Source organism: Marmota flaviventris, chromosome 1 (assembly GCF_047511675.1).
Source record: "Marmota flaviventris isolate mMarFla1 chromosome 1, mMarFla1.hap1, whole genome shotgun sequence".
NCBI classification, from domain to species: domain Eukaryota; kingdom Metazoa; phylum Chordata; class Mammalia; order Rodentia; family Sciuridae; genus Marmota; species Marmota flaviventris.
In genome coordinates this window covers 18,957,893-19,244,074 of record NC_092498.1, presented here as the reverse complement: position 1 = coordinate 19,244,074, position 286,182 = coordinate 18,957,893, and the positions used below count along the sequence as shown (strand labels likewise).

The window sequence follows — 286,182 nt, the reverse complement described above, 5'->3', positions numbered from 1 at the left end:
TTGTAATCCCAGCGGCTCTGGAGGCTGAAGCAAGTGGATGGCAAGTTGAAAGCCATCCTCAGCAACTTAGTGAGACCCTATATCCAAATAAAAAATAGAAAAGGCTGGGGAGGTGACTCAGTGGTTACTCCAGGGTTCAATCCCTGGTACTAAAATAAATAAATAGATCCATCGATAGATAGAGGAATGCTGTAAGACTTAAAGGGCATTCATTTTTTTTAAAGAGAATTCTAGCCCCTTCCAGGTACACTGCACCAGGGGTTCTGAGTGCTTCTTTCATTTCTCTTTTTTATAAAATTCCTGCTTATTTGTTTACCTGGCATTTGCAGTATTCATTCTTGAACTCTCTGTAACATGAACCCTGACTCCTGCCGGTACCATCTTAGAAGCTCATCTGGGATCCCCAACCCCCCACTGAAGTAAATCATTTACTCCTGATGATCTTTGATTTCACTAGCTTTTGGAGGAAAACTGGGCACTCATCAGTCACTTAAACCTTGCAATGATTGCAACCATGAAAACTAGCATCTAAGGAGTCTCTGGAGGGAATAGAATAGGATTGGGATCAGAGCTTCCAAAAGCCCTCCCCCAGAGAATTATCACTATTTAACCTGTCTAGCAGCTTCATAAAGGGCTCCTGTCTCAGGGTTGTCTTTATTTGATCTGACTCAGAACTTGACCTGTAGGAATGCCTTATCCCAAGAGAATTTTTTAAAAACAATCATCAACAATTGTTTAATAGGCACTGCTACCAGTTGGGGTCTACAAGAAGCTGGTCAAAAAAATTTAACAGGAAAAACTGTGGAATAAAGTTCTGTAAGGGACAATTGCAAAGTTCCAACATGGTTTATGGGATCTACAAGGCCACACAAATATGGTGCTGAAAGGGATCTAGGAGGATTGGATGCTCTCACACTAGAGGAGGGAGGAGAGTATTTCAGGGCAGAACCTAATTCTACTGGGGAGGGGGATCGGTATTTCAAGGCAGGACCTATGCTACTGGGGAGGGGGTATTTCAGAGCAGGATCTAGTTACTGAGGAAGAGAGAGTATTATAGTGTTGCTGTGTATGTGTGTGTGTGTGCGTGTGTGTGTGTCTCTGTGTGTGTGTGTGTCTGTGTCTGTGTTTTGTGTGTTTCATGGGAGAGGGGGGTTACATTTTAGGGCAGAAGCTATGCTCCTGGGAGGAAGAGGTCAGAGTCAGATGGTGATGTATGTATGGGAGGATTCTATCTGGGTTACAGGGATAGATAGTATGGATAGGATGGTGCTAGGGAGAATTCTGATTGTAGCCAGAACTGTAAAAAGCACAGGAAGTCCCCAGGGTTCATGAAGGGAATTCTCAGTTATGGAGAGTTGATTAAAGTTAGCCAGATCCTCACTTTCAATAAAGAAAACAAGCTGATTCAGGTAACTAGGCTTCTAAGTAACATCCTACTCCACCCAGTACAGTATTTCTTCTGGGTGCAGATGTCCTCCCCAGAGCAATGCTTTCATGGAGACAAATGCCTGTGTTGGGAAGGGGGAGTGACTAGATGAAAGGCTGGGGCAGGTTGGAGGTCAGTTTCCAAGACAAAGCTTCACATACTCGGCACCCTCTGCTCCCACCAGGCCCCAGCGGCTGTAGATGGCTGGTGATGGAGGTGTGGGTGGATCCAGAAGACAGAACCTGGAGCCAGGCAGGGAGACACTCCTCAGGACCGTCGAAGCTCCTGGGTCAAAGCTGCCTGAGAGCCAGCAGGGACATGGCCCTGACCTAGTCAGAATTTTAGAGAGAAATGAACATTTTAAATTTACTTTGAAGGGAAAGGAAGCGACTGTTACTGATTTTTTTTTTTTTTAATGTGACAGTTTCTTCGTGAAAGGTGTACATTTCATCAAAACAAGTGTTTGGTTCACTAGAATTAAATTTAAAGTACCCTGTTAGAGTCTGTAAACAAGTCAAAATAACACCTGGCATTTTGCCAGGGGAATGTTAAAGTTCGTAAACAAGTCTGGATGGTGCCTGGCAAAATGCCAGAGGGAGTGGTTTGAGAAGTAACAAAAACAAGCCATTAAGTGTGGAGATTCCTTATTGGTTGACAGATGTATCTAGTTTATGCTAATTAGATAAGCTGTGTGGAATGTATAAATACTGCTCTTGTCCTACAATAAATGGCTCCTACTCCTGCTGTATCAATGTACACAAGTTATTCGTCACTCCCCCGGCTAGTTTGCTGCAGCCGGACTCCGGCAGTACCCCACTGTGTGCTTTAGGTAGGGCAATGTTTACAACAGTCACAATCGCTGTGAGGTAAATCCCAGATTGAAATCCAAATCCGGGCGCTACCAAAGCCTTTGCTGCTTCTGCCAAGCCAGTGACCTCTGTTTCACCCCGGCCTGGGGTGAAGCAGCCGCCTCAGTCAGACTGCCGCAAGGGGGCGCAGTTCTCGGCTCTTTCAGGGGCTTATTTGTGAGTGTGCGAGGCCGCCCTGGAACTCTTAGTGGATAACTGATGTAGTGGGGTCAGGACCATCACGAAAATTTTCAGGATAGAGGGATACAAGCAAAAAGAGACTCGAAGACAAAAGCAAATCTGTATTTGGGGAGGAAAAATGTTTTTTGTTGTTGTTGTTTTGTTGCCTGTCTACTTCCTATTATTCCAACACTTGAACACTTTTTTTCTTTACATTTTAACCTGACCTTTTAAAGGTCTCTTCTCTGAAACCCCTCTCAGTCCCCTGACTCCATTTCTTCTTGCCCAAGGTAAAATCTCATTCCCCCTTTCCCTACTACGCATCATTTCCTGCATGACAACATTGTTTTAAACCTTTCTCTGAGGCAGGGAGCCTGGCTCTAGCCCTCACGACTCCTGGGATTTCTCATCCCACTTGAAGGATGAGAAAACTGGGGTTCGTGACCGGGTCCAGGTGAAAAGGTCAGCCCCGCCCCTCCTGGGTCGCCCGCACTCACCCTTTGGTGTATCATTCTGGCAACTTGTTACAGTTTCTCCACTGCCCACGTTCCCATTGGCCCACCACCCCGCTTCCCCATTGGCTAAGAAAGCCGGTGACAGGGCTGTGATTGGTCCCTACCCTGTACCTATGTGCGGGGTCTATCTTCTGCCGGGTGCAGGATCCTCACTCTCCACCCTGGCACGTGGCAAGGGGTGACGGCTGCCAGGGCTTCGGTGGCTTCCCGAGTGTCCTGTGAGTGGGGACGTCGTGTACGCACGGTACCCTCCTCCCTGAGTGTGAGTATCCTCTAAATGCACATCTCCTGAAGGATGCCCTTAGGTGTGTGAGTCCTGGACACGTTGATTGATTCAATGCAGCCTAGTGGGATAGGTGAACATTTAGGTCCGCGTTCATATGTGTTTGTATAAGTTGTCCTGACTCATACATATTTAAGAATGATTTGGGATTTATTTTTACAATCTGATGTATGCATAAGGAGTCAAAGGAAGCTGCCTGTGGGTTGCAATATGTTGTCCAGTGTCTTGTACGGTTTGCCTGGCGTTTGCTAACGAGAATGGATCACCCTCAAATGTTTTCTGGAATGATACTTTAAAAGAACTGAACGTTTCTCTGAAACTTAGAAAAAGTGAGGCCACTTCTTCTTTAGTCTATGGAGACTAAAATGTCAGCTCTAAGTGGATATTAATTGGTGTTTCAATAGGAAAATATTTGGATATGAAAAGTGTGTTTTGCTTTATAAATGAGAAATAATAAAAATATGGCTTGGGACAGTGGGAAACTTCACAAAAGGCCCTTTTGGAAGAAGGGATCAATGGAACTCTCTTTTAACTTTGTTAGATTGAAAGGCTAGGCTTGGCAAGCTGATCCCATGGATAAGGTCAAACACAGAAATAAGTTTTTAAAGAGGAAATATGTTGGAGTTCTGGCCATTCTGAAATGCCTAGTATTATTTTTACCCCTAGTTTCCTACAAAGTGAATACAATATTTGCACAGAGAAAATACCCAGTAAATATTTTTTTAGAGAGAAATTTTTAAAATATTTATTTTTTAGTTTTCGGTGGACACAACATCTTTATTTTATTTTTATGTGGTGCTAAGGATCGAACACAACGCCCTGCGCATGCTTGAGCCACATCCCAGACCCTAGTAAATATTTTTTCATTGAATTGCAGCCCCCAGAATTCCTTAAGATGTGGCTTCTCGTGCTTTTGTATACTTAGAACCCTACTGCAGTTGCATCACGGTGGCTTGTGCTGCTTCCCCTTGCTCCAGATAGTCACAGGATCATGACCATGATTGTAAAGGGAAAAAAGTGAGACCATAATCTAGCTAAATAATTTTCACTTCCTTTATACAATAAAAAAATTAAATCCTAAAGAATTCCTTGGCTCATCATAAAGCTAGGTTCATGATCCAGGTCTTGAGCCAATCCTTAATCCAGTCTGCCTTTCCCTATAGTAGTTCATCCTTTGGTCATATAGCAGCTCTAAATACATTCCTGCATTGTCCCCCACACACACACCTGGGATTCTGAAGACTATCTCCCTTCAAACCACCATCTGTGTACTGAGTTCCATTCTTAAGACTATCTCCCTTCAAACCACTTTCTCTGTACTGAGTTCCCTCTATTCTCATGCATTTCAGATACCCAAACATTAACACTACCTTCTACAACTGTCGCAGTCTGGCTGGGCACAATTCAGGAGGCTCTTATCAAGCAGAAACGAACTTTATTTTTAGAACACACACACCACACCAACAAGCTCTTCAGGAATTCCCTCAGAGCACAACTGCCACCACTGGCTTCCCACAAGCCTCTCAACGCCCCCCCCCACTCCTACTGCTCTTGAGGCTGATTGGCTGGTTCGCATGGGCGGAGCCAAAAAAAGTCCCCCAATGAGCAGCTCCATGGTCTGAAAGGGCGGGGAAACAGCCCAATGAGCATCACCAGGAGAAGCCAATCAGCTGACAGCTGGAAGTTTGCTGGGGAAGCTGTGAGCCAATCATCAACTGGCAGCTGGAAGTTTGCTGGCAGCTGGAAGTTTGCTGGGGCCCCTTCGGCTGTGGCTCTCAACATCTCCCCCTCTCTGTTTAAACAACAAGCATGTGGCTTAGGGACCTGCCTGCCTTAGGTTGTCCAATACTACATATGGTCCTCACCCATCATTAGATGAGCGGACCTCAAGGCGTCAGCCTCCTGTCTTAGGTTGGTATCATTGCAATTGGATCTTACCCATCATTGACTACCAGTCCAGCATACAGCCACACCTTTGGATAGGTTTTTGTACCGGGGGGGCGGGGGGGTGAGGTTCTTTGCCTCACCTCTGTTGGCCCCCAAATTTTAGCTGAACGACCATCACAAGCAGAAGGGAAGAGGATACACCAAGCCAATTGACGGCTCCTTTTGGAGAAATTGTACCACCGATGACACCATCAGCAAAAATACCCCAACACTTCCACAAGTCGCTGCACCAACAGATAGTTCACAATGCATACAAGTGAGTTCACAATGCATACAAGTGACACATAGTCCAGGAAAGTTCTGCAAGCAGTTCAGTGATAGCTATTACAGAAGCTGTAGATTGGTTTTATCTTTGTCTTCATCGGCACTGGGATGAAGATAGGAATTCTGGCAATAATGGCTAAAGAAAGAATTATGTAACATTCCAGAAGGCACTAAAAGAAAACAATTTTCTGAACAATTTACCTTATCTTGAACAGAATTATTAAATATAATGAAAAGGAAAGGTGAAAGTAAACAAACAGATCTGTTAACCTCCTTTTTTGTTCACATATTAAAACAATCCTCAAAAAAAAAAAAATCCTCAACAGCTGTTTACCCAATTTAAATTAAACCATTTAAATCACGTGAATAAAAATAAAATATTTGGATCCATTTTTTCATGAGCGCTCATCATATATGATATATGGACATAAGCACATACAAACATACAACACAAAACACAAGTGTGCACACATAATATAATACATACAACACATAACATAATAGTAAAGGCCTTATAACTTTTTATAGGTGAAATCTCCATTGCAATGTTTAAAAATTCTATAGTCAAAAAATAGAACTGATCAGCAAAACATTAACCTAGGTCTGTATGTGCTCAAAAAACAAAATAGAACTTCATGATGTGGGAAAGGGCAATAATAAAATAGATATTGAAAAAAGCATCCTGGTTCTGTCGCAGATGTAAGGATAGCCAAACTGGAGTTCTGGATATCAGCTGTTATGGATTTGAGCCAAATCATCTTATTTTTTAGTCTGTAGAAATCGCTTTAGTTAATCTCTCTGGAATCCAAATCAGCTGCTGTTCTCCCTGTGGAAACACACAAACAGACCCCCGACTCCAGACAATTACTGGGTCAGGACATTTCCATTGTCCTGTTAGAATATCCTTCCAAAGTACCTTGGGATTATGTACATTTTTTGGACACATATGCCTTTCCGCAGCACTAAGCCCTGATGAATCCAAATTTTAAAAGTTTAGAGTAAAAAGGGTTATTTTAAGTTTATCTTTGGGGAATATATACCCCTTCCCAATTCCTTCTTTTTGCTTTAATAAGTACATTTTAATAGTTTGATGAGCTCTTTCAACTATGCCTTGTCCCTGTGGATTGTATGGGATTCCTGTTATATGAGTAATGCCAAATGTTGAGCAAAATTGTTTAAAAGAGGTAGAAGTATAACCAGGGGCATTATCTGTTTTTAACTGTTTTGGAACGCCCGCAGTGGCAAAATTTTGTAAGCAATGAGCTATAACATCTTTAGTTTTTTCTCCGGCATGAAGGGAGCCCATCAAAAATCCAGAAGAAGTATCAACTGTAACATGCAAATATTTTAATTTTCCAAATTCTGGCAAGTGTGTGACGTCCATCTGCCAAATATGGTTAGGTATCAATCCTCTAGGATTGACTCCAAGATTAACTTGTGGTAAAAAGGTCACACAATTTTGACATTGTTTTATTATTTGTCTAGCTTGTTCCTTAGTTATTTTAAAACGCTTTTGTAAAGTATTAGCATTGACATGGAACTTTTTATGAAAATTTATAGCTTCTTCTAGTGTAGAGAAAATATGTATGTCATGTGTAGTTTTATCTGCTAAATCATTGCCCAAACTAAGGGCTCCAGGCAATCCTGTATGTGCCCTGATATGTCCTATAAAGAATGGATCTTTTCTGTCCCAGATTAGACTTTGTATAGTGGAAAGCAAAGAGAAAACAGTAGAAGAAGGGGAAATCCTACCAGCATCTTCAAGAGATACTATAGCATTAACTACATACTGACTATCAGAAAATAAATTAAATACAGAATCTTTAAACATCACAAAAGCTTGTAAAACTGCATTAAGCTCTATCTTTTGAGCTGATTGTTTGGGTACTAAAAATGTATAAGTTTGATCAGGGGTAACTACTGCTGCTGTACCATTATTTGACCCATCAGTGAATATATTTGGAGCATTCATGATAGGTGTTTTTCTTGTCATTTTTGGAAAAATTACAGGATGCAATGACCAAAAAGACAATAAAGGATTAGATGGTAAGTGGTTATCAAATGAAACATTAGATTTGCACATGATTATTGCCCAAGTATTTAACTCATTAGCTAACTCATCAATTTGATTCATAGTATATGGAGTAATAATTTTATTGGGAGAATTTCCAAACATTCTTTTTGCTGCTTTTATTCCTTTGAGTATTAATTGTCCTACAGCCTCAGGATACCTAGTAAGAATAGTGTTAGGAGAATAAGATAAATGTATCCATAATAATGGACCTTCTTGCCAAAATACTCCTGTAGGAATATTTTTTGTTGATAGTACAATAAATAATAAAGGCAAACTTATATCATTTCTATCCAAATGCATATTTTCCATATATGTTTCAATGATTTTTAATGCCATTCTTGCTTCAGGCGTTAACATTCGGGGTGAATTTGGATCTGATGGACCTTTTAGGATATCAAATAAAGGTCCCAGCTCTCCTGTTGGTATACCTAGATAAGACCTTATCCAATTTATGTCTCCTAATAACTTTTGAAAGTTGTTAAGTGATTTGAGTTGATCTACTCGTATTTGAATTTTTGGTGGACGGACCCCGGTTGAGGATAATAGAATTCCTAAATAATTAATTGGAAAATTTAATTGTACTTTATCTATTGCTATCTCTAGATTATAATTTTTTAATAAGTTTGTAAGTGTGGCATAACATTCTAGCAATGTGTTTTTAACTTTGTGTGCTAATAATACGTCATCCATATAGTGAAATATTTGTAGTTCAGGATTTTGATTTCTAAGTGCCTGATTGCTTTGTTAACATAAATTTGACCCATAGTTGGGCTATTAGCCATCTCTTGAGGGAGTACTTTCCATTCATATCTCTGATCAGGACCTTCATGATTCAGTGCAAGGATAGTAAATGCAAAACGTGGACTATCCTCAGGATGAATTGGAATTGAAAAAAAAAACAATCTTTAATATCTATAACTAAAACATATCAGGTTTCTGGCAAAGCAGACAATTGAGGAATCCCCAATTGAACAGGTCCCATAATAACCATCTCATTATTAATGGCTCTTAAATCTTGCAATAATCTCCATTTACCAGATTTCTTTTTGCTGACAAAAATGGGAGTATTATGGGGAGATACAGAAGGTTGTATATGTCCTTCTGCTAATTATTGTTTGACCAGGTCATGGGCTGCTTGTATCTTTTCTTTAGTCAGGGGCCACTGAGGAACCCATACTGGTCTTTTTGATTTCCAAGTAATTTTTATTCTCAGTGACCCCTTCTGAAAACTCAATCCATGTCTGTCTGTTCCTTGATCTATTTGTATTGGTGCTGCTATACCTTGTTCTTGTTCTCTTAATCTTTTTCCTTTCCTAAAACCTTGTCTAGCCATAATAGTGGGTGCATTTGGATTGATGTTATTTGTTAATGTTAGTCCTTATTGATCTAGGACATCTCATCCCCATAAATTTATGGGAAGATGATCCAATACATATGGCTGTATAGTTCCTTCACATCCTTCAGGATCCTTCCAATCTAATACCACTGCACTTCTATGGGGATTAGTCGCCACTCCTAGGCCTTGAAGGGTTTGAGTGGCTTGTTGTAACGGCCAATGTTTTGGCCATTCTTGATGAGAAATGATGCTAAGGTCTGCACCTGTATACAGTAGCCCATTAAATTCATGTCCTTGAATATTTAGTTTTAGCATGGAGCGAGAATCTACATTTAAAGAAAGTATAGCCCAATCTACACCTGTTTAGCCTAATCCCCTGGAACTCTTTCTATAGTACGACTGGAAAATTTATCATGTAGGCTGGGTATTATTAGTAACTGTGCTGTTCTATGTCCTGGTGAAATTACTGATATACCTCTTGGAGAACTGGCTATAATTTTTAATTCACCTTCATAATCGGGATCAATTACCCCAGGACTTATCATAAGTCCTTTTAGAGTAGAAGAACTGTGTCCCAATAATAAGCCTACTGTTCCTTTGGGAAGAGGTCCTTTTACCCCTGTGGGAATGTTTTGAACTCCCATCTCTGGAGTTAGTCCTGTTCTGGGGGAGGTGTACTGTCCAATCCTGCGCTTCCTCTGGTTTGTCTAGTGAGGGATCTAATGGACAATGTGTCCTGGGCACTACCCTGATGGGGTTTCTGGGTTCCTCCAGTGCTCCGTATATTTGTGGTCTTGGGCCCCGGAGCATTGGGCCCCCCTGTCCATTGTTTGGCAATGGAGCCCGATGCCTTTCTCCATGATATCATGGATAAACTCCTGGTCCTTGTTTGTTTTTTGATAATGGAGTACCCTCTATGGTGGTTAGAGAACGGCATTCATTAGCCCAATGTCTCCCTCTACGGCATCGTGGGCAAATACCCGGTATTCTACTCCTTTGATACCTAGTTTTGTTAAACCCTCCTCCTATGGGGCAATTCCTTTTTAAATGTCCTGTTTGTTCACAATTGTAGCATGTTTTTAGCCTGGCATCTAAAACCTGTTGTACTGTATCTGCCAAGACTTGCCCTTGTTCATTAATGTCTCTACATAATTTAATATATGTTTTTAAATCTTCATGTTTCCATGGTCTAATGACTTCTCTGCATCAACAATTCACTTGTTCATAAGCCAGTTGTTTTATTAATGGCATTGCTTGTTCTGTATTCCCAAAAACTCTGGTAGCTGTTTGAGTAAGCCTATCTACAAATTCAGCATAAGGTTCATTAGCTCCTTGTATTACCTTAGATAATTGACCTTGTAAACCTCCATATCCTTGTAAAGTCTTCCATGCTCTAACCGCATCTACAGCAATTTGTGAGTATATGGCAGGATCATATGAAATTTGTTGCTGCTGACCCTCATAAGGTCCCTTTCCTAACAACATATCTAGATTTCTCTGAGGATAACCAGCTGCTGCATTTCGCCTAGCCGTCTCCTTGCAAAATTCCTCATTGGCAACCTTCCACAACAGGTATTGTCCTCCATTTAGCACAGCTTTACACATCCTAGCCCAATCTGCTGGCATTATGTTCAAGTTGGAAATGGATTCGACCATGCTTACAGTGAAGGGTGCTTGAGGACCATAGGTTGTTACAGCCTCTTTTAGCTGCTTCACTGTTTTGAAATCTAAAGCATGGTGAATTTGCTGCCCTCCTGCCTGCTCAAATACCGGGCATGTTAATATTTGAGGTCCTGTGTCAGGATCCCATCTATCAACTACGGGGTTTGGGGGCCTCCCAGTATATGGAGGTGGCACTGTTGGTTGGACACTTACGCCCTCTGGAGATAGAAAGGTGTTAGTAGCAGTCTCCTGTTGTAACTTTTCCCCTGATGGCTTTTTCTGCTCTAAATGTTCTTCCTCTGTCTGACTAGCTCAAGAGACCTTCTCTTTTACTTGAATTTTTTCCTCTGTCTGACTAGCTTGAGAGACCTTCTCTTTTACTTGAATCAATATATCTTCTCCTTCCTCTACCATTGTCTGAACTGAAGGCTTTGGACTAAGCAAACAAGATACATATGTCCACAATGGCAATGTGCCTACTGGCAGAGTCCCTGGGCTTTTCTTTTCTATTCTTTTTCAGTCTTCACCATGATGGTTCCATTGTGATATATTTAACAACTCCTCCTTAAAAAGCCATGGGCTACATTTTTATATTGTATCAATGTATGCCCTGACTGTTCTTGATTTTATTGAGATGCCTCCTTCCTCTAACAATTTACTTAACACTTTTTCAGTTTGTTTTTTACTAATTTCTTTTCCCATATTTCTACTATAACTATAATACAACCCAACAAGATAACACCAAACAAAACTGAAACAGAATGAAACAAAAGTGGAACAACAAAAAATCATTATAATAGCCTTTCTATCCTCCTGAAACATCCATCCGTCCTTTCTCCCTATCTGTTCCTCAGACACAAATAGTTTTTCCTCAAATGTGAGCAGTTTTTCTTTTGTCTTACACATCTCCAGGGACAGGCAACTTAAAACAAAATCGAAACAAAACAAAAGAAGAATCTTAAAATGGCTACCCATCCTCTCACCCTGCCCTCAGGGACGAGCAGTTTACCTTATCACTTACCCACAGTCGTTCCCCGTGTGGGCCACCAAAGGCCGCAGTCTGGCTGGGCACAATTCATGAGCCACTTATCAAGCAGAAGTGAACTTTATTTTTAGAATACACATGCCACACCACACGAGCTCTTCAGGAATTCCCTCAGAGCCCAACTGCCACCACCAGCTTCCCACAAGCCTCTCAACCCCCCCCCCACTCCTCCTACTCTTGAGGCTAATTGGCTGGGTCGCGTGGGCAGAGCCAAAAAAAGTCCCCCAATGAGCAGCTTTGTGGTCTTAAAAGGTGGGGAAACAGCCCAATGAGCATCACCGCAGAGGAGCCAATCAGCTGGCAGCTGGAAGTTTGCTGGGGCCTCTGTGAGCCAATCATTAGCTGGTAGCTGGAAGTTTGCTGGGGCCCCTTCCTCGGTGGCTCTCAACAGAGGGTCACTGTATGCCAGGCACTGTGCTTGGTTATGAAGTTGATGTCCGAGTCCCTAGGGAGCTTGCAGTGCGGCCAGACAGGCAGAGGTCACCAGACTAGGGGGTTTGATGAAACTCCTAATGGGGTGCTGCTGAGAGCACCTGACCTCACCTTGAGAGACCAGAGAAATGGTCAGTACTTGTACTGAGCTGCCCTCTTGCACCCAGAAAGGGAGGTGGAAAATGGCCTCTGGACTCCCTAGTACTGAGCCTGGGAGGGTTCAGAGCTCCACCATGGAGCAGAAAGGCAGGAGAGACTTAATACAGGTCTGACTTTCTCCTTTGTGACTCTTGCCTCAACTTCCTAATAGAATCCTTCAATCTGGAGGATGGGAATGCAACCAGCTTAGAGGAAGTCAAGGAAGAATATGCCAGAATGTACTCTGGAAATGACAGGTAAGATCCAGCAACCACAGGAGAATGAGAACCTGCTGTCTTGGCCTTGGAGGCTGCCTCCCAGTAGTCCACCCTCCCTCTACGTGCAAGATGGTCAGGGGCTCTGCTCACTCACAGCTGTCTGTCCTGGGTTCTCCTTTATCTTAAGTGCATGCTTCAATTTATTTTTACAATTATAAAAATGATTATTACAGAAAATGATTACTATAGAAAATGATTATTAGAGAAAATGTAGAAAATACAGAAAGGCCTGAAAATATGAATCATCTTGCCTTTCAAAGAAAATGTTGATTTTGAGGAATATCCATCCATCTATTTTTCAAATTTTGCACATTATTTTTAGAATGATGACATCATTGTGTTCATCTTATATAGTGTATTACTACATCTCGTATCTTATATATATTTCTTAAAGTCCTCAGTTAATAGCTTTATTGGAAAGTAATATGAAAATAAGGAAAATGCAAATCTTGGCCTACTTTAAAAGTCTCATAGGAACCTAGGAAAAGGCACATTAAACTTGAAAGAGGAAAATAACCTAGTACACATAGGTGTCACAGATGCTGAATGGAGAATGTTATTAATAATGTCACATTTAAATTGTGAAAGACTGATTTGAGAAATGTCTTTCTTGTACTTTTTTATATTTAACTCCTGCAATTTCTGGGCTTTTCATGCATGCCGTGTGGATATATTCTCAGCACTCCAAGGATGACCTAACCCTTGCGTTCACCTGCAGCTTGCAAAGCTGCTTTTACTACAGCCTGGAATTTAGGGGCAATGGCTGGGCCTCTGTCATCTCTGGTGGCTCTGGGCATGTCCAGCTCTAATGGCATGGTGTACATCCAAGTTGGCTTCTGACAAAACAGAGTTCAAGCCATATTTTCCCCCTCCCAGAAGGGAGCTGTAAACTACTTGCTATTAGGAGTCAAAAGTCCTCCTGGATGACACAATGTGGCTTCCTAGTGTTTGATGGTGTGATCACGCATTACTTTTACTGTCTTCTCAGTACTTTTTGGTGTTTTCCAAATTTTTAAACAGTGAATGTGTATTATTTCTGATGGCAAATGATAAGGGGAAACAATTATTAAAAATGAAATAAAATTCACATTGTAAATGATGTGAAAATATACAAAAATGTGTCAAGAAGAAAATAACCACCTACGTTTAATCTTATTTCATAGACAACTTGATCACCATTTTGTTCCCAGACGGGAGGCAGGTGTGGTGTGTATGTGTGCATGAAGGTGGCAGTTAGTAGCCTTGTTTTAAAAATCACACTGGGATGATGGTGAGGTGGGGCCCAGTCTGAGATGGTTTCAGTCAGGCAGAATTCTACATTGGCTTTTCCCAAATGACTAACAGTGATCCCAACTTTATTATAAGTTGTCTTTTCTTTACTGGAATAAAATATGAAATTTATCATATATTAAAATCTTATAAGTCCTTTTATCACCTGCTCATAAAAGAATAGCTAAATTATAATAATTAGGGAGGAATTTTTTGCTATAATAATTAAAACTGTGGTGCCAACATAGAAAAGACTAATTTTATTTTGTAATTATTACATTTTAGCAATTAATTAGCTAATTGATTATGAATTAACTTGAGTGCCTTTGTTCAAGATAATTTTTATTTCCATTCCTGGGAATTGTTTGTACCTATTGTTTTGTCTGTTTTCCTGCTGCACCTGGTGATCTTTTTCTTATTTAATTATAGAAGTTCTTTATATATACAGAGGAATTAGCTCTCTATGGTGAGATTTGCCAAATTTTTTCTTTTGGACATTTGTTCTATTATTTTTCCTATTGTTTTTTGCTTTTTGTGTTTGCCATGCAAAAAAAATGAAGTCTGATCTATCAATCTGTTATGACACCTGGGTTGTAGGGAATACTTAGAAGTCTTTCTCTATTCTGAGATTAAAACGTTGTGTTTGCTGTTGTTGTTGTTTGTTTTTTCTGGCAAGTTTGCTTTTTAACAGAACTTGGTTGATTGGGGAGTATGCCTATCAGTATGAAAAGAAGCTAGTTTTAAGTTCTGACTTTCCAAATTGTGTTTCATGCTATTAAAAATGTATTTTGAAGAGCAAAATTCTATAATGTTGATGAGTCCATCTTATTCTTTTCTCATACTTTGAACTTTTGATTTAAACTTAAATATTTCATGATTTTGGTACTATTATAAATAATAATTTAAAAAATGTTAATATTCAATTGTTCATTCCTAGTATACAGATATATATATATGTGTGTGTGTATATATATATATATATATATATATATATATATATATATACACACATATATATGTTTTTAACATATATATTAATTGGCACATAGTAGTTGTACACATTTATGTGTTAGTGGGATACTTCAATACGCGTATATAATGTTTAATTATGAGACCAAGGTAATTGACATTTCTATCACTTTAGACATTTATCATTTCTTTGAGCTGGGAATATTCCAAATCTTCTTTATTAGCTATTCTGAAACAATTAATTCTTGTTGGCCATAGTTATCTCTATAGAACATTAGAAAATCTTCCTCCTCTCCTGGAGCCCTATACCCGTTAACCATCCTTTCTCTATCTCCCACTTCCCCACACCCTTTCCAGGCTCTGGTAACCTTTATTCTACTAGAAATAGTATTGATTTTTGATTATTGATCTGGCTTTCTGCAACCTTGCTAAGTTCCCTTCTGAATTCCAGTCATATATTTGTGGATTCTTGGGATTTTCCACATTGTCACATTGTGTCTGAAAATAAAGATATTTTTATTTCTTACTTTCCAATATGTAGACCTTTTACTTTTTTCCTGCCTTATTAGACTAGCTAGTATCACTAATATGATTTTTAATATATGTGTGTGTGTTTGTGTGTGTGTGTAGACACACATATAAAAAGAGAGTTTTTATAAACAAAATATTGCTATTTATATACTAAATATTGCTAAGATTTTGAGTTTCATGTCCGCTGGGAATATTTGTCTACAGGTCTACAGTATTACTAACTTGTGTCTGTTTTCTTCCCCAGTCTGGTCTCAACTAGTTTTCCTCAGAATGGCTCCTCCACCTGGTGCCCAGTTGAATCAGTCAGAAAGGATGCTGAGGAAGAAGAAAATGAGGAAGAGGAAGAGGAAGACCAAGAAGAGGAGGAAGAAGAGGAAGAAGAGGAAGAGGAGAAAAAAATTGATCTCTTACATTCCTCTGCCGCTATGTCGCCAGACCTCCTGGAATTTGAACGGTGTGAACAGCTGGGTGGGGTGATGTTTGGACACACACAGAGCTCCTGTGGGAAAGGGGACAGAAACTCCAAGTGGAGTATGCTGTAGCCTCAATGCATGCTCAGACCAGCCTGAATTATGGGAGGGGCTTTCTTCTCAGTACTTTTTTGTGTTTTCCAAATTTTTCAACAGTGAATGTGTATTATTTCTGATGGTAAATAATCAGGAGAAACAAATATTAAAAATGAAGTAAAATTCACATTGTAAATGATGTGAAAATATACAAAAATGTGTCAAGAGGACAATAACCATGTAGGAGGGGCTGGGGTTGGGCTTGGTCTGAGGGGCTAGACACATAGTCTGGAAGCCATAACTGAAGAGCAAATACAATGTTTTTTATTTAGACTGGGTGTTTATTTGGGGTGCAAGGGGAGCTTGTTGATGGTGATTATGAGGGATGAGTTCCCCCTCCCCGTACCCCACACACACCCTACATGTCCCCTTTCAACCTCATATCTGGTCTTAACAGAGATAAAGGTGGAGGCTGGCTGCATCAGACTTCCTTTGACACAGCCTCCTCCACAGACCCAAGACCCCTCAGCAGCCTTATTGGCCTCCAGAGGCACAAGAGAAGGAGACCCAGTCCACAGCTGAGCCTGACTTACAGACCCCAGATTAAAGCAGCAGTCTATCAAGCCTGCACATTGATGGCCTCCTAATTAGAATTTCGGGTGGGGTGGGGGGTGGGAGCTGAGCAGCCACATCTCTCACCTAACATTGAGCAGAGCTTTAGGGGCGAGGCCCTGGGAGGACCTAGGGAGCCCCCCCCCCCAGCACAAATCTCTGTCCTTGGTCCCCAAGGTGCCTTCTGCTCCCCGACAGCGGCTTCTGCCCTGCAGGGGTGGGGGCAGAGGCTTGAGGCCAAGCGCCCTGCACCCCCAGCGTGGCCCGGGCACGGTGCCTTGGCCTCTGCAGGGACAGACTCCTGAGAGGCAGCGCCTCTCCTCTTCCAGGTATCTCAACTTTTACAAGCAGACGATGGACCTCCTGACAGGGAACGGCATCGTCTCCTCGCAGGAGGTGACGCTCCCCATCGTCTCTGCGGCCATCTCCCACCTGTGGCAGACGCTCTCCGAGGAGAGGAAGGCCATCCTCCTGCAGACCTGGGCGCAGAAGCACGGCGGCCTCCCGGGCCTCGCGGTGGCCTGCCAGGAGCCTGTGGGTGCCGAGGGCAGTGTGAAGGACAGCGGAGTAGACAGCCAGGGGGCCAGCTGCTCGCTCGTGTCCACCCTGGAGGAGGTGAGCAACCTGTGGGATAGCGGAGGACGCAGAGGAACCACTGTCACCCTCCACCCAGGGTTTGCTTGGTCATTTTGCAAGCTTGAGGTGCCATTTCTATTGCAGGTGGCACCACAGGCTTCTAATTTTCTCAGCATAATCTCCACGATCACCAAACAGTATTTCTTGTTAGTGTCCTGGCTTTTCTATAGGGTTGCAGAGGGGAAGGTTAAATCCTGTGGGAATCTTTTGGCTGCCAATGATTTGATGATTAAACTATGAAAAGCCGGCAGGTGGCCTGTAATCCCAGTGGCTTGGAGGCTGAGGCAGGAGGATCCCAAGTTCAAAGCCAGCCTCAGAAATTTAGTGAGGTGCTTAGCAACTTAGGGAGCTCCTGTCTCAAAAATAAAATAAAATAAAAAGGGCTCAGTGGTAAAGTGCCCCTGAGTTTAATCCCCAGTGCAAAAAACAAACCAACCACCACCAACAACAAAAACATGAAGAAATGCACAATTCACGTCAGGGAGGTCACTGTTAATTGACCCTCTCAGTGGTGTCCCCTTGGACTCAGGTTCCTCTTTTCTCTCGGGTTTCTCATCCTTCCCTCCCCTCCCCACTTCTCTCACCCTCAGTGGTCATTCTTCCTCCTGTACACCAGGTAGAGAAAGAGTCCCTGTGAAGACTCTTAGTTAACGAGGAACTTTTTCCAGAAGCTTCTACCATACCTCTCCTCCCCTCTCATTGGCCCAAATTGTCCAGCTTACTGAGCCGATGAGAAAGGATGACACAAGCACCCATCAGGCACAGACCCAGAGTGGTGACCAGTTCCCAGAAAACATTGCAACCACTGGGTGAAGAGGGGGCAACCACAGCTTCCACTCTAAATGCCTTTCTCAGCTTTCCAGTAGTTAGGATGCCACAGTCCACAGAGTGAGCACCAGGTGGTGTTAGCCATCATCCTGTGCTGAGATAGAAGCAGGCCAAGAGCAGCTCCTCTAGAGTTAGGAGCACTTCAAAAGCCTGCTGCTCCCACATGGGCCCAGGCTGCCCTCACTGCGTTAGCCCAGGGACAGGCAGTTCCTTGCTCCCTGCACCTGTCCAGTGCTTAGTAGGACATTTAACATCCATGGCTATGACCCCCTTCCCCCTTGCCTTGACTATCCAAATGCCCCTCGGTGGGTGGTCCCTTTGAGGAGACAGCCATACTAGTCTCCCGTCTCTCCCTCTGGGGAGTCTTAGAACCAGAGAACTTCCATGTGCTTCTGACCCTACAGTTATAGCCCTGGAATACCCCAATCCTTCTGGAAACTTCCACAGTCATGTCCAAGTCTAGAGAACAACAGAGCTGTCACCTAGTCCTACCCTCCATTTGGCAGTCCTAGTTAGAGGTGTGATTTGTCCAAACACCCAGCTCCTACTTCAGGGATTGTATCCCTCTCATTTTCTCAAATCTCTCTGTCCTTGGCCTATGTGTGGATAGTCAGCCTTTCATTATCTCCCTGAATCACCCATGGAGCACAGTAAGCAGGCAGGTTCCTGGCTCCCACCCCAGATCCACTGAATCAGAATTCCTGAGGGTAGAGTTCTGGGATCCACATTTTAAAGAGCACTCCAGGTGATTGATGCACCAGGCATTATTGGCAAGACCTCCCAGAGCACATGTGCAAGTGTCAGTGGCTACTGCCTTAGACCACCCCTAATCACGAATACACCAGCTTCCCATCTGTTTTTCCCCTAATCTTGGGTCCACCATGAGAGGATGCTAGTCCTCTATAATGGTTTAAGGAGAACCAAGGCAACCAGCAGCCCAAGATTTCATACCCAAGGCACAAAAGTAGCGGGGAGCCAGGGTAAATGTCTTTGTAACCCTAAGATGCCTAGCCCTTGAGTCTTGCATACACACACACACACACACACACACACAGTATATATCAAAATCCTGAGTAACTGAAGGTGTGTGTGTGTGTGTGTGTGTGTGTGTGTGGTGTATACAAGCACCTGTGCATTTGCCAACATGAACATTTCCTCAAGGAAGAACAGCTCCAAAGAGAAACCAGACTCTAATGTCCCAAATCATGGGAATGATTTGCCTGGCCCTTCTCAGAGAAGGTTGGTGCTTTTCTGGTGCTGAGGGAAACAGGCAGCAGATTCCCCCAGCCATGCCTAAGAATAGGAGCTTCCTGCCCAGGGTTTGGTCAAGCCAGGCAGGTGAGAAGGTGAGTGGAACAGAGCACACTCATGCTCAACACAGGGCCAACCACAGCTGCTCCTGCTGTGGCTTCTAGATCAGCTCTGTGCTCTTCTAGTTCAGCTTTACTGCAGCTCCTGGTCCTTCTGGAAAGGTTTAACAATTGGGTTTCTGCCAGCCCCTATTTGTTGAGAGCCACAGCCGAAGGGGCCCCAGCAAACTTCCAGCTGCCAGCAAACTTCCAGCTGCTGGCTGATGATTGGCTCACAGCGGCCCCAGCAACATCTAGCTGATTGGCTCCTCTGCTGTGATGCTCATTGGGCTGTTTCCCTGCCCTTTCAGACCACGGACCTGCTCATTGGGGGACTTTTTTGGCTCCGCCCATGTGACCCAGCCAATCGGCCTCAAGAGCGGGAGGATTGTGGGAGGTGGAGAGAAGCTTGTGTGGGAGAGAGAGGCTTGTGGGAAGCCAGTGGTGGCAGTTGAGGCTCTGAGGGTTTTTCCTGAGAGGCTGTTTTGTTTGGCGTGTGGTTCTGAAAATAAAGTTAGTTTCTTTTGACAAGTGGCTCCTGATTGTGCCCAGCCAGACTGTGGCACCTATTCTCAGGGTTCTCTGCATCCAGGAGGCCCCAGTCCATTGTGCTTCAGGTCTGGGATGTGTGGTCTCTAAGTGTGGTGGGAACTCCAAAAGGAGCCTGATCTGAGTCCTTTCCAGGTTGGATCATGAGGGGGCTTTACATACATGGAGACAACGTGTGGCCTGCAACTCTGTGGGCTGATTGGTTATGGAGGGGAATTTAGGTCTTGGGTCCCTAATTCAGGCCTGTGGGGAGGAGAGAGCACAGGCCTTTCTATGGCCTCTTCCAGAGCTTCTTTGAAGTAACAAAAGAAATCTAAGTAGGACACCAGACAATATTCAGAAAACTGGAAGGGATTCACATAGCCAGAATTCCAAGGGATTCAGTTACAGGGAAGTGAACTGAGTGAAGACATGAAGAGCTGGGCAAGAGCAGTGTCCTGGGCAGGAGTGAGGAGGGACCCTGGCAGGACCTGCAGGTACCTGCCCACAGGGGGCCAGAGGACACCCCCTCCTCCCCTCAGGGTGATCACCAGAGTAAATAAGGTGCCAAAAAAATAAAGCATGTCCAGCTAAACTTTTAAAATATTTTTTTTTAAAATATATCCTGTGTAATTTGGGGGGACATTCTTATGACAAAAAAATTATTCTTTATCTGAAATTCAAATTTAACTAGGCGTCTTGCATTTCTATTTGCTACATCCATCAATCTTAAGTGTAAATTATGTTTTTACAGAATATTTTCAGATTAAAGGACCAAAAACCGTCTAAATAACCAAATTCTAAATTTGGAAGCATATCGTCATTATCCTTATATTGCTACTAGCAGTCCTTGTCATTATCGTTATATAATATGCCTGGGGAAATAACTGAAGAGAAGTGGATTGATATAGCAACAGCAGGTATCTCTGATGGATTCTTAGTGATTCTTATTTTCCTTATCTGTTTCTATTTTCTAGAATTTCAACAACACTGTTTTGTTTATAAAGCAGATAATATTCAATACAGCCAACATACTGAGCCATTATTTTGTGTCCGGTGTATGATCTGAATTCTTGCAACAACCCTGAGTAGGCCACATTGTTAGCTCAGTCTATTTTGCGCTACTGTAGCAGAATCCCTGAGACTGGGTAATGTATAATGACCAGAAATTTGTTGGCTTATAGTTCTGGAGGCCAGCAATCTAGTATCAGTGTGCCGACATCTAGCAAGGACCTCTCTACTGCACCACACATACTGGAGAAGGGAGGTGGGGAGAGAGAGAGAGAGAGAGAGAGAGAGAGAGAGAGAGAGAGAGAGAGAGAGAGCCCATTCCAGAAAGCCCTTTTTTAAAGGCATTAAATCCACCTACAAGGGCAGAGTCCTCACTTCCTCACCTCCTCTCCCAATGGCGTTACTTTGGCAGTTAAAATTTCTACGAGAGTTTTGGAGGGAACTGCAGCATTCAAACCATAGCAGCTGTGACTCTTGTTTTATTGAGGACTGTTGGGGAGATGAAGTAACTTGCCGGAGGTCACAGCTAGTGCATGCCAAGGCTGGAGCTGTCCCTCCTGCAGGCGAACTCTGCCTTCAGCTGCCCTGATGTGAAAGTGCTGGATTATGCATTGTAGCTTAAACAGAATCTCCACCTTGGGAGGTTCAGATGAGACTTTCCAGCCTGTAAACAGGATCGGCTCTGCTGTCACCTCCCATGCCTGAGCCACTCTCTTTAGAAATATGAGACAGTCCCAGTACTTCCTCTCTCTCAGCCATCTCCAGGGCTGGCAGTTTGTCCCCGGCAGTCAAGAGCTTAAAGTTCAGCTCTGGGGAAGATTATGAAGCAAAGACCCTGAGTTTGGACCCCAGCTTTGACACTTGTGCATTTTGGGGATGATTGTACAAAGAAAGCCTTTCTACTCTCTGCCCAGCAGCCTCGCCAGTGTCAAGCTGCGAATTTATTTCTGACTTAAGGTGTTCTGTGCTTTCTTTCAGATCCTTTTTGAAGACGCCTTTGATGTGGCAAGCTTCCTGGACAAAAGTGAAGCTCCCAGTACCTCCAGCCCTAGGTGAGAAGATGGTGTGAGACAGCATGAGCAAGTGTGAGTCGGTGTGCAACTGTGTGAGTGAGTATGAGATTGTGGAGCATGCGGGTGTGTGTGTGTGTTACATGAATGAGTGTGCACGCATGTGTGTATGTCTACGCATGTGCACCCCTGCTGGGCATTTCCTGCCTTTCCCCTGCAGCTCCCAGATGGGTGCAAGTTCTCAAGGACCCACTTTTTCCCTGTGACTGAAGTGGACTGATCCTAGGATTATACTGTCGCTTTGGGGATGACATTGTCTGGGGCATCCTCAGAGGAGAGAATCTTCTGTCCTGGCCCAGGGCTAGAACACACCAGGTTATCAGCCCCAGGTTGTGTAAATGCACCTGTTTCCTTTGGTGGGTTTCCCAGTATGTCTTAGTCCTGCTTCAGGCTGATCTAGCCTTGCTTACAAGATCATTGTTATACAAAATACCAAAACCCAGCTGGTTTATAAACAACAGCATTTATTGCTCACAGTTCTAGGGAGACGGAAGTCCAAAGTCAAGATGCTAGCAGATTCAGTCTAGTGAAGGCCATTTCTCGTAGGAGGCATCTTCTCAATGTCACTGTATCTTGATGGACAACGTGGTGCATGCTAGTAATCTCAGTGACTTTGGAGGCTGAGGCACCGAAGATTGCAAGTTTAAGGCCAGCCTCAGCAAATCAGGGAGGCCTTAAGCCAATTAGTGAAATTAAAAATAAAAAGGGCTGGGATGGGGGTATGTAGCTCAGTGTTATCAGGGGTAAAGCTCCCCTGGGCTCAATGCCCAGTACCAAAAACAAACCAATATAACCAGATGTCTCCCAGGCCTCTCCTATAAAGGTCCTAATCACCTTCCAAGGGTCCCACTTCCTAATACCATTGCCTTGGGGGTTAGGTTTCAGCATATGAATTGGGCATGAGACACAGACCTTCAGTCCATAGCACCCAGGGTCAGGCAGCCCATGGGCAGGAGAGTGGGCAGGGGGTCTGGGGCACAGAGGACCTGGGCCAACATGGAGGCAGGCCTGTGCCCTGACCTTAAGGGCTTCTCTGAGCTGCCTTTCACAGTGCTGATGAGAACAGCTATGGAAGAAGCAGAGAAGGGTGTGGCTCACCCGAGGAGAAAGAGGACATAAAACGGGGTCTGGGAAGATTTTAAACAGGGAGGACTTGGACTCAGTCTGTAGCAAGGGCATTTTCTCAGAGGAAGTCAGTCTGGCACTGAAATTCCCTGGCTGCTGCGTACAAGGCTGGGCCTATGGCCTGCAGGGACAGAGCTAGTGTCGAGGCTCAAAAGAAACCTGGACCTTGAGTTTTTCTGCTTTGGGAATGAGGGTGCCATCCACATCTAAGGATCCGAATGAATGTCTTCATTGTCCTCTCAGTGGAAACCTGGCCTCCTGCAGGCCTTTGATCAGGCACGAGAGCTGTGCAAGGGTCCAGGACAGCTTCAAGTAGAACCCCAGTCCAGATCTGAGGGATGGTTCCACCACCCCACCTGCCCCTGCAGGTCCATCCAGATTTGAGGAGACATGGATTGACGGAGGAGACTCTTCCCTCTCCAAAGCCACTCATGTGGTGACACTTCATGTGGTGAGCTCTCCTCAGCTGTGTGCCGAGTGTCATTCTGCTGCAGCTGGCTGGAAGCTGACATTCCTATTTCCGCACAGGGCTCAGGCTGCAAAGACAACTTGGTCTAGAAGCCGCAAAAGCACACTTGCCAAGCAGTATTTGACATTCTAATGGAACAAAAACCAACCCATTAAAAACGCTTTCCCTGCTTTCTCTAGAAAAGGTAGGGATTACTGCCAGTGGGGTTCCTAGCCTGGCTGTGGGACCTCATCCCAGGAGGAAGAGCGAAGGGCAAATATCGTCTGGCTTACAGGACGCATAGCCACTGTACCTCAAGGCTCCAGTTGCACCGGGCTGCTCCCCTTGGAAGAAAGGAGAGCTGGAAGACCAGCCTCCTTTCTGCAGGGCCTGAGCTCCACGCTAGACACACTGAGAGGGGGTCTTTCCTGGGACTGAACTCAAAATGTGCCTTAGCAGCCACAGGTGGGACCCAAACCCTGGGCTTTGCTCCAGCAGGTTGACTCAGAGGTAAAAGAAACCTTGCTCCCTCATTCTAAAGGCCACAGCTCAAAACATTACATTAGGGCGCAAGATCCAGTCCTATCACAGTCTTGTTTTTCCGGAGGATTTCAGACATGAAACTTGACAAAATTAATACAAACCTGTCAAGAAAAGCTGTGGGCTGCCCAAGAATTCGACTGGGTGTATGAAAGTGTTGCATTCACACCACAATCCAAATGCTTGGCAGGGGGAAGGGTAGTCAAGCAGAGGTGAAAAGTCAGAATTCTAAACATTTGCTGTTTCTTCTTTCTTTCTGTTGACAGTTCATTGTTTGTCATCTTCAACCCAGAAAACCCAGAGGGGAAGTTTCAGCTCTATATGCAGATCATTGACTTTTTAAAAGGCCTTTGCTGCATTAACACTCAGTTAAAACAGGTAGGACAGCTAGATACCTGCCCACCCTTGTTAGGATGGCAAAAAGAGCTCTTGAGGGGGCCTGGCCAACCCTCACCCTGATTACCCCAAGAAGGCAATGGGCAGACATTCTTTCAATCTCTCTGTCCTATTCCATGAATGGTCAACTTCAGCCTAAAGTCTCCTGTGAAATGGAAGACATCAGGGAAACTGAGAAAAGAGCAGCAGGGTGTCCTCTGGGCAGAGCGGCACTGGTGACCAACCCCTGGAAGCAGGGACCAGATTCCAGGGCAGCTCTTAGCAGGCTTTCGTACATGTTATGCAACATCTTTCCAAAAGGCTGAACCATTTCATCCTCTGAAATCCTGCAGCTTTTAAAGGATAATTTCTGCTCCTAAAAAACTTCCTCTGCAGCTTATGGTGACCTAATTCATGGGGGTCTTGGTTAGGGTGTCCATTCCTGAGGCTGTCATAGGGAGAAGGGCTGTCTGACCAACCAGGAGACAGGCCCTTTGAGATTCGTAGCTATCGATTTTTCTCTGCTAATTTGGCAAAAATACAACTATTTATTTAAAAAGGCAAGCTTAACAATGGCTCACGTTTGCCTAAAAATAATTAGGCCACCTTTTCCATAGGCTAGGGTGTAATTGGCCCCTTTCCCCTTCATTCATTTCCCCATGCGGACACCACTTTCAATCCCCACTTGGAGTCCAGAGCCCATTCCTGTAGTTGTCTCCACTTCCCACCAATGGCGGGGTAACTGTCTCATAGCATCTGTCCCAGCTTTCTGTCCGACACAGTTAAATTAGTCCACTTCATCAAGGCTTTGAGAACAAATAAAGGGGACAGTCTTTGCTTTCCTGACTTCCTTTCTCCACACGTGGCAGAAAAGCAAGGAGCAGAGGTCAGAGTGTCCCCATAAAGCACAGGCTCTTGAACTTCAGTGTTCCCTAGACTCACCTTGGGAGCTTACTCTCAAGGTTCTCATTCAGTGTTATGAGAATGGGGCAGTGGGATTTGGGTTTTGAGCAAGCTGTCCAAGGGGTTCTAGGCAGGAGGCCTTGGACACTCTGGTGCAAAGAGGGAAATTTCATTCTCCTTCAGTTTCACCTCCAACTCACTGCTACCCCTATCAGCTTTATGGGAGGTGGCTGGATCAGGCTTCATTAGCACCTGAACTGGGTTCCTAGGGCTGCTTTAACAAGTGACCCTAAAGCTGTGGCTTGAAACAACAGGCTTATTTCAATGTTCTGGAGGCCAGAAGCTTGCGATTAAGGTGTTGGCAGAGCCATACTGCCTCCAAAGGCTTCAGGAAAGTGTCCTTCTTGGCCACTGCCTGGCTCCCAGTGGTTTCTGGTACCACTCAGCATTCTTGCCCTGTATGGCTCCATCCCCCCAGGCACTGCCTCTGTTTTCACATGTCCTTCTTCTCTGTCCCTCTGCCCCTCTCATCATTTATGGACACAGGTCACTTGGATCTAGAGCCCACACTAAATTCAGGATGGCTTCATCTTGAGATCCTTAACTAATTACATCTGCCAAGACCCTGTTTCAAATGCATTTCCAGGGGGACATGACTTTTGGGGAGCTCTTCAGCAACCAGTAACAGCAAATATCTCTCACAACCTGATGCTGTCAGCTTAAAAATATGCAGCTTAAAAGTGCCTCAGACTCCATTATTTCCTTAAGGAAATAGGACATTTTGAACAACATTTGGGCGCTGTGTGTGACATTTGGTTGTTTTGTTCCCTCCCAGGTCACTTGGCCCCTTGGGACCCCCTGTGCTCTCTGACTAGCTTGTCTCAAGCTTAGCAGTTGCCTTCATTCTGAACAAGGGGCACATGATATTCCCCTAGAGATTACCTGATCCAACTTCTCTGATTCTCTCTCTTTCTCTCTCATTTCCAATACTGGAGCTACAGCCTGGGCCTGGCATGTGCTAGGCAATACTGAGCCATCCCAGCCTCTCTGATCCTCTTGATGCTCTTTTCCCTTCCCCCACCAGGAGAGCATGTGAATGGGAAACTAGCAGAGGTCATCCCCCCATCTAGGTGTCCACCTTGGGACCATCCTACTTTCATTAGATAGCTGAAGGGGATACTGCCCAGGACCCCTGGAGAGCAACCCTGATCTGCAGGGACAATAAATGACAAGGGTCATTTCTCAGCTGGGTGGAGAGACACAGGAAGAGAAAACACCTGGGAACATACTTTTAGTGGAAGAAGTAATGGGCAGGCCTGAGAGGTTGGACGGGTCATTGTAAAGGGAATGAGAAACTTGATAAACACATATAGCACTGCTTCTTAAAAACTGATCACCTCATAGGTAACCCATGTCCATGGTACAAAAAGTATTCTGTAAAACATACGCTTTCTCCTGCTGTTACTTCTTGCTTACTATTGCAAACTCTTCCCTTCCATGACAGTGTCTTATATAGCCATCCAAAGACGGTCTGCAGGAATTCATATATTCTTTCAAACACAAGTAGTAGCCTACTATACACATTGTTTTGAACTTCACCTTTTTTCTAATAGTGTACCCCACAGATAGTGATCTCATTCTTTAAAAAAAAAGCAGCAGCAGGCTGGTGGATGTAGCTTGTCTAGCACTGTGAGGTCCTGGCTCCCATTCCCAGCTTTGCAAAATAGTAATAAAAATTATGATGAATAAAAAAATTTGAGTAAAAATAAACTAAACCACAGCTTCATGGTGTTCCATGAGGGGCACACCATGGTGTAGTGTGCTGTCTTCTATTGATGGGCCTGTGGATAAAGATTTACGGATTTCCCATTTCTCTTATGGGATCCTGGAAATCCCCAGGATAGGAGAGTAGCCAGTTCCGCTTCCTTTCTGGAGGTGTGTGAGTTGAGTGAAATGGAAATAGGACCACCCCACTTCTTCCATGGATGGGGGCTGAAGGTAACAGCTGTGGAGACTGGGAGAGTTGGGCACACCCAAGATGCTGGGACCTTCCTATCTGCCTGGAACTCTTAGATCAAAATTTCAACCTTTTCCACCTGTGTTTTGCAGGAACCAGACCTTCCCACTGACGATGAGATGATAATGTTGAGGTGCCTAGAGACCTTTGACGATGAAGATTTGTAATGCAGAAGGACTGGAAGGGGAGGGGACTGAAGGAGAGTGGGAGTTTCCAAGTTTGAATGTTAGCAGATCCAGTTATACCTGCCTTGGACTTCCAGGGCTCTTTTGAGGGCACTGTCCCAGAAGTGTTCTGATGGTTTTAGTTTCTCATTAGTATAAAATACAAGACAAGCAAGGCCTTGTGTTGGTCTTTCGGGGTTGTTTGGTATAAGGGGCTGGTCTTCTCCAGGGCAATCCACTCTGTCCCTACTCAGGAGGTACCAGGTACAGACTGTACCAGGTACAGTCCTTGGGCCTTTCAAGAAGAAAACAGGCAAGATCTGCCCTTGGGAGTGGCATAGCACCAGGCCCTGGACTCAGGGCATTGCTCTGACGGGTTCTGGAATTCTGGAGCCCACCTACTCATCCTGCATGTTCTTGGAACCCAGTAACAGTGCCCACCTCAACCTCAACCCTGTACTGGACAACATCAGGTAGACCCAGATACATCTGCTTTTTCAAGAATGTATACCTGAATGGGTGCTGTAGTGAAATTCCAGTGTTCTGAACACTTTCTAGTGAAGGTCCTGGGCAGAGGATATATAAACATCCCTGGGCTTATACACTTAGGATAAGAGTGAATTTTGTGTCAAATTGATTAGGCCACGGTACCCCAACATATGGTCAACCATTATTTTAGATGTTTCTGTGAAGGTATTTTTGTTTTGTTTTTTATTTTTTAAAATTTATTCTAATTTGTTATATATGACAGAAGAATGCATTTCAATTCATAGGACACATATAGAGCACAATTTTTCGTGTCTCTGGTTGTCTTCATACATGTACTTAGGGTAATGATGTCCATCTTTCCTACCCCCATACCCCTTCCCTTCCCATCCCTCCCTTTTGCCCTATCTAAAGTCTGTCTATTCCTCTCATGCTCCACCCCCTATCCCCATTATGAATCACCCTCCTTATATCAGAGAAAACATTTGGCATTTGGTTCTTTGGGACAGGCTTACTTCACTTAGCATTATATTCTCCAACTCTATCCATTTATCTGCAAATGCCATGATTTTATTCTCTTTTAATGCTGAGTAATATTCCACTGTGTACATATACCACATTTTCTTTATCCATTCATCTACTGAAGGGCATCTAGGTTGCCTCCACAATATAGCTATTGTGAATTGTGCTGCTGTAAACATTGATGTGGCTGTGTCCCTGTAGTATACTGTTTTTAAGCCCCTTGGGTATAAACCGAGGAGAGGGATAGCTGGGTCAAATGGTGGTTCCACTTCCAGTGTTCCAAGGAATCTCCATACTGCTTTCCATAATGACTGCACCAATTTGCAGTCCCACCAGCAGTGTATGAGTGTGCCTTTCCCCCGCATCCTCGCCAACACTTATTGTTTTTTGTCTTCAAAATAGCTGCCATTCTGACTGGAGTGAGATAAAATCTTAGAGTACTTTTGGTTTGCATTTCTCTAATTGCTAGAGATGTTGAACATTTTTTCATATATTTGATGATTGATTGTATATCATCTTCTGAGAAGTGTCTGTTCAGGTCCTTGGCTCATTGATTGATTGGTTTTTTTTTTTCTTTTTGGTGTTAAGATTTTTGAGTCTGTGCAGGTATTTTCTTGAAGATGAGATTAACATTTAGATCAGTAGATTGTTAATAAAGTTGATAACCCTCCATAATTCACCCAATAGAAGGTCTTAATAGAAAAAGACTGACTCCCCATAAGAAGAGGGATATCTGCTAGCAGACCTCTGCATCACCTGAGGCTCTTCCCTACCGACAGCCCAGCTTGCAGATTTTGCATTTACACCTCCACCATAGCATGGCCCATTCCTTAAAATAACTTTCTCTCCTCTTTCCCTGGTATATCCTATTGGTTCTGTTTCTCTGGCCACCCTGACTAGCATACTAGGTGTGCAGAGAAATGGTTTCACTGGCCCTTTACGGTTTATAAGTCCTGATAACAGCAACTCCCCTCCATAGAAGGCCTCCCAGTGCTTCTGCTGTATTTCCTCATGAGAGCTGATGTGCAGGTTAAGTCTGAGGATCTCAACTCTGTCCTATCTGACATCAGGGCCCAGCTCTTAAGGTACCATCCTGTGAAGCATGAGCCAACCTTCAGAGACTCCTACTGGGGATATGCAGGGATATGCAGGATATGCAAGGCTGAAGCCTTGCACTTCACAGTTTACAAATGACAAAATGAGGGAGGCTCATGGGGCTTTCCAGGCAGCTCCTCAGCAGGGCCTTTGTGCTCAGAAGTGGTCTGAACTTGCTTTGGAAAAAAGGACAGGTGGCTCTTAGGTCAGCTACCACCTCAGCAAGCCTCCTGGGAGTGCATGGAAAAGAAGAAATGAGTCTTCTCAGGTGCCTGTGCAGTCGGCCTTCAGCAACCTGTGCCGGCTCAGGCCACCTCGTCCAACTAGGCCCAGCCCTGACTTTGTTTAGTCCAAGGTTGTGATGGAGTCCTGAAACAGAATGAGCCAGAGGCCCCTGGGCATGGTGAACCTTAGCAGAAGGTGGACTATCCCTTCTCTCATAGCCATGAGCTGGGTGATGTCCCCACCTCAGTCCTCAGCCCCAACAGCCCTCTGCTTTCCTCCCTCTCTCCCGCAGGCCTTATTGAGATGGGTGCAGACCAGGATGTATTTTGTGCATAAACCCCATCTCCTGGTACTCATTTCCCCTTCCTCCCCTCCAAGGACTCTCCCACACCTGGCAAGTATCTTCCTGTACCTGCCTGTTCCCTTTCTGTGTCAGTGCTGTCTGGCTCAGGGTTCTGCCCAGAAACAGACCAGTAGACTATGTAGAAAGGCCAACAGATTTTCTTAAAGGATCTGGTTCTCACAGCTATGGGGACTGTGAGTCATATCTGTATGGAAGGCCAGCAGGCAGGGGTTGATGCTGAAGTTGTCAGGCAGAATTTCTTCTCCTAAAATTCGTAGTTCTGCTCTAGGGCCTTCAGCTAATTGGCGAGTCCCACCTATGCTATCCAGGGCAATCTCTTTAATTTAAAGTCAATTGATGGGATGCATTAGCCACATCTATAAAACACCCTCACAGCCCCTCACTGAGATGAGTGTTTCATTGAATAGCAGCATACTGTAGCTTGCCAAGTTGACACACAAAGCCGACTGGGGGAGCTTTATGTCATTCTAATAGATCTCCAGGGAGAGAGCTATCCTTACCTCCATTTGGCAGAAGAAGAGACAGCACACTTGGCTAAAGCCACAAAACCAATCAAAAAGAGAACTTCAGATTGCCTCACCTCTAACTCTGTTTTGTGCCCCCCACCCCCAATGAATTTGTGACTGGTGGGGACTTTTATTTTTTTAAGGAAGAAAAACACTAAAAGCTCCAATTGGCCACTAAAGGATTATGTTATAGAAATGTGAAACCAGCCCTCAGAGGTCACAACACCATCCACCAGCATCACCTCTAGGTCACAGCTGAAGGGGGACCAGGGAGGTAGAATGGTGGTAGAGGAGGTGATGGAAGGAGGTCAGGAGGCTTCAGCCACCATATTACCTGGATGGGGCATGCAGATTCTGACAATGCCCTGGGCATTCCTGGAAACCTTGAGCTGTGCCAGGTCAGTGTTTACTGAGTGCGGATGCATGGGCCAGAGGGTGACTGGCAGGGCGTCAGATTGAGCTCCCAGCCTTGTTAAGGTCTGTAAACAAGTCAGGATGGCACCTGGCATTTTGCCAGAGGGAGTGGTTTGTGAAGTAACGCCAACAAGCCATTAAATGTGGAGATTTCTTATTGGTTGACTGATGTATCTAGTTTATGCTAATTAAGATAAGCTGTGTGGAATGTATAAATACTGCTCCTGTCCTACAATAAACGGCTCCTACTCCTGCTGTATCAATCTACACAAGTTGTTCATCACCCCCTGGTTATTTTGCTGCAGCCGGACTGTGGCAGATGGTGGCCCGTACGGGGAACCCCGGGACACTCGGGGGTAAGTGACAGAAAAAAAAGCTGCCCGCCCATAGATAGGAAGGGAGCAAATCTGCTCATCCCTAGATAGATAGGGAGAGAGGAAAAATGGCCATTTTGAGAAAATGGAGAAGATTGATACAGTATGTTTGTGTCTTGTTTTGTCTTGAAATATTGTATGTCTTTATGATGAAAATATGGAAGGGGTGAGAAGTAAATTGATAAGGGAAAGAGGCACCCCAGTAGAACCAAGAATAGTTAGGGCATGTGTTGACGGAAGCCCAGGAACTCTAGTCAGAAAGAAAAAGAAAATTCAGAAGAAGAAGGATTATCAGGAAAAAAGTTGCAGCAAAAGGCTATTACTGAATACTTTTCGTTACCGGAGCGTGCGTGAATCAGCGCGGGCCACGTGTGCGAGCCGGTCATGGTGCAGCAAGGACTTTCCAAGCAGTGGCAACCAGCTCTTCCCCGCCCCCTGCCCAGGGAGCAGGATGCCACTGCAAGAGCCCAAAGCCAAGCCTGACCCAGAGGCACAGTCTCGCAGGCTCTTGCTCCCTGTGCCCAGAAGCAGTTTGAGACCGGGACTCTCCCCAGGGCCATCTGGGGCTGCCCGGGATGCTACAGCCGGCAGAAGACATAAAAGATGCTACCAGCGTCCCTGATGTTTGGTCATTTTCAATGCCAATAACTAAGCTACAATGGTTCTCCCACACCTGGAGGCTGATAAGTAATGAGCACTATTAAGGCTTATTTCAAATGTAAAAAACCTTGAGATAATGTACTAAATTGTTCAGAAGTTTGTTTTCTTAGTGGAATACTACAGGATTTTCTTTAGCCATCCGGAGTTCCTGCCTTCGTCCCAGTGCCAGTGAAGACGAAGGTGGAAGAATTTCCAGTGTTGCTGAGAACCGGACAAAACTTCGGCTGAGAAACGGAAGAGACTTCGGAGCTGTTGCTGTTTCTGCTGCTACAACTTAAGCTAGCTGCCTGCAGAACTTAGGTGGACTGTGATTTACCTGGACTGTGAGTTAATCTATTGAGACACTGCTTTACCTGGACTGAGACAACAAACTGTAATCTACAACAAATTGTAACTCGGTATCTTTGCTAATGGTGTCATTGCTTGTATAATTTTTCCAAGGGCTTCTTGCATGGAGCCATCAAGTGGCTTGGTATTGTGACATTTTGTATCCTCCCCTTCTGCTTGTAGCAGATTATTTATGGTGCTTGTGTAAAAACCACTATGGTCATTATTTAAATTAAACAAAAGGGGGAAATGTTAAGGTCTGTAAACAAGTCAGGATGGCGCCTGGCATTTTGCCAGAGGGAGTGGTTTGTGAAGTAACGCCAGCGAGCCATTAAGTGTGGAGATTTCTTATTGGTTGACTGATGTATCTAGTTTATGCTAATTAGATAAGCTGTGTGGAATGTATAAATACTGCTCCTGTCCTACAATAAACAGCTCCTACTCCTGCTGTATCAATCTACACAAGTTGTTCGTCACCCCCCGGTTATTTTGCTACAGCCGGACTGCGGCACAGCCTGACATCTAGCTTGAGTAGCTCAGCTCTACATGGTACTGATTTCATCATGCTGATGACCTCGTGTGCGTCTGTCCATCAGCTCTCACCCACCAGCTACTGGGGAGTGAGGGAGGCACTCCTCTGACCTTGACACTGAACAAAATGGGCCTTTCTCTCTTTATGAAATGTCGAAAATCTGCCCTTCTATACATGCTTCTCACAAAACTGCCTTTCCCTGGAGCTCTGGAACCACGTGTTCTGACAGAAAAAGGGCAGCCCAGGGAAGTCGGGAAACTTTCCCGAAGGACGCTGCTCTCCTGGCCTGCTTTGTCCTGTGTTGGCTCCCTGATGACAGCACACAATAGGGATAAAGCACAGGAACATGGACTTGGAAAGCTGAGCCTGGCTGGCAGCTGCTTAGTGAGAACACAGGGAATGCTCAGAAGACCTAGAGGCATCAACCTAAGGAAAAGAATAAATGGAACCGCCTAACTGGACAGGATTTAAAGGGCCACAGGGGCAGAAGGGGCAGAAGGGGCAGGAGGAAGGGCATGCCTGCTCTTGAATGATTTGAGAGGTGACCCGGGTCCCCTAGAGCAGCTGAGCCCAGGTCCTGGGTTTTCAGCAGAGTTATTACAGCATTTTGTACAGTCTGACTCTGTTACTCTTAAAGTAATATTTAAGCCCACCATGCCACACACTCAAAAGAAATCAGACTTGAAAAACAAGTGGAAGTAATAGCAGGTGTGTATGAAGCCACAAATTATTAAAGAGAAAAAATCTGATGATGCAAAATGGGAGATCGCTGCAGTGAAATCCTTGAGTAGGAATCGGGGAACAGGCTGTGAAGCAGAAGGAGAGAGAGAGCTTCCAGAAGAACCAGGGAGTTCATTCAGGAGGGACACCGAGGACAGGAGTGCAGAATGTGGGAGGGGAAGCGTGCGGGGTCTGCATGGACTCTCTGTGAGGCTTCCCTATGGATTTCTCATTGAAATAGGAAGCTAAGAATCAGAATGTGGATGGAGGCAGAGTTTTAAAAGACAGAGAGAGCCACGGACTTGGGAAAGCAGGAAACATGGAGGGCCCATGTGAAGTTCACGGTCAGGAACCTAAGGCCAACAGGGTTGTGTGTTTTCTCCAGCGGCACTGCATGCAGGAACAGGGAGGGTGAAAAATGGTTTCTGACCAGTATTAAGGTTTTACCAAGAGGGTGTGATGAAGAGAGCAGTGACCAAGAGCATTAAGAGCACAGGAAGGTGCTTTCTTAAGAATGACCATGGAATTGAGCATGGACATGAGGGAAGAGAGGGCAAGGGGGAGGTGAGAAGACAGCATGTTCAGAGCAATGAGCTACGAACAGTATTGTTGGAATTGTTGGAAACTGAGGATGGTGGAGGGCACAGCTGTGGGTAATCCCAAAGCCACCAAGTGAGATCTGACCACCAGGAGGACAGTGGAGGTGAGTGAAGGGCCAGATTATTGTGAACCTTGAAGGAAGGAGAGGCCAGGGGAGGCTCTATAGGCATCAAGTCACCAACTGTTCAGACAGGATGGTTGGAGAGGAACAGAAGCAGATGCACTAACATTCCCAGGGAAGGAGGGCCAGTTTGTGGAGGACAACAGTAACGAAGGAAGTGGTAGAAAAATCTGATGATGTGAGAGTCAAAGTGTTCACTTTTGTCATTGATCAGCTTCCAGAACAACTTTCCAAAGGCTACATTTCATGCAAGTGTATTCTCTAGCTGGACATCAAGGAGAAAAATATTTTGAGAAGTGGCTGACCACATAATGTGATCAGTTTTTTTGTAGGCTGACGGCAGAATATCTTCTAAGAACAAACAGATCAGATATATTGCAAAATCAGCCCAAAATATTTGTATTGGGAATGAAAAACTTTTTCAAAAGAGCAGAATTGGTTCAGAAACTTTACCAAGAAGTGGTGAGAAAAAATACACAACTTTGCGTCAACTAAAGGTAAATGCAAGGAGGACATCCTTATGAAAGCAAAAAAAATGTAGACTGTGGGTGTGTTTAAAAGTGTGGAGGTGACTATATCACCAGGAAACCTACTATGGGAGGGCACTGACAGCTTCACCCCAAGAAAATTGGTAGTCAATGAAGCAGATCTGTAAAGATTTGGACATGTGTACCTGTCAATCTCCGAAAGTACAGATCAGACTCATGGTCTTAAAGAAACAGTCATCATTACTATAATGTAAATGCTATGGTCTGAATGTTTGTGTCCAAAATTCGTGTTAAAATTTCTAACCCCGAGGTGATGGGATTAGGAGGTGGGTCCTTTTCAAGGTGATCAGGTCATGAGCAGAATCTCATGAATGAGACTAGTGTCCTCATAAAAGAGGCTCTAGAGAGATATCTCTCACCATTTGCAACATGACATTCATGAGGATATGTCACCAACGTAGAAAGTCTGCCCTCACCCACCCCAGTTTGTCAGAACCTTGATCTTGGATTTACGAGTCTCCAGCAAAGTGAGATATATATTTCTGTTGTTTAACAAGCCACTCAGTGTATTTTGTTATAGCAGCCTGAACAGACTTCCTGGCAGCCAAGCCGGAGACCCTGTCTGGATTCCAGCTGGCCAGATTTGGCCACCTGTCTGCATAAGAAATAAGCAATGATGCATAAAGTAAAAATGAGTTTTATGCAGGTTCCCTGGCTTGGCTTCTGGCAATAAGGCTGCAGCTAATACAGGATTTTAATTAGGATTTTAGTAGGCTGAATAAGGTCTCCCAAAGATGTCCATGTCCTGACCACCAAAACCAGTGAATGTCACCTTTAGAGTAAAGACATTTTTCACAGGTGGCTAATTTGTGATCTTAAGATGAAGAGATTATCTTAGGTAAACCAGATGGGCCCTAAGTGTAAACAAAAGTATAAAATAAAAGGAGGCAAAGAAGTCAGAAGAGGTAGAGCAAAGGAGGTTGAGATCAGACCATTACACCCTGAAGATAAGGGAAGGGGCCACGAGCCAAGGAATATAGGCCCCTTCTAGAAGATGGGAAAGGCAGGAAATGTTTCTCCCCTAGAACCACTAGAAGGAAGCAGGCCTTACAATATCTTGATTTTAGCCACATAAGACTCCCAACTTCCAGAGTTTGAAGAGTATAAAGTGTGTTTTTTATACCATTAAGTAACTAACACAGGAACAGGAAAGGTCGAGTCTTCAAACTCTATACTTACCTGACTTCTTTGCAGAGCCCTCCCCCCACCTCTTCTGTTGTATTTCAAGCCAAAGGAGAAGGCAGGGGTTTTTGTTTGTTTATTTGTTTGTTTTTTGGTTGTTGTTGTTTTTGCGGGGGGGAGGAGGGGGGTGTTTTTTGTTTTTGGTACTGGGTGTTGAACCCAGGGGCACTTAGCCAGTGAGCCATATCCCCAGCCCTTTTTATATTTTATGACAGGGTCTCACTAAGTTGCTTAGGGCCTTGCTAAGTTGCTGATGTTGGGAAACGGTAAAATGGCAGCCACACCCCCAAAAACCCCAACATGGCGTCTGAGGAGCTTCTCTTCCTGCCTCTCCCTTTCCCGCCGGCACCAAAAACTCCCAACGGCACCAATGCTCTCTCCCGCTGGAGGGAAACCTTAGCCCCAATAAGAACTGATTTCGTGAGCTCCAGAACTGACATTTGGAAGAACTTACCAATAAACGGGTGACCTGTCATTTACCTAAGCCCTGCCTCCTCTCCTTAGATCTATATAAGCCCACAGCCTTTTGTAATAAAGTGGAACTTCTCCGGTGATTTGTCTCGCGTTGCATCTTCTTTCATTGGTGCCGAAACCCAGGAGACGGGTAAGCTCATTTCAACAGATTCCTGTCTCTGTCTCCGCCGAGACATCTTGCCCTCGTCCACCTTTTCAGGCGCTGGCTCCCTACACTCACCACTGATATGGCTTAGGTAACTTCCCCCTCCCCGGCTCGCCAACTCTCTTCAGGCTAACAGCATGAACTGTGACCGTGATCGTCCAGCACACTCCTGACACCCGGTAGGGAGGAGGGAACTCACCCCACTAAGACCTTCACAGGCTGCAGTGGACTCTCTGAAGACCTGCTTTCCTTTGGGGTGTGAGGCTTCTGGGTTTAGACAAGAGATTCCTCGGTTTCTTCCTCCTCCACTGGAGCTGTGTTTCACCGGCACTGCGTTCCGTCGGAGCTCTGTCCCTTTCATTCCTGACTCTTTCGCTCCAGTCAAAAACTTTCCTGACGTCAGGTTGCCCGTGGCTCCGGCCCTATTTGGGTCTCACAGATCACACTTCACTGGTGACGACTGGGTAATGCCCTCTGTATTTCCTCGCGATGGTTTGTCATTTTGGGGATGCCCACTTGATCCTCCGTTCGCCCTGAGCTTCCAGGAAGCTATTCCGGCCTGGGTTTTCTCTCTGTCCCTCTCTCTTACTTTTATTCTCTCTCTCTCTCTCTCTCTCTCTCTCTCTCTCTCTCTCTCTCTCTCTCTCTCTCTCTCTCTCTCTCTCCCCCTCTCCTCCATCTCTTCCTGTGACCATGGGTGCCTCCTCATCTATACCTGAAACTTCACCCCTCAAATGCCTAATAAAAAATCTGACCACACTCTTTCTCACACCAGATATTAAACCCAAACTGCTGATCAAATTCTGTACCCAAGATTGGCCTACATATCCACTGGATAATGACAATCATTGGCCTCCAGAAGGCTCGTTAGATCCAAATCTCCTCCGGGACCTTTTTAACTATTGCCAGCGTCTGAAAAAGTGGAAGAAGATTCCCTATGTTGAAGGTTTTAGCCTCTCGCACAGTACCCTGCTCTCTGCTCCTCCTGCTCTCCCTCTCAAGTTCTCCTTACTTGCAAACCCCTTCCTTCCCCTACTTCTACTCCTGACCTCACGGACTCTTCCTCATTTGACCCAGCAGACGAACCCCCCACCTTATCCCTCAGCCCCACCTGCTCCTCCCCTCCTGCCATCCCCTCCTCTTCCTCCACCTGATCCCACGGATCCTCAGCCTTCCGTTTCATCCCCTTCCCCTCTGCCCTCTTCCGCTGCCACCTCCACCTCCTCATCCGCAGACACATCCCCTTCCCCTCCCTCTTCTTCCTGTCCATTGCTGACCGCCTCTTTCAGTCCTCCTGTTACCAGGTCTAAGGGACCCCTTCCCGCTCCCATGACGATTGTACCCCTTTGGGAGGTTGCTGTTCCCGAGGGTGTTATCCGAGTACATGTGCCCTTCTCCATGTCGGATCTTACTCAGATAGAGAGGAAGTTGGGCTCATTCACCACTGATCCCACCACTTACATTCAGGAGTTTCAATGGGTTCTGCGAGCATATAGCCTCACTCATCACGATATTTACATGCTCCTGGCCAATACATTTCTCCCTGAGGAAAGGTGACAGGTCTGGGAACTAGCCCAGTCCCATGCTGATGAAAATCATCACCACCCTACGGGCCCACACGCTGTCCCGGAGCAGGACCCTGTATGGGATTACAACACCCCTGGAGGCTTACAATATCGTGACTTTTTGCATCCTGCCTCTTCTTCAGGCCACCCACAAGGCTGTTAATTTTCAAAAGGTGCAGGAGGTCATTCAGAAGAAGGAGGAAACACCTTCAGAATTCCTCGATAGGCTAACCAAGTCCCTCCAACAGTACACAAACCTCGATCCAGAAACCCCTGACGGCCGTCATGTCTTAATGACATATTTCCTGGCCCAAAGCTCCCCTGACATTAAAGCCAAGCTTAAGAAGCTTGAACAGGGCCCTGCTACTCCTCAGATCAAAATCCTCGCGGTCACTTTCAAGGTGTTCCATAGTACAGAGGACGAAAGCAAACGCCGCAGGCAGGGGGCTGAAAATGCCAAATCCCAAAGGTTGGCCCAGGTCATTCAGAGAAGGTCATCACCACACTGACCTAATAAGGTACCCCCTGGAGCTTGCTTCAAATGTGGTAAGGAGGGACATTGGGCCAGGGCTTGTCCTTCGCCGAGGACACCCTCCACCCCCTGCCCAAAATGCCACCAAAGGGGGCACTAGGGGGCAGACTGCCCAACAACCCGGAGGGGAGGTTGGTCAGCTGCCCACAACCCCAGCCTCTCCTGGGCTTGGCAGAGGAGGATTGATGGAGCCCTGGGCCTTCCCTCCCAACTATTACCATCAAGAAGCAAGAGCCTAGGGTCACCTTCCTGGTGGATGGATGCTTCATTACCTTCCTCTTGGATACTGGTGCCACTTTTTTGGTCTTGAGGGAATATTGGGGTCCTACCACACCCTCAAAAACTCCTATTGTCGGGGTAGGAGGTAAACAGATTTTCCCTCAACCCCCCCCCCTTATCATGTTATATGCAGGGATCCCTTTTGTCCTTCACACACTCCTTTCTCTTTATGAGCCATTGCCTCATTCCCCTTCTGGGAAGGGTCCTATTCTCACTATTGAAGGTCACAATTCACATATCACCCTCCATCTCCCCCGCCTCTCATTTCCTCATGATGGTCCTAGGGATACACCTCCATCATGCACTCTCCCACAACTATCTAAACCAGTTAATCCTGAGGTTTTGGACACAACTACACCCTTTATGGCTAAATGCAGTCCTATTCATATTGTCTTACAGGACCCTTCAAGATATATTAGTCAACCACAATATCCGCTTACAACCACAGCCCTCCTCGGATTAGAACCCACCATCCAGGATTTATTATGGAAAGGGTATCTTAGGCCTACACACTCTCCTTTCAACACCCCAATTCTGGCAGTTAAGAAACCTAACAGGTCCTACAGACTGGTTCAAGAACTTCGTCTTGTCAACTCCTCTGTGGTCCCCATCCACCTGCTAGTGCCCAACCCCTACACCCTCCTCTCCCAGATCCCTGCTACTACTACCCACTTCTCAGTCCTAGATCTAAAGGATGCCTTATTTTCTATTCCCTTGTCCTCAGAATCTCAGGATATCTTTGCTTTTACGTGGACTGATCCTCGTACCCGCCATTCTCGTCAGCTTACCTGGACCATTCTCCCACAGGGATTCAGGGATAGTCCCCAACTCTTTGGCCAAGTTCTTGCCCAGGACCTTACATCCTTCCACCCCACCTGTCCTGACTCTACCCTCCTTCAATATGTCGATGACCTTCTTCTATGTAGTCCCTCTCAATCCCACACCACCCAGCTTCTCATATATATATATGGATATAGGGTGTCTCCCCACAAGGCCCAGGTTTCCCAGCCTACCATCACCTACCTTGGTTCTCGTCTTGCACCGGGAATAAAGGAAATAACACGGATAGGAGGCAACTCCTCTCTAATCTTCCGTTGCCTCATATGAAAGCCGAAATACTATCATTCCTAGGACTAGCAGGTTATTTTAGGGCCTGGATCCCAAATTACTCTCTTCTAGACAAACCCCTGTATGACCTAGCTAAGGGACTTCCTGGTGAATCTCTTGCCTCCTCCCCCCGCTACCACTTCCGCAGACTTCAGCAACTCCTCTTAAAGGCACCCACCCTTCACCTTCCTGATCTTTCAAGACCATTTCAACTATATGTCCATGTAAAAGGGGGGCAAGCACATGGAGTCTTGGGTCAAAACTATGGGCCTACATTTGCACCTGTGGCATATTTGTCCAAGCAATTAGACCCTACCATCCGTGGGTGGGCCCCTTGCTTAAGAGCTCTGGCTGCTGGACAAATTTTACACAAAGAAGCCTCTAAGCTGACTTTTGGGGGCCCTTTAACTATCCACTCCCCACATCATTTGAAGGATCTTTTAACTTATAAGGGCCTTCAAACCCTTCCTCCATCCAGAGTCCTGTCGCTCCTCACTTCCTTTCTGGAAAACCCTAATATTATGTTCCTCCCCTGCCCTGCAATGAACCCTGCCTCACTGCTCCCAACAACCCCCACACCTGACACACCAGCTCATAATTGCTTGGAAACCTTGGATGATTTCCTCCCCTGTCATTCTTCCATTTCTGAGGGACCACTCACCAAGCCTGACCTTATCTGGTTCACTGACGGCAGTTCCTCTAGGCAGAATGGCACTCATTACTCTGGATATGCCATAGTTTCAGCCACTGAGATTATAGAGGCCAAAGCTCTGCCTTCAGGAACTACCAACCAGCAGGCCAAACTTGTAGCGGCCACTCGTGCCTGCCTTCTAGCACAGGGCAAATCCCTCACCCTTTATACTGACTCAAAATATGTCTTCCATATTCTATTATCCCATGCTGCAATATGGAAGGAGCGAGGCCTACTTACCACTAAAAGTAATGCAATCACTAATTCAGCTCTTATAAACAATTTGATAGAGGCCTCTCACTTACCCACCCAGTTGGGAGTTGTCCATTGTAGGTCCCATCAGAAGGATGGCTCTCTTATCACTGAGGGCAACGAAAAAGCTGACCAGGCAGCACAGATGGCTGCTACCACTTCCAATTATGACCCCTCTGGGAGACATATAATGGTCACTTTAGACTGTCCATCTGAAGCCCCTACTTCTTCCAGTAAGAACAAGGACCTTTTCGAGTTCCTCCATACTCTATTCCATTCCAATTCTCAGTCTTTAACCTTCTTCTTACAGAGCTTCTTCTCCCTCACATCCTCTGACAAAGCCATGCTATAGAATATAGCCTCTAGTTGTCAGATCTGTCAGCAGACCAACCCTCATACTCCTTTAAGGCCCAAACCGTTCCCCTCCCACCAGGCCCGGGGACATGTTCCTGCTGCTGACTGGCAGGTAGATTTCACCAACATGCCCACAGTATGGCGTACTAAATACCTCCTTGTCTTTGTGGACACTTTCTCTGGTTGGGTTGAGGCATTTCCCACCTCCAATAAAAAGGCTTCCACTGTAGCTTCAATCTTACTGACAGACATTATCCCCAGATTTGGTATGCCCACTTCCCTACAGTCCGACAATGGCCCTGAGTTTATTTCTAGGATCACACAAAAGGTCTCTCAAGCCCTCTCCTTCAAGTGGCATTTCCATTGTCCATATCACCCCCAGGCTTCAGGGAAAGTGGAAAGGGTAAATTGGACTCTGAAGGAAGTCCTTACCAAATTGACAATGGAATTAAACTTAGACTGGGTCAAAAAAATGTACCTTAACTTTCTGATCCTCATCCTCATCCTAATCACAAGGGTAATGCCTTCACCATCCTGTTCTACAAACTTTAGCCAAACTCCTCCTAGGAGGAGTTTTAAATTTTTTCACAAAACCCCTCCAAGGCACTGTTACCACAGTGATCCTCAGGCCTGTGAGCACAACAACAATAGATACTGGGTGGCCGTTGGGGAAAAACCCAGGCCTGGCTCCCCCCACACCATGCCCAGGTGGCTGGACATTCAATAGGAAGAATTGCTGGAAGAGGACGATTGATATACCCAATTGGCTGCCTGATTTGGTTAGGGCGAAAACAGTCAAAGAACCTCTCTCTCTTAAACTTGTCAATATCTCTCTCAACCTGTTAAAGGTTACTAAAACTATAAACTATGTACAGGGATGTTGGCTATGTTTGCAGGCTGGAACTGAATCCCCCAAAATAATAGCATACCCAATAAATAGTTCTCAGGCTGTGCTCAAGGAGACATCTTCAACCCTAGACACCACAGCCAAACTCTCAGGTGTCCCTCTCTACTAGGCTGCTCCATTATGTTTTCAGTCATCAGGAAACATACCAGTAGGAGACTTATCAGAGAAGCAATGTCAACAAAAAAACCTCTCTACCAAAAGGTAGTAAGGCCCACTGCCCACCAGTCTCTGAAGCATCACTCTTATGTGGGATGACTGTACACCACTGTCTGTCCCCTGACTGGGCAGGCACATGTACTCTTGTTCTATTGTTTCCCTATGTAGACATAGTTCCAGGAGATACAGAAATACCAATCCCCCTCATGACACACATAAGACCCAAACGGGCGATCCAATTCATACCTCTCCTTGCTACTTTAGGAATTACAGCAGGTTTGGCGACAGGTACAGCGGGTTTGGCTACCTCCCTCACATACTATGATCAATTGTCCAAATCATTTGTAGATGGCCTCCAACAGGTGACTGAGTCCATACTTACCCTCCAAAATCAATTAGATTCCCTAGCGATAGTGGTCTTACAAAACCACTGAGGCTTAGATATACTTAGAGAAAGGAGGCCTCTGCCTGTTCTTACAGGAAGAATGTTGTTTTTATGTTAATCAGACAGGCATAGTGAAAGACAAAATTAAACAGTTACAAGAAAAACTAGAAAAAAGAAAGCAGCAATCGGTGCAAAAATCCTATTGGGACCTCTTCACAAACCCCATCAACCACTGGACCAATACTGGGACCTCTGGTTGGGGTCTTTTTGCTCTGTGCCTTCCTTCCTTGCATTTTAAAATTCCTTCAAGGACAAATTAACAAAATATCCAATCAAACTTTCAACCAGTTTCTGCTTAGGCACTACCGGCCTCTGATGACCGATGAACCCCCAACATCTTCAAGAGAACAGCTCACCCAGTACTGAAGATTATTACCAGGCATGATGGAATGCAACGGACATTGGACAGCGGGAGACAAGAAACCCGGAGAACCTCTTAATCTGCCAACCTGGATTCTTGAGCCTTTATGTCCTTATAAGCCTCCTCATGGCCCTTGGCCTCTTCTCTGTCAGACCCCCAACATGGAACTTCTGCCAGAAACTGACCTTTGCTTTAATTTTTATCTTCATCCTGTTTTTGTTCACTCTGATCTTCTTCAGGTGCTGGTGATGCCATGTCGAGGCAAAGCTTCCAATATTTCCTAGAGTCTCTGTTAAAGGACCAGTGGCTGATACCAACAATCTCCTCCATCCAGGACTGGTTTGATGCCATCAACGAATTGTGGCTTCAGGGAACTTTTATAGAATTCACCCCTACCAAAGTAACTGTCTATAGCCACTGGGTTTTATTTCTGGTTACCATGGTATCCCCCACCTGCCCCCCCGAACATTCATCCACGTCCCCCTTCTAGGTCACATGCCACTCCCACACAGCAGGAAGCAGCCAGATCTGACCAACGACTCCCCAGTTCCTAAGAAAACAAAAAGGGAGGAATGTTGGGAAAAGGTATAATGGCAGCCACACCCCAAAAAACCCCAACATGGCGCCTGAGGAGCTTCTCTTCCTGCCTCTCCTTTTCCCGCCTGCACCAAAAACTCCCGCCAGCACCAATGCTCACTCCTGCCGGTGGGAAACCTTAGCCCCAATAAGAACTGATTTTGTGGGCTCTGGAACTGACATCTGGAAAAACTTACCAATAAATCAGTGACCTGTCATTTACCTAAGCCCTGCCACCTCTCCTTAGATCTATATAAGCCCACAGCCTTTTGTAATAAAGTGGAACTTCTCTGGTGATTTGTCTCACGTTGCATCTTCTTTCAGCTGAGGCTGGCATTGAACTTGTGGATCCTCCTGCCTCAGCTTTTTGAGTAGCCAGGATTATACACAAGTGCCATCATGTCCAACATAAGGCAGCTTTTTCTTCTGTCTTTGCAGTCACAGGGGAAGTTCCACACCTAGGGTCTTGTGACCATCACCCTCAGCTGGGGTAATTGAGAATGAGGCCAATAGGCAGACAGAAGGAGCAGGGGAGATGGACAGAGGGTGTGTGTGGAGCAGGGATGGAGAGAGAGAGAGAGAGAGTGAGAGAGAGAGAGAGAGAGAGAGAGAGAGAGAGAGAGATAAGACTTAGGTCTCAGGGTTCAGGCCCTGCTTCTTCTTAGGATCCTGCTCTGGTTCTGTGACCTCTCCCAGGTTCCTTCCTTCCCAGTGACAAGAATCAATAAATCCCATCCCCTATTTTTTGACTTGAGCTTTTCTCATTTGCAGCCAAGGGTCCCTGACTAAATCCACAGAGATCTCATGCATGTCGGCAGGGAATTCAGAGGCCGTGACCACCTCTGGATGGCTCTGACAACTCATGTTCCTGCCAGGCCACAGTGACTCTATGTGCCAGATGATTTTAAAGGTATGCTCAGCTGGATCATCTTCTGGGGTGCTGTCTGTTATGTTCCTCTTTCATTATGTACTTAGCGCTCAGCCCTCAAGCCCAGCAGGCTAGCACCGCTCCTGCAGCATTCCAGGGGCAGCCGAGGAATTGAGACACTGGTGCCATGCAGGAGGGTTCTTAGGAGCATGATCATTACTCAGGTCCATGAGACTCAGTGTATCACACTTAACCCACATGTCACCTTCTCAACCCCTCATTTTAAGTGGCAATCTTCCTTGTGCCCCCTATCCATTATATTTTAAGTGACAACTGAGCTATCAACACTAAGAGGGATGGAGACTGCTCGCCTCCCTGAGGGACTTTGATGGGAGAATAGAAATTACTAAACCTCAGAGAATGCATTACAGAGGCCAACGCCCCCATCCAATGCCGAGGAGAGATGAGTCAATGGTGGGAGGGGAGGAGGCTGAGGAGGTCCTCATAGAAATGCAGTGTTCTCTGAAACAGCATCACATTTCCCTTCCCCACCCCCAGAGCCAAACTTCTGCCCTTCTTTCTTCTGGAGGAGTGGGTTTGGCCAAAGGAAGGTAGCGTTCTTGATGGGGAATGAGGGGTTGGGAGAGGACCTGGATCTTTTTCTTGTTAGCAGGACCCAGTGCTTATCAAAACCTGAGGGCAAAAGCCTGAGTCCTCCAGGGAAACAGTGGAATTTTCTGGAAATCCCTCAGGCAGCAGAATTGAGCTCAACTTCTTAGCAGCCTGTAGCCCACACTAGCCTGGCAGAGGTTTCATTCCTGTCTGCCACTCCTGGACCTGGCCTCCTGACTTGGTAAACTCTGCCCTACCTGGAAGGGGCCTGATGCCCAATACTCCATGGCTCTCAGGTGTCCAGGCCTGTGTTCACTCCTGGAGGGAGGCTGAAGAGCAGTGAGGAGACCAAGGGGAGACTGTGAGCAGAACAGGGAACATAATGTGTGACAGAGCCATGCAGGCCTGCTGGGTATTGTCCTGCTTTAACTCAACTTAAATAAGACCAGGCTGCAGGGCTGTATGGGACAGGGACAGTAACTGGGAGGAGGTGTAGGAGGAACAGTGTGCTCTCGATGGTTCCCGGACAACAGCCTTGAAGGGAGGTCCAGGTGGGAAACTGATGGAGAGGCTTGTTGAGAGCCACAGCTGAAGGGGCCCCAGCAAACTTCCAGCTGCCAGCAAACTTCCAGCTGCCAGCTGATGATTGGCTCACAGCAGCCCCAGCAAACTTCCAGCTACCAGCTGATGATTGGCTCAGAGCGGCCCCAGCAAACTTCCTGCTGCCAGCTGATTGGGTCCTCTGCAGTGATGCTCATTGGGCTGTTTCCCCACCCTTTTAGACCACAGAGCTGCTCATTGGGGGACATTTTTGGCTCTGCCCACGTGACCCAGCAAATCAGCCTCAAGAGCAGGAGGAGTGGGGGGGTTGAGAGGCTTGTGGGAAGCTGATGGTGGCATTTGGACTCTGAAGGAATTCCTGAAGAGCTCGTGTGGTGTGGCATGTGTATTCTAAAAATAAAGTTCGCTTCTGCTTGATAAGTGGCTCCTGAAATGTGCCCAGCCAGACTGCGGCCTTTGGTGGCCCACATGGGGAATGACTGAGGGTAAGTGATAAGGTAAACTGCTCGCCCCTGAGGGCAGGGCGAGAGGATGGGTAGCCACTTTAAGATTCTTCTTTTGTTTTGTTTCACTTTTGTTTTAAGTTGCCTGTCCTTGGAGATGTGTAAGATGAAAGAAAAACCGCTCACATCTGAGGAAAAACTATTCGCGCCTGAGGAAAAAATAGGGAGAAAGGATGGATGGACATTTCAGGAGGATAGAAAGGCTATTATAATGATTTTTTTGCTGTTCCAATTTTGTTTCATTCTGTTTCAGTTTTGTTTGGCGTTATCTTGTTGGGTTGTATTATAGTAGAAATATGGGATCAGAAACTAGTAAAAAACAAACCAAAAGAGTGTTAAGTAAATTGTTAGAGGAAAGAGGCATCTCAGTAAAATCAAGAACAGTCAGGGCATACGTTGATACAATGCAAAAATGTAGCCCATGGCTTTTTAAGGAGGAGTTGTTAAATATATCACAATGGAACCATCATGGTGAAGATTGAAAAAGAATAGAAAAGAAAATCCCAGGGACTCTGCCAGTTGGCACATTGCCATTGTGGACATTCGTATTTTATTTGCTTAGTCCAAAGCCTTCAGTTCAGACAATGGTAGAGGAAGGAGAAGACATATTGATTCAAATAAAAGAGAAGTTCTCTCAAGTTAGTCAGACAGAGGAAAAAATTCAAGTAAAAGAGAAGGTCTCTCGAGCTAGTCAGACAGAGGAAGAAAGTTCAGAGCAGAAAAAACCATCAGGGGAAAAGTTACAACAGGAGACTGCTACTAATACCTTTCTATCACCAGAGGGCGGAAGTGTCCAACCAACAGCGCCACCTCCATATGCTGGAAGGCCCCCAACCCCCGCAGTTGATAGATGGGATCCTGAGACAGGACCTCAAATATTAACATTCCCTGTATTTAAGCAGGCAGGATGGCAGAGAATTCACCATGCTTTAGATTTCAAAACAGTGAAGCAGCTAAAAGAGGCTGTAACAACTTATGGTCTTCAAGCACCCTTCACTGTAAGCATGGTGAATCCATTACCAACTTGAACATAATGCCAGCAGATTGGGCTAGTATGTGTAAAGCTGTGCTAAATGGAGGACAATACCTGTTATGGAAGGTTGCCAATGAAGAATTTTGCAAGGAGATGGCTAGGTGAAATGCAGCAGCTGGTTACCCTCAGAGAAATCTAGATATGTTGTTAGGAAAGGGACCTTATGAGGGTCAGCAGCAACAAATTGCCATATACTCACAAATTGCTGCAGATGCGGTTAGGGCATGGAAGACTTTATAAGGACATGGAGGTTTACAGGGTCAATTTTCTAAGGTAATACAAGGAGCTAATGAACCTTACGCTGAATTTGTAGATAGGCTTATTCAAACAGCAACCAGAGTTTTGGGGAATACAGAACAAGCAATGCCATTAATAAAACAACTGGCTTATGAGCAAGTGAATCGTTGGTGCAGAGAAGTCATTAGACCATGGAAACATGAAGATTTAAACACATATATTAAATTATGTAGAGACATTAATGAACAACAGTAAGTCTTGGCAGCTGCAGCATGACAGGTTTTAGATGCCAGGCCAAAAACATGCTACAATTGTGAACAAACAGGACATTTTAAAAGGAATTGCCCCATAGGAGGAGGTTTAATAAAACTAGGTATCAACGGAGTAGAATACCAGGTATTTCCCTACGATGCCATAGAGGGAGACATTGGGCTAATGAATGCCATTCTCAAACCACCATAGAGGGTACTCCGTTATCAAAAACTGAACAAGGACCAGGTGTCTATCCACGATATCATGGAGAAAGGCATCGGGCTCCATTGCCAAAAAACGGACAGGGGGAAACAATGCTCTGGGGCACATGACCACAAATATACGGGGCACTGGAGGAACCCAGCAACACCATCAGGGAAGTGCCCAGGACACACTGTCCATTAGATCCCTCACTAGACAAACCAGAAGAAGCGCAGGATTGGACATCTGCGCCTCCACCAGAACAGTACTAACTCCAGAGATGGGAGTTCAAATCATTCCCACAGGGGTAAAAGGACCTCTTCCCAAAGGAACAGGAGGCTTATTATTGGGACGCAGTTCTTCTACTCTAAAAGGACTCATGATAAGTCCTGGGTGAATTGATCCCGATTATAAAGGTGAAATAAAAATTATAGCCAGTTCTCCAAAGGGTATATCAGTAATTTCACCAGGAGATAGAATAGCACAGTTACTAATAATACCCAGCCTACATGATAAATTTTCCAGTCATAGTGTAGAAAGAGGTTTCAGGGGATTAGACTCCACAGGTGTAGATTGGGCTATGCTGTCTTTAAATTTAGATTCTCGCCCCATGCTAAAACTAAATATTCAAGGACATGAATTTAATGGGCTACTGGATACAGGTGCAGAACTTATCATCATCTCTCATCAAGATTGGCCAAAACATTGGCCATTAAACAAGCCACTCAAATGCTCCGAGGCCTAGGAGTGGCAACTAATCCCCATAGAAGTGCAATGGTATTAGATAGGAAAGATCCTGAAGGATGTGAAGGAACTATACAGCCATATGTATTGGATCATCTTTCCATAAATTTATGGGGACGAGATGTTCTAGATCAATTAGGACTAACATTAACAAATAACATCAATCCAAATGCGCCCACTATTATGGCTAGATAAGGTTTTAGGAAAGGAAAAATATTAGAACAAGAACAAGGTATAGCAGCACCAATACAAATAGATCAAGGAACAGACAGACATGGATTGGATTTTCAGGAGAGGTCACTGAGACAATAAAAATTACTTGGAAATCAGAAAGACCAGTATGGGTTCCTCAGTGGCCCCTGACTAAAGATACAAACAGCCCATGGCCTGGTCAAACAACAATTAGCGGAGGGACATATACAACCTTCCATATCTCCCCATAATATTCCCATTTTTGTCATCAAAAAGAAATCTGGTAAATGGAGATTATTGCAAGATTTAAGAGCCATTAATAATGAGATGGTTATTATGGGACCTGCTCAATCAGGGATTCCCCAATTGCCTGCTTTGCCAAAAACCTGGTATGTTTTAGCTATAGATATTAAAGATTTTTTTTTTCAATTCCAATTCATCCTGAGGATAGTCCATGTTTTGCATTTACTATCCCTGCACTGAATCATGAAGGTCCTGATCAGAGAAATGAATGGAAAGTACTCCCTCAAGGGATGGCTAACAGCCCAACTATGTGTCAAATTTATATTAACAAAGTAATCCAGCCACTTAGAAATCAAAATCCTGAACTACAAATATTTCACTATATGGATGATGTATTAGCACACAAAGATAAAAACACATTGCTAGAATGTTATGCCACACTTACAAACTTATTAAAAAATTATAATCTACAGATAGCAATAGATAAAGTACCATTAAATTTTCCAATTAATTACTTAGGAGTTCTAATATCCTCAACCATGGTCCGTCCACCAAAAATTCAAATACGAGTAGATCAACTCAAATCACTTAACGACTTTCAAAAGTTATTAGGAGACATAAATTGGATAAGGCCTTATCTAGGTATACAAATAGGACAGTTGGGATCTTTATTTGATATCCTAAAAGGTCCATCAGATCCAAATTCACCCCGAATGTTAACGCCTGAAGCAAGAAAGGCATTAAAAATCATTGAAACATATATGGAAAATATGCATTTGGATAGAATTGATATAAGTTTGCCTTTATTATTTATTGTACTACCAATAAAAAATATTCCTACAGGAGTATTTTGGCAAGAAGGTCCATTATTATGGATACATTTATCTTATTCTCCTAACACTATTCTTACTAGGTATCCTGAGGCTGTAGGACAATTAATACTCAAAGGAATAAAAGCAGCAAAAAGAATGTTTGGAAATTCTCCCAATAAAATTATTACTCCATATACTATGAATCAAATTGATGAGTTAGCTAATGAGTTAAATACTTGGGCAATAATCATGTGCAAATCTAATGTTTCATTTGATAACCACTTACCATCTAATCCTTTATTGTCTTTTTGGTCATTGCATCCTGTAATTTTTCCAAAAATGACAGGAAAAACACCTATCATGAATGCTCCAAATATATTCACTGATGGGTCAAATAATGGTACAGCAGCAGTAGTTACCCCTGATCAAACTTATACATTTTTAGTACCCAAACAATCAGCTCAAAAGATAGAGCTTAATGCAGTTTTACAAGCTTTTGTGATGTTTAAAGATTCTGTATTTAATTTATTTTCTGATAGTCAGTATGTAGTTAATGCTATAGTATCTCTTGAAGATGCTGGTAGGATTTCCCCTTCTTCTACTGTTTTCTCTTTGCTTTCCACTATACAAAGTCTAATCTGGGACAGAAAAGATCCATTCTTTATAGGACATATCAGGGCACATACAGGATTGCCTGGAGCCCTTAGTTTGGGCAATGATTTAGCAGATAAAACTACACATGACATACATATTTTCTCTACACTAGAAGAAGCTATAAATTTTCATAAAAAGTTCCATGTCAATGCTAATACTTTACAAAAGCGTATTAAAATAACTAAGGAACAAGCTAGACAAATAATAAAACAATGTCAAAATTGTGTGACCTTTTTACCACAAGTTAATCTTGGAGTCAATCCTAGAGGACTGATACCTAACCATATTTGGCAGATGGATGTCACACACTTGCCAGAATTTGGAAAATTAAAATATTTGCATGTTACAGTTGATACTTCTTCCGGATTTTTGATGGGCTCCCTTCATGCTGGAGAAAAAACTAAAGATATTATAGCTCATTGCTTACAAAATTTTGCCACTGTGGGCGTTCCAAAACAGTTAAAAACAGATGATGCCCCTGGTTATGCTTCTACCTCTTTTAAACAATTTTGCTCATCATTTGGCATTACTCATACAACAGAAATCCCATACAATCCACAGGGACAAGGCATAGTTGAAAGAGCTCATCAAACTATTAAAATGTACTTATTAAAGCAAAAAGACGGAATTGGAAAGGGGTATATATTCCCCAAAGATCAACTTAAAATAACTCTTTCTACTCTAAACTTTTAAAATTTGGATTCATCAGGGCTTAGTGCTGCAGAAAGGCATATGTGTCCAAAAAATGTACATAAGCCCAAGGTACTTTGGAAGGATATTGTAACAGGACAGTGGAAAGGTCCTGACCCAGTAATTGTCTGGAGTCATAAGTCTGTTTGTGTGTTTCCACAGGGAGAACAGCAGCCGATTTGGATTCCAGAGAGATTAACTAAAGAGATTTCTACAGACCAAAAATAAGATGATTTGGCTCAAATCCATAACAGCTGATATCCAGAACTCCAGTTTGGCTATCCTTACATCTGCGACAGAACCAGGATGCTTTTTTCAATATCTATTTTATTATTGCCCTTTCCCACATCATGAAGTTCTATTTTGTTTTTTGAGCACATGCAGACCTAGGTTAATGTTTTGCTGATCAGTTCTATTTTTTGACTACAGAGTTTTTAAACAATGAAATGGAGATTTCACCTGTAAAAAGTTATAAGGCCTTTACTATTATGTTATGTGTTGTATGTATTATATTATGTGTGCACATTTGTGTTTTGGGTTGTATGTTTGTATGTACATATGTCCATATATCATATATGATAAGCGCTCAGGAAAAAAATGAATCCAAATATTTTTTTATTTTATTCACGTGATTTAAATGGTTTAATTTAAATTGGGTAAACAGCTGTTGATGATTGTTTTAATATGTGAACAAAAAAAGGAGGTTAACAGATCTGTTTGTTTACTTTCACCTTTCTTTTTCATAATATTTAATTATTCTATTCAAGATAATGTAAATTGTTCAGAAAATTGTTTTCTTTTAGTGCCTTCTGGAATGTTACATAATTTTTTTCTTTAGCCATTATTGCCAGAATTCCTATCTTCATCCCAGTTCCGGTGAAGACAAAGATAAAACCAATCTATGGCTTCTGCAACAGCTATCACTAAACTGCTTGGAGAACTTGCCTGGACCATGTATCACTTGTATGCATTGTGAACTCACTTGTATGCATTGTGAACTATCTGTTGGTGTAGCGACTTATGGTAGTGTTGGGGTATTTTTGCTGATGGTGTCATCAGTGGTACAATTTTTCCAAAAGGAGCCGTCAATTGGCATGGTGTATCCTCCTCCCTTCTGCTTGTGATGGTCGTTCTGCTAAAATTTTGGGGCCAACAAAGGTGAGGCAAAGAATCTCACCCCCCCTCCCGCTGGTACAAAGACCTATCTACAGGTGTGGCTGTATGCTGGACCGGTAGTCAATGACGGGTAAGATCCAATTGCAAAGGTACCAACCTAAGACAGGAGGCTGATGCCTTGAGGTCAGCTCATCTGATGACGGGTGAGGACCATATGTAGTATTGGACAACCTAAGGCAGGCACGGTCTGTAAGCCACATGCTTGTTGTTTAAACAGAGAGGGGGAGATGTTGAGAGCCACAGCCGAAGGGGCCCCAGCAAACTTCCAGCTGCCAGCTGATGATTGGCTCACAGCGGCCCCAGCAAACTTCTAGCTGCCAGCTGATTGGCTCCTCTGTTGTAATGCTCATTGGGCTGTTTCCCTGCCCTTTCAGACCACAGAGCTGCTCATTGGGGGACTTTTTTTGGCTCCACCCACATGACCCAGCCAATTGGCCTCAAGATCAGGAGGAGTGGGGGGGTGGAGAGGCTTGTGGGAAGCTGGTGGTGGCAGTTGGGCTCTGAGGGAATTCCTGAAGAGCTTGTGTGGTGCAGTGTGTGTGTTCTAAAAATAAAGTTCATTTCTGCTTGATAAGTGGCTCCTGAATTGTGCCCAGCCAGACTGTGGCAGAGGCTGCAGGCTCTGGTCTCTTTGGAGAAGAAAAAACTTGTTCACTTTGTCACCACACAAGGTGTAGCTCCCTTCCACCTAGTAGAGTGGATAATCCAGAGGCAGAGTGATGGAGAAAGAGCTTTATTAACAAGAACCAGGCACTGTTGGAAGATGGTCGGCTCTGACTTTCAATCTTATCCCTTGACCTAAGGGAGTTTGGGGTTGTTATTGTTGTTGTTTTTGCTACTGGGGATTGAACTCAGGGGTGCTACACCCCCAGCCTTTCTATCTTTTATTTTGAGACAGTGTCTTGCTAAGCTTCCCAGGTTGGTCCCAAACTTGCAATCATCCTGCCTTGGCCTCCTGAGTTGCTGGGATTACAGGTGTGTGGCACTGCACTTGGCTGAAGAAGCTTTTATGATTTTTCCATGGAAGGTCAATGGGTCCCAGACAGGTGGGTGTCTCAGTTGTCCAGTATTTCAGGAAGTAGCCTCCTCTGACATGTGGGTTATATACATCTTATCTCGTTCACCCAAGTCAGTGAGAGTTGTGGCCAGTGGATCTGAGGAAGACATAAATGATCAATGTTTCTGTGTTCATTAAAGTGAGTTGTGAGATGGGTGTGGTGGTGCACGCTCAACCCCAGCTATTCAGGAGGCTGAGGCAGGAGGATCACAGGTTCGAACCCAGCCTGGGCAATTTAGTGAGACCCTGTCTCAAAATTTAAAAAAAAAAATGTTAAGAGGGCTGGAATGTAACTTAGTTGTTGAGTGATTCCTTAGCAAGTCTAAGGAAGTCCTGGGTTCAAGTACCAAAAAATAAAAAAATAAGTGACGTGTGACTGATTTTTGTTGTGTTGTGGCGGAATTTCCAGCCAAAACCCTGCTAGGTGTGATCTTCTCCCATAACTTGGGACTAGGGAGTGCTGGTGACTTCCTACCAAACTTTAGTGTGCATTGAATCTTCAAAGATAGCCCTTAGTGGCAGCTCATCCTTAAAATGCAAAGCAGACAGAATCAAAGAGAGACTTATGAGAACTGGGTCTATATTGGTGAAGGGGAATAAAGTGCGCTTTCAGTGTCACCCTCCAGCAAACAGCCACCACTGTCCCTACCCTACCCAGGCCTCTTCCTCCCAATCTTTCAAAACACTGCAAAGCACAATGGTGTAGCAGAGTTCTGTGTGCACAGCATCCACACCTGTCCACACCAGAGCTGGGAGAATACCAGAGGGACAGGTCAAGATCAAATGCGATGACCAAGTGACCAGAACAGAGCCTATAGGTCACTATTATAACCTGAAGCTTCCTGACTGCCATGGTGTACAGGTGCCGCAGGTGTTGGAGAGGGTGGGCACCTCCAGCTCATGAAGGCAGATTGGTGCATATTGCAAAGGCAGAAGTCTGTCCAGGGCTCGGCCATGCAGGAGGACCCTTCTCCTCACATCCTGGTTTCTATAGCACCTGACAGGTGCTTTCTGGAGGAAGCCGGGGAGCAGTGGGCAAGCTGGCTCATGCCCACCTCACCTTTGCCACTGTGGTCCAGTCTGGGCCAGAAGGGGAGGACCCGGATGTAGGAGGACGTGCAGAACTTGGTGCCAATGCCCCAGGGAAAGTCATAAACCTCCGAGGACTTCAGAGTAGTCTCCTTGGAATTCTCCTGGACTTGATTCCATACCAGGATGCCTCGCTCCTCCAGGCTTCCTAATGTAGGACAGGAGAAGTCAAGAGTGGGTCCTGATGGCAGGGGCAGACAGGGCAGAGGGAGGCTCTGGTGGCCACATGCTAGGACCTGTGGCCTCTTCTCGGCACCCTGGTGCACATGCCCCCACTGACACCTCCTCCTCCATCTCGACCCCTCTTCCTCTGCCTCCATCTGCTCCTCTTCTCCTTCCTCCTCCTTCTCCTCCAAGCCCAGCTCAAGAATCAGAGCTCAGCTCTGCAGGCATCCTCTGAGCCTCACAAGGAGCCCAGCACAGCCATGTGGAACCCCCTTTCCACAGCTCTAGTGAGCAGACTTGTCCTCACTTGAATGTGCGTGGAATATACAGATGCACTTCACACTTGGTGGACAGTCACCATGTGAAATAGAACACCATGAAGCAGGTGCTACCACAGAGGTCCCCAAGAGAGGCTGAGGGAGGCCAGAGAGAGAGAGAGAGAGAGAGAGAGAGAGAGAGAGAGAGAGAGAGGAGAGCTGCTGGACAGCCACTCCCAGAACCTTCAGAGACTGGGCCTCTTGCTTTCCACATCAGCTCCCTGGACACCTGCACACTCTATTTGCTCCTCACAGCACGTATTACCCAGTATGGACTTGTCTGCTTTCTTAACTAGTTCCCCATTAGCCTGTGGACTTCCAGAAGGGACATATCTTACTACTCTTCGTATTCTTGGTACATAGCACCTGCTTTATAGCAAGTGCTTCATGGAATTTTATTAATACTATGAGTGAATGAATGAATATGTGTGATCTCTCACCAATTAAATTATAGGCTTCATGAAAGCCAGGGCTGTGTCTTTTTCCTGTTGCTTCTGGTACATTTCCCATTTAGGGCTCTGCTGTGGGTTGAACTCTCTCTCCCTTAAAATTCATTCATTGAAACCCAAACCCTAGTTTCTCAGAACGTGACTATATTTGGAGATAGGACCATTACAATGAGGTAGTTAAGTTACAAAGAGGCCTTTAGGGTGACTCCTAATCCAATGTGGCTGGCATCTTTATAAGAAAAGGTTAGGACACAGGATCAGATACCAGGAATGTGCACACACAGAGGAAAGGCCATCTGCAAGCTAAGGAGAGAGATCTCAGAAATAACCAAACTTATCAGCTCCCTGATCACAGATTTCTAGCCTCTAGAACTGTGAGAGAATAAATGGTTTAAGCCCCCAGGGCTGGGATGTTTTGTTATAGCAGCCCAAGCTGACTAATACAGACCCTTCCATACCCTCATCTCCAGACCTAGAGGCCACTGAAGGTGTGCCATGACCAGTGACCAGCCTGACACAGTAATCACAGCTAGAAGCTCTCCACATCATTCAGACTGTACCCATTTATCCACATTGCCAGTTCACAGGTGAGCCCTACCAGGGATGGTGTTATCCAGGAGAAAGCCCAGAAATCCTCCAACAAACATGCCTGTGGTCAGCAACACCTGGACGACCTGGTCCAGCTGGAGAATGCCTAAAATGAGACAAAAGTGACAGGTTCACAGGACCCTGGGTCCCTGCTGGCTCCACAACCAGAGTGGCGACTGTGTAGGGGACAGAGCGGAGTGACAAAATGGAGAGGTGAGGAGCAATCACCTGTCTGCAGCTTCTCGGGGTTCTTGTTCACCCAGTTGGGAATGGTGAGGCCACAGTAAATGGAGAAGCCAAAGACAAAGAGGTTCCTGGATGAGTTCATGTCCACGTACTGCAGGAGGAAGGCCCAGAGAGAGGTGCTGAGATCACTCCTTCACGACCTCTCAGAAGGTTGGACATTTCTGGCTATTTCTCTCTTCCATTTGGGAGCAGTGTGGTTCCAGGCCAAGGATTCCCTTCTCCTCCCCAGCCCCTGTCCCATTCTGCCCCTCTCCATCCTCTGGGCTCCTGCTACTTTTCTGAGGCAACTCGCCCATCTCACCTGCAGACTGGAGATCCCCACGGCACTGATGATCCCGAACATGACAAGGAACATGCCCCCGATCACTGGGGTTGGAATGGTGGCAAACACAGCCCCGATCTTCCCAAAAACACCCATCAGGAGCAGCACGAAGCCCGCTGTGACAATCACCATCCTGCTCCCCACCTGTGGCAATCAGGGAGAGGGGGATGGAGAACCAGGCAGGCCAGACGTCCCAGAGGCCTTGTTACAGGTCATCTTGAGCATTGCTGAGATGGACTTTCAGAAAAAGGGCCCCAGAACATACTTCATACCCTCTGCTCCCAAATGGGGTTGGAGAGAGAGAAAATCATCATTTTGGGCCCAACCTCTGCCCTCACCTCTCCACTCTGTCACTCTCATACTTGTCTTCAAGTGCTGGACCAAATGCTCATCCCCTAGGAAGCCCGAACATGAGGGGATTAGTTTCTCTGGAGTGGCAGTGGTCCTGTGCTTAAGAATGGGGGTTTGAGAGCCAATCTCAGCCCTGCTTCTCACTGACAGCCGTTACCTGGTTTGCATAGAGATCCCTGAGTGGTAAGGAGTCTTGGAATGCTAAAGAAATGTGTTTGGCTACCTCCTTACAACTGCTGTTAGATCTTGAAATAAAACAGTTTCTACAAAGGCTTAAAAAATAGCTCACCCTGCAGTGAAGATCATGGACCTTGGTCAACATCCACCCATCACATAGCTGGTCTCAATGCTGGGGCACACAGCTGCCACCCTGCTGTCACTACCAATGGTTGTGCTAATCAGGGCTCACAACTGGGGTTTGGGAGACAACTTGTATTAGTGAGGCAGAAATGACCTCTGAAAACAATTCTGTATGATACTGCAGTGGTATATATGTGTCGTTATACACTTGTCTAAGTCTGCAAGATGTACAACACCAGGAGTGAACCCCAATGTAAATTGTAGATTGTAGGTAGTGATAATGATGTCAGTTCATCAACCATAACAGATGTACCGCCAGAGTGGTGGAAGGCCATTATGCCTGTGTGGCAGAAATGGGTCTCATTATCTCTCACTCATTTTAGCTGTGAACCCAGAACTGGTTGGAAACAAGTCTTCAAATAATGACCCTCCAATTTGGGGGCTCCATTTCATTCTTGGAAGTTAGGGCTATATTACAAATATTCTCATCCTCATAAGTCCAGTGTTGATAAATATATTTAGATAGTTCTTGAATCTGTCTCTCATTCCCGTGTACCTACCCCAAGACCATAATAGATACTATAATATAGTTTCAGTCTTGCAAGATGAAAAATTTCTAGAGATATGTCATATAACAATTGGAATATGATAAACACTACTGAATTGTATACCTAATAACAGTTACCAGAGTAAATTGTATGTTTAGTGCTTTTTACCACAATTAAAACCTTTTGAAAAGATACTCCAGCCTCAACTAAAGTCCATCAATGCCATGATAAAGTAGCAGATTGTACACTTGCCTGTTTTACTCTTTCCAGGCAAAAAGCTTATTTATTTAACTGTCTTCATTAGAAATTCTTACCACATCAAAGAACGTTTTGTTTTATTTACAGCCTTGACAATTAGCTGTGAGAACAGAGGCATGACTACAAGCACCATGGATAGATGTGTTGGGGTCAACCCATGTCCTTTGCACTTGCCACTAGTCTCCTAAGGATGGAAGTCTTCCCCAATCTTATTACTGCACACACTTTGCATACAGCCCTGGGCCGTTTTAGTCACATGAATGACATATGGGCTGGCAGCAGGACATCCTACAGAACTGACAGGAGAATTCTGGCCTTTAATCTTATTTCCCCCAAGACTTGGAGAGAATCAAGAAGTTGTGGGAACTCATTGCTGGAGAGGCACAACACGGGGCAGTACCTCAAAGGGCCGCAAGGGGGCGAGCGAGTCCATAAAAGCGAGTGGTCTTAGCACCTTCACCTCTTTCCCAGTTTATGGGTCTTATGTTTGATGTGTAGCCTTGTTTTCGTCTATGTACCTTTATTTCCTACTTTCACCCTTTCCTCTAATGACCTTAGCTTGGAAATGATGTCCAGAAAAATGGCCTTTTTTTCTTTATTGAGATATTTTTTGTTGGCATGAGATTTATTCCACTTAAAGGAATAAGTGGGAAAGGAAATATTTCTGCATGGGTTAGTGGTCCTCCTGTACAAAATGTTCCCCTCACTTGCATGAATGGCTTTGAACTCTTACAGAGTGGGTGTCATGGAACATAGGACTTGCTGTAGGGTTGGGTGCTGGCTCAACCATTTGCTCACAGATTTTAGCTCCAGCTGTGCCAGAGGTCATACAGGGCACAGAGGAAGATAGATCTGATGCTATAAAGACTCAGTGCCTTCAGGATGCACACAGAGCCACTGAGGGAGCCATAAGACAGGGCAAGTCAGGGTGTGGGGGAGGAGGTGCTGTATTTCTCCTTGACTCACAGGACTTGCTCTGGGACCACTGCCAGAATTCACAGAAACATACGGAAAACAACAAAGCAACACTATGGTTTTCTAAGTCACTTTATTTTTTTGGTATCAGGGATTGAACTCAGGAATGCTCACCCACTGAGCCACATTCCGGCTCTCTTTTATGTTTTTATTTTAAGACAAGTCTCACTAAGTTGCTTAGAGCCTTGTTGTTGCTAAGGCTGGCTTTGAACTTGATATCCTCCTGCCTCAGCCTTCCAAACCCCTGGGTTTACAGGCGGTGCCACCACACGTGGCTCTAAGTCACTTTAGAAAACACCGTTATCAAGAGTTCTTGCTGATCTGATTGAACTATAGTGTAGAAAATGGGGAGCCATGAGAAGTAGATGGGCAAGATCCTGAGAAGACAGGATGGAAGGCACTACTTTAGCGTCCAGGCGGGAGATGATCAGGCTGCGGCACTGGGGATGATGAAAGGAGACAGGAAGGGGGCCATGGGGAGAAATCAGAACGAACAGGTGAGCAAGAAGCTAAGGAGGACATGCCAGTGGGGTGAAATAAGACAAGGACAGCAGGAAAAGTCAGATAGGGCATGCGTTGGGCTTCCCAGAAGTCACTGTGTGTGAAGTGCCTTGGGGACATCAGGAGGGGCTGCCATGCTCAGTGGATCACTCAGGTCTGTAGGTAAGGAAGCCCCACCTAAACTTCAGAAAGGAAGGACTCTCTCCAGTACCCAACAGTGACAGAATAGACTTTTTGCCTGTGGATGGCCACAGTCCAACAAAGTCAAGGACAGAAAGTGGAATCATGGGCCCTGCAGAGGCACCTGTCATAACCCTCAAACCAGCGAATACATTGCCTCTAATGGCAAAAGCGACTCTGCTGATGTGATGACGTTAAGGACCTGGGGATGGGAGAGTAGCCAGGTGGGCCCGGTCTAAGTCCACTGGTTCTGGAAAGCAGAGAACCTTTCCATCTGTGGCAGGGGAATATGGAGAAAGTGGCCACAGCCCAATAATTGCAGATGCTGGATGACAGAAAAGGACAGGGCATGGGTCCCCCCAGAGCCTCCAGAGAATGGCCCGGCTGATGCCTCCCTTTGAGCCCACGAGGCCAGTGTCCAAAATCTGGCTTCCAGATCAATTAAGATAGTAAGTTTGGATGTTCATCATCTCTAGCAATTAGAGAAATGCAAATTAAACCACACTGAGATTTCATCTCACTCCTGTCAGACTGGCAATTATCAAGAATATGAGCAACAATAAGCGTTGGCATGGATGTGGAGCAAAGAAGTATACTCATACATTGCTGGTAGGACTGCAACTTGATGCAACACTTGGAAAAGCAGTGTGGAGATTCCTCCAAAAACTTGTACTGGAACCACCATTTGACCCAGTTATCCCACTCCTTGGTGTATGCCCAGATGATGTAAAATCTGCATACTGTAGTGATGTGGCCACATCAATGTTCATGGCAGCCCAATTCACAATGGCTAAGCTATGGAACCAACCTAGGTGCCCCCCAATAGATGAATGAACAAAGAAAATGTGATCCACATACACAATGGAATATACTCAGCCTTAAAGAAAAATGAAATGATGGCATTTGCTGGTAAATGGATGGAACTGGAGAGTATCATGCTAAGTGAAATCAGCCAATCTCCAAAATGGCTAATGTTCTCTCTATATACAGATGCTGACTCCCAATAGGCAGGGGTGGAGGGTAGTGGAGGTTCATTGGACTGGACAGGGGGAATGGGGTGGGGGAAGGGGGATGGGAATGGGAAAGACAGTAGAATGAATCTTATATAACTTTCCTATGTTCATATATGAATACACGACCAGTGAAACTCCACATCATGTCCATCCACAAGAAGGGGAAGTATTACTCCATGTATGTATGACATATCAAAATACATTCTACTGTCATGTATAGCTAAAAAGAACAAAATAAAATAAAATAAGAAGATAATAAGTTTGGGTTGTTTGAAGCCATCACTTTGTGCTAATTTGCTACAGAAGCAACAGGAAAGTAGCAGGTACGATGGCAGATTCAGGTACCCAGCCTGTCCCCAGGAGCCACCATCAGTAGACTTACCTTGGTGATACCCAGTGCCCCAACATTCTCGCTGAAGGAGGTGGTGCCATTTCCTGTCCCCCAGGCTCCTGCCAATAAGCAGCCAAGGCCCTCGATGCCAATGCCACGGTTGATGGCGTGCTTCGGAGGGGGTGGGGCTCCCACCAGCCGGGCACAGGCATAATAATCACCCACAGACTCCACCATGGAGGAGACCACCCCAGCAATGATCCCAAAGACTCCAGCCAGGCTGATGGTGGGGCGGCCCCATTGTCCTGAAAATGCAGTGCAGAGGGAGTGTCCAGTCAGAGGAGGCTGAGGAAACCCAAGTCATTTCCTGGCTAGAGGGATTTCTGGGACAATGTAAAGAGTTGGCAGCTCTTACAACTACTTTGGCTTTGCCTGGGATTCCTGCCCTGCCATTCCTCCTGAGTCTTATCAGATGCCCAGAACTTGAGGTCACTGTGCACAGAAAGAAGCAGAAATGGCCTTTTCCTAGGGAGGCCTGAAGGTTTGGAAACTGAGATTCTTAAGCGAGGCCCTAGTCCATATCCCTGAGGACAGGTTGGCCCTTGCTGGACACCTTGGATACTTTGACACCATGAGACAAAACCATAGGGAAAAGGGGAGCAGAGGTAGCCTAAGGGATTCCCTGGTCTCCCCAGAAACGCTCTGATTCAGTCCTGAGCCTCCTTGCGTGAGATCCACTGAATCCATGAGGAAACACAAAGTCCAGGTGGAGGCTAGGCCTCTCTCTTTCCCACCTCTACCCACCCCCAGGCTTAAGGTTCTGGGCAATGTGGCGGACAAGGGATGTAGCCCAGCTTTGAGGGAAGTCTGGGAGTGCCAGCCTTTGTCCACCACCCAAGGAATTCTTATAACAACCTGGAGTCTCTTCTTCTTTAGGAGTCAAATATGGACTCCCTGGGGCCTATCTCTCCTTATCAATCCCTCCCCCAGCCCTGTTCTACTCTCCATCCCGTGACCTGAGCCACACAGATCCAGTGGCCCAAGCTAGAAGGGCACCTATCTTCTCCTTACCTGGGTAAGGGATGCGGAACCAAGGGGCCTGGCGCAGGACATTGCTTTTGGTGTCAGTGCGGGCCAGGTACCCATAGTCAATGGGGGACGAGGGGAGAGTGTTGGTGACCGTGAGCACGAAGCAGATGAACCAGGAAATGCAGAGAGCCAGCAGCACCTGCCAAAGGGAGTCTCCCTTCAGCTCTGCCAGCTCCTGCCCCCTTTCCTCCCTCAGGAGGGGTCCAGGAACATGCTCAGATGAGCAAGTGCTGGGTGACCACCCTGCTAGTGACAACAGGAACCTGCTGTGACCATGGGTAACTTAGCACATTAAAGAAACAGGCTGGAAATAGAAGCACAAAACAAACTATGGGAGGAGACTATGGGGCAGGAAAATCCAGCACACTGGGCACAGCATGGAGCAGAAGGATTCCCACCTGCTCTCTCTCCACTGATTGCTAATCATGTGACCTAGGAGCAAACCCTCTGAGACTTAGTTTTCTCATCTCTACCATGGAATTACAATCACTGTTTGTAGAGCCTGAAACAGGGCCTGAAAGTGAGGTCCACAGGTATATCAATTTTATATTTGGTGGTGGGACCCCAGAACTCCATATTCTTAGTGAATTTTCCAAGTGATTCACATGCACACCGAATTTTGGAATCATTGGACTGCAGGGTTTTTGAAAGGTCAATAAGATCATTATATGGAAGTTTCTTTGTACTTTGAGAAACACAGTTCTCAGTTAAACCTGAAGACACAGCTATGGTGACAATTACACACTGGACAGCTTGGTGTGAAATCAACAAAGAAGGCTCTGGGAAGGGAGGCGCCATCTTGCTCACCAGCAGTTGGATTGCCCGTGAGACATTGGGAAAGACCCTGATCTAAGCAATTTGGCTCAGCAGGCTCCTTCAGACCCTTAGTTTTACCTCATTAGAGGTGAACCTGGCTGTCTCTCCCAGTACCTTGTATGAGGACAAGAAGACACAACAGTGCCCAGAACAGCGACTAGGGCTCCTGGGAGAGAAGCCTGTGAGGAAGGACCTAGAATGCAATGCCACCAACAGCCGGGAAGTACACCCCACAGACCTGGGACTCTTTCTTCCTCCTAGGAAGAGGCCACCACAGATGGAGGAGCTTTGATTTGGGGGCCACCTGGGCACAGGGAAGTTGCCGACAATCTCCAGGTACATCAATTTCGAATAGAAGAGGGTGGGTAAGAGGTGCTTCTTACAGGGAAGAACTGAAAGAGGTAGAACTTGGAGGTGTGACACTTCTTCTCTCCACCATACACAGGCACAGGCACTGGGATGTTTTTCAGGAATTGAGAAAACAGCATGATGAGGAAGATGGTCCTGAAACAAACAAGGGTACACAAGCTGGAAAGTGGACTTGTCCTGAGCAGGGGCTCAGGAGGCTTTGGGGGTGGTCTGAGAAGCTGAGCCACCAGGTGTCTCTGGGATCAATGTCCTCACCAGGAGGGGCTCCAGCTGGTGGCCCTCTGCACCATATGTAGATACCTGCTATCTCTGAAAAGAGGTCCCTGTTGGAACTGCTTGTGGCTGAAGAGGACTTGTGGGATAAGATGCCATTGTTTCTGGTGTATCTGAGAGGAACAGGCTGTTGGCAGCAGACAGAGTCACTGAGGCCCATAGGGACTGTCATATCTCTCAGGCAGGTCTGGTGCAGTTCTGATGATTCCCACACCTCACCTCAGACCACAAGAGGCAGAGTGAATGACAGTGTTGAGAAACTGATGTGACTCCATTTTTTAGAAACCAGCCTCTACCTTAGAGCAAAGCCTGTCCAAGGAAGGGGGTGTGACCCTTGTCCTTGGAAAAACCCACAGAGCACTTCTAGACAGATAGCCACCCTGCTGAGTTGTTTGTCTGTCAATAACAGGAGAGATCTGTGGCGCCAGGTGTCCCTGACTCAGGCTAAGTGAGGACCCATAGCAACTCCCTAGCAACCAACAATCAGCATGAGACAGAGAAAATACCTGGGATGCCAGATGACCCCCAGTAGTTTATGGTGGTTGATAACATGTTGGGAAACCATGTAGTTCAGCATGTACTCCCCTCGTGGCTTAAACCAATCAGTTCAAACAAGTCCCCCTCTTGTACTAGCCAATCACCGCTACCCAACTTGTTCCCGTCAGTGAATGTGCTAATCATGTTTTAGAGTTGTTTTATGATTTTCCCGCGGTGTGTGATGATTTGCTAAGAGATGCTACGATGTATGTGAAGTCCCTGCCTCCCCCAAAGAGTGTATAAAACTGCTGCAAACCCTGGGCTCGGGGCCTCTCAGCGTCACCAGTTGCTGTGTGCGCAGAGGACCGAGCTAGCTCGCAATGAACACCTCTTTGCTGCTTACATCGATCTTGGTCTCTGGTGGTCTTTTGGGGGTCCTGAACTTGAGCATATCAGTGTCACTCCTAGGTCCCTCCAAAATTGTTTAAATGCCTGAGGCCTCATTTCCTGTTTCCTGATCCTCCCAGCTGACCACCTCTCCTTCACATTCGCACAGCCCCAAGGCCTCCTGGCTGCTTCCTGGTATCATGGGCCTTTATCCCTCTTAGACTACAATGGTGCTGAAGAGTTGGGGCCATTCTTTGCACCCTTTCCCAGCTCAATGAAAACTGGCATCCTGGACTCATGTTATTCTTACTAGCTGTACTTCCACCAAAGAAAGCGTGGCAGGGCGTCCTCCCCAGAAAGTACTTACATGAAGGAAATCCCCCAGTGGATTCCAGCGTCATTGCCAACAGGATCAAAGAGAGGCAGGGCCACCAGGGAAATGGTCGGAGCAATGGTCAAGGGGCCAATGAAGCGCATGAGAAAGCCGATGAGGCCTGAGAATCCCACCAGTATCTGGATGCAGGAAGCAACCATGATGGCACCCTGCAACTGAAGGGAGAGAGGTGGCCTCTGCTCAGCCCAGGCCCCCCAAACAGGCCAAGCTGCTCAGCCTGCCGCTCAGTCTGGTCACCCCTGTGGGTGCATTCAAAGGCAGAGAGGGCAAAGGCAAAGCTGGAACCCAAAGGAACTGAGAGGAGAGACCTGATCTCACTCCTCTCCACTCTCTATTCCAATGGTCTGTTGCACATTTTCACTTAACATGAAAGATTTCAGGAAATAGGCCTCAGGGTTCTTATCAGTCCCAGTCATGGTGATGAAATGACTTGTGACAATTCAGTGTGTATTGAACATCTTGCTGCTATACTCTTCTGTTCTTCTGCTGACTATTGCTGGGGTCGGAAAACTTTTTCTGTAAAGGACCAGTGAGTGAATATTTTAGACTTGGTGGCCATACGGGCTCTGTTGCAACTTTTCCAGACAAGATGTGAACAAGTGAGCGTAGCTGTTTCCAATGGGACTTCATTTATAGACACTGAAATTTGAATATCATGCAATTTTGACATGTATAGTCACTATAGGGCATATTATCCTTCTTTGAGGCTTTTAAAAATTACCATGAAAATGTAAAACCATTCTTAGCTCATGGGCTATTCCAAAACAGGCAATGGGCCAGATTTGGCCTTAGTTCGGCCACCCTCAATCTATTGGATTTGAATGAGCTTATTTTACCTCCTCTCTTTACCAGTTTGGATGTCATACATTCCTTTTTAATCTTTTAGAAATTATTATTAACTCTTTAGTGTTAATATTCACATAACAAAGTCTACAGCTAAATAAAATTTTCTTTCCTCCTCTCAAACAATATAATTACTGTAGAAAACTTTAACTCCTATTGTTGGGAGTTGCCCCAGCTCCAAAGACTAACTTCCCCATCCCCTAAGAAGAACCATCCAATGGTGAGCCCAGCTGGCTCACATGATCCTTACCCACCAATCAGAGCCCTGCTGGCTCACATGATCCTTACCCACCAATCAGAGCCCTGCTGGTTCACATGATCCTTACCCACCAATCAGAGCCCTGCTGGCTCACCTGATCCTACCCACCAATCAGACTAGCCCTGCTGGCTCACCTGATCCTTACCCTGCAATCAAAAATCACCCCATGCCAACTGTCAAACCACCCCTGGCTCTATAAATATGCAGAGCTGTTCCTCAATAAACGGGCACTTGCTCCGACGACAAGCCTTGTTCGTTCTTTCATTGATGTCAAAACCCCAGAGGGGGAATGCCTCGCTGCTTGAGGGCCCCTTCTTTCAAGGCTTGCTGTCCTGGTCCACTCTTTCGAGTGCTGTTTACAAGACCAGATCTTCAGTAGGTGAGTTCCCCTATCGGGTATCCTACTTCAGATGGGCTACACAGGGGCTTTGACCGTGATCGTCCGGCAAACCTCTAACGCCCAATCTGGAGGAGAGAACACACCCCACCACGACCTTCATGGTCACGGTGGACTCTCTGGAACCCAGTTCATGAGCAAGAGGTACTGATGGGTGGAAGAACAGGCACCCCCCCTCTCTCTCTTTCTTTCTCTCTCAACCACCCTTGTCCCTCTCCTGACCTATGGCGGCCTCTTCTTCCCTCCCTGCAGACTCCCCCTTATTAAATTCGGCACACAAGATTGGCCTTACTATTAATTAGACAATCAAAGTCAATGGCCCCCAGGAGGATCTCTAGATCCCGCAATTCGTAGAGATCTGTTTAACTCCTGTGATCGCTCGAAAAAGTGGAAGGAGTTCCCCTATGTTGAGGCTTTTTCTCTTCTTCATTCTCACCCCTACCTATCCAGCAGATGAACACCCTCCCTACCGACCTCCCCCATCGGCTCCGTCCACCCCCTCAGGTGCTCCCCCTGACTTGGCTGACAGCTTTAGTTCCCCCAAACTAGATCCCGCCCCTAGTCCCACAAATCATGGCCCCTTTAAGAGAGGTTGCTGGACCTGGGTGCATTGTCCAGGTACATGTCCCATTCTCTATGAATGACCCCATGCAACTCGAGCAAAGGTTGGGCTCATTCACCACAAAAGAGAGTTTCAAAAGGGCCCTCCAGGCTTGTAGCCTCACTTATATGTTATTGGCTAATACTCTCCTTCTTGAGGAACGTACCAGAGTCTGGGAACTTGCCAGAGCCCATGTGGATGAAACTCACCAAGTTAATCCCAATCACCCTCCGGGGCCACTTGCTGCCCCCAGATCAAACTCCCAAAACCCCAGATAGCCTTCATGTCCTTATGACATATTTCCTCTCGCAGAACTACCCCGACATCTGGGCCAAACTAAAAAAGCTCAAACAAGGCCCTGCCACCCCCCAGACTGAGAAATTTCAGATGCTCGCCCAGTCCTGCAGAGTGCTTCCTTGGGTTGCCGCCCATCACCGAAAACCCCCCTGGGCTCCTACTTCAAGTGTGGCAAGGAGGGACATTGGGCCAGGGCATGTCCTGCACCACACACTCTGTGTACCCCATGCCCTAATTGTCAACAACAAGGTCATTGGGGCTCTGACTGTCCTAGATCTCGTAGGAGGCCTATGGCAAGGGAACCCTCTGACCTTCTGGGCATGGCAATCAATTGACGGTGCAGATTCAGGTGGATAGGTGCAAGGTTGACTTTCTCCTTGACATCAGAGCTACCTTCTCAGTCCTGACAGTATTCTGGGGGCAAACAGTGCTGTCCACCTCTCCTATTGTCGGGGTAGGAGGAAAGACCATCTATCCAAGAAAGACTCCCCTATTACTCTGTTCCATAGACAACTTCCCAACCTCTCAGACGTTCCTAGTTATGCCCCAATGTCAAGTTCCTTTGCTCGACTGAGATATTCTCTCTAAATTCAATACAACAATCAACATATGGGCTCCTGGCATCAGTCAGGCCCCAGAATCGGCCTGTTCATCTTTTCTGGCCCTTTTGGCAGAAAACTGGCCCTTCTGCTCCACTTGTGAGGCTGACATGAAATACCATACTAACCTAGTTAACCCAATTGTATGGGATAACCACACCCCCTCCACCATTTCCTGATTATTCAGGACCTTCTTAGCAAGGGGTACCTCCGTCCTGCTCATTCCCCTTACTCCCATACTACGGTAAAAAAACCCAATGGGTCCTATCTATGACTCATCAACACTTCTGTTAGGCCCATAAAGTTCTTCTGGGCCTACAACATACATCCTTTTGTTCCCAACCCATACACTCTGCTGTCTCAGATCCTCCACACTGCCACCCACTTCTCGGTCATAGATTTAAAGGATATCTTTATATCTTTTTGCCTTTAACCTGGACTGTCCTTCCTCAGGGATTTTGAGATAGTCCACACCTCTTTGGACAAACCTTAGCCTCCCACCTCCAACCTTTTCATCCCCAGTGCCCCTAATCCACCCTCTTACAATATGTTGATAATCGTCCGGCAAATCTCTTTGCCCACCTGCGGAGAGGAAAGCACCCCACTACAGCCTTTAAGGCTATGGTGGCCCTCAGGGACTCCTTCCTTGGGCAGATTCGAAAGTCCTGGTCCTCTCACCTTAAGACTCGGCCGCTAGAGAGACACTTACCCTCCCCTTCCTCTCCCCTCTTTCTGGCCCTGGGAGTATCCAGCCTCTCCAGGAGGGGTCCCGAAAAGCCTTGGCCAAGGTCTCCCACGGCTCCAGCTCCATCCAAGATGAGAGCTTCGACTGTCAGGATTCGGTGACGACCAATCTCTGCAGCTGGAACCTGCCACTAAGGCACTCCTGATTTTTGGCTCTAGCAGGGACGCCCCTTTTGCCAATAAATCAGTTTCCTCCTTCTCTGTGTCCTCTTCCCTCCTCCTTACATGGGTCATGTGTCCTCTCTGCCGGTTGACTCTCCCCTACAATGCCTCTTGGATCAAATATAGCACCCAGGCCTGGCCCACTTATCCCTTAGACAACCAAAGCAGATGGCCCCTTTTTGGGTCCCTGGATCCCTCCATTCTAAGGGATCTCTTCCAGGCTTTCTTCTTGCTCCGATCCAATCCTGCTCTCTCCACCTCTTGCAAACAAATTCTTTTGGCCTCCAAAGGGCGCTCAACAGATGACACAGTTCTCCTACTTAATTTCTTGGCCTTAAAGGGATATTGGGCCTCTCCACAAAAGGCCCAAATAGCATGTATCTAGGGTTCTCTATCTCTCAAAGGAAAAAGGCCATTATTGTGTCTATACCTACACCAAAGATCAAAGATGACTCTCCTCCTTAGGTTTGGCTGGGTACTTCAGGGCCTGGAATCTGGCCAAGGGCCCCCAAGATGAACCCCTACTCTCAGCGGTAGGGAAGCTCTTTAAAAAGGCCCTCCTCTGGGCACCCACCCTGCATCTTTCCAACCTCTCCTGACCCTTCACCCTCTATATAAAAACAGGGACAAGTTCTGGCATTCAGAGTCAGGAATATGGCCCCACATTTGCACTAGTGGCCTACCTATCCAAACAGTTTGACTCCACCATTAGGGGCTGGCCCCCATGCCTCAGAGCCCTAGCAGCGGCCCATGACCTCCAGAAAGAAGCACACAAGCTTATCTTTGGCTCCCTGATAACCATCTCATCTCCTCACCATTATTTTCTCACTTACAAGGGGGCTACAGTCACTTCCTCCTTCCAGGGTTCTATCCCTCCTTGTCTCTCCTTGAAAATCCCTCCATCTTTTTTCAGCCCTGCTCTCCATTAAACCCTGCCTCCCTCCTCCCATCTTCTCACAAGATCCCATCCACAAATGCCTGGAGGTATTAGAGATTATTTTACCCTGCCCTACCACCATTTCTGAGGGACCCCTGCCCTCTTCGGATCTCGTCTGGTTCTCAGATGGTAGCTCCTTTATACACGAAGGGGTTAGAGTGGCAGTGTATGCTGTCATTTCCCTCTCATCCATCATAGAGGCAAAACCTCTACCACCCAATACCACCAACCAAGAAGCTGAACTCATAGCTGCCACAAGGGCATGCGAGCTAGCAGAGGGATAAACCCTCTCCCTATACAATACGTCTTCCATATCCTGATCTCCCATGCAGCCATTTGGAAAGAAAGGGGGTATTGACCACCAGAGGGACGGCAGTCATTAATTCCACACTTATTTCTGGCCTACTACAAGCCTCCAGGCTGCCTCCCCAACTGGGAATAATCCATTGCAAGGTCCACAAAACTGACTCCTTCCTTACTACTATGGGGAATTCCAAGGCCGATCAAGTGGCTCGATCAGCCACCCTACAAAGCTTTACCCTCCTCTCTGCTACACTTCGTAACCACCGGGGATCGGCCCAAAGATCCCCCAAAACTCTTCCAGTTTCTTCACTCTATTCCATTCTAGTCCACAGAGTTTCACTATTTTCCTTCACTCCTTTTTCACCCTTTCCCACTGGGTAAAGGTGCTCCCCTTGGCTTTATTGCACATTAGGGCCCTGCCAAAAAAGCCTTCTAATCTCTCACCTTTCGAAGTCATATATGGCCATCCCCTTGTTCCTCCCGGACTGCCTACAGAACCCCTACCCATCTCCAAAACAAATGCCCTGCCCCTCCTCTTCCATCTATGCTCTGAACTCTGGTGCTATCAAGCCTGGCTCCTTCCTGACCCCAGTCTCTCTCAAAACCCTACCTCTTTAACACCTGGTCAACTTGTTTACTATTGCCCACTGGGGAAAAAGCCCCCTCTAAAACCAAACTGGGAGAGTCCTGCTCAGGTGATTATGTGCACTCCCTTGGCAGCCAAACTCAAACTATCTAATAACCAATTTACCCCATGGATTCATATTTCCAGGCTTAAGCCCGGCACTCCTATGCCTTCATCAGAAGAGCCAATGATCGTCACCTGTCATTAAGTACTCTTGTCAATGCTCCCCCTCATTTCTGACCCCTCTTGGGTCCTCTCTTTGCCCTTTATTCAAGGCAATTGACCCTAAGGGCCCCCTTCAGCCAGACCCCCTTCTCTTCCTTACAGACCCCCTACTTGCTTGGATCTGGCCGGTAGTGGGACCGTTGTGTGTTGTCCTTCTGACAAACCACTTAGGTGTCCAGAGCATGGTTACCCCTGAATAAGTGTGATCATAAGAGAGTACTTTACCACTTGCCTTCTGGGCCTAAGGAGAAACATGTGTGTTTTGTTTACCCTCCCAGTTTCATTGAGGTGTAACTGGTGTGCAGGACCCTTCACATAGTTGGCACATACAGTTTGGGCATGTGCACACTCTGGTGTTCCCATCACCACCCTCCAACAGCGTTCCCATGCCTGGGCTCCTGGTGAAGTTGTTTCTTCCTGTTGCTTACATCTACCCCTACCCAGTTACCTTCAGTGAGTCCATGACTGTCCTGGGAGGCAACCTGAGCTCTCCTTGGGTGAGGCGTTGGGTGTGCTCTGGTCCAGCCCACCTGCTCTATCGTCACTCTGTCTTCCCCTGTCTGAAGTGCTCTCTAAATCCTTCCTTTCCTCAACTTCTCCATCCTGTGTGGAGGTTGTCCTGTTATGGTGATCCACATGCCCTGCTTCTGAAAAATCAAGGTGCTTCTTTGGGTCCTGCCCGTTGCCAATAGAAAAGTGAGAAGCTTTGGTGTCATGAGCTTTCTGCTTTTCCTATGTGTATGTGTGTGCATGTCTGAGTTCAATTTTAAGTTCCCAGGGGAAGAAGTCACCATCTTCTGACGGCAGCTGGAGTGTACGTACCACTGAGACTCGCTGCTCAGACCAGTGGTTAGCTGGAGCATCTATGCCAAGTGTGATAGCATGCACTTAGTGTGTCCACCTTCAAGTTTACACAGGGCTCCAGAGGGCCTCCCAGTTTCATAAGAAATCCAAGTATCAGTATTTAAAGTTGAGGTGTTTCACATAAAACCTAGAGAGATCTGACTGCTCTCAAAGGGAAATATGGTAGCTGGTACACCCAGGTAGGAGAAAGTTTGAAGAGCAGACTTAATAGAGAGGGGAGGGAGCTAGATTGGACTAGGAATGAAGAGTGGAATTGAGGGTGTTAGGTGCAGGACAGGCTGGTCTGCAGGGCCTGCAGGGCATGCCAAACAAAGTTAGCTGCAGGATGACCTGGCCACTCAAACCCTCTGTCTGGTTCCATATCACCTGTTTGCTTCAAGCCCAAACGCCCAAGCCCCTGCTCAAGGCTGAACACTCAATCCCCTGCTCAGGGTTGAACACTTAACCCCCCTTGGGCCAACAAGGCAGCTTGCAAACCCAGAGACCCCATTAGATTTGGGCTATAAAAACTCCCTGTACCTGTTCCTTCCCCCTATCATAAAGTTCATTCAGACTCAGGTGGGTAAAATTTCTAGTCAAGCTTTTAACCAGCTTCTCCTCAGGAATTACCAACTCCTGGCTACTGATGATACCTCCAGTTGAGACCTATGCCGAATGGACTGATGTCATCATGGATCTGTGGTGGCTAGGAACCTTCGTTGATACCGGACTTCTCTGCCCTCCTCTTTCTCCCACACCACCCCATTTCAGCAGGAAGCAACCAGAATGAATCGATGCCCATTCTCATTTAATAACAAAGAGGGGGGAATGTTGGGAGTCACCCCGGCTCCAAAGACTAACTTCCCCATCCCCCAAGAAGAACCATCCAATGGTGAGCCCTGCTGGCTCACATGATCCTTACCCACCAATCAGAGCCCTGCTGGATCAAATGATCCTTACCTACCAATCAGAGCCTGCTGGCTCACCTGATCCTACCCACCAATCAGACTAGCCCTGCTGGCTCACCTGATCCTTACCCTCCAATCAAAAAGCACCCCATGCCAAATGTCAAACCACCCTTGGCTCTATAAATATGCAGAGCTGTTCCTCAATAAATGGGCATTTGCTCCGATGACAAGCCTTGTTCGTTCTTTCACCTATTACCATCTTCTATTTTCTATGCTATTATCACCAAGTGTATATTTTTCCACTGTCATTGATTATTATTATGAACTTTCTTTATTTTTGTGCAGTTTCTCCTTACTTACATTTACCTACTGCCCTACACTGAACCGTGTCACATTCTGAATTACGATATCAAAGTCCTAGCCCCCAACATTGTGGTATTTGGAAATGGAGGCTTGGGAGGTTACAAGGTTTAGGTGAGGTCAGGGGAGTGAGGCCCCCACGACAGCCTTAGTACCATTATATGAAAAGGAAGATTCTCTTTCCCATGCATCAAAGAAAGCTATGAGAGGATGTAGTTTAGAAGGCAGCCATCTGCAAGCCAACGAGAGAGCCCTCACCAGAATCCAACCATGCTGGCAACCTGATCTGAGGCTTCCAGTCTCCATCACTGTGAGAAAATACATTTCTGTTTTTTAAGCCATGCAGTCTATTGTGTTTTTGTTATAGCAACCCAAGCTGACAAATATACCTACGCTTTAACCACATGGTCCTTTCTTCACTATCGCTTCTTTCCCACCACTCTTTAATTCAAGATTTAATTAATTTTACCTGAAGAATTTCTTTTAGTAGTTATTTCATGGAAGGTCAGTAGTGAATAAACTCTGTCCATCTTTGTTTCACTGAAAATGTTTGACTTTGTCATCAACCTTGTATGATATAGAATTCTATAGTTGGGGACCGAATTCTAGGATGACAGTGTTTTCTCTCAGCCGTTTGGAAATATTCCATTGCCTTCCAACCTCTGAGGCTGCTTACTGAGAAGGCTGCAGAATGTCCAATTTCTATACTTTTGTAGGTTGTTTTTCTTTTCTTGTTACTTTTAAGATTTTCTCTGTGTATTTGACGTAGCTGCTTCATTATGATGTGTTCACTGTGGATTTGCTTTTATTTATTCCACTTGGGACTTAATGTGCTTTTTTCCAGAGTATTCCCATCTTTCATCTGTTCTACACTATCAGATGTTCTGTCTTTTAATACTATTTTCTCTATTATGGCCTTTTAGAACACCTACTAGATGCAAGTAGACATCTTGTTCTATTCCACGTTTCTTATTCTTTATTTAATATTCCTATTTTTTTCTCTCTTTCTGTGCTGAATTCTGGATTATTTCCTTATATGATCTTTCAGTTCATTAATCTCCCTGTGTATAAATGCTCTTTGATCATTAAATGCATTTTTAAATTGCAATGACTACATCTTTTTATTACTAACATTCTATTAAATTTATTTTCAAATTTCCCTGTTCTTATTTCACTTTATTATTGTGTGTAGTATGGTTTCTAATGAGTCTCAATCCTCTTAAATTAATTTAAACATGTTGACTTAATAGCCTTTCAGTTTGTTCAATTACCTCTTGTTTCTGCTGAGTCTCTCTCATAATACATTATTTTCTTGTGTGAAATGCCGACATTTTCACCTCTGAGCTCATCTTCAGGGGATTGTTTTTTCCTGTGGGAGTCTTGTAGAGCTGGGAATGTGGAAGATTCCATAGAGTGACTTCATGTTTTCTTCTGCTGAGAGCCACAGGTATTTTGTTGACAGGACCTGTCTCCACTCCTGAGTTTGGGAAACTTGCCACCACCCTCACGTGTTGAGAGCTGTAGTTTTAAATCCTCAGGCAACTCTGTGTCCCAACACTTCCCACAGACTCCTGGGCAGAGTGAGAGAGAGGCTTCCTTTCTCTCTCCCTATCACAGACCTCTGCTCACTGGAGGGATGCCCATCAGGACCCCAGCTCATCATTACAACCCAAACTTCGAGCCTTTGTCCTGTGTCTGGCTTGATTGCTCATCCCAACATCGTAAGCCCCATGCTTCTGACTATGCTTTCCATCCTTGTTTCTAGAAAGAGGCATTCCCCTTGGCTCTCTGCTCCAGTATGCATTTGAAAATACAGTTCATCCATCATTTTTATATGTTGGTACTGTGAGTGGTTCTGTGAGGCTTGAAGTACCATAACACTGGGAGGTGAAGTTTAAACTGGTCTCATGTATGGAAAATTTAACTTGCCATTTCCCCACCCCCCCCCATACACACAATTTGCTACTTTTCCTGCAAGCACTGTCTCTTCAGAACAGAATCACTGTTCATTTTTCCCTCTCCACTGCTTCCTAAACCTCAGCAAGTCATATTCATGTGGCTTTCATCTGTGACTAGACTGTGATTTACAGTTGGTGTGCTGACCATGGGTGGGTTCCAGCCTTAACATGTGCACAGGTCAATGTAATTTAGTGAGACATGGAGAATCCACCCTCCATCCCAATAGGGTGACCTGGTCAACAAAACCAACCAATTAATCAATTAAGAAAATGAGGTTGATACTTGATGGAACTTTCACTCATTAACAGCACTGATGACCAGAAGAGGGAGCAAAAAATATGAACTAATACTGGGCTTGTGGCCCATTGCATTGAACTCCTCGAGGTGGGAAAGGATGTGGAGATGAGAGACTGCCTTAGCCCAGGCAAAAGGGGCTCCTGCACGGGGCTGTGTTTTAGAGCAGGAGTTGGCAAACTTCCTCTGTTAAAAGCTACTCTTCGAAATGCTTTTTTAAATTTTGTGCCACGTGTAGTTTCTGCCACATACACCTTTTCTTAAGCAAACTTTGAAACATAGAACTTATTCTTATTCATGGGCAGTTAAAAAAAAAGTCACAGGTGGAATTTGGTCCAAGAACCATAGTTTGCTGATTCCTGCTTTAAGAGACTCTACAAGCACACACACACAAAAAAAAAAAAAAAAGAAAAGAAAAAAGAAAAAGAAAGAAAAAAGCAAGAGAGAAAGGGAGAGGGAGGGGGAGGGGGAGGGGAGGGGAGGGGGAGGAGAGAGGAGACAGAGGAAAAGAAAATGTATTAAAGAAATTGGAGCTTATCTCTGTCACTTGAACTCTTCCTCCGTGAAAGATGTAAAAGTGTTCCCAAGGATGCCCCTCCTCACACTCTACGGTTTCCTCACCGGCAGCCCCCATCACCTCTCCTGCTCATCATCCTCTTTTATTTTCTTCATTGCACTATGACTCCCTGATGTTTCCCTCTTGCATCTTCTTATTGGAGCACACCCACTAGAATGCTGGCTTCCTGAGGACAGGATCCTTATCTTTCCACTTGCCCATCACTATCCTAAAGCCCAGATCTTTCCTGGCAGGGAGCTGGATAATAAAGCTTCAGCCAATGAATTGACCCCACCTGTCCCTCCCCTGAGCCTCTTACCTCTCGGATCCTCTTCTGCCATTCCTCTGTGAACTCAGGTGAGCTGACATTCACCTGGCTGGCATTGAGTGTCCACTCTGGGCACTTCCAGGATGGAAGAGAGAGCATGGCCAGAGAAGGCGCCAATAAAGCAAAGGATGCTCCCTGGAGAATCGGCAACCTGGAGGAGCGGGAGGATGCAGTCACTTCCTGAGATCTCCCCACACAGGCCTGGCCCTCCAGTGCATCTGGTGACATGGCAGTTATCAGGGCCATGGCAAAGTGACTTCGAACCCATGGTAGAAGGCATGTTGTGCAGAACCAGGGCAGGTCAGACTAAAGCAGGGCAGAAGTATTTGCTCTACTCTGCAGAGAGTCCAGAAATAATGGAAGGAAGACATAGTACCTTGATCACTCCAGAAGAAGAAAGGAGCAGGCAGAAACCATGAGCAATCCCAGAGGAGTGAAAACTTGGAAATACATTTGGTCAATATTTTACTTCCTCTCGTGATTACCTTTTAAACTTAGTGTCTTATTTTGAAGTAAATGGTGATATATCTCCCTACATGAACTTGAAGTAAGCACCAGGTGTGGAGACCTTTAGCGGATGCTTTGAGACCCCAACCTCATAGGCAGGAAGCTCTCTATGCTGCCAGGGCTAGAGCTACCAGCCCTGCCCTGAGCAAGGCACTCATCGGTTCTTCCACAAAAAGCATCAGTTTTTGACCTTGTAATTTTTAGCATGGTTTTAATTTCTAAGGTATTCTGAAGTCTTATTGCAAAATCAGCATATTTACTTCTCATTTTAAAAAGCGCATCATTGAACACTGGCTAGCAGTTAAGCAAGTGTACATGGCATTTTTAAATTTACTCTTTTATATTTTGGATATTGCAGAATAAACCTAGAAGCACCTTACCACTAAGTTCCATCTCCAATTCTTTTTATTTTGAGACAGGGTCTTGCTAAGTTGTTGAAGCTGACCTCAAACTTGTGATTCACCAACCTCAATCTCCCAAGTTGCTGGGATTACAGGTGTGCACCACTGCGCCCAGATGAATATGGTCTTTGATTCCTGAGCTAGACTTTACAACCTACAGCTTCTCAGGAAATTATTCATTAGGAACTCAGGTAAGCCCACTTCCCTGGGAGGGACCAAACCCAAGATAATTTTTACCCCCACTTTAGTCTAATGATACTGGCATGATTTTATTCCCTAATTTTATTTCCTTCTTGCTTTACCTGCTTAACTAGGGTGAAAATGCCTTGAACCTAACTCCTTATTTGGGCTTCTCAAAGAACTTTCCACAGGCCCTTTCTGTACCCATTGTCCTGCTGCAAAGACCCTTCCTCATTTACTCGTCAATATCCTAATTTGGGGCTTTTCCACCTGTTTGTTTTTCAGGTGAGAAAATTGAGCCTAGAGAAGGTAAAGGACTGGTCCACGTCCCACAGCACAGAGCCAGGGCTAGAATTCAGCCCCCTGGCTTTCAAGCTGAAAGCTTTTCCATAATTGAAATTAGCTCCATCTCTGATCTGGGGGAGTGGGCACCCCCATTCACAGAGCTCTGTGTTTGTGACTCTGATGGGGCGAGGGCAGGGAGGGGATCCTCAATATCCAAGCTGGGAGATTTCAGGCCCTGAGGCTGCTCCAGGCCCTCACATCCAGGGCCATTCCAGGAAATTATGGGAGCCTGAGAGACAGTAAATATTGGAGCAAATATGGGAGCCTGAGAGACAGAGTAAACATTGTACTTCTTTGAGAAGTACAATGAAAAAGAAAGAGAAGAGAAATGCCTGCCAAAAATGTTAGCAAGAGTAGCCCCTCCTCTCCAGGGACCTGGCAGAACTCCAGAATTGTTCTGTCTCCTGGAAATGACCCAAAAGGAAGTGCTATGAGAAGTGCTTTGGATTAGAGACCATAAAGACCACAACAGGAGTGAGTACTCTCCTCTGGATGCTGTTTTCCATCTACCCTGGAAACCATCACCCAGCCTCCTACCACCTACACCTGCAGAGCATTGGTCCTATAATGAACTTCCTGCCAAGCCATGTTCACCTAAGACAGCTCAGGCAGAAGCACTTTGGAGGGAATGTTTTCCATTCTCCTTTGCAGACTGGTGCAGATTAGGTCAGAAAGGAATTTATAGTGAACAGCCCCGGCTTGCACGACTCTTTCTAAAGGGTGCAGAAGGGCCTGGTGGTGTGTTTTCTACTGATCTGCCTTTGGAAAATCTGTAAGCAAAACATTTCAACCACAAGTAGATGAGCTATGTCTCTTCATTACCACTTCTCTTTCCCTACACATTGCCCCAGGTGGCATTTAAAAGGCCAAGAGCATTTCTAGGATTTGGCTAAAGGGAAGTTGAGTCACAATGCATTTTATTAGAATGTCTACGACATACATATGTCACTTGAGACATAAATATGAAATCATAAAATATAAAGGAGAACAGTATTATAGGTCATGATAAAAGAGAAAATTAATAAAAATGTCCTGCTACTATTTCTGTAGCACTTGTGATTTTTACCTCCTTTTTAAATTTTGTAATTTCTTGTGAGTTCTTTTTCCTACCTAAATACTCTTCTTTGTTGTGATTTTTTTATTCATAATGTTCTGCTCTTAGTCATAGAAGACAACAAAAACTGTATCAGCTTCAGACTAAGCAAACCTGGATCCATCCTTGGACTAGATGCTAAATTAATGTAAAGGAAGGAGGCCCTGGACTAGCCTGGGTGAGGCAGCTGACCAGGAACGGTCCATAGGACCCACCCAGATCAATTTCCTGAGAAGGTGGTAACCCAAAGAAACTGTTTCAAGCTTCTGGAGAATCCGAGCAGGGCAGGGAGTGGTGGTAGAGAGTGTGGAAGATGAGATGTGAGAAATGAGGGGAGGCATGTCCTTGGAGACAAGGACCAGTTTTCCAGGCTTCCCAATTTTTCTCAGGTCATCTCCATGGTCTAAGGACTCCATTTTACCCAGGCAGATTTCAACAGTCCACGTAAGCACAAAAAGGACTTGATGGTTGGAAAAAAGTGATTCTACTGGTTTTAGCAACTGTTCACTTCAGTGATGCTACAAAGGAGCAGGGCAGGTACCATCACGACTTTAGTGAACAGGTTCCAAGTCATGTGTTTGGATCAGTGAATGTTTGCTGTCTTGGGAGCTGAGAACAGAATTCCTCTTCTCTATACATTGGTCGCCTTTCCTCAGTACCAGTTGCCATATTAATTGCCCTGGCAGGTCCAGAGCTGGGCCTCAACTAGGCCAATCAGAACTCTTCCCTGGAATTTTAGCATGAGCAACTAGTCAGAGTCGTGCTCACTCTCTCTTGCGTAGTAAGTGTTTGGATGTCCAACAGCCCTGTCAAAGTCTACTGTTAACTTTATGTGTCAACTTGCCTGGATTAAGGGATGCCCAGATAGCTGGTAAGACATTACAGGTGTGTCTGGAGTATTTCCAGATAAGACTGGCATTTCAATCAGTAGTAAGTAAAGATCTTCCTCCCTATTGTGGGCAGCCATCAGCCTATCTGTTGAGGATTCAAATAGAACAAAAAGGATAAAGGAAACATGAATCTCTCTTCTTGGGTGGGTCATCCCCCTTCTTATGCCCTCAGACCTTGCTGCTCCTAGTTCCCCAGATTTCAGACTCCATCTAGGACTTACAGCATTGGCTTCCCACCCTCCACCCCACACCCTATAGATGGTCTTTGCCCTCAGTCCAAATCACACCACCATAGTTCCTGACTCTCTGGCATGCAGATGGCAGATCATGGGACTTCTTGGACTCCAATTCTACAGGAGCCAATTTCTATAACAAATCTCATTTTCTATATGGCCATACACATCCGATTCTTTCTGCTTCTCTGGAGAACCATGCCTAATAAACACAGCAAGAACCTCTCTGAGAAAATGAAGCTCAGACACTGTCAGAGTCCTGTCCTCAAACCAGGAGGAGAGCAGCCTATACTTAGACCTGAGCTTTGGAGGATGGAGCCTGGCTCCTTTGAAAAGATAAATAAGATTGAAAAGCCCTTAGCCAAACTAACCAAAAGAAAAAGAGGGAAAACCCAAATTAATAAATTTGGAGATGAAAAAGGAAAAATCACCAGAGACATCACAGAAATCCAGCAGATCATTAGGGACTATTTTGACAACTTAGATTCCAATAAATTGGAAAACCTAGAAGAAATGGATATATTTTTAGACAAATATATTTGGCAAAATTGAATCAAAAGAACATTAAAAACGTAAACATACTAATAACTTGTAATGAGATAGAATCAGTAATAAAAAGCCTTTCAATGAAGAAAAGCCCAAGACCAGATGGATTCTCAGCAGGTTTCTATGAAACCTTTAAAAAACAACTAATGCCCAAACTCCTCAAATTATCCCATGAAAAAGAAAGAGATGGCCTCTCCTGGAAGTGGTCCACATGCTTATACCATGATCTACTTGGGCACCAGGGAAGGTTCTAATATTTGTTAAAATTAGGGACATGGTAGGAACTGTGTCTTGCACCGGGCTGTGGACACCAGGAGGAGGTTCTCTGCATGGTGCTAGGCCGAGATGGATCTGCTCAGGGCCCAACAGCTGGCAACAGAGCTGGAAGTGGAGATGATGGTGGGCATGCACAACAGAATGACCAGTGCCTGCCTCCGGAAGTGTGTGTCTCTCCACTATAAGGAAGCAGAACTGTCCAAGGGCATGATTTGGACATTCATGAATGGATAGGCAAAAAGTCTATATAGTTGTCTATGCAGAATGAAGAGGTGATGAAGAGTGTGCAGCAGAGCTCTGGTCCTGCATGAGGCCCTCAGACAGCATATACCTGGGGTGCACCTTGCTTCTCCCCACTTATTTAATAAAAATGCCCCCTATTGGGTGTCACGTGAAGACTGCCAGGCCTAGGCTCTCTCTGGAGCATCTCCAGAAGCTCGGATTGTGGCAGAGCTATCTTGTAGAAGGGATATTTGTCACACTGATATGTGACTGTGTGTGTGTGTGTGTGTGTGTGTGCGTGTTTTAAAGCAAGTTTGTTGACACCTACAAAAAAAAGGGATGAAACACTTCCAAATTCATTCTATTAATCCAGGATTACACACATAACAAAACCAGATAATGACACATCTAATGTAGGAAACTGCATTAGAAAACTACAGACCAATACCCCTGATAAACTTAGATGCAAAAATACTTAATAAAATATTAACAAATCTTGTTCAAGAACATATTAAGAAGATTGTACACCACAACTAAGTTGGTTTCATTCCAGCAATAGGATGGTTTCATAAAACAAATCAGTAAATGTAATTCCTCATATAAATAGAATTAAGAAAAAATCACTTAATCATCTCAATAGGTCTTCAACAAAATTCAGCACCCATTCATGATTAAAAACACAGAAGAAACTAGGCGTAGAAACAACCTACCTCAACATCATAAAAGCTATATGTAAAAATCCCAAAGCCAACCTCAGAGTAAATGGGAAAAAACTGAAAGCATTTCCTTCAAAAGCTGGGACAAGATAAGGACATCCACTCTCACCACTCTATTTAATATAGTGCTCTAGCTAGAGCAGTTAAGGAAGAGAATGAAATAAAAGGGGTAAAATAGGGAAAAAAGAAGTCAAATTATCACTGTTTACAGATGATATGATCCTTTACCTAGAAGATAAAAAAAATCCACCAAAAGACTGCTAGAGCTAATATGCAAATTTGGCAAAGTAGCATGACACAAAGTCAGCATACAAAAATCAATAACTTTCCTATATACAATGAATCAGCTGACAAAGAAATCAGGTAAACAGTTACATTCACAATAGCTTCAAAAAAATAAAATAAAATGCCTAGAAATAAATCTAAGTAAGGGGGTAAAAGACTTCACAATGAAACCTATAAATCATTGAAGAAAGAAATTGAAGAAGACATCAGAATATGGAAAGACCTTCCATATTCATGGATAGGCAGTATTAATTTTGTGGAAATAGCCAAACTACCAAAAGTAATATACAGATTCCATAAAATTGCCACCAAAATACCAATTACAGTCTTCACACAACTAGAAGAAACAGTCGTAAATTCATTTGGAAGAATAGAAACCCAGAATACCAAAGCAATTTTAAACCAAAAAAGCAATGCTAGAGGCAATACAATACCTGACTTCAAATTATACTACAGAGCTATAGTAACAAAAACTGCATGGTACTGGCATACAAACAGACACATAGACCAATGGTACAGAATAGAAGACACAGAGACAAATCCTCGCATCTCTAGTCATCTGATCCTTGACAAAGGTGCAAAAAACATACATTGGAGAAAGGACAGTTATTTTAACAAACAATGCTGTATGTAGAATAATGAAACTAGATATGTAGAATAATGAAACTAAACCCTTATTTCTCATGCTGCACAAAAATCAACTCAAAATGGATCAAAGACCTAGGAATCAAAAACTACACAAATTCTAAAAGAAAACACAGAGTCAATACTCCAGCATAAGGCACAGGCAATAACTTTCTCAGTAGGACCGCTAAAGTTCAGGAATAATGCCAAAAATTAATAAATGGGATAATTTCAAATTAATTTCTGCACAGCAAAGAAAACGATTAGGAATGTGAAGAGAAAATCTACAGAATGGGAGAAAATCTTTGCTGGCTACTCATCTGACAGAATTAATATACAGATATATAAAGAACTCAAGAAACTTTACACCAAAAATCAAATAATCCAGTTAATAAATGGGGAAATGAATTAGACACTTCTCAAAAGAAAAAATACAAATGGCCAACAAATGCATGAAAAAATGTATTATCAAGTAGGGAAATGCAAATCAAGGCTACACTGAGATTTCGTCTCACTTCAGTTAGAATGGCAATCATCAAGAATGCAAATAATAATAAATGCTAAAGAGGATGTAGAGAAAAAGGAACACTTTACACTATTGATGAGGTTGTAAATGAGTACATCCATTATGCAAATCAGTATGAAGTTTCCTCAAAAGACTAGGCATGGAACCAGCATATGACACAGCTATACCACTTCTCAGTATTTACTCTCAAGAATTAAAGTCAACTTACTACAGGGATACAAATTCACAACAGCCAAACTATGGAAACAACCTAGGTGTCCACCTATGGATGAATGGATAAAGAAAGTGATATATATAGATATATATATTCAGACCGAAAGAAAGATATGAAATTATGTCATTTGCAGGAAAATGGAAGGAACTAGAGACCATTATGTTAAGTGACATAAGTCAAACTCAAAAGGTCAAGGGTTATATGTTTTCACTCATATGCAGAAGCTAGAGAGGAAAAAGGAAAAGAAAGGTGGTGGGGGGGGAGATCTCGTGAAAATCAAAGGGAGACCAGTAGAGGAAAAGGACTAAGAAGGAGGGAGGGTGGAAGTGCTGAAGGTGACATTGACCAAATTAAATTGCTTTATTATGAGCACATAGGAATATGTAATTTAAAAATCCCATCAATATGTACAACTATAATAAGAAAAAGAAAGAACCTATCTGAGAGAAAACTCTCAGATGCTGTCAGAGTCCTGCCCTCCCCACCAGGACAGGTATGCAGCCTACACTTAGCTCTAAGCTCTGGAGTATGGAGCATGGCTCCTTCAGAGAGAAAGGATCAAGGGGAGAGGCCCCCTCCCCATGAGTCTCTCAGCTTCTCTGCTTGAGTGGCCCTGTGCCCATTTGGGCCCGTTTCCAGGCCTAACATGCTACAGCAGACAATGAAGGAACGGTGTACCCCCAGGCCTGAAGGTTGGCAAAGGGCCAGCTGTTTGGGGAGTCTGTTGTGGGAAGCTTGGATGAGCAGGTTTGGGTGTCCTCACTCATGCCTGTGAGACCATTTGTGATCTGGAGCAAAACATGAAGTGGGGTGGGTGGGGAACAGGCTGGAGGCTGGTGTCCCAGTACTGCCAGACTCCAAAGGAGAACTCTAAGGAGCCAGAGAAATAAAAATCCAAACCTGGCCTTCCAGGTGGGAAGACAGGGACATGATGTATTTCAGAGTTTGTCAGCTTGGGTTATGACTTTCTAACATTCACACATGGAATCTTTCAATCTCCATTAATACAAACAATGCCTGAGCAGAGACAGGGAGAAACAGAGACAGAGGGAGATAGCAGAGAGCTCAAAGGCATTTGAGTCCTGGTTTCTTCATGTTCTGGAGACATGGATGTAACCCAGTCTTTTTCTCAGTTGGTTTTTTTAGTTAATAAAGAACACATTTTCGGGGCTGTGGCTGTGGCTATGGCTCGGTAGTAGAGCACTTGCCTAGCATGTGTGAGGCGCTAGATTCAATTCTCAGCACCACATATAAATAAATGAATAAAATAAAGATCCATCAACATCTAAAAAAAAACATTTTCCCCTAAGCCAATCTGGATTTGTGTTACTGTCCATCAAGATCCTGGCTAATACGGATCATCAGTCTTGAGTTGGAGATAAATAGAGAGAGGGAAAGGGGTAAATGGATGGAGCACCCCTCTGTTACACCACTCCAGCTTCCTACCCATCTCCCAAGCTGCAGGCCATGCAGACCTTGCTGATAATTGGCTGGTAAGTCAAAATCCAGGGGACTCCTGGATTTTGTAAGGTAAGTTTTACTTACCTGACCCCAAAAAGCACTTGCAGGAGAGTGCAGATGCCAGAGACAAAGAAGATGGTGCTGATCAGATAGCTCTGAGTCAGGGGGTCATGCTGCAAGCACAGATCCTTGGCCAGGATGAGTGGCACTGCTACCAGTCCTCCCAGGGCTGTGAGGAAGTGCTGTGGACAGAGACAGGACATGAGTGTGTGAATTCTGTGACTATACCCAGTAAGGGTACAACCCTACCCTTAACAAGAATGCCCTTCCCAGGTCCAGTCTCAAGAGCTTTGCAGGGGTCCAGGCATGAGTGAGGGGCAAACATCCAAACTAGGCATGGGAAACAGTGACCCCACCAGAGGAACTGGGCTGTGAGAGCAGGGCTCAGGAACCAGGAACTGGTATCCTAGGAAAAAAACTGAGGCAGAAACACAAGCACAGGAGGGCATAACAGGAACCAAATGAGGGCCTAAGAATAAGAACATAGCAAGGGGCTCCTCACTCCATGACGCAACAGTGAGAGCCATTGACAAGGAAGGCCTGAGCATTCACTTGGAGCCACTGGCCCACGGCTGTTTGAGGTCTCCTGAAAGGACAGAGTTAGACCCAGAGTTCAGGACAGGACAGAGCTCATAGCTGACGGCCTCAGTTATGCAGAGGGTAAATTACATGTAGATAAGTATCAGACAGGAGATAAACAGAAGACAGAGATAGAGTATATACATAGACACATAGCTAGAAGGAGAGGAGGTAGGGTGATAGGGGGCCAAGCAATCAATACAGTGTATGAATGGGCCACTGTCTCACACACTCTAGCTCCAGAGCAGAAACAATGAACAGGTCTTAACGAGTTTTCATGGGCTGTGGCCATTTCTGTTCTGAGCCACACCAAGTGTCCAGTGTGTGGTTTCAATCCCCACACAAAGCTGACCATGGAGCCAGGTGTTCTGGCACATGCCCTTAATCCCAGCTACTAGAGAGACTGAGGCAGGAGGATCACAAGTTCAAGGCCAGCCTCAGAAACTTAGAGAGACCCTGTCTCAAAATAAAAATAAAATGTAAAAAAGGAATGGAGATGTACCTCAGTGGGAGAGTGAGCTCTGGTTCAATCCCCAGTGTCCCCCCATACCACCAAAAAATCTGACCACTGAGCCAAATGTTCTGAGAACAAAGACACATGAAGCCATCTGCTTCTTTCCTTTACTCCGATCCTCCCCATGCTCTGCTGAGCTGGGCCATGCCTCTGCTGGCACAGTCACAAGGCCTCCTATTGTTGTTGGAATAACTTTCAGTTTCCAGCTAGCAGCTAGCAGCTATGAGCAGCTCGGAGTACTTGAAGAATCCACACTTGTTCAGGCCTGATAGGAACAGGATGGGATGCTCTGCTCTAGGGAGCCGTTAGTGAAACCACATCTTTAGCACTTGTGGTTAGCATTGCCAAGCTGCCAGGCCAGGAGACTGATAGCCAGGAGCTTCCACATGGAACTTCTAACTTAGAAACCCCCTCCCTAGGGACAAAGACCCTTCCTGATGATAGCAATATTTAGAGCATCTTCATAGTGTGGTTACATTAGGCATAAGATGATTGGCTTATGGATACTATCTTACTTGTGTATGATTGATGGGCATGCCCCACTCAGACCCTATAACAATTGTATGCATTCCAAAAATAAACTGAGCCACTGGACGACGACCTGAGGTGGGTCTCCAGCCAGTTCTCTCATCAGCTCCCGGAGTCTATGTGTTGATTCCACGTCTCTACCCACCGTGACAAGGTAGCCAAGCAACTAATTGACCAGAACCTCAGCATGTTGTGGGTGCTGATAGGATCCCTCTGATTTGCAGCAAATATACCATTGCAGGTTCACCCAGTAGAGTGGGGGTCTACCTCATCCTATAAGAATAGGGCCTAGGTGAAGGAAGGGTAGGCAGGCTTGGTTTGCTTTGGTTACAAAAGTTAGCTGCTGGGCCAGTCAAGGAATAAACAAGGAATGAAGGAGGAAGAAAGGGAAATTAAAAGCTCACTGTGAGGGGCAGTGCCTTGAAGAGTTCCCTCAAGGTGTCCTTAGGTGGAATGAAGACACAAGGCCCAGAACACCTGACCCTGCCTGTCCCTAGCACTCCTCCTGTCCACAAAACAGCCAGACCTACACAAAAAGGAGGCAAAATAAGGCACATTCTTCTGTTCTTATTTTGTTGGGGTTTGATCCGAAATCTCAATGTGAGCTAAATTAGACCAGATAAAAATTAGGATTTTTTAAGAATATTAAGAAAAAACTAAAATCGTCTATACACTGCATGCATCCGTTTTTCCATACCCCATATACCCTCAGGGAAAATGGAGTCTCAGAATGTGTACTACTCCAGCAGGACACAGGATTGGCCCTCTGAGAAGGATAGGAGGTAGGTGTCCACTGCCTAAGATGGGACAGGCCTGGGTGCCAGGAAGAACCTTGGGCCACAGCACCTAGGGACAGGGACCCCCACATCTCTCCAGCCATATGAGTGGAAATAGCAATGGAAGGAAAATGGAAGTGAAATCCACAGCCAGGTTTCTTTAAGGGGACAGTTCCAGCTCCTGTTACCATGCCAAGCAATGTCTCAAAAGGACCAGAGGATTATGTAGTGAGGTTAATCCCCTCGTTGAATGTTCTGGAATAATCCAACTAGTATGAAGAGCACTGGTCTTTAGCAGAAGAAGGTGGGATGAGATATGTGTTGGAAGCAGAGCAGACTTTGAACTCCCACTAAAAGAAAAGTCGCCCACTCTTCTTTCCTTGATTAACCTGACAACTTCAACAAACCATAATCAGTGAGGGGTGAACTGCCCCTTAAGGAAGAGGAGTGGGGGCTCCAGAGAAGAAATGTCCATATGTATGTAGGTTCCCTTCGACAATCCTTGCCGTCACTCCCAAGTCCCTTTGGGATACATGACATGAGATGTCTCATCCTTCATGACCTCTTATCAATGTTCTTGACCTTCCAACAGCCAGGTCAATACAAGACACAAGATTGTCTAGGCCAAACATCGACCAGTGTTTCATTTCCTACCTCATATTTGTCCAACAACAAGGGATGACCACAATTATCAGGGTCAACTCCCTCTTCTTAGAAAAAAAAAACTCTTTTTCTCCCTTTTCAGGGCTGATAACTGAACTCATCACCTACCCATATTCTAGGCAGGTGCTGTGCCACTAGGCAGGGCTGGCACCAGGAAGCTGTTGAGCCTAGCACTTCTCTGACTTCATCTACATGATGTAGACTTAACCAAGCCATTGATCCCACTCCAGAGAACAATGGAATAGTCTGTGTCATTGATGTGACCAGTCAGCTCAGCATGAGGAAGAATCCTTTTCTGATAACACATTTCCATCCCCAAATGCCCAGAGACAGGGAGATTAAACGGGATTGAGTTCCCCTGAAGGTCAAGCATATGGAAGACAAGAAGCTAGCTGAAGTCGGCGGTGTTGACAGTTTGACCTGGTTGTGTGACCTGGTAACTTGGGAGGCAGAGCCTCTTGGGACCTAGTGCTTGCAGAGTGGCATTACCTGGATCCCCAAGAAGATGCAGAGATACCATGGTGGGATGTCCAAAACGCCATAGGCCAGGTGGCTACGGGGACTCTTAGGCTGTCCATCCTTTCTTGTGACCTGGCCATCAGTGTGGAAACTGAGCACGCCATCATCCATCTGCTAGGAACAAGAGAAGGACACATGTGAGCATTTCAAGAAGAAACAAGAACATTTCCTGACTCCCATTGGATGGTAGGACAGCCTTCCCAGAGCCAGAGGCAGTGGGGCAGGGATAATGTTAGTCAGCAGGTGATATAAGATCAGATTCCACACACTGAGATTTCCTATATTGTGCATCTGCATCCCAGCTTCTGTGTCAAGTCTGGAGCCATGCAAGGGGAGAGCAGGCCTTACCCAAAGGCTTGGCAGACAGGAGGCAGCTCTGTGGGGGAGAAGGTGGTAACCTCCAGGGTAGAAGATGGTAGGTTCCCTCATGGTACTTTGCATGTGCTTCCATTGCCAAAGCCCTGTTCCGAGTGTGTTTATCATAATGGACGGTTTCCATCCTTGTTCTTTCCTGGTTGTGAATATCAGGAAGAACTTACTGAAATTGTCTTCCTTGCCTTCGCAACCCCAGTCTCTCGTGCAGTTCCTGTGCTCAGTGTAGACAGGCTCACTGAATGTAACATGCCAAGGTAAATGATTGCAGTTCACACAGAAGGATTTGTGTCAACAGCCAACTTGTACTCCCCCGTTTTAACCAACATTAACTCTGAATTGTAGACCCTCTCTCCTACTCCTTCACTGTAGAGCTTATTAGCCTTGGCCAAACTAGTAAGATTTTCAAGTCTCAGTTATTTTATCTATATAAAAGAATTAACACCTCCCTCACAGATGGTTGAGAAAGTTAATTTAATTTTCCAGTACTGGGGATTGAATCCAAGGGAGCTCTACCACTGAACTCCATCCCCAGACATTTTTAATTTTTATTTTGAAACAAGACTTTGAACTTGCCATCCTTTTGCCCCAAAATCCCCAGTGGCTGGGATTATAGGCATGTGCCACCTCACCTGGCTAGAAAATTATATTGCAGGAAGAACCACATAATCCAGGCCAGGCACAGTGTAACTACCCAATAATATTAGCTGCAGTATTTATCAACCTCCTTAAATGGAAGGGCTTTGAATATGGACTGAGGCCCACAGCTGAGCATCTGACCATGGGTTGTAGGAATATGAAAGCATTGTCTCTGGTGTGGCCAGAAGTGTCAAGGCCACTAGCATGAAGATCGGCCACTCTATGTGAAGTGTCCACAGGGGGACCCTAGTCCCTGGCCAGACCATGGGGGCAGGGTCTGCACTCTTACAGGTATCTCATGGAGACATTTCTGGAAAGAATGTTGAAGTCATCCACTCCAATGCCCACCTCCATGTCTAAGTACCCTGTACTTCAGTCCAGCCTCCAAGAACATTTCTGGAGTAGGACCACATTGTGACACTGATAGGCAGGTGCTGGGCACCTTGATTCTATGGGCTCCTTCCTACTTAAAAGAATATTAAAATTATATTTGGGGACTACATAGGTATAAAGAGGAATATATTAACATAATAAAATATTTTCTTTGATCGTAAGTGTATTCCCTTCAACAAATTTTAAAAGAAATGAAAATTTTGTCACGGGCCTTCAAAAGTCCTAAGGCCTTGGGAACAGTGCCTACCCAACCCAGTGGATCTGTGATTCTGCTCTGCAGAAGTGGCAGTAGATACAGTGAGTTTGCCACTTGTTTAGATGAGGTAGAAGTCCAGAAAACTGCCAGATCAAAAGCAGGGTGTTTGTCCCACATTCGTGAGTTCAAAACTGTCCCTAGGGAACATTTTACAGAGCCCCCTTCCTTACCCAGGGGCTCCATCTCCAACCCTTCAGTTACTCAAGGTAAAACTATAGAGCAAAAATATTAAATGAAAAATTCCAGAAATAAACAATATGTTTGTAAGTTTTAAATTGCATGCTGTTCCAAATAGCGTGATGAAATCTCACACTCTCCAGCTCCATCCTACTGGGAAGTGAATCATCCCTTTGTCCAACATATCCACACCATATATGCTACCGTCTACTTAAGTATTTAGTAATTGTCTTGGAAGGCTATATGAATGATGCTTGGTACCTGGTTGCACATGAAAAAAAAAAATCTGTTTTTCCAATTGAGGTCGGCATTGGTCTAAATATAGAGGAATGAACTGCAGGAAGTGGTGAACTTCTGGGAACTTCTCATAAGGGGTATGCAGGAATCTGTAAGGGGCAGCACAGAAAAACAGACAGGAAAGAGAAGGAGGAGAAGGAGAGAAAAAATGTGTGACACAGGCTGATTGATTGATAATTGATTGATTGATTAACTGATTCTAGAAAGGTGACTCAGAGAGGTGCAGGCAGAATACAAAAGAACTTGGACAGATGTGATTCTGTCACTTCCCGGCTCAATGACCCTCGGCACATGACTTCACCTCTCCCAATCTCAGTCCCCCCCACCTAGAATCTGGGATAGTCATAAAGACATCAGAGTGTGAGCTTTGTGCTGCGTGCTGCCACCACGTCCTGTGTGCCCACGAAGGAATGAGCTGTGGCCCCTACAGCTGTCTGTCCTCCCAGCGAGTTCACTTCATCTTCTCCCATGACCTCACAAAATTCCCAGGAAGGGGAAGGGGAAAAGGGAGAAAGAACCTGGACTGGGAAAACTGGTTGTAACCTGCCCTTTTTTTCCAGAAAAGGAAGAGTGGAGACCAACATCAAAGACTGTCACCAGTCTGAATTCCCAAGTTCTGTCTTTATGTCAATACGGGCTATAAGACACTTATGGAAATCACATCTGCACTGGCTTTAAAACAACTGTTTGGGAAATTGATTCTCCTTGAAACCCTACTTGAGTTTTAAGTTTAAAACTTACAACTGGGAAAAGCTTGTCTTCCCTGAGGACACCTGGTTCTCCCTTGGGAAAAACATATGTCACTTCCATGAAGCCATCAGCTAGTGTTGGGGGAAAGCACGGAGCCCCAGAATGACACCTTGACCTCAATGATACGCGCCTGTCCCCAAACACAATGGCCTCCCTCTCCTTTTGTGGCACTTGGTGTCTGTTTTCCTCGCCTGTTTATAAATACATCTTTTGTTGTAAACTTCCTTAAGTCATCCAAGGAAAGATGTCTGTCATAGAAACAAAACCAGGAGGGACACAGTGGGACACAGTAGACTTAGAGTCTGAGTGTCAGAAATGAACCCTGAGCATCTTAGACATCCACAGAAACAGGGGACACCTGTATTGCAGAGCAGGAATTCTCCAGTGGGGGAGGGAGAGGCCTCTTCTGAGGGCATTTGTGCATGTGACCCACACAGCAGCAGAAGAAAGCCAATGAGCCCCTTCCTGGAGGAAGAATGGATTCTTCGTGAAGCACACTCCAACAATGAGCAACGGTACAAAAGGATGGGCACCAACAACCTCTTCACGTTGACACTACATCTCTCTATTCAATATGTGAACTGTAATTTCACTGGAAGATTTGATCCAAAGAGACATCTACTGAGCCTTGGCATTTTCCAGCACGTTACAAGTTACAAAGATCTTCCAGTGCATCCTCTCCTCTGAATCTCACAACCATCTCATTGTCTCCATTGAGAGAAGAGGAGACAGAGGATCAATGAAGTCACAAGGTGTCTGCATAGTAATCCACCGCATCTCCAGGTATGGAGGGCAGCTGCCCAAGGCTGTGGCCCTCTGGGTACTGGGTGGTCCTTAGCCTCCCAGGAGTAGAAGAACAAGCAAGAGGAAGCCCTGCTGCAGTGGGAGCAGCAACGATCCCCCAGGTGAGGTGGGCCCCTTGCCTCTCTGACACCATGTGTACCTGACACAGCCATCCATTCCTCCCAGGGTCCAGACCCCACCTAACACCGCCATTCACCTACGCTCAGATGAATTGTCCAGGTTTCTCCCACTGTGGCCTCAGCATCCCGCCTCAGGGTCCTTCCTTACCTGGTGCCCTGCTCCAAACCCACTGAAAAGGAGATGCACAGTTGCCCAGAACCACTGCTCTCCGGGTTCCTCATGGAAGCCCAAGCTCTAGGAAACAGCACAGCCTTCAGGAAATGGAGGAATGGAGTCTTCAACTTATCCCCCTGATTTTTTTTCCTCTGAGAAAAATGGCTGAAATAATTCTGTGGTAAGGCCAGCTGAAGAGCTTTTCTCTCAGTATCCCTCAGCTTTCTCAGAAGCGAGGACTGAGCACCATTTACAGAACGCTGACCAGCAATGGGCAGGGCCTGGCAACTGGGCTCCAGGGAACACTTTGTGAGCATAGCCCAGGTTCCCCAGGTTCCCCCATGGCCAGTGTCCCCAGATCCCTTGGCTGTTCCTGGTTGGGGCCACAGCCCTGGCCTCCAGGAAGAGGCTCATAAGGCCCTGCAGTGGGTGGCAACAAGAACACAGAGCTGCCTCTCAGGCCGCCCTGTTATTTTACGTGGCCACCATAGGTTGGAAAGGGGGCTGGGGCTGGGGCCCAAGGACTGGCTGGAGAAGCCTGAGGGTGCTGGACAGTGAAGAGCCGCAGCTCCCTCACCCTTCCAGCAGGACCAGAGTGCCTCCAAGGAGGAAGCTCTTCAGACAGTGCCTCCGAAGCATCGCCCTCTAGTGGAAGTTCTTCCCTCTGACTCTTTGCCCTCACTCCTTCCCAAGCCTTGGAATCTGAAAAAACCTTCTCAGAAGAGAAAGTCCAAGGCTGAGAACCCAGAAAAACAACACTCAGTTTCAACAGAGGCCGCCTGGAGGCAAAGGGAAAGCCATCAGCATGGACCGAGCAGGGTCGGGCAATCCAGCCTTCCTCCTCTTCCCACTGCTTCCTGCCACACACAGAGGAGTGCTCAGGAAAGTCTGTCTGCTGTGATGGTCACCTGAGGTGACAGGCCCTGAGGGAGCTGAGCTTGGAGGCAGGGAGGGAGCTACCATCCCGACTGATAATCCGAACCTGAGCAGCAGGACCCCCCTGGGACTCCCCAGCCTCCTTCCTGCTCCCCTTTTCCTCTCCCCCCCATCTCCACCAGCACTCACCAAGCTGCCATCGTGCCCACAGTTGCTGACCCCAGAGTCCATGGCAAGGTAGGTCTTCTCCTTCTGGCTTCCCCTGGGGAAGCAGGACAGAGAACACTTAGCAAGAGGTGACACAGCTGCCAGACAGAGGGATTAACTTCCCAAAGCCTGACTCAGGGCAGAGGGCGGGGCCCCGGGAGGGAGGGGCATGTAGCTCTGTCACAGACATCCCCTCCAGCCTCCTCCCTCAGGGTACCGAGGTGCATCCAACAGTGGCAAAGCTTTTCTAATTGATAAGTGCGACAGAGAAGTTAATGATCCGCGCGTGGCACCAAGGACATAAATCAGAGCACATGCTGGCCAGGGCGTGGCTGGAGAGAACTTGCAGGAAACCACGCTTCAGGAGGAAAGGGGGAACAGGCGTGGGAGGAGGAGGCTCCGCTTTGAACAGGGAGGTTGAGAAGTTTTCTAAACTGAAAAATTTTTTGAGCTAGAATGGAAATCATCACAATGATTAATGAAGGAAAGGCAATTATCTCTTGTCAGAGCAGCAGCTACCCAGGCAAGGGTCTCACTGAAAGGAAAGGACAGGTGTCCAGGGGAGTGAAGGGACAGTGAAGGTCCGCAAGAGGGCAAGCAGGAGAAGGGTTATTTCAACATGTCCCAGCATGTCACAAAACAGTTTCTGTTTCTCAAAGGCGTTGCTCTCCATCTCCTGGATAGAAACTATAAGCCTGCCTGCACCCGAGCAAGATAACTGAAATACCAAGAAGTAATCAAAAGGAGATTATCAACTTCTCCTTAGGTGCTTTTAAGAGAAGGAATGCTAGCCGGGCCTGGTGGTACCCACTTGTAATCCCAGCGGCTCTGGAGGCTGAAGCAAGTGGATGGCAAGTTGAAAGCCATCCTCAGCAACTTAGTGAGACCCTATGTCCAAATAAAAAATAAAAAGGGCTGGGGATGTGGCTCAGTGGTTAAGTACTGCAGGGTTCAATCCCTGGTACTAAAATAAATAAATAGATCCATCGATAGACAGATAGAGGAATGCTGTAAGACTTAAAGGGCATTCATTTTATTTTTTTAAAGAGAATTCTAGCCCCTTCCAGGTACACTGCACCAGGGGTTCTGAGTGCTTCTTTCATTTCCCATTTTAATAAAATTCCTGCTCATTTGTTTACCTTGGTGTTTGCAGTATTCATTCTTCAACTCTCTGTAACATGAACCCTGACTCCTGCCGGTACCATCTTGGGAGCTCATCTGGGATCCCCCACCCCCCACTGAAGTAAGTCATTTGCTCCTGATGATCTTTGATTTCACTAACTTTTGGAGGAAAACTGGGTACCCATCAGTCATTTAAAAGTAATTAGTGAGTCTTAGTGATAGGTTTCTGGGTTTCTGTAGTCCCCACTCACCTGCCCTGAGGGTCAGACATGGTGGGCTCTTGTGAAACAGTTTCTTACTTTTCTATCCTGGCTTGGGGTGTGCCTGGAACAAGTAGACAGTGGCCCTGATCCTGGTCTGCCATTGGATGCCAGGATTTGGGTGAAGTTGAGAAACAACTGAGATTCTCACCAAGGCTGCTCTTCTGTGACTCTCAAAGGCCCCTCTTCTGACCCTGATTCCCAACAGCCCCTTGGGTATCCTGGGGTGGTTGGCTGATCATGGAGCAGAGGAACGTTCCACTAGTCCAGCACCTCACATGAGCCCTGGTACCTTCTTCACACTCAGTCCTCCTGAGGGCTTCCCTCATAGCTAAAGGTCCATCTGCAGAAGAGGTATATACTATGCAGAGTGGTTTGTAGGGATGGATTTGGGATCCCTCTTCTCAATATTGAAGGGCTCCACACTTGCCAAAGACACCCCTCTCGCTGCTTCTGTGGCCCCCTTGTGCCTCCCTAATTTCTTTGTCTCTAAGGGCATGGGAGGCACCCATCTCTTTTTGTTCCTTAGGGATCTAGGGAGACACATTCTCATTCCCTCTCTGGAAGGAAGCTGAACTCTGTCCCTGTGAGTATCTCCAAGTCCACCAGAGATGCCAAATCACAGTCTGTGACTTAAATTCTTCCTCAAATTTCTCTGTGAGGAAGACATAAGGTCCCCTGAGACAACCTCCTCTCTTTGTCCTTCTAGAACCCCTGGGATCCTGACTGTAGATGAAAAACTCCCTTTAAAATTATCCTGTGTCCTTGATGACTCTGGTCTTACATAGTCTCCTTGGACCTGAGATTTCATACTCCATAGGCTCAATTTCGCAGACACCCATGGCAGAGGAGTACATCCCACTGTTAGCTGACCCTTAATTATCAGCCATCATATCTGGAAGTCCAGTAGTGGCCAGAGGAAACCAGGAAGGTCCTCCAAGCCTGGCTTGTCCCTAGGATCTTTGTCATGTGGAAACTAAGACCTACACAACTTAGCTGGTAAGGTGATAACGAATCCAGTGAGTCATGTAGGGTTAGAGGGGTGGACTGCCAACCTCTGAGAAGCTCTCCAGGGAGATGGCCCTAGGAGAGTTCAGTTCTTCTGGAGCAGACACCAGACTTCTGTTTGCTCTTATCCAGATGGGCTCTTCAGCCTCAGAGGTAGTGCCAAGTTCACCACTGGCCTGCCTACTGAAAAATTGGGACATGTTCAATTTACAGACACTAATGAAAAAGAGCTTGATTTTTTTTCTGCTGCCAGGTGTAATCTCAGTTGAGGTCATGGCCACCAGACCCGATGGGCTCCAATGCAGAATTATGACCACCAGAGGGAAGTATAAACTTGAATGCTACCTGGCAGGTTAGTTTGTTTTGTAAGGGAAGGAAGATGGTCTGAGATTCCCTATTCAGGGCTATTTTCTCTGAGGAGAACCCCAAATTAAGTCAGCAGTGTGAGCTAGACCCAGCTACGACTACTGCCATAATGAAAAAGAAGTCTGAGGAGATACCTATGAGGGCAGAAGTCAGAAATACCCCAAGAATTCCCAACCCCTATGTTTTATTCAGCTTTTTCACTGGTGTAACTAAAAGACCTGAGAAGAAGCTGGGCGCAGTAGCACATGTTATCACAGCCACTCGGGAGGCTAAGGCAGGAGGATCACAAGTTCAAAGCCAGTCTGAGCAATTTATCAAGGCCCTAAGCAACTTATGGAGACTCTGTCTCTAAATAAAATACTTTTTAAAAAATCTTGGGATGTGGTTCAGTGATAAGCATCCCTGGGTTCTATCCTCAGTACCAAAGAGAGAGAGAGAGAGAGAGAGAGAGAGAGAGAGAGAGAGAGAGAGAGAGAGAGAGAGAAACAATTTTAGAGGAGGAAAAGTTTATTTTAGGGCTCACTTGTGGTTTCAGAGGATTCATTCCCTGTCCATAGACAGCCAACTCCATTCCTCAACACTTGAAGTGAGCTGAACATAATGGCAGAAGAGCATGTGGGTGGGGAAAAGCCCAAGATCTTTCACCATGAATCAGAGATTGAGCTCCATGCAACAAGGATAAAATATATACCCCAAAGGCATTCCCAATGATTCACCTCCTCCAGCCACACCCTGTCAGCCTTCAGTTACCACTCAGTTATTCCCCATCAGAAATTAATTCACTGATTGTGTTAAGGCTCTCCTAACCCCATCACCTTACCTGTAAACTCTCATAAATTGTCTTACACATTGGGGGACACCTAATATACAAACCATAACACCCTACTAACCCCTGCCAACAGCCCTGGCATCCTCCCTACCCAGGACCCCACACATCCACTCCTACAGGAGGACAAAGCATGTTGTTGCTTCAGGAAAGGCCAGGAGGGGAATTTGGGTCAACCAAGGTGTATCTTCCTCTTTTTCTCTTCAAGACCTGAGGCAAATAAAGATGGACTTAGGAAAGTTCTCAAAGCTTCCAGATAAATACATTGAGGTGTTCCAAACTGTCAGATGCTCAGTCATACCTGGAGGGATATTATGTTACTACTTAATCAAATTTTGACCTCTAATGAAATGGGAACTCTTAATGGCAGCTAAGCATTTTGGAGATGATGTTCATCTCAGCTGTGTCCCTGCAGCATAGCAGAGAAGTAAATGTATCCATCTGGGTTACAGGCAGTTCCTAGGAACAACCCCAACTGGGAACCGAACAATGAACAAGATGATTAGAAAATGAGATATTTTCAGGTTCTGGTCCTTGAAGGTCTCAGAAGGTTGAGGCAGAAGTCTACCAGCTACTCTAAGACAATCTGAAATCCATCAAGGCCCTCAGAAGAACCCCACAACCTTTCTGGAGAAACTCAGGGAGGCATTGAGAAAGCACACCATAGTGGATCCTGAATCCACACAGAGAGACATAATTTTAGGGGGTAAATTTATTACTTGGTCAGCTCCAAACATTTGGAGGAAGTTACAAAAATTGGCTTATGGCCCTGATCAGGCAGATGATATCCTCTGAATCACAACATCTGTCTTTCCTAATGGAGATCAAGAGGAGAGGAAGGAAAGGGAAAGTAGAGACAGAAGGAAGGCTGAAGTACTGGTCCTGGCCCTGAGGGATCAGCTTGTGGGGTATTAAAGGAGATAAATGGAATGGAACTCAAATCACAAAAGGAACTTGTTTCCACTGGAAAGGAGGGACATTACCAACCGGCATGCCAACAATAGGTTTGGTGACCCCCCCTCAAGGCCCTATCCAATCTGTCAAGGCCCTGCAATCACTGGAGGAATGAATGTCCCCAGGGATGCAGGTTCTCATGTTTCAGATTCCTCCAACAAGGACCAAAGGGGAGGGAGCAGAGTCAACCTTAATGACTCTAGTGACACCCATTACTCTACAGGAACCCTGGGTATGCTTCTCAGTATAGAGCCAAAAGGTCAGCTTCCTTCTGGACACTGGCACCAGCTTCTCTGTACTTGTCCCTTATCCTGAGCCCCTTCCCTCTGATACCATGATGGTGCAAGGGGTGTCTGGATGGCCTATCACTAGATATTTTACCCCCCTGTTAAGCTGTGAATGGAATGGAGGATGCTTTCTCATGCGTTTCTGATAGTCCCAGAGTGCCCTACTCCTTTGGGGAAAGAGATATACTCTCAAAATTTCAGGTCTCCATTTCCATGAATTTGGGACCCCAAGGTCATTATGTCTACCTCTATTAGAATGTGATATATACTCTGAAGTATGGACCACTGAGGGAAAAATTGGGTGAGCAAAGAGTACAATTCTAGTTATAATAACTTTGAAGGACCGCTCTGTCTTCCCACACCAGGGACAGTACTCTCTGCACCCAGAGGCAAAGAGAGGGTTACTGGAAATCATTCAAAACCTTAAACAACAGGGACTCTTTGTGCCTTGCAATTGCCCCTACAATACATCCATTTGAGGAGTCCAGAAACCAGGTGGGGAATGGTGCCTAGACCAAGATCTCAGGATAATCAATAAAGCAGTCATCTCCCTCCATCCTGTGGTCATCCTCCAACCCTTATACTTTGTATCTGAGATCCCAGATTCTGCCACATGGTTCACTCTATTAGATGTAAAGGATGTCTTTCTGAGTACCCCCCAGACAACCAGTTACAATATGTTTGCCTTTGAGGAGCCAGGCAGTGGATCTCAGTTAACCTGGACAGTGTTACCCCAGGATTCAGAGGTAGTCCCAACTTGTTAGGACAGGTCCTCACCATGGATCTAGTAGAATTCAAGGACAGCTCATCTGTAACTGTCCTCCAATATATGGATGACATTACTACCACCCAGGAAGAATGACAAATGGCCTCTACAGAGCTTCTAATCATTTAGCTGATAGAGGGCATAAGGTCTCAAAGAAGAAACTCAAGTATGCCAACCTCAGGTTCAATACTTGGCATTACAAATGTCTCAGGGAATCCACAGACATGAGAAGAAAGGATTGCCCCTACAGGATGACACCAACTATCCTAGACCATACGCAACTCAGAGGATTTCTGGGAATAACTGGATATTGCAGGCTTTGGATCCCTGGGTAGGAGAAATAGCCAGATTCTTTTAACAACTCCTAAAAAAAAAAAAAAAAAAAAAAAAACTAACATTGGGGACAAACACCCTTATATGAGAACCAAAGTATGTTAAAGCTTTCAAAGCCCTAAAGAAGGCCTTACTTCAAGCTCTGGCTCTCAGCTAGCCTACAGAGAAAAAATATAATCTGTTTGTGAGTAAAAGGGGAGGAATAGCCTTAGGGCTGATCACACAAAGAAGTGGGCCAGCTCAACAGCCAGTAACATATCTCAGCAAAGAGCTTGATATGGAATCCCAAGGAGGGCCCTGTGGCCTTCCAGTAGTGGCTGCTGGTCCCTGAGGCAATTAAGATAACTCTAGGAAGGCATCTTACTGTATCCATTTCTCATGATCTTTCAGGAATTCTGAGCACTAAAGGAGGGTATGGTTCTCAGAGAGCTGCCTTCTAAATACCAATCCTTGCTTCTAGAAGTTTGGATGGCTCTAATAAAAACTTGCAAAGATTTAAACCCAGCCACTTTCCAGAATCGTTAGAAGGAGACTCTGAACATGATCGTCAACCAGCCTTAGCCATAGATTACTCAGCCCGAGGGAGAACTCCAAAGTTCCCCTGTCCAATCCAGACCTCATTATGGCCATGAATGGAAGTTCTTTATGAAATACGGGAATGCAAACCTGGATATGCTCTAATTATTACTTTTTAATCATAGTGTTGGGGTATTAACTGGTAAGGTGCTGCATCATCCCTTGAATACCTGGTGTCCTTCAGAGTAATTGAAACCACACTCACTACACAGACTCCTGTCTCTTATCAACAACAAAATCTCTTCCTCTTTGACACAAAGGAGCCTCACATGGACATATACGGGGGACCACTGGACAAGCCACCAAGGCTGCTCCTCAATGCCCCTTAACAGCAGGAACAGCCAGACTCCTTTAGCAGTCATCTCGTTCCGAGATGACTTCTACCATGAGCCTCTTGGTCATCCCCATTGTCCCTTAGGGAAACTCCAACTGCTAACCACTCATTGACACTTCTGAGCTTGAAGCAGTTGGAGCAGTCATTGTCCAGCTTCCCTTACAGCAGTAAGGGTTTCTTATCAGAGGAGGGAATGAGATAGAAAAGGATAGGCAGTGGAGTAGGTAAGGGACAAGGAAGGTTGACAAGAAGGCAAGCAGGAGTCAGCCACTTAACATGAACCGGCATGTTATAAAACAGTTCCTATTTCTCAAAGGGCACAAATCTTCATCTCACAGAGATCAACTGTGTAATCCAGCCCACACCAGTGAAGGACAATTGAAATATCAAGAACTGCCTGGCACCGTGGCACATGCCTGTAATCCCAGCAGCTTGGGAGGCTGAGGCAGGAGGATTGCAAGTTCTAAGCCAGCCTCAGCAACATAGCAATGCCCTAAGAAACTTAGCAAGACCCTGTCCCTAAATAAAATATTTAAAAAAGGGCTGGGGATGTGGCTCAGTAGTGGAGTGCCCCTGGGTTCAATTGCCAGTACTAAAAATATATATGTATATCAAGAACCAATCAAGAGGAGCTTATCAAGTTCTCCTTAGGCACCTTTAAAAGAAGGAACACTGTAAGACTTAAAGGACACTGTTGGCCCTCTCAGGCACACTGTGCCAGGAGTTCTGAGTCTTTCTTTCTGTTAGACCAGGACGCAAGAAAAGACCACTGACTCCAATTAAAATCAAATTAAAGCAAGCTTATTATTTCGACCGGCCAGGCTGCCTCTCCCTCCCAAAACGGTGGGAACAAGACAGCACCCCAGCTTTCCTGCAGCCCAGCTTTATAGCCCAGAAAGTTACACAAAGTGGGGTTACAGATAACAGAACTCTGACAAGCATCACACTAATGGTAGTTTACATTTTTTTGCTGGCCCCAACATCAGAATCTATGAGGACCATTAGAGCCTCAGAGAGGGTCACTGTCTGGCCAGGGAAGGCCAAGATTTGTGAGGCGTCACTAAAGTTTCAGAGAGGGCTGCTATCTGGTCAGAGAGCCAGGCATGGGTGAGTTCAAGGCACGGGCAGGCATTCCAAGCAGGTTCAGAATTTGCAGTAATTTATAGTAAAGCCGAAATTATCTTTTCATGGCTTTGTGGCGAGATGGCTCCCAATTTTAAGAAAAGATCAGGTTGAGTCTATCACTTTCACCTTCCTTTTTAATAAAATTCCTTGCTTTTCACTTCGGATTTTGGGATTTTGTGGTGTTCTTTCTTCGGCTCTGTGGAATGTGACTTGATCCTGACTCCTGCCTGTAACATCACAAGACTCAGGGGAAAGCTTCCAGCCCTTGGGGACTTGCCTCTTTAGGACCCCGAACCTCCCATAACTCTCCTCTTATGAATGAAGTCCAGCAAGGTATAGTTTGGCTCTTCTCCTGCACAGAGCACTTGAAAGACCCTCCTCAAAAACTCATGATAAGGGCTGGGATGTGGCTCAGTGGTACAGCACCTTCCTACCCCGGGGTAAGGCCCTAAAATGGATCCCCAGCACTGCAAAACAAAATAAAACAAACCTATTAATAAATCCCAACCCACAAAATCCAAAGCAAGCCAAGGTTGCAGTTACTCATGATGGAAGAATTTTCTGGAATAGGTGCCACTAGCTACTGAGGTTTCGGAAAACACAAGTCAGAACCCACAGAAAAGCCAGTGGGAATGGGTCCAAGTAGAAGCCCTAAAAAACCAACAGTAAGATGTTTGAGGAGGGAGAAGATGATCTGCCTCAGGCTGTGGAGGAAGGAAGCGTGGGAAGTCCCTAGGGAGCTAAGCTTTCCTAACTGTGCCTCCCACTCCTTCCCTCGTGTTAATTTACTGACACAGAAACAGCTAGGCACGGAGGGTGGGGAAGGGTTAATGAAAGTCAACAGGAAGGCAAGCAGGAAATGGCCATGTGACTTGGCCCTGCATGTTATGAAACAGCTCCTCTTTACCAGAAAGGGCGGTTGCAACATCTGTGATCCAGCCACGCCCACTGCGGGACAACTGAAACATCAAAAGCCAATCAAGAAGAGCTTGTCAACTTCTCCTTAAGTGCCCTTAAAAGAAGGAGCACAGGAAATCTCTTGTCCCTGTGCTGAGGAGTTCTGAATCCTGCTCTCACTTTCCTTTTAATAAAATTCCTGCTCACTTGCTTACCTCAGCCGTGCTCTAGTGTTTATTCTTCAACTCCGTGGAACTCCAATACCATCCCGGTAACGGTATAATTTACTCTTGATGACAAACAAGCCTTCACATCCTTATTTCACAGATTAAGAAATTCAGGTATTGGTGGGATAAGTTCTTTGCTCATGGTTCACAGTGAGCGCAGGAGATGAGAGACCAACCCAGGCAGCCTTACCCCACAGCCTGCAGGGTCAAGGGGATGACCAAGGTGGACATACAACCCCTGGGACTGAACATGGAAGGAACTGCATCTGCAGAGGGAAGGGCTCCAGGAGACAGAGCCCAGGGAGTTCAAGGTTTCCTCAATGTGGCTTTTGAGGAAACGTAGACCTGCCCCCACAGTGCCAAGGGCCCCAAGTTCACCTCCAGCGTGAGACTGAGACTGTGTAGCTCCTGGAGGGCAGGGCCCCTTGAGGCCATCGAGCTCCCTTGAGAACTCTGAGGGTGATTCCCTGAGCTGAGTGACCAAGACCAGGGCACAACACCTTCCAGGGTGTCCACAGAGAGAAGCACCAGAGCCATTCCTGCAGGAAGGCCAGGCTGGCACACCCACGACACGCTCACAGACCTGTGGACACAAGAAACTTCAGTCTCATAGATGCCACCTTGAGCGTAGCAGGTACCACGTGCCCTCTGGACTCTCCGCCCTGGCCTCCTTCCCGTTGTTGAGATGTACAGTTACACTCCTTTTAGCGTGAGGCAAATGGGCTCAGGGTTAGCTGCTCCCAATTCAGGTGAGACCCAGCCTCCCACTATGCACTTTGTTTGCCTGCACAGTGTGTTCTAGAATGTTCCCCATGTTTCACCCTCAAGTCCTCTCATCTGGGCCTGCCGTTTGGTCTCATCTGTTCTTTGTAGGAGTCCTGTCTGCTTTCACCCTTTGGCTCAGGGAGGGGACATTTTCCTTCATTTTCTGCTCCTCAGAAGTCACTTCTTCTGAGGAGTGGTCCCTCTGCTCCTGAGCAGCCTGTCCTGGCTTCTGCCACTGTCTCTTGTCCTAATGTCAGTCACTGTGGCCCTGGGGTAGTCAGCTTTCCATGGTTGTGATAAAATACTGAAATAATCAACTCCAAGGAGGAAAGACTCATTTTGGCTCACAGTTCCAGGGGGGTTCAGTTCATGGTCACTTGGCCCTGTTGCCTTTGGGCTGTGCTGAGTCAGACCATCATAGCAGAGAGCAGGAAACTGATCCCTCATGGCAGCAGGAAGTGGGGGTGGGGATATGGTACCAGTATCCCCTCCAAGGGCACACCCCAATGACCAACCTCCTTCCACTCTGCCCCACCTCCCAAAGTGTCCACTGTCTCCCAATAGTGCCACAGGTTGCAACTAGGCTGTTAGCATTTGGCTTTCAGGGGGCTTTAAGATCCAGACCATCCTAGGTGCCCCACAACTCCCCCATAGCCTCAGCTGCCACAGGTGGGGCCTCAGGCTCCCTCTGCTGGAATCATCCCCTGACCCAGCATGCACACCACTTTGAGATTATAGTGCACATGTGACAGATTCATATGCTTCATTCTGAGTCTTGTTTTTTAAATTACCAAGATTGAGTTACAGAGTTTTAGTAGCTCAAACAATGGAAGGAATTTGAAGAGTACAGGGTATCAACTGAGGCTGGTGCCACACACCTGTAATCCCAGTGACTCAGGAGGCTGAGGCAGGAGGATTGCAAGTTTGAAGTCAGCCTCAGCAACTTAATGAGGCCCTAAGTAACTCAGTGAGACCCTGTCTCAAAATTTAAAAATAAAAAGATTTTTCAGGTGTGGCTCTGATAAACTCAGCCTGATTCCCTCTTAAAATTGGGATCCATCTTGCCACAAAGGCATGAAAAGCTAATTTTGGCTTTACTATAAATTACTGCGAATTCTAAACTTGCTTGGAATGCCTGCCCGTGCCTTGGACTCACCCATGCCCGCTCTCCCTGACCAGATAACAACCCTCCCTGAAACTTTAGTGACACCTCATAAATCTTGGGCTTCCCTGGCCAGATAACAATCCTCTCTGAGGCTCTAATTACCTTCATAAATTCTGATGTCGGAGCCAACAAAAATATAAACCAGCCTTTGTGTTATACTCATCAGAGTTTTGTTATCTGTAAGTTTCTCAAACCCCGCTTTGTGTAACTTTCTGGGCTATAAAGCTGTGCTTCTAGAGAGTTGTGGGGCTGTCTTTTGCTCCTGCGGTTTTTGTTGAGAAAGGCAGCCCAGCAGGTTGAAATAATAAGCTTGCTTTAATTTGATTTTAATTGGATTCAGTGGTCTTTTCTTTGCATTATGGTCTAACAGCTCTCTGGTTAAGGACCCTTAGGTCCAATCCTCTGTACCAAAAATAAAAAAGGAGTGTGTGGTCTCTCTGGGAGCCCATGATCTTTCCTAAAAATCTGAAGGAAAGATCACCTGAAGGAATCAAAATGCTACCATTACATTTTCACATACATGATGGACTGATTGTATTCCTCCAAAGTCACATGTTGAAATCCTAACCCCAAAGCTATGGTATTAGCAGGTGGAAGACTTTGAGAGGTAATTAGGCCCTGAGGGTGGAGCCCTCACAGATGGGACCAGGGTCCTTAGAAGAGAGACCCCAAAGAGCTCCCTCACCTTCTTTCCAGCTTGGAAGGACATGGGCAGGAGGCATCTGCGGTCTGGAGTTGAGAGATCCCTCTCCAGAACTTGACCATACAGCCACCCAATCCCACACATCCAGGCTTCAGAACTGTGATGAATAAATTCCTGCTGCTTAGAAACTACACAACCTACTGCATTCTGCTATAGCAACCCAAGAAAAGACAACACATTAATTTATAATCCCACATTTGAAGCCGTTCCTCAGGCCCTAGGCACTTTGGAAGAAGGCCACTAGCCCCTTTGGGATGTGCCATCCTTCTATGCTTGGAAGGCATGACCTAGGCCTTTTCACTGTTGAAGACAGATAATTTAATTGGTAACTAGTCTATGCCAATGGATAGCTGTGGGGAAAATCATGCCTGACTACAGGACTGAAGGACACCAGTGGCTTCTCAAGAGTAGGTCACCTAGGCTGTAGGTGGCAGCTCTCAGTGTCACCATCAGAATCCATTGAGCTTGCCCTCAATTTTCCTCTGGAGAATCATCCTGATATGCAGCTCTCAGGCCCTGTACAGAATGTACTCCACCTGGGCTGCAGGCATGAGGGCACAGGCCCAACAGAGCACAGCAATATCCCAATCACAGTATTGGATCAGTGAGATGCTAAGGAGCCAAGCACATGAAAGGGTTCTTGTACCTGGACTTTGAGGAGAGGTGCATTCTCTCCTTTTCACTCAACTTGAACTTGGAGGATGCTGCTCTGGAGCTTCTGGCAATGATCTCACCACAACATAGAGCCCAAGTAAGAAGTCAGCATGGGGAACAGAGCTGAGCTGAGACTGGGTCCTGGTGATATTTGGTCTACACGTCAAACCATGCTCAGTCATGTATTGCTTAACAAGATACTGTAATGCCAAATTCATGGGGCCCCAATAGACCTACAGGAGCCGAATCCAATGGAAGCACACAAGAGTCTTTATTGCAAGCTTGAGCCTGGACTCATAACCATTTCAGATGCAGCGGTCCCAAGATGTGAGTCCTGACCCTTAGTTCAGTAAGGATTCATAGGTTTTTTGGGGGATACTCTATGCATCACAACATCACACAGCAAATCATTTTACACCACAGGAAAATCAAACAACTACTCTTAACATTGATTTGCACATTCACTGGTGGGAAAAAGTTGGGTAGGGTGATTGCTTAGTACAAGAGGGGGATTCCTTTGAACTGATTGGTTTAAGCCACGAGGGGTGTATGTGCTGAACTACATGGTTTCCCAACATGTTATCTACCACCATAAACTACTCGGGGGTCATCTGGCATCCCAGTTATTTTCCCTGTCTCATGCTGATTGGTGGTTGCTAGGGGGTCGCTATGGGTCCTCACCTAGCCTGACTGAGTCAGGGACACCTAGCACTGCAGATCTCTCCTGTTATTTGCAGACAAACAACTCAGCAGGGTGGATATGTGCCTAGGAGTGCTCCGTGGGTTTTTCCAAGGACAAGGATCACACCCCCTTCCTTGGACAGGCTGTGCTGTGAGGCAGAGGCCGGTTTCTCAAAAATGGAGTCACATCAGTTTCTCATCCTCCCCTTTGTCTGGAAATTTGGGGACCAATCATGGTTCCCTCAGTTGGGGGTCTATCTGGGCAGACCCTACGTCTTGGTAGAGTAAACAGTAACACTCAGGGGACAGTCTTCAACTTCCCAGACTCACTCAAAATTGGCCTCCTAGATCCAACCTGACTCGATTTACCTATCTACACTGACTATCTATCTATTTCTGGCTTCATTCCCCCCTAATTTTAGGAACTCCTTATTGCTGTAAGGAGAAGGGGCGATGGCTCATTCTGGCTGCTTCAAAACTGAGAGGAGGGCAACGTGAGGAGGGGGCTCGACGATGTTGGGGACGTGAGTTCCCTTTTAGAATTCAGTTTGGTTTGAAGTCTGGTTGGGGAAAAACAGGTTGTAAAGTCATCTGGAGATGAGTGCTTCTATGAGAGAAACAAAAACCATGAGTACTGAATAAATGTTGCAGCAGCTGGAACACGTCACTGTATAATAGAAGTTCCCTCTCCAGGCTTTAATATCCCCAGTTATCAAGAATGTAAACATAACATTCAGCTTTTAATGTTACAGATGTCCTTCCCCAAAAGATATAGTTAAATAATTTAATGTCATCTCATCTTGTAAAATCCTTTTACTAGTATGACCTCTGTGTCTAATAGAGAAACCTTTAATACTGTTACGTAGGGCTGCATGATCATATTGGCAAACAGCAAGCCTACCTGTGTAGGTTAGGAATATCTGTAGGCCTTAAACTAAAACTACTCTGGCAGTTCCTCTTGATAGTTTCTTTTGATAGTTATCAGACATTCCTGCCTAAGAATCTCTTTGGAGCCTCCAGTCTTACTTATTCTTGGGGCTAACACAAGGAGTATACCTTATGTTACATTTAACTATTATTATTATTATCATTATTATTTAAAATGCCCAGGAATAGCTGTGTTTGGTTTTAACTATCTTTGCTAAGATGAAGCAGTCAAACTGACTTTTGTTTCTATCTATTGTTAACAGTCAGCTGAGTTTCCCTGGGGGTCCTGGGGGAACTTGAGAGCAGCTTCTCAGCTTCTCAGCCGTTTGCACTAGGATGGGCCCAGGTCTTGCTTGACCATGTGGCTTTCTTGGGAAGCATCAGGGATGTCTCCCTTCTCCAATGACCATCCTCTTCATAACAAATGCACTGATTGGCTTTCTGTTTTCCAATGGCCTCATTAATCTCCCTGATCTGGAGGTTATGTGGCCCAGAGTTGCAAAGCTCTTTAGAGAAGTCCCCTGTTCCCTGGATTCACACTGACTCAGAGGGCCAAATATTGGTTTCTTGGCCCTTTTAATTTAACTTTAATTTTAAATATTAATCTTAAAGATCCAGCAAATCAGTTTCAACAGCCTTATATTAAGAGTACTGGGCTTTAATGTCTATCTCTCTATCCTGTAGGTGATAACTCATTATCTTAAATCAACCCAGGCTGTGTGTTCTTAAAGCAGTACCTCTGCAAAATATTAACAGGCAATCTTTAGACCATTTATAAGAAAACTACAAAATAAAATTAACAAGAGTAAAAACATATTTAGTTCGTGTAATAGCTACCTTGAACTTTGGCTGAGTTATACATTATATCCCCTGTTTGAGATCCTAGTAATCTTGACAAAAAGATTACTTTTGAACACAACTTTAAATGTACTGAAATCTGGCCTACTGTGGAGTCATTCTCACATGTAGTAAGATGAGACACAGAGTCTTATCTCAGGTAAGGCAGGGCTCTTCATAAATCTTAAGTAAAGTGCTCTAGTTCTGAAGCTGATCTGTGCTTTTTAAACATCATTTTACAAAGCTTACATAAACTGTTGCTCAATTCACATAAATATTAACTAACATAATATGATATCACATCTAAAACATGAATTAAAGAAAGGCTGAAAGCTTTTAACCTTTTGTGGAAAAGTAGCAAAGTACTTTTGTGTTTACAATATTAACCTTTACATAGATTAGGCTCCCATTAACTTAAAAATACATTTAAATTGTACCCCAGTGTAAAAAGTAACATAAAACTTTACATATCTTATTGATAACAGGCCCAGTTATAGAACATCAAATGATATAAATAAATCTCCAATATGTTTTTCTTTTAAGCCTAAAATTACCATACAACTTTAGAACACCAGCTTGATATAATGTTCTTTTAAAGCTTCTACCTTACAGTCTTGTATACCTGGAAGATATGAACACATTGAATAGCATCACAATTACATTGATGTTTTTATATTAACCAAGTTTAGTTTTTAAAGAAATAACATAGCACAGTGCTCTAAAATAACAGTTCTTGTTTAACCAGCAGTTTAATTTATTTAAGATTACTTGCTCTAGAAACAAGAAACAAAACTTAATAAACACAATGTTATGAGTAAACTAATGTTTTAAGAAATCTTTGTCCTTTTAACATATGACTGATTGTAAAAACAAACTTACGCAGACCTTCTTTATCACTTACTTAAACTCTTTTATTTACTTCATCACATAAAGAATTTCTTATCCAGGAACACTTTTTTCTCTTCTATTAAATATGATTTCCATACCTAGAATCTTCTAATTTCTCCTTCTCATCTGTCAATTTCCTTTTCTATTCACATTTTGAAATAGTCCTTGTAAATTTCTGAATTTAGGCAAATTATTTCATTTTAATAAAAAGAAATACTTGATTTTACTTACAGTACTCTTAATTGGAACAGTTAAAACTTTTGGGCCTTTATATATAGAAATCTTCTATAAACTCTTGTATATAGAATCACATCTGCTTACCATTTCATGAAAACACAATGTCTAAGTATCAGTGATGACAAAACAACTTTAAACCTTTTTTCTTCATTTACAACTTACGGAAACATCAATAATGTTATCCAATGCAATTCAAGGAGTTAAGAGTACTCAATGGCATATTTAACATTTGGCATTTTAACCTTGTAAATCAATCAGATATCTAACAAAAGTACTCATAAATGAGTAATCCCATGTCAAATCTACTTTACTTATTTTATCAAAATATCAGACAAGTGTATTGAACAGTGTTAGCCATTTCTTCCTTGTTGAAGAAAAGTCCCATAACAAAGGCATATCAGACATTTCCTAGACATCAACATTTCATTAGTTTTTTTTTTTTTTGAACACCTAGAAAAACTTGTAAGCTTAATTTTAAAGACATCTTTATTTTCATCTGTTTACCCACTTTAAATTGAACCTTTTAAATCACGTGAATCAAAGATATTTGGATCCATTTTTTTTTAATTTCATGAGCGCTCCTTATATATCTGCCAATTTTCATATCACATACATGATATATGGACATACGCACATACAGACATATAACACGTAATACAAGTGTGCTTTAAATAGTAAAGGCCTTGTAGCTTTTCACAGGTGAAATCTCCATTGCGATGTTTAAAAACTCCACAGTTGAATAAAAATAGAACTGATCAGAAAAACATTAACCTAGGTCTGTAGGATCAAAATTATGAGCTCAAAAAAAAAAAAAAAAAAAAAACAGAATCTAAGAAAAAGCAAGAGTCAGAAAAAAATGACCAACCAGTAATTAGAAAGTACCATACAATTTACTTTTTGGTTTAATCTAGTTTGAGTTCAGGTAAAAGACACTTTTACTTTTTTTTTCCCTTGGGCCTCAGATCAGTCTCCTACTGAGCTTGAAGGCTTCTTCCATTTGCACTTCAATGTAACACCTGGCTGAGGTCTGGAAGGAGCAGGGAAAACTGCTATTCTGAGCAGAAACCTCATGCCTAAGGCATTTTAACGGTTTTTAGTTGAATAGGTTTGGATATTGAAAATTATGATACCTGGGGCCTGGGGTTGTGGTTCAGTGGTGGAGTGCTTGCCTAGCATGCATGAGGCACTGGGTTCGATCCTCAGCACCACATAAATGTAAAATAAAGATATTGTGTCCACCTAAAACTTGGTTCCTTACAGGGAAGCAGGAGAAGCATACTAGGAACATTTTTAGGCTAAAATTTAGCAAAAGTTACCTCCACACATCTAAGGCAGATCAGAACTTGGGACACTGCGTCAGTCCAAAGTAAAACAATGCCATCACACTTATCAGAAACACAGACAAAAAGACACACAAAAACACAGATTCCCTTTTCAGATTGTCAACAAAAACAGAAGTGGGGTGCTGGCCCCAAGCCAACTGGGGCCTTCCCCTCAGACAAACAGAGGGGGAGTATCCCCCTCAGATTGGGGTCTGGGACATCTCCCAGGAGCCCCGGCTGGTGACCCTATAGGGCATCCACCAAGGCCAGTTGCCAGCCCAGAATACAGATTCTACTGGCCGTAGTCAGAACAAAGCAGACAACAGACACACAAATAATAAGACTCACTGGTGTTAGACTCTCCAGTTTTGGGGTCCTAGGATCTGGAGGATCCCGGATGAGCCCCCAGATGTAATGCCAGATTCGTGGTACCCCAATAGACCTCTAGGAGCCAAATCCAAATGCAATCACACAAGAGTCTTTATTGCAAGCTCGAGCCTGGACTCACAACTGTTTCCAACACTGCGGCCCCAAAGAGTGAGTCCCAGGCCTTAGTTCAGTGAGGATTTATAGGTTTTGGGGGGGATACTCTATGTGTCACAACATCACACAGCAAATCGTTTCACACCACGGGAAAATCAAACAACAACTCTTAACATTGATTAGCACATTCACTGGCAGGAACAAGTTGGGTAGGGGTGATTGGTTAGTACAAGAGGGGGATTTGTTTGAACTGATTGGTTTAAGCCACGAGGGGTGTACGTGCTAAACTACATGGTTTCCCAACATGTTATCAACCGCCATAAACTACTGGGGGTGGTCATCTGGCACCCCAGGTATTTTCCCTGTCTCATGCTGATTGGTGGTTGCTAGGGGGGTTGCTATGGGTCCTCACCTAGCCTAACTGAGTCAGGGATACCTGGTGCCACAGATCTCTCCTGTTATTTGCAGACAAACAACTCAGCAGGGTGGGGATGTGCCTAGGAGTGCTCTGTGGGTTTTTCCAAGGACAAGGGTCACGCCCCCTTCCTTGGACAGGCTTTGCTCTGAGGTAGAGGCTGGTTTCTCAAAAATGGAGTCACATCAGTTTCTCAACTGCCTGTACAGAAATGGTGTTACGGGGAACTCTGTTATTGTACAAATGTCACAGAGAACACTCACACAAACCTGTATGGTACTGCCACCTACATATCCAGGCCACATAGAATAGCCTAATGCTCCCAGGCTACACACCTGTACAGTGTGATACTGCACTGAATACTGTAGGCAGCTATAAAACAGTGGCAACCCATTTGTGTATCTGAACAAACCTAAACATGGAAAACGTACAGTGGAATACTGGGTAATACTAATTTTTAGCTTTATTACAATCTTCTGGGTCTACCACTATTTTTGCATTCTGTCAGTGACCAAAATATTGTTATGCTGTATATGACTACATCTGTCACTAAATTCTTTTTTGCTTACACCAATTTTATCTGGGTCTCTGTCACTTGCAAACAATCAACAAAGACAATCCACAAACTTACACTTTTGTCTTCAATCCTAGACCAGTTTTTTGTTTTCACTAGAATTACTTACATAGTACTTGGTCAGTTTTTAGGCTTTATGAATAATGATTGTTAAATTTCAGAAGCATAAAAATATTTTAAAATGAAAAAGCAAGTGAACAAACTCAACGAAACACCTCAACATGTTTTTCACAGCAGAAGTAATTGTCTAAAATGTGGCTAACCAATCCAACTGAGTGTTGGAAAAACAATGTAAAGGTCATTTGTTACCAGGTGAAGTGGCGCACACCTGTAATCCTTAGTAACTTGGGAAGCTGAGGCTGGAGGATTACAAATTTGAGGCCAGTCTCAGCAATTTAGCAAGACCCTGTCTAAATAACAAATAAAAGGGCTGGAGATGTGGCTCAGTGGTAGAGCACCCCTGGTTCAATCCCTGGGAACAACAACAAAATACCATTTGTCTCTAAGGCACTTCACTCAACTACATATCAAATTTCACAGGCACATGATGCAAAAGGTAAGGAAACCAACTTTAGCCATAGAGGTCATAGGTGAGTTTTTCCATACAGCTTTCTAGAGCCCTGGCTTGTTTCACCAGAGTTGAAATTGTGAAATTCTAGATTTGGATTTGCAAGATTATTTCCTAAGCATGAAGCTTAGGGAAGGTGCTTCAGGTGAGTTCAAGTGATTGATTTATGAATTAATTCATGGTCCAAATACTTTCCATACTCATGCTTAATTGAATCTCAGTTTATAGAACAGGAGTTGGCAAACTATGGCTAATAGACCAAAATGGGCCCACTGCCTAATTTTGTAAATGAAGTTATTTTGGAACGTGCTCATACTTGGTTTGCACATTCTATGGGGCTGCCCTTGTGCTATAACAGAAGAGAGGAACAGTTCTGACAGGCCCACAGAGGCCTTCACAGAAAAAAAAAAGTGCTGATCTCTTCTAGAATACAACTCCAAAAAATGACTTTTTAAAATAGACTTTCCTTTTTTTCTTTAAAGAAAATTAGTTTTACAGAAAAACTGAGCAAAAAGCACAGAGAGCTCCCATCTATTCCCTGCCCCCACACATCTTCCACTCCACATCTCCCACCAGGTGGCACATTTGTTACAACTGACCAACCTGCAACATCTCACCATGACCACCCACAATTTGTACTTAACATTATGATTGCATTTTCTAAAATCACTCAATTTAAAAAGTCTTCAGCATATCATATTTCTCTTTACTTTTTATTAAATAATATACAATGTGGGCCTGATTTCAATAAATGGAACAACTCATATACTTAGGTACTTTAAAAAAATGTATTTCCTCCTCTTCAACAGGTATCAGTTTCCTTCTGGAACTGCATAGACCACAAGGTTTTCTTTGAGTTCACTCCTGCAGAACACAAGCTGCTCAGCAGGAAATGTTGGTAGGCAATTTGTCATTTATAATCTTGGTCGCTGCTCTTGTGTAATCTTGGTAACTGCTTCTTCTAACCCTTCAGCTTATCTCTGTCTCTACATTTCTAGGAAGTAGAAATGAGACTGAGAACGTTGGAAGGAACTAGAGAAGAAAGTAAGGCGCAGAGAAGGAGGGAAGTTACTTCATCCAGTCGCATTGCCTTGATGAATGACACCAACCAGATGACCCAAGTCACACCTGGGCATCATCCTTGTTAACTGGACCGCCATGTGCAATTTTTCCCAAGTTCTGCCAAATTCCCCTCCTCAATAATTTCTCATGTGTGTTCCATTCTCTGCCATGGTCAACTGTATTAACCTCATTGAAGCCACCATCTTCACTCCTTTTGCCAGTCTACATCAGTTTCCTTATATCTTACATCATAACCTATTGTCTTCATCCAATTGATTTTAAGCACAGTGGTCTAGATGAACTCTTAAAACACAAATCTGACGGTGTCCTTACCTTTTAAAAACCCTCTCTGATTCTCCTGAACTCTAAGCATAGAGTGAAGGTAATCCTTAGCAGGGCCCATAATCATGACTGGTCTCCTCCAAGCCTGGTTGCTCACCACTCCCCCACCCCATGCTGTTTCTGACCAATGGCAATGGGACCCAGTCATATAGTCCAAGGTCACTCAGTCCCCCCTAGTCACTAAATTGTGCCTCTGGTCTCTTGAGTCAGGTTTTTATGTAGATACAGGCGGGCTTAACACCCTCGTGCCACTTTCCAAGTCTGTGGCTACAGGACAGCAGGGGATCTCCAAAAGCACAGACCAGGTGCTAGTCTACCACGTGCCTGGGCTCAGGCCTGACAACAAGAGGTGGCCCATGTGCCAGGCACAAACACTGCCCTCTCCATGGCAGGAGCTGCTGCTAGTGCCACAGGAGAAGGCACAGAACTGGCTTTTCTCAAAAACTTTGGAATTCTTTTACCCACTTCAGAGGGTGGAACAGCTCCTCAGAGAGATGTATGCATTAGTCAAGGAGTTAGAACTCCTTACTGTTTTAGAACTGTATGTGGAAAGCTATTTAATTTTCAGTTGTAGATGGACCTTTACTTTATTTATTTATTTTTATGTGGTGCTGAGGCTCGAACCTAGGACCTTACCTATGTTAGGCAAGCGCTGTACCACTGAGCCACAACCCCAGCCCCTGGAAACTTATTTTTATTCCAGTATAATGAGGTCAGAAGATTGTGGGAAGCCATCCATGAAATACATGAGGACCTTCTCTCGGCATGGAAGCCAGGGAGGGGTAAGCCTGGCAATGGGAACTTCCCGTGGCTCTCCCACGTTGACAGACTGCCCAATGCATGTGACCTTCCCCTCAGCTCTGTTAGAAAAGTTCCACATAGTGGCACCAGAGATGTTCAGTAACCCATCAGGTACTGAACAGCCTATCTTTATCCAATTTTGGAAAAGAACATTCTATAGAATCTCTTTGATGTCTCCCATGTAAATAAAGCAGGCATGGGCTCCATTTTGTCAGAAGCTTGATCCATCTGGTCAGCTTACCCGTCCTGCCCCCACTTTGAAACCACTTTCTGTCTTCTAAGGGTTTTCTCACCGTTCTATTTTTCCCAGCTTTTATTTCTCAGCCATCCCATTCCATGGAGGGGAACCCCATTCCCACCTCCTACATGGGATGTGGGTGGGAGGGGATGACTACCATGAAAAGAGAGTTTATTTCTCACAGTTTCCAAGAAGAGGGGCACCCACACCAGGCGCGCCACATGGGAAACCCCAGAGTTGACCAGGACACAAAAGATTCTGGGAAAAAATGTGGACAAGAGGTTTTGTTTGTGTATTTCATGGAGAGGAATAGGCAAGGCAGGGTAAGCCACCGGGCAGATTGCAGTCTGCATATAGATTGACGAATCTGAGTAGTCTTCAGGGTGGAGGGGTTGTTCCTACCTGGCCCTGGGATGATTAAAGCAGGGAATCTTAGAGCAACAAGAAAAAGGAGGTGGTGGAGGCTGTGGGCTCTGGCTTGTTGGTTTGCACATGAAATGCAACTCACAGGGGAGTCCTCTGCTGCCTCTCAGAACGGGCTGCCCTGGGAAGGCAGACTCTTGCCAGACAGGGAGTTCAAATGCCACTGCATCAAGAACACAGGGAATATTGACAAAATGATGCTAATGGGTTCGTCTTGAGCTTCTCAGCAGAATAGCTCCTGGACATTCTCCCTTTGTCACCATCTCCTTTGCAATGGCCTCAAAAATCCCTTCTTCCAAAACAAGGGCCCAGGGCAAAGGACAAGGCAGATTTATGGAAGAGAAAAATCAAGAGTGCTAAGCAAAATTTCCCCCCTGGCAGGGGAAGTAATCTGATCTCAGAGCTGAGAAGGAAGAGAGAGTAAGTGCCCAAAACCTAAAAGGAAAATGGTTGCAAACAGCTCCGAGTTTGAGAAGGTCACAGAGCTTGAGCGAGGGCACGGTGGCTGGAAATTAGGGTCAACCAAACTGTCCCATGTGGAACTCAGGCCCTGCACATCTCTCCCAGAGGTTTCTTTTCAGGAAACATGCAAACCCCTGTAAGGACACCACCCCTATAAGGACACACACTCCCCCCAGTATTGTCTTGGTTTTGCTTTCATTTCCCAGGACCATAAAGGAGCGATGGGATTAATCTTTATCTGCCCCCATTCTACTGTCCTGGAGTAGCCTGGGAGCTTCTCCAGTTGGTTCAGGGGGTGTGTTTCACGCAGAAATTCCTAAGCAGCTCTACTCACCACACCAATGCTCTGGGGAATGTTCTGGGTACGCTGTAAATTCAAAGATGCAATTTGAGAGCCCTAGGCCACTGGGTCAAGCACACTGACGGTCTGATAAAGGTGACTCCAGTGTCCAGGACTCCTTGGGTGCTCTGCGTGTGCTCTCGTGGACTTGGCAGGTGAAGGAGGGGGAAGAAATGATGACCTGAAATGGCAGGGCGGGGCAGGCAGGAATATTTTCCGTGTTACAACAAGCTTAAATCACCCAGACTAAACACGGAACTGAAAGATAGAGAATCAGAAGTGATTTCTTTGGCATCAAGTCAAAAGCAGAAGCATGGAGAACTGGCCAGGACACAGGCCAGGGCGCTTCCTGGCTCAGCTGTAGCTCAGGTCTCATCATCCCTCCTGACTCAGAAGGGGCACCCACCATCCTGCACAGGGCAACCCACCTGGGGAAGTCCTGGCCTCCTTCCCTCCTCAACACAAAGTCGGCTGCAGGAATGCAGCCGAGGATCCTGCTCTTAAAACACTGAAAGATGAACAGCCTGGCATTCAACAAAGCCTCCAATAATGAACTTCAACCTTGCTTCCACGCCAGTGCTCAGGCTGAGAAAACCAGCTAGGACTCGGTGCATCTGAAAACAAAACACACACACCTCAGCGTTTATCAAGAAAGTTTTCAGAGAGAATGAAGAGAAGGGCTACACCCAGGGCTACATTTCTGCTTGGCGCTTGCTCAGTCAGGGGGCTTTATGAAGCAGGTGGGCAGGAAGGAGCAGGGGGAGGTCGTGGAGGTGAAGGGAGGAAGGGTGGCAGTGCAGTGGCTCCTAGGGACATTCACCCCTGCTGCCCTTGTTGATTCACCCCAGTGTGACTCCATTGCAGTGGCTGCTACCCCAATTCAGAGGCTGGTTCTGTGGGATGGACCCGCAGATAATCCCCATGGGCAGCACTTTTGTTGGAGCATGGTTGATGGCCTATGTTCTTTCTGGCCTGATTCTCAGCACACAGAGAGGGGAGTTGCTTTACCAGATTCTAGGTTGGCCAGAGGAAGGTGGAACAGACATATATTCAAGTCAGTGACAGTGCAGATGTCGCATCACATCACTGCCACCATGTGGGGTATTATGATGGAGTCCCTCCCGGGGTTCTCTGTCCAGAGACGGTGCTCTCCAGCACTGGAGGGTGTTCTGCTGTGACATAAGTTCCCTTCATTCTGCCCAGGCCCTCTGGTCTGCTCTAAAGAACACAGGGCGCAGGCACTGGGCTCCCTCTTCCAGCTTCCACAGCATTAAGGCAGATGGGCTTCAGGGTGGGCTTTTGGGGGCTGAGCAGGATGTCACCAAACAGGCAGCATAATATTGACTGTCCCTAGGGGAGAGGGTGGCGACTAGGAGTCCCAGAGGGTGGGTGCACTCAGGCCAGCACACGGTGAGGCTCCTCCCATGCAAGGGAGTGTGACAGAGCTTTGTCCTGGGCTCTTCCACAAAATCTTTGTCCCACTAACCTTTGCCCTCTCCCAGCACGGCTGCCACGAGGCAGGAGTACCCCTCTTCCCTCATCCTGGATGGCCCCATCTTCTTTGCCGGGAGCTTCCTTACAGGAAAGTGCCAAGGAGCAGCTCTGATCTGCTCATTCTGGGTACAGGTCCCCCACCTGTGGAGCTAGTGGCCTCAGACTCATGGCACACTGAGCATGTTCCAGGTAGCACTCACCCTGGAATGGAAGGGCCCCTAGGGAGGCTGGGATGGGGGTGGGATGGGTGCTGAGCTCCAGAAACTCCCCAGAATGCTCCATGAGCTCCAGAGTGCTCATGCCACATGTCTGCAGAGGATGCTGAGGTTGATAGGAAGACTAGAGTTGGGGTTCCCTGGCTGCAGGAAACAGCTACACACACAGCATGCCATCAGCCAGCTTCCCTCCACCCAATCCTCCCTCTGAGGTCAAGCAGGGTCACTGCTTGGTAAGTGGCACACAAAGACTACAACCCATGACTGGGCCCCCAGCTAGCATTCTCTAGACGGATCCAGGTCATTCCCTCCCGGTTTCCTAGCTGGGAGGGGGGATGGGCCTGCCAGAGCCTTCAGGGACAGACAACAAGGGCGGCAGTGACACCCAGTGGAGAGATAGAAACCAGCTCCCTTCCACCTAGGGACAGGAATAGGCCTGCCTCTGCTCTGGGCCAGGATTCTGAACACACCCCACCTCTGAGCCCGGGCATGGGTCCTGTCCATGGTGCTGACCGCATGCTTGGAAATAAAAGCCATCTGGACTGGGTGACCACAAAAGGGTCCCACGGAGGACACCTGGAGTCTCAGGGGCTTCCAGATCCCAGCTCACACATGTGATTTCCCAATGTGACTTCCCTGGATGCTGTGTCCCTGAGTCAAGGCCCAAGTCCTGGCTTTTATCAAAGGATCTATTCCTTATATCTTGTGTCTTCCAAGGAGAAGACAAGGAGAGAAAAGATGTTCACAATCTGCAATGCCATACCGGCTGAGAACAGGAATCTAAAGAGAACATTACCTTCGGGCTTTATTCAAGCATGTCTCCCCTCCTCTGCACCCCAGTATTGGGGATGGAAGCTGGAGCACTCTCCCTCTGATCTATGTCCACAGTTCTTTCTCTTTTCTTTTCAGACAGGGTCTTACTAAGTTGCTGAGGCTGTCCTTAAATTTTTGGTTCTTGTGCCTCTGCCTCCCAAATAGCTGAAAGTACAGGTGTGCACCACCATGCCAGCCCAAGCATGATTAGTGAATGAATACCCCTTCCTCCTTTGGGTCCTTCCTTCCTTCCAGCCGTCCACCCAGCTGTCCACGCACCACAATTCTAAGCATCACACCCAGTGATGGGTATGTCACATTTGGCAAAAACACACAGGCCCCTGCCCTCTTGGAACCCATCACCTAGTAGAAGAGACCAGTGTAAATCAATTAATTACACAGATCGAAATATAATTTCAATGTGACAAGATATAATTTCAATGGTGCCATTGAACTTCATTACAAAGAAGGTTTTACCTAGTCAAACACGTCAGAAAGAGATTGCCTGAGGAAATGATGACTGTGGTTTGATCTGTTGGTGAAATGACCATGTTTCTGGAAGAGGCAGCAGCCAGGGCAGGAGAGACAGGGCAGGAGACACAGGAGCATGTGAGGAGCCAAATAAAACCTGGTGTGTAGGGGTGAGGAGGGAGCAGGGTGCAAGCCAGGCAGGAGACATGGGCAGGCACCACATTGGTCAGGCCCTATTGGCCATGTTAAGTTTTGTCTTCAACTGAAGAATGATGGGAAATCATTGATATGTTTTAAATAGGGAGGTAATGTGAGCAGGTGTGTTCCAAAGAGATTGTCCTGGCTGATGTGTAGCAAATCAACTAGAAAGGGGGAGAAGAAATGTGGGAAGACTGGGTAAGAGGCTCTTGCAGGAGTCTAGGTGATAAAAGACTGTGGCTAAGACCAAAGCAACAGTAAAGACAGACAAAACCGGGCTGGGGATGTGGCTCAAGTGGTAGCGTGCTCGCCTGGCATGCGTGCGGCCTGGGTTCAATCCTCAGCACCACATACAAACAAAGATGTCATGTCTGCCGATAACTAAAAAATAAATATTAAAATTCTCTCTCTCTCTCTCTCAAAAAAAAGACAAAACCGGATGGATATTCGGAGGAAAAAAAAAATCAAGAGATTTAGGAGGTAAAATCAAGAGAATTTGGTGATGCATTGACCATGAGGGTGCAGGAAGGCAGCAAGATGGTGAGAGATGGCAGGGGGTTCCTGGGTTATATGATGGAAAGTGGTAAGACTGAACAAGGACCAGGTTTGGAAGGAAGAACCTGAGTGTGGCTGTTCAAATGACTTTGCAACATCCAAGTAGAGACGTCAAGGAGGCTGATGTGCATACATACAGAAGACCTCCCAGGAGAAAATTGGAGATTCAAGCAATTGCATAAATGGTAATCATCGTCACAGGTATGGATATTAAGGCCAAGTGACAAAGTGCAGAATGAAGAGAGGACACAATGCCAGTTGCATGACCATAACCTCCTAGGAGGAGCTGCAAGTCATCATCTCAGTCCAGGAACAGCAGCTGTAAGAGGACAAGTGACACCTCTGGCTGCCCAGGCCCAGGTTCCAGCTTCTGCTCTCACTGGATCAGAGAAGTGTTGAATGTGGTCCTTGTGAACAGAGAAGGACAGCAGAGACTGACAGACGGGCATTAGCACCGTGGGGACGTGACCCACTGAGGCCAGGCTCTGCTTTCCTTCCATATCTCCCTCTGAGGAGGGCTGGCCCCTGGCTGGACTCCCTCTGGGCAACTTCTCCATATCCTCCACGGATATGCCAAGCTAGTGGTGAGAGAGGGGTCCCTCCATGGCTGAAGTTCTCTGTTGGGGGAGAGGGCGATGGAAGCTTGTTGGGACTCCCGGCTATGCCCGTGAAGCCATGCCTGGCTCCCAACGTGCCTCTCCCAGACCATCCTGGTTTGATTTGCCCTCCAGGAGAACCCAGGGAGCTGGCCCCACGTAGGAGGAAGAGTCGGCCTCCCCAGCCTAGTACTGAGGAGACATTGGAGGCTTATGAACAAGAATGCCCAGGGGTCATGGACACACTTCCCTGCCTTTCTCTGTGCTCTGGATCCCATCATCCTCCTTCAGGGTTCTTGAGCCTCTCCCTGATCTGCTGGCCCCTAAAGCAGGAGCATCCCCACCAGGGGGCAGGGTAGGCCATGCAGAGGCTGAGAACCAATTTTCCTTCCCCCACCCCACCTTTTTAAATTGGTAAAGTTATACATATTAATGGGATTTGTTGTTACATATCCATACATGCATACAACAAAACAAAACAATTTGGTCAATGTCATCCCCAGAACTTGCCTGCTCCCTGCCCCTCACTCTTAGTCCCTTCCCTCTACTGATCTCTTTGATTTTCATGAGATCGGGCCCCATCTTTCTTTTCTTTTTTCCTCTCTATCTTTGGCATATGACAGAAAACATACAACGCTTGACCTTCTGATGAGTTGGACTTATTTTACTTAACAAAATGGTCTCTAGTTCCATCCATTTTTCTTCAAATGACATAATTTCATTTTTCTTTATGGATGAATAAAAATTCCATTGTGTACAGATACCACATTTTCTTTTTCCATTCATCCATTGATGGACACTTGGCTGGTTCCATAGTTTGGCTATTGTGACTTGTGCTGCTATAAACATGGGTATGCATGTGTCACCATAGTAAATTGACTTTAATTCTTCAGGGTAAACACCAAGAATTGGTATGTCTGGGTCATGTGGTGGTCCCATGCTTAGTCTTTTGAAGAGTCTCTATACTGATTTTCATGGTGGTGGTACTAATTTACAGTCCCACCAACAGTATAAAAGTGTTCCTTTTCCTCCACATCCTCACCAGCATTTATTATGGTTTGTATCCTTAATGACTGCCATCCTGACTGGGGTGAGATAAAGTCTCAGTGTAGTTTTGATTTACATTTCCCTCTACTTGCTAATGATGTTGAACATTTTTTCATGTATTTGTTGGCCATTTGTATTTCTTCTTTTGAGAAGTGTCTAATTCCTTTTCCCATTTATTTTTTTTCAGTCTGCACTTCTTTTTTCTTTATTTTTTTAAATTGTTCTTATTAGAATGACATGACAGTAGAATGCATTTTGACATACACATATGGAGTATAACTTCTCATTCTTCTGGTTGTACAAGATGAAGACTTATTAATTGGGTTATTTGATTTTTGGTGTAAAGTTTTTTGAGTTCTTTACATATTCTAGACATTAATCCGCTGTCAGAAGAATAGGTAACAAAGATTTTTTCCCATTCTATAAATTTGTTCTTCACATTTCTAATTGTTTCCCTTGCTGTGCAGAAGACTGTTAATTTGAAGTCATTCCATTCTTGGCATTATTCCTGAACGTTAGGGATCCTATTGAGCAGGTTGTTGCCTGTGCCTATATGTTAGAATGTTGACCCTATGTTTTTTTTTCTATTATTTGTATAGTTTATGATTTAATTCCTAGGTCTTTGATCCATTTTGAGGTGTTTTGTTTTGTTTTGTTTTTGGTACCAGGAGTTGAACTCAGGTGCACTCAACCACTGAGCCATATCCCCAGCCCTATTTATTTAGAGACAGGGTCTCACTGAGTTGCTTAGCACCTCGCTTTTTTGCTGAGACTGGCTTTGAACTCGCAATCCTCCTGCCTCAGCCTCCTGAGCCGCTGGCTTGAGTTGATTTTTGTGCAGTATGAGAGATAAGGGTCTAGTTTCATTATTCTACATACGGATAACCAGTTTTCCCAGCATCATTTGTTAAATAGGCTGTCCTTTCTCCAATGCGTTTTTGGCACTTTTGTCAAGGTTCCGATGGCTTTAGCTGTCTGGGTTTGTCTCTGTCTTCTATTCTGTTCCATTGGTCTCTGTGTCTGTTTTTGGGTCAGTATCATATAGTTTTTGTTACTATAGCTCTGTAGTATAATTTGTAGCCAGGTATTGTGATGTCACCAGCATTACTTTTTTGACTTAAAATTGCTTTGGCTGTTCTGGGTCTTCTATTCTTCTAAATGGATTTTAGAACTTTTTTTTTTTTTTTTTTCTGGCTCTGGGAAGAATGAGAGGGCCTAATTTTCAATGGTAGCCTCAGGCCAGGGCAGTGGTGAGATGAGGATATGGGACCAGTTTCTTCCACCTGCACTTCTGTCAGGGCCCTCCAGCCCTCTGCAGAGCACCCCCTCCTCAGAGGCCAGGCACACACACTGCCAGGGCGTTCACACACACTCAGCCTCCCCCACAGATGTGGCACCTCCTTCTTGTCTCCCTGGCATGCTGGCGAGAGCATCAGCAAGATGCCCATATCCTGGGCTCCTGCCATGTTCCTGTGAGTATGGCCAAAGCGTCCTGGGACATGCTGCCCTTGGTAAGGGGCATGGCATGGTGGGAGGTGGGACCGTTGTTCAGTCCTGGCCACCCGTCCTGTCTTCCCCATCCTCCAGAGTGCCTAGTCCTAATCTTTTCTCGTATGAACTAGAAAGTACAAGCCCCCCAACTAGAATTCCTCTGTAAATAGCCTTCATTTTGTTACTAGAAAGGTCTTTCTAAGTCATAATAGTCTGTTTCTTAAGGGAAGTCAGACTTCACAAAGAGAATCAGAGAAAGAGGCTGAGTTTGTTGCAAGGACTGATAGGGATGCTGGATGATTTTCTTTTCCTGTAAGGGAAACAGGTTGTCTGCTACCAAATAGGACTAACTGGGGACAACACTACTGAAGACCACCCACCCATAATATTTGCAGGACCCAAAGCAGAAATGTAAATGGAGGCCTGGATACCAAGTGTCTAATTATTGAAAAGTTATAAATCAGGCAAACAGTGAAAGAAATATGCTCTATCTTGAAAAGTACACTTTCATAACAACCTGGTAGCTAATTTTCACTCTGAATTCAGAAACCTTGAAGTCTATGCTCCAGCTGTGTGGCTCAGGGACAACAGGCCTCAGCTCCAGCCCAGTCCCCTGATTTCCTCTTCCTTGGCTCCATCCCACACCACAAGAAACATGCAAGTGGACATCCCCATCCAAACACCAGAGGTCTGTCCACTCCCCGCCCCCCACCAGCACCTGCCCTCAGTCATATCCTAAGGTGACTCCTTGGTTGAGCCTGGGAGTGCACACCTGGGCAAGCGGCCTGCAAATGGCCATTGGCCATCTGGGTGGGAACAGCAGGATCTTGAAATGAGAGCATGGTCTATAAAAGGGACTCCAGGGTAGCATGATCCCTTGGACACAGACTCCTTGGCATGGGGAAAGGACCTGCCCAGAGGCATACCGGAGCAGGCCTGCCAGCAAGGCCTAAGGACAATACCAGCCGGGCAACACAGCCACTTCCTCTTCTATTGACAGGTGATCAGCCAGTGCACCTGTGAGCCCTGGAATGGTCTCTATATGTCCCCTGCCCAAGTTCCGCCCTGACCCTTCTCTCTTTTTCTTTTTTTGTACTGGGGATTAAATCCAGGGGCGCTGAGCCATATCCTCAGTCCTTTTTATTTTTCACTTTGAGACCAGATCTCCCTAAGTTGCTTAGGGCCTTGCTAAATTGCAGAGGCTGCCCTTGAATGTGCAATCCTCCTGCCTCAGCCTCCTGAGTCTCTGGGATCACAGCCTTGTGACAGTGCACCTGGCCTCACCTTTGTTTTCTAATGCTTACCAATTAGACTCCCAGCAGGGAGCAGAAGGCACCATCAAATTAGATCCTTTACAAAGGCAGAGATGAAATGTGGAGAAGCTACACTGAATCTGTAGTTATCCAAGGCTAGCAACTACGGAGGGACTTTTAACGCCCTTAGGCCAAGGACAGGGGAAGGAGGGGATTGGCACTTAGGAGACAGTCACGTGGAGGAGGATAATTGGAGAAATGTCTGAACTTTTGTTAATAGACACCAAGATGCTTCACAGGTAGGAATCTGGTAGACTAAAGGTCTTTATAATTTCCTACAGTACTTCCCATTGGCCAAACCCACCCAAAGCCAGAGGGCACATGAACCCTGATGTAGCCCAGGTAGGTCAGCCCCTGGGGTGAGAACTAGGTAGGTCAGCCCTTGATGAGGAAAGGCAAAAGAGGGATCTGGAGGAGTGATCAGAAAATATCCAGCATGCCACTAAACAATGGCTCAGATAGAATCATCCATAGTAAATGACAAAAGGTGGGTATTTATCAACAGATTTTGGTGTCAGGTCAATAAAAATACGGGTTTCGATCGCAATGTGTATGTCCAATACTGTGCCACATGGTTGCCGGGCATAGCTGGCAGGTGGTTTCACAAGTGTTTCCCACAGAAACGTCCGGAGTCTCCCAGAGACACCCAGATCAGTGCGAGGCTAAGAATAGAACCCGGGTCACTGCAGGCTGTGACTTTTCCCACATCCACTCCTGGGCAGTACTGACGAAGCCTGTGAGCAGATGAGGGGGAGAGAACAGGCTGGGGGAAATAGAGGAAGGTTTCATGCATTTTAAGTATGGAGGGACAGTGGACATCTACATGGAAATAACCAGATAGTGGCTGGACATGCAGGACTATAGCAATAGCAAACAGAAAAATAATAATAATAATAATAATAATGCCTCCACACTCCTTATCTCAGGCACCAGATCCAGATGTGGGAGAGGACTTCACCTCCTCTCCACAGAAGCTGGCTCAGGGACCAGCCACACAGGCAAGACCAGAGAGCCACATCCCAGGACAGAGCAGGCCACTATTCCCTCCTATTTACTTTTCCTTCCTGTTCTTTCCCTCCCCTGCCCACTTGCTCAGTTCTCTAACTACTGCTCAGCCTACCTCTGCCTGACCTTTCCCCATCAGCCTACTGAGAAGCCTCTGCGCTTTCCTTAATTCATCCAACCCCTGATGTCGGTCAGCATCACCTAATGAGGACCAGATTCAAAATTAAACACCATGAAACACAAGTGGACTAAATTAAAAGGCATGATGGGAACTGGCTGTGATATTGGATACTTAAACGGAAATCCTACACAGTTTTCCATCGAAATGTCATCTGATCGGAGAGCGTATGCACCAGTGAGAAAGGGATTTTTCTGGATCTCTGACATGAAGGAGCCTACTCCGGGGAGCTGTTCTCTCAGTCTGTGACTTAGCTCAGCCCCAGGAACAAACCCCCGCTCAGCTCATCCTGAGCAGTGTTGATCTGAATGGGAAACGTGCCAGTTTTCTCATCGTAACTGGCAGATTTCTTAATTAACTTGCTGATACTGTCACTGTTTTGGAGTGCAGCCCTGACTCTCCTATTTTTAGGGGCTTGTACTAGGAACCCACCTGTCATTCAGCTAGCCTGTCTTCAAGCGTGACATGAATGTGGGTGCCATCGATCACACGGGAGAGGAACACAGCATATGGGAGGCTTCCGGAGACTTGCCTCACTTCCTTAGGGCTCTTTGGCTCCACATCCTCCTCTCACTTCCCTAATTGAGAGTTCCCAGGTCAGTCCCGAGCCAAGCTGTGCCCTAAGAACCCAGCCTAAGAGAAGGACTTAATCGATTAGGCTAAGCCTTGAGGTCCCCAGGGAAGAGGACAGAGCAGCGTCGGGTGCCAGTGACCAGCAGACTAAATCCCAATGTGGACCAGCTAGTGTTGACATGTTCCCAGGCCTACATGGCACATGTGGCCCTGGCCCGGTCACCTGATAAATGGATGCCACTGTCACAAGAACTCACTAGAGTGGGGGAGAATTTCAAAATCATTTTCAACTCCTCATTTTATAGATGCAGAAACTATCTGTGGTCTGGAAGAGCAAAATGACTGACTGCTTAACGTATTGAGTAATCTCACAGGTGTTAGAGGCTAGAAGCCTAATGCAAGCCAGGTCCAGGTTTCAGATACCCAGCAGATCATGTGTCAACACTGCACATCGTGACCACTGGACACATAGTGTTGAAGTCCTCGACTATGCCATGGAGGACATCATTAGCATCATGGGAGGGGTTTGCTATAGACACCGGGGACGCCATCTTTACAATGCTATTTATAATTAATAAAAAACATTCCACTTAGTGGGATTCTTTTCCTCTCTCTTCTCTCTCTCTCTTTCTCTCTCTCTTTGGTAGTAGGGATTTAACCTAGGAGGGCTTTACCACTCAGCTACATCCCAGCTCTTTATATATTTTATTTAGAGACCAAGTCTCACCAAGGTGCTGAGGCTGGTCTCCCTGGTCACTGGGATTCCAGGGTGTGCCCTGTGCCCAGCATCAATTTAATGGTTTTCCATCTTCTGCTTAAGAACCTCACTAGGACTGCAGAAGAGAGGCTGGGGTGTTACAGAGGCAGCACCTCAGATAGCAAAAACCAATGGCAAACATGCAAAAGTGGGCTTTGATCAAATTATAAGAATGAACACAAAGAGATTAAGAAAAGGGATGCAGTTTTTAAAATCCAGGCTTGTTTTCAAAAGAGATGGGGAATTTCATGTTTTTAAAAAAATTAGTCTTCTCTGGCTACTTCCACTTTTTCACTTCTCTCTCTCTCTCTCTCTTTTTAACATGCAAGGAAATTTATTGTGTCACAACAACACAAAAAACATGAAGTTGGAAACAAAGTGAATACTTATCAATCAGAAAATGGCTGAATGACTCTGGTTCATTGACACCACTGAATACAGGGCAAATTTTAAAAGTCTCACAACAAATTGAATGAAGCAGGTATGAGAATTCAACTGTCTCCTTCAAAGCAGACAGTAAAGAAGCCAGCAAAAATGCAAAATAGGACTGGGGAGAGAGCACAGGGGTAGGGTGTGGGCTTCACATGCCCAAGGCCCTGGGTTTGGTCCCCAGCACAGCAAACAAACACGAAAAGTCAAAATAATGCCTCTCTACACTGATCCTTACTCCTGGTTCCTAAAAATATAGACATTTGAAAATATATTTCAAATGTTACCCTAAACAAATTAATATGTGAATATTCTGCAACAATTCTCATTGAATGAGGGCCATAAGAAAGCTACAAATTCAATAAGGAAAAAAAAAATAGACAACCCAGGAGAAAAACTGGCTGATGACCCCAGCAAATGTCACAAAAAGAAAATAGAAACAATCACCAACCACATAAAAATGTTCTTGTTATGGTTTTGATGTGGTGTCCCCCAAACTCATGTGCAATGCAAAAAGGTTTGGAGGAGAAACAATTGGGTTGTAGCCTTAACCCAATCAGTGAATAATCCCCTACGGGATTAACTGAGTAGTAACTGGAGGCAGGTGGGGTATGGCTCAGAAAGTGGTTAATTGGGGGCATGCTTTGGGGTACAGATTGTATCTGGCAGAGTAGTCTCTCTCTCTCTCTCTCTCTCTCTCTCTCTCTCTCTCTCTCTCTCTCTCTCCTTTCTGTGAGTTGCTTCCCCTGACCACATTTTTCGCCATGTTGTTCTGCCTCACCTGGAGACCTGAGGAATGGAGCTGGATGTCTAGGGATGGAGACCTCCGAAACCGTGAGCCTCCAAATAAACTTTTTCTCATCTATAATTGTTCTGGTCGGGTCTTTAGTCGCAGTAGAAAAAAGCTGACTAAAACTAAAAAAGCTGACTAAATAAAAAATATATACTAGCTGGGCTCAGTGGCACACACCTGTAATCTTGGGAGCTAGGGAGGCTGAAGCAGGAGGATTGCAAGTTCAAAGCCAGCCTCAGCTACTTCGCGAGGCCTTAAGCAACTTAGTGAGACCCTGTCTCAAAATAAAAGAGATGAGCCTCAGTGGTAAAGTGCCTCTGGGTTCAATCCCTGGTACCTACCCCCAAATATATATTAGTATATTTTATACTAATATATAAAAGTATATATTAAAATATTGTACCAGTGTTAATTTCCTGGCTTAGGATAGTATCCTATGGTTATATGTTAACATTCCAGGAAGTTGGTTGAAGGATATGTGGGAATTCTCTATACTATTTTTAAAGTTTTCCAAAACACTAAAATTAGTTCAAGATAAAGAGTTAAGGGGCTGGGGTTGTGGCTCAGTGGTAGAGCCCTCACCTAGCACGTGCGAGGCCCTGGGTTTCATCCTCAGCACCACATAAAAATAAATAAATAAAGGTATAAAGGTATATAAAGGTATTGTGTCCACCTACAACCAAAAAATAAATGTTTAAAATTTTTTTAAAAAATTATATTATAGTTAAATTTTAACATCAGAGTGTGGGAACAAAGACTTCTCAGCCATTTTTTAATATTTATTTTTTAGTTATAGATGACACAATATCTTTATCTTACTTTATATGGTGCTAAGGATCAAACATGGTGCCTCACGCATGCCAGGTGAGCGCTCTACCTCTGAGCCACAACCTCAGCCCACTTCTCAGCCCTTGTAAGCTGTTGATTTTCCTCCGCTCACTGTACTGCGCAGTACTGATACTAAATAATGCTCATCTTGCCAGGCAAGTGTCCTAGTGATGGTCACATTGCCACCAAGTTACTAGGCTTTCCCTCCTTGCTTATCGAAACAGACTAAAGGAAAGAAATCAGGAAGATGTGGCCGGCCAAAGGTGATGATGTGATTTCATGAAGGCGGTACTCTAAGCTTTCTTGGCTGCTTGAAAGCTACTTTCTGCATAGTTTGAGAAGCAGATGTAAGATGGTTGCCTGGGTTTTACTCTTCCTGAAATGTAACCTATGTAGAGAAAATGCATACATACCACGAATGATTTCAAAGTAAACACTCGTAGAGTCTAAGGGTCAAGAAATGAAACATGGCAGTATTTCCAAAGCCCCAGCTTGTGGCTTTCCCTCTAATAATCTCTGCCTTCTAGCAGTAAGTGCCATCTCTCTTTTTCAGCATCTTGCCCTCTTTTTAAGGCTGTCATGTAGCTTTCTTTTACCAGTTTATAGATTAAATATTTTTATGTATGAGCGAAGGCTTTACATATCCTTGTGGATCTTGCTTTTTTCTCAACACTGTGAGCCTAGTTCATGTCATTGTGTTGCTAGAGTTAATTTCTTTTCATTGCTGCATCTCATTCACTTTTTTGAAAACTGTTTTTTTTTTTCAATCAACAAATAATCATGGTACCTATTTGTGGGGTGCAACCTGATTTATAATATATGTATTCATTGAGGAATGATGAAATCAAACTAATTAGCATACCCATCATTTCACAGACTCATTTCTTCCTAGTGAAAGTGTTTAAAATCTACTTTTGGGCTGGGGATATAGCTCAGTTGGTAGAGTGCTTTCCTCACATGGACAAGATCCTGCGTTCAATCCCTAGAACCCACCCCCCCCATCCACACACACATATAAAACAATACTCTTTCTACAATCTTGGAATACATACTACATTATTAATAATAGTCACTATACTGTGAAAAAGATCACTAGAACTTACTCTTCTAATAGAAACTGTCCCCTTTGACAGGCATCTCCTCTGTTCTCATCCACCCACCTCATCAGCCTCTGGTCAGCCATGATTCACTCTGATGAGCTCAACTTTGTTTCTTTCTGTTGTTGCTGTTTTGTTTTTGTGTTTGGTGATGGCGATTGAACCCACAGCCTCGGAGATGCTAAGCACTGAGCAATATATACTCCCAGCCCCTCAACTTATTTAGATTCAACATACAAGTGAGATCATCCATTCAATTTTTAAGCCACCACAATCACACTGTCTTTGTAACTGCTACCTCCCCAGTTTGGAATGTCACATGCTTCTATCCTCTCTGCACCTCCACAGCCCCCACCCCAAATCTCTGGTCTTCACCCTGCTCATCTTCTATAGCCTGGTTTCTGGGTTTCCCATCCTGCATGGTCGACTCCTCCTCCACGGCTGAACACATCCCTCTTCCCACCACATTACTACAGCACATTACTCTGCACATTATGGCTTTCCAGGCTTCGTTATGTGTTATATTTTGCAATTAAAAAGTCTTAAGAGATACTTATGCCAGCCTCTCCTATGAGCCTGTGACTTTCTTAGGGGTCAGGAACACATCTTTTCATCCTGGGCATTCTAGCTGGCAGGGGCTCAATAAGTGTGTGTTCAATGAATAAATATAATTTCCAACCATCTACACTGGGTTAAAATTCAGTCTTCTCTGGATACACAAGGACACATTATGTGGTCCCTGAAATGCTTCTTGGGCACAGGAGTCCATAATCTATTTGAGATACCCTGGCAATATACTGTAAAGAGGAATTTTCTTCCCAAATGAAGTTTCCCAGCATATGGGGGAAGGGGGAAGGGGGAGCGGACAGGGAGAGAGAGAACAGTTATCACAACATCTGGGTTAAGATTAGTAACTCTTCAATGTCAAATATAATCAGGGTAATTATTCAAAGCTGTCAACTGATAGTCTGAGGCAATCAAACCCCAAGCACTGGTTTTCCCCAGGTGGGCTGTTCAAAAGAATTCAAACCAGAAGCCACTGGAACAGAAGGTCTTTTTTGAGGGGAAATTGTGGGTGTCTTTCCAATATGCAGTGAGGCCTGTGCGACTTCTCAGCGCACCTTCTTCTACACCTGAGAAATCCATGCAGTCAACAGCTTATGCCCAAACCCTGGCCACCAGTGGGAAGCGCTGTAGTGGCATTTCATGCAAAATGAGCAAAAAAACATTTTGCAGCAAATTATTACAACACTTTTTATTTGCTTGTACTTTAGTTTTCTAAACACTTTCACTCACAGTATCTCATTTTAGCCTTGAAGCCACATGAGCATAGTGAACTCGGTGCATAGGTGAATACACAGAGGTCAAAGGTAGCATCTGGTCTTCCCCAGGCCAACTGGTCAGTGGTAACACTTTTTGCCTTTTCATTCAGAGGTCTTTCTGCTAAAGCCTGGAAATCAAGAAGTTATTTCAAGATCTTCAGTGTAAGTATCGGAGCAAAACCTGATGCTATCACATACTCCAAGATTACTTGCTCTTGTCACTGATAAGTAACTGCTAGATTAGGAAGGAATTTAGGAGGTCACTCAGTCTGATCTTGCAATAAATGCAAGGAATTCCCTTTAGCAACTGCTATGGTTTGCTGGGTGCCCTCCAAAAGCCCATGTATTAAAGTCTTGGTCCCCAGGGTGGTGCTCCTGCGGGGTGGTAGAACTTTTAGGAGCTGGCCTTGTGGGAAGTCCTTAGGGCATGAGTGAGCCCTCAAAGGGGATTTTGCTGAGGCTGGCCTCAAACTTGTGATCCTCCTGTCTCAGCCTCCCCAATTTCTAGGATGACAGGTGTGCACCACTTCAACCAGCTTGCTTTTAGTTTTTTCTCCCCCCCCCCCCCGCCCTTTTTTTGTTTTGGGGGGTCAAATGCAGGGCCTCATGTATGCTAGGCAAATATTCTACCACTGAGCTACATTCCTGACCTTTTGCAAAAAGTATTTTATTTTGAGACAAGGTCTCACTAAGTGGCCCAGGCTGTCCTTGAATTTGTGATCATCCTGCTTCAAGTTCCTAAGTAGCTGGGATCTCCTTTTCACTCTTGATTCCTGGCCATTATATAAGCAATTTGTTGGTCCACAGAACTCCCACCAAGATGTGTTGTCCTCACCAAAGGCCCAGAGAATGGAGCTGCCTGATCTTGGCCTGGAATTCCAGAATCATGATTCAAAATAAACCTTTTATCTTTACAACTTCATTATCTCAGCTATTTTGTGATAGTAACACAAAACGAATACACCAATCCTTAGCCATATTAGGTCTTCCTTATATTGGGTATCCCTTTAATTTCTTCCCATAAGTTTTAATTATCCTCAGTGGGACTGCAAAAAAAATGTCTAATTCCTCTTCTTCAAATATTTGTGGGTGGTCTGCTCTCTTTTCTGGCCTAAATATTCCAGCTTGCTCAAGCCACTGATCTGTTTCTGGTACCAGCAGTAATAGAACACTTCAGTAATTTCTAACATTTATTGAGTAGGTAAAATGCTAAGTACTTTACATAAGTTATTTTATTTAAGCCTCCTCACAACTGTGTAACAATAATAATAATCAGGATAACTCTGTTAATACATAATAATAACTCTGTTATCCTGATAATTATTATTACACAGTTATTATTAGTATTCTATATTATTAGTATTATATATTAATAGAGTCATCCTGATTTGACCCATGGAAGACACTTGAGATTTAAGTTTAAGCAACTTGCCCAATGTCACCCACCTAGCAAATTATAAAACTAGTAGTTATATCCAGGCACTCTGAGTTTGTAACTCTCCATCTAAACCATTCCACCATAGACTCTCTGTGTTCTTTCCCCATCTGCAGTATAACAATGAAAAAAGGCTTCACATGCTAAATGAATGGAATGGAGGCTGGTAACTCTAAGAACCAAGTCCTAATTCTTGTCACCCACTTACTGTGACTGGAAGCAAATCAGGTCACACTACACTACATTTTGCTGTTATGATTCACACCCTTTCCACAGAGACACTTCAGTCACTGTCACCATCCACCTATCACTCTTGGGACTAAATAGACTACCTGGCCAGCTATGAAAGCCATGGACCATCAGGCCCAACTTACAGGCATCATCTCACATTATTTTCCACCTCATTCACTGTGCACCAGGGGACACGGTTGTTTTCAGCTTCATGTGACCAGTCCCCATAGTAGGGTCTCCACGTGTTTACACATGCTCTTCCCTTCATTTTGTAATACCTGAATTTATTCTCATGGTTTAAAAAAATCAAACAATATAGATAATACAAGAAATTCTCCTTGGTGCCCCCTTGTTGGAGTTGGCAGTTCCCAAGAGGAACTTTTTATTTTTCTTTCTTTCATCTTTGACAACTGTGCCTGTCCCAGATAGACTCCACCCCACATCCTCTCAAGGTGACTCTGTCCCTCTGCAGCTGCTTCAACTGTCCTTACTCTGGTGAGGAGCCCCTCTTCTACTCATGACTAAGCAGAAGTCTGCAGTTAGCTGACAGGACACTGCACATATAGGAACCACCATCTTGTCTACATAAGAAGCCTTCCTCTTGCCCTTATCAGATCAGTCCACATACTGCTTCCCCTTAGGCTGCAACATAAGTCATACTAAACCCTCTTTTGCATGGTTATATTTCTCCTTTGTGATTTATATCTTGTGTGGAGAAGGCTGAGCTGGTTGTATGAGGAGCTGGTAATACTAAAGGATGCAGGCACTAAAGGTGGCCAGCAGCTGGGGCTGGTAACACTTGAGGGCAGCCAGCAGCCAGGGAACTGTGGGGAGCTACGGAGCAATGGGGAGAGAGCTGTTAAGAGCTATTAGCTCCAGATGTTGAAAGAGTTCCAGAGAGCTGCCAATAGCTGCTGGCTCTGGCTGATAAAAGAGCCCCCAGAGAACTGCTGGTAGCTGCTAGGTCCAAGTACAAAGGTCCACAGGAAGAGCTACTGAAATTACTAAGAACTGAAAGCTGCTGGCATTCAAAGCTCAGAGCTGCTAACATTAAGGGAGCTTCACTTTGCCTATTCATGATTTCTGTCCAAATCAAGCAAAGGAATGCTCAAGCCAATTGATAACAGTTCCAAATTCTTCAGATTTTGGTTTGCCGATCATTTTCTCAGTGAGGCTTTCTCTTCTATCCATCCATCTATTCATCTGTTCACCCACCCACCCCTCCATCCATTCATCCAATGTCTCTGATGAGTATATAGAAGCAGTTAAATATGGTGTCTGCTCTCCAAGAACTTTATCATTTACATTCTGTTGCTTTGATTAAAAGCAGTTTCTCTACTGCACAATTATTGTATGTTATACTTTTCCTTTAAAGAACTGTCAGAACTGTTAGTTATATGAAAGTTTTCATTTTGTAATGCCTGAATTTATTCTCATGGTTTAAAAAATCAAACAATATAGATAATACAAGAAATTCTTCTTGATACCCCCTTGTCATCCCCCACCACAGTTCAATCCTTTTCATAAGGATGTTGCTATTATAATTTTAGCATGGATCCTTCCAGACCTTGTGTATGCTTTTACATGTACAGAGACACATATAAATACATGGTTTTGTTTATTTCATATATGTGTATAACATAAATGGTGGAATAATATATATAGTTTTTTCACCATGTGCCTTGTATATAAAAATTAATTTCATTCTTTTAATCTCTTCATGATGTTCTATAGTATGGTTGTCTAACACATGAATTGCAAATAAGCATTAATCCTGTTTAATTCTTTCCTCTTATAAATAATGCCATAATAACATGATAAACATAATAAACAAGTGCCAGGAGAGACATTATTGGGATAAAATTAATGGGAAATTTTCATTTTCATTTTATTAATTCATTCTCAAAAAGAAAAAAAAAAGTTTGCATCAATTTATACTCATATCCAAGGTGCATGAGATACCTATTTTCCTACACCAATGTATTTTGCTTTTGTTAATCACAAGAGCAAAACATTCTCAGTTATCCCTATCTGCAAATTTTGTCTTTGGCCATTTTTCCTTAATCTTTTAAAAAGATTTATTTATAGGCATCCTTTATATAGTTGGAATATTGATCCTTAGTCTACCACCTCAGTTGCAAATATTTTCTCCCAGTCTGGTGTTAATCTAATTTTATTTATAGTGTTTTGTCTTATAGAAGCCTTAAATATAGGTTTAGTAAATTGGTCAAAATGTTCTTCTTTGGGGTCTTGTGTTTCACATCTTGCTTGCAAATGCTTTCCTTTTCCCAAGGCTATAAACATATTCTGCATTTTTTGTCATGACTATATATTCGTTGGGTTGTTTCATGGTCATCTCCACCACCTGAATTTGAGCCCTAAGAGTCATGTTTACTTTATTTCTGGCTTCATCCCCTAGAGCATATCACAGCTAATACCTCCATGTGCAATCAAAGTTTATTGAGTGACAAAAAGAGAATGATGTTGGGCTGGGATTGTAGCTCAATGTTAGAGCACTTGCCTAGCATGTGCAAGGCCCTGAGTTTGAACCTCAGCGCCACATAAAAATAAATAAATAAATAAAGGTTTTGTGCCAACTCCAGCTAAAAAATAAATATTAAAAATGAGCGAGAGAATGATGTAGATATTATTAACAAGAAGATACAGACTTCCCTGAAAGAAAATCAATATATAGAATTTGGCTATTGTGAATTTTTATAAAAGAATACATTGTCTTCATTCTATCAAATTTCTCACATAATTTTGAATTCTAGCAATTGCTACCTTCTATAGTAATCCCAAAATTATCATAGAATCTTAAATTTTGAAAGAAACTGTTAGCTGCTATGCTGGTGCTTTCAGGGACAACTGCCTATACTTGCAAGATGTTAAATGACTGTGAGCTTGCCTCTCAAGTGTTTTTTTTTTTTTGTTTTTGTTTTTTTTTTTTTTTTTTTTTGAGAAGGCCTGCTAGAGAAACTTAGAAGGTTACTTGGAAGTGAACTCTGCCTCAGCTAAGTTTGCAGAATCATCCTGCTCCACACTCCTTTTAGGTGACCTAAAAGAGAACTTTGCTCATTATAATACGGAAATTCCCCCTCAAGGATGTTCCCATCTGCCATTTTTTTTAAATATACAATATATGAAGAGGCATGACATTGAACTGAGCATACTCAGGAATGTGCCACTTCTGCATGTGATAATGAGGCATTCCTGCATGGCTGTGTATGAGTTTCCCCAATAAAAGGCCTTTGATTCGCTTGCTTGAGGAGACTTTGCTTTGGGAATCAAGACTTTGCTTTGGGAATCAACCCAGAGTTGTCCTTACTTACCACCTCTCTCCATCCCTTCATCTATTGGTCATTCTTATTGGGTATCCACTCACCAAGAGCTCAAACTATTACTTTTGGTTAAAAAAAAATTAGGGTGCGTCATCCTGTCATCTGGTGTGGCATTCACTATATGGCTTTGTCTTCTGACAATGGGGTGCACAATCTGAACCCAGCTGGAAAGCACCAATACCTTTCTGGGAGACGGATGGCTTGATTGAAGAGCGCCCTCTGCTGGTGGCCTTCAAGGGACCTACACACTGACAGCTTGGATACATTTACCATCTCCCGGAGACCCAGCCCCAGGATTTTCTGCCATTTCTATTTGCCAGAAGCTCCTGGTAATCTCCACCACTTCTGTTCCTTTCTTTTTCTCCAAGTCTGATGGGAATTTCTGGGTAATATCAAATCATTCTGGTTGGGCTCACTTCGGATGTAGTATTATTAGCCTCATCTGGGCCCTCCCTGTTGTTTACCCTCGTTTGCCCTTTTTGTCCATTCTTTCACCTTCCTGTTGCTTTCAAGGCTGCATGTTCTCAAGCTCATGATTCCACCTCCTGCCCCCTAATTATACCCAGTTTATGGGTCCTTAACATCCTGTCTTCTCCTGAAAATTCTCTTATTTCTTTTGCTGCTCTCTTGGAGAAAGAGTATCCCTCTTCCTAAGACTTGGCCTCCAAACATGCTCCTGAGTCTATTCAATTCAGCTTTCTTATTCAAATTTGCTTTTCCAAATAATTTTGTCTTAGTCTTAGTCTGACTTCTAGCGACTTACGATTTCCTTTATAGGGAAAAAAGCTTCCTTCACTTGAAAGTGTGTTATCATTAACCCCTCCTCAAGCTTCTTCAGCTTACACTATCTCCAATTAACTCCTGGTTGTTCTTCATTCTTCAACCCATTGCATTTGGCTTCCATTGCCTCCCCCACATTAAAACCAATCCCTTGAAGATCATTACTTATTTCCTGTCAGTAAAATTTAATAGCATCACCCACCACTAAAAGCTTCCTTCCTTCCTTCCCTCAGTCATTCAAAATAAATGTCAGGAGTAAGGAGCAGTGGGGATGACACATGCCTGTGATCTCAGCAACTCTGGAGGCTGAGACAAGAGGATCACGAGTTTGAGGCCAGCTTAGTCAATTTAGTGAGACTGTCTCCAAAAATAAAAAATAGAAAAAGAATGTGAGGCACTATGCTAACTAAACCTTGGGTACACTCAGCTGTCCCCTATTCATAAGGGATTGGTTTCAGAACCCTCCATGGATATCAAAATCCTAGGATACTCAAATCCTTCATAAAATGGTATAGTATTTACATATAATCTGTACATATCCTTCCATATATTTTAAGTCATCTCAATTACTATTAATATATAATGCAGTGTAAATGATGCATAGTTGTTATGCTGAATTGCTTAGGGGAAATTACAAGAAAAAAAGCCTACATATTCAGAACAGAAGAAATCTCTTTCAAATATTTTTGATCCACAGATGGTTGAATCTTCGGATGCAGAACCCATGCATACAGAGGGCCTACTGTAGAGACAAGAAGAAACATCCCTTCTTCAAGGAGGTGATGGTATAATGAAGGCATACTGAAGATATCAAGGGAGGCAGGACCCCCCCTAAATCTGCACAGGGATGTGAGAAAAAATTTCAAGGGGCAGATCACCAGCGAGGGGACAGGAATTATATATACCTTCCAGCTGCGAAGACAGATGTGCAAGGAAGAGGCACGGTTACGTGAAATAGGAGAGAGAGTGCTGGGTCCCACAGCAGCCCCCGCCATGGGTTTTGCATTGGCAGATTCAACCTTTTGTTATGAAGGTGCTGGGGAGGGTGTCCTTGGACAGCTTTGACAGGGACGTGACATAAACCATTTTAGTCTCTCTGAACCCCAGGTGCTGGCTGTCTGTTGACAATGAGTCATCAGCTCTACCCGCTGCCATCCTCTCCTCTGTATTACAGTTTTCAGATTCTCTCCCTAGTTAGATCCTGCTACCAGGAGGGACACAGGTGAAATGTGAAAGGTGGAAGAGAAGATACCATCATTCTCCAAGTGGCAGCTATAGGTAGGTGGCCACTGGTAAATGTGGGGTTTTGGTAGCAGCTTCTTAGAATCTTCCTGGGGTCACCTGCTGAGGGCACTCTGGGGAGGCCTTGAAGGACTCCTGCAATTCCAGATCTGAAAGCCAGCAGAGCCTCCCTGACCATCCTCCTCTGGCCCTCCCCATGCAGGTTTTCAAAATTCTTCACTAGAAACATTCCTACAGTGACATCATACACTTCATTTTGGACCACTCCCCAAAGTTCCTATCTCACCTGTGCCTCTTATAAGATAACTCCCAATTGTTTCTACCGCTGGCCTTTCTCCTTTGCACCACAGCCAAACTTCCAACTATTTCCTGGGACACCTCCACCCAGACTATCTGCTAGAACCTTAAGCCAACAAATTAAAAAAACAAAACAAAACAATTGGCTTTGTTTGAACTATAGTAGTTCCTTTTCACATTTCTTTTAAATACAATTAGTTATTCCAAGTATCTGGCTCAAAATAACATTATTTTAGTTTCAGAAATATTAAATTGAAAAGGCATAAATCAGTTTCTCTTTAAATCTGTTATGAGAGTCTTAACATTATCCAGACCACACAAAGATATATCTCTCTGGCCTGTGAATAGTCTTGTACACCTCATATTATTTATCTCCCATCAGGTAAAATATTTGAGAGCCTACTTTGTGTGATATTGTTGTTTCTCAAGGAGTTTACAACCTGGTAGAGGGTCTAGAAGAAATCTAAAATTGTTGTTAGGTAGCTTCTTTTATCCTTCAACTATGGTTAGTAACTTGCAAAATTTGTTCATTTCTTCTTAAATCTCTCTTGAATTCTTCCCTCTTTTTTCTATTCCAACCAAACTCCCTTATTAGCACAAAACCTTCCCACAGAGGACTGGGTATTCATAAAGCAGAATCCTACCAAGTCTCTGCCCTGCTTAGAAACTGTCAGTGGCTCATTTCCAAAGAAAGCAGGGCCCCTTACAATTCTGGACTTCTTTCCCACAAGTCCCCCCTACAAAACCCAAGTTCCTTCCAAATTAAGATCAGTGCCCAAACGTGCCCTAGGCGCTCTCATTTTGATGCCTTTCCCTGTTCCCCCATCTCCATTAATATCCAAAGCTCTCACCTCTTTGAGCTACCTTGACACTCTGCCCTTCTGAAACTCACATTTGGCCTTGTTTTAGAGCCATACGAAACTTTTCAGTTTGATAGCGGAGGTCATCTTATTTTTTACACCTGCATTACACCTAGCCCAAAATAGATATTTTATTTAAAAAAATTTTTAATTAAACCCAAATCTCACATCCACATTTCAGTCCTAATTGTGTCCTTCGTCCTATTTTTCTCTTCTACAGAACTGTATTTTAAATATTTGAAGATAATCACCTTGTCTTTGTTCCTTATCCGTATAAAATCCAGAAGATACTGGCCAACTTATTAGTCCAAATGAATGTAAACATAACCCATATAAGCACAAAATAAACAAGAAGTTCCTAAGGGACTTCTTATGCAAACTTTGACTCATACCCTGATTTGGTATGAATAAATGCAGTATCTCTTCATATCCTTTCACCAACCACCATGTAACTAAAATAAGGGGGAATGTCTGGGGTTATGGCTCAGCGGGGGAACACTTGCCTAGCATGTGCAAAGCCCTGGGTTCAATCCTTAGCACCACGTAAAAATAAATAAAATAAAGGTATTGTGTCCAACTGCAACTAAAAAATAAATATTTTTAAAAAGGTGGGGAATAAGATACCACTCTTTCCGGGCATGGTGGTGCACGCCTGTAATTCCAGTGGCTTGAGAGGTGGAGGCAGGAAGATTGAGTTCAAAGCCAGTCTCAGCAAAAGCGAGGCACTAAGCAACTCAGTGAGACCCTGTCTCTAAATAAAATACAAAATAGGGCCAGGGATGTGGCTCGGTGGTCAAGCGCCCCTGAGTTTAATCCCTGGTACCCCCTCCTCCCAAAACAAATAACATTCTTACCACTTTGTAAACAAAAAAGCTGGCCAAGCACTTGGAGTTTTGGAACCAAGTCATTAATAAATGTAGCCCAGGATGGGCAAAAATTAGTCCGATCTCTGCTTAAAAAAAAAAAAAAAAAAAAATCTGTGACCTAAGACAAAGACTTTGTCTACTTTTGGCACATGAGTCTGATAAAAGCATAGGAATTCCTGCTACTGAAACAACATAAAAATGTATCTCTGGATGGTTGTAATACACCAGGGACTTTATTAACATTATTTTAGTTTTGGAAATATTAAATTGAAAAGGCACAAATCAGTTTGTTATTAGAGTTTTAACATTATCCAGCCCACATACAAATCTCTCTCTCTGGCCTGTGAATTAGTCTTGCACACCTACTTCCTTCAGCTGTGAGGAAAAGCCATGTAAGGAGGTGCAATGACCACACCTACTAACACCTTCCTTTTTTTTTTTCTTCTGGTACTGGGATTTGAACTCAGGGGTGCTCTACCACCAAGCTGCAACACCAGCCCTTTTGAGACAGTTTTTTTTTTTTTTTTCCTTTTTCTTTTTTTTTGACTGGGGATTGAACCCAGGGTTCTTAACCACTAAGACATATCCCAAGCCCTTTTATATTGTACTAAGTTGCTTAGGGCTTCACTAAATTGCTGAGGCTGGCTTTGAACTTGTGATCCCTTGCCTCAGCCTCCAGAGCCACTGGGATTACAGGCATTTGCCAATGTGCCTGGCAGTCCAATACTAGCCTAACACACCATTTCCCTTGGAGACGAACCAAGCAGAACATATTCTTTAGAATGGCCAATTCCTCTCAGGTGTACTTTGAATATGTGGGCCCATGTATATGTTCTTTCACAAATCATCTGAGTTACCACCAAGGGAAAGAATCCCTGTGGAAATACCTTAGTTTTTAATTTTTTTTAAAATCATTTACTAATTCCCTAAATTAATTTGTTCAATCTTCCTGTTGGACCATCCATGAGTGTCTGAAGATTAATCCTGAACTACATTAACAATCTGGTAATAAGTACAAAGAGAGTACTGATTTTTGTGATAAAATACACTTTTGCAAATAGTTGTTGCTAACAACTTCAGCCATCTTTCATTTGCACAGACCACTTGGGCAGAGGTAGTTAAATCCAACAGAGGACATATCTCATAAACACATTTAGGTCATCTAAGATTTCTGATTTATAAAAGTTTACAAATCCTAATAATAAAGATCTTAACCCAAATGTTGTTGGTAAAACTTTGATAGAAAACTCATGTGCAGTATATCCCATGTCTTCAAGTTTAGGCAAACTGTTGAAGAGATATAATCAAATTTAGCTCATTATTGTGTTATAGCAGAATTCCTGTGGAAATACCTTGTTGACACTTATGAAACTGTTCCCAGAATACAATTCATATGCAGGTAAAAGTGTGCTATTTTTCCTTTTTCTGTGATTCTGTAATTATCCTTTAATCGCCTAAGTCCAGGCAATAACCCATATCCTTCTGTCTTGCAACACCCACCCTCCCAAAACTGCAGCAAAATTTAACATTCAGCTTAAACTAACCACAAACTAAAAGAGCACTGCTGGAAAACAGTAAGTTAAAAAGGGAAATCAGCTGGGATGCAGTTCAGTGGTAGAGAATGTACAGCCCCTGGTTTCAGTCCCCAGAGACTCTCACAAATAAGGTTAAAAACAGATGACAGGTGCCATTCAAACCAAGGAACATACAACATGCTGGTTAGTGCTCATTGGCCAATGGGAAGAGAGAATAACCCCCCTACATTTTTGCACACAAATTATGCCTATTAGTTTGTAAAATCAGAGCATGAATCTGGGCAAAGATGGCAGATCAAACCTATGTATCTAATTTCATTTCTTTCTAAAAGTTCACCAAAATTAGAGTAAAGAAGTAAAAGCGGATTAACAGCAATAAAATGTGGGAACCTCGAAATAAGATGGTTGTGGACTTAGTTGATTTGAGGAAGTCCAACCTTAAGCTAACAGTGGGTAAAACTGAGATCCAATCCTATTTATATGACAAAATCTTCCAGGGCACAGAAACTGACAGTGCTGGGCACCTTCAAACCAGCGATAAAGCATATAGGAGGAGGCTAAAATAGACTACTAAGAAAGTGACACAGGAAGTTAGCTCCCTGGACTCATTCCCCAACTCCACCCCATGGCAAAATCACTCTTCTAAAAGAGCAGGTATTTTAAGACGTAATCTTTGGGAAGGACTAAAAACAGAGGGATTAAGAAATATATATTTAATGAAAACAAAAGCCTCAATACTTGATTCGCTGTCAGTCAGACCCTTACTTACCCTCCAGGCCAGCTGCTTCTCTATGGATTCTGACCATCAGAGACAAGGCCCTTAAGACACTGGCAACAAGGGTTTCCCAGCCACCCAGGTCTTCCAACAGGAGCTCAAAGTTGGCAAGCTCTCTTTTTGCTTTCAAAACTTCCAATCAAATCTTCAGTCTTATTCATGAGCAGATAGCAAAGGGTTATCAAACACTGGAGAAGACTCTAAAAAGGGAGATGGAAATGGAAGCAAACAGAGATAAAATCAATCTGGAGAAATGGGAAAACAAGAAAACTATACGTAACAAGGTTAAGAGAAAACTTCCTACAAAAAAGAAGAAAAGTTAGAGATGGAAAACTGGAGAAAAGATAAGAAAAGCAGAAGAAAATTCCCTAAAGTCCAATTTTTGAATAATGAGATCTTTTGAAAGAAGGACAGAGAAAATAAGTGCAAGAATTTCACTAATGAAATAAGTAAAAAAACATTTTCCCAGAGCTGGACATGAATTACCAGATTTAAAAAGTCCACACTGTGTTCAGCACAATGAATTAAATGAAGCCACACCTATAGTGCTAGTGTTTCTAGCACTATAGGAACATACACACTTTTGACGTTTCAGAACACAGAAGACAAACTTGCCACAAGCTTCCCCAGAGAGAGTAAAACAGGGTACATATAAAGGATAAGAGTAGTCTTGGAGTTTTTATCAGCAATATGGAAAGAAGACAACGAAGTAATACATTCAAAATTCTGAAGGAAAAAATATAGCTTAAATTTGGCAGATACCAAACTATTTATTGAAATAGAACATTATTTTCAGATATGCAAATTTTGTTTAAAATATTTTTCATGTACCTTTCTCAAGAAATTATGGGAGAATGTCACTCCAGCAAAGAGAGAGACTTAAAAAAAAAAAAAAAGGCTAGGGTATGGGTTCTAGCACTATAGGAAAAAGAGGATCCAAACAAGGAAAAGGGAAATCCTTGGAATGATCACTGTACATAGGATCTGAGTATCATGACTTAAGAGACAGACACAGCGCTGTCAGCAACAGGATTCTCACTGCTACTGTACCAATAGGATGCCTGAATCAGACAGTGACCTTAGGTACAGAAAATAGCAGATGGCTCTTTTAGACCCTACATGTGCCAAAAATAAAGGACTAGGCTTACAAACAGACCTGTCAAATATCCCAACCCATGTCTTCCCCCAAATGAGCTTTTAAAACTTACCAGAAGAGCTACTTTAACCACTATAACCATAACCCAGAGATTTTTTAACCCCGAGATTGATGGTAATATTGCTCTTCTCTTACACAGCAAGGCTTGGCTTATTACTCATCTTTTTTAAAAAAATTAAACAATGTATATTATTCAGGGATATTGCTAACAAAAATCTGAAGACAAGATTGACACAAGAAAACAGGATAATGGTTATTTGTGGATGATGAAGAAAGGGAAGTGGAGTTAGAGAGAAGCACCCAAAGGGGTAACATATTGAAGGCTCTATTCCTAACCTGGGTGCTAGGCACATAGGTCATTATTGCTTATTTTTATCCTTTAAACAATAGTCCTAGTTTTTTTTTTTTAATAAAGTCTTTTGGATATATGATTCAGTAAACATAAACACAATTACAGTACAACCTCCCAAGGTGAGAACTTCCCTCCTTTGACTGAAAAAACAACTTTTCATTGACACACCTGTCTCAGGACCCACCCCCTACCAGCACACCTCTCCCCCCCACACACACACACACAAAAAAAAACCTTAATAACAAGATATTGCTTCCTGAATATTATTCATGTGTTGGTCCATCACAATGTGATGGTTCAAAAGACCAAGGCCAAGTTCATAGGGCACAGAGAGTCTGTGATTACCAGTCCTTTCCTCTCTGATCACAGAAACACCTTTGATTAATTTTACAAACATTTTGCTACCCTCTTGGTCAACATCTATTTGTAGCAACATTTATTTGAGAATGATATCTCAAAAACTTTCTTAAAAACAACAGTACAAACTAAAGAATGAGAAAATCTTAACCACTAAGCCCTTTTTTATTGTACTAAGTTGCTTAGGGCTTCGCTAAATTGCTGAGGCTGGCTTTGAATTTGTGATCCTCTTGCCTCAGCATTCCAGAGCCACTGGGATTCAGGCATGCGCCACTGTGCCTGGCAGTCTAATACTTGCCAAACACACTATTTCCCTTGGAGACGAACCAAGCAGAACAAGTCTGTAGAATGGCCAATTCCTCTCAGGTGTACTTTGAATATGTGGGCCCATGTATATGTTCTTTCGCAAATCATCTGAGTTACCACCAAGGGAAAGAATCCCTGTGGAAATACCTTAGTTTTTTTAAAAAATTAAGAAAATCAATCTGAAAGCACAGTAATAGAATTTAGATCTAGGTAATTCACCCTACAAAGTTCCTCTTCATGGACATGTGTAATAAAATGGTAACTTCTGAGAGCAGTTCCAAATAAGACAGACACCATATAGACTGCTAGTGTTCTAGAAGGGGAAATTTAATTTCTATCCTCTACCCTCCTTTGATCAGTAATGTGATCACTTCTCCATCAGGAGGCACTCCCTAAAATGGTCTACCATTAAAAGATGTATCTGTGGGCTGGGCACCATGGCACATACCTGTAATCGCAGCAACTGGGGAGGTTGAAGTAGGAGAATCACAAATTCAAGGCCAGCCTCAGCAACTCAGGGAGTCTCTAAGCATCTTGGTGAGACCCTGTCTCTTAAATAAAAAATTAAAAGGGCTGGGGATGGCTCCCGGGTTCAATCTCTAGTACCAAAAAACAAGCAAACAAACAAAAAAACCCAACAACAACAAAAAAGCCAAACCAAAAACATGTATCTTCTTCCACTGGCTTTCAGGTCTTGTTTTCCTGAGAGCCAGTGGAAGAAGAGCTCTGTGGACAACATAAACTGATCTTCAAAAATTATAATCAATGGTTTGGTTTTGTTTTCCTAATTTCTTCTTCTAAACCATCCTCTCTATTGCTGAAGATGTAAATCAAATGAAAACATCAAATGGCACTTGTCACAAAATGTTTCAAACTCACATGAAATAAAAATGGAAAAACAGAAGCAAGAACAACCCAAGGGTCATCATCAAGTTTTTTGTTTTATTTAAGATTTTAGTTTTAATTCTGAAGAAAGAGGTACATTTCCTTGTTTTTAGTTTTAGCATCAGGTTATAACCAGGTTTCTGTTTGCTTTTCTCCTGTCTTTTCAATACTGCACGAACGTCCAGAAACTACAGGGTTACGTAAAAGCTGCAGGCAAGGAGGTCAGAGATTTGCTCCTGTTGGTGATCGTGTGGCCCCAGAGCAGTGCTATCTCAGAGTGCCCTCATCAGGTGGATTGAAGGTCAAAGAAAAAAAGATTCTGACAGAGGAGAAAGACTGAAGAAATCACTTATATTTCAGCTCTTATAATATGTATAGGTATTAAATCTGTGAATACTTTTTTTCTTTAAAACATTTGAATTTACTTTAAATCTAAAGCCAAAATTTGTTTTCTCCTTTAAAAAAAAATCACTTCTCCCCTCCTTATGCTCTTTAGCAATAGGCCAGTTACTACTTCAGATCAATTTGTCTTTCCATCGACTTCCAATATATTCTTTTGCTTAACGACATAATCAAGTCCTCCCCATCAACTCAACAAAAGAATTAAAAATTAAATTAAAAGCATTTTTCCTGCAATAGTGATAAGCTGAATACAAGATGGATGCCAGGATCACTGCTTTCCCCCATGCATCTAGCAATCTCATTTAATTTAACCTGGTTTTCAAACTTCTGCAGTTGATAATGCATTTCCTTGACCTTTCCTATAGATTAATCGTCATTTTCTGCTAAGCAGATTATGTCATTATTATGCGCAACAGACAAACAGTAATTTTCTAAGTATCGAGACTGCCCTTTGATTTCTTTTTTTTCCCCTCTCCTTAAAAAGGCATTTTTTTTAAAACATTCAACAGTGTCACTCAAATGCTGAATCAACAGAAACTTTTACAATTAAAAAAAAGATGGTAATGACCCTGTGATCGCATTGCATCTGGGGGTAGGGAGAAAAAAATTGATCAGGAACTGGATTCTTCAGAACATAAGAGATGAGAGGGAGCTGTGGGTGGGCTGAGAGGGAGAAAACAGGGTGGGACAAATCCTGCATTTTCTAATGTTTCTCCTCTTTGCCTAGTGGCGGTCCAGTGTTGAACTCTGTAGTAGATCTGCGGGAGTTTTGCTGGGGGGTCTGAAGGCCGTCTGAAAGCCGGGGGGTGGGGAGTGGAAGCTGGAAGGATTTGAAGGAGGAGGGTAGGGACTCCAACTGGCTCTGTGCAAGGGGATCTGTGTGCTGAAGGGGGCGCTGTGGTGGGTCTGCGACGGAGCAGCGCTGGGGCCGTCCATTTCTGTGAGGGCCTGAAGGGATTTTAGCCAGTGTGGAGGATTGTCGTCTTGAAGAGAGTCTAAACTGTTTCCTGAAGATGCTGGAATACCTAAAGAGAGAACAGAAAACAGGAGGGAAAATGGTGAGTCTGTAGAGGAAGAATAAGTAGTTCACCAAATTGAAAAGACAAAAGTGATTAGCTTATCCAAGAAGAAATGCAAAGAAATTATAATTTGAAGTTTCTTCCAAATAAAACCTTTAAAACCTCATTATGTTCCATTTATTCCCCGAATCCAGCAATTACTAAGATTTACTGTCACACAAACCCATGCCCCTCTTCAACTAGCGACTTAGTCCCCCATTGTCAGAGACAGAACTGCAAAAAAAAAAAAACCCAAACAAAAAACCTATTCCCCCCAAATTGAATGACTATATTTTTCCCACTGTGCTTGTCTTTCTCTAAGAGGGATACATAAACAAGATAGCCTTATAATAGAGAGCTTTATTTTTAAAAAGTGGAGTATGTTTCTTTTAAGACGGCTCAGATTCTTTTGTACTTTGAGGCCTATAAAATACACACATGCTGCCAGACGTGAACACCTACTTAGACCAAAAGGAGCAACCGAGGCACCAAACGCCTTACTACACAACGAGGCCGACAGCTGCACAGACTGCACAGCCCTGAGAATCAAACAGGCCACCCCTCACTTGGGGCTTTGTGGAAAGGAATGCACGTCCAAGAGACCTCTGCTTTGATCTAATCTGTGCTAAAAACCAAATGTAGGCTGTGAGTGGAGCTGAAGGGGATGAGGGAGTTACCTGTGATGATGGCTGGGTCTGTCCAGCTGCCAGGGCTGTCCCAACTCACGCTGTCGGTGGTGGCAGTGTTGGACGTTGGTGCACTGTGGTTGGCGTTGGAGGGGGAAGAAGAATTGGGCAGTCCACCAAAGTTGATGTTAATGTTGGGTAGAAGTGCCCTTAGCCCGTCCTGCCATTCCTTCATATTTAAACTCTCTACAGAACTGCTGTTGTCTGGGAGATTTACCAACAAAAAAATGAAAGATAAAAAAAAAAATAAAAGCTGACGTTAGAAACATATGTTGTTCTTTAGTGGTTAAACGGGAGAAGAGTTATTCTTTCTTTATTGAGCATTTAAAATGGGCTGTTCTAGCAAAATAAACTGGGTTAGGAATTTGCTTGTGAGCTCAGAGCCCCTGAAGTTAAGGGAGGGGAAACCTGCTCAAGGATCTGGAGAGGGAGCTTCTTATCTCTCTAGCCTCTTCACCACTATGTGTGGGCAAATCCAGTTCCAAGACTCAATGCTCCAGAACACAATCTAGTTCCAGTTATATTATGAAAATTCAGTTAGTAAGGCATTTAGCCAGCCGAGCTGATATACACTATAAAAAAATCAAGTCTGCAAAGTTCAATATAGGAGCTTATTTTGGGGTCCATTAAAGGGAAAAGAGAAATCATTGTATGAAGAATAAACATAAGCCAATATAAAAAGAATAATAATTAAGTTCTTCCTGATTATAAAACTGGCAATGCATTTCAGAGGACAAAGCAGTAATGAACAGGCTTTTGAATTTGAAAGGGGGATTTTTCTGTTAATCACAAAGACCAAGGAGGCAAGGACTGGGACACCTCTTGGATGGAATAATTTCCAACAGTTTGCTACTCTACTAGAACATCTCTACCAATTATTCAAAAGCTAAGTTCTGGAGTCCTACAGTTTCCAGGGCCTATTTATGAATAATGTCAAACATAAGACACTAACAATAAAAAGGCTTTTTATAAATTCTGACTAAGCTCAGTTGATGCACTACCATTCAGAATCCACACAGTATGACTAACTGGTGGTGGTACTGGGTAGACTCTAATAACTACTTACAATAATTGTTTTTACTGAAAATAGAAATGTGAATCAAATTACCAACTAGAAAAAAAAGCATAGAAAAATATTTCTAGTTCTACAGAATTAAGTCAACATTGAGAATGAGGAGGAGGAGGAACATGAGGAGGATGAGGATGATATTCTATCAGGGACAGTCTATGCCATTAAGGAATTTGGAATTTTCTTTTTGTAATTGCTTTGCACCAATCACTGGTCTGCGCCAAGTTTTATCAAGTTTCATCAAGTGAAGCATTTACTTTCACCTTATTAATAAAAAGAAAAAGTACAACTAAATCAAATAGAATCATCTCTGACTTTGACTAAGATGAAGATAAACTACTGTACACTATACAAACAATAGAAGGAAAAATCAATTCCTCAAAACAACTTTCTTTTTACAATTATCCTTCTCATAGCTACATATTATTTTACATTTGCATTGTGTCATCTAATTTACAAGGCACTCTCATAATTAATCATTATTTCATTTGACCCTCACAACAACCCTGTGAGGTAGGCAAACGAGGAGGAATATCTGCATTTCATAGATAAAGGAACAGACTCAAGAATAATTTGCCCAGTTCACAGAACTCATCATTGAGAACTTGAACCTTGGGGTTGTATTAAAATAAAAACAAAATATACCAAGCACTCTTTTTATCCGTTTTGTATAGACTATTAGTTGTTGTTGTTGTTGTTGTTGTTTTAAATGGGTCAAATATTTAAGGAAAAACCCAGGGGTCAGTGAGATATGAGATTAAAAGGAGGCAAAAAAAAAAAAAAGAAACACAGAAGCTTTATAGGTCTGTCCATTGGCCATGATTAGCAGGACTGAGAAACACTGTTCCTGAAAGAACAGACTAGACTCTGCAGCCAGGGAGGATGGGATGGGGGCATTCTAATCAAGGACACAACCCTAGTTCCCTAACTGAATGAGGCATAAATAAGATCACACTGATAACAGAATCCTAGAATACCTTCAGTTACAGGAAGGTTTGGTGTCTGGTACATTCTGACCTTTAAAAGCAGTCAAACTGACAGGCTGAATAAACTCAAAATGGTTTTTAACTAGACATAACCAAACTCTCACCAAAAGCACTTCCTTGGAGGGAAATAAAATTTCTCTGAATAAAAAAGATGTTGTAGAACCATATGGGAAATTTTCTGCAAGATAGGTAGCTAAGGCCATTGAGAAGTCTATGCAAATGAGGGGCTCCTCTCTTCTACTGAGCAGGGGAGAAGACCCTGTAACTCACTCAGACCAATCTGCTCTTTCCTTTTGCTTCCCATTTAGTGAAACATGAAATTAAAGGACACTTAATTCTGCATTAGCAGAATAACACTGGTATGTGTGTAAAATGTATTTAAAATGACTTTTAGCCTAAAGTCAAAAGACAATGAAGTAAGGGGTCTGTGAGAACTCGCTACTTCATGCTTGGTTTTGCTTTGAAACTAAGACTACTCTAAAAATATAAAGTCTTTCTTTTTTGAACAAAGGATATTTGTTTCTCCGATTTCAGACTAATAAAGTGTTAGGATGTTAGCTAGCGAAATTCATGAGGCATAAATAAGATCACATGATGAGGAAATAGTGAAGAACTTAGATCCTTCCAGATATACTAGGATTTTATGCTACTTTGGGAAATAATTTAGCTAGTTTATAATTTTTAATAATCTTGAGCAATAAAACAAGAACAACAACAACAACCCAAAACACATATGAAGGCATTTTGGAATCCTGAGAACACTGAGTGTGTGCTTTATAGTGAAGCAAAAGTGAGACAGGGAAATGGACTGTCTTCTTTACCTCTTGGAATGGGATCAGATTCCAAGTAGCTTAGAAGAAAATAGGTTAACTTCATTGTTTTCTCCACTGTAGTTAGGCAAGTGTTGGCATAAAGAAAGGGTAAGAGAGAGGCAATCTGTTAAAACCTAACCTCATCAAAACAGCTTACCCCAATCCAGTTGCACTTGAAATTGTCCCTTTACCCTCCCTGTACCCCCTGCCTCTGTTTTGGCTGTGGCCTTCTAGTAATTGCATTCCTTTAAGTATATATAGCAGTTTGTTTTGCAGTGCTGGGGATGGAACCCAGGGCCTCACACTTTAGGCAAATGCTCTACCACCAAGCTACACCCTCAGCCCCACAGCAGGGTTTAGCAATGTCCAACACTACTGATTATTTTGGACATTATTCTTTGTTGTGGGGGGTCTGTCCTATGCATTGTGGGGTGTTTAGCAGCACTGTGGATCTCTACCACAAGATGCTAGGAACATAGAGCCCCCAGTTTGACAACCAAAATTATTGCAAATGACACTGCAAATGTTTGGGCTGTGTAGGGGGTGAACTGGTAGGGTGGATGGCAAAATCTCTCCCAGCAGAGAACCACGATCAACACAAGGGAAGTTGGTTGCTTTGTTTGTAGGGCTCTACATAATTCCAACTGAGTACATATTTCCCCTTCAAAAAGTATGACTCTGACCAATGAGTCAACCTGATTTAAGTTCATTTCCCTTTATTTATATGAGAACTCACACTGGGAATTCAAAATATGCAAATCAGTAGGTCTAATGCAGAAAACCCATCTGCAGGCTGTACATTGCAGATGGGTTGCATAAGGCAGCTCTACAACTGACTGTCAACATAACCTTGGACATGTGTTCTACTTAGTCTTCTACCATTCCAGGACCCTACTTCATTAAGTAGGAATAACATCTGCCTTACTCTCTCATAAGGATTAAATGAAATAAGAGAAGAATAAGCAATTTGAAGCACATTCATTACTTGATGTCTAACAACAAATGCATCTCTAGTGGTCAACCCTGAACAGATGGTAACCTTTCCAATAAGCCAAGACAGGGGATTTCTTATTTGCCAGGAATTGGCCCTGTGCAAAAGTCTCTTCTTAGGAACTTGAGGATAACATCCATCATTCTCAGAGGTACTGTGTAGTCAACCTAATTAATAAACTCTCATCACCAAGACACTGCAAAGACAAATTAAGATGTAGGAAATACTTTAAATTTTCCATAAGGAAAGTTTGAGAAGACCAAGCAAAGTACAATGAAAATCAACTACTGAACACATTTTATATTAAAAATGATACTAATTTTATTTAAAGCATTTAATTAGAACACTACATTGGGGGAAGGACTGTTTATTGCTAATAAAGTTCAATGTTTTATGATGTTAAAAATTATTTTTATGTTATATCGACAGGTACAGTAAAACACTATTTTCAGTTTTAAAAACCAGGATGGTAGAGGGGGGTCAAATTATAATATTTTTCTTTTGGGCGTAGAACTCAAAAGACATGCCACTTAAAGTACTTTCAGGATGCTACACAACCACTCTTATTCTCTTGTGTGAGAAGTAAATGACCAGTTTCCTTGGTTTAGAGAATATTATGGTTAAAAATTTGACGGCTTGGGGCTGGGGTTGTGGCTCAGCAGTAGAGCGCTCGCCTAGCATGTGCGAGGCCCTGGGCTCGATCCTCAGCACCACGTAAAAATAAATAAATAAAATAAAGGTATTGCATCCAACTACAACTAATATATATATATATGTATATATGTGTATATATATGTATGAAAAAATTTGCTAGCTTATTGGTGGCCTAACACCTAACCGTTAATAGGTAAATCCTTATACACTGACTACATTGACAAATCTAGTTCTTAAGCAACAATAATAGAAAATCTGTATAAAACATATGTGTGAAGACTGCCAAGCTAAAAGGCAAAGCAATTCTTGACTGAGTGCCTCCAGTGTGGAAGGAGTGCAAAAGCATTTAAACCATCACCTTTGTTCTCAAGAAGCTTGAAGCTGTCCCAATGACAGTACATGTAAAGGTCAGCAAGTGCAGACTAAGCAACAAAAGAAATATCCAGAGATGTACATCACTAACAAATACCGAAAAAGTCCAGTAAAACAAGAGTCTGGTTGAGTACATATATGGAAACTTCCCGGTGGTCGAAGCACAGCAGCATTCAAGGAGTCAATTTTGGTTACTACACATGCTCCCTGAATCTGAAAATCTCGCACCAGGTTGAAACTATTTTTGGTATTTCTACTTAACACTGGACTAGACCAACTACTTACAGGAAATAGAGGGAAAGACATTATAAGCAATGACTACAGCACAAGATAAAATTAGGCTGTGTTCAGACATCATAAAACAGGAAAAGACAGTGATTCAGGCAAGTGCACATACAGAATGTTTCTTTACTTTCTGTTTCTCAGATTAACTGCTGCATCTTAATTATTACAAAATGCAAAACTACAGACAGCAAAATGTAGATAAACCTGCTCTTTACCAAAAGCTGTCACTGGCCACAAGCCAATGAGCTTTTTTGGTTTACATAAAATCTTTACCGGAAACAATGGAGGAAGTTGAGAGGGCAAGACGCTAGGACAAAGCATCCATCTCACCCCGATTCCATCCATTTCACACATTAGGGTATCATAGAAAATTCCATTTGAGAAAAAATATCCGCTGCTAAGAGGGTGAAGACAGAAGATCTCTGTAAAATGACAACACAAAGAGATAAAAACACACTGCAGAAAAGCCCTAAAGCCAAAGGCTATTCCAGGTATTATTTTCTACTAGTACATTTTTCTACCACGAGATTTGAATATTAAGCATTCTTGGTATTTTAATTGGTGCATTGTAACTATATATAATATTGGAAACCTTCTTGGTATTTTTGCCTCCATCTTCTTTTTGGTACCCCTCTCCCCGCCAGGTCTTTCATTAACTAAACCACCTTGATGCCAATGAATTCACAAATCAACAATGTCTCCAGTTTTTATGTTTGTGTAGGACAGCTGGCTCATATACTAAGTCTGAATCCTTAGGTTTCCATTATATCCTGTAGTACCTATGGCCAGAGACCTCACATTTCAGGTTAAACTGCTCTGTGAGAGTGGTCAGACACACCCCAATCGGAAGGTGTAACTGGGAGGAGTCCCAGTCACAAAATTTTCCTAAAGTTCAGTCTGTACTTCAGTTTTTAAGCCATATCTAATGGTTACTACATAAAGTCTCAATATACAACCTGATTGTCTTTATTTTATCTTCCCCGGTTCACTGTTGTCCTTTACAGTTCAAAATCAGATGCTCCTACTTCTTGCAATTGCAGCAGGGCACAGGGAACAGCCTATCTTAGTCCCTACACTCCCTGCCTCCCCCAGTCCACCTCACTCTATTATATATTATTTACTACCAGTTTTAGATTAAAGTCCATCTCCATACTACTTATTGCAAGAAAGTATAAGCTCCCTAAAATGTCTACCAAATTTCTAGGGTTACGTTTATTAAATAAAGGCAAGACCGATACTGTAGAGTTGAGTTGCAGGGGCATAGATAAAATCTTAAAGCCTAATAGGTACGAAAGCAAAGTTTAGACAAAGTGAAAATCTTTAAAAACTCAAAAGAAGATGGATCTGAGCAGATATAAAAGACAAAGTAATAGCCAAAAAAAAAAAAAAAGTCAAAAATCTGGATCAGCTAAATATGATTTATGCTATCTGGACTTTACTTCCTGTCATTCTCTCTGACTAGAACGCCTTCCTGATCTTCTCAATTTTTACTCTCTTCCAAAAGTCTGCCTTTTTTCTTCCACTCAGATCATTCCACATGACAGCACTTACGAACTGAACAACACTCAGTTGGCATGTAGCTCAGTGTCTTAAGATATTTTACATTCTTTAAGATGCAGACTGGAAGGTTTGACTTGAGAAGAGCTGGAAAGTGACTTTTCCCAACAAAGTCTGTTTAGTTCTTATCTGTATGATGCTATGAACAAATGGTTCTTTCCAAAAATCTTTCTGAAATCAGGAGGAAGTTTTGGGGTTCAAGAGGCCTCTGTACATGTAAACTGAGGGAAATGAGAAACACTATGATGATGTTCTTAAATGTTTCAGATGCCAAAACCCAAGTGTCTATACTTTTAAAAAAATCCAGTGGATTATTGTTGTGTTAATAAGGATTTTCCCCCTGGTACCCTTACCTCATGCATGCTATGTAAGTGCTCTACCACTGAGCTTCATCTCCAGCCCTTTCTAAAATTTTATTTTGAGATGGGGTCTTGTTGTATTGCTGAGGCTCACCTCAAACTTGCAATCCTCCTGCCTCAGTCTCCCAAGTCTCTGGGATTATAGGCATGTGCCACTGTATCCGACAATGAATTTTTTTTTTAAAAGTATTCTAATACTATGTACAGGGCAATAACCAAGGTGTACAAGATATATTTTACTCACTTTCTATTCTGCACACTATTCATTCACTTATCTGCACTTTTTGTACTTGATTACTTTCCAATAAGGGTTAAGAAGTGGCTTCATTTTACAAATGAGACAGCCGAGTAAACTCTGGTTGTTTAAAGAATTTGCCAAAGATTATATACAGTTAAAAAGAATGGAAGTCAGTAGTTAAAATCAGCGAACTCCAAAACATTTGTACCAACTAGTCATTGTCCTGGCAGGACTCATAAGCCAATTAAGGGGCTCGGCAGACAGGTTTAAGTAACTACAATGTGACAAACAGTAAAGACTACACTAAAATGAACAAAAGGCATAAATACAGAAGTGACCAATCCTGCCATTCTGCATGTAGGATCACCACTGACCAGGGGCCTAAGGAAGACAAGCTGACATGGAAGTAGAAAAAGCATTCCATGTAGAACACAGGGCAGTGCAGGCAGCCAATCATAAAAAGAAGGAATACTTTAAAACACAATCAGATGTCTTTTGCACAATGCACATTTTTCTCTTCTAGAATGTTCCTACAAGAATCTATAAACTATTTTGGAGGAGAATCAGATCCTCTGAGAGCTGGAAGACATCTTGATGATTTATTAAGGATCTAAGGAAGCAGAATCAAAGGAGAGATGTCCAGGTGTAAAGATATATGTAAATAAAAGTCATATATAAAATAAGGAAAGACTAAATTTAAAAATTTAATGCAAAAATACATTCTCAGAAGCAACACAGACTGGTTCAGATGATCTACAAGTTGTAAACAACAGAGCTAAATGAAGGAGAGGACCAAACAATGACAATCTACCTAAGAAATCTGCAAAGCCTAAAATGAGAAGTGGGGAAGGAAACACAGAAATGAGCACCAAACTGAGCAATGGCTATGGCCAAAGCCCTGTGGAGTGATCTAAAGATGACCACAGAAAGGTACAACCAAGGAGATGACACACCAATCACCAGAACAGTCATCAAAACAGGATTTGAGATACATGGAGGGTGTCAACTACATGAACAGCTTCTGAGATCAAAATCTGCTGTAAGAAAATAAACCTGATACATGTTCCTTACTGACCATCTGTCTCTCTTTTCCAAGGTGGAAAGGAAGGAATCTTTAATATTGGACTTCATTCTGATCAACAAACAACTGGATAGTGTCTGAGAAAATGCAAACCTTTGGAGTATATGACAGGGACAAAGAATGAGAATAACTGAACTTGAGTTCTTGGATGGCAGGCATCCTATTCCCAACTAGATTCTGAGATTCTGAAGTCCTCTTTGATTAGGTAAATAGTAGTTGAACCTGAACCTCAGTAGGTACATTCAAGTTACGTAAACAAATAGCCCTTGCTTCCAGGTTTTTTGTTTTGTTTTGTTTTTTAAAATAAAACAGCTTTCAAAAAAAAAAAAGATCAGAGAAAGGATAGGTGGGGGTGGTCCCTTGGCTACAGGGAATAGTGGTTCACAGGCCACAGAAGGTGTTACAACATATCATTCTGGCAACACAATAATAAAGAATACTAATAAGAAAATGAGAGCCAGTTGTATAGGTAGAATCTGATGTAATGAGATTTTAAAAGAAAGCTTAAAGAAGATATATCCTACCTGTATGTAAAAGTATCATAGTCCTTTGTGGCTTAAGGTCAGAATCCATAATGATCTGAGGCATACAAAAAATGCTGAAGGTAAGAAAAAGCTGTGTGTGAAATTATGAGAAAATTAAGAAAGGCCACTATTCAGCCTGATAACATAATATTAAGCCATGAGAAAAGACAGAGCAATGTAGTTTCGTGTTCATTTTACTCCCTTCCAATTTTATAAGAGTGTGATCTTTTACCAATAGCAAAGATTAAGCAACACAAAGAAGAGATTGTCAGGAAAGATATGAAAATGGTAAAAGAGCATCTACTCAATTTACCATTTCTAGGTACAAAATGGATTGTGCCCTAGAGTATTAATACTCACAGATGAGATCACAATATCATTGTTAAGAGAAGTCCCAGAAATAGAGGAAATGGCAGACTACAGAAGCCACATGCTTAGAATTAGTTCCTGAGAAGATTCTGAAACAGATTAGGGACTTGATAATGTCTTCAGAAATAAATATGACAGGTTTATCAACCACTGTTCCACTTTTTTTTTGGGGGGGGGGGGGGGACAACAGGTAGCATTTTGGATAGAACCCCAGCTCTCTTCCACCTAAAATAAATCTTGATTTTGAAATTCAACAGGTGGTCATGGAGGGAGCTTCTACTGATGACTGCTTAACATTGGAAATGTCCTCCTATATGCTGTGGCTTACTTTCTTTTCTCTTCTGCTGTCTGCCCAAATTACAGACTTTGCAGCTAGCTCCACTCCCATTCCACTGACACATCAATCCTAAAAGAGTGGAAAGGAGTGACTGATGAAAGCTGAAATGAATTTTTATAAAGAACCAATCATACCAAAGTAATTTATTCTCTGGATAGTTTCTCAGGATGTCAGAAGCAGCATAATGTATCTTGAATTCGACAGTTTCTGCTAAGTCCTCTGAGATTTCCTTTTGGGATGAAATAGTTAAGTATAGCATGGGTAACAATATTTAAATGATTTTACACAGAACTGAAAGGTACTGTGTTGACCTAAAGGTGTCTATGATTTTATGGTTTATGTTTGACTCCATGCTTTGTATTATATTTAACCCACAAAGTTCATTTAAATATGCAAACAAAAAAACAATTCTATAGATGATAAAATCAATAATGGAAACTACCTAACCTTAAAATTCTTGTATTCTTCACACAAATGTTATTAACAGTGTTATCGATAATATTTATCTTTTGCTTTATAATTAAACAGTCCATTTATTACACAAACTTATAGGAAGAGGATGTACAAATAAGATATACTCTAACCATGTCAAATTCAATCACATAAAGTTGAATATATATATACATTCAGATTTTTAAAAATGCATTAGGACAGAGCAGGATAAAAGAAAGCTAACTAGTGTATAAGGAAAAAGGTCAAGGGGCTTTATTAATAGGTTCATGAAACCTGATATGACAACTTGGGTAACAGAACTCCTAAAAAGGTAATATTAAGACCATGTAAATGGATGTGCAATGTCTAAATTAGCAATGATCTGACCTTGGGCAAACACAAATGGTAACCACTATGCCTCAGTTTCCTCATTTATAAATGGAGATAATACTCATCCCACAAGATGCTTTTATTAAAAAAATTCTATAAATGTAAAGATAGTAGCAATAAGAATAGTTTTCATGAAAAATTAAGATTAGCTGAATGTATGTGGATTATTCAAGTGTGAGCTTCTCCTTTTCTTTACTTTTGTAGTACAGGGGATGGAACTCATGGCTTCGTACATACTAGGCAAATACTCTACTACTAAGCTACAATCCTAGTCTTAGAGCTTCATGTTTTAAGAAAAGACACTGTCAAGTCCAAAATACGTGTAGAAGAGTACTAGACTACATGAAAACTGGATGTCATGTTACATGTGGAATGGATGTTTAAGCTACATCCAGGAAGTTACCAGAGAATGGTAACTGTCTTCACATATTTGATAAACTGCTCTCAAAAGGTACAAATGGGAAAAGATGAGAAGACTTTGGCTTAAAACACCAGGGAAAAATGTTAACAATTACAAGTTGCCCCCAAAACTTCCTACAAACAAGCTCCTAAAACAGCTCAGCAGTATGCATAGAGTTCTAAAAAAGCAGATTCTTTTTATGGTCTTTCTGAATTTTGTGTACGTGTTTCATTAAAAATTTGTCAACATTTTATATATAAATAGGAATAGGATGGTAAGAAAAGTGGTATGAGATAAAAAAATTTTAAAGGTGGTGATGGCTGGTGGGGTATTGAGAAGAACACCTGAAAAAAGCTAAGAGGTGAGTTTTCCCAATTCAAAAGTTTAAAAAAAAAAAAAAAGAAGAAGAAGAAAAGGAATAATCACACAGTGAGGAGTTGTGGGGGAGGAAATCTTAACACAGAAGGCCACAACAGAATCCAGAGGTAAGTTATAACTCATGTGCAAATGAGTTCCAAATGCTTCCAGAAGTCCTGCTGTAACACAAAGCAGATCTGTGCTTTGCAGAACTCCAGAAACATCCCGCTCTCAAACACTAATTCTTATTCAACAAATATTAATTGAATGTCTACTCTGGGCCAATTTCTCTGGAGTTCCAACAGTTTCCTAAAAGTCACACTGTTGTGCTTGTTTTCTTTCTTTACTGAGTCACTAGAGGTTGGCCATTTTAAAGAAAGTCAGTGATATCTTTTGGTTGTTTACTGCCAACAGCATATTTTTGTTGGGGTAAAAATTTCTCTTCAGGCTTGCATTCAGATCAAAGTATTTTGAGCCTTTGCAGCAATTCCCCTGATGCTTATATGTCTACTGAAATTCTTAAGATTTTTGATGTTCATAATTTTCCAAATTAAAAAATTTCCAAATTATTGAAGTTATTTAAAACATCAAACCAGTTCTTCACTGTTTTTATTACATAGCTTACTTTTATTTCAATATTGAAGATGTTTCATCTTTTTCTAAAAGGAGGGGTCCTATCAGCATAGAATTATTTTATTTAAATCAAAGTCACAACAATCCTAAATAAGAAGACTAAAATTGTTCATTTTTTCCAAAACATGATTTTAATTGATAAATGCTTCATAACCCAATTATGAGTTTCATGTTTGGATAGTATTTTTAGGCCTTAAAGAAATAGTTTGTTTAATTTCAGAAAATAATTATTTCAGAAAAGGTTATAATTTCCCATTATTTTATACTAAAACTAAATGAGTATAGTGGTAAACATTTTCAATATATCAGACCAATCATATCTTTAAAAGAATTCTTTCTCATTGTACAAGTTACCCAACTAAGGGATATTTATTTCAGGTTTGTCTTAAGACTGGTTTTTAAAATATTTTTTTTCTAAATTTGACTTAAATATGTGATTTAAGAGAAACAAAAGACTGTAGAAAACTTAAAGGCATATTACTAAGTAAAAGAAGTTAATCTAAAAAGACTATATTCTATATGATTTCAAATACAAGACCTAGAAAAGGTAAAACTATGAGATAGTAAAAAGATGAGTTGTTGCTAGGGATCAGAGAGGAGAGAAAGTGAGACAGATGAGTAGGAAGGGCATAAAGGATTTCAGGGCAGTAAAACTATTCTGCATGATACTATAATGACAAACACAGGTCATTATACATTTTTTTTTTTTTAAGAGAGAGAGAGAGAATTTTTTTTAGTATTTATTTTTTAGTTTTCAGCAGACACAACATCTTTGTTTGTATGTGGTGCTGAGGATCGAACCTGGGTCGCAGGCATGCCAGGCGAGTGCACTACCTTGAGCCACATTCCCAGCCCCATATACATTTAACTAAACCTACAGAATGTATCACATCAAGAGCCTAACGCCCACCATGGTCTATGGGTGATAAAGGCATGTTAATATAGGTGGCTCAACTGTGGCACTCCTTTGAAGGATGTTGATAATGGAGGAGGACATGTGTGAGGGCAGGGAGTATATGGGAAATTTCTATATTTGCCATTCAATTTTGCTGTGATTCTAAATCAACACTAAAAAATAAAGTATTTAAAAAAAAACTATTTTGCTTTTTCTTCCTTCTATTTATTCATATATAAATGAAACTTTTGCTTCCAATTTTCAAATGATGTCTCAATCTTAAAAGTCCGTATCTATGGAGACTCTTGAGCTCAGGACAATATCACAATGTCCTAGTATTAACTACTCTAATGTTAATGCTACAGAGCTGTAATTATTAAACTGATTATGTATGTCACAAGTAGTCCTATAATAATACATCCTGTCCAGTCCTACATAGGATGATACTCCTGTGGAGGACATTATTTTAAAAGACTCTGATGCATTCAAAGACTTACATGCTCACCAGCTAAAGGGCTCTTTGTTTAAAAATCACTTAAAATATACATTTATTTAAATATTCATCCTTAGCTATGGTTATTATAGTTGAATTTATAACAGATTGAGAATTGGTTCTGTCAAGACTATCTCTGGCAATCAATGTTGAATCCTATTGAGAAAAAAGGCAGGAGGAAAGAGAAGGAAGATCAGATGAATACATTATTAAATATAAATCAGAAATTATAATTCTTATTTCAGACATCCTGGAATTTTATTCTGATTTACGTTTTAGTGAAAATAATTAACTATATAAAAAACACATTTATGAATTTTAGTTATATTGTTTAGATGTGTTAGATAAATTTTACTTATCCACCTCTTTTTTTTGTTCCCAAGTGTTAGGTAGTTTTTAAAAGGGTGAGCATCACCTTAAAAATGGGGTCAATTAGGACTGGGCTGTGGCTCAGTTGTAGCGCACTTGCCTGGCACTAGGTTCGATTCTCAGCACCACATATAAAGGGTGTAATGGATGTCTTATCAACAACTAAAAAAAAAAAAAAAAAAATTAAATGGGGGTGAATTAAATGATGCAAAACTTAAAATGTAAAAATCTTCACTGATTCAACTTTTAACAATGTAGTGATTGTTCCTCAACCAACTCCAAAAACAAAAGTATGCCTTCTGTTAAAAATTCTATTTTGATTTAAAAGAGTGTGAAGAGGAAGAGAATAAAGAATATGGTCACTTAAAATCAAAAGCCAGTTTGGAAATAAGCTAAAAAGCTAGAAGAATGATTTGGAAGGAGATACAGGGTCTAGTGACTCTGGTAACCGAGTAGACACTCCAAAAGAACACTGAACAGCTGGATGGAGGAAGAGCTCTCTTCTGTTAGAGGGAAAATTCAGGCTTGTCTAGGATCCAACAGAGAAATCATGCAGGTAATAAACATTAAGATCTAATTGTGACCTCCCTATTAAATGTTGTAAGTTACATGGAAAAAGAAATGATTACTTTTTTTGTCCAAAGAAGGAAAAAGAAACTGGATGAGCACAGCTATCAGAATGGGACTCAGGTGATCAAGAATTGAAAGATTTTTTTTATTAAAATAAAGCTTGAAGGGCTCTGTATATTTATTCAGAGATTATTTAAATCAGTGCTAGTTTTAGTATTATGTTTTATTCTAATGAAATAATAACCTATCACTTAAAATACACGTTTTAGAGTTTATACCTTAAAAGGACCGACTAGACCAAAACTCAAGGAATGTTACAACTGTGAGACCAGTGGACGACTATGGTTAGGTTTACTAGCAAACAATTTAGAAAAGAGAAAAATACATATCTGGTAGCAAATCTTTCTCTAAATTGGGGCCTTAGGGAAGTAAGGCATGTAGATCAGCAATGAATTTTATGTGTGTGTGTGTATATGTATATATGTGTATATATATATATATATATATATATATATATATATATATATATATATATTTTTTTTTTATATATATATATATTTTTTTTTTTTTTTTAAAGCAGTGTTCGAGATTGATCCCAGGTTCTTACACATGCTAGGCAAGCATTACAACAATAAATGTTAATAAAAACTATTATTTTAATAGAGAAAATGTAAAAGGCATGTAACCCAACACTCAGCTTATGGCCAATGAGAAACCTTCCTATTTGGTTGCTGAAGTCCTAACCCATCGCTTCCTTTACCTTTAGCTGGGGACTCAACTTACAGACACAATAAAGGAAAAAATAACCAGCTTTGGGGAGTCAACAACTTCTTGCAAATGGCAACATATTACATGATGAAGTTTAAAAACATCCTAATTAAGTTCCAAATCACAGTGTTCTACTCCAAGACTAATAACAGAGTATAAATAAATTCTGGCAGTCTTTGGGACAGATCTCACCATGTTAGAAAATAGCACTAGGTTACAAAAGTTGATTGCAGTCAGTCTTGATTTTCGTCTTGGAGATGGTGATAGTTATTATCATCTTTAAATCCTCATGGAGCTTTCCCTGTTTCTGTATGCTGAAAACAACAACCTCTTTGATTGGAAAAATAAAATCAGTAGATATGCTATCATTCAACATGATATAGTGCAGGGCAGTTCTTCTTGAAAGTTGAATCTGAAATCACACCATTAGTTTGGGTGTAGTGTATTTTGGTGCCATTATTTTTTCCCCCTTCTTTATTTTGTAATATTAAGGATGTCAGCAGTCTAGCGGTTATGCCTGTTGGTTCTTAACTGCTCCTAGGTACTAGAGAAAAATCCTAGGTAAATTAAATTCTACCTGTTTTACTCTTTATTTTTCTCCTGACACTGGGAATTAAGTAATTAAGTCTTCATGAAGAACAGTTGCAAGGTTGTAGTTTTTATCCTTCCCAAAGTTACTCTAAGATCACTGGGCCACATTTAACATAAGGTTGACTTGACCATACCTATCAGTCTGTGGACATTTTGAAAGACATAAATTCGTATTATATGCACTGATTCATAGTTGGAAGTCCTTAATTAGAGAAAACTGCTATTATAACTAAACTGTAAGAACAATGTTTAGGGAAGAGATACATCCTTAATTTTGAAGTTCTTTTTTCCACTGAATTCTATGTGTGAAAACAAATTCATGTGGTAAAGGCTAAAGGAACTTTAAATTGCTGCTAGAATGTGGCTAGGGGTAAACCACAATTCTTCTGAGCCTTGTTATCATCATCATCATCATCATCATCATCATCATCTGATTTCTAAAAAGTCCTGTTAAAGATGGTTATCTATCAGCACTCTCAAGTTTCATGACCTCAATACAAATCTTGTATTCTTAATTATCTTCTGTAGGTTTTTCCAAAGAGTGTGACATGGGATGGATATCCTTAGTGTGAGAAGAATTTGATGAGAAAAAGCTATGAAATATTTGTTTAGATAAAGCATGACCAGGGTGAGTTGGGCACCAGTAATGTAACCTCACTACATCTAAACAGTCTTTCTTTTGTTAAAAAACAAACTCAGAATAAAAATATTGATCCTGAACATGTAAATAATTGAAATATAGAAGGAATAAACAAATGAGAAGTAACAGAAAAATGGCCTAGACTTTTTGCTTTGCTGTATTTGTTAAGGGGAATTTAACTGAAAACTACTTTATATTAAAAAAAAACCAACAATATAAATGCACATATGTACATGTACACATACTCCAACTCACATGTATGGAACCAGTCTTGTCTTTTCTTTTTTGTGGTACTGGGTATGGAACCCAGGGCCTTGCACAAGCTAGGCAAGCGCTCCATCACTGAGCTACACCCCCAGCTCTATTTCTTTCTTATTTTTCAGACAGGATCTGGTTAAGTTGCCTTGGCTGGCTTTGAACCTGCAATCCTCCTGCCTCTCCCTTCCCAGAACCTGAAATTACAGGCATGCTCTGGGAGAGAACTAGTCTTCTAGATTACTTTTCTTATACAATGCTAATTAAGTATCATAGAGATAGTAAAATTGTCATTACCATTTCAAAACTACTCTGAGGATTGCTTCAAACATTTTAACCTACTCAGAAAAACAAATTTTATAAGGGTCTCTTGCCCAAAGCTCCCTGCTTTTCTATTTTTATTTTTTTGGGGGGGAGGGTACACATTTGTTGCTTTTCTATTTTTATTTTTTTGGGGGGAAGGTACACATTTGAATATTTGAAGGTTTGCCATTTGCCTTTCAGCCTAATGGGTAAAATAATAAGTCTAGATGCAGCTATTATCATACAGCTCTAAAAAGGAAGGGGCCAAAATTCTCACAGGTTATTTATTCTACTACTTTGACAGAGAAATAATTTTAAAAATAGTAATGGGCCAATGAATTCTATTTCATGTGAACAGTTAATAGTTCAAATAGTTAATTCTATTTTATGTGAATTCCACCTTGATAAAAAAAAAAGAAAGCTACTGGATACTTCCAAGGCATTATAAATTATATGGAGAGAAAGCTTTGGGGGTGTTTCTAATGGGTCTGAACACCAAGCAGGAGCAGGAATGACCAAACTATTCTAAGTATATTATGTTCCAGATTAGTTTGGAGCTTCAACAAACCTTTAGAATAACCTTAAGCATGTGAAATGGGCTACAACAGAAAAGTCAATAGTTGCACTAGGAAGGGTGACCAAGAGGAACCTGGAGGAAAAGGATTGTTCCCAAAACAATTTCAAGCTGTTTTGTGAACTTCAATGTAATTTAGAACTTCTATGTAATTCAATTTTCAAGTGGCTTGAACAACTTGGGCTTACCACTGGGCACGGTCCACAATCACAGCATCTCAGGTGGTTGAGGCAGGACCAAGTTTGAGGCCAGCCTCAGCAATTCAGTGAGACTATACCTCAAAACAAATAATAGAAAGATCTGGAGCTATAGTTCAGTGGTAAAGTGCTCCTGGGTTCAATCCCCAGTACAAGAAAACAAACAAAAACAAACAAACTTGGGTTTACCACCTCCTGTTTTAGGTACCTAACAAGTGTAAACTAGATTTCTGTATAACTCAAACTCAGGATAGACTCTTCAAAAGACCATGAAATAGGACAGGGGTTTGTGGCTCAGTGGTAGAGTGCTTGCCTAGAATTCATGAGGCACTGGCCTCGATCCCTGGCACCACATAAAAATAATAAACAAACAAATTTTTGGTATTGTGTCCATCTACAACTAAAGACCATGAAATAGAATTAATTCTTAATGAATATCCTTAATAAATCTTGAACTATCAAGAGCTGATTCTATAGAAATAGCTCCTAAAAGAGCTATAAATTGGTGTGACCAGCAATTTGGGGTGGCTAGATTGATATTCTTGGAAGTAAACCACAGACCAGAAAGGAGGTCTAAGGAGCGTGGTTTCTCAAGCCATCAGCATGATTTTGCAACATGGTATTCTCGAGTAATGATTTACAATTTGAAGCATTATCATTTTCAAATTTCACAGTTGATATCTTACTGATGTATATGGAAATAAGCCCTGTGAATTTTTAAATAACTTAGTGCCTGGAAACTAAGATTGCTTCCAAACTAGTGATATTTGCTGTTGATATTAAATATATCTTCATCCCTGCCCTACTATATCTACAGCAGTTTTCCTATAAGGTTATATTCTAAGTAAGCAAACTACAGACTTGTCCAATAATTTGGAGATTTTATTTATTCACATAGTATGTTATCTTGGGGGGAGTGCCAAAATATTTTTATAACCTAACTTCTCTTTTCTACTTTACACCAATATACTACTTTTCATGAAAATCTACTATATACATAAGGAAGAATGGCCTCATCCAACTACATAAGAAGAGATCCTTTCCCTTTGTAAGTAGGAAAGCCTATGCGGGTGGGGAAGGGAGCTTTCTATTTTGCTTGTGAGACTGGCAGAAGCTGGCTCACCTGTAACATGAGCTCCTCAACCTTCAGACTCATCATATCCCAGACCTACCACTCTATCTTAATCTTTCACTTTGTAAGTAACATTTCTGCCAATTCCTTGCACTCACTGGACTTACTTGTGCCTATCTATTCTCATGTCTGGCTTTTCCCAGCCCCTCCCCAGCACTCTGCTTCCATGACTTCCTATTGTGCTTTGAGAAAAGAAGTTTGCTTTGAATCATTTCAACTGGAAACCTTATTCAGGATTCTCTGGTAATACCACACTTCCTATAATTTTCTTTCATACAGACTAACTTCCTACTCTCACAAAAAGACAAGAGTGGGGACAGGGTAGAGAGCATAAAGGGTTATAAAAGCTAGGCTTCTTACTAACCCCCAACACTAGTTAGACATTGGACCACCATTCTTCCCCTGCTTCTCACCCATCGTTTAGCACTATGAGGTCAACACACTGACCAGTCTCCTTATTTGCTGTTCTTTTAATGGATGTATTTATGTATTTACTGCAGTGTTGGGAACTGAACTCAGGGTCTTGCACATGCTTGGCAATTGTTCTATCACTGAACTCTACCCTCAGCCTTTGCCATTCTTTTTAACAACACTAACTTATTCTTTATTCTCATTAAATCTAAAATCATTAAACTCCCTTCCACATGACTCAGACCATTGGTTCACAGAAAACTATCTCAGTGGACTCTTCCTGACCATGAGATTAGGTATTTTAATATTGTCTTCCTAAACATCTTTATATCCATGTCCTCTTCATCTTCTAACCAAACTCAATATTTGCTTTTCTACTCCTGATGCTTTGTGCTAAACCAGAGGAACACACAAAACTACACAAATGTGGACTCTTTTTTATAAACACTTCTAAGTGGACCCATATCTTTACACAGAAATTCTATATTTCAAAGCTAAAAAATCTCTCCCAACTCAACTCTTTCACCTTCATTCTCAAATAATGCATTCTAATAATTATTGCTATAATTTGTCCTCATTTTCTCTAATCTTGCTTTCTTTTCCCCTAGTCTTTTAACTGCCCTGACACATGATGGGAAAAGGTACATCTCATTTCTCTAAAGATAAATCACAACTTCATTTCAAGGGTTATTTCCTTCTACCATCTGCAGAGGTACGTTTATCCTGCTGAATTGGCCTCTCTTGCCTTCACTACTGTCAGTCTCCTCTTCTCAACTGTCATATGTCCTTATGGGTCTTTTCCTTAAAAAGCAGTGTCTCCTAAGCTCTACCACCCATCTAGTTAACACTACGTTTTCCTTTTCACCTTCTTACCAAATTTCTTAAATAAGTAGATATTCATATCCTTCACATTTCCTTGACTAGTTCCAGGAATCTGGCTCCCTCTCCTACCTTTATATGAAAGTTGGGTCACCAGAGATCTGACAGTCAAATCTAAAGTCCCTTTCTCAGATCTCATGCTTTCCAATTTCTAGGTCATAATTTCTTCTTCACCCCAACTATTACATTGTAGCCCAGGCCGACCTCACTCACTCTGCCCAGCAATGGCACTGCTTTCTAATTTGTCCTCACCGTAGTCAAACACATTATCCAAATTACTTTTCTTAAAAACACTATAACGAGTTAGGCAAGGTGGTGTACACCTGCAATCCCAGAGGCTCCAAAGGCTGAGGCAGGAGGATCCTGAGTTCAAAGCCAGCCTCAGTAACTTAGAGAAGCCCTAAGCAACTCAGCGAGACCCTGTCTCTAAATAAAATATAAAAAGCTCTGGGGATGTGGCTCAGTGGTTAAGCATCCCTGGATTCACTCCCCAGCACCTCTCCCCCAAATGCTATAATGAAGCAACATCTTTGCCAAAACCCCACAGTTCTCTACCTCTACCATATCAAAGTGGAACTCCCTTTTTCAATATTCAAGGCTCTCAGCGCTTGACTTACCTACAGGACCTATACAACTCAGCGAGTGTATTTCCTTACTGTCCTTCCCTTCTAACTCCTTTGCACCATGCTAATTTCTACTTCTAGTCTGTGGTTCAATCCTCCCCCTTTATTGTACTGATCTTCTTCTGCTTTCATTTTAAATATAAATCATCTTTGAAAGTCAGAAAGTCCCATACTCTTTTCATGAAGCCTCTCCTTATATCAGCTCACAAGAACTTCTTTTCTTTACTATCAGCATATTTGATATTTTTCACTAAATATTTACATGTATGAACACTTTCATATCTTACTGCCACTTACTCATTCAGAGAAGGGCATAGCACTAAAGTGAAGAAAGACAAGACTGACACCAGATAATCTGACTTTGCCAATTTTGGAAAATAAAAGTGTGTGTGTGTGTGTGTGTGTGTGTAATTGTTTGGCATTATTACTTCTTTAAAAGGCTGGCTGGGTGCAGTGACATACACCTGTAATCCCAGTGCCTCAGGAGGCTGAAGCAGGAGGATTTACAAATTTGAGACCAACTTTGGCAGCACAGCAAAGTTCTAAAGACTCAGCAAGACCCTCTCTAAAACATGGAAAGGGGGTGGGGAAAAAAAAAGATTGAATTGTATTTCCAATTGTATGATATCACTTAAACAGATTTGGGGACACTTTACAATAAATCATAAACCAGGGGATGGGATTGTGGTTTAGTGGAGGAGCACTCGTCTAGCACGCGCGGGGCCCTGGGTTCGATCCTCAGCACCACATAAAAATGAATAAATGGAAATGAAGATATCGTGTCCAACTAAAAAATAAATACTTTTTAAAAATCATAAACCAAAAATCCAAAACATTACAAATCAGCATAGGATAAATGGTACCCCAGTTTGTCTGCATAAATAATAATCTTCATTTTTGTAAGATTTCAATACAGCTATTTGTTCCTTTCTCTTGACTTTCTGCAGCAATGCCTCTGTGGGTGTACTTCCCACCTTCCTAAGGGCCTGTGTCACAGCAGAAGAAAGGTCTGGCAATCTTGAAGGTACTTGGAATAAGATACAAATAGGAGCCATGTCAGTAGAAATGTGCACAGACAAATGCATTAAAGTTGATTTTTTTTAAAGGAACACAACACGTATATAGAAGGCTTCAGTTATTTCCCAGAACACTAAGTAAAGATACATGAGCATACACACACTTAAATAAGAATAACGAATATATGTTTTTCCTATTAAGGTTTTTTCACCTCCTACAAATTATCAAATATTTGAAGTAAAAGTATTCAATATCCTTTGTTGCCACTGTTAGAAAGGTTACTGAGAGATGAACAATGAAATGAATCTGGACTGTTATGACTATTCTTATTAAAACATATCAAGAGCTGACCTGATAAAAACAATGTGAAAATACAATTGCCACTGGGCTCATCCTTGATGACAGGATGTACATTTATTTCATTCAGCTTTGTATCCTTCAAGATCTAGCTCAGGTCACTACACAAAATCAGTACTCAAATATTTAATTAAAGCTTTGTGAAAATAAGGGGAGAATACACAAAAATATCCCCTGGAAAAACACAATGCAACAGTAGAATGAGAAGGAAAGCATTACTAATCAAAACATTTTTTTCTAATGGGATCTTTAAGAAAATGTAGTCAAGAAAGAGGCACTTGATATTATATAACTAAACTCTTTCAGTGCAAGACTATTTTCTACAGTGGCACCAAAAACTTTTCAAGGCAACAGTTAATCCCCCCTTTTTTATTTCTTTGAGGTGCAGATGGGTGTCAACAAACCCCTTATAAATCTAGTAACTAAAGATTGTCTCTCTCTCTCTCAAAAAAAGAATAGATGGGTACATGCACACAAATCCACAATTTTGTAGCTTCAAAGAGTTCTGGACTCCAGGTTAAAATTCCTGTGTTAGGAAAAGACTAGTCGCTTTATAAAGGTTAAGGATGTACAAATGTGTGTGTGTGTGTGTGTGTGTGTGTGTGTGTGTGTAAACTTTTCCTTGCAAAAGATGAACCGAAACAAACCTGAAGCTTTTTAGAATTTCTCATTCTTTACCATCATTTTGGTTACAATTTGCTAGTCAGGTGAAATGGTGCTTGAGCATAAAATTATGGCTGACTTTTAATACTTCTAAGGAAACATATTAAATAAACTATTAAGTAAGCAAAAAGATAAGGCCTTACAAAGTGGTCTTGAAATTCATCAGTGAATTTAAGGATCACTTTTAGACATTCCTTATAAAAATTTGGAAATTGGAGTCTTACTATCTCAAGAAGCATTTTCCTTATTGGTGGTGTGCCTGGAAGCAGGGAGAGATGAGCAGCAGCAAAGGGACTGCTTTGGGAATCTATTCAGGACTCTGGGAAAGTCTGGGTAAACTTCAAGACAGCTTTTCTATACAAATTATGAATGGAAAAAAGAAACAGAAACAGAAAGATCAGGAAAGGAGGTTTGTTTAACAGGTATCTCTCTCAACACTGAGAAGTAAGTAAATAAGAGCTAACCACCTGCTATGGCTTTGTAAGAAGATCCAGGAGATGAAAAGCTTACATTGAAAGCTATGAGCTGATAAGCATCATGACAAGGAGACCATGTTTTGTTAACAAAGTGAAGGACCACTTGCTCCGCAGGAAATAATTGGCAAAGTGTTAGTCTTTTACAACAAAAATGAAAATCATAATTAAATTAAGCTATAATTAAAGACTGATGTTTAATAAGTCTACTGTATTTTACTGGATTTTCTTAAAATGCTGGCTTAAAACCACTTCTAAATGAAAATCAGAAATTGGTATTCATGTGGAGTTTCATAAAAATAACTTAGATGGCTAGATAATTAGTTCCTTCTGCATCCTCAGGTAACCAAATCTCAGGATATTAAGTATAGATTTTGGTTTACCCAACTATACTTCAGGATAAGGCCATTTAATTTGTTGCACTATATCTAGAAAAAGTAATCAGATCTTACATAGAGTATAACCCCCAAATTCCAACTCCAACATAACAATAGCATCATCTACTAATAAGCAGATTTTATTATTTAAAATCTCTAGCCTTTTTGGTATTCATGACACCCCTCTTGTATTTTTTTTTTTTTAAACAAATTAAGGCATACTTTGTTGTTGTTGTTGTTGTTAAATCACAATTGTTTTGATTTTCCCTTTCTTCTTAGATGCTGCTTCACATAGGCAGAATATGATCATGTTTTCTAAATCAGCTTTTGTCCACTGCTCCAAACTGAGTTCAGTTTTCTTTTATTATCAGTTTTAAAACTATTTCAAGAAATTTTGTATTATCAAAAACATCACTTTACATTATCCTATAAAGTACTCCACTATTTTCTGTGATTCACTAAAATATCCATTTACAACTTACATGGACTAATTTTAGAGGACACCCAAACTTTTCTCTTCTACTTTAAGTCTCATTTAGGTCAAATACTTACAAAGACTTATTCCACATTTCAGGTATTAAACAATGAAATTTCCAAACAAATATCCCACCAAACTACTGTTTGTTCAATAAAAATGTTATACTACTTTAGTGGCTACTCACATACAATGTTCATCCCACATTCAAGTTTCTGATAAATCAATTAGAAGTTGAAATTGTGTTTTTGAGGCATTTCCTGGTATACTAGGCAGTGCGTTAGGAAAGAGATTATATTGCATTTAGGCCATAATAATTATCTTTTAACCATCTATTTTATAATTAACAACCATTCAAAAATAAAGTGCAAATGTGCAAATGAGAGAGAACAAAACAGTTTCTACACATGTAATGCATAATATAAGATATAAATCTAGGTAACTGAAAACAATTGCTGACAACATCCTTCTGAGCATTAAATGACACCAACCAAGTTTGTTTTATATGTATTCTTTCTTCTCAAGTATTCAAAGAATGCAATAGACATTATCATCTCAATTCTCAAATTAGGATATTACCATTTTTTTTTCACAAATCAGAAAACAAAGAACTATCATTACCTTTGTATATTTTCAGTTATAGAGCCAAAATAAGAACAATTCTAGCTAATCTCATCTGGGATCTTAATTAGTATTATAAGTTTATTCATATGAGTTAAAAATAGCATCACTCATGAGAAACAATGCCAAAATTATTATGCTAATAAATTATGTTAAAGGCCTAATGAAGAAATACTTTAGCAACTATGAGGTAACACGCTAGTTGTAGGCATGAGGAACGTTTATATTGGCTCTTTTGGGTGTATACATTAAATGCAAAATCAGAAAGGAATCATGCAAAAATCCGGTTGCCCATGCAAGCACCCCAGAGTCTAATCCTCTCCTCTCAGTTCTGTTGTCAGGCCACAGTAGTGTGGAGACTTGTAGGCTGCTGTCCTTGTTGTAATGAATGGGAAGAGGCTGACAGTGGCATGGTCGAAACCTTCACCTCTTCTTCCCCTGTGGAAAAGTCAGTCATGGTCTAGTTATGGGTGACTAGATTTGTTAACAGTCCCTTTAAAAATGATTTCAAATATTTGGAATACTGATACATATATAAAATACATGCTTAATGGTTGGAATCCGGGTGTGAAACAAGACACGAATTCTAGAATTTAAACTTTTCAAGTACTTAGAAAGTAGTTACACTCTAAACACACCCTTAATTTTAATGCTGTCAGAGATAAGATCAAATATAGTAGATTTAGATTACAAATATACTACCAAAAGAAAAAAGAAAGGAAGACAGGGCAGGAAAGCCATTCTTTTCCAAGCCAATTGGACGCCTTATAAACAGAGATACTCCTAATGAGAAATATTTTATGAAAAAATTAAAAATTGATTCACAGGAATGAAAAACTCATTTTTGAAAAAATTATAAGTCCATCTTTTAAAAGCATAAGCTATATACATTAGGAAAAGATGGAAATTATAAAGATTAAATCAATAAATTAACATATAACATGAAAACTTAATGTGTACTTTTGAGGTACCAGAAAAATATTAAAATGCTAACAATATATTGATCCAATTGACTGAAAGTAAGATGACTACTTTTAGGTCAGAGAACTACATATGAATGAAATCAGTTCTCCTAATTATAACTGATCATTATTTCACTAAAAGTGAATGGTTTCACATATGACTCAAAATTCAATCAAGTCACTGTGAAAGCAGTTGATATAGAAACAAAGAAAATTTAAAGAAAAATGCTCTCATAAGTAAAATTAGAATTAACAAAACAGGAAAAAAAATCCCAAGTCTAAACAATTTCAAATATTTTTTAAGTATATCTTGAAACAACAAAACATACAGACTTAGACTTACTATTGTTTTCCAAATAATTTTTAACATTATGGAATAAAAACATCTTGGCAGAGAATTCTTTAGAATAAATCTGCAAAATTACATTTGGAAAGATAGCTTAACTGACAAAATGTAGACAAAGAGTGTTTCAATCCATAGAACAGATTAGTTCAGTTCTTCAATAAATTGGCAAACTTCCTACAAATCCCAAATACATAGCAAGAAGACTGGTAAAACAAAACTTTAGACTAAAGTTCTTAGGTAAAATCATGGTATTAATGAGAACTAAGCTAGAGACTGATTTTCATCAAGTCAATAAACTTCATTCAATTTTGTTTTTATTTGTTTACTATAGGCCCTGAGCTGGGCCAATTTGTCTCATGAATAAATACTATTGATAAAAAGGGACTTGCAAGTATGTGAGAGCAAAAGTCAATTACTATGGGAAGAAAGCCAAGTTAAAGTACATGCCAGTGATCTTCAATTGTGAAGGAGAGCATCAGTGTTGTAGTGCAAAAACATTTGCATTATTGAATTTGAGGTCTGGGTTCTTATGCTAACTCTACTACTAATTGAATGTGTGACCTTTAACAAAGTAGTTAAGCTTCCTAGAATACAGCTCTGCCATTCCTAAAATGAAGAAACTGGACAAGATAAGTCACTTTTTACAACAAAAGCACAGGGTTCCAATAAAAAAAAAAAATCTAAATGAATTTATTATAACTGCCCACTAATCAAAGTTCCTCCCAAGAATATTTAAATTTTTTTTCTAAGCTTAGCAAACCAGACGGGCAGCTAAGAAAATGCTGCTAAAAAGATTTCACCTAATTAAGGAAATAACTTTAAAAACAAAAATGTTTTCAATTAGATAAAGGAAACAGAAGCTGAATTTCTGTCAAACCTCTGGTAACTGTTCTTCCCATGATAGGTTTCAGATACATCACTTTTTAATGATTAACTGAAACAAACCAAAAATAAAATTTAATACAAATATGTAATACACAGACATGAAATCTGTAATGATATACAGGTGGCTGCCAACTCTGATTTGCTCCAACAGTTAGGAACCCTATTTTGCCCTTCATACCTAAGGAATAAAATATACATGCTGTTCCCAGTGTAGAATTAGTTTAGAATATTCTTTATCTTAAAGTAGCAAGCCCCACTGAAACAGTATGGAGTCTTCATTACTAAAGCATTTAATGAATAACTACCCTATATGAGATACTATGATGATCACTACAATAGTTCACTTTCAATAGTTCAACTCAAGGACAACTGAGTTCCAACTGCAGATGGGGAGACAGATATCACCTAGGTATAAACTGCTTCAAATTAGACACATTGAAGAAGTATATAGGTTTTCAGATTTTTTACTCTGTCATAGTTACTGAAAATCCTAAATCATCTAGCTGCAATGATTCAATTATTCTGCTTTTAGGCTTAGCACATTCAGTTTCCTGAGGTATCTGTCAAATGTTTATAAACCATGAGAGGATGCTGTGTGACTCTTGCCAAACAATTTTAAATATTCTGGTATATTAAACTTGAAATTTCTCTAGTTATCAGAGCCTTAAAAATAATCTAACAGTTTAACCACAGTCACTATTTAAATACCAAGCAAGTATGCAGAGCCAAAACTTGAAAACCTGAAATAACAAATTTCCCCCCACCAAATACAACAATGATTCAAAACCTAAAGTTAGTGCTTTATTTTTAGCAACTCTGAAAAATAAGTTTTTAGTGTCCTATGGTTGAGTATAGAGTAAAAGAAAGAAAAAAAAAAAACAAAGACAGAACTATCATTTAATGCCACATTTTAAAAATAAAGTATCTACTGCAGATAAAGATTTCTAATAACTAACATAGGAAAACTACATTCACTGATCAGTGATGACTCACTACCAGTGTGGCACTCCAAAGTATCTGCTTACTTAAAATATTTGGATTAAAATTGTTCTTTGGTGTTAATGGACAATTTGAAAACTAAGAAATTGGAAGAACACATAATTTACTGAAGATGGACATGTAGCAAGTCAAATAAAAGTATATAATGAAGGCAGCTAAGACTAGAGTCCCATATCAAGCCCACACTATTGTGCCTCGCTCTCCAGAGAGCCTCATCTTCTCAACCATTGTATTACTATGGCTTAAGAAGCACTTCCTATTATGGAAGGCGGTTTTAATGCATCTTAATGTAATGACACACTAATGCCTGCCCTTTGTGCCTTTACTAAAGAGGTTTCCATCAACATAAAAGGCCCTTTCTCTTCCCCTGCCACTAACCCAAATCCAAGATAGTGTAGTACAGATCAATTCCTATTTCTTCAATTAAATCTCCCCAACAATTACAGGGTACATTGATGTCTCTCAGATTCCAGCACCATACAATGTTACCATTTTCATACATAACTTTATCTCTTCAAGTACACTCTAAACTACTTGGAAATAGTGTTTGTATTTTATACTTCTTTTGTATCCCCACATGGCCTGGCTCATTGTTTGATCAAACAGGAACTGAAATATTAATTGTAATTGGGTTAATACTTTATTTTTAAATATTGAGGGGACTTTAATTTCTAATATTATAATCAATTATAAGATTCACTACTAATAATTAAAACGCCACCTTTCTAAATGATTAAAACAAAGCAAAACAAAACATAATTGTATTCTAATGTGCTATCTTGAATGGAGGAAAAGAAAAGGTGTACAAAAATTGAACACTTGTTTCATAAGGGAATATCACATAGAAGGAGAGGACTGAAAAATGTCACCCTAGATTACCTACTATCTACCATAATTAAAAGAGCAAATACCACAAGTCTCATCAATGTGTAAATCACTATATCAGGTGCTCTTAAAATTATGTAAATTCACTTCACTTATCCACAGTCACAAACTAAGATCTAGCTTTCTGTCTAGATCATGAAATGTTGTACATTCCAAGGGAATACAAAGAATTTAGATGGACCTCTGCATATTCATTTATCTATCTTGCTAACAACAAGAGAATGAATACCTTACTGTCAAAGTATTCTAATATAATAACACCTGTGTCATGCCACACCTTAAAGGCTATGACAAGATAAAAATAAATTATATAAATTATATATCACAGTATAGGATTATTCTATTCTACTTGAAAGAATAAGGAAAGGAAGAAACTCTCTTTTACACATCATCTCAAAAGCCCAAATTAAATGAGAACACTATTAAGAATGACTTTCTCAGAAAACACTACGTCTAAAAAATGTTACAGGATCTTAGACCCAAAAGTTCTGAAACCTTCAAGGGTAGCAGTACAAGACCAGAAGTATTCTGGTATCAATCTTATATTCTTAAATATATACCTAATATTTTCCCCCAGAAATAAAAACAAGACAAACTAAAAGGGTAATTTCTCTCCTTGAACAATTTCTTTTCCATATAAAGTATGTCTGTGACATGTTACAAAACATTAATAATCAGAGCTCTCAAATATTCTCATACTTTATTTATAGCGCAGTTTTGATATGTGTATGTGTGTATCTGTCAAAATAAGTAAATGCCCTATCAGTTAGAGTGGCTTTATCCCTCATGCTCTCATTGATTATCATTTTAAAATGTGTTTTAACCACTTTACTTTTATAACATAAAATAAGATTTTTTTACTATGGTGTTGAACTTCACAGCATCATAATTTCAGAGTTCATTTTTTTTTCTTTTTCTTTTTGCATTTATATAGCATATGAAAGTTTGGTAATTATCCTATTAAGTAAAATGCTTCCAAACAATGACTTGGTATAATACTCCACCATCCTTATAAAGCTCAATATTACAAGGCATCTGTCTAATTAAAAATATTTTATATTATGATAAAGACTAACTTTTTTTTACAGAAATTTTCATGACCAATAAGTACCCTCTGTTATTCAATAGTTCCTTCCCTACCCACCCAACAAAGTAAAGGCATGAGTTATTCAAGAATTTTCAAAGGCTTTAAATGAACCTACCTGCTATAGGGATCCCTCCCAGACCTGTGTTGTGCTGTGGCGGGAGATTCAAGTCCAAGAAATTACTATTTGAGGTGGGGTTTGCTGTGTGGTTCAAGTGCATGATGCTATTGCGTGGAAAGGCCATCCAAGGATAGCGGGCTGCCTGGCCTGGAAAACTGAAGGAATTATAAACTGCTCGGTGCTGCTGAAACTGAGGGAATCTTTGTGGCAAGACTGAAAAGGTACTATTAAGAGAGTTGGCATTTGTCGGTGCAGCAGGGTGTAGGAATCCAGAGCCTGGACCTTTGGCGGTTGTAGTGTGTGAAGAGGAGTTCTGAAGAGATGTGGGTGAAAGGGAAGGTTGGTCTTGGACGGACAATTCCTTCTCAATCAGGTCTGCTAAGGCTTTTCGAGTAACATCAAAGGGATCAAACCCCAAGTCATCCTCTGGTTGTTTAGAAGAACCGAAGCCAAATGCTGCTTGCCAGTCTGTGGAGGATGATACTGGGATTGTTTCTGTTAGGAAGAAAAATAGTGATGAATATAATATGCATCCGGTCCCTTTCACAATTAATAAGCAACCACAACTATGAAAAACATGTCGTAATGTAAGATAAAAGCAAATACGTACAAAATTAATATGACTTTTTAGCTTGGTAAAATAATTAGTTACAAACTACTTGATATCCAAATTACATGCAACAATTCATAATCAAAACCAGCATAAATCATTTAATGAAACAAAGTAATAAATACAATTTAACAGATTTTAATTAGTAAAACTTATTTGTTAAAATGTATTTATCAAATACAAAGTATAAATATTTTTTAAATGTCTTATATACTTCCAAGAAAAAAAAATGCACTTTAATGAAAAATATTATAGGTTTTTTGTCTGCTTCATAGGTGCTGATTTGAATGCTAATTTATGGCATCAATAAGAGAATTTATAGTAAATAAAAATGAAAATAGATTTAAAAAATGCCAAAACAATTTTTACAACTAAATAACTATCAGTTGGGGAGGGGAGAATCTTAAATTTAACTACAAAAGCACAAACCTAATTAAAAAACTCCTAATTCCAAGAGAAATAAGCTTTTTTTTAATTGGAAAAATTATATACCCCTTGATTTCTGCAGAAATGTCTTTTAACACAAAAACTTGTGGGTTATATACAACAATTTATCTTATCATCTAATCCCATGCAGTTTAAATGTTTACACTTTTATAAAAGGAAAGTACAAGAGAAAAGGGCTAACAATATATCTTACTCAATGGGTTTTTTTGTTACAAGTCCGGGCACTTTAGTTATATACCTGATGTGAAGAGACTCTGTGGCTCTGGTGCTGTAGGCCAGTCACTAGATGTCTGTGGGGAGCTGGGAAAAGGAGGAAGCCCACTTGGGATAGGGTTGGGATGGCGAAAATTGTCTGAGAATAATGACTGTGACTCTGTTACTGCCCCTTCAAATGGGGACCTTGCACTGTGATTGGATGAACTGATGGTTATGACTGGATTGGATTTTGATAAACCAGGTGGTGGTGAAGGCGTATCACTGTTAGATATCTAAATAAAAAAGAAAAAGAAAATAATCAATACAAGTTTATACTTTCAATAAGCCATACTTAAAAAGAGGTGCAACTAAATATATTAGAACTGTAATCTCAAACGAGGGAACTCAGACTTTTTAATTAAAGCATGGAGTGTCAGAAAATCAATTCTATCACTAACTTGCACCTGTATTCTTTTTTTAAAAAAACCTGATCCAGCTGAAAAGATTAAACCAATTTCCTTTCCTTTTACAATCTTACTCCTCTCACTTTGTAAACAAAGAATATTTCTCACTCTCTAGGATTTCATTACAGTATTTTTCTTAAGAATAAAAATTTTCTAGGGACAAATTATTAGAAATGTTCCAGTTGGTAACAAGAGAATGAGTGACTATAACAACTAGAACCTTTTGTAAAATCAGATGTCCCCCCCCCCTTTTTTTTTTTGCTTTTAAGAAAACTGAAGATTTCGAATCAAGTTGTTTCCAAAGCTATCATTAAAAAATAATTATGGTAAATCTTTATATGTGTTTTAGGTATCTAATTTAGAAGGAATTCAAAGATTTAAGTGATAATAATGTAATATTTCTCCTATCTACTTAATTACACAAACAAGATGCCTCAGCAGTTATATCCTAAGAAAATGAAAAACCAGGACTATTGCTAAAACCTGTCTCATTTTACCAACAGATAATATTCATGTAGAATACATGAAATCTAAATTTAAAATTGCCTAATTCATCTCCCTAAGAAATGAATTTCCAATAAGTTCAGTTTTTATGTTTAATGATTTTTTATCAAAATCCACACATTGTTTTAATCAACAATTCCTTTTAATAAATATTCAGAAAAAAATTGACATGTAAAGACTTCACAGCAAAAATATTTTTATTTCAATTCAAAATTTATATGCATATTTTTATTTGGGTATGTTTATTAAAAAAAAATACATCGTATCAAGATAAAACCCTAATGGCAATAGAAACAGGAGGTCAAAGAGGAAAAGAAATGATGTACAATTTTTGACAAAGAGGAGTTTGTATATTTTTAAAAAACGGATGGCGGGGTATCAAAATGTATGATCAAAACATTACAATGGGATGTCAAAACATTAAACTTCTTAGTTATTGAAGGAGCAATATAGCACTTTTACTTAAAAATACATCCTTTACAAAGGATGTATTTTGCTTATGAAAAAAATGTCAACCCAGAATACATAAGGGGATATGTGGATTTTTCAAATTCTTTTGTGGAATTTGTGAGTGAGAAGTATAAGAAAGCACTGTATTTTAGACCTCTTGGTTTTTCACCTATATTGTGGGAAACTGGCCATTGCTATTAAAGCAATTAAAATTACATTTATTTTACCAGTGTAAGAGATGTACATAAATGTAAGTAGTGAAAAACAAGTTTCCTAAGCAATAAAATATTACAAAGTATGTTCTAATTGTTTTCATTTGGTTTCATAATGAATGAAAGTTTGAACAGCTCATCTGGTTTACCATTTCAAAGCCAACAGCCATTTAGCAAAGAAAGGAGGAAAGATGTTAAGGGGTAAGAACGCCGGGCGCAAATTCTGGCAGCAAAAGACAGGGAGAATATAGTGGAGAATCAACTCTTAAAAGAACTCAGAAGGGGGGGCTGGGGTTGTGGCTCAGAGGTAGAGTGCTCGCCTAGCATGCACAAGGCATTGGATTGGATCCTCAGCACCACATAAATGTAAAATAAAGATATTGTGTCCACCTAAAACTTAAGAATAAATATTAAAAAAAAAAAAAAAAAAAAAAAGAACTCACAAGGCATGCTGGCCTGGGAACATCTGAGTAGAGTGAAAAAACCAATAACAGAAGCAGATTCTACCATAAAATACAATTATATATGGTCCTAATGACAGTTTTAAATCATCATGAAAGGGTTAAATTATGCTGTATATATTCGGTGAAGGAAAAGAAGGCTACTAATAACACACTCAACAATGCTGTCCATCAAAGGTATTTAATTTAAATTGTCAGTATTTAAAATATTTTTCACTATTTAGAAAATTTGCTAGCACAGAATACCTTGTTTTCAGGGTATGGCAGACAAAGTGATACTTTATCCAAATCTTACCTGCTGGGAATTATCACCATTCCCTATACTGAGAGAATCTGAAGGTTTATCAATGGGGCTGTAAAAAGAAAACAAATCAAATAAAATCAAGAGTAAAGTCATTCTGCCACAATAAAAACAAACTTCCCCAAAGCCAGAAAAATAGACATTTACCATCTTAATGAATGTTTATTTGAGGCAATGTGATGTAAGACATTAGGTTATATAATGAGAACACAAAGAAGTACACTACCCTTCTTTGATCATTAGCCCTTGAATAACATTCTAATCAGACTCTAGAAAATAACAGCTTGTGGGGCAAGGGGGAGTACTGCTTAAATCATATACTTCTTTAATTCACAGGTCAAGAGTCTATCCAGGGGCTGGGTTGTAGTTCAGTGATAGAGCACATGCCTATCATGTGTGAGGCACTGGGTTTGATCCTCAGCACCACATAAAAATAAATAAAAGTATTGTGTCCATCTATAATCAAAAGATATGTGTATATATATACATATATATACATGTGTGCATGTATATATGTGTGTGTGTGTGTGTGTGTGTATTCCATCACTTAGTTCTGTGCCTGTGATAAACTGACCCATTTTTCTTGGTATATGACACAAGGGCATAAAAGTCATTGAACGTTCTCAACAGGTTCTTAAGAGCCAAAAATTTCATTGAAGACTTCTAGATACTAATCCTATCCTTATAATAGGCATATGTTTATATGCATACACACACAAAAGAGACAAATGAAACACACTTTTATTTAAACTGACTCAAAACAAACATTGTTTTATTTTCATACAAAAAACTATAGAATCATGGTAAAAACAGAAATTACTAACTTCAAGTCCATTTTAACTCATCTGATTAAAGGCTAGATAAAATTTCTATACACACTGCAACACTGACTTAGTGACATCACTTCCATAACTAACTTTATTTAACTTAGCACATGAACAAAAAAAGTAATATTACCCAAATGGATATGTGGGGAAAAAAGTTAAGATAGCAAATTTCTCAAAATTATTTTAATTCCTGAAAATATAAAAAAGTCACCTGGCAAAGAGATAACTTACTGGTACCATACTTAATTGCTCTAAACAAAACTGAGCAAGGGCTAGTACCCAATCTGAATTCCAGGTATATCTTCTGCAGAAACACTGCTAGATGCTCTTAATTCTGGCAAACAGACTATCTGCCAGGGGCAGCTATCATGAATTGTTTAAGTCCTTAAAAAGGCTTACACCTTAGAAGAAAGAAAAGCAAGCAAACAGTAAAGGCAGCAACAGCACAGGTGTCAAGAGTCGAAAGGCTGCAGAGTTGGGAGTTAGGTAATTAGCTAACAAATAGGACAGTGGAAATTTCTGAGCACAGAAATGAACTAAGCAAGCAATGTTTATGAAAAGCTAATTTTTGTGACATAAAGAACAGTATGCAACATAACAGAAGTGCTCTAAGATAAAGTTGCCCTATTCTTACAATATGGGGCTAAGGGTTTCAAGTTGAGAGGAAGAGGTAGTAACAAAAAGATGAAAGCAAGATATTACAAGAGAAGAACTTCAGTGTCTGGATCTTGGTTCATCCTCCCAGCCACAATCATTAAATAGAACTAAATAAAATTTTCATTATAATTGAGTCAGTCTTACTAACATTCAGGTCAATAAATCTTTCTGGATTACAACAAATTCAAATAATTTATATCATCTTGTCCACCATCCCAACTGCATTTTCATAAGTGTGACTTTATGACACCTTTATGCTTCCTCAGGAAATACTTAAGCATTTCTAGATTAGAATCATGAATTCAAAAATAGCTGCTGAAAAATTGGTATTTGGGCTGTGGTTGTGGCGCAGTGGTAGAGCACTTGCCTAGCACATGTGAGGCACTGGGTTCAATCCTCATCACCACATAAAAATAAATACATAAATAAAATAAAGGTGTTATGTCCATCCACAACTAAAACATTATTTTAAAAAATAGGTATTATAGTAAGCTTATATTCCACTTAGTCTTATTATATCCTTCTTAATTTATTTAATAATTAATAGATTTAAGGAATAATAAAATAAAAATTTAAAACTATATACATAACTAGAAATTATTTTACATGTGGGCTGTTGGAAAACAAAACTAAAAATCAATGATAGTTGCACCTAAAGTGCAGACAAGAAACCATGGGAAAGTCCCTACAAAACATGTATAACCCCAATAAAATGAAAAAGGATATTTACAAATTCCTAAAAATATGAACTCCTTGGATCTCTAATGGCTGGACATAAATTATATCATGTGCCTACTACTAACAGGTCAGAGTTCTCATGACTTTACTGGCATCAGATATAGAACTTCCCTTCTCATCAAGCTCAGTCTGCTCAAGCTGTGGTCATTTTGACAAATTTGTTTTACTTTCAACATTCAACCACCATTATCATGCCTAGAAGGCAAATGCTTAAAAAAGAAAAAAAAAAAAAGGAAAGGAAAACAAAGTTTAGTAATATTGCGTTTACTACAAAGAAGACCTATTTTATGGTAGAGAACTGCCAGGTTCCTATCATATCAGATTTAAGAAGCTTAATTGTACCAAGATAAATTGCAACATAGGTTTTAAAATTTAAAACCACACAAACAAAAAACTTCATAAGCTTCCTTAAATCAATCTCTTTTTGCTACACCAAAAGAAAAAAAAAGCTTACATTTTGAAGCAAAAGTTTGGTTGTTCACTCCATTTTCCATGGAAAGATTTTTGAACTATATGTGGGGACTAGAGATGTGGCTCAGTCATAGAGCACTTGCATAGCAAGCATGAAGTCCTGGCTTCAACCTCCACCACAAAAAAAAAAAAAAAAAAAAAAAAAACAACCACCTCCCAACCATTTGTACACCAGAGAGCATGGAGTTGCCTAATGAGAGAAAAAACTAGAAAGGTGTTTGAAAAGTTAAGGATATCAATTTGGTTCTCAAAAGCAGATAATATAAGCTGAATTAGACCAAAGAATGAGAAGCAAAAGCAGAGGTTCACAACCATATTTGAAAAGGCTAAGAGCTGGAAGATATATTCCTATGGTTCACTCAAATATGACAGTTATAATGCTAAGAAAAAATCAAAGCAATGAATTCCCACAACTAACACAGCTGATTGAAAAGTATTAGATTCAAGTGGCACTGAGAAGTACCAATAAAACCATCTCATAAGATTATCGAGATTATTATTTCCAAAAGGCAATTTGTGTGTAAATCTTTGTAGATAAAACTCTGAAAACATATTTCACACTCACACTAACTTCTTTTTTTAAAGTTCTAGTCCTAAATAGTTCTGAAATCTATGGTGAGATCACAGATTTCTTAGAAGCAAATATTTTTAAATTAATGCAAACAGTTGAAATCAAGTTCAAGGGAGCGCTTCAAAAAATAAATATATAAGCCTATGTAGATATGTTTATTTTTATTTATTTATTTATTGAAAGTATAAGGTATATATCCAGTCTTCATCTCTGGAGATTCTGATTCAATTAGTCTAAATTGAAACACCTCTGGCATCTGATGCAACAGAGGAAGTGAAGAGGAACGCAGTGAAAAGGCATCATGTCTCCTCAAAGTCTCTCAAATTATTAGATTTCACAGCTACAAGGAATCATTAAAATCAAATTTAAATATTTTGTTTTACAGATAAAGAAGCCAAAATTCAAAACCATCTGCAAAGAGGCAGCGACATAGCTGGGCCTCAGCTGGGATCTTGAGATCCTCAGCCAAGTTTTGCTTTTTTTTTTTTTTTAATCTTTTTGCAGTACTAGATATGGAACTCAGGGACGCTCTACCACTCAGGGAGCTACATCCCCATCCCTTTTTATTTTCAAACATGGTCTCCTTAAATTGCTGAGGCTGGGCTCTAACCTGCAATTCTCCTGCCTCAACCTCTCAGAAAGTCTCACTGGGATTACAAACATGCGTCATCTTGCCCAGCCAAGTTTTGCTCTCTACTAACTTGCCCCAAATGCAGTGCTTAAATTTCCTTCCTTAATGGTGCTGCCAACCAAGTTACTTTCAGTGTAGTCTCCTGGATGCTTTTCAAAGTAAAAAAATTACAGTCGAAGAATCTAAGAAAAATTGACTTTGGGGGACTAAAGATGAAGTAGAAAAAAAGTTGAGAAGGTCTAGTTTCTCTGTTTATCAAATTTAAGAGATCAAAGTAGTAATGGTGATTGTATTAGTTTTTAGTTAGATTTTTAATGTAAGGTAAAATTTACATAAAGACAGGTATCAATATAATGGACATTCCAAATTTCACTGCCATGTTACCACAATTTCAAGTATGTATTCACTTTGCTCCTAAATCCCCATACTCATTTAGAGGAACTCATTTTAATTTGTTATATTCACAAGAATCTTAAATAACTCTTCAGATATACTTAAACATTTACTACCACAAAGGATATATTTATGTTATCAACAGGTAAAACTTGCCTTCACAGAATACATTTTATTTGATAGGATAAACATTTAGAGTACCATTTTGTTACTAAAATATGAACATCTCAAGTGGCACAATTAGCTATTGGCGGGGGTGGGGGATGATGCCTCAATAATCCTGGAAGGTCATAGTTGGGCAAGTATTATTTTAATTGGAATTTTCTCATAACCCCAAAACTTACTTAATTCAAAAGAAAATAAATGGGTGATTATTAGTAGGTACAGAATTAATTATTTTTAATATTAAACTTGGAAAATGGATATCTACCATCTAAGCACGTGGCAACCCTTGAAAAAGAGCAAGTAACCATTAATTTATTCTAATTTTGTATTTCAGTAATAAAATTTAATTTTAAATTTTAAAAAGATATTACACATTCAAGCTGAGTTTAAACATACAATTGCTCGATTGATGTGCCTTTTCTTCTCTTCTAGGAAACAAAGGCACATAGAACCCTATCTGTAACCTCTCTTCTCTAGCCCCACTCAATCCAGCCCTATCTGGAACAAATCCTGTAGAACTATTCTATTTTTCTTAGGTGGAGTAAGATCCCCCAGATCACTTAACAATTTTCTACTATATATGCACATGTGCAGGAACTGTGTATAAATCCAAACACAGCATGAGAAGAAAACTTCGAAAGATTTTGAGACATAACTTAAAAAAAAAAAATCTGGTAAGTCACTCATTTTAATGTAAATATCAAATTTCAGCAAACCTTAACTCACCCATTTAATTTACTAGTAAACAGTCCTTAGTTTTATACAAAATTAAAAGTGGGGAACTGAAAATCATTTATCCATAATAAAATAGGAAATGCCTTTTTGGAGATCCATTTTACCAAACGTAGGCTACCTCTCCTGACACCACTCTACACTTTGAGAGTCACTACACCACTCCTAAATTCACCTCTAACCCATCTACACCAAGAACTGATTTATATGTATAGAACTATTTACAGGTCATGGACCCTCTCTCAAGAAAAATGTGAACACATGCAAAATTTTACAAAAATTTCAGGGTTCACAGATAACTTGAAGCCTATCCATGATTTCACAAGCTCTGCCTGAGACTATTTCCTACAAGTCTACATACTAAAGCTTCTCTAGATCTTGGGGCTTTACTAAATAATGCCAGGGAATCCAGAGTGAAGAAACCATGCAGTGACCACTTCCATTCTCCTGAATTAATGCGGTATTTTAAATATACTTTCAGAGATCATACTTCATTTTCAATATGGAGATAGCCATATTATAAAAAAGATGTACCTGTCCTCAATGTAATTATAAGTGATAAATTCCCATAGAAGTCTTCCTTTTAATATTTTGCTAGCTAATCCACTACTGCCACCAATCTTATTCTGATTAAAATACCATCAACTCCTTGGAAGTTATAGTTCATCCACAGTATTGCCCTGAGGTAAGAAGTTTCAAGCACCAGAGATCTTCATAGTCAAACTACATACAGTATGACACAGGTTCATTTAGCTGAATTAATTTGATAGACGTTAAGGATTTTTTCTAACAGTTTCCTCTTAAGAATTTCAGCTCTTAAACTATGACAGAGCAGGGAAATCAACTTGGGCTTTAAAAAAGCGACAGAGACTTGGTTCAGAATCTGGTTGCTAAACTTATTTGTGTAGGAACCTGATAAATCATTTAAATTCTCTGACATTTATCTTTAATAATAACATACCTACCATTACGACTATTGAGCAGATTAAATAAACACAAAAGACCCCAAGTTTTTGTTCAACCTAATATCTCTGTTTCCTCAATGGTGGCTTGTTTGTGTTACAATATCAAATCACAACCATTTATGTTGAATGATCTGCATTCTCAAGGAGTCTGACAACTAGACTTGCTCACTAGTGTGGGCACAACAGCTCACCTAGCTAATATTTACTACTATTCTTTTTGCAGTACCTCAATCTAAAGGTATTTCAAAGTCCAAGCTTCAAAATAAAATATCTAGTCCTCCCACATCACTACTGCACAAATTCCTCTTTTGCCCATCCTTATCACTTACAGTCATCACTTCTTTTCTTTTTTCTCCCCCTTGGTACCAGGATTGAACCCAGGGGTGCTTAACCACTAAGCTACATCCCTATCCCTTTTTTGAGACAGGCTCTCGCTAAGTTGCTTAGGGCCTCACTAATTTGTTGAGGTTGGCTTTGAACTTGCGATCCTCCTGCATCAGCCTCCTGAGCTGCTGAGATTACAGACATGTACCACCACACTCAGCTAGTCATCATTTCAAAGCAATTTAGTAACATAGAAAAATAGTGTACTCAATATCTGAAAACTCAATCAAACTGATATGCTCTCAAATTCATAATAATGGAGGGAAGAGGATTCCGCCTTTTGGGTCCTCTCCTTCCGGGGGGGGGGTGTCTTTTCCGTTATCCTTTAATAAAGCTTTTTACTTTCCACTCTAAAAAAAAATCTTTTTTAAATTCCTTCTTTAAAAATGTTTTGCTCATTAAATGAGATAGAAGTAAGATATTACAGAGAAATTCACAAACTAATATATGTATATCCAGGGACCACATCAGGGTACAGTGAAGATTAGTAGCTATGGTACAAGTATTTGTAAGATTTGTATTCTGGCTTAATTAAAATTACATTTTAAGTTTAATGTCTCAATCTATGAAGTCACAGGCTTTGCTTTTCTGAAATTCTTGGAAAACTGCTACTTGCTATCTAGGAATACTGAAAAATGAGAAAATAGAATTGTTTGAATTTCTTTATTCCCAGAAAGTTTAATTCTCAACTTACCTTATAGGGTGTGGGGGGGGGGATCCTACCTCTTGGGTAGGACCAAAGCAAGAATTACAATATGCATCACTCTAACTTGGGAAGTCTTCCCCATGCAAAGAAGAAACCTTATCTATGAATTCATCCCTATCACCTACTGGTTTTTTACCCTTACCCTGGATGGCAATAAAATGCAAGAGGAGACCAAAGCAAAGCAGACCCTCGGTATGACATGGTCCCTGGATATAAAGCCAAAGGCTTACTCTTTCAGGGATTGTCATGGCAAGAAAGAAAGCTATTAGACCTTGCCATCAAATGTGACTTAATAAGTTTTGGATAAGTACATGAAAACAAAAACTAACCGAACAAAAACCCTTCCTGCTGGGCCTACCTGCTGGACGTGTAACCCCAGCTATTTGAGAGGAATAGGTAGAAGGATCCTCAATTTTGAGGCCTCCTCAACTTAGTGAGACACTGCCTCAATATAAAAAGTTCAAAAAGGGCTGGGGATATATAGCTCAGTGGTACACCAAGTTCAATTCCTCCCCCCCACACACACATCCCCCCAAAAAAGAAAGAAAGAAAACAAAAAACAACAGAAAAAACTTCCTTATCATAAACTATGCGCAAAGCAAAAATACCTATGTCATAATTTATTCTGGTCCCAGCAGTCTTGGTTTGGGAAAGTTATATTAAATGAGTTCATTTGTGTTAAATGTCCCCCTTTTCAGGCTAAGGATATAGCTCAGTGGTACAGCCCTTGCCTAGCATGGGTGAGGCACTGGATTCAATCCTCAGTACTCCCCATAACCCCCCCACCAAAAAATTTCCTCTTTATCTCCCCACCCCCTGCGACTTTGGCTCCTGTTACCAAAGCCATCTCTTGTTACCAAAACAATTATGAATGTACTCTGTGTATCACCTAACTATACCTCACATTGAAGGCAAAGTCGATAAAACATTAGTAAATTAATAATTCATCACAAAAATATGTAAAAGCTAATTGCTTGTTATAAATGCCAAAAAAAGAGCATCTTTGTTAAAGTAGACTTTTTCAATGTTTTACAAAGTTACATTTTCAAAAAAAGTTTTTATAATAAAGTTGTTTATTAAAAACTTCTGAATGATGAAAAATAAGTACATAAATGCCAAAAAGATCTTTTGATAATCCCAATATTTATTTCCAACCTAATGGAAAAAAACTCAATAAATTAGGAATATCAATGTATTTTAATATTGCAATTAAAAATTATTTCAAATGATCAAAATCATGCAAGAGCAAATAAAACACTAGAAATATCCCCTTAAAAGTAAAAATGAGACAAGAATGCCTGCTAGCTCCATAGGCTAACACTGTTCTCCAATTTTTGCTTAAGAATCTTCCAACAGTTAGAAGTCGTGGAAGATCCAAAATGATAAATCAGGAAAAGAGATTTAAAAAAAAAAAAATGTTTCCTGAGAAGCAACCCCCCCCCAAAAAAAACAAAAAAACAAAAATAAGATGATGATGATTTTGATAATGGGGATTAAACCCAGAGGTACTTTATCACTGAGCTACATCCTAGTCCTTTTAATTTTATTATTTTGAGACAGATTCTAGCTAAATTGCTAAGGGCCTCACCAAACTGCTAAGGCTGGCCTTAACTTGTGATCCTCCTGCCTCAACCTCCTGAGTCACTGGGATTACAGGTGTGCATCTCAGTGCTCAGATAAGAGATTTGAGATATGCCATGATAATGGTTGGAAGTAATCAATGTTGCAGAATATAAATCCTCCTCAAATTATAAATAAATTTAATTCATTCTGAAACACAAATCAACTAATTGAAAAAAGTCACATCCCTGTAATTCACATAAAAACAAATACACAAATAAAACATGGGAAACAAATTCACAATGTATAAAAAGTTTTACTCTATTCATCAAATACAAATTAAAATTAATTTTAATACAGATAATACAAATTAATCTTTTTTGTTGTTTATCAAACTGGTAAATATGTTGAAGGAAAAAACCAAACTCAAGGAAATAGGTATACTCTTGGATTCTGTGATCAGAAGTTCTACTTTTTAGAACAATCAAAACTGTAACTAAAACATTTACATGAAAAGATGTTCAGTACAGTGTTATAAATAATATCACCAAAGTGAAAGTAACATAACACAGAAACACAGGAGGTTAACTTAATACATCTCGAATATTTATACCAAATGAAGTATCATGCAGCCAGAAAAAATTATGTTTTCAAGACATGGGGAAATATTTATAATAATGCGTACTGAGTTTTCAGATGTAACAAATCAGTTATTTTGTGTATAGTGATATATATACATTCATAGGGAGAAAAAGACCACAAGGAAATACATACTACAAGGAAAATACAAAAATCATTTTCAGTGAGAACCCTTGAGGACTGGGACTACATACAATACTTATTTTCTTCGGTATACTTTCATAAATTTTTCACATTTCCTTCAATAAAAATATTAACTTTTATATTCAGAAAATAGCAAATGTTATATCAAAGAGATAATCTAAATTTTCAAGTAATACTCTGAAGTCTCTAAGGGCTATAAACCCAGAATATGACTTTAACTAGAATAATAACATTTTTAATGAGAACGATGATGCATATAAATACTGAATGCATCTGAAATAAATGTTTGCTACAACAGACTCAGTCTTATACCAAGAACTATAAAAGCAGAAACCAATAACATAAGAAAGAGTACACGGTTCATTATGAACACACAGGGTTGGAAAAGGGCAGGTACAAATGATCAAAGGGTTAAGGTTTGTTATGTTAACCCAGGAAGATTTCTGTTTGGACGTAGCTTTTATTCCTAGCTTTTATATAAGGAAATCTCAAGCAGTTTATTATACAGCAACTTTGTTTTGCTTGGAAGTCTATATAAATATAAATATACACACACGTGTTTAAGTAATAAGTATTTAAATAGTCTTTAATATTTAAATAATCTCGACTATCAAACCGAATAAATAGGGACTTCAAAATTTAAACAATTTATACAAATATCTTTTTGAAGAAATGGATTCTAACAACAATCCATGCAGTTATTACTGGTTACATCTGAAAATAGCTCTTTCAGCCCGGCACAGTGGTACACATCTGTAATCCCAGCTATGTGGGAGTCAACCCTAGCTGTTTGCCTCTTGATGCAAGAGGACTGAAAGTTCAAGGCCTACCTGGGCCACTTTGAGACCCTGTCTAAAAATTTTTTTAAACAGCTGGGGATATAACTCAGTGGTTAAGTGCCCCTGGGTTCAATCCCCAGTACCAGCAGGAAAAAAATGACTCTGACTTTTTTAAAAACTAAATAGACACTGAATATCCAAACCTTAAAACTTAAATTAAAAACTATCATTTAAATTTGACTGTGGTATAAAAAAAAATAGAACAAAGATCCTAACACATAAAGCTTAAGAACATCCAGAAATAGGGTAAAAATCTCCAATCACTATTTAACAATGATTTTCTGACAGGTCAAAACCAAATATAATCCAAGAGATGAAGATTACAGATCAGAATGAGACTCAATACTGAAGACTACATACATTTGTTTAAACACTGACACAATATCACCCACCCCAAACCATGTTGGGCATGTAGGATAGAAGACAATTTGTCTCCCCAAATGAGTACCCTCGCTCACAGGATACAAGATTTCAGTGATTCCTGGGATTAAATATCCATGAATATGCGTCCCCCAACACATAATCCTTCCAAAAACTCCCATGCTCCCTTTTACAATATTTTTCTCCTTCATTGTATCAGGGAGAAATTTCAATTAGATGACAAGAGTGTTATCATATCCAACGCCCCTTAATTTCCTCTGGAATAAGAAAGGTGTTCCCTGGACTGAGGTGAGTCTAATCATCAAGGGGCTTATCTGAAATGCTACCAGGGAGCAGTAGCAAAAAAATATTTTGAGCCCAGAAATTGTGAATCAACAGTTCTCATACAGCTAAACAATAGTGCATAAATGACAGACGTTGTCAAAGGTTTTGCCTTAAAAAGATGTATAATGAAGAGAAGATTGACAGATATGAGGATAAGATGTCTAACTATGTTAATATCAGTACTTACGTATCATACCTCTGCAGTGGTGTCACTTTGTTCTTATTTTTATCAACTGAACCCGTAGATAATTGAAGAAAATTGGGATTTAATTTATATAATTCTTGAAGTAGTTTCTGTTCATATTCTTGGTGTTTACCCGCCTAATAAAAGAAGAAATTACAACTGCAGTGGGATTCACAAAATGGCAGATATCAAATATGGAGTTAACTTCTGAATTATTAAAGATATCTTAAAACATACAAAGTTTGTTCATGGATTCAGAGAAACCTATAAGGATGATGTTAAAAAATTTTAGACCAACAGAAGTTATTACAATTAAAATTCTATGATATATAATAGCATTTCATCAACCCCTTTATTGTACAGAAAAGTATATTATGAAGAGAACAATTTCACCAGCTCAGGACACTAGAAGGTCCATTTTAAACCTACTTCTAAAGCTTCCATATAATTAAGTCTTCTAACAGGTCCAATATTCAGTTTACTGACAATCACTCCAAATTTATCAATCTCCTAGAGATTAACAATATAAATAATACACATACAGATTTTTTTTAATATGCTTCATTATCTTGGCACTAAGTAAAATTTTCATTAGTTTGTTTTTACTCTTTCCTCCATCAAGAGTAAACTAAAAATTAATGTGATTTTAAACTCTAGACCAAGAGTTAGCAATTTACAACCCGTCACTTGTTTTTGTAAATAAAATTTTACTGGGACACAGTCAAGTGGAATGTTAAAACAGATGGTTGAGTAGTTATGACAGAGACCACATAGCCCAAAAATCCTAAAATATTTATGAAAAAGGTTTGCTGACATCTTCTCTACACACAACAAGAAAATGTGGTATTTACTATAGTTGTGGAGCTACACATCAGAAGACAATATCACAAATGTAATGGAAAAAAATCAAACCAAGACTCACTGTGAAAGCTACACAAAAATAAATTATATTGAAACTACTTTGAGTAACATTTTATATGTGTATCATGTCTGAAAGGGTATTTTTACTTACCTTTAGGGATATCAAATATTTTAAAATTATGATTTAAATAGATGTTATGGCAAAATCAAAATGGAGCAGATCAAAACAAAAGCAAAACATTCAGTGAAGGCAAATTTTAGCACAATTGTATCATGTACACTGCACAATGCATCGTTCCCTGTTCTGAGGTCACTTGCTTTTTTCAACTGGATCTAAAAATACGTTCTAAATTTTGAGTTATACAGTAACAAGGAAAATTTTTCTGTTTTTTTTATGATTTAATTTTTCAAATTCTCTTTCTACAGTGGAAAGTGGGTTTTTTGTTTGTGGGGTTTTTTGTTTGTTTGTTTGTTTGTTTGGGTTTTTTTTTTTTTTTTTTTGGTTTTGAGGATTGAACCCAGTGCAAGCATTCTACCTACTGAGCTATATCCCCAGCCCCTGGAAAGTGTTTTAACAACAACAAAATCCCTTTCAAAGTAATTTTCAAATTCAGGTAAAGAACAGGATGAGTTCAGGACAATACTATGAAGTCAATTTTAAGTTATGAAAAAAATACAGTTAGATGTGGATTTTACAACTTTAAAACATGAGAAGCCTTGAAAATTTCAAGAGATACTGTGGCTTTCATTAGCCACAAAGTGTTCAATCTGATACTCAAATGACTCTATGGGGGCAGTTCCTATAGACATCTTAAATCCCATTATAAATACATTTCAACCAATTGTCCATATATTTTGCTTTATTACTCAGTTATACTTTAAATGAGATCACCTGGGGCTTAGAAATTCTTTGATAGAAATTTTCATTATAACAGTATATGAGTAAAGTATGCTCTCCATTCATTAAAATTCAGTTTGAAAAGGATCTATCTAGATTTTATTATAAAGTTTTATCCAAAAAACAAACCAAAAAACATTTATCAAGTAAGTAAGCAGTAAATCCCTCTTACATTCCCATTAAATACAGATGGACCTTACTTTCACACTGTTTTGAATCATAAAGACCATACTGTCGAGCAACTCCAATGTACTTATTATAATGGGATTTAATCTGTATTAACTCCAAGTCAAAAAGGGTAAAAATACTTCATTTTATTTAACAATCTGCTCTTAAAGGAGGCCCTACCAGACTTTCTCTAGTTTGACCTGGAGAATGAAAGGTAGCAATGAATGCCCCCCACCTTCTAAATGAGAAGTATTCCTGCAAAAGTCCACAGCAACAATCTGAAGTCCTCATCTATAATAGGGAAGTGCAGCATTGTGCTTTGGTATAATCCTCATTTAATAGGCCGTATGGTCAACATTTTTACTTGTAAAAGCATGTTTATACTACAAATTGAAAGGAGATAGGAGAAGAGGAAATGTGAAAAGAACATAGGATATCAAGCCTTCAATTCATCCTGTACAGGATAGCGACTTTGTGGACACATTGGAGGGAGAATCAATTTATAAAAATGCTGCTTTATTAATATCAGTAGACAGAATATTATTTCCTAGCTTATTCTGTATAGAGATTGGGCCAAAAAACAATGATTACAATTTCCCACTTGGTTTTCATTTTGCTGACATTCCCCTTAAAGTAGCATTTCACAAACTGTTTCCTTTGGTCAACTGAGTGCTGGTTATTTAAATGTACATATCCATTTTTATTAGCATAATAAAAACTCTGGTCCTGAAACAAAGAAACCTGTTCATCTTCATTAATCTCATTTTCAAACTTAGTTGACCAAAGACCCATTTTTATTGTAACAATATCTGCAGAACTGACACTTCATAGAACACTTTGTTTGGAAAGTGCTACTTTAAAGCAATACCAGTTTTCATCAACTCCCTAGATTTTGCTTATACAATTTTAACTTTTATTAAAGAAAATGTACTCCCTTTGTGCAAAGTTGATAATTCATATGACTTCACTACCTGCATTTCCTCTTTTGTGAAGCTTGCTGCCTCATCTCCCAATTCATGTAGATACATGCAATCAGGTTTTGGACACTGCATATTCTTTAAGAAGTAACTGCAGTATTTTGTTGTACCTAGAGATGCCTGCAGGAAGAAGAGGGGAGGGAGAAAGAGGACTCAAAATGTGAACTGACATCCCAATGAGAATTTCCATGTTTAGTGTTCACCTAAAATGGGCACAGATAAGATAAAACAATAAGTATGGCCAAGAATAGAAAGACTATTACTAGTAGGATTTATTATAGATAATGCTCATTTGGAACAACTAAAGAAAACGTCTCAGTCTATGGCTACTAGAACATGAACACCAAAGGTGCTTCCCTAGACATCAGGAGAGTAGACAGATAAAATTCTGTTTCATGTTAGGAGTAGTTAAGCACAGAAGGCAAATTCCTTTGTCTAATTCTTCTTCTCTTTACACATCACAGTGCTTGGTAGGATCTTTTTCTTAAATTTGAACCAAGGTTCAGGCACTTAATGACAACAAACCTGAACACTATATTTCTGGTAAGAATAATAGTTCCATTTTTACAAAATTTTAAAAAATGCAAAATATGGAAGATTTTAAAAAGATTATCCTGTAATAATGAACATGCTGATTCCTACCTTGCAAACAGGACCCTATGGAAGTTACCAATGAACAAATCAGCTATTGTAGATTGCTATGGGTACCTAACAAGCAATCTTCAAATAAACTTCCTTCACCTTTAGTATGTATGTGTTGGGCTCTCTCTACTTACTACATTTTATTCCTCGCTCTTAAAAAGAAAGAAAAAAAAATCAAGAGGATCATATTACCTTAAGTGTTCTGCCATCTACCACCACATTATTGACACACTGTATAGCTCTGAGAGCATCTTCTGACCGGATATAGGTTACATAAGCACTGGCACTTGGACCCTAAAGGAAAAACATCCCAAACCACTGTTATTAGTTTCAAATTGTTTTAAGGATACTTTAAAAAAGAAAAGAAAAAAAGAAAGAATATTCTCTAGCAACCTGCCTAGGGAATGCTAAAGGTGTTTACCACTACTATTGTTAATAATAATGACAAGTACTAATAGTAGTAGTAGCAGTAGTAGTAGTAGTAGTTTTATAAAAATCCTAAACTAGCTCATTTAAAAGCAATCATACCTGAACTTTATCTGATTTTAAGTAGACTATAACAGATGAATAAAATATTTTCGGTTTAGCATTTACTTTCTTAAAACGTCAATTGACAGGCTCGTCAAGGTTACAAAACAGTCTGAAATTCAGATTTAAAAATTAATATTTACAGACACTATGTTATGTTTGAGAGAAATTATGTTCTCTCAAAAATAGATGTAATCTATAAGTGTATTCTTCTACCTGTTAATAGCAATATTAAAAAGATGCTCAATTAAATTGGAATATCTTAAAAAGTATTTGATTGTAAGTCATTACCTAATTATCAGAGTACCTAATAATAAACTCAACTCCCCCTCTTCCCCCTTTACCCCATGACCAAAATTTCTATTTTATTATTTCCCTCTTAATAAGCACTCCAAATCCCCCACCCCACCAACAGAGGTCACTACACTCCTTACATCTTTGACCCTCAAGCTTTCTAATAACAGAAAGTAAATTCTCCTTCTGAACAGCCCAGGTCAAGCCCAGACCATAGGGAGGAAAGGCAAAAATCCCTATAATTAGTTACCTGTGAGCCTGCATATGATGTGCTATTATTGATGACAACTTTATGTATTTTACCAAACTTCCCAAAATATTCTGGTCGTTTTAAAACCTATAAAAGAAGAAGAAATAAGGTATAAACTGTCCCCATTTTCATCAATTTTATCCTTATAATAGGGACATTCACCATACCTTGTCATTAAAAGGAAAAAGGTAATTTTTTTCTAACAAATGTTATTACTCCCTAATTGTTATTTATATAGCTAATCTATAGAAAATCTAAAATGAAGTCTAAAAAGCTACTCTTTTTTTTTTTTTACCAACTGATAGAAACTGAGGCTAACTTTGGTATTATCTATTATTTTTTCTAATATCTGCACTGATGATCTATGGGTTCTTATTGTCATAGTATTCTAAAACACAAAACAGATCAAGTTATCTTAACTGTACTGTCATTAACAGATGATCCTTATAAGAAATTATTCTCAATACAGTGACTGAAATTATGTCTTAAGAGCATAGACAGAAACAAAAGACAGATATAAGACAATCTTTACTCATACATCTATGTATTTTATATTAAGACATTGTTTATAAGTTACAAATTCCAAATACAATAACAGTGTCCCCTCAACGTTCCATGCTTTATGATTTATTGCTGTGTAGTTTTCAATGTCCATCAAGTTTACAATTTTTCAATTGTCTCCCAAATTTTCCCACACTACCCCCCACCCACCCTGTGCTTTTTTCTGGTAAATTACATTGGTGGGGGGGAATTATACATTTTTTTTTTTTTCTCTATTACTTGGTTACTTCTTGGTGGCTACTTCCCTTCATACTTACATCTCCCTTTTTTTTTTTTTTTTTTGTAATTATCATATGCATTCTTTTACCTTCTCTTACAAACTTACTTAACCTTGGCTAATTTGATCAGTATGCGAATTTGACACAAAACACTCTCCCATGATTTATAACTCAACATTAAATTTTGTTGTTCCCTAGAAATTAACTATAGCCCTACTGTTGCTGCACTCTCTCCAAACAACAAGCTCTCTCCCACTGAAAGTTTTCTGCATACACCTGTTCGAGTTGGTGCAGAATACTTCTCTTTCCAGTTGTATTTGATAATATGCTCACACACTTATAATTTAAATATGTTCTATATCTGATAGAATCAAAGCTTTAAGTAAACAGTCTATGGCTGGTGTCATTAATTCTTAACAATCTTCAAGTTAATATAACTAATTAATTTCAACATATTTCATTTTAGGTGCTCATATAAGTAAAATTGTTATGCTTGTTACAGCCAATTCTAATGGATTAAAAGGTCTTCAATATTTTTTCACCCAAATCCTTTTAGGGATAAGATAAAAACAGTAACTAATATAATGACCCTCAGGTTGCTTATAATAAAGTCTCAGGGTTGAGGGGTAGCTCATTGGGAGACATTAATTCAGTGGATGGAAGTCAGGAGTATCTTATAAGGCTTAAGCTAGTCCTGCAAAACAGCCATCCTGCACAATGTGTGAATGTTCTCTAAGACATTAATGAAGTTAATGGGCTGGGTTTGTTGCTCAGTGGTACAGCACTTGCCTAGCATGTACTGGGTTTGAGTCTCAACACTGAATATAAACAAATAAAATAAAGGTTCACTGACAACTAAAAATATATTTTTTAAAAAGCTTATTTATAATGGACTCTAGAAACAAACTCTTAAGTATTTCCCCAGTTTTGACATGTGCTAAATGTACAGATGTTATTAAAGGAAGACTACGCATGTTGTATGTGCAATTTTACTAAGAGTTGCTTCACAAAAATCACATTATTGGTATTTCATGGTACCCAAGTTGCCAATGCATATACCTTTAGCAAGCTGCATTTGTGGTCATCACATTCAGTGAGACTACAAGTAGGAGGCCAAGCATCTTACTACTCTATTTTGTAGTGTAAAAAATAGTACTTCAAGAGCTCAAATACACATACAAGTCATTTGAGGAACTAGTTGAAGTGCATATTCAGATTCAGTAGATCTAATGCAGAGCCTGAGTGTCTTCATAGTAAGCTCCCTGCTAGTGGCCCTGAGACCAAAAAGGTTCTAGAGTAGTGGTGCCCAAGCACTTACATATAGCTATAAATTTCTGATTATTTTCCTTTTATTTCTCCTTTATATACATATTTTTTTTCAAATTACATGGGGAAACATATTATCAAGAAGTCATTTTATTAAAGTAAAGGGCTATAATACATATCAGTTGTTTTTTTTTTTAAGTAGGCGATGAATCTGATAAAGTTAAAAACCACTCATTTATAGAAATAGTTTCTGGCAAACATTTGGGTATAATAACCTTCATAACAACACAAGAATGGTACAATATTACACTGACATGTCCACAATGCAGCCAGAATGCTATTTTCAAAGCACATAGTTAGCCGTGTCACTCTGTTCTTAAAAACATTCAACAGCTTCCTGCTGCCTTTAGGATAAAGTGAAAATTCCTTCCTTAAGCATTGTTAGAAAGCCCTTTATGACACTGCCACTTACCTTGCCTACCCTTTTTCTCACCATTCCTCTCTAGTATTCTGGTCAAACAAATCATACTGTAGATAGAAGTCTCTTTGTATATAGTTCGTGTGCCAGGAGCACTTTACCCCAAAGATAGCAGAGGATGATACACCTCCCCTGTGAGATCAGGTGCTATCCCTTGTGCCTCCATAGCACACAGTACTTCTCATGCCATACTGTTATTTTTGTAAAAAAGCAGGTACTATCTTGTTTATCATATTTTACATAGTGCCTGGCATATTACTTACTGACATGTTTACTGAAAAATTGGTGTTAGCAATGAACAAACAACTATATGGAATACAGCACTGGTGAACCTCCAAGTGACAGCAATATATTAATATGGAATAGGCTGCCCAGGCAAGGGAAATCCCAAGAATTTAAACTTTTTATATTAATTTGAACACTCCATATTCTGCCTAAACAACAAGCAAAATAGTGTTCTATTGAATAAAGAAAGGATATGGGAAGTAGACAGAGCATGCTGTTTAACAGCTCATTATTTAGGTATTCAATATCATACATTTACTTCACAGTGGGTCTCTTTTAGCATTAACACAGAACATACAATATAATTAAAATATAATTATGTGACAAAATTATAAATGCTCAATAGCATGCCTAATGACTAAATTGTCTTGCTATAATGTTCTTTGGAAACATAGTTAAGTGTTCACAGACACTACAGAGAAAAACAAAAATTTCATGGACGGTTGAGTGGATAAATGAATAAATGGATAATAATAGACCAATCATCAGTACAGAATACACTAGAATAGGAGCTCTATGACCACAGGAAAATCACTCAACCTTTCTTTGCTTCAGTTTCTCATTTTTAAGATAAAATGGCTGTGTCTAAACAATCTTTTAATTCCTCAAACACAATGTTCTCTGGGGCTACCACACATGTCTGGGATGCTACTGTCCCTAGTTAAGACTGGCTTATTAGGTCTTTAAGCCTATATAAATCATTCTTTTTTCAAGGAGTTTTTTTGTAAATCTCTATACTAGCTTAGCACCCTGCTGTTACATGTTACATGTTCCCAAAAAGCTGTATACTTCCTTATTTATAAGTGTTCAACACACACATAAGCACTTAAATTCTGTCTCCTCTTTAGACTGCAAGATTGTTAAGGGTAGAATTGGTAGGGCTTGCTATCTAAATTATCCCCAATATCAAAGCTCCCTAGCACATGGTATATATCCAAGAAATTAATGAAGTAAGTCTCTCCAAATCTAAAATTTGTAAACTTAAAATTTTTTCATCATTACCTCTAATCTAATCGTTGACACTAATTACCATGGCTTCAAAGACGTTTTTCTATTGACCACAGAAATAAATAAATGAATACACTTTACAATCTTAGTATAAAGCTTTCTAGTGTACAAAAATTATTTTCAAAATAAGCTTTATTTCTCACTTGTTTTGTTAACCAGAATTTGTTGACATAGCAAATTACTTTAATATAAGTAAGCTACAGGGATCGTCTGTGATTTGAAAGTAACACTGACAATTTGAAATTTCTTTGAGTTTTTTAGTGAAGCCAACTTTAAGTTTTCCAAAAACTTATGATAAAGTTATACAAATAAATTAAAGAGATTTTTAAAAGACACAAAGAATTAGTAGTATTTGATTTTTAAAAAGCACTGTCTCTGGTCTTAAAAACAAATGTTTGTAAGAAAATGAATTAAAAGTTTTAAGAAAATGAATCTCACTATTAGCAATAATGATTTTTAAAAGTGTTAAACTAGTGATTTTTATAGGTATATTTAGATTCCTGATAAAGTGCTATCTCCAAGTAGTTACCACCTAGATTGCTTTCCTTTTGTGTAACAGTTCTTCAGATTAATCTGAAGTTATTTGAAGTAAAAATAAAGAATCTCTGTAAGTAAATAAAATCCTCTTACAAATCACAGACTCAAAAGAGATTGGAAACCTATAATCCAAATATCAGAGTTGAGCTATGACTTAATTTCATCTACCTTTGTGTCTGTTCCATATGTCCCCAGTACTAGAATTGAGTAGACCCAAGACATAGTAACAAAAACAAGTACATTCATATCCAAGAGCTCTCAAATCAAGATAAAAGTTCCATTAATTTACTGGAGTAGCAGTTTCAGAAAATTAGATTCTAATCAGTAAGATCAGGAGTAGAAAATATGAAGTGCCCTCGAGTAGAAAAAGAGGCAGAGTTAAGAGAGAAAAGGTTTGCTGCAAAATTGTAGCCATGTTCAAGGAAATGGTTAAGGGAGAGGTGGGACTTTTGTCTGCCTAAGGAGTAAGCAGAAAATAGAAGCTTAGGAAATCGAAGAATTAGCTGCTGAAAAGTTGAGTCATAGTGCTAAAATAAGCTCTCAACATATATAGTTACTACAGTTGAGTTGTTTACTCACCTCTTTGGCTCTGGAAAGAACCTGGTTTTCTGCATATCATGTAGCCCACTACTGTCAGGATCACTGAACCTAGGGTCTAGTAATTCTTGAGTTGCCTCCATGTTTACTGACCATAAGATTCTCCTTAATAATGTCTCCCTGACTTTCTCCTGTATTGATTCTCAAGTCCTTTATACTCTCAACACATAACAAACTCACTATCAACAAATAACTATTTTAAATTAATTTTTACACACAGATATGAGACTCCTTATAGTTCCTCTTTCTGGGGTGTTTTTGTTTTGTTTCGTGCAGGAGAGGACTGAATCCAGGGCCTATACATGCTAAGTACAAGCTCTTTCACTGAGCTACAATCTATTCCCTTTCTGGGGGCTTCAGCCAAGTTCAAATATTCCTTCTTCCTTAGGCACATTTACTACAATTCTCCTTCTGATTGACACTACAAAGATATTACTTCAACCACTTTCAAGGAGTCCTTTTGGAAGATTCCCAAAATCCAACGCTCTCCTACTGAATACTCTGGCTGTCAGTCAGTTTCTACTTGCCATCCCAACAATCTAGTCAGCTCTTCATAGTATATAAGAAATTAAAAATCTGCACATGCATATTTATGGGCCTCAAAAAAAATATAAACTCAATAATACGTCAATCAGACTGGTGGTAGAAGGAAAGAAAAAGAGGCAGTAAACAAAAAAAGTTAAAATCTATCCTGCCCCAAATGAGTAACAAATAACTTGGTCCTTTATTTCACTTAATCAAATTATCCTCCTTTTCCTAAAATTATATTATAATGAATAAATAAAGGAGAGTGACATAGTACTGTAGCAGTTACAAAAAAACTAAAAATTACTATTTAGGTAGAATTAAAAAAAAAAAAGGTCATTATGATCTCTAGTCGGTTCAAATAACTGCATCTCCATTGTTGGTCCTTAACACAGCTACAGAAAAGAGGAAAGAATCAGAGTATTCATGTCACATGTTACTATTAAGGGCAAAAATAGAACCATTATCGATTTGCAGAGTAAAGGGAACTTCAGAAATCTAGTTCACCTACTTAATTTTACAACCAAAGAAACTGAGGCCAAGAAAGAGATGAAACATTTGCCTAAGATCATAAATGGTCACTGGTTCCTCAGCTATTATTAAAATGTCATTTCTTATGTTCTCCAAGGTTTCATATATTCAGAAGGATCCTACAGGTAAATAGGGTCAACTATCATTTCCAAACCAGCAAACACACAAGAAAAATGTCAAGCTGACAAAGAAAACGGGAAGAGCACTCACCTCTGGGTCAGCTAGGCGCTGGGACAGACCTACAACAAAGACGAGGTTTTTTTGTACAACACGTACACTAGCCAAATGTTTGCGATTTTCTGATATTTTCTGTTTTCTCTCATTTTGTTTCTGTTTTTTCTCATTCTTTATCCTTTGCAGTTCTTCCTGGGAGAGGGGTTTGTAAACTGCTGGATCTTCTGGATATGGCTTTAAGCATAAAACAAACACAGACATTAGCATTAAATAAATAAAAAACTGAATAAATAACAAGTGTCCAATTCTGGATGGCGGGTATAAGGTTGTTCTAATTTCCTTTTTTTTTAATAGATTAAATTGTTTTTATTTAATAAGTTAAATATCAAATAAAATAGTTATTAAAATACTTCATTTTGGAACTTAGCACAGACCACTTTTAGCATTAAAATATCAAAGGTTCTAAGTGACCACCAATACCACCAACACCCAGTCTTGGTATTTGCCACAGTGCACAGCACGCAGTTTATAAGAAGCTTCTAAGGTAATGCATAAGAGGCAAAGAATATACATTCTCTTATCTAAATATGGGATTTACATATTATAATCAACAAATACATAATAAAATCTACCACATGCTGAAAGATTAATAAAGTTTTTTTTTCCCCCCCTAGGCTTTTTTTTTTTTTTAAGATTAATAAAGTTATATGCTTTTTCTTTAATACATCCTCAGTCTGATAGTGAGAGAAATAGCAAATAGTAATATCTAGATACTGGACTCAGGAGTCTGAATTTAGTTTTAACAGCAGTCAGGTAGTAATGGGCAAGTTAGACTCTATGTCTCAGTATCCTCATATGTAAAATGAAAATAATCTTAAAGGTTGATGTAAAGATAAAGTAACACTAAAAGAGCTATTCTTACTGTGCCTGGCACATAATAAATCCCTCAATAAGCTAGGAATTTCACTGTTTTGTGTCTTTATCTTTTGCTTCTCAAAATTATGGCATTATTTTCATTCCTGCTGCTAATGTCAGGGCTACAGGAGTCCAAATAAGAGCTGTGGAGTCTGAGTGCCTAGCTTTGAATCCTAGCTCACCCTGAGATCATGTGACCTCTCTGCCTCAGTCTCCTCATCTGTAAAACAGAAATTACAGTACTTTAGCCAGAGAGTTTTTGTAAGAGTTAGCAGAGAATACACTTATAAAGTGATTAAAATCATGTCCTGCCCATAACCAAAGTCATTTATTATCACTAATAAATATTGCTAATGATAAATGGAAGATGAACATTAAATGCAATAATATTAAAAACTGGTTATGAAGAGATTGCAAGGAATAAGAACCAGAATTGGCTGGAAAACTGTGCCTATCAGAATATGGAAGTGGAGGACAACAAAAATTATGCCAATAAGAAAAAAAGTAGGAACAGAGAATAATGGAGAGACTATCCAGAAACCTAAATCCTTACTAATGCCTTTAATATGAAATTATTTTCATCTCTTCATATGTAAGTAAATAACAAACAAAACCCCTCAAACTTGTGAACATACCCAGAACAGCAATTTACAAAGTGAGATTTCCTTTATGTTCCTCAACTTCTACTAGTTAGTATCTTAAGTTCTCCAACAACCTGATTCTTTCCCTTTTATGCCTACTTTCAAATTTAACCTGCTGCTTTTAAAGAAAATTGTATACTCTTCATAGCTTATCATATCATCAAAAAACTATATACCTAGTCACCTAAAAACGATGTTGGCACCCATGCCATTTGATTAAAACATCACAAAATCTGAACCTCTTAGTTAATTGGTCCTATTTGGCATGTTCCAACTTGTGAGTAGGGGGCAACAAAACATCTGGCTCAGTGACCTGACTTTTGTATGATCCTTAGGATTCCAGGATCAAATATAAAATAACACAGTATGGCTCTTTTTAAAAGTTCAGTATCTGCCAAATAAACACTAAATTACTAACTAAAATTGGAAATTTAGCAGCATTTTCTTTAAAAAGTATGTTTTTCAGATGAAAATTAAATTATTTCTTGCATTTTAATTCCAGGGCCCAAATGGCTAAGATCTATTAAAGAAAGTTCAATTCCTCAATCAATCACATAGTCTTCATTTGAGGTTTTTCTCAACTCTGCCTCTCAAAACTTTCTTGTCTCACTTTTCTGTACATGTATTATCTCCTTCCAATCTTATCTACCTGACTGGATGATTTTAATCTCTTGAAGGTATTTGGAGCTGTGTACACACTAGTATAAAACTTATACAACAAGTACCAAAAAAAGCACAAAGATGAATCACATATCAAATTACTAACTAACCTGGTCTACTGTAATCATTTAATTTCTTCCCCATGTGTTATGTTCTTGCTTTGATTCCAAATGCTGTTTACTTGTGATGTTTACTTTTATCAGACTTTCCAAGAATTTGATTGTTTTGGTCTTTTTAGAGAATCAGCTCTTTTACTGAACTTTTTCTTCCTATTTCACTAAATTCTGCTTACTCCCCTGCCTTCCACCATACCAGAGCTTTTTTTGTTTCTTTTCTGATTTCAAAAGCTTAAAATAAGTTTGCTAATTTTTGTTCTGTTTGCTAATTTTTCTTCTGTTTTCTAATACATTTACATTTTTAACTTTTCCTTTACATACCATTTAGGCCTCACTCTAGATATTATGATAAGTCATTTTACAATTACTGATTCAAAATAATTCATAATTTTCATTTTTTTGAGAGAGAGAGAATTTTTTAATATTTATTTTTCAGGTTTTGGCGGACACAACATCTTTATTTTATTTTTATGTGGCACTGAGGATTGAACCCAGCGCCCCGCGCATACCAGGCGAGCGCGTTACCACTTGAGCCACATCCTCAGCCCTTATAATTTTCATTTTGATCTCTTAAATCAACATTACAGAAGACCATAATTTTTATTTTACAGATGGATAACAAAGATCAGAATCTGAAACAATTCTGATTCTTGGTCTTTCATATGTTTTTCTGCTCTGCAAATTCATAGAACTTCAGTATTCTGATATTTCAAAATAAAAGTTAATGCTAGGTACTTGAAAGGCCTATTCATCAGGAAACATGACTTTTGGTTCTAGGAAATACTCTTCCATTATATATTTGATAATTATTTCTCCCCTGTATCTTTATATTCTCTTTCAGAGTACTTAATTATTGGTATTTGACCTCTTTGATTGCTCCTCAAATACGCTTAATTTTTCTCAAATATTCCATATCTTTTTTTTTAATGCTTTCTCAAAGATCTTCTCCACCTCATCTTCCAACACTTTCATTAAGTTATTTCTGCTACTGTATTTTAATTTTTAATAACTATAGTTATTGGGGCTAGAGTTGTAGCTCAGTGGTAGAGTGCTTGCCTAGCATGTGTGAGGCACTGGGTTCGATTCTCAGCAGGTCATATAAATAAATAAATAAATGTCCATCAACAACTAAAAATATTAAATTAAAAAAAGATTCTACTAAAAACAATAACTATGGTTATTGTTCATTGAATGTTCTTTTTCATACTGTCTTGTTCTTTTTTTGCCATTTTTTTAATTGGTTGTTCAAAACATTACAAAGCTCTTGACATACCATATTTCATACATTTGATTCAAGTGGGTTATGAACTCCCATTTTTACCCCGTATACAGATTGCAGAATCATATCGGTTACACATCCACGTTTTTACATATTGCCATACTAGTGACTGTTGTATTCTGCTATCTTTCCTATCCTCTACTATCCCCTCTCCCCTCCGCTCCCATCTTCTCTCTCTAGCCCATCTACTGTAATTCATTTCTCTCCCTTGATTTTTTTCCCTTTCCCCTCACATCCTCTTATATGTAATTTTGTATAACAATGAGCGTCTCCTTCCATTTCCATGCAATTTCCCTTCTCTCTCCCTTTCCCTCCCACTTCTCATCCCTGTTTAATGTTAATCTTTTTCTCATGCTCTTCCTCCCTGCTCTGTTTTTAGTTGCTCTCCTTATATCAAAGAAGACATTTGGCATTTGTTTTTTTAGGGATTGGCTAGCTTCACTTAGCATAATCTACTCTAATGCCATCCATTTCCCTGCAAATTCCATGATTTTGTCATTTTTTAGTGCTGAGTAATACTCCATTGTGTATAAATGCCACATTTTTTAAATCCATTCATCTATTGAAGGGCATATACTGTCTTGTTCTTGTTTCATGGACACAATATCTTCTATTATTTCTCAGATGAAAGTAGTAACATTTCTGTTGAAGTTCACACTTCCTTGTTTAGTCTCTGGTTTTCATGTGAGTGAATATTACATGATACTATGTCAATGCACCACCTGTGTTCCCCCACATCTCCTGTTTCCCACCAGGTATTTTTCTTAGAAATGCTGCACTAAGTGGACACACAAAGGCAGTTAAGGCTGTGGATATAACTCAGTGGTAGAGTATGTGCTTAGCATGCACAAGAACCTGGGTTTGATCCCCAGCACCATGAGGAAAAAAAAAGAAAAAAAGCCTGGGGGTGGAGGGGGGAGACAAAAGGACATACTAAAAATGACCAAGTTGGGCTGGGGTTGTGGCTCAGTGGTAGAGCACCCGCCTCTCACGTGCAAGACCCTGGATTCGAGCCTCAGCACCACATAAAAATATACGAATAAAATAAAGGTACTGTGTCCAACTATAACTAAAAAATAAAAATATAAATAAATAAATAAATAAAATTGACCAAATAATCTGTTTAGCAACTAGGACAAAGAGCAACACTAAACTTTCTTGGTTTTGTTTTTCAAAGCTCTTAAACCTTCCTGCAGAAGGACACATTTCCTCTTGTGAGCCAAAACCAGAGCTTGCTTCAACCATCTCCCCACTTGCAACTCCAAGTTTACTCACACTATCTTGACAAGCTACCTTACAGAGTGGCCTCTGTAGGCCCTCTTCCTACAGAACTGGATTACAAGTAAACTGCAGGCACTTCCCTGCTCTCTTCAGACATCTAGTAACATTTGTGATAACCCTCTGTGTAAACACAGCCAGTGGGGCTGGTCTCTGACAGGACACATTCAGCTCATGTCCCACTGATGAGCTTCTCCCAATCTATTAAGAAATAATGACTTTGTGAAGTCAATCAAATTCACACTTCTTAGAATCTTGAGTGATCCTAAAAGTCACCTCTTTCAATAAAATAGTTCAATATGACTGTTTTCTTTTGAATGGCTGATTTTAAAAATATGACTAAATACTTAAAATTCATAAAAATGTATATATTTTTTTACTAAAGCAATGCTAAAGTTTTCACTTACCTTTCTATTCACATTTCTATATAAATACATGCTATAGATATATTACATATTATGTTATATGTACAATATATGTAATATACAAATATATGAACTATATTAACACTTAAATAGATTTTTTATTTATGTGACATAAAATATGTGCCCATTTGATTTTTAAAAATAAACAGAAGTGAATTATGCATCAGTTTCTGAAATTTCTTATAAATCCTCAGGTAAAAAGGTTAGAAGTAGTTTATTTTCTAAATTCTAGACATGAAAAACATGTTTTGATTTTTTCAAAATTTGGTAGTAATGAACACAGAAGTTCTTTGAAACAGTTAATTAGAAAATAAATGGGGTAGGCAGAGCAAGCATGGGAGGAATAGACGAACTCTAGATAGGGCAGAGGGGTGAGAGGGGAAGGGAGGGGGCAGGGGGTTAGTAACGATGATGGGTTAGTAAAGTTTGAATTGTATAATATGAAAGTGAAGACAAATTTCATAATAACATAACAGACATCTTAATCCCTAAGGTCACAAATAAAGTCCTTTAAATGGAAATGTAGCAGTCCTACCTACCCTAATAGTTTATTTATTACACTGTAGCTGTGTTGTAGTTGTTTATCAAAATAACAAAATCCACAGAACATCAAAACTCACACATTCTTAGAGTTAGAAGGGGCTTTCAATAACACAGTATTTCAGGAAAAAAAAAAAAAAAAGACTTTATACTCAAAAGTATATCTAAATTCCAAATTTACCACTCAGAAGTTGGTGACTCTGGACAAGTGTAAAACGTGTATGGTAATATCAGCCTAGAATTATAGCAAGGGTTCAACAAACAAGCAGTTATAAACTTCTGAACCATAATTTCTCTGCCATTATTAACTTCTTTCAGTAAAAATCTTAACTTCTCACCTATTTTGTACTAGAAAATTTAAATGAACTCCCCAACAATATACAGAGCATGTTTTTCCAGTTTCATATCATCCTACCCAAATTCATTTCTTTATTCCTAATCTCTTAACAGCAAGCCCCATCGACTGTCCATTTCCTCAACCAGAAAGGTTATTTAACTTCATAAAGGTCACACAGCTAGTTAACAACAAAGCCTTGACTTGAGTCTGACTCCCAGGGCAATGTTCTTTCCACCTCATTTTGCCCTTTATTTTATTTTTTAAATATTTTTTTAGTTGTCAATGGACCTTTATTTATTTGTATGCAATGCCAAGAATAGAACCCATGGCCTTACACATGCTAGGCAAGCACTCTACCACTGAGCCACAACCCCAGCCCTCACTATTTCTTAAAGATATAATGCTACATATAATCTCACCTGAGGTTTACAGACTGTTTATAACCAATTACTCATATTCATGAGGGAAAAGAACTATACAGTTAGAACTGTAAAGTTAAAAATTTTAAAAACTATACAGTTAAATAACTATAAGGTTATTTTGAAGTATTTACCTTTCTACATGCAGGACAAAGTCCATTTTCATCAGTGCGAATTCGATGCCAACAAAATCGACAAATCTGGTAGCCACAGGTGCAAGGGAAAAAGTTGATATCATCTATCTCCAAGGGCTCCATGCAAAGAGGGCATTCCACAGGGTCTTCCTTAGCATCAGGGCTTCGAGACATCTTCACGTTTATTAAACAGCAGCAAAAGTTTATAATAATTTAAGGGAGAAGGAAGTTCAGCACTGAAAGCTAAAATGTAGAACTTTGAAGACCTGCATAAGAAACATAAAAGATAATGTTTACTATTGGAGAAAACAGCATACCCAATAATCAAAAATGATATCATCAAAAAATTTAGAAAAAGCCATGTGTGGCATGTCTGTAATCCCAGCAACCAGAGAAGGAGACAAAGGAGGACAGCAAATTCCAGGCCAGTCTGGGCAACGTAGCAAGACCCTGTTTCAAAATAAAAAATACAAAGGGCCAGAAATGTGGCTCACTTGTGAAGCACCCTTAGGTTCAATTCCTGATACTCCCTAATGGAGGGGGGTGGGGGTGGTGAGTGGGATGGATGAAGGAGAGAATATTCTGCTCTAATCTTAGATTTCTGAAAAATTTTGCATAGCAATACAAAAGGCCTGGCAATAATTTTTTTTATTTCAACAGAAATATAAAAGAACTTCCTTTTTTCTAGATAAAACATTTAATAATAATTTACAGCACTATTTATTTTACTAATTATTTTATGAAAATAAGATAAAGAAACATCTTAAGCTTTAAAAACACTATAAAATATCTTATCTCTGATCTAAAAGCTAGTAAAATTGCCATATTATCTAAAGAAGTATTATAATATGCTAAAAATATGTCACAATTTACATGAAACCAATTGAAAAAGATAAAACTTTAATCATCTAGTATTACACATTAATATCAAGCTCTTGCCACAGAAAAGCTAGGCTAGAGCTAAACATCCTCACAGGAGAATTACAAGTGATTTTGATTATGAGTGATTTTGATTATGAAATAATGATGAAAAGATGATCAACTTATTTATTTAATCAACCAAAAAATAGCTTTTATTTTCCCTATTAGTCTGTCAAAGAAGTTCGTACCTCCACTTCAAAAGTAGAGATTATCACTAATCTAGTCCCTCTTTGATGGAGGAAATGGAATCTATTATCTTGCCTTAAGTTACACAGCTATTAAGTGAGGCTGCTGGATTCCCTTCAGGAAGCCTTTGCTCACAATCCACTCCCTTGTATCAACTAAGAAGATTTCTACATAAACACACACATGCATCAAGCAGTTGCTATGTTCTTTAGCACTGTTCATAATATAGAAAACTACAAACAACACACCATCCATTAACGGGGAAATCATTAAGTAAGTTAAGATAAGCCATAAGGTAAATATGTGTTAACTCAGAAATATGTCTTATTCTAAAGTTAAGCATTTAAAAACAGGAGCATTATATATACATATAAACTAACATTTATATACATTTACTTTTTTTTGAGAGAGAGAGAGAGAGAATAAATCAATCTTTTTTGTAGATGGACACAACACAATTCCTTTATTTTATTTTTGAGAGAGAGAGAGAGAGAATTTTTTAATACTTATTTTTTAGTTTTCGGCGGACACAACATCTTTATTGGTATGTGGCGCTAAGGATCGAACCCATCGCCATGTGCATGCCAGGCGAGCGCGCTACCGCTTGAGCCACATCTCCAGCCCCAACAATGCCTTTATTTTTATGTGGTGCTGAGAATCGAACCCGGATCCTGCCCGTGCTAAGCAAGCACTCTACCACTGAGCTACAATCCCAGCCCTACATTTACTTCTATATAGATTTATTAAGCCATATATAGACAGAAGTATAGATACAGATATTTCCTTCACCAAAAAAAAAAAAAAAGTTTGAACATTGAGATGTTGTCAAATTACAAAACAAACTATAAATGACTAATTTTTTGTTAGAAAAATTGGTATTATCTGAATTGCTGAAAAAAAATATTTTCATACATCAAATGGCCAAATTTTAAAAAGAGAAATTGTTTTCATTTTCCTCTAAAAACTTTTGACTTTTGTTAGTAATTACCCCCCCCCAAAAAAAAAAAAGAAATGGTATCTTTCTGTGACTCTGTAGTTACTTCAAAATTAAAGTGTTTAAAAAAAAGTACACCGAGGGCTGGGTAGCTCAATTGGTATAGTACTTGCCTCACATGCACAAGACCATGGGTTCAATCCTCAGCACAACAACAACAAAGAAAGAAATACACTGAATATGTATTGGTAAACAATATAGCACTCCTGAGCTACAGATCTGGATTTGCCACTATCAGATACCTTCATATATAAAAGTAGCAGTATTCAGTTATTTTCTAATGGATCTTCCAATCTGGCCATTCAAAAACTATACCTCTAGAAAACACAGGCTTAAATACAGGTTCTATCAACAGGAAACCAAACTAAACTAATAAAGGAGTGCAGATTGTACTTTTAATACCTTAGACAATAAGCCAGCTTTTGCTTAACTACAGCTTATTTGCGTTTTAGTGAAAGAATCTATGGATGGGAAGGAAATAATATACTGGTGTTTATGACCTGCAAATCTTTCTAGAAAGTATATTACTATAAATAAAAGATGACACATTGAAGTTTTTGCTTTTTAATATTAATTGGCTTTTTTGTATTTTTTTATTTGTTTTAATTAGTTACACATGACAGTACAATGACCCTGACATACCATACATTTGAATCAGATGGGATATTATTCCTCATTTTTCTGAGTGTACAGGTTGCAGAATCATATTGGTCACGCAGTCACATATATACACACAGTAATAATAATGTCTGTTTCATTAGATTTGCTTTTTAATTTTAAAAAAGTTTACAAGACTATGCATCTTTCCATTTAGATGGAAGAAAAGGGACAAAGAAGTAAGAAGTATACCTAATACAAAAGCAGGTACATCTTCACACTTCTAGCACCATGGAGAGATGCCACACAGCAGGTTAATCAGTCTGATACAGAAGAACACTGAAATTTAAAGAAAAAGACTTCACTTCATATCATCCATTAAGTAGCTATGATCTTGGATAAGATACTCAGAAGTTCTAGAACTTAATTTCTCAAAAATGTGAAGAGACATGAACTTTTAGGAATTTCAAGTATAAAGAAAGTTCCAAATGTAATCTCTCTGAACTAAGTTTTTAAAATAATATTTGAAAAAAACTCTCTCCCCTCCTAATACTCTGGCTCAAATTTTCATAGGGAAGAATAATTTTATTCGTGAGTCTACTAATATTAAAATAAATAAATAAATAAATGTAAAACATAGTAAGTTGAAACAAGATAACAAAGGTATTCATTTAATTTATGAAAAAGGCAAGTAAAGCTAATGACTTCCTGGATTGGTATGGGGGTGCTTAGGACAGATGTGATCAGTTTTTAATTCAGTAATTAATTCTGTAGAAAAAGTATTTATTTTCTTATTATTTAATCCTCACAGTGAGTTGAAAAGAATATGAACCCTTTAGAAAACACATAACTGAGGCTAAAGTTTAGAGTTCAAAAATAAAGACTGCCGGGCTGGGGATGTGGCTCAAGTGGTAGCGCGCTCGCCTGTCATGCGTGCGGCCCGGGTTCGATCCTCAGCACCACATACAAACAAAGATGTTGTGTCTGCCAATAACTAACTAAATAAATAAATATTTTTTAAAAAATAAAATAAAAAAATAAAGACTGCCAATATCAAAATCCATGCCCTTTCCAAGACAGAAGTCACATACTTTGGTGTGAAATGAAAATGCCCCCCCCAAAAAATAAAATGACATTGCTTTCCCCAAAATTAAATTCCACAGCAAAATTTTACCTGAGTTGTTGTTCTCTGTATCATAAGTAACTTATGGTAACAACATAGACAAACTCTGAACTGCATCACCAAAAATCTCAGATACCAAATAGCAACTGCACAAAATTAAAACTGCATACACAAAACTAGGCTTGAAAATTCCTCATCAATTATATAATGCTATATACATGATTTTATGTTTACGACTGTTGAAAAAAAAAGAATGTAAAGTAGTACTGCCACTGTGGAAACTAATTTGGCAGTTAATCAAAAAGTTAAACACAGAACTAGAATATGTTCAGTAATTCAACTTCTAGTTATATACCCAAAGAACTGAAAGCAAGGATCTGAACTGATATTTACACACTGATGTTCACAGCAGTATTCACAATAGCCAAAGGGTGGGAATAATTCAACAAATGGATAAACAAAACAAGGTATACCAATACGATGGATTATTAAGCCATAAAAGGAATCAGATTATGATACATGCTATAAAATGAGTGAATTCTAAAATGTTATACTTAGTAATAATAAGTCAGTCACAAGAAAGACAAGTATTTTATGAATTCACTTGTATGTAGAGTCAAGAAAAGGCAAATTTATAGAGACATTTTGAGTGGGGGTTGGTGGGGAATGGAAAGTTAAACTATTTAATGGGTACAGAATTTCTGCTTAGGATAACTGAAAACAGACAATAGTAATGGTTACACAATGTTGTGAATGTATATAATGCCACTAAGTTGTATACTAAAAGATGGTATTACATATTTTATCATAGTAAAAAACCCACAAAAGTAAATATGCCATGTATTCCCTTAAATAAATAATAAAGAGTACAAATGCAAAAATTGTATTTGATTGTCATATTCAAATTAACTAATCCTTTAATATTCTGCCAATCTAATAGCTAATTTTCTTTTTTTTAAATATATGTATTTTTTAGTTGTTGATGGACCTTTATTTTATTCATTTATTTATATGTGGTGTTGAGAATAGAATCCAGCGCCTCACACATGCCAGGCAACCACTGAGCCACAACCCCAGCCCCTAATAGCTGAATATCTAATAAGATAAATGCATGTGATACAACTTCGCTGATAGTTGCACTGAAATTACACTGCTAACTATATTATATGTACTCTGTAATTACACATAATTAAAAGCTATTTATAAACATAAACACATATATACTGTGATCTAGAACAGACTCATTAAAATTCCCATTAAAATCCCATATACATAGAACTATAAACTGTAAGTTTTTTAAAGATCTATAATACCACATATTTTATATTTTATTTAACTAGCGTTTTTTAACTATAAATTGTTGTTTACTTCAATGTCTATTCTCACTGGAATAGAGCCAAAAAGGTACTAGTGCATCCCATTTATTTTATTTATTTATTTTGAGCTGGAGAGGGGGCGGGTAGTAGGGATTGAACTCAGGGACACTGAGCCACATCCCTAGCCCTATTTTGCAGTTACTTAGAGACGGGGTCTTACTGAGTTGCTTAGTGCCTCGCATTTTGCTGAGGCTGGCTTTGAACTCTCAATCTTCCTGCCTCGGCTCCTGAGCTGAATTATAGGTATATGCCACCAGGCCCAGCCTGTGCATCCTGCTTATCATGGTAAAACATTTCTTTTTTTTTTTTTTTTTTTTTTTACATCCCCAACACTTTTTATTTTGAGATAAAAACTTGTGTATTTTTTAACTTTATTTTTTACTGTAGTAAGCCATAGATAACATAAAATTGATTATTTTTAACTATTTTTAAGGGTATGACTTAGTGCCATTATGTATCTTCCCACTGCTCTGCACCACCACGCATCTGCAGAATATGTTTTAAACTAAAACTTCCCAAACTGTAGTTCTGTAAGTAATAACTCTATTAAGTAATAACTCCTCCTTATTCTTCCCACCCTCCAGCCTCTGGTAATCATCATTTTAATTTTTGTCTCTATAAATTTGACTACTCTTGGCACCTCATGTATTTGGAATCATAGACCAGATGTCATTTTGTGACTGACTTATTTTGCTTAATAGAGCATTTTCAAGGCTGCTAGTAAATATTAAGCACTCACATATTCCATTAATGAGATAAAAAAAGGAATAAATTGTTATGTCAGTTAATAATAACAACATTTTTCAAAAATAAAAACTAGCACTAGGGCTAGGGTTATAGCTCAATGGTAGAGTGCTTGCCTAGCATGTGTGAGGCACTGGGTTCGATTCTCAGCACCACATATAAATAAATAAATTAAAGTCAATCAACAACTAAAAAAAGTATTTTTAAAAAGTATTAAAAAAAAACAGCACTAAGCTGTCCACTGCTTCTGTATTAGACTCACATTTCAGAAAGTATGTTATTATATAAATTATACAAAGACACAAAACAGACTCACAGTAGCTTTAGACAGTTTGATAAATAAAAAAGGAAAGTGACTAAGTATCAGCACCAATACCTATTACCCCTTTTAAATTTGTACTGAAGTCCCAATATATACGTGTGTGTGTGTGTGTGTGTGTGAGTAACAGAACTCAGGATTATCTGTAATATCTTTAGGAGGCCTAGAAATCTTATCTATGTTTTAGAAAAATATCTACCTAAGAACTTAAAATTTGTCTCTCTTGAAAAGTTAAAACTGTGTTAACAGAAAAATCAACCATGTGGGACTGCTTCCTACCTCTCCTCCACTTTGCTATCTGTTGAGTAAAATGTAAATCAAAAGAAGCATATAAGTCATCTTACATAATATAACATGTTCCCAGAGATAAGTCTAGTGTCTTCCTGAAAATACTGACTCCATTTGCAACAGTGTGAAGTTCAGGCCTGAAAGCAATCTCAAACCCAAGAAGATTGAAGTGAAAGGTAATTTAGGAAAAGATCTAAAGTACAGGTTAAACTGCAGGGTTAGGCTAGTTTGTAGATGAGATCCAGGAAATAAAAGAACCACAATGAGATCTCCTAGGGTCTGAACAAATTTCAAGAACTGACCCAAAGATCTGTTTGGTTATGGCAGAGAATTATTTCATGTCCCAGGGTACTGTTAAAAACAACAAAGCAGTCAGCCAAAAACAAATGGATCTTAAAACCTGGGTGTGGCTAGGGAACCCAAATCTGTTTCCCTAAGAAGCAACACTGCAAGAAATAATCTACCTAGCCAGTAAATAAGCAAATAACAATAAACTCTTGAAGGGGATGAAGGGAGTTAGGAGATCAGTACCTAGAGCTGGTACAGTATTATGTAACTACACAGCTTCCAACAACAACAAAATCACAAGCTATGCAAAGAAATAGGAAAGTTTAACCCGTGTACCAGGAAAAAAAATGCAGGCAAAAAATACTGCCTGCAAGAGCTAGTGAATGATAGATTTTAACAGAGAGTGGTATTAAAGGAGTCACAACACAATTTTAAAAACAACTAACAGAGCCAGACACATTTCTATAATCCTAGCTGCTCAAGAAGCTGAAGCAGGAGGACTGCAAGTTCAAAGTCAGTGTCAACAACTTAGCGAAGCCTTAAGCAACTTAGTGAGACCCTGTCTCAAAATAAAAACTAAAAACAGCTGCGGATGTGGCTCAGTGGTTAAGTGCCTCTGGGTTCAACCCCTGGTCCCACCCTCCCCACCCCTGCAAAAAAAACAAAAACAAACAAATAAACAAAAAACTAAATGAAACCATAATTAAATCAGAAAGGTATGATTTCAGTGGCACATCAAAAAAACAAGAAAATCAATAAAGAGACACTACTGAATAGAACTAAACTGGGCACAGTGGTGCACGCCTGCAATTTCAGCTACTCAAGAGGCTGAGGCAGGAGTATCGCTTGAGCCTAGACAACCTGGGCAATATATGAAGACCCCAACTCTTGAAGGAGAAAATAAAAAAAGAATGAAAACTCTATAGAGTTGGAAAGCACATGACTGAAAAAATTCACTAGGAGTTCAAAAGATCATCTGAAATAGAATAACTGGCAAACTTTAAGTCTTCAAAAAAGCAGAAGAAAAAAATACTTTTTAAATACAGAACTCACATCAACAAACTCATTTAATGGGAGTACTAGAAGAACAGGGGAAAGAGAGAAAGGAGAAGGAAAATTATTTGAAGAAATAACAACTATGAAAATGAAAGACTATGCATTACAACAACATAGATGAATCTCACAAACAATATTGAGCAAAAGAAGCAAGGCATATAAAAATATGAATGCTGGTCATATAAATATCAAAAGAGAAAAAAAGACTATTTTCTAGGGATGTACCTTAGGTGATAAAAATCAAGATAGTGATTATCTCTGGAAAAAAAAAAGAGAGAGAGAGAGAGAGAAGGGGTTACAAGTGGCAATGCCTATGGGGCAGGGGATATTCTGCGATACTTCAAATATCCTACTTTACACTCATGAAAAGATTAGCAAGAGGTTTGCTTTATAGTCAAGGTGCATATATTTTACAGTTACATGTCTTTTGTACAATTTTGGATGTATATTTCTTACTTTATCAAAGTACTAAAACAATAAAATAGCAGCTGCAAATTTCCCAGAATTGGTTAAAAATAATCTCAGATCCACTGGGAGATGAACAAACCCAGATCAAGAATATAAAACTGCAGAACACTAAAGGCAATAAATATCTAAAGAGTAGTCATAAAGAAGGGATTCTTTACCCAAAGGAATGAGAATTAGAATATCAGGAGTCTTCGCGACAGCAGCAATTGAAGCCAGGAGGCAGCAAATATATCTATCCTCAAGATATTGAGAAAAAAATGACTGTCAACTTAAAATTAGGCTCCTAGGAAACAATAACCCTAAATCAGAAAATTAAAGCATAAACATCATTTTTTAAATAATAGAGGAGATTTTGACATGGGCTAGGTATTAGATAATATTAAGAAATTACTGCTAATTTGGTCATACTATGACAATATGGTGTTTAATAAACCTCGTCAGTAGGAGATTCATTTGATGTATTTAGACTTCGTGATGATATTCTAGCAGGAAGGGAGGCACAGAAAGGGAAACAGATGAATCTAACAAAATGTTGGTAACTGTAGAAAATTAGGGATTAAAATACTGGATTTTATTACTCATTTAGTCTACTTTCATGTATTTTTAAAACATTTCATGATTAAAAAGCTAAAAGTGACATACCAAGTAAAAACGTTAATTTGTTAGACTTAAGAAGGATAAAATAAAATATTAGAAAATGTCAGTTGGGAGGGAAGTGAAATAAGAAATTATTCAATGGTAAATTTTAAGAATGGTAAAATCATATAATCTTCTATGATCTAATAATTCCACTTCCTTTTATCTTCCTTAGAGAAACAATTGCACATTTGCATGAGGAGCCATGTACAAACAGGTGGAGCACTGTTTCCAACAGCAAAAAAAAAAAAAAAAAAACCCTTGGAACTCTAAATGTTCAATGATGGGAAATGGCTAAGTTATCTTTTAATAATAAAATGAAAGCAACGTAAAAGACTAAGATGGATTGGCACATACCAACAAACTGAATAAAAAGTTAGTTGCAAATACTGTATATCAGTTTTTACATTTTTAAAAAACATATTTTCTCTTTATAATTATATATGCAAAAATCACAGAAAAAAATTACAAGCTGCTCAAAGTGGTTACTGCTAGGAAAACAAGGAAGAGAAGGATTTAGAAACTGAAACCTTACCTATATTCCTTGCAAAGATACTATTTATGTATTTCTTATAAAACAAATTAATTTTCAAAAATAACTTTCTTGGGATACTAACCTTTCAATATTTTGAATATGAAGACTACCTACTTTGTTCAATACTCTACCACAGACTGTATGTATAGTAAATCAAAAGCTCTACAACTGTGTGCATGGGACAATCATAAAACAGTTATCTAAAGGAAATATATAAAAACAGTTTTGGGCATTGAGTAGTAGGGCTAGGGGTAGTTGGCTTTCTTCCTCTTATTTTCCTCTACTTCCTAATGTTTAGAAGTGAACATTACTTTTATGAAGGGAAAAACAGTATTAAATTAGTTAAAAATTAAGTACAACTGACAAAAAGATACAATAAAGCAATGAGATAAAACAAACTTTAATGTATAATTAGAAAATCAGCATTAACATGTTTCCTATTAACTTAATGCTCTGTCAGAAGGAGGCTAGCTAGGAGTTTAAGAAATTAAAGGCCAAGCCTGATGGAAGTGTCATTGGTAAGATAAAATTAAATCTGCACAAAATCAAAGAAGAGACTAATTAGTGTGCTAATTAAATTAGTTCTCTACCATACTTGCAGAGGTTGTCAAGAGAGTTGCCTGTATCAATGCATTTTCAATTCAGGAAGAAATAAAATATAAAAGTTCTATTTGAGGAAAAAAAGTACTTGACAGAAAGGTGTGCCTATTTTAAGGTTTGTGAGAACTCAAAAAAGAAGGAAGAAAAGTCTCAGAACCCTTTTAAATTTGCTTAATGTGACCTTATAAAAACTCACAAGAATTAAAAAAAGGTTTTTGAGGACTGACCCACACACAGATTTGAAACAAGTGCACCCAGGTATCATAAGTACTTCCCTTCTAGTCAGTGTGGACTTACAAATTTGTTTTTAGAGATGTTCTGTATATCAATTTATAAGATCCCAGTAGTAACAGACAAAATACAAAAATTAATTTGAGGAGAAACACTAAACTGGTGTATAAGGTGTATAAGGGCTAATCTGGGCCTTTTTTGTTTTGTTTTGTTTTTTAATGCTTGTTTATTTAGCATGGCTAAGTGCGGACTATCTTTTGCCCAATCCAAACATAACCAAGTCACTTACATTCTACCACCTCCTAAATTCTGATCCCAGGTGGCATGCGACCAAGTGCTCTTCCTTTCACCAAGGTATCACTGCCAATTCATCCTTCTCTCATTTCATTCAGGATCATTCTGCCCCACTTCTGTGGTTCCACCTCATGGTAAACACTAATTCATATGGAAGTCCACCCTTTCAACTATTATGACTGAGTGGGGCAGGAAGGAAGAGTACAGTAAGACAGAACTCATACAGGAGGAAAGAAGAAATATATGGATAAATAGCAGTTTTTTAAATGGGGTAAAAAAAAAAAAAAAGATTTTAAATTTTTTAGGCAAAAATTGGAAGTAAGTGTACACAGAAAATTCCCTGGAAATGTCATTAGATTTCTAGATATGTTGGCATGAGATTTCTGGATATGCAAGCATGCAACCATCTAAGATAAAATTTAAAAATTAATAAAGGTTTTAAGAGTCTTAAAATACAGAAATAATACCTATGAATTCTTTTTGGGGGGATGCTACGGATTGAACTTAGGGGCACTCAACCACTGAGCCACATGCCCAGCCCTATTTTGTATTAGAGACAGGGTCTTATTGAGTTGCTGAGGCCGGCTTTGAACTCAAGATCCTCCTGTCTCAGCCTCTTAAACTGCTAGGATTACAGGCACTCAGTTCCTGAATTCTTTAAAAGGAAAAATTCAGTCTTTTAATTTTCGCTCCTCCTTAATCTCTACATATGCCTCACTTCTGTTGTGACTCAGTAAAATCTGGATTATCAGCAGTTTTTCATTATAAAATTAAAATAGTAGTCAAGAATTCTCTGCTCTTGTACATCCACTTCATTCCTATTTCCAACAGAAAATATTAACCAAACTAATATTCATGTAGAAAGTCCCCAAAGAGAAATGAATATGTCAGATTGTTTTAAAGAATAAAACATTCTATAAACATAAATTGATTCATGACACTAGATTGATTACAATTGTGAAACATAGTCTATCATCTCTGTCCCACCAAAAAACTCCCAAAGAATTATGTGGGGGATAGGAGGAGTTAAATACATAAAACAACGCAAACTTATTCAACCAACTCAAAAGCTATGCTTCCAACATAGAAAGTAACAGTCAATATATGGGTGCTGGCTTTATTATTCTTTAAATTGCCCCTAAATATATGTGCTGTATATACACACTTTAAAAACAAAAGTCCATGATCAACTATGAGCAAAGAGCCATTTAGAAAGAAACATTCATTTTGCAGCCAAAATGGTCTACATAAATAAATATATACCTTAAATGGCTTCAGGAAATTAAGCTTAAGTTTAAAAAAAGGACTAAAACATATATGCATATAAATTCTGATCAAAGATATTCTCTTTATTCAGTTATGAGATGGAAAATAATATTAACTCAACCATACCACTGCCATCTTAGAATGCTAAAGCCCCAGTTAAAAACTGAGCACAGGGACTGGGGTTGTAGCTCAGTGGTATATCACTTGCCTTGAATGCGTGAGGCACTGGGTTCGAATCTCAGCACTACATAAAAATAAAGATATTGTGTCCATCTACAACTAAAAAAATTTTTTAAATTTAAAAAATTTTAAAAAAAAAACTGAGCACATTCAAAGAAAAGAACTTTTTTTATTTTGGTACTGGGGTTAAACCCAGGGGCACTTTACTACCAAGCTATATCCTCAGCCCCCCCTGCCACACACTTTTTTTTTTTTTTCATTTATTTTTTTACACTGAGACAGGGTCACGCTAAATTGTTTAGGCCCTCACTAAATTGCTGGGGCTGGCCTCAAATTTGCAATCCTCCTGCCTCAGCTTCTTAAATTGCTGGGATAATAGGCATCTGCCACCACACCCAGCCAAGAAGAGGCTTTTTTGTGAAAAGCTTAATAAATATACACCCTGTCAGTCCCACATAGACTTTTGCAATTACTTAACTTTGCTCTTTAAATGCAAAGGTAGTCACAGATAATACATGAACGAGTGTGGCTGTGTTCCAAGAAACTTTACGTATAGACATTAAAACCTGAATTTTATTTAATTTTCCCATATCAAAAAATACTATTCTTCTTTTGGTTATTTTTTTCCTAGATCTCAGGCTTCATAAAAACAAGCATTAGAAAGGTCAGTGGGACATAGTTTACCACCCTGCTCTACTCTAAACCAACAAAGAAGCCGCAGGAATGCAAAGTCTTGGACCTTAAACTTCTCACTGAAAAAAAAAAATCTGTTTAGTACTATATTAGGCAAATGGTTTCTCTTCCCTCTAAGGGTTCACTTTTACATGTAGTGATGTAATATGAAATATGTTTGGTCTTCATCTCCAGTGCCTGTCACAAGACTCCTTAAACCCTTAAAAATCTCCTGATAGGGCTGTCTTATTATTCATAATATATATATATATATATATACACCTACCTTTTGATCACACCTGAGTTTATGCTACCAGCATAAACTGATGACTTAGCCTTGGGGCCTCTAGATGTCCTTAGGATGGGGCTGGTCAGAAGAAAAACCAAAGGATTATAGGATTGGCACTTTCAGTCCTACTCGTGAACCTCTGGGAAGGGGAAGAAGAGATAAAACTCTATGAAAACTCTTGAATATTCGATGACTTTCCAGGTTGCTGAAACTCATCATGGAGGTCCTGGGAGTGTGGTGAACCCAGAGAAGGCACAGAAGTGCTGTATATTTCCTTTAATATATAATTCCCTGTTCATCTCTTCATCTGGCTGTTCATCTGTAATCTTTATAATAAACTGGGTAAATGTTAAATAAGATGCTTCTCTGAGTCCCATAAGCCACCACAGCAAATCAATCAGACTCGAGAAGGACGTTGCAGGATCACCAATTTATAGCTGGTAAATCCAAAGTATAGTTGATAACCCACTACTTTTGACTGATATTTTAAATTGGGGGCTGAGTCTTGTGGGACTGAACTCTGAACCTGTGGGATCTGACTTAAGCTCCTGATAGATGGTATCAGAATTGAACTGAACTGAATTATAGGCCTGTGTCTGCTGAACTGCTTGAGGGTGGCAGGGATGGCCTCCTCACATCTAGTCACAAAAGTATTCTGTGCTGAGTGTGAGAATAAAGTGTTTCTTTTTTTTTATCTTTACACATGTCTTGTTAAATGGGCCCTAGCATGTTATGAGAAAGATAGAACTATTTTAAAATACAGAGTTGGGGGCATAGCTCAGTGGTAGAGCATTTGCCTAGCATGCAATGAAGCCAAACTTATCTTAAAATATAAAAAATTCTTTCTGCATGTTCACACTCTTAAAATTCCACAAACCTGAAGTAATTTGATGATACAGGCATATTTTTCCAATTGGACAAAATCAAGAAATACTAGATAAATACTGACATGAAAGACTCAGACTGTCAAACAAAGACTACAATCAAAACAAGGCCACTTGGAATTATACATGACAAAGCATTAAGTACTACTGTCCTCAAAAATGTAATCAACACCTATAGAGAATACCCTATAAATTTATAATTGGGTGAAGATTCATACATCGTGGAAGGAAGAAATTTACTTGGTAGAACAAAAAGGAGTGACAATGAAAAGGAAATATAAATAATGAAGGATCAGCCTGAAGTGGTGGCCCATGCCTATATCCCAGCAATTTGAAGGCTGAGACAGGAGGATCACAAGTTCCAGGCCAGCCTCAGCAACTTGGTGAGTCCCTGCCTCAAAATAAAAGAGGGCTGAGAGTGCAGCGCAGTGGTAGAATATCACTACATTCAATGCTTCGTATGGCAAAAAATAAAAATAAATTAAAATAAAAAGGGCTGTAGATGTGGCAAAGCACCCCTGGCTGGGTTCAATTCCAGTACCAAAAAAAAAAGATCAAAGAAAGTAAAGGCTTAGGGTTGGGGCTGTGGCCCAGAGGTAGAGTGCTTGCTTACCATGCGTGAGGCACTGGGTTCGATCCCCAGCACCACATACAAATAAAGATATTGTGTCCACCTATAACTAAAAAATAAATATTAAAAAAAGAAAGTAAAGGCTTAGAAGTAAGATAAAACATTTATCAAATTCTAGGTTAAATTTTAATAAGAAACAGATAAGATGAACTAATGTGTTTGATAGACAAGGAGAAAGGTGAGTTTAAAGAAAAAATAGTTTATATGAACAACAGTAGTGAGAAATCAAAGGGGAGATCCTGCTAATCTAATCAAACTTTGATTAGATTTTTAAGATTGACTTTTTAAAAAAAAGAGCCTATATAATTTAACAGTAATGAACAATATTTATGAAGTGTTGTATACTTAGTGGGTGCTTAGTAATTATAGAAAAGGGGGCTGGGGATGTGGCTCAAGCAGTAACGCACTCGCCTGGCATGCGCGGGGGGCTGGGTTCGATTCTCAGCACCACATAAAATAAAATAAAGATGTTGTGTCCGTCAAGAACTAAAAAAAAATAAATATTGAAAAATTCTCTCTCTCTCTCTCTCTTTAAAAAAAAAAATTATAGAAAAGGATGAGGGAGAAAGGGAAGCAGAGCAAGAACAGACTAAAGGAAACTAGATAATAAATCTAATAACAAAATCTCAACTTTAAAAATCTGCAGAACAATCTTACAAAAACAGACTTTAAAAAAATCCTAAATATCATAATAGCAAAACCAAATTCAACCTCAGAGTGTTCCCAGAAATGCAAGGACTTCGTAATAATAAATTATTTAGCACCTTAATAATTCAGAAGAATAAATTGCCCCTCTCAAGAGATTCCCAAAAGTCACTTGATAAAAACCAATATTTTGCCCCTATAAAATCTCTTCATAAACTAGGGATAAAATGACAATCCTCTAACATAATTGGTACCTACTCTACTCTTATTCAATCTAATGATAAACCATTAAAGAGATTATTACTAAAATTAGGAATACACCATTATTACTAACATGATTCCAGAAGTTGTAGCCAAAGCTAGATAAAAATTTTTGATTAAGAAATAGCATTTTAAAAAGTATTTTAAAAGAACAAATGGTTACTCATAAAAAATGAAACACAAGGGGCTGAGGTTGTGACTCAGTGGTAGAGCACTCACCTAGCATGCATGAGGCACTGGGTTCAATCCTCAGCACCACATGAAAATAAAATAAAGATATTATGTCCACCGGTAACTAAAAAATAAAGATTTTTTTAAAAAATGAAACAGGCTCCGGCTTAGCGGCAGGTACCTGTAGTCACTGCTACTGAGGAGGCAATAGGAGGAATATCACTAGAGCCAGCCTGGACAACACAGTGAGACCTTGTCTCTCAAAAAGAAAAGAGAGGGGTTGGCTAAGAGATTATTTTAAGATACTACAAATATTAAAAAAACATAAATAAAATAATATTAAAGGAATTGCATCCCAATAAATTTAATATCTAAAGGAAATGTCTAGCTTAAAAAAAAAAAACTTCCCAGAACTGATGGAAGAAACAGAAAATCTAGTTGGCCTCTGATAGTTTAATTTATATTTTAAAACCATCCTACATGGCTTCACAAGCAAATCCTTTAAATATTTAAAATTTAAGTATTACCACACTTAGACAAGGTCTTTTGTAGAAAAGAAGATCATTTAACAAGGCCATATGACCCTATCTTGACAAAATCATTCAAAAAAATTACTGAACAAGGATCTTCATGAACACAGACATAAAATCCTTAATAACTCAGCAAACCAAACTCTAAAATGACTATGAATTTGTTCCTGAAATGCAAAAGTGGCAGAACATTAAAAAAAAAAGTGTGATTCACATTAATAGAATAATGAAGAATCATACAATCATCTCAAAAATACACAGAAAAACGTATCTGACAAATGCTAACATCTATACATAATAAAAACTTTGGGCAAACTAGAAACAAAAGGAAATTTCTTCATTCTTTTAAAAAATAATCGTAAGACTATGTGTTGAACACTTTCCTTAGAGTCAAGAACAAGTCAAGAATGTCTGTTCTCAATTTATCCAACATTTTACTACATGTCTTAGCATGTATAAGACATGGGAAAAAAAAAAACAATAAAGATATAAGACTGGAAAATAAATAAAATTGGTCTTACATAGAAAAATCCTAAACAATGGGAAAACTATTCACTTAGCTACATCACTGGTTTTATATAAAACCAATTTGCAAAATCCATTGCATTCCTAAATAGTAGTAACATACAATGGAAACAAAGTATAACTACCCCACTATTTACAATAGTATCAAAAAAAATCAAATACCTAGGAATAAATTTAAAGTAGATGTGAAACACATCTACATTAAATCCCAAAATAGCACTGAGAGAAATGAAAGAAGACTGGATATTTAGACAACACTGGTATATAGATCTATAAAATGAATATTCCTTCTCAAAAATGTTTGGCACCAGAAGTGTTTCAGAAATTTTTGGACTTCAGAATACACACATAATGAGAGCATTTTGGATTGGGGATATTCTACCTGTATTTCACTTTATGTAAATTATACTTAATATACTGTGGAAAGGAAAAGAAGGGAAAGAAAAAATAAGGAAAGAAAAAGGAAATACAGACATGCAATTTTAAGATTACCTTCATGGTCTGGTTAATCCAAACTTCTTTCAAAAAGTAACATCAAGGTATGCTTTGTAGAGCGTACTTTAGTGTCGCTTCTTATTTTTTTTTAGAAAAAGAAAAAACGAACCATGCTCTTCTGAAATCTGGTTTCTCCTAAGCTCGCTCGCTCTCTCTCTTTTTTTTTTTTTTTAACAAAAACTCCAGGATTTGTATTTTTTAAAATTTATTTTTTAGTTTTATGTGGACACAGTATCTTTATTTTACATTTATGTGGTGCTGAGTATCGAACTCAGTGCCTCAAGCATGCTAGGCGAGTGTTCTACCACTGAGCCAAGACCCCAGCGGCTCTCCTAAGCTCTTAATGCAATTAACATCATTCCTCTGCAGAAATCAAGTGTTATGGCTCTCAATGCATAATAGTCTACTATACATATATCCTGTAATTTAACTAGTCTCCTTTACTAGACGTTTTTTTCCCAAAGGTTTACTGCTGTAAGCAATATTGTAAAAAAAAAAAAAAAAAAAAAAAAATCCATGTATCTTTATTTATGTTAGTTTAACTGTAACTCTGAATGGTTAAAATGGTTCTGTCATGACCACACAGAGCTTTCACTATGCTTTATTTATTTAGGTGCCTGGGATTGAACCGGGAGCGCTTAACCACTGAGCCACATCTCCAGCCCTTTTTTATATTTTTATTTAGAGAAAGGGTCTCCCTGAGTTGCTTAGGGCCTTGCTAAATGGCTGAGGCTGACCTTGAACTCATGATGCTCCTGCTTAGTCTCCTGAACCACTGGGTTTACAAGCATGCACCACCAGGCCCAGCTTCACTAGGATCTTGATCTGGTATCAGCAAATCTTTTCCTTCAAGGGCCACTTCAGGCTTTGCAGGCCACACACAATCTATGTTGCATATTCTTTGTTTGGTTTTTAAAATCTTGTAAAATTGTAAAAAAACATTTTTAGCTCATGTACCTTACAAAAACAGATCATGGACAGAAGGTGGCCTTCACGCCAGTTTGCTGACTTCTTATGTACAAGTTCTACAAAGACCCGTGAAGAAAATAAATCAACCCAAAATTCCAGATGGTGTGTGCCAATCACCATATTTTATTGGATAGTCTAGTGTGATAATTTTTAGTTATATTTATGAAATGCAATTTACTTTTATAATATCTTATTCTAACTCCCATGTGACTAGATAATTATTTTAATTTTATAATTAAAAAGGCTAGTGTACAAAAAAGAAATAAGCAATTTTAAAGGTATTAATCAGAGTAAATGATTTTGCTAATGTTCTTAACCCTTCAACTACTCTTTTCAAATATTTAGAAGATATTTTCTGTAAAGCAGCTGCCAACAAATCAGTATACCCAACTATGGCTGCCTAATGATTCATAGCTACAGAAATAAATACCATCATCAAATTGTTCCCATTTTAGTCTACAGTGCATTTCTTTTTTTTTTTTTTTTAGATACTTTTTTTTTTTTTCAGAGAGAGAGAGAGAGAATTTTTTAATATTTAGTTTTTAGTTTTCAGCAGACACAACATCTTTGTTTGTATGTGGTGCTGAGGATCGAACCTGGGCCACACGCATGCCAGGCAAGTGCGCTACTGCTTGAGCCACATCCCCAGCCCCTCTACAGTGCATTTCTACTTTACCTATAAAACCTTTAGAAATAATAAGCAGAAAAAATATAGTAAAACTAATATTAAAAATTAAACTTTCAATATTTTCTTGACAAGAGAACATTTTCAAAAAAAAAAAAACCACTCTTAACAGCTTCTGCAAATTCTACCCTTTAAACAATAAGGATAAGACCAGTGAATTTCAGAGAATTATTATAAGAATATCTGTCTTATAAGTATATTGCTTTATATTTTATGTTCCTTTGCAAAAAATTACTACGCAAGTGAATCTTGAAGAAAGCTAACGGAAAGGAGAAAAATAGGAAAGTTTAAATGGAAAACATGGAAAGTAGACAATCTGCAGGTACAGGTTGAAGACTAACAGAAGAAGGATTACTTTATAGTATCACCAACTTCAGTGGAGTTGGTGACTTTTGATTTGTAGTGTCATGCTGAAATATCAGAACAAATGGGAATTTACAAAATATAATCAGCCTACTCCAGTTTGCCCTTATGTTCTTCAGTCTAATCTATTTTGATCTATTATATAGAATCACCTTTACAAACTTTCCATCTGCACTTTGAAGAAGAGGAAGAGGGCACAGAGAAAAAACAGAATGAAAAGAAGTGAAACCTTACAAGATTGGAGCAGGCATGATGGTACATAACTATAATCCCAGCAACTGACAAACTGAGGCAGGAGGATCCCAAGTTTACAGCTATCTTGGGCAACATGGAACTGGACACTGTCTCAAAAAAATCACAACCAGGCTACTTTCAGGGAGTCAAAATATTCTAACAAGTTGTTAAACTAAATGCAAAATGAAATCTATTAAAAGAAAATAGTATTCATATAAATTAAATCATTAAAAAAAAATGGAAGGGGTTGTGGCTCAGTGGTAGAGTGCTCACCTAGCATGGGTGAGGCCCTGGGTTCGATCCTCAGCACCACATAAAAATAAATAAAATAAAGGTATTGTAACCATCTACAACTAAAAAATAAATATTAAAAAAAGAAAAAGTAGAGGATGTAGTTCAAAAGCCAATGAATGCAGAGCTCTTGCATTCAATCCCAGGACAAAAAAAAAAAAAAAGAACGTGAAGAGAGAACCTACAGAATGAGAGAAAATCTTTGCCAGCTACTCCCCTAACAAATGATTAATATTCAAAATATTCAAAGAATTAAAAAAAAAAAAACTAACTTGGGCTGGGGATGTGGCTCAAGCGGTAGCGCGCTCGCCTGGCATGCGTGCGGCCCGGGTTCGATCCTCAGCACCACATACAGACAAAGATGTTGTGTCCGCCAAATACTAAAAATAAATAAATAAATAAATAAATAACAAAAAACCTGTAAATAACCCAACCAACAAGTTGGCAAATGAACTAAATAGACATTTCTCAAAAAACAAAAACACCCAGCATGGTATTGGCACGAAAACAGACATGTAGACCAATGGTACAGAATAAAAGACACAGAGACAAACCCACATAAATAACAGTTATCTCATATCAGACAAAGGCACCAAAAGCATACACTGGAGAAAAGATAGCCTTTTCAACAAATGGTGCTGGGAAAACTGGAAAGCCATATGCAGGAAAATGAAGTTAAACCCCTATCTCTCATGATACACAAAACTCAAAAGTGGATCAAGGACCTAGGAATTAAACTAGAGACCCTGCACCTAGAAGAAAAAGTAGGCCCAAATCTTCATCATGTCAGATTAGGACAGGAATTCCTTAATAAGACACTGAAAGCACAAGAAATAAAAGCAAGAATCAATGAATGGGATGGAATCAAACTAAAAAGCTTCTTAGCAAAGCAAACAATAATGTGAAGAGAGTGCCTACAGAGTGGGGAAAAAAAACCTATTCCACATGCACATCAGATAGAGCACTAATCTTCAGGATATATAAAGAACTGAAAAAACTTAACATCAAAAACAAAATATCCCAATCAATAAATGGGCTAAGGAACTAAACAGACATTTCTCAGAATAAAATATACAATCGATCAAGAAATATATGAAAAAATGCTCAACATCTGTAGTAATTAGAAAATGCAAATCAAAATGACTCTTAAGATTTCTTCTCACTCCAGTCTGAACGGTCATTATCAAGAATACAAGTAACAATAACTGTTGGCAAGAATGTAGGGAGAAAGGTATACCGATAGACTGCTGGTGGGACTGCAAATTGATGCAACCACTCTGGAAAGCAGTTTAGAGATTCCTTAGAAAATTTGTAATGGAATCACCATTTGATCTAGCTGTCCCACTCCTTGGTCTACACCCAAAGGACTTAAAATCAGCATGTGGCTCAAGCGGTAAAGCGTTCGCCTGACATTCACGGGGCGCTAGGTTCGATCCTCAGCACCACATAAAAAAATAAAGATGTTGTGTCCACCGAAAACTGTAAAATAAATAAAAATAAATAAATTTTTAAAAATCAGCATACTACAGTGGTGCAGCCACATCAAAGTTTATAGCCGCTCAATTCACAATAGCTAAACTGTAGAACCAACCTAGATGGCCTTCAACAGAAGAATGGATAAAGAAACTGTGGTATATATACACAATAGAATATTACCCAGCATTAAAAGAGAATAAAATTATGGCATTTGCAGGTAAATGGATGGAGTTGGGGAATATAATGCTAAATGAAATAAGCTAATCCCAAAAAACCAAAGGCCATAGAGTTGTTCATGGTTTATTTGAGAGTGAGAGAAAAAATGTATTACTCCTTTGCTTCTAGTGTCTGAAAATTAAGCATCAAGTAATCTGGAATATATTTTATTTTCTTCAGGTAACAAATTTCTTTAAAATTGTGAAGAAAATGAAAAAGAAAAGTTTGCCGCATAATTCAGTTAAACCACCAATACTTCTATTTTTTTTTCTGTCCTTATCTCCATTCTTACCAATCCCACCTTGTATTTTCTAGAAATTTTACATGTTTACATCATAGCCTATTGACTAAAGAAGTTTGATTCTTAGTGGTGATGGGAAACTAGTTGCAGCATGGAGTAGACAGGTTTGCACAGTAGTTTGCACAACTATGTTTAGAACCAAGATGCTATATTTTAAAATCTGGAAAATCCTGAAATTTCTCTATGTTCATAGAGTGAAGGTCACTGAGCATATAGTAAACTTATTAGTCATTAATATTTCCCCCAAACAACGACGTCTTTGTCATCGTTGTCATCATCATTATAAATGCTTACTAATTTGATGTGTAATAGGCATCTAATTAGATTTACTCTTTAAAAAGTGATGAACTTCAGTTTTGTGGACAATTTACAGATAGGAAAAAATTAATGAAAATGTCCTTAAGGTAGAAGTAAAAGTTTGCCCTGAGATGGATGTGGTAGTGTACTCCTATAATCCTAGCTATTTGGGAGGTTGAGGAAGGAGGATCATAAGTTTGAGGTCAGCCTGGGGAACTCAGAAAAATGAAAAAAAGAAGTATGTATATAGATATATATGGACTAGGAGTGTAGTTTAGTGGTAGAGTGCTTGACTAGCATATGAGAGACCCTCATATGGTCCCTCATATGCTACACCTCCAGCAAAAGTCTTGCTAAGTTACCCAGGCTGGCCCTGAACTTAAGATCCTCCTCACTGAAAGCTCCAGAGTCACTAAGATTACAGGTGTTGCCACTGTGCCTAGCTGACATATTCAGCATATTAAAGCTCTGAGGATGAATGATACTACATAGTCTTAATCATTCATGAGGCCTCCCTAAATTCTTTTTGTTCAAGTTAGTTTGGATAATGTTTTCCGTCATCTGCAAGAGTACCGACAAGTCCTTTTCACTGGATCCTCACTCTTCAAAAGCAGTCAGAAAACAAACTCCACTAGTACATTCTATAATGCGCTAGTTTAAAAAAAAAAAAAAAAGCAGTCAAAGTAAAAATATAAATTTGATGGTTTTATTCTATCTTAAAACTTTCCTTGTCTTTATTTTGTATTAGGGATAAAATGATCTAACTGGTTATTTATGGTACATAGCCATCCCACCTTTTTTTGGTACCACAAATTGAACACAGGGGTGCTTTACGACTGAGCCACATACCCAGCCTTTTTTATATTTTATTTTAAGACAGGGTCTTGTTGCTTAGGACCTCACTAAATTGCTGAGGTTGGGCTTGAACTTGCAATCCTCCTGCCAGTCTTCCCAGTTTCTGGGATCACAGGCATGCTGCACTGTGCCCAGTGGTACATAGCCATTTGACTCATCTCTAACCCCCATCTCTTTCTACTACTGTACTTCAATACTGACCTTGAGAAAATATTTTTTAAAAATACACTGAACATACACCCTGCAATTAACCCAAGAAAAATGAAAACGTAGTTCATAAAAGGGCTTATATATACATAAATGTTCGTATTCAGTTTTGTTCACAATAGCAAAAACTGAAACACACCAAATGTCCACCAATATGCAAATGAATAAACAAACTAAAATATTCATTCAGTAGAACACTATAATACTACCTAGCGAAAAAAAGGGAACTGCTGGGGCTGGGGTTGTGGCTCAGAGGTAGAGTACTTGCCTACCATGTGTGGGGCACTGGGTTCGATCCTCAGCACCACATAAAAATACAATAAAGATGTTGTGTCCACCTATAACTAAAAAATAAATCATTTTTTTTTAAAAAAGGGAACTGTTCATAGATGCAACACAAACAAATCTAAAAGCATCCTGCTAAGTAAAAGAAGCCAGTCACAAAACTATTCCATTTATACAAAATTCTATAACAGCCAAAACTAAGCTCTGGAGACAATGAGAACAAATACTCTGGAAGACAGATATTGAGTAGGAACAAGTATGAGGGAAGTTCCTAGGATGACAAAATTGTTCCAAATCATGATAGAGCTGTAGGTTACACAGGTTTATGTATTTAACTCAGTTAAAATTTATGTTCCATTGTATGTAAATTAGACCTCAAATGTTTGGTTTTTTTTTGTTTTGTTTTGTTTTTTTAATTTAAGCTACGCAGAAAATCTCTACATATGTCCATGGCTGCAGAACCTCTGCAGTTGAGCCCGGTCCACAGATTCTGTCTGCACTATTCAGGTGGTGATGAAGACTCAGAGGATAGGTAAAGTCTTTAAGAGAAGGAGGACAGTCTTCTGGACATGTCCTGCAACTCTACACACTGAAATACTCAAGACAAGTATCTTCAATTCATAGTAAACCTTAGTGAGTAGACTAGAAGAAGTGTGGAAATACCAAAAAGGGATTCCAATTGGCTCACATAATGACTTTTTCTTTTTTTGGCCAAACTATTCAGAGAGCATCCAAACAATAGGGAAAAAATAATGCATGACTGTAATCAAGAGATGCAGGAGGATCACTAATTCAGAGCCAGCCTCAGCAATTTAGTGAGGCAATAAGCAACTTAAGCAAAACCCTGTCTTGAAATTTAAAAACAGAATAAAAAGGGTTGGGATGTAGCTCAGTGGTAAGGTGCTTCTGGTTTCAATACCTAGTGGGCTGGAGGGGGATGGGGAAGTGATACTTTTAAGAAACTAAGACACTTCATTATCTTAGAAAGTCTGAAAGTCCTCAAAAACCTATCAAACTAAAACACATGACAATTATTAATTACTATGAGAGTTCTAAAACATGCCTAGAAGCGGCATTTTCACAAATGGAAGCTAAACATTAATCCTTAAAGAATTTGATAAAATGATGTGGTTTTCTGTTTTCTTTCATTTTTCTTGGTGCTGGGAATTGAATCTGGGGCTTCACATACGTTGAGTACCTGCTCTACCACTGAACTACACTCCTAGTCCCAGATAAAATGATGTTTTGAGAAACAAAATTATCAAGAGATAAAGCTGAAAATAAGAACAGTAGCCTTGAAAATGAATTATTGGCCAATATATACTTACCCTTCTCTAAACTCTATACTCAGCACCTGATTACACAATGAACTACATTTCATAACTGTCCTGTTATATGTTAATCTTCATTTCACTAACCTGTACACTAATGCCTTGAAGGCAGTGTCCCTACACTAAGCAGAGAGTTGGAATACATCCTTACCAGCCTAAAGGAATCTTCCTAGACAAAATGTTAAGCCCTCCTCACTACATGCTGGTCATGTCAGAAAGCATCTCATTGCACTTAACCCTTTTAAGCTAAATCTAAAGAAAATGGCTGGTTCCAAAAGAAGAGAGAGAGAAAAAGAAACCAAAGTATGCAATTCACAAATTATAAAAAATTCTAAGCAAATCTCTTAAAAATGAAAATACAATTGATTGATTGTCTTACACTAAAAAAACAAGAATGATTAACCTGCTGTAAAAATCTACTCACAATAAAGTTTTTGGCCTGAATATTTGATAAAATCCTCAAAAGTGTCATAATGGGAAAGTAAATAAAAATATTCACTCAACCTCCCATTTAAGTATTTCTTGTTTTCTGATAAATGAACTAGTGACATTCTTTATTTAAAAAAGATCAAAAAGGGCTGCAAGGCTGCAGTTGTGGCTCAGTGGTGAAGCTCTTACATAGAATGTGTGAGGCACTGGGTTCAATCCTCAGCACCACATTAAAAAAAATGAATAAAATAAAATAAGGTCATTGTGTCCATCTACAACTAAAAAAAAATTAAAAAATAAAAAAAGATTAAAAGTGTGCACTGTGGTAACACACATGTAATCTCAGCTACTTGGGAAGGATCACAAATTCAAGTCCAGCCTGGGCAACGCAGCAAGACCCCATATCAAAATTATATATATATATATATATATACATACACACACACACACACACACACCACATTCAAAAACAAGGGTGGGAAGAGGCGGTACATGCCTATAATCCCAGTGATTAAGGAGTCTGAGGAAGGATTGCAAATCTGAGGCCGATCTCACCAAATTAGTGAGACCCTGTCCCAAAATTTAAAAAAATAAAAAGGACTAGAGATACAACTCAGTGGTACAGTGCCCCTGGGTTCAATCCCGGGTACCAAAATTAAATAAATAAATAAATAAAAATAAACAATAAGGAAAAAGTGGAGCTATTCTAATAACTTCTAGCTAAATTAAAAAAAAAAGAATATCCCAAGTAGGGACCATCTGTGCATGTTAATAAACTTGGATAGGGGATATGAAAAACTAAAAAAAAATATTTTTATTTACTTCCCTGCAAAAAATATCACCAAAATCACAAAAAATAATTACCAATTTGCCAAAGAATTAAAAAGTATCTTTTTAAACTATCTCAAGCAGAGACAGATTTAATAAGCAGTGTCTGTCAAACTGCAGGATAAAAGTAGCATATTATTCTTTTCTGATTCTAAAGGGACATAAGACAAAAGAACAAACTCCCTTGTTCTAAGATATTCTATGGTTTTCTTTCCAAGGATGTTTTCATCATGCTAATGATCAATCTTAATTTTTAAACTGGTTCTGATTCAACACATTAATGCAGAACACAGAAGGTTGCATAACCAAATGTTCTGTAACATGCCTCTAACCTGCTTCTAACTTCTTGCTCCTTTTAAATTTCTATACAAAGTAACTGAAAATGCAAATGAAAGCAACTTTCAAACTTTCACTTCCAAACAAGACTGCTGTACTCCTAATTCGGTAAAACATTTCAAAATAATAAAACCTACTTCTATATCAAATTTATTAAAACTGAAGTGCTTATACACTGCTGTTGGCATTATAAACTGGTCCAATCTTTTTGAAAATCAACACAATGCAAAATCTACAACAATGATAATATCCTCTGATCAAATAATTTCATGCCTGGAAATTTAGCCTAAGTGCACAATTTAACTACAAGAAATGCCAGCTATTTCAACTCTGTATAGCAGTTTAGAGTGCAGTTACTACAACTTAGCAGTCAATTTAAAGGAGATGAAATCTGGCTTAAGTCAGTATAATATTTGTATTTGGACAAAGTATCCAAATTGCCTTGCGGCACTTCCCAGGTGTTATCTGTGTGATTAAAAACAAAACAAAAAACCTATAGAATAAAATGTTATCAAAGCCAAAGAAAAGTCACAAGCAAGCAGAATTCCACATTTTATATCTCATCATTGGAACAAAATAAAATAAGATGCCCATATCATGAGCAATACTTTCAGAGTGAAAAGGCAATTGAAATACAAAAGGATATAAAGAATTTTGATACTTAATAAGACTTAGAATCCATAATATCAAAGAGAAGTTGCTTACAATTTTCTCATAGATTAGTTTAGAAATAAAAGATGTCTTTTATCCAATTCATAAAGACTATAAATGGCAGAGTTACATAATAAAATTAAGTAGACCAAGACAAACTACACAGAGTAAGACATATCGCCGTCTTGACAAAATCTCAGTGCACAATATTTGATGTAGGAAAACTGAATTTGGCAGAATTTCAAAACAACATTCAAATGCTGAATGTGGTAGAGCACACCTGTGGTCCCAGCTGGTAGAGAGTCCAAAGCAGGAGGACTACTTAAGCCCATAAGTTCAGGGCCAGCATGAGCAACACAGCCAGATCCCCAAGAAAAAAAGAAAAGGGAAGGGAAGGAAAAAGGAAGAGAAAAGGACAAAAGAAAGAGCAATCTATAATCTTCAAAATGAATTTAGAACAAAAATTGAGTCAATAAATTAAATGTTCATTATAAACTATAAAAGAAAAATAAATGACCCCAGCAAAATTAATCTGAATGAAATAAGGGTAAAAGTCTGAAAAAGTTTAATGTTGCTATGTAGAAAACTGACCAATAAATTAGTTTAACATAGTTTTACATGAAAAATAATCTGATGAAAGTTCATCAATTTTGGTACAACTGATCAAAATACATGTATTCACAATATCCTTGGAAGACCAATATGTTCAGTGTGTAAAAATGATACTCAATTAAAAAGATACATTAGCATAATATGTGTAATATCCAAAAAAAAAAAAAAAAAAGAAAAGAAAGAAAGAAAGAAAAAAATCTGAACAACCACTGGGGGGAAAAAGTTTTCTTACCCAGTAGGCTGTTGTCTTCTAAGTATATGATTGTGGTACTTTGGAAGAGATAGATACATAACCATGAGTAAGAGAGAATCCACCACACAATGCATGAAATCAGCCATCAGTCCAGGCAATAAATGTGGTAATACAAATCATCACATTGTCTTCCCCTCACAATTATAATGGGATATTTATTAAGCCACCGCTAAAAATGATGCTTTGTTTATTTTTATGTCCCCATCCTATTTCTGACAGTATGGTAGAGTACATGACAACTGGAGAACACTAATGCTATGGTAAGGACAACAAGCTAATATTTAAAAAGTACAAGCTAAATACAAAATAGAAAGACTGAAAGCTAACACAATAAACTTTTAACAGTTATCTATACAAGGCTTTCCTTCTATTTTGTCATTTTTCACATGTACTATAATAAATATAATGCTATAAACATTTAATTCCAAGCATCACAAAAAAGTAATTTTACTTTTATTAACTGGGTGATCAAAATTAACAGAAAATAAAAGGGTACCTATGAACATCATTCCATTTTTTAGGATCCTAATGATAATCACTGTAAACAATTTTTGTGTATTATTCTAGATATATTCAATGTATAAATATACACTCATGAATTTCTCTTGCTATACCCTCTTTCCGAATTGAAAAGGGAAAACATGTATACATTATTATGACTTTCCATTTTTACTTAATATACACTAGAAGTTCCTTTATCTTGAGATGTACCTCTACTATGTTCTTTCTCATGATTACAGCATATTCTATCATATCATGCACACATAATTTAACAAACTCCCTACAGACCCCTGTTTTCGGTCTTTTGGTATTATAATATTACAGTGCACACCCTTCAACATATATGTTCCTGTATAATCTCCAAAATATAATAATAGATTCACTGAAATTATAAAATTTACACATGTATCTGAACAAATCAGATACATGAACCAGGTATATTATTAATATATTATTTTGATGTATTTATGTATATTTATAATTACTTATATGTATAAATATATTTTATAATACATTAAAAGATCTATTTAAAATATTTGTGTTTAACAAACAGATGTTATATATTTATATTTATTTACAAACTTCAAATTTATTAATAAGAGACATATTTGCTAATTCTACATATTTGCTAATTTTTACTTCTAGTCATTGTTTTTTTTATCTTTCCTGATGAGCATTAGAACACTTTTTGAGTGTTTTCACATCTTTCTTGAATGAAATATTTTATTATTCCAATAGTTAGTAATTTCATTATTCCCAATGTCTCAAATACAATACCATTCTTAATTTTTACAATTAAGAATGTAAAAAAAAAGTTACTAGAATTAACTTGGTATTAAGAATATGTAGGGTTTTTTTTTTTATCTTTGACAAATATTGAAAATTATCACATAAAAGTTATACTGGGGCTAGAGTTGTAGCTCAGTGGTAGAACACTTGCCTAGCAAGTGTGAGGCACTGGTTTTAAACCTCAGCACCACATAAAAATAAAAAATAGATAGATACATAGACAGACAGATAGAATGAAGGTGCTGAGTCCATCTACCACTAAAAATATTTTTTTAAAAAGTTGTACCAATTTACTTTCTTAGAAAAGCTTATCAGAGGGCTGGGGATGTGGCTCAAGTGGTAGCGCGCTCGCCTGGCATGCGTGCGGCCCGGGTTCAATCCTCAGCACCACATACAAACAAAGATGTTGTGTCCGCCGAGAACTAAAAAATAAATATTAAAAAAATTCTCTCTCTCTCTCTCTCTCTCTCTCTCTCTCTCTCTTTAAAAAAAAAGAAAAAGAAAAGAAAAGCTTATCAGAACCAGAACTAATCCTTACCAATCTAAAATGTAAATACTTGAATCATTCTTATTTTTAATTTACATATTTAATATCTGCATGAAGGTATATGTATTTGATAGTGGCAAAAGTTCCTTTACAAACTAATTAAGGGCTGGGGATGTGATTCAGTGGTTAGTGTTCCTGGGTTACATCCCCAGTACCAAAAACAAACCAAAAAAACCTAATTAAATTATGAAGAAACAAAAATATTTATATGATAAATGTTAAAAGTATATAAATTAATTTTATACTACTAAATCTAAAATCAAGTTCACATATTTATAAGGAATCAAGATAACATGCAAAAATGATGAACCACTGTTTATTTTAGGATTTTGGAACTAAAAGGAACTCTTTCCCATCTTTTTCAAGATTTTATCCAGTGTTTGTTATTACGCTGATTTTCTGTAATAATTAGTTCTAGAAGCCTGGGAGTAAAGAATAATCACAGCTTTTTATGCCACCCTGGCTTGATTTCCTATTAATGGCCTACCCAGTTTTCAGTTGCTCAGTGCCAAAACTTGATCATAATCTTTGATCTAGCACTGTCCTCCATCCTTTAAATCCTGGTCATTAAATTCTATTTTGTTTCTCTAAAACATCTCTCTTATATGTCTTTTGGTCATCATTCCAAATTTATTACTAATATAGGATCTACTCTTTATCATAGGCTCTTTGTCTGGAATTCATATATAACAGCTGTTTGGTCAATTCCCTTAAACCAGAGTTTTCAAACTTGATCATGCATACAAACTACTTGAACATGCTGTCAAAAATTCAAGATTCTAATTCACTAGGTCTGTGGTAGACTTTGAAATTATGCAAGTCTAACAAGCTACCAGGTGATCCCACTGCTTTAAACCATGGTCTTGAAATCAAACGTCAGATTAAGAACCTTTAAATTGGCTACTGCCTTGTGTTCCAATTTAAATTCCTTCTTGGTGCCTAAGAAACTCTCTAGTTTACCTTCCTAGCTGCAGAGCCCTACCACATCATTTCATGGCTGACCATGCTCATTTTGGCTCGTATAGTGTTCCTTGGGTTCATTTCAACTTCCTTTTCCACTTTATCTACCATTTGTTCAAGTATTATCTTTTCAAAAACTACATAAATTACTGCTATCCACATTCTTTGATGACTCCTTTACTGATTTTCTATAGTACTTCCCCACTATATCTCTGGTGTCTGTTGTTCTACACTATTAGAATGACTGCAGAGCATTCATCTTGTACCCCATGAAATGCCTTGGGAAAGCAGACTTTCCTTTCATTTAATTGCCAGCAATATGTTTAACACACAATTCCCAATTCAGAGTTAGGGGCAAAACTCAGTCACAGAGCACTTGCCTAGCACATATGAGGTAGGTCTGGGTTCAGTCACCAACACACACACACACAACTAATTCAGTCCAAGTTTATCCAGAGAATCATACTTTGTGAATGATTTTCAGAAGAATAACAAAAAACATACTCCATATTTCAACATGGAGTAGTAGCATTTCAAATCTATTTGCCACTAGTATAAACAGACTGTCAACATAAAAAGGTGTTACTATTTAAAATAAAGAATACTAACTCTTGTTTAGAAATGTCAAATGAGACATGGTTCAAGAATTCTTAAGGGGAGAAAATAATAAAAATAAATTACCAGTGATGCTGTACAAACCAATAATAAAGAAAATAAACCAAACAGAACAGAAGAGGCAGGGGGTCAAGAGAGTTGCATAGGGAAGTAGGTTGTACTACAGTAAGACTAAAGAGTAAAAAGTAAGTAGAACACATGTTCTTTTCAAGTATCCATGCAACATTCATGTGGATAGAGGATATTCTGGGCCATAAAACATTCCAAAGAACTGAAACCATACAGATAACCATAATGGGATCCAAGTAGAAATCAAGAACAGAAAGACAAGAGGTAAATCTCCACACAATCAGAAAATTTAACAACATACTGCTGAATAATTCATGGGCCAAACGAAAAAGTCTCAAAAAATTTATTAAAAAATACATAAAGCCTAGTGAAAATGAAAATATCAAAATTTGTGAAATGCAGTTAAAGTGGTGTTTTAAGGAACATTTATAGCACTAAATGCTTATATTAGGAAAAAAAGGTCTTAGATCAATAATCTCAGCTTACTTTAAGAAACTATAAATAGAAGCAGAAAATAAACCTAAAGCAAGGAGAAAAGAGCAATTAATAAAGGACAGAGAGCAATACAATTGAAAACAGAAAACAGTATCTCCCTACCCCCCAAAAAAAATCAATGAAACAAAAAGCTGATTCTTTGTAAAAGAAAAATCAGTGAAATTGTGCTGATGATATAGCTCAGTTGGTAGAGTACTTGCCTCACATGCACAAGGCCCTGGGTTCAATCCCCAGCACCACACACAAAACAAACAAAAACAGTGAAATTGATAAACTTCTAGCAAGACTAAGAATGAGGAAAAAAATCACCAATACAACAATAAAATAGGGCATTAACACTACAGATCCTACATCATTAAAAAGACGATAAAGAAATTAAATAAATTATACTCCTAAATTCAACAAATTAGAAAAAATGGACCATTTCTTTAAAAGACAAACTACCAAAACTCAATCAAGATGAAGCAGATAATCCGATTACTTTTATAACCACTAAAGAAACTGAAGCTCCCCCAAAAGGCATCCCCTGGCCATAACAACTTTATTGGAGAATTTTACTGAAAATGTAAAAAATTAATTCTAATTTTATGCAATCTCTTCCAGAAAAAAGGAGAAAACACTTAACTTATTTTATAAGCCCAAGATTACCCTGCTATCAAAACCAGATACAGATATTGCCAAAATAAAACAAAAAAACTTAGACCAATATCCCTTACGAATTTAGATACGAAAATCCTGAACAAGCCAGGAGTGATGGCACATGTCTGTAATCCCAGCAACTCAAGAGACTGAGACAAGGGGATCAGCTCCAGCCTGAGCAACTCAGTGCGATGCTGTCTCAAAACAAAAAGGTTTGGGGAAGTAGCTCAGTACTACAAGGGCCTCTGTACCTTAAAAAAAGAAAAATCCTAAACAAAATGTTAGCAGATAAAATCCAGCAATCTATAAAATATTTATAAACCCTGACCAAAGGAGATTTTATTCCAGGTAATGTCAAAGCTGGATCAGCATTTGAAAATCAATATACTCTACAGTATCGAAAGGCTAAAGAAGAAAAATTACATGACCATACCATTGACAGAAAAGCATTTGACAAAATTCATGATAAAAATTCTGAACAGGGCTAGAGGTATAGCTCAGTGGTAGAGCACATGAGGCCCTGGGTTTGATCCCCAGCACCACAAAACAAATTCACTGAAGAACAACAACAACAAAAAGCTGGGGTGGGGGAATGGGGGTAAGGGAGGCACAGTAGTACAAGCCTGTAAACCCTGGCTAGTTCAGAGGCTAAGGCAAGAGGATCTCACATTCAAGGCAACGTGCGTAGCAAGACCCTGTCTCAAAATAAAATATAAAGACCCAGGGATGTGTTCAGTGCTTGACTAGCATGTTGGCAATCCTGCGTCCAATCTCCCATACCATAAAAAGCAACAGAAACAAACTCTGAACCAATCAGGAATAGAGGGGAACTCCCTCAATTTGGCAAAGTACAGCAATTAAAAAACAACAACAAAACTTCACTAACATCAGACTTATGGTGCTTAATGATAAAAACAGTATCTTTCCTCCTAAACTCAGGTACAAAGCAAGAAATGGCTTTCTAACAATCTTATTCAACACTGTTATAGAAATTCTAGCTAGCACAATAAAGAAAAGGCATTAAAAAACAAAGCAGAATGGTACAGAAGAAGAAAATAATTGACTTTTTGCAAATGGCACAACAATCTACCTAGGATGTCTCTAGAAATCTACCCTAAAATTCCCTCAGAGTAAGCAAGTTCAGGGAGGTCCCAAGATGCAAGAACAATATATTAAAAAATCAATCACATTTCTATATACTAGCAATAAACATTCATGATAAAAATTCACGTAAAAAATAAAATTAAAAATATAATGCTACTTACAATCACTCCTAAGAAAATGAAATACTCAAATGTAAGTCCAAAAAATGTGTGCAGTTCTGTATACTAAAAACTACAAAATGCTAATGAAAGATTTAAATAAGTGAAGAGGCTATGCTTACTGACTGGAAGATAGCACAGTAGGATATCAATACTTCACAAACTGACCTATAAGAATAAAGCAATTCCTAGCAAGATCCCAGAAAGATTTTTACAAATATAGATCAGCTTATTCTCAAATTTATATGAAACTGGGCACAGTGGCACACCCTGTAATCCTAGCTACCTGGGAGGTTAAAGTAGAAGACAGCAAATTTGAGTACAGCCTGGCCAACTCGGCAAGACCTTGTTTAAAAATAAAATTTTAAAAGGGCTTGGGGATGTCGCTCAGTGGTAGAGCACCCCTGAATTCAATCTCTAGTACTATTAAAAATACACACACACACACACACAAAAAAAAAAATTTATATGAACAGGAAAAAGTCATAAAATAAAGCCATTTTGTTAAAAAAAAAAGGGGGGGGGGGGGCAATGAGAAAAACTTCTTTTCCCCAATGATAAGGCCCAGACCCTGAGCCTCCAAATTTAAGAATTTTCCCAGCTAGATCTGAAGAAATACAGCATTTGCCTTGCAAGCATAAGGCTTTGGGTTCAATCCCCAGCACCACATTTTTTAAAAAAAAACAAAACTTTTGGTCTGTGAGTAATACTCCAAAGACGATAAAAATAAACACTAGATCCTGGAAGAAAATATCTGCAAACCACATATTTAACAAAGAACTTATATCTGGAATATATAGAGAACTCTAAAAAACTCTACAGTAAAAAGAAAATTCAATTAGAAAAAGGGGCAAAAGATATATGGACATTTCACTGAAGAAGATAAACAAAAAAGCCAATAAGAACATAACAAAGATGTTCAACATACTTCACCATTAGGGACTGCAAATTAAAACCACAGTAAAATATTACCACATATCTACCAAAACGGCTACAATAAAAAATACAGGGCTCGGGTTGAACCCTTGCCTCGTATATGTGAGGAAATGGGTTCAATCCTCAGCACCACATAAAAACATATGAACAAAATAAAGATATTTTTTAAAATGTGTTGTATGATTTTATATTTAAAAAATGATACCACAAAGGAAACAACAATGTAAAAAGAATCTATAGAATGAAAAAATATTTGTAAACTGCATCTGACACAATATCTATTGAGTATATAAAGAACTCAAGCAAACCAACAGCAAAAAACAAAACTTCCAATTTAAAAAATGGGAAAAGATACAAATAGATATTTCTCAAGAAATACAACTGGCCAACAGATATATGAAAAAAAATGCTCAATATTACTTAATCATTGGGGAAATACAAATCAAAACCAAAATAAGGTATTGCCTTCTCCCAGTTAAGATGGCTATTATCAAAAAGCCCAAAATAACAAATATTGGCATGGGTCTGGAGAAATGAAAATCCTTATACACCATTGGTGGGAATACAAATTACTACAGCTATTATAGAAAATAGTATGGAGATTACTCAAAAAACAATAATAATAATAATAGTGGAGCTACTATATAATCCATTAATCTCACTGGATACTTACCAAGGAATTGAAATTAGTATTCTAATTATCTAGAGATAACTGCAGCCAGGTGTGGTGGCCCACATCTATAATCCCAGCTACTCAGGAGGCTAAGGCAGGAGGATATCAAGTTTAAGGCCAGCCTGAGCTTAGTAAGACCCTGTCTCAATATAAAATTAAAAGGGCTGGGGATATAATTCAATGGTAAAGCACTTACCTAGCAGGCACAAGCATGTGCATGCGTGTATTCTCCCCCCCTACACTCCTCTCCCTCTCTCACATGCTTCTTCCTCTCTCACACACACAAAGATAAAAAAGAGATTATCTGCACTTCCATGTTTATTGCAAAACAGTTCACAAAAGCTAAGATACAAAAACAGCCTAATGTTCATAAGCAGATAAATGAATAGAGAAAATGTGGTATAAATACACAAAGGAGGGCTGGGGTTGTGGCTCAGTAGTAGAGTGCTCACCTAGCATGTACAAGGCACTGGGTTCAATCCTCAGCACCACATAAATGTAAAATAAACATATTGGGTCCACCTAAAACTTAAGAATAAATATTTTTTTAAAACATACACAAAGGAAAATTATTTGGTCAGGAAAAAGCAGAAATCCTGCCATTTGTATGTAGCAACACAAATGAACCTGAAGGACATTATATCAAATGAAATAAACCAAACACAGAAAAACATATACCACATAATCTTACTCATTTATGGAATCTAAATAAAGTGACCTCAGAAACATGGAGTAAAGCTATGATTACCAAAGCAGGAAAGGGTAGGGGGAAGAGGAGAATATAGAGACATTAATCATTAAGTAGTTAGAATAAATCTGTTCTGATGTTCTGTAGAAGGGTGACTGACTACAGTAAACAATATTGTACATTTCAAAATAACTAGAAGAGAGACTTTTGAATGTTCTATCTACAAAATGATATAATGTTTTAGGTGATGAATATGCTAAATATCCTAATTTGATAATCACAAAACACATAATATACATACATACATCTTTTCATATTCTGTATGAAAAGAAACATCAAACTGTACCCCATAAATACTATAATCCTTATGTGTCAGTTAAAAACAAAATAATTTTAAAGAAAAAAATGGAAATTCATTTTTCCAGTGGTAGCAGAATAGATATAGTGGTATAGTCTTACAACAAAATAATATTTTATTGCTATAAAATACTATACTATGAATCTCATAAATATAATGCTGAATTAAAGAAGCTACACAAATCTAAACATCTAATTCAGTTGTAACAAAAAGAAACTTGGCCGATCACTCATACAATGTTTACGAGAATAAGAAACTACACAGCCACGCTGGAAAATAGGATAGCAGTTTCTTTTAAAACCCAATGTGTATTTATCAAACGACTGAGCAATTTTATTCTCGGGCATTTGTCTTAAAGAAATGAAAACTTGGGGGTAGGGCTGTGGTTCAGTGGTAAAGAGCTCACCTAGCACTTGTGAGGCACTGGGTTCAATCCTCAGCACCACATATAAATAAATAAAATAAAGATATTGTGTCCATCTATAACAAAAAAAAAATAAAGAAAAACTTATGTTCATGCAAAAACCTATATATGGATGTTCACAACAATTCTTTTAGTAAGAACTGAAAACAATCCAAATATCCTTTACAAGCTAAACTGTGATATGGTTAAACTGTGGTACATCTATACATAGGATACTACTCAACAATAAAAAGGAAAAACAGAGTTGAAATATGCAATATAGATTCAGAAATTTTTGTATGGATCAATCCAAATCTAGGTCTTCACATCCAACAGAAAGAAGACCTAGCCTCAAAGCTTAAGAGGAACCAAAAAGATAAATACCAACAAGCAGCAAAATCTGTTTCAGTCTATAAAGGAATATCCTTCCTTTGAGAATCCAACAATATGGACTTTTATGACCTCGCGTATCTTCCTTCCCCAAATTCCCATTGTCTATAGTCCGTTTTTTTCTTCTAGATATCTTCTTTTTCCTAAATGTCTCTATTTATAATAGCTATTTTTCCTCCTCAATTCTAATCCCCTTTTTAAAAATTAATTTTGTTGGCCGAAACTTTTTTTTTAACTTCATATACCCTCTTCTTAACATGCTTTTATAGATTTTCCATTTCTAAGTGTGTACTGTCAACTCTGAATGGATAGAATAGTAAAAATAATAGTTCTTTTGAAATACTTTTTGGAGCTCACAAATCAACATCTCTTTAAAAACTACAGACAGCCAGGCACAGTGAAAAACCCTATAATCTCGGCAACCTGAGAAGCTGAGGCAGGAGGATCACAAGTTTAAGGCCAGCCTCAGCAACTTAGTGAGACCCTGTCTCAAAATAAAAAATAATAAATAAAAGTAAATAAAAAATAACTCAGTGATAAAGCACCCATGCATTCAATCCTCAGTACCAAAAAAAAAAAAAAAAAAAAAAAAATCAAACACCTACAAGGTACCCAATAATCTGTTGTCCACATAAAAAAATAAACAGATTTAAGCTATATGCCACTTGATTTTAAACAGAATTCAAGGCTTAACCCTTAGAAAGCATTCATTGAAGCACATATGAATCTTTTTTTTTTCCTAAAAAGGTTAATATTTTTTTAAAAACTCATAAACTTAAATCTTGGAAATATCAATCATAATATGGAGTTTAGTAAAACAAAGCACATATGACAGTAGACTGAATCTGTGGGTTTTTTTGTTTGTTTGTTTATGTACTTGCTGGGTTTTATGTTCAAGCAGATATAATCTCTTTCTTCATATGCAAAATAATTGGTTCACTTTCTTTTTTTATCCATAAATTTGCTTTTTCTTTATATTTTAAAATTGTATGCTAATAATGGAAGGACTGTAAAATGTACTATTCATAACCATAATTCTCAGAAGGAAAGGAAATAAAAATTATTTCTGATACTTTTACTTTTAAATTTCCTCTTCAAAACTCTTCCAGGCAATGTAGAGAAAGAGTAAGTTATGTGTAAGTAGTACCATGGATACACTATAGTAAAAGTCGAACAATTTAAAGAATACTCAAGGCTCGAGAAAGTGAATACTTTAGAAAGGATATAAACAGTAAAGTAGTTCACTTCAAGAAAATTATTTGATAATACACACTTCTGAAAACATTTTTAGCGAATATATAACAGATCAACTGAAATAAAGTAACTCCAAATATGTTAGGGTAAAAGACAAAGATAAGCTTAAGATAACACTAATAGAGAAATATAATGCAAACTACACATAATTTTAAATTTTCTGCTAGCCACAGTAAGATAAGGTAAGAATAAATAGAGAAATTAATTTTATTTAACCCAATATATTGAAAGTATGATGAGTCCAATATGCAATCAATACTTCAAAATTACTAAGGAAGTATTTTATATTCTTTTGTTTGTTTTTTGGTGCTGATTCTAACTCCCGTGTGTGTATTTTACATTTAGCACATCTTAATTCAGACTAGACACATCTCGATCCCTAGGTAGACAAAGTTCCATGATGTAAAACACAGGTCTAAGAAGTAACTTGGGGAATTGAGTGAGTATTTCAGACCAACAAATTTAAGTATTCAATTATTATGAGATTGGTGATCCCAATAAGAAGTGCTCTGAAAGGAATCAAGGAAAAACTAGAAATTTGCCTTCAGAGCAAAGACTGTAAAGAGATAAAAGAAATCAACCATGAAGTTCTTTTTTGCCAATCTCCCAAGATTCTTTATATGTAGTGTGGTGTAACCGCTCTAGACATCATTGGCAGTATTAGCTTATGACAAGTACATTCAGAGTACCTCATAAAAATCTTTCATTTCCCCAATTTCACACATGATTTCTTCTTCACCTATTTGTATCAATTTCCCTTTTACTATTGTTCAATATCACTGTGTTGGAAACTAACAAAAATAAAACCAACACATAGGAGCTATATGAATGGATTTCTAACTATCTGAAAAGGATGTTTAGAGTATAAAATACTAATTCAAATACAGCAAGAAAAAGGTCCTAATAAATAAAACATTCTATCTGGGAATGAGGAAAAAACAGAGAGGACACTAAAAGTGGCAGGGGATGGGGGAAAGTAAGAATGTAGCTAACGGTTATAGGTATAATGAAATAACAGAGCTCTACTGAAAAACAGTTGTCCATTCTTCTGTTCAAAGCAACTTTCCCAAATAGCAACCAATGCAGCCCTTTCTTTCCAATTTCATCAGGAATCTTTCTGTGTACAGGATGGGAGAGAAAGGGCTAGTGGGAAGAAAAAAAAGAGAGGCCACGAATCATACCTGACAACTCTTTCCTCACCCATACAAACTCACATACTCAAAGACTACATTAAATGTGCTCCTACGGCCAATATGAATTAGTTTAATAATAATAATAAAAAAAAGACTAGAACCACCTCTAATCTTATTAACTCGTGAAATTCCTTAAATGTAGTGCAAAATCTCTTGCCACCTGACTATGTATTTGAAGGATCATTCTGACTGCTATGTTTATTGATTTATTTTGTGGTACTAGGAACTAAACACAAGGCCTCATATGCTAGGCAAGTACTCTACCACTGAGCTATATTGCCCTCCCCAGCCCCTGACTGCTATATTAATAACAGATACAGAGAGTAAGAGTAGAAGCAGGGAAACGTGTTAGAAGGCCACTGTGGTTAACCCAGCAAGAGATGATGATGGCTACAGAAACCATGAAAATTGATTGAATTCTGGATGTTGTGAAGGAAGAGTCGACAACCTCCTGGTGAAATGAATGTGGGATATGAGAGCGAGAGTCAAGAATTACTCCAGCATTTCTACACACAGCAACTAGACACTGCCAACAACTGAAATGATGAAGGCTAAGTGGGCAGAGAGGCATGAGAGGGAAAGTTTAAGAGGGAAAAGCAAAAATTCCGTTTTGGACATGTTGAGTTTGAGATGTTTAATAGTCATGCAAGAAGAAAGATTACATATATAACTGGATGGGCAAATTTAAGCCTGGAAGAGAGTCATCATTTAGAAGATATTCAAAACTATCAAACTAGCAAAAATCCAGAAGAGAATGAGTGTAGCTGAAGAACTGACTATGAGATTTAACCATGTCATTATTGGGAGACCTGGGGCAGGGGGAACAATCTTAGTACAGTGGTAGGGACCAAAGCCTGATTGAAATGGCTTAAGAAAGAACATGAGAAGGAATTCAGAACAAGTGCATTTTGACAATGCTTTAAGAGGTTCTACAGCAATGAAAACAGAGAAAAGAAACAGTAATCAAGGAAAGATATTTTTATGATGAAAAAAGGTAAGAAAAATGTTTATATGTTAATCTAGGAGAGAACTGATGATATAGAGAGAAGAGGAAGGGTAATGTCCAGAGTAAATGAAAGGGGATGATATCTAATGCACCAATCAGAAGAAATAGAATTAGATAAACACAGTCCATCAAAAGTAGGAAGGAAAGGTCTATGAGTATATATGCAGTTGGAACACAGATTGGTGGCAGGGTCTCATCAGTACTCTCCTGGCTGCTTCTCTTTTCTCAATAAAGTAGACACAGAGTCTATCAACTGAGAGTAAATGTGAGGAAGCAGGTTGGAATTTGAAAAAAGAGGTATAAATAATGTGATTTAGGAGAGGAAACTGAATGGACTAAGCATATAGAAGAGATTTGCCAGACAATATTAGAATCACCTGAGGTTTCTTACAATGAACTTTAAAGTGAAAGGAGTCATCACAGTTCTATTTTTCTTCAGCTACTTTCAGCTGCACTGATGTAGGCATGTAGTGCTCAAAAGGCTAATTTAACTAATTTAAAACTTAGGTTTAGTCACTAAATATAAAAAAGCAAGAAAGGCTAAGCAAGAGAGTCGAGGGCACCTGAAAGGGAACAAATGTAACTACCTATGGAGTGTCTTCTAGACAAGGAGAGAAGAAAGAAAATCAAGGAGGCAAAGGACAGTGAAAAAGAAATAGAATCAGAGGACGGGAGGTCTCAGTAACAGTAAAGGATTGTTGAGTTGGAATACCAGGTAGAGCTGAAAAACCAGATGACAGTCAAGAGAGGGGATGGCATGAAAATCATGGAGAGGTTTAAGTTCCATAAAATAACAACTATAGAGTGGTTGAGAAACACTGGAGAGCAAGATTATTAAAGGATGTTTAGAACTTAACAGGACACAGTATTTGAAGGACCACTGATGACATACTAAAATTGCCCAGAATTAAAGATATATATGTTAGCAAGAATGACAGTTGAGCTAGGAGATAAATTAAGTCAAGAAAAGAGAAGGAATAATCCATGATACAGATGCCAGCAAACATAAGGTTTATGAACAATATAACTTATTAACAGAAATTTTAGGAAGAAGGGAATGGTAGACATCTGTCCTACTTTAGGCTCAGCAGAACCAGGCTCTCCTTTGATTTTTGTTAATGGAGGAGGCCAGAGTGGGGAAATGTAGCTTTAAGCCTTAGTTCATAGGATGCCCACGGATAACTACTAATTTTTTATGAAAGAATGCTCCAAGGGACGTAGCATCCTCAGGAAAGTAGAAAAGAGAAGAAATATTGAAAATGAAAACACAAGGATATAGGATTTTGCTGATGACAGACTGAATTCTACTAGGTTGCATGGTGTAAGATTCCAAGAGTTGGAAGGGAACAAAAAAGATAAGAAATGTGCAGAACTTTGTGGAAATTAAAGTGCGAAACATGAAATGTTACCCAGGAGACTGGTAGTAGCTAACATAAAAAGAAATAAAAGACATAATAGAATTAGTCCTAGTGAACTTCAGGCAGATAGTGGTGTTAAGGCTATAAATGTTAAAGGGAGAAATGGGATATCTGGAAATCCTGTCAATGGAGGATAGCAATATGGGGAAGCATACTCTTAATCTCAGTGCAAAGATCCCTGATGGTGGCTGCAAGAAACCTAATGTTCCTGGAAAGTTGTTTGTTACAGAATTTGTTTAAACTAATTAAGAGTGTTAAAACAATGCCTAAGGGCTAGGGTTGTGGCTCTAGAGGCTTGCTCCTACATGTGAGGCACTGGGTTCAATCCTCAGCACCACATAAAAATAAATAAACAAAATAAAGATATTGTGTCCATGTTTAACTTAAAAAATTTTTTTTAAATGTCTAGTATCAAACATTCAAAAGTAAACTTGTTATCAGCTAATAACTATAGCAAAATAAAAAAGATTAATTTTTACATTTTCCCTTCCTTAGCTAAATGGGCTTCCCAAGTGAAAATCAGTATAAAATAAACTTAAGAAAACTCATTTGAAGTAAAAAGGAATTGTTTGAGAAAGGTAACTTCTATGTTGTAATATCAATCTTGGAAAACTGGCTCTTCGCAAAAAAAAATACTACAAGCATTTTAATTTATGTCTCAACCATCCCACTTCAATGCAGAATAATTAATTTATTCATTCAAAAAGAATATATTAGCCAGGTGTGGTAGTGCATGCCTATAATCCCAGCTACTAGGGAGGCTGAGGCCCTGAGAAACTTAAGAGAGTCCTGTTTCAAAAAAAAAAAAAAAAAGGCTGGGGATGTGGCCCAGTGGTTAAGCACCCTTGGGTTCAATCCCCAGTACAAAAAAAAAGTTATAAAAAGAATACTATATTTACCATCTATTACGTGACAAGTACTATTCCTAAATTCTCAAGTACATCAGCATATCAGGGAACAAAACAAACATTCTTGTCCTACTGGATTCTTTGAACAAAGATCCCAACAAAGATCCCAAGGAGATAGTTACATAGATATTTTTAAATGTGTTATTCAGTCAGAGGGAACAGCTAAAGAAAAGACCCTAAGGCATTTTCATTTAGTTCTTGTACTACTTGGCAATAATTTTATTAATTTCTTTCTTTCCTATTTTTTTTCTTCAAGCCTTCAATCTCATTCTATCTTATTTCAGCAGTATATGATAATAACAGCCAGCATTTACCTAATATTTTACCACATGTCAAGCAGTGTTTTGTTTTTAAAAGATTCAACAATTTAATCCTTACAACAGATCTATGAAATTTATATTTTCCCAAAATTATATAATTAGCAAGGGGCAGAGTTGTGGAACGGTATGTATAATAATACATCTTCTGTATTAAGAACATTCAGCACAACCTGCCTTAAGTTTTCTCATCTCTAATAAATAGAATCTCTTGCCAGGCATGATGGTGCACACCTGTAATCCCAGCTACTCTGGAGGCTAAGGCAGTAGTTTGATCACACTTCCAGGGCAGCCTGAGCAATGTAGCAAGATCCTGTCTCAAAATAAAATGGCTGGAGATGTAGCTTAGTTGCAGAGTGCCCCTGGGTTCAAGCCCCAAAACAAAAAACAAAACAAAACTCATGAAGTACACATACAGTAACTATGAACACTGCTACTATAATTTGTTTTCTTGCCATTTTTACAGTCATTTTTTCGACTGAACGGTTTTTAGCACAGTCTCCAGTTGTACCCTCTTTAACCTCTCCAATCTGATTTTATACTTTCTTTCCTGGTCCAATGGTTATCCCACCAAGTCAATCCTAAACTATCTTTATTCCTCTTAAATGTTATGACAGCCCCTTTCCTTCATGAAACTTCCTTGGCTACCTACAAGCAACACAATCCAGGTCTTCCTATTCCTCCTCTTCCCCCCTTCTCTCTCTGACTTTTCTCATGGAAATATCTCCTACTTTGCTTTTCAAGACTTAAACTTTTTCATTTTCCTTCTACCTCTCTAATTGTTCCTTTAATAATACCTTTTTCACTTCCTACCTCTGAAAGGTAGGGACCCTGAAAGTTTAGTTTGGGTCCTATGTAATCAATTAAATCTAAAGGGCAGAGGGAGGGGAAGGAAGGAAAGGAGGAGGGGAGTGCTAAGGAGTGACACTTTTTCTGTTATCTCAGTCTCTTTTCAGGTTTGTGTACCAAAGGAACATTTATTGAGTGCCTACTATCTATCAGGGTCACTTTTGACAGATCGGTGAATAGAACAAACCAAAATAAAATTAAAAAAAAAAAAAAAGGAATCCTTTGTTCTTGTAAAGTCAAAAAATTCTATGCTAACAAGGATACTCAAAACCATTGTCCAGGGCTGAGCGTATACATTAGTGATAGAGCACTTGCCTTAGCACATATCAGACAAAAAATTATCTTCCACTAAATAACACTTTAAAAACCTTGAATTAAAGCAAACAAACAAAAAACTCGCAATGATTCCCTTTTATCAACAACTACATTTCTCTGCCTTAGTTCAAAACACTCCGGCCAAGCATGGTGGCACATGCCTGTAATCGCAGCAGCTCAGGAGGCTGAGACAGGAGCCTCAGCAACAGTGAGGCACTAAACAACTCATTGAGTAAAATGCAAAGCAGGGCTGAGGATATGGCTCAGTGGTTGTGTGCCCCTGAGTTCAATCCCCAGTACAAAGAAGAAGAAGAAGAAAAAAAAAACCATTTGTATCATATCTATCCAGTTCATTTTCTATCACTCCTTGATTCTAAAGGATTCCAGGCAGGCCAGTCTTTTGATTACCCCTCAAACACAGTGCATATATTTCCATTTGGTCAAATAACTAATGAAACATGTCTGTCCAGCTCCTATTCATGAAAAAAAAAAAGTGTATAAAATAAAAAATTGAATACTTCTTGACTTTAAATGCGTGATAACAGTAAATACATATACTTCTACAGGGCTATACACCAAACACTATTCTAAGCAGTTACATATATTAACTCTCTCTTTTTTTTTTTTTTAAAGAGAGAGAGAGAATGAAACTTTTAATATTTATTTTTTTTAGTTCTCGGCAGACACAACATCTTTGTTCCTATGTGGTGCTGAGGATCGAATCCGGGCCACACGCATGCCAGGCAAGCGTGCTACCGCTTGAGCCACATCCCCAGCCCCTTAACTCTTTATTCAACACAAGATAGGTCTTTTTACAAAAAAAAAATACAGGCCCAGAAAGTGAGGTGACTTGTCATAGGTCTGAAAGTCAGTAAGTGACAGAGCCAAGATTCACACTCAGGGAATTTGGTTCCACCCATACTCCCAGCTGACATAATAAATAAAAACAAGAAGAGTTCAAAGGGTTTACACTAAAAACTACAGACTATTGAAAACTATATTCAACTACAAAAAGAAATTATTTCAATTAGTCCTTTACTCCAAATGGTGAACATTTCTTTTAAAATCATGCCAAGTTTTTGAAATCATAGAATTTAATAGTATATAGTAGAAAGCAATCTAGGGTTAGAGATATAGCCCAGTTTACAAAAAAAACAAAACAAAACTATAAACACGAATATATCACATATCAAATCTGCTGAAAATATTTACTAGGCATAAATAAATAAATTAAAATGCATTGTGACACAGGACTAACAAATGTTTTCTGTTAGCATGCCTATACTATTTTATTCTTATCCTTGCTTTCATCAGGGATTGAAAGATTTGAATACAATGCAGAGAAGATTATTACTTTAAAAAGATTACCAACTTTAACTTTTGGAAGCAAAATTTATATCTAGGACTAGGTCCAAAATAACAAAAAATAAAATTTTAGTACAAGCAAGAAATTTCCAAAAAGTACCAATAAATAACTCACACCCATAATCTCAGCAACTCAGGAGGCTGAGGCAGAAGGATTGCAAGGCCCGCCTGGGCAACTTAGTGAGACCCTGTCTTAAAATAAAAAAAAATAGAAAGGGCTAGGATGTAGCTCAGTGGTAGAACAACACTGGTTCAATCCCCAGTACTGCCAAAAAGAGAAGAAAAAAGTTTCTAAGGACTCACTGAGAATTCATTAGGTTACTTTTTTAAATTGGTGCATCATAGTCGTACATAATAATGGATTTGTTGTTACATATTTGTACATGCACACAATATAACAATATAATTTGGCCAATATCACTCCTCAGCACTTCCCTCCTCCTTTCCTTCTTTCCCTTCCCTCTGCCTATTAGATTATTTTAATTGATTACATAAAAATTAAAATGAAAGGCAGAAGTTCTTCCATAAAACAATACTAACACTGTAGACTGGGAGCACCATACTATCATTTTCTTTCCAATCTTCCCATTCTTTCCAGGACATAAATTCGTCAGGTTTTAAGATAGAAAGATTAAGCCAGTGAGGTGACACATGCCTGTAATCCCAGTGCCTCAGGAGGCTGAGGAAGGAAGATCAAAGCCAGCCTCAGCAACTTGGAGAGGCACTTAGCAATTCGGCAAGATCCTGTCTCTAAATAAAACATTTTAAATAGTGGCGGGCGGAGGGGGCCTTCTGGAGTTGTGGCTCAGCTTTCGGTTTGATCCTCAGCACCACACAAAAATAAATAAATAAAATAAAGGTATTGTGTCTAACTATACCTAAAAAATAAATATTAAAAAAAAGTGGCTGGGGATGTGGGTCCGTGATTGAGCAATCCTGGGTTCAATCCCCAGTAACAAAAAAAGGGGGAAAAATAGATTAAAATGCACAGGCCAGGAAAAGGACTCTAGTTTGATTTGGAAAAGACTAAAGATTGTGGCTTTCTACAAATAATTATAACAGGTGAACTTAGAAAAGAAAACCTACAGCAGAGATAGGAACCTCACATGTCTTTCTCATACATACATTTACACACTTTCTGCTTGTCTAAGGACGGACACATTTACTTCTTATGAGACTGTGTGTGTGTGTGTGTGTGTGTGCGTGCGCGCGCGCGCGCATGCGCGCGCACATGCACGCACCCATGTTTTGCTGGGTATGGAACCGAGGGCCTTGTGCATGCTAGGCCAGAGCTATAACACCATCTTTCTTATGAGACTATTTATCTTTAATAAAGGACTAAAGTAAATCAGAAAAAGGGACAAAAAAAAAAAAAAAGAAAAGAAAACCTAAGTATATGACAAAGGCAGCAAAGGAAAACAGTATTATTGATGACTTACACAAAAGTACACAGGAATAATTAATAAAATTTGAAGTATTTATTTGCTGCCTCTCCTCTTTTCCTGGGTATATAAGCATCTACCCTCTTGGCTAACAAGGCATCCCTAAGGACAGTCTACAAAACCAGCTTCATCCCAACCACTGTGTGAATGAAAAGTATATAAACCTTTAATAATCTGAGATGAATTCAAATTAGTCTCCAGTTCCCAAACTACCTGGAAGAGATTTTAAATCATAAAGCAATTTTCTCCTTCTTTCACCCACTGCCACCCATTGTGATGCTTTTATAAGTGGCTCCACACTTTCAACGGTGTATTAATCAGTTTTATGTCACTAAAACAATCTACCTGCAATAATTATAAAGAGAAGAGAATGGGCTGGAGCTCGGTAGTAGAGACTTGCCTACCATGTGTGAGGCACTGGGTTTGATTCTCAGCACCGTACATAAATAAAATAAAGGTCCATTGACAACTAAACAATATTTTTTTAAAAAAAGAGAAGAGGTTTATTTGGACTCATAGTTTTAGAGGTCCCAGTCCATGACTGGGCAGATCCATTGCTTTTAGGCCTCTAGTGATACTGGATGGCAACAGGAGGAGAAAGCATATGGAGGAGTAAAATCAGTCACCTTGTGGTCAAGAAGCAAAAGGGGAAGAGTCCAGGGTACCACAATCCCCTTCAAGGGCATGTCCCCAATGACCTAAGGACCTTCTATAAGACCATACCTCTTAAAGGTTCCACCATCTTCCAGTAGCATCATTCTGAAGACTAAACCTTTAACACATGGGTCTTTAGGGGACATTCAACATCCAAACTGTAACAAAGGAATTAAATAAAAATATTTGGGGTTGGAGGAGACTACATTGGGCAGCTACCACTGAAGATATTCTCAAATACTAACGCTCTTCTATACAGCACAGTTGATATTTACTTCCCTCCAATATACCGTGGGGGCAGAATAATCCTTCTCAAGATTCTCCTGCACAAAGGATATCTTAACTCAGATCCTACATCCAAAATTAATACATTAAAGCCCCTATTAAAACAAACCCCAAGGAGAAGGCAATATATTTATATTTTACTTATTTGATAGGACACATGAACAGCTAAGTAGTAAAAGAATTTTGTCAAAAATTCAGTGGCTCGGAAGACCAAGACAGGAGGATCCCAAGTACAAACCCAGCCTCAGCAAAATAACTCAATGAGACCCTGTATCTAAATAAAATTCAAAATAGGGCTGGGATGTGGCTCAGTGGTTGAGTGCTCCTGAGTCAATCCCTGGTACCAAAAAAAAAAAAGCTCTGTCATCCTGGGAGCAGTGGTGCACACCTGTAATCCCAGCAACTAAGAAGGCAGGAGGATCACAAACTTGAGACCAGCCTCAGCTACTTAGACCCTGCCTCAAAATTTAACAAAATTTTTAGAAAGGCTGGCTTTGTAGTTCAGTGGTAGAATGCCCTGGCCTCTATCTCCAGTACCACACAAAACAAAACAATAATAAACCTGTCACATTACAGAGATTAAGGAGCTCTAAAGATGAAGATAGAGGGAATGTCACTGAAAAACAGAATACAGGCTGAGTATCTCTTATCTGAAATGAAAGTATTTCAAGTTTTTTTTTTTGGATTCTGGAATATCTGTATGAGACATCTTGACAACAGGACCCTAGTTTGAACACAAATTCATTTAAATTTGTATATGTTTCATATATACCTTAAACACATATACTAAAGGTAATCTTACACAATAAAATTTTAATTTTAGTGTGCCTGCCTTTTGACAGCATCCTGTCACATGAGGTCAGGTGTGGAATTTTCCATTCATGATTGTCATGTCAGTGCTCAAGTTTCAAATTCTGAAGCATTTAAGATTCTTGGGAAAAGAAGGTCCAACCTGTATTTCTCAATAATGCACAAAACTAAATAATGGTTTTTATGATTACTAATATTTCCCAAGTAAGAATAGGCCTGTGGCATTTTGATAGATCCTAACTTTTATAACATAGGAAAGAAAATAATTGGTAAAATTAAGTTTAACCTTAAAATTGTAAACATCCAGGGCTTGAGAGATTTTCAGCCTCAATTTTAAGAATCTTCGAGGTCCACATGCTAAATATAGTAGAGGAGGAATCCTGAGATACTGAATGAAGCAGGAAGAAAATAAATGGCAATATAGTACTATTCATCCACCATTTACAAAGCCATAAACAAGAATCTTTATCCCCCAGTCTTAAAATAAATGTGAAATATATATATATATAAAATCATGTTATCCAGAAATACCCAAAAGATGAAGAAAGTTAGCTTCCTGAAGGGTCAACAAACCAAAACAAAGAATAACTCTGAGTCTCAGAACTTTAAAAACAAAAAAATCCAACTCAAACAAAATATGGCCAATGTTTAATCAGATTTTTAAAAGGTATTACTTCTGCAAAACAAAGTGTATTAAAGTAAATCAAATAAATCCTCATATCACAATGTCCCTTCATTCTTTGGCAAGCATACTGACTTAAGCTTAACCATTGTTAAGGGAGCTTGGAGCTAACAATATTTAATGCCCTACTTTATCAGAATTTTCTATCATTCTTTCTGTTCAAAGCAGGCCATTATTAAACTCTAAAGATATCTAATAACATTTACTGGTTAAAATTATGCAAATAAGAAGTCTCCTAACATCCCTTCTGTACCAATAAAACACAAGGAAAAAGATGAGGCATCAATTTCTCTTTCACAAATGAGGTCTGTCTTATCTCTTACTATATCACATAATAAAGATAATCGTTATTTTCCAAGTAGTTGTTCCCCAATAAATGAATACTTGAAAGACTGATACCTATTCTCTATTAAAATTTTTTTGAGTAATCATGGATCATTGAGTAAAATATATTTGAGTAATCATGGATCATTTCCTTTCCAAAAACTGGGCTTTATGTGGGGCACAGTGATGCATGCCTGTAGTCTCAACCTACTTTTGAGCCTAAGGCTAAAGGACTGCTTGAGACAGGAGTTCAGAGCCAGCCTGGGCAATATAAGAAGAACTTGTCTCAAAACAAGGAGGTAAAAATTTGCTGTTTACCCTCAAAGATAAATGAACACATTTTCTCAATTGTCTACTCTTAAAACTTTAGTGTCACTTTTGAATATAGCTGAAGAAAAGATGGAATCAATTAGCTGTCTAATCCTGTAGAAGAACCACCCTTATTTCTCTCAGAATGGCTCCTTACTTTGTTGGCCTGGTCTTCAATTTTTCAAACAAAACTCAATTGTCAACCCCCAATTATGCTGCACACTACTGAAAGAGCAATCTTTCAATTAAAAAAACACCTTGAGCATGTTACCTTTCACACTACCAGTCTCTTCTAGCTCCTTATTGTTTAGCAGATCAAATTCTAACTGACTCTGAATACACATTTCATAATCTAACTCTATCCTCCTTTACAAACTACTCTGCCACCATTCCCAAAAATTAACACTTTATTCTCCGAGATTAGACTTCTTACATCCCTCAAACAGCATGCTGGTCCCCACCACCAAGTGTTTGCTCGTGTTTTCATCCCCCACGTGCAATGTATGGAATGTTCTTCTGGAGATGCACTGCCATACAAATAGTCCATATTCTTTATTCAAGTCCCACATTCCCCAGGAAGCCTCACTCCTAAAACTTAGAGACTGAAGAAAACCTGACACAAGGACTCAAACTACAAGTATCACAATTGTGTGTATACTGCTTGAAGAGTGCTAGTTATATTATTATGAAAAGTGACATCGTTTTCCAATAAGCACTCAGACTACTTGAAAAACTGATTGAACAATACTAATTTAAAAAGTCAAGATATTTTAACAAAAGAGTTCTAGTACAAATAAAACAATGTGATGACCAGAACTTGCTTCAAAATACTGCAGACCAGGGGCTGGGGATGTGGCTCAAGCGGTAGCGCGCTCGCCTGGCATGCGTGCGGCCCGGGTTTGATCCTCAGCACCACATACCAAAAAAAAAAAAAAAAAAACACGAAGATGTTGTGTCCGCCAAGAACTAAAAAACAAAAAATGTTAAAATTCTCTCCCCCTCTCTCTCTCTCCCTCCCTCTCTCTTTAAAAAAAAAAAAAAAAAATACTGCAGACCAGGGCTGCGGGTGTACTTGCCTAGCATGCACAAGGCCCTAGGTTCAATTCCCAATGCCACAAACAGAAAGGAGAGAGAGGAAAAATAAAAACAAGACCAAAGAGTAGGGGGAAGAGGGATAAAGTAAGTGAGGTACTGATGAAACCAATTGGCTATGAGTTGATAATCTTTGAAGCGGACAACTAATGCCAGTTCATAGCTACGTTTTTCAAAAATATTTTCAGTTGTAGATGGACACAATACTTTTATTTTGTTTGTTTAGCTTTTTTATGTGGTGCTGGGGATCGAATCCAGCATCTCATACATGCTAGGCAAGCGGTCTACCATTGGAGACACAGCCCCAGCCCTCAAAGCTACTTTTGTACTTGCTTAAATTTTACACACAAAAAAAGGCTTCTTAAAAATAAATAAATAAATAAGTAACTGTCATTTTAACAACAAAACCAAAATACATTATAATGATTTCCTTACTCAACAAATACCTAGATTTCCATTGAGAGTTTCTGGAAAGATTTAATTCGGCAGGAAACATGGAGCATCTAACAATAAGTTGGAGGAAAAAATACAATCAAAATGGAGAGAATCTCCATCAAAATATGCTTATTACCAAAGCAATACTGTCTACATTACAAATTTTCATTCAATTTCAGCATCCACAAAATAGTCCTCCCAAATAATAACTGTATTTTTTGCAGTTCTGGGGATTGAACCCAAGGCACTTGACCCCTGAGATACATCCCCAGCTTCTTTTATTTTTTTTGAGACAGGGTCTCAATAAATTGCTGAGGCTGGTCTCCAACTTTCAATCCTCCTTGTCATCAACCCAAGTTGCTAGGATTGCAGATGGGCACCACAGTGCCTGGCAGGAAATTTATTTTAAGTTTTAAAAAGGAGAAAAAAATTGTTCAATAACCCAAATCAGCCAATGTTATTTCAGGAGATTCACAATCTGAAGACACCTGATGCCCTAACAGGGAATTAATAGGTTCTTAAATTATCTGAAAATAACTTTCTTGGTATTCCAAGGACTGAAAAACATGCTTAAGAAATTCCAGATATTTGTTTTAATGACAATGTATCTGTTTGTTGCTGGTAAGGAATGCTCCACCCCATATGATACTGCAGTCTACTATTCAAAATGCAATCAATATCGGCCGATGCAGTGGCTAATGCCAGTAATCCCAGGGACTGGGAGGCTGAGGCAGGAGGATCCCAAATTCAAGGCCAGCCTCAGCAATTCAGCAAGACCCTGTCTCAAAACAAACAAACAAAAAAAGACTGGGCTCAGTAGTAGAGTGCCCCAGGGTTCAATCCCTAATACTACAAAACAAACAAACTTCATATAAGTAAAATAAAGTCATACTCATACTGCCTTATATTTGTACTACCTTTAAGTCAGGTTTTCCTCTGCTGATAAAAAAGCAAAACATGTTACTAAAATTTAAGAGGGACTCAGAATGTAGCAAAGGTAAGAGCTCACAAGTAACCTCCACACCAAGCTCTATAAGCAAGCACAAGGTCCTGGGTTTGATTTCCAGCAGCAAATAAAATAAAATACACATGGCCAAAAGAGTGTTGAACTTTCCATAATCAACTTTCTGATTAAATAATAAAGAATCATATCATAATCATGTGTGGGAAAAAACCCACTAGATTATATTACATTTGAAATTTTTGAATTTTATCAATCTTTTCCAGTAAAGAAGTCCAAAAAACAAGATAAAAAATAATTTTGATGAATACTTTTTGAATAATACTATATCTGATTAAAAAGTCCCACCTATCTCCTTTTCTTGCATTACAAAAATAACTGAGTAAATTATGCTATCTTTATCATTTGTGTACTCTGAACTTTTGAGGGGAAAAAAATATGAAACCTTGAAATTATCAGGGATATTGCTACTTTCTGTTCAAGAATTGATATATGTAGATTTTTCCTAATAACTGAGATAACATGAAATTTGTAAAATGTCAGAATGTGTTAACAAGTTTTATCAAATACCTGCTATTCCAGTGGGATGAAAACCATTTACAAGTTCCATTTAGATTAAGAAATCCTTTGAGAAAAGTATGTAGTACATTCTAGTTATATTGTTTCTAGAACAGCAAAATCCTCTATAACCTAGTTCCCTACAGTTTTCTTCAGAACCAAATGAGCTGAATGTAACTTCTTTCACTAGAAGTCAACACAGAATTATAGATACTGACAAAGAACCAACTGAATTTTCAGCAGAGGTTGAAGTTTTCCATTTAAAACTTTCTCTCCCAATTATATAGTCTATAAAAACAAAAAGACTGAGTATAAATAGATTAATCAAGAATTCTCTGCAATCACATAAAATAATTCATTAAAATGAAGATTACAGCTTCATTTTAAAATTGGGAGTAAGGAGGAGTAGAAAGGGAAGACTCTTAAAATCAAACTGCTTAAACGGAGAAGTTAGTTTTCATTCTTTTAAGACATATAAAGTCATTTTAAAAATAATACTCCCCTGAGAGCACTTGCCTAGTATGTGCAAGGCCCCGGCCTCCATCCCCAGCATCACAAAAATAAATTAATGAAATAAAACGCTCTTAATGCTAGTAGTTCATCATTAGGTGACTCCTTCTTTCTTTTACAAAGTAATGAATTATGAACTATTGCTAGTACTCCAATTTAAACTGAAGATGAAGAGCATTACAAAATCATTTTATTTTCTTGTATTTTGCCATTTAACTGTCTCATCCTAGTAGAATTAAAGATCTGTTTATATAATTTCAAAAAACAAATTTTATAGAAAGCCAACCTTAAGCAATTCATGTTTAAAACCTTTACAAGTAATCTATTCATTTGAAGAATTCAACAACTTTACTGACATAAAGTATTCCATATTATCAAAAGAAATCACAAAAGTATGAAGCTACAATGTTGATGTTACAACTAAAATCTTAAACCATACAAAAATATTTAGAAGCTTCAGCTTCTTACTTCCTCTCAAAGTGTCACTTTATATATCTTCTTTAGACATATTAAAGATCCCTAATAAATTCATTTTGACTTCAGAGGGCTGAAACTAAAAATTTGATGTCTGTAGGCAAAAAGTATGGAAAAGGGAAAATTACTTAAGAAAATATTTAGTGAGTCAAGTACCTTTACAAAAGAAAACATGTATTAAAATCATTCATCCCCTTCTGTCAGACAAACAGTCCTCTCCTTAGAACACATTGCTTAGGATTCAGCCAAGTATAACTGCCAAGGGTTTCTAGATCTATGTTAGAACTGTTCAAAGTGGCAAGCATTTCCAACAACGTATATTTTTTACTTGGAGTCGAAGAGTAGTTATTAAATTTGCTGCTCCTGATGAATTAAATGGAAGCAACACTTTTTTCAAAACTTCAAGTTATAACTTAGGACAGGGATTGCTATATAAATTGCTTCCAATTCTCAGAAAGTAAGGATTTATTTAGTTCCTTCAAACAGGGACTTAAGTGGCTGAAAGGAAATAAGTTTTATAAACAGTTTTTCTTTTTTGGTATGAGGACTGCCTAGCCATTTTTATTTTGAGACAGGGTCTTGCTAAGTTAGCTAGGGTCTGACTAAATTGCTGAGGCTCGCTTTGAACTTGTGATCCTGCTGCCTCAGCCTCCCAAGTATCTAGGATTATAGGTGTGCTCCACTGCACCCAGCTATAAGCTTTTCTAACCTTAGTTTACACTGGTTAAAAAAAGACTATTTTTCACACTCAAGGACTATAACTTCAAATGTAAGATGATACTCAAGTTTCACATGCAAAATACATGATTATAATAATCTAGTAATGTGCAGAAGTGATTAAAGTGTATTTGAATTTACACTTAAGATATCATTTTTGCCAATGAGAGATTACTGCATAATATTGTTATTATAACTTTAAAGATTTTTACAAATATATTAAAAACACAATGTCTTGTTGATGTTCAAACTTGATGTGTGCGTATCTGATCTAGATAATCTTGTTTGCTTTTCTAGTAATTCTTTATTTCAAAGTGCTCTATTATAGCAAAGGCTCTTTCTTCCCATTATGCCGTTAGTCACATTTCAATTTTACTTTTACTAAAACATGCATATCATAAGCCACTTCTTGCTTCTGTTTCTGCTTTTTACTGTAAATAACAATGACAGTACCACTAAATATACATGTATGCACAGCTTTGTGATATCTTTTCCCAGCCCCCTTCTTTTCTATAAAAAAAAAATAAGGGATTTAAGTTTTCCAAAACAAAATGTTTTTCTTTTGCCTACATACCTAAAGTTTTTGCAAGACAATTTATTCAGATAGCTACCACCCTAAAATATCAAAGAAGAAAACTTCCTAAATCCAAAAATACTAAGTAAATCTGATGTTAGCCGGAGGAAATTTCCATTTAAACCATAAACAAAATGTCATCAATTCAGCTGAACATCAATATAATAACTCAGTCAATAATTGAGTCTTAAGATAAAAGAGATCTGTAACACACATTATTAAAATATCATTTATATTTGCTTGTGGAATTTACAGATATAATGTGAGTGTATATTTTGAAATGCTTAGACTAATATTTATAATCAGGAGACCCATTAAGTGTCCTGAGGGGAGGCAAGTCAGAAGAACACTTGGTAAGGCGAGAAGGCCCAAAATGAAAAAAGGGAAAGGGAGCAGCCAAGTCCCAACAGAGCGAATAATCGACAAATAGATCACTGAAAGCAAAACGAGGCTCCTGAGTGGCGTGAATAAAAATCTTTACTCATAACGTTTAATAGTATCCTACCTCACTTCATTCACCTACCAACTTCCTTTACTTTTCAAGGACCAACTCGGGGCATCCCTTTTTCTGGAAATGTGTGTTGAAATAATCTGCATAGGAAAGAGGGGAGGAACGGACAATTCTCAAGAAGACTGAGAAACAGGTGGGTTAGGAGGAGCAGCAGCATAATCTAGATACTTAGGGGAAGCTTTAAGATGACAGATGTGGCTAAAGGAAAAGACTGCAAATAGGAAGAGGCTCCAGCCTGGCAAGGAGACTGGGGGCTGACTGCAAGCATCAGAGGGGGGCAAAGGCTAACTCCAGAGCGGTAGCAGTGGAGCAAAAAACAAGAAGCAGGACGAGTGGGCAATGAGCAGTGGGTTTAACGAGCAGCAGCAACACGGGTCAGCGTGGAAGTGATGGCTTTGGTCTTGGGAGACCGGGGCCAGCAGGAAAGGACGTCAGAGAGGGGAAAGGGAGCTGGGGAAACAAGGAGGACTGAGACCTAAGAATCCTGCTCCTAGAAAAATGTGGGGGAAAGCTGAAGACCAAAAGCCGCCTCGGCTCCCCAATAGAAGAAATTCTCGAAAGAGAGTCGGCGCTGGCCGCCGCGCTGCCTCCTGCCCCGCTCCCTTTTCCTGGTGGTAACTGCTGTGGCGTAGAGGGGAGAGGGAGGAAGAGAAGGAGGAGGAAGGTCGAGGAGGAGGAGGGTGAAGATGAGGAGGGGGGTGGGGAGAAAGGGGGGTGCGGCCTGCACAGTCCCAGCGAAGCCTCCGCTCTCTCGTAGCCGGTCAACCCCGGGTTTCCCCTAAGCCCAACCCCGCATAGACTCACCCGCCTGCCTTGCCTCGCTTTTCCCTTAGCCGACTCCACGCGCTGCCGCGTCCTCACAAGAGACCACTGAACGAGTGTCGGGGGAAAAACTCTTCAGAACCGGGCCTGATTGCTTCAGCGAGTCCGACCTTTACGGCTGAGAGAGAGACTCTCAGCTTTCGGTGGGTTCCACAGCCAGACAGGCCACCATCTTACATTAGGGTAAGACTCCTCTGGCCTCTGGTGCGCAGGCGCACGCCGATCCGACCGGGAGGGGCGGGGGAGGGGCGGGACCAGCGGCCGGCGGCCGAGTGGGAGGTTGCGGCGGCCGCGCCCGCAGCACCCTGGGAGTTGTAGTCCTGGGATAATAACCGCCCAGGGGCAAGCCGGGAGTTGAAGTCCTCACTTGAGAGGGCAGCTGGAATCGCCCACCTCACGTGGCTGCGGGACCAGCGCCTTTCTTCGTGTTTTGCTTTCTTCCCTCCCGCGTGTGCGGCTTCAGTGACATTTGGTTGGTGGTTTTCGGTAGTATTTTTGTTTCCTCAGTGTTTGCTGAAATGTGAGAAACCAAAACTCGGGGCAGACATAACCAATTCGGGGGAGCCGAGAACGTCTCTTCTCTGCCCCGCCCACCACAGATAGGTATCTAAACGCGGCGGGGTGGAGATGGAGGCAGTTTGGGGGTAAGAAGAGCGCGGGATTTGATCTAGAGCGAGAGTCTGATTCTGGCTTGGCGTCTTACTGAGAAAAGTGAGCGTTAATTCGTTTCTCGATTAACCAGTTTGCGCTTTCTGGAACCATCAACCTTGATCCCATTCTTAACCGTAAAACCTCCCGTGAAAAAATACCCTGAATTGTCAGACCCATGCACTTAAAGTAACATGAGTTTCTGGTTATGTGAATTTGATAACAGTCGCAGGCTCCGATGCAAATTATTATTAATTCGGAGTCCTGCCTGCACAGCTGTGTGTGTCAGATTCATAAACTCCTCACGCTTCAACACATCCCAAAGAGCACAAGAATGCAGTACCCAGGAATCCTCAATCACAAAAATCAGTCAATTTATTGGTCCCTTTCGGTTGCCTCCTAGAATTCTGGTGAAAGTGGCGCTCGAAGCAGTCGGTTTTACTTATTGCGTGTGTTCACCCATACTCATTTACCTCCTCCTGGGTGCCCAGCACTACGTTGCCAGTACAGCGGTGAGCAAAACACAAAATTCCCTGTCCATATTCTAGTGTGTGTTGTGGTTAGGGAGAGAGGAGAGGAGGCAATCGATTTTTAAAATTACATGATTAAAATTGCATATTCTAAGGAGAAAATTTTAAACCGGGAAGAGAGGAGTATGGAGAGGTTGCAATTTTGAATCCATGAATCTAATCTCATAATAAGAAGCCCTCATTTTGTTCTTTAAAAAAAAGTAAATAAATAAGTTTTCTGTGTTTCAGCTTCTTCATCAAATCTAGAGATATCTGGCGAAAATATATGAAATAATATGCATTTTACCATAATTTTGAAATTATAGAGCCATGAAATGATCATCTGGCAAGGAAACTTGGGAAATCATTTGGATTCACCTTTAGGTAACTAAATGCCTAAATGTTCAGTACAGGTGACCTGTATTTTTTGATGTGCTTATATATACATACATATGTATATACATATAACTAGTTTATAGTGGCTAAACAAAGTAGTAAAAAGAAAAAAAAAAGAATATTTCCATTATTAAAGGTTCAACCAGTAAGAATTGTTAACATAAGAACTGGAAGGGATCTTAAGCATCGCCTAATCTGCTGACAACTGATACCTCTATTTTATTTTACTATTATTTAATAAATTAGTATCAGAGATTGAATCTAGGGGCTCTTTATCTCTGAGCTACATCAGCCCCCCCCCCCTTTTTAAGACAAGGTCTTACTAAGTTGCTGAGGCTGGCCTTGAATATGTGATCCTCCTGCCTTATGTTCCCAAGTCTCTGGAATTACAGGTGTGCCCCACCATGCCTGACTAATACCTCTTTTTTTTTTTTTTTTTTTTTAAAGAGAGAGAGAGAGACAGACAGAATTTTTTAATATTTATTTTTTAGTTTTTAGTTTTCGGCGGACACAACATCTTTGTTTGTATGTGGTGCTGAGGATCGAACCCAGGCCACACGCATGCCAGGCAAGCACGCTACCACTTGAGCTACATCCCCAGCCCCTAATACCTCTTTTTTTAAGTAAATATTTTCATAATGTCCCCTTGATGAGCCTGAAGTGAAATTCATAGGTAATATAAACTACTTACATTTATGATTTTGTTTTAAATCAAAATTGTACTCTTTGAAGTACAAAGAAAAGAATTTATACTAAAGTTATGTTTTAACATAAGTGTCAAGTGTGACTATTCTAGAAAATATAATCAATTTATCATGTGCTAGCATTTATTAATAAAATCCCCATGAATGTGAAAGCTATACTAACTTGACACAGTATGATGTTTTGGCTGCCTTTGGTGGGATAACACTGATCTGTCCTCACTGTACTATAGTTGCATTCCTAAAATATTTTCTGTTAAAGTTAAAAACAAAAACAATTTTGTGTTCATATGTAAATTAAGTTATATATTTTAGGTACAGATAATTACAAACTATTTTTCACCTATGGTGGAACATTTAATAGTCATGTGAGACACAAAATAGTTTTCCTTCCTGAGGAGCAGGCCCAAATTTTGCAAGAAGCCTAGCTACTTGGTTTCTGTACTCTAAAGGTCAACAATACCTCCCAGAGTATCCAACACTAGGGGGCATTGCCATTCCTATCTTGAAAATCATTCATTGTTGGAGACTGACATTAGAGAAGTGACAGGTCTTAGGTCACCAACTAATCAGTAAGAGTTACTACCCTCTCAGACCAGTGCCTCAATTTCTTACATATTTTATATTTTAATGTGTATGTGCATAATTTCATATAAACTTATCCATATAACAATTCTCAAAACCACATGAATACATTTCTATATAATAACAGAGAAAATAGTGGAAGGATTCATACACATCAAATATTTAATGTGTTGTCAGTTACTAGGAGGATTATAATTAAAAAGAGGTAGAGGGATTATAATTAAAAAGAGGTAGAGGGGTAGAGGGAATTTATGTGTATAAATCCATTTTATCCTTTAAAAAAAAAAAAAAAAAAAAAGACAGATCACTCTGCTGTGTGGAGAATGGATCAGAGAATGGCAAGAATGAAAATGGAAAAACTAAGCCGAGCAAGGTAGCACACGCCTATAATGGAATCCTACTGTATCAGCAACTTGGGAGACTGAGTCAAGAGGCTCACAAGTTCAAGGCCAGCTTCAGTAACTTAGTGAGACCTCTCTCGAAATCTAAAATAAAAAGGGCTAGGAAATAGCTCAGTGGTAAAAGGCCCTGTATTCAACCCAAAGTTCTAAAAAGAAAATGGAATAACAAATTGAAAGAATATTGCAGTCAACCATATGGTAGCTTTTATTGTGGTGACAGTGAAGGTAGAAAAAAGGTGATGGATTCATGACATATGTCTGAGACCAAAATAATAGGACTTGGTGATAAACTGGTTATGAATGACTCAGATTTTCTGGCTTAAATGCCCTAATAGACGGTGACTTCTTTGGTAAAAGGAGAATGGTGAGTGTTGCAGTAGCATCTAGAGAAGGTAAGAGAACAACTTCTGCAGAAAAACAGCAGGCGTTTAGGGAAATAATGATTTCCCACTTGAGACTGGTAAATTTAAAAATCCTGGTAAGTGGTTGGAAGTATAGCTCAGTGGTAGAGTGTGTGTTTGGCATGTACTAGGCCCTAAGTCACCAAAAATAAAGAAATAAAAATTATGACAGTAGTATTTTGCCCAACTTGTTGATTTTTGTTTTCCCCAGTGATAATGCTTACCTTCTTGGATTCTGCCATAGAAAGGACATATGGGATAACCTAGGTTGGAAACAGAAAATGAGAACGAGGGAGGTTTACAAGGCAATTATTGTTGTGGGTGGTTTCCCATTTTTTTTTAACCTTTTTAAATTATTAATATATATTTTAAATAACATTTTTAAGTTATATTCTTGTGATATTGGACAAAAGAAATGATCACTTTTATGTCCCTTGTTATTGTCAGACTGTTTAATATTAATAAACACTAATGCCACTTTATTTGTGGGTCTTTTTCCCCAAAGGCCTATTAATTTTAGGTTTTATTATGTTCATCATTTTTTAGTTTTAATCATTTAGTGAATATTGAAGTCTTGAATACTGGGTATATGATAGTATGCAAAGCCTTAGGCTCTCTCAAAGATTTAGGGTTTGAAAACACAGACAACAAACAAAATAATAAGCAAAATACTTATATGTTGTCAAAATATTAAAAGGGAAAAGAAATATCTGGAGGGGACTACTTTATATTGGAAAGCCTCTCAGAGAGATAACTGAATCTCAGATTGAAAGGATTAGAAGAGATTAAACATTTAAAAAATGACCTGTACCAAGACCCCAATGTGGGAATATGTTTACCATGTTCCAGGAATGGAAAGTTAACCAATAAAGTTAGTGCAAGGCAGAGTGGTAGGAATGGGATTAAGGAAAAAGATGAGATTCATATTATGCAGGACTTTATGGGAAACCTGGATTTTATTCCAAGTAGAATGAGAGACAATTGAACAGTAAAGCAAAGGAGTGACATGACTTTACCTTTTTTTTCCAAAGATCACTGTGGCTGCCACGTGGACAGTGGATCTGAGATGGTTAGCAGAGGTAGAAGTGGACAAACTAGTTAGGAAACTACTGCAGAAGTACAGCTTGGAGATAAGGTATGACTTGGACCAGGGCAAGACAACAAGTAGGGTGAGGCAAGTGATGCATTTACTATGGACATAAAATATAAGGAAGCATCAAAAAACTCAGTAATCACAGAAAACAATATTGTGGTAAACATTTTAAAAAAACAAAATTTATGCAAAATTCGAAATGAACAAAACAGTAATACATGAAGACAACCATGGTGATGCAGGCCTGTAATCCTAGTAACTCAGGAGGCTGAGGCAGAAGGATTGCAAATTTGAGGCCAGCCTAGGCAATGTAGTAAAATTTTAAAAATTTAAAAATCAAAAGGACTCTGAGATTGTAGCTTTGTTTAATCTGAGTTTAATCTCCAGTACTTAAAAAAAAAAAATCTAGCCCTGAATTTACACTTTCCTTCCTAATCCAGACCTGGTTCTAATAAAATCTTAACCAAAACAGATAGCTGGCTTTCAGGCCACAGTTTGATGGCTTGATTTTTTTTTTTTTTTTTTTTTTTGGTACCAGGGAACTCAACCACTGAGCCACATCCACAGCCCTATTTTGTATTTTATTTAGAGACAGGGTCTCACTGAGTTGCTTAGCGCCTCACTGTTGCTGAGGCTAGCTTTGAATTCACAAGCCTCCTGTCTCAGCCTCCTGTGCTGCTTCATATAACATCAGGCATGTTCATATAACCTCAGGCATGGTGGCACAGATACAATCTCAACATGCAAAAATTAGTAGGACCCAATCAATAAATGGGCCAAGGACCTGAACAAACACTTCTCAGAAGAGGATATACAATCAATCAACAAATATATGAAAAAATGTTCATCATTGCTAGCAATTAGAGAAATGCAAATCAAAACCACTCTAAGATTTCATCTCACTCCAGTCAGAATGGCAGCTATTATGAAGACAAACAACAATAAGTGTTGGCAAGGATGTGGGGAGAAAGGTACACTCATACACTGCTGATGGGACTGCAAATTGGTGCAGCCAATATGGAAAGCTATATGGAGATTTCTTGGAAAATTGGAAATGGAACCACCATTTGACCAGCTGTCCCTCTCCTCAGTCTATACCCAAAGGACTTAAACATAGATACTACAGGGACACAGCCACATGAATGTTTATAGCAGCACAATTCACAATAGCTAAACTGTGGAACCAACCTAAACGCTCTTCAATAGATGAATGGATAAAAAAAATGTGGCATATATACGCAATGGAATATTACTCAGCAATAAAAGAGAATTGCAGGTAAATGGGTAGAGTTAGAGAAGATAATGCTAAGTGAAGTTAGCCAATCCCAAATAACCAAATGCCACATGTTTTCTTTGATATAAGGAGGCTGATTTATAATGGGATAGGGAGTAGGAGCATGGGAGGAATAGATGAACTCTAGATAGGACAGAGGGGTTAGAGGGAAAGGGTGGGGTTATTAATGATGATGGAATGTGATGATCATTATTATCCAAAGTACATGTATAAAGACACAAATTGGTGTCAATATACTTTGTATACAACCAGAGATTTGAAAAATTATGCTCTATGTATGTAATAAGAATTATAATGCATTCCACTGTCTATATAAATAAAAATAAAATAAAAATTAGTAGGATTCCCACATATCAGTGATGATACAAAACAGTATAAAAAATTGCAATGTTGGGAAGGGTGGGTACAGGACAGTGGCAGAATACTTGCCTAGCATGTACAAGGCCTTGGTTGGGTTCAATCTCCAACCCCACAAACAGAAAAATTTGTTAAGTTTTGTTTATAGGTTTTTAATAGTCATTGAGATTTCTGGCCTCCAGTAATAGCATAGAAGATGAATCTGACCAGACTTTCTTATTGTGCAAGGGACTCAGAGGCATACACCACTGGTTCTGCATAGTGTAAATGTAAAGATTTAGTGGAGAAAAATAAATTGCTGGCAGAAATGTAAAAAGATACTATTCTTTATTATCTAATAGATAACACATGCTTAAGCCTGACATAAGTAAACCAGGTGTGTCCCCATTCCCAGAGGGAGAATGCCAGTTTATAAGTCTATTCTTCGTGATTCTTTTTCAGTATTGCTGGAGATTGAACCCAGGGCCTAGTGCATGCTAGGAAGGTGCTTTACCACTGAGTTATGTCCCCAAAGCCATCCTTCACTGTTTTAACTACATATAGAGACTGGAAATAGGGAGCATCTAGGCAATTATATAAAAATAAGAACTTCCTGACTGGAAAAAATGACCTTGTTAGAAAGGAGAAGCTTCTGGAGCTCAGGTTCTGTTGAAAGCCCTTTTTTCTGTTGAGGGAGTATCTTGTTAGGCTACTTGTATAAATAACAAAAGTGCTTCCAAGATAACTGCCTGGCCTGGTGGTGCACGCCTGTAATCCTGGCAACTTCAGAGACTGAGGCAGAAGAATCACGAGTTCAAGATGAACTTGGGCAACTTCAAGTCTCTCTCAAAGTAAAAGGGGCTCGGGAATGTACCTTGGTAGTAAAGCACCTCAGGGTTCCATCCCTCCTATGAAAGGAAGATTAATGGAAGGGAGGAAGGAAGGGAAAGGACGTAGTGGCTTATAACGACAGTCATTTGTTCTTTCTCATGCAACCTCTGGGCAACTGGGGGTCAGTGGATGTGAACCAGGCTCATCTGGGTGGCTCTGCTGCAAACTGCAAATCTAGCTGGATTGGCTTCTCTTGGTGTGTTAGGTTCAGGATTGCTTTCATGTGTGTTCAGGGGTGGTCACTTCCTGAGCAAAGCTGTTCACATGGCTTAGATACAGGAGGGCAAGCCCTGATATGCAAGCACATGTCAAACTACTCCTTGCACCACATTTGGTAGCACTTCAATAGTCAAAGCAGGAAAAGAGCTGGAAAATTTGAGGAAAGTAGTGAATATTTGCTGAATGATTATCACAATAACAAAAGAGGGAAAGGATTGGGTATCTAGGACCATCCAGATTTGTCTTTTTCATTCCACTTTCTGGTTCTTGGAGGCTCATTAAATATAAGTCCCTTTGACCTTTCACTGAAGACAACTATAAAGAAGTTGAATGAATACTAGAAGCATTTACTGAAAAGCATCAAATACATGAAAATATAATAGGCTTTGAACTGGAAAAGAGTTGGAACTTAAAGAGGTAAATTGAAGTAATTTTTGTCCACAGGGCATTTAATCTCTCAAAAAAGGCATCTGAGCCATATGGCTACCTTGGGCCAGTGGCTAAAGGTAAAGGGTTCTGCTGGCCAAAAGCAGAGATTCTCCATCTTTTTTAATTAATTTATTTATTTTTGGTACCGGGGATTGAAATCAGGGGCACTTTGTCACTGAGCCACATCCCCAACTTTTTTTTTTCCACAATACCTTTATTCTATTTTACTTATTTAGTTTTTTTTTTTAGTTGTAGTTGAACACAATACCTTTATTTTTATTTATTTATTTTTATGTGGTGCATCTCCATACTGCTTTCCATATCCCAAGTCCCATTTTGTATTTTATTTAGAGCCAGGGTCTCACTGAGTTGCTTAGTGCCTCGCCATTGCTGAGGCTGGCTTTGAACTCGTGATCCTCCTGCCTCAGCCTTCTGAGCTGCTGGGATTACAGGCGTGCACCACCTCACCCAGCTTCCATCCTTATATATATGCTGAAGGACTACTTCTTTTAACGAGAGGTCATTTGCTAATCTGAAGGAAGTGCTAAAGAATGGAGTAGCTTCTTGGACACCTGAGTCTAAAAGAACAGACATTATCTCCAGTGGTGGAGACTTTCTGCCCTTTGTTGGTACCCTGAAATGCCCTACTTAAGAAAATAAGGTTAAGGTCCCAATTCCCATGGATCAACTAGGTGATCTAGCCTTTCTCTGGACTAATAGCACCATCAATTACTTGGTAGAAGGAAATAAAAAAAATTATGGAGGAAGCCTATGTTATCCTAGCTTTTAAACTGTACCTAAAAGTAATTGTTAAAATAAAATGGCCTGCCAGGTGTGGTGGTGCAAACCTATAATCCCAGAGGCTTGGAAGGCTGAGAAAGGAGGATCTTGAGTTCAAGGCCAGCCTCAGAAATTTAGCAAGGCTCTAACCAACTCAGAGAGACCCTGTTTCTAAATAAAATATAAAAAAGGCTGGGGATGGGCTGGGGCTATAGTTCAGCAGTAGAGTGCTTGCCTAGCACATGTGAGGCCCTGGGTTCAATCCTTAGCACCACATAAAAATAAATAAATAAAAATAAAGGTATTGTGTCCAACCAACTACAACTAATAAATAAATAAATAGAATAAAGATATTGTGAAAAAAAAAAAGGCTGGGGATGTGGCTCAGTGGTTAAGCCCCTCTGGGTTCACTCCCTGGTACCAATAAAATAAAGTCAAGTAAAAAAAAAAAAAAAAAAAAGAGAGCCGCTGCCCGCGCGACTCGGCGACTGTCGGCTGCCTGCACGCGGCCCCCGCGACAGGGCGGATAGCCTCCAAGGCGCAGCGCAGCAGGAGCAGTGCAGGGACTCTAGGAAGAGGTCTCTCGCCAAGCCTTCATGAAATAGCGAACCGGGAGCTGAAACCAACCAGAGACAGACCAGTCCCACCCATCCCTTCGGACACTCCGGCAAGGAGCCTGGGGCCCGCCATAGCAGAGAGGTGACATCACCAGAGTTCCGCTGACAGAATTCCTTCCCAGCGGAATCCACGTTAGCAGGATTGAGAGACTCCCAGGAGCCACCTTACAGGGATTTCTGTCAGCACATAGAGGGCAGAAGCTCGGCTCAGAGGGCACAGCTCCGCCTATTGGAAGAGAAGAAAATGGGATTCAGCCATAGAACAGGGAATGCCAGCATGGCAGAGATCTGATGTCATCAGAGAGCGGCCGAGGAGAGAACTTCATCGGTGCCAGCGGCGACGGAAACAGTTGGTCTCCTGGTAGGGAGGGTGAGTCACAGATACCCGAGTCTCTCTCGCTTTGTCCTCGAGCCAGAGGGGAGGAGCGGGGCCGCCGCCCGCACCCGCAAGGTAGGCAGACCTGCGACCAACCTGCAGATCAGGCCCAGCGGTCTGCGGGCGTGGTAGGAGGGGCAGGGCAGAGCCGCCGCCCGCGCCAGCAAGATAAGCAGACCTGTGACAGACCGGCGGATCAGGCCCAGCGGCCTGCCAGCGTGGTACACACTTCACCCCAACTGGAGTAGGGACAGAGCAGAGCCTTCGCCTGCGCCCAGATCAGGCCCAGCGGCCCGCCTGTGTGGTGGTCAAGTGACCCCAATTGGAGTGGGGGCGGAGCGGAACTGCCACCCGTGCCCGCAAGGTGGGCAGGCCGGCGACCAACCTGCAGATCAGGCCTAGCGGTCCCCGGGTGTGGTAGGAGGGGCAGGGCAGAGCCCTCGCCCCCACCTGCAAGGTAGGCAGACCTGCGAAAAAATGGCGGATCAGGCCCAGGGGTCCGCGGGCGTGGTAGACACCTCACACCAATTGGAGGAGGGGCAGAGCAGAGCCCCCGCCCGCACCTGCAAGGTAGACTTTTCAACTATACAAGAGCAATATAAATATATAGGGGGGGAAAAAATTTCAAAAACACAACAGTTTCACCAAGAAGAAAGAAACGCAAGCAGTATGAAAAGACAAGGAAAGAAAGGACTACAAGCAATGCAGGTCAACTCAACTTTAGAAGAGGTAACAGCTGCAGCAGATGGAATGTCAGATAAAGAATTCAGGATATATATGCTTCAGATGATCTGGAGTATCAAGGAAGACATTAGACAGCAAAATCAGACAATGAAAGATCACTTCGACAAGGAATTACACAAACAAATCCAGGAAGCAAAGGATCAACTATACAGGGAGATAGAGGTTATAAAAAACAAACAAACAGAAATCCTAGAAATGCAGGAAGCAATAAACCAACTTAAAAACTCAATTGAGAATACTACCAGCAGAGTAGAACACTTAGAATATAGAACATCAGACAATGAAGACAAAGTATTTCAACTTGAAAAGAACATAGACAGCTCAGCAAGACTGTTAAGAAACCATGAGCAGAACATACAAGAAATATGAGATAACATTAAGAGACCAAACTTAAGAGTCATTGGGATACAGGAAGGTATAGAACTCCATACCAAAGGAATGAGCAATTTATTCAATGAAATAATACAAGAAAACTTCCCAGACTTGAAGAATGAGACAGAATCCCAAATTCTAGAAGTCTACAGGACGCCGAATGTGCAAAATTATAAGAGATCCACACCTAGACACATTATAATGAAGATGCCCAACATACAGAATAAGGAGAGAATTTTAAAAGCTACAAGAGAAAGGAAGCAGATTACATTTAGGGGTAAGCCAATCAGGATAACAGCTGATCTTTCAACAGACTCTGAAAGCTAGAAGATCCTGGAATAACATATTTCAAACACTGAAAGAAAATGGGTTCCAACCAAGAATTGTGTATCCAGCGAAATTAAGCTTCAGGATGGAAGATGAAATTAAAACCTTCCACGACAAACAAAAGTTAAAAGAATATGCAGCTAGAAAACCATCTCTTCAAAACATCCTCAGCAAAACATTACAGGAAGAGGAAATGGAAAATAACAATGAAAACCAACAGTGGGAGGTAGGACAGTAAAGGGGGGGGCAATAATCAAAGAGGAAAACAAACCATGTTTAGTAACATAAATAAACAAATATGGCTGGAACAACAACCCATATCTCAATAATAACCCTAAATGTTAATGGCTTAAACTCACCAATTAAGAGACACAGGCTAGTAGAATGGATCACAAAACAAGACCCAACAATATGCTGCCTACAGGAGACGCATTTGATAGGAAAAGACATACATAGGCTGAAGGTGAAAGGTTGGGAAAAATCATATCACTCATATGGACTTCGGAAACAAGCAGGAGTGTCCGTACTCATATCAAATAAAATAGATTTCAAGCCAAAGTTAATCAAAAGGGATAAAGAGGGACACTACATACTGCTTAAGGGAACCATACACCAACAAGACATAACAATCATAAATATATATGCCCCAAACAATGGTGCAGCTATGTTCATCAAACAAACTCTTCTCAAGTTCAAGAGTCTAATAGACCATCATACAATAATCATGGGAGACTTCAACACACCTCTCTCGCCACTGGACAGATCTTCCAAACAAAAGTTGAATAAGGAAACTATAGAACTCAATAACACAATTAATAACCTAGACTTAATTGACATATATAGAATATACCACCCAACATCAAGCAGTTACACTTTTTTCTCAGCAGCACATGGATCCTTCTCAAAAATAGATCATATATTATGTCACAGGGCAACTCTTAGACAATATAAAGGAGTAGAGATAATACCATGCATCCTTTCTGATCATAATGGAATGAAACTGAAAATCAACGATAAAAGAAGGAAGGAAAAAGCATACATCACTTGGAGAATGAACAATAGGTTACTGAATGATCAATGGGTTATAGAAGACATCAAGGAGGAAATTAAAAAATTCTTAGAGATTAATGAAAACACAGACACAACATATCGGAATCTATGGGACACATTGAAAGCAGTTCTAAGAGGAAAATTCATTGCTTGGAGTTCATTCCTTAAAAAAAGAAAAAACCAACAAATAAATGATCTCATACTTCATCTCAAAATCCTAGAAAAAGAAGAGCAAAACAACAGCAAAAGAAGTAGAAGGCAAGAAATAATTAAAATCAGAGCTGAAATTAATGAAATCGAAACAAAAGAAACAATTGAAAAAATTGACAAAACTAAAAGTTGGTTCTTTGAAAAAATAAACAAAATCAACAGACCCTTAGCCATGCTAGCGAAGAGAAGAAGAGAGAGAACTCAAATTACTAGCATACGGGATGAAAAAGGCAATATCACAACAGACACTTCAGAAATACAGAAGATAATCAAAAATTATTTTGAATCCTTATACTCCAATAAATTAGAAGATAGTGAAGGCATAGATAAATTTCTTAAGTCATATGATCTGCCCAGATTGAGTCAGGAGGATATAGACAACCTAAACAGACCAATATCAATCCAGGAAATAGAAGAAACCATCAAAAGACTACCAACTAAGAAAAGCCCAGGACCGGATGGGTATACAGCAGAATTTTACAAAACCTTTAAAGAGGAACTAATACCAATACTTTTCAAGCTACTTCAGGAAATAGAAAAAGAGGGAGAACTTCCAAATTCATTCTACGAGGCCAACATCACCCTGATACCTAAACCAGACAAAGACACTTCAAAGAAAGAAAACTTCAGACCAATATCTCTAATGAACCTAGATGCAAAAATCCTCAATAAAATTCTGGCGAATCGGATACAAAAACATATCAAAAAAATTGTGCACCATGATCAAGTAGGATTCATCCCTGGGATGCAAGGCTGGTTCAATATACGGAAATCAATAAATGTTATTCACCACATCAATAGACTTAAAAATAAGAACCATATGATCATCTCGATAGATGCGGAAAAAGCATTCGACAAAGTACAGCATCCCTTTATGTTCAAAACTCTAGAAAAACTAGGGATAACAGGAACATACCTCAATATTGTAAAAGCAATCTATGCTATGCCTCAGGCTAGCATCATTCTGAATGGAGAAAAATTGAAGGCATTCCCTCTAAAATCTGGAACAAGACAGGGATGCCCTCTTTCACCACTTCTGTTCAACATAGTTCTCGAAACGCTGGCCAGAGCAATTAGACAGACGAAAGAAATTAAAGGCATCAAAATAGGAAAAGAAGAACTTAAATTATCACTATTTGCAGATGATATGATTCTATACCTAGCAGACCCAAAAGGCTCTACAAAGAAACTATTAGAGCTAATAAATGAATTCAGCAAAGTGGCAGGATATAAAATCAACACGCATAAATCAAAGGCATTCCTGTATATCAGCGACAAATCCTCTGAAATGGAAATGAGGACAACCACTCCATTCACAATATCTTCAAAAAAAATAAAATACTTGGGAATCAACCTAACAAAAGAGGTGAAAGACGTATACAATGAAAACTACAGAACCCTAAAGAGAGAAATAGAAGAAGATCTTAGAAGATGGAAAAATATACCCTGTTCATGGATAGGCAGAACTAACATCATCAAAATGGCGATATTACCAAAAGTTCTCTATAGGTTTAATGCAATGCCATTCAAAATCCCAACGGCATTTCTTGTAGAAATAGAGAAAGCAATCATGAAATTCATATGGAAAAATAAAAGACCCAGAATAGCAAAAACAATGCTAAGCAGGAAGTGTGAATCAGGCGGTATAGCGATACCAGACTTCAAACTATACTACAGAGCAATAGTAACAAAAACAGCATGGTACTGGTACCAAAACAGGCGGGTGGACCAATGGTACAGAATAGAGGACACAGAAACCAACCCACAAAACTACAACTATCTTATATTTGATAAAGGGGCTAAAAGCATGCAATGGAGGAAGGATAGCATCTTCAACAAATGGTGCTGGGAAAACTGGAAATCCATATGCAACAAAATGAAACTGAATCCCTTTCTCTCGCCATGCATAAAAGTTAATTCAAAATGGATCAAGGAGCTTGATACCAAATCAGAGACACGCCGTCTGATAGAAGAAAAAGTTGGCTACGATCTACATACTGTGGGGTCGGGCTCCAAATTCCTCAATAGAACACCCATAGCACAAAAGTTAATAACTAGAATCAACAAATGGGACTTACTCAAACTAAAAAGTTTTTTCTCAGCTAAAGAAACAATAAGAGAGGTAAATAGAGAGCCTACATCCTGGGAACAAATCTTTACTCCTCACACTTCAGATAGAGTCCTAATATCCAGAGTATACAAAGAACTCCAAAAATTAGACAATAAGATAACAAACAACCCAATCAACAAATGGGCCAAGGACCTGAACAGACACTTCTCAGAGGAGGACATACAATCAATCAACAAGTACATGAAAAAATGCTCACCATCTCTAGCAGTCAGAGAAATGCAAATCAAAACCACCCTAAGATACCATCTCACTCCAGTAAGATTGGCAGCCATTATGAAGTCAAACAACAAGTGCTGGCGAGGATGTGGGGAAAAGGGTACACTTGTACATTGCTGGTGGGACTGCAAATTGGTGCAGCCAATTTGGAAAGCAGTATGGAGATTTCTTGGAAAGCTGGGAATGGAGCCACCATTTGACCCAGCTATTCCCCTTCTTGGTCTATTCCCTAAAGACCTAAAAAGAGCATGCTACAGGGACACTGCTACATCGATGTTCATAGCAGCTCAATTCACAATAGCAAGACTGTGGAACCAACCCAGATGCCCTTCAATAGACGAACGGATTAAAAAAATGTGGCATTTATACACAATGGAGTATTACTCTGCATTAAAAAATGACAAAATCATAGAATTTGCAGGGAAATGGATGGCACTAGAGCAGATTATGCTAAGTGAAGCTAGCCAGTCCCTAAAAAACAAATGCCAAATGTCTTCTTTGATATAAGGAGAGTAACTAAGAACAGAGTAGGGACGAAGAGCATGAGAAGAAGATTAACATTAAACAGAGATGAGAGGTGGGAGGGAAAAGGAGAGAAAAGGGAAATTGCATGGAAATGGAAGGAGACCCTCAGGGTTATACAAAAGAACATACAAGAGGAAATGAGGGGAAAGGGAAAAATAATACAAGGGGGAGAAATGAAGGTCAGTAGAGGGGGTAGAGAGAGAAGAGGGGAGGGGAGGGGAGGGGAGGGGGGATAGTAGAGGATAGGAAAGGTAGCAGAACACGACAGTCACTAGTATGGCAATATGTAAATCAATGGATGTGTAATTGATGTGATTCTGCAATCTGTATATGGGCTAAAAATGGGAGTTCATAACCCACTTGAAGCAAAGTGTGAAAGATGATATATCAAGAACTATGTAATGTTTTGAACAACCAACAATAAAAAAAAAGAAAAGAAAAAAATATCCTTGGGTCTGGGGTTGTGGCTCAGTGGTACAGAATTTGCCTAGCACGTGTGAGGCACTGGGTTCTCAGCACTGCATATAAATAATAAAATAAAGGTCCATCAACAACTAAAAAAATTAGCCGGGCTCAGTGGCACATGCATGTAATTCCAGAGGTTCCAGAGGCTGAGACAGGAGGATTGCAAGTTCAAAGCCAGCCTCAGCAAAAAGCAAGGCGCAAAACAATTCAGTGAGACCCTGTCACTGTGCCAAGGCACTGTGCCAAAGACTGTAATCCTAGCTACTCAGGAGACTAAAGCAGAAGGATCGCAAGTTCAAGGCCAGCCTGGACAACTTAGCAAGAGCATGTCTCAAAAAAAAAAAGTGGGGGGAGCTGAGAATATAATTCATTGGTAAAGCCCCTCCTGCAATCCATTCCCATTACCACAAAAATTAGTTAAGTGCAATTAAATATGCAATACACATGAAATTAAGACAATGCAAATGAGAACCAAAAAAACAAAAACAGACAACAGAAAACAAAATTCAGAGACATTTAAAATGATCAGAAGAGGTTACAAAACAATTACATTTCCTCTTTTTGAGTAGAAAAAAATTTTGTACAAGGAACTAGAAACTATTCAAAGTGACATTGCAGACTTGGAAAAGATCCAACTAGAAATTTAAAAACTGATAATCACCAAAATAAAGAATTCCGTATGTGGGTTTCACAGAAGATTAGGTATTGTTGAAAAGAAAAGTGAACTCTGTGATGAAAGATTCATCCACAGTAAAACTCAGAGACATGCTGAAGGTGTCTCTATTGAAGGAAAATATGAATCAGAGAGCAACAGATATATAGAATGCTATGAGATGACTCCATGTAATTAACATCCCCAAAGGAGAAGAGATAAACTGCAATTGAGGAAGTATTTGGAGATAACAGTTGGAAGTTTCCCAGAAGTGATAAAATACCTTGGTTCATTGATTTAAGATGACTAGTGATTCCCCAAAAAGTTAGAAGAAAAAGAAAGTCATGTGTGTTCGTTCTGGGGCTCCTACTAGATAGCATATGTTGAGTCTTGCTTTTCAATTCAGTCTGATGATCACCACCTTTTAATTGGGCTGTTAAAACTGTTTATTTATTTATTTTGGTACCAGGGATTGAACCCAGGAGTGCTCAACCACTGAACCACATCTCCAGCCCTTTTTTATATTTTATTTAGAGACAGGATCTTGCTGATTTGCTTAGGGCCTTGCTAAGTTGCTGAGGCTTTCTTTGAACTCAGGAATCTCCTGTTTCTGAAGCCACTAGGATTATAGGTGTGCACCACCCCACCCTGATATAACTATTGATGTGGCTGGATTTTTTTTTAAATTTTTTTTTAAAGAGAGAGAGAGAGAATTTTTTTTGTTTATTTTTTAGTTTTTGGCGGACACAACATCTTTGTTTGTATGTGGTGCTGAAGATCGAACCCCGGCCGCACACATGCCAGGCGAGCGCACTACTGCTTGAGCCACATCCCCAGCCCCATATGTGGTTGCATTTTCATCTATTGTATTGCTAGTTTTCTGTTTGTTCTATCTTTATTTTTTTTTGCCCTTTTTTGCTGCTTTCTTTTGTATTAGATATACTTTATTCCATTTCATTTCCACTATTGGTTTATTAGTTCTTTTTTTTTTTTAGTGCTGGGGCTCAAAATTAAGTCTTGCACATCTGTTAGGTAATTAGGTAAGCACTCTATCACTGAGCTCAGCCTTAACCTTAGGTTTTATATCTTTACTACATCTTTAATATATCTACCTTTAAAAAAAATAAAATATTGTGTGTATTTACATATATGTAACAACTCCCATCAGTATATACAATTATAATGTACCAATACAAAAATGTTTGAAAAACTTTTTTAAAATCTACCTTTTAGCCAGGTGCAGTGGCACATGCCTGTAATCACAGCAGTTTGGGAGGCTGAGACAGGAGGATTATGAGTTCAAAGCCAACTTCAGCAACTAAGCAAGGCCCTAAGCAACTCAGTGAGATCCTGTGTCTAAATTAAAAAAAAAAAAAAAAAATACAGGGGCTGGGGATATAGCTAAGTTGGTAGAGTGCTTGCCTTGCAAGCACAAGGCCCTGGGTTCGATCCCCAGCACCAAAAAAAAAAAAAAAAAAAAAGGGCTGTAGGGCATAGTTTTGTAGCACTCCACAGACAGCAAAAGCATCTTGCGTTAGAGGTATAGCTCAGTGAAAGAACACCTGCTGACTTTGCCCAGGGCCCTGGATTCAATCTCTAGCATTTTACAAGCACCAAAAAAAAACTTATAACAACATATTTCAAATTCCTCTTTGCCATTCTTTGTCATATATTTTGTTTTACATAAGTTATGAATCCCCAATATATTACTACTCTGAGATTATAAGAATAACAGACTTAGTTTCTCCTATACTCTCACAACACAAAATATTTCTGTAACTTCCAATGTGTGCAGGTTTCACACACCAAATAGTCCTTCATCAGGGGACATCAGCTGGATATCCTCTAATTCAGTTCCTAAAACATGCACATAATATCAGATTCAAGTTTTAAGGCTCAGTCCCACAAGACTGCCCCCCATATCAGATGTAAATCTTTTTTTTAACTTCTATTTTTTTAATATTTATTTTTTAGTTGTAGTTGGACACATATCTTTATTTATTTTCATGTGGTGCTGAGGATTGACAGATGTAAATCTTAAGCCCCAGTTTGTCTTACCTGTGCTTCTCACTAACCCAGTATGAATCAGGATTCCCACAAACCTCTCCTTGGGTTCCATTAATGCTAGAGTGACTCACAAAACTCAGAGAAACATTTATTGACATTCACCAGTTTATTATAAAAGATATTACAAAGAGTACTGATGAAGAGATACATAGAGTAAGGTATGGCAGGAGGGGTGCAGAGCTTCCATGGCCTCTACTGGTATACCATCCTCCAGGAACTTAGTGTGTTTCCCTACTTGGAAGGCCCCTGAACCC

At 40.0% G+C, this 286,182-nt stretch overlaps 3 protein-coding genes, 1 long non-coding RNA gene and 1 pseudogene across 13 annotated transcripts; 3 read left to right on the top strand and 2 right to left on the bottom strand.

The window, feature by feature from the left end:
* The first annotated feature begins 10,648 nt into the window (after positions 1-10,648).
* On the top strand, positions 10,649-27,312 carry LOC139705408 (stimulated by retinoic acid gene 8 protein-like). The gene is made up of 7 exons (XM_071612578.1): positions 10,649-10,731; positions 12,279-12,407; positions 15,442-15,651; positions 16,645-16,930; positions 21,646-21,719; positions 24,117-24,228; positions 27,238-27,312. Exons 1-7 carry the CDS (start codon positions 10,649-10,651, stop codon positions 27,310-27,312), a joined length of 969 nt encoding a protein of 322 aa, XP_071468679.1.
* Positions 27,313-53,324: 26,012 nt separating this feature from the next.
* Positions 53,325-93,815, bottom strand: LOC114084571 (solute carrier family 23 member 1-like). 3 transcript variants are annotated; one of them, XM_071611822.1, is made up of 13 exons: positions 93,527-93,812; positions 88,471-88,614; positions 84,946-85,103; positions 76,334-76,493; positions 65,076-65,257; positions 63,586-63,706; positions 62,369-62,525; positions 61,349-61,602; positions 56,820-56,984; positions 56,501-56,609; positions 56,283-56,378; positions 54,725-54,901; positions 53,325-53,761 (listed from the first exon to the last, which is right to left on the bottom strand). In XM_071611822.1, exons 1-13 carry the CDS (start codon positions 93,566-93,568, stop codon positions 53,679-53,681), a joined length of 1,848 nt encoding a protein of 615 aa, XP_071467923.1. In that variant the 5' UTR covers positions 93,569-93,812; the 3' UTR covers positions 53,325-53,678. The 3 variants fall into 3 exon arrangements, with proteins under 3 accessions (XP_071467923.1, XP_071467921.1, XP_071467925.1); XM_071611820.1 differs by having other exon boundaries at positions 53,325-54,901; positions 93,527-93,815; XM_071611824.1 differs by having other exon boundaries at positions 53,325-54,901; positions 88,471-88,611; positions 93,527-93,815.
* LOC114084572 (mitochondrial import inner membrane translocase subunit Tim10 pseudogene) lies at positions 80,883-81,124 on the top strand (annotated as a pseudogene).
* LOC114082315 (uncharacterized) lies at positions 93,160-96,263 on the top strand. Its single transcript, XR_003580956.2, has 3 exons — positions 93,160-93,574; positions 94,698-94,787; positions 96,188-96,263. It is a non-coding gene; the product is annotated as an uncharacterized lncRNA (long non-coding RNA).
* A 49,879-nt stretch (positions 96,264-146,142) lies between these two features.
* Positions 146,143-267,676, bottom strand: Cnot4 (CCR4-NOT transcription complex subunit 4). 8 transcript variants are annotated; one of them, XM_027952148.2, is made up of 13 exons: positions 223,620-223,749; positions 213,510-213,596; positions 210,560-210,825; positions 203,852-204,049; positions 197,636-197,722; positions 196,756-196,857; positions 195,916-196,041; positions 193,021-193,154; positions 181,701-181,758; positions 179,358-179,607; positions 178,060-178,557; positions 148,243-148,455; positions 146,143-147,532 (listed from the first exon to the last, which is right to left on the bottom strand). In XM_027952148.2, the coding sequence occupies exons 3-13, from the start codon at positions 210,731-210,733 to the stop codon at positions 147,231-147,233; spliced, it is 2,142 nt and encodes a 713-aa protein (XP_027807949.2). In that variant the 5' UTR covers positions 210,734-210,825; positions 213,510-213,596; positions 223,620-223,749; the 3' UTR covers positions 146,143-147,230. The 8 variants fall into 8 exon arrangements, with proteins under 8 accessions (XP_027807949.2, XP_027807948.2, XP_027807950.2 ...); XM_027952147.2 differs by lacking the exons at positions 213,510-213,596; positions 223,620-223,749 and adding an exon at positions 267,476-267,676; XM_027952149.3 differs by lacking the exons at positions 213,510-213,596; positions 223,620-223,749 and adding an exon at positions 267,476-267,676 and having other exon boundaries at positions 193,030-193,154.
* Between the last annotated feature and the right edge of the window lie 18,506 nt (positions 267,677-286,182).

What these genes read in the sequence shown, in the direction of transcription:
- Cnot4 (XM_027952147.2), bottom strand. Translation starts at nt 210,733, where the DNA reads ATGTCTCGAAGCCCTGATGCTAAGGAAGACCCTGTGGAATGCCCTCTT. An exon ending in CATCATATGCAGGCTCACAG is followed by an intron (nt 196,858 to 197,635) that starts GTAACTAATTAT and finishes TTTTTCCTTTAG; the next exon opens with GGTCCAAGTGCCAGTGCTTA. An exon ending in GGGAGGGATCCCTATAGCAG is followed by an intron (nt 148,456 to 178,059) that starts GTAGGTTCATTT and finishes TAAATCTCCCAG; the next exon opens with ACAACAGCAGTTCTGTAGAG.
- LOC139705408 (XM_071612578.1), top strand. Translation starts at nt 10,649, where the DNA reads ATGTTAATATTTGAGGTCCTGTGTCAGGATCCCATCTATCAACTACGG. An exon ending in CAGTATATGGAGGTGGCACT is followed by an intron (nt 10,732 to 12,278) that starts GTTGGTTGGACA and finishes GACTTAATACAG; the next exon opens with GTCTGACTTTCTCCTTTGTG. An exon ending in TCGTGTCCACCCTGGAGGAG is followed by an intron (nt 16,931 to 21,645) that starts GTGAGCAACCTG and finishes GCTTTCTTTCAG; the next exon opens with ATCCTTTTTGAAGACGCCTT.
- LOC114084571 (XM_071611820.1), bottom strand. Translation starts at nt 93,568, where the DNA reads ATGGACTCTGGGGTCAGCAACTGTGGGCACGATGGCAGCTTG. An exon ending in ACCTCTTTCAGTTCTTCCCT is followed by an intron (nt 62,526 to 63,585) that starts GTAAGAAGCACC and finishes TCCCTTTGGCAG; the next exon opens with GTGCTGCTGGCTCTCTGCAT. An exon ending in CCTGGATAACACCATCCCTG is followed by an intron (nt 54,902 to 56,282) that starts GTAGGGCTCACC and finishes GTCCTACATTAG; the next exon opens with GAAGCCTGGAGGAGCGAGGC.